This window comes from Candoia aspera, chromosome 16, assembly GCF_035149785.1.
Source record: "Candoia aspera isolate rCanAsp1 chromosome 16, rCanAsp1.hap2, whole genome shotgun sequence".
NCBI lineage: Eukaryota > Metazoa > Chordata > Lepidosauria > Squamata > Boidae > Candoia > Candoia aspera.
In genome coordinates this window covers 282816-564546 of record NC_086168.1, presented here as the reverse complement: position 1 = coordinate 564546, position 281731 = coordinate 282816, and the positions used below count along the sequence as shown (strand labels likewise).

General features: G+C 50.7%; 6 protein-coding genes across 15 annotated transcripts in view; 3 read left to right on the top strand and 3 right to left on the bottom strand.

Moving 5' to 3' along the window:
- WDR5 (WD repeat domain 5) overlaps window positions 1-593 on the bottom strand; it is an 18883-nt gene extending 18290 nt beyond the window's left edge. The window contains exon 1 of one of the 2 annotated variants that reach the window (XM_063315992.1): window positions 478-593. The gene's annotated coding sequence lies outside the window, so the exon portion shown is untranslated. The remainder of the gene's footprint in view (window positions 1-477) is intronic. The other variant, XM_063315994.1, reaches the window with a different exon arrangement.
- A 3764-nt stretch (window positions 594-4357) lies between these two features.
- BRD3 (bromodomain containing 3) lies at window positions 4358-38942 on the top strand. Of its 2 annotated transcripts, XM_063316095.1 has the most exons (14): window positions 4358-4420; window positions 7453-7590; window positions 11794-12131; window positions 13531-13668; window positions 13940-14087; window positions 20286-20515; window positions 20806-21177; window positions 24002-24130; window positions 25607-25798; window positions 26478-26543; window positions 29239-29474; window positions 30001-30293; window positions 35543-35671; window positions 37054-38942. In XM_063316095.1, the coding sequence occupies exons 3-14, from the start codon at window positions 11931-11933 to the stop codon at window positions 37167-37169; spliced, it is 2250 nt and encodes a 749-aa protein (XP_063172165.1). In that variant the 5' UTR covers window positions 4358-4420; window positions 7453-7590; window positions 11794-11930; the 3' UTR covers window positions 37170-38942. The 2 variants fall into 2 exon arrangements, with proteins under 2 accessions (XP_063172165.1, XP_063172166.1); XM_063316096.1 differs by lacking the exons at window positions 4358-4420; window positions 7453-7590; window positions 26478-26543 and having other exon boundaries at window positions 11417-12131.
- Window positions 38943-41020: 2078 nt separating this feature from the next.
- Window positions 41021-41398, bottom strand: BRD3OS (BRD3 opposite strand). The gene has a single exon (XM_063316183.1). It carries the CDS (start codon window positions 41361-41363, stop codon window positions 41109-41111), a length of 255 nt encoding a protein of 84 aa, XP_063172253.1. The 5' UTR covers window positions 41364-41398; the 3' UTR covers window positions 41021-41108.
- Window positions 41399-51743: 10345 nt separating this feature from the next.
- Window positions 51744-175446, top strand: VAV2 (vav guanine nucleotide exchange factor 2). 3 transcript variants are annotated; one of them, XM_063316094.1, is made up of 28 exons: window positions 51744-52318; window positions 75464-75580; window positions 131605-131663; window positions 137702-137770; window positions 139444-139546; window positions 142639-142737; window positions 143058-143126; window positions 145588-145688; window positions 147485-147584; window positions 156549-156644; window positions 157318-157386; window positions 157865-157951; window positions 158525-158610; window positions 159761-159893; window positions 161395-161504; window positions 161974-162075; window positions 163928-164016; window positions 164242-164258; window positions 164656-164671; window positions 165879-166006; window positions 166719-166793; window positions 167082-167134; window positions 167490-167606; window positions 168146-168233; window positions 168324-168447; window positions 170950-171036; window positions 171479-171633; window positions 171962-175446. In XM_063316094.1, the coding sequence occupies exons 1-28, from the start codon at window positions 52055-52057 to the stop codon at window positions 172007-172009; spliced, it is 2661 nt and encodes an 886-aa protein (XP_063172164.1). In that variant the 5' UTR covers window positions 51744-52054; the 3' UTR covers window positions 172010-175446. The 3 variants fall into 3 exon arrangements, with proteins under 3 accessions (XP_063172164.1, XP_063172163.1, XP_063172162.1); XM_063316092.1 differs by lacking the exon at window positions 170950-171036 and having other exon boundaries at window positions 51746-52318; XM_063316093.1 differs by lacking the exons at window positions 166719-166793; window positions 170950-171036 and having other exon boundaries at window positions 51745-52318.
- Window positions 175447-185747: 10301 nt separating this feature from the next.
- On the top strand, window positions 185748-255179 carry SARDH (sarcosine dehydrogenase). 6 transcript variants are annotated; one of them, XM_063316036.1, is made up of 22 exons: window positions 185748-186012; window positions 187301-187404; window positions 194047-194371; window positions 195995-196173; window positions 196925-197104; window positions 199874-199997; window positions 206164-206264; window positions 214712-214816; window positions 216721-216850; window positions 228641-228727; window positions 229864-229954; window positions 231621-231762; window positions 232785-232868; window positions 233817-233930; window positions 234850-234988; window positions 235224-235337; window positions 237367-237514; window positions 239261-239354; window positions 248344-248506; window positions 251227-251395; window positions 252179-252314; window positions 254678-255179. In XM_063316036.1, exons 3-22 carry the CDS (start codon window positions 194047-194049, stop codon window positions 254801-254803), a joined length of 2751 nt encoding a protein of 916 aa, XP_063172106.1. In that variant the 5' UTR covers window positions 185748-186012; window positions 187301-187404; the 3' UTR covers window positions 254804-255179. The 6 variants fall into 6 exon arrangements, 5 of the variants coding, with proteins under 5 accessions (XP_063172106.1, XP_063172109.1, XP_063172105.1 ...); XM_063316035.1 differs by lacking the exon at window positions 185748-186012 and adding an exon at window positions 186448-186777; XM_063316037.1 differs by lacking the exons at window positions 185748-186012; window positions 187301-187404 and adding an exon at window positions 186448-186777.
- A 4677-nt stretch (window positions 255180-259856) lies between these two features.
- DBH (dopamine beta-hydroxylase) lies at window positions 259857-275877 on the bottom strand. The gene is made up of 12 exons (XM_063316016.1): window positions 275533-275877; window positions 273812-273958; window positions 272363-272623; window positions 271640-271816; window positions 271304-271406; window positions 268247-268413; window positions 267101-267244; window positions 265669-265707; window positions 264699-264758; window positions 263042-263169; window positions 261402-261561; window positions 259857-259992 (listed from the first exon to the last, which is right to left on the bottom strand). The coding sequence occupies exons 1-12, from the start codon at window positions 275875-275877 to the stop codon at window positions 259870-259872; spliced, it is 1854 nt and encodes a 617-aa protein (XP_063172086.1). The 3' UTR covers window positions 259857-259869.
- Between the last annotated feature and the right edge of the window lie 5854 nt (window positions 275878-281731).

The following is a 281731-nucleotide window of genomic DNA, read 5'->3' as shown; positions in this document are numbered from 1 at the left end:
AGCTCCATGATTATATACTGAATTGCAGAGCCTCCCAAACCGGGTTACCCGTTGCATCCTCCCCGCCTAATCCCGCAGCACGGAGGAGAGGGGAGCGAGCCCTCCCGCGAGGCCGGACCGCGAAGGGAGAAGCGCCGGGCGCCCAAGGGGAGGAGCAGCCGCAGACGACCGGGGCCAGGCGCGAGGGCAAAGCGCAACCGGCAGCGCTCGGGCGAAGAAGACGGAGCGGCGGGCCGGGCCGGGCCCGCCAGACCGGCCGGCCGCTCCCGGCGGGGCCGCGCAGGCCCGAACGCGCCTCCGGGGGCCCTTCAGCGGCGCGGAGGGAGCGCGCCCGGCACAGCCCATCGCTCCCCCGCGGGGCTCCGTCAGCTCCGCCGCGGCCCCAAACGGAGCGCCGCGTTGGATGGGGGGGGCCCGGAGACTGCGACCGGCCGGCCCAGCGCGGCCGCTCCCCGGCGCGCATCCCCGCTGACTCACCGCGGCGCCTCCTTCGTGGCGGGACGCGCGGGGCGGCTCGGGCTCCTCGGGCTCCTCCGCCGCCGCCTCCCTGCGGGCCGCCCGGCGGGAGGGAGGGAGGGGAAGCCGCGCAAGGCCCTGCGCAGGCGCACTGGGGACGGGCAGGCGAGGCGCGATGCCGCTCTCGCGTGCGGGTCGCCCTGGTCGCGCAAGCGCAAACGCGCGCGGTACGGCGTCCCGAAGGGACCAAGAAATGTCGGGCGGAAGCGCCTCTCGCGGCTACGGTGGGCCTAGAAGGACAAGCAGCGGAGGTGCGTGGCCGAGTTTCGGAGGAAGGCGGGGGGAGGGCCGCGCGCTTCCGCTGCCTGGGCGGGGGCTGCTCCGGCCGGCCGCTGCGGCACTTCCCTCGGCCGTAAGCCGGGCTGCTTCTCTCGCGCGAGGAGAGCCGCGCAGCTCCAGCCGAGCCCCCGGGAGAGCCGCCCGCGGGAGGGAGGGAGAGTCTCCGGCTTCTCGTCGGGCAAGGCGGCCGGCGGAGAGGCGTCTTGTGAGCCGAAGGACTGTGCTGACCAGGGCCGAGGGCAGGAATAAATCGGCAACCGAGGGATTTGTGTCGTCGTCCCTTTTATAAAGAGCTGGCGTTAAGGGGCAACTAGGTCTTCCGCGGGGGATTGCAGGAGCTCCCAGGGGTCTCCCTAAATTGGCCGTGAGGATTGCTCTTTTGTAAAGCGGCGGAGAGCTCGGAGCTTTCGGTGGCAGAGGTAGGCAAGCGTTCAGAAAATCCCCAAGGGCAAATCCCCGTTTGCAGAACTGTAGGCCTTCATTTGCAAGGTTCTCTTCAGCGCAAGTGCTTTTGTTTATGCTTTCGTTCGTTCATTGATTCAGTTGAGGTGCTGCCGGACTCCAGCCCGACTCAGTATGTACTGTTCACAGTGTAAGAAGCAAGAGTAAAAATACAATCTAAATAGAACTGGAAAGATGGTGAATCCGGCCAACACCACAGCAACGCATGCCGCCCATCCAGCATGGGGCTCCAGCTACCTGGTTCTCAGGGGAATCCTCATCCCAGGGGGCAGGTGCTGCAGTGGAGAAGGCGTGCTTCCTGGGTCCCAATAGATGATACTGCTTCATCAAAGGAACCCAGTGTGCCAACCTGCCAAATTGGATTGGCCAGGCAGAGTCTATGGGAGGCAGGTCCCTCAAGTAACCAGGCACTGCGCGATGGAGGACTTTATAGGTCACAACCAGCACCCTGAAGCAAAGTGGCAAGCAGTGTAGTTCACAAGGCAAAGGTGCCCATTACTGCCTGCCCGGCTGCTTTCTAGAGAAGATGAAGCCTCCCGGTGGTCTTCGAGGGCAGCTCTGTGTAGAGCACTCTGCCCCCCTGCGTCACTCCTGTTCACCGTCCTTTGGTCTTGAGATCAGTACTCGAGTCACAGGCTAATGGGGGTTCAGTGTTCGGTTCAGCTGGTGCTGTGGAGGTTCCCTGATTTGTCAAAGTATTCTGTTTTAAGCCACCCATCAACCTCAATGATTACAATTAACGTTTTACATTAATTGTAATTAATTACAATTCCCCTTGCACTCAATCATTTTCTCCTCTTGTGAATAATCCTAAATTGAATGAATGACCTTCTGTTTTACTGCTTCACAGTGACTCTTTGAGTGTACCCAAGAAGAAATTGCAGTAGTGGAAATAAATCAGGATTGGATGGACTGAATTGCTTAATAACAATAATGTGTGCCATGTATACTATAATATTAAAATTGCATGCCACTCTACTCAGTGACTCTGGGTGGCTCACGACAAGCAATTACAATAACGATTAAAGATAAAGCTAGCAAGTGCAATAAAGTGAGGGGTCTCACTCTCCCTCACCAAAGGCCTGTGCAAATAATCTTGGGAGACCAGAGGGAGAGCCGCAGCCTAGATGAGGGTCTGATAAACGAAATCTGAGTCCAAAAGAGGGATGGGAGGTGGAGAAAGCATCTCAGAAGGGACCATCCCTAGTTCTCTGAAAAGTAATAGCGAGGGAGGGGAAGCGTTTTCACACTTGCAAGGTTTTGTCACTGTAACCCTAAAATCAAAGTAGTACAGATAGTCCTAGGTTAACAATGGTAATTAGGAGCGGAATTTCCGTGCTGTGTGATATGGTTGTAAAGCACGATGCCATGTGACTGCATCACTTAGCAATGGCAATCCTGGCACTACTCATTGCCCTTGTAAGCGAGGATAGCGGGTTGTCAAGCAAGTCCCAGGCGGCTTGCTATCGTATGCATAGTACGCAACTGCAGCTGGGCTGGGGTGGCTGTTGCTGTGCAGGGGAGGGTGTAAGCGACTTACTGGAGCAACTCCCAACCTACCCTGCCGGCCTTCCTGTGGACTTCGTTTGTGTGAAGCCAGCAGGGAAGGCTGCAAATGCCAATCATATGACCGTGAGATGTTGCAATTGTCGTGTGAGCCAGTTGCCAAGTGCCCAGATTGCAATTACCTGACCTTACGGGTGCTGGGATAGCCAGAACTTTGAGGACCAGTCATAAGTACTTGTTCAGTGCCATCATAACTTTGAACGGTTGCTGAACAAGTGGTCGTTAAACGAGGAGTATCTGTACTTACGGTTTTGGTTTCCTGCCGGGAATACCTCAAAGGGCCGACAGCCTGATCAACCGGCCAGGCCTTCATGGCTCTCCTAAGGAACAGCAGAGTGGTGGCCATCCAGATCTCTGGGGGAACCAGAGGGCAGGCGCTGCTACAGAGAAGGTGCACTTCTGGGGTCTACCGGAACCTGGAGTACACCAATCCTGCAAGATCAAATCGATCGGGCAGATGCTAATGGGAGGCAGGCGGTCCCTCAAGTAACCAGGCCTTATTCCATGAAGGGCTTTATAGCACCTTGAATCACATTCAGAAGCAAACTGTCAACCACTGCAGCTCTTGAAGCAGAGATGTTAACATGAGCATCCCAAGGCATGCCCGTCACTACCGGCACCACCCCATTCTGGACCAGTTGAAGCTTCAGTGTGGTCTATGAGGGCAGGCCTATGTAGAGCATGGTGCTGTAGTCAAACCATGAGGTGACCAAGGCATGAATGACCTAGGAAATGAATGATCTAGGACAGGGCACAACTGGAGCATCAGATGAACCTGTGCAAACATCTTGGCCAGCTGCTCATCAAGACCCGCAGATTGTGCACCCCCCTTGAAGGGGGCGGTGCCACCACGTCCAAGGCCAAAGATGGAATGCAGAAGAATACTCCAATTATTATTATCATCATTATTATTCTATAACACTATGGAAGATGTTACATAGCCCACAGCTCAGAGGCTCGTGTTTCCAGAGCAGAAAAGGCCCCGGGCGCGCAACCCACGGAGCCGGCGGGGCTCTTCGGACCCTTGGAAAAGAAATCCTGGCGCGGGGGCGGCCGCTTCTGCCCGGACGTTTTCCCCGATTGCGACTCAGGGCAGCGCCGCCTCGCTTTCCTTCAGCCGCGAACCCGCCCCGGGTGTCAGCGACCCGCGGGGGCAGGTGACGCAGGGACGGGGCGGGCCCGGGCTTTCGCTCCCCCGGGATGTAACTGAACGCGGCCCACAGCGCCGCCGAAGCCTCCCCCAGCCGCCCCGACCGGAGGCCCACCTCGCCGGGCTGCCGCGGCCGCCGAGCGCTTTGTTGGCGGGCGGCGAAGAAAGGCGGCGCGCGCAGGCTGGGGCTTGTAGTCTCCGCCGGGCGGAGTGCCGCGCCCGGCCGCGCCAGCGAACTACGCTTCCCGGCGGCCCGCGCGGCCGGCGCATGAGCGGAGCGCTGCGCCCCGCTCGCGCATCAGCCCGACTGGCCTCGGCGGGCGGCAGGCGGACCGGAGCGGCGGCGGGAGCGGCGGGAGCGGCGGAGCGGGCAGGGTACGCAGCGGCAGCCCGCCAGCCAGCAGCCCGCCGGCCGGCCTGGCCAAGAGGCGGCGGCGGCGGGCCCAAGTAAGCGGGCGAGCGAGCGGGCGGGCGGGCGAGCGGGCGGGCGGGCGGGCGGCGCGGGGCCAGGCCGGGAGCGGGGAGGGGCGCTGCGGGCCGCGGCAACCGCCGCGCGGGGGAGGGGCGCGACGGCAACAAAGGCGGGCGCCTCCCCCTCCGCGCCATCTTCGCCGGCGGCGCCGCGGCTGCCGCACAAAGGCCGGGCGCCATTCGGTGGGCCCGTCGCCCGGCGAAGTGGCGCCTCCGCGGGCGGCCGAAGCCGGGCCGGCGCACCCGCGGGCCCCCCGCCCCCCGGGCCGGCAAAGCGGGCGGGCCCGGCTCTGCTTGCGGGCTCCCCCAGCGGGCAGGCGTCCCGGCCCCGCGTCCCTCGCCCGCCGAGCGGCATTTTGCGCCGCGGCGAGCCCGGGCGCTCGGCAGGTCGGGGAATCCGGGGAAGGTCCGGTCCCCCGCGGTGTCCAGCCGGGGCGCCGGTTGCCCCTTGAGTTTGGGGCTGCCTCGCTGGTGGGCTTCAAAGCGCGTTCAGCGTCGCGCCCTTTCCCAAGCACCGGAGGGCAGTTAGGCTGTCGCCTCTGGACTTAATTTTCTCTGCAGGAAAGTAGGGAGAAGCGGGACCGCAGGACTCCTGCTTGTCCCGGCGAGACTCCCATCCCCCTTTTTTGCTGGTAGGCAGGCGGGGGGGAGGAGAGAACAAGAGGGTTAGATGTTGGAGCCCTCACTCAAGAATTGGCTCCCCAGAGAGCTGCCCCGAGCAGTGGAGAAGGCAGCTCCAGTTGCCTGAGGCGGCTTGGAGCAGGAGCTGGTGGGGTAGCCCTCTTCCGGCTCCTCTGGCTGGCCTCACTGAGCCCCTGGCCGTTGAATTGATGCCCCCCTCCCTGGTCCCGATGAGATCCGCTCGGGGTGGCAGGCAGCGGGCTGCCCTGGCGGTGCAACTCTGTGCCGGGAGGCGTGCCAGCCGGCTGCTGGGAGGGGTGGCAGCTACCACAGGTCACCCCTGTGCTGGTTGAGGACACTCATCGCTCGTTCATTCAAAACCTTTTCCATCTTGCTTCTTTTCCTCCTCTAACGTTCAGAGCTCGCAAAGTACTGTAGCCCTTTATCTTTGGCTAAAAACTCAGGTATTGGAAGCCTAGAAGAGCTGGCAGAGAAAAGCTTAGGAGTTGGGCCGAGGGAGAAGCTGCAGGGGCTGTTCAATGGCAGCTTGAGGTGACCCCACTTGGTCTAGCTCTCAGGTTGGATATAAAAGCAGGAGGTGGAAATGGCCACTCACTGTTAGTTTAGACGGCAGAGACTGTGGTCAAAGTTATGCTTAGCCACACGTTGCTAAATAAGCCACAGCTGGTTGGGTAAAACCCTAAACCGAGCTCTAAACCAGGCTTAGGGCCTGACTGCCCGGTTACTCTGGGAGTTTGTCTCCCAGGGAGAGCGGAAAAGGCCCCATCTTGGGTGACCCTCCCCGTCCCCCAAGGAGGTGTCCATGGGCCCCGTCGCCCCACTCTTTAGCGAAGTGGTGAAAATGCACTTCTTCCATCAGGCTTTTAACCCTTAATTGGTTTTGATTTTATGGATGGATGAGCTTCGTATTTTGTGTTTTCTTTTAACTGCTTTAAGCCACCTTGAGTGCTTCATGTAAGCAGAAGGGCAGGACACAAATTTAATCACAAATGCCACGTTTGGCATTACGGTAGATTTCAACCCAGACAGTGTGGCTCATTTGACAAACAGCAGCCGAGTGTGGCTGAGCCACTATTTCTCTGGGTACCCAGTCTGGGAGCTGCTTGGTGCAGATGGACGTTGAGCCAAGGCGCGAAGCTTGCACGGCAAGCGTGCCGTTGAAGCGTTTTCCACGCTCCACCTCCTTAAAGAGCAGGCAGGGACTTTTAAACTCTTTTCTTTCGCTTCCCTACCAGAACTAACCCAGTTGTCAAGAGGGGGCTTGAGGCTTTTAGGCTGCCATATGAGAGGGTAAAAGGCTTCAAGTTGCTTTGCTTTGTTTTAACTCGGGGTCTGAAGCTTGGTTCCTAACCTGTAACTCTTTGTAAAAAGAAAAAAAAATGGAAGCTGGCTGGGTGACCCTGGGCCAGCCCCTCTTTCTCAGCCCAGCCCACCTCACAGGGTTAGGTGAATAAACTTACTATGAATAAACCCATTTGCCTATAGAATTACAGTGGGCACTGTGATAGCACTGCTTTGGTTATTGAGTAACATCTGTTCCTGCCCAGATGATGCTAAACCGTGTCTTGGAGAAGCCCAGCCAGCGTGGACATTGTTGAAGAAGTTAGGGAGATGCAGGCTGTCCCTCTTCCAGCCCTGCCTTGGGAGAATAAGTGAGAGATCCTCCTCCTAAGCTGTGGATGGACCTGGGAAGCAAAGTGTGTGCTTTGTTAGCCAAGTTTGGTGCCCCCATCCTGAGCAGACTAATTCAGTCAGTCTGGTAGAGGGCATCATTTCAAGGGGTGCAGGCTCAAGCTGCAACCTCTGAGATGCTCTGTGATGGGGTTCACACACTGTCCTGACCTCTTGTTTTCTTAAGCGTGGCTCGATGAACGAGCCATAACTGATTAAACTTTGCATATTAAGCTACCTGAGCTCAACCAACTGCAGTGGCTGGTTCACAGCAAGCAGCTTAAATGGCCTGGTGCGCAGCGATACAGTCAGCCCGACCTCGGCCATCGCTGCATGGGCTGCTGCGACTGACGAGGAACGGGGCTGCTGCTTCCACCTGTCACCTGGCGGTTGAGGTTCCAGCGCAGCGCATTGAACTTGGTGTTTCCCTCACGTGAGCCAGAGGCACAGTGGAGGCTTTGAATCCCTGGAGGTCTCTACTACACTTGTTCACGGAAGGGAGCTTTAGTAAGGCTTAATTTCTGAAAGGCCCGCTACCTGGACTCACAGGAAAGCAGTAAGGAGAAGCTATCCTGGTTCACGTGCTATGAAGGCCTCATTCATGACTGCATTTATGCTTATTCCATGGAAATGTGCAAAAAGTTGCTGAATTCCACTTGGAAGAAAAATCACCACTTTTCCTTTTTTAAAAACAGTACAACAGTGTTTGACAGCGAATGAGTGATCCTGATGAAGATGGAGGGATGGCCGAATACCTTTCTGGAGTCACAGTCTTTGTAACAACTTGCCTTCCCCAGAAGTAAATTGTCGAAAGAAGAGAAAGAAAAGCAGGGGTAAATAGTCATTTGATCCCCTACAGTTGTTTTGGACTACAGCTTCCATAATCCTAGCCAACAGCGTCAGAGGTTACGGAAATCATAACTGCCAGGAGGTCGGCTGCTTAGCCCTGCTCTTAAGCAGCGTGCCAACTAGCGGCACATGGAAGTGGTCCGGTTGGCCTGTCCCAAAGTGGGAAGGCGCCACCAGGCAGACAGAGTCGGGTGGTGCCACCACCAGGACTTACGTATGGAAACAGCAGTTCCCGGAGTCCAAGATGCAGCAGCCTCTGAGGTCTTTGTGTCTGCTGGACCCTCTCATTATTTGGAGGCATTGGGGGGTCGGGCTTTATGCTGGCTTTATCTCTTGCTTGGTTTATTTACAGCAGTAAAAATTGTCAGCAGGGTTACTGCAATTTTTGTGTCATTAAAGCTTATTGTTTCTGACAAATATAAAAACCGGATGCCTGAAAACATGTATGTGCCATTCTTGGAAAAAGTAAACTTTTTGTTTCTGTGTGTGGGACTTGGCAGTTTTTCTTTTCTTGTCTTTTCTCTCTCTCTCTCTCTCTCTCTCTCTCTCTCTCTCTCTCTCTCTCTCTCTTTTGTCAAAGTAATTGGTGAGAGCCAGTTTGGTGTAGTGGTTAAAAGAAATCAGGAGACAGCAAGTTCTAGTCCTCCCTTAGGCATGAAAGCTGGATGGGTGACTTTGGGGCTGTCACTCAATCTCTCTCTCTCAGCCCAACCCACCTCACAGGATTGTTGTTGTGGGGAAAACAGGAGGGAGAAGCATTAAGTTACGTATACTGCCGAGTTAAAAAAATAAAAGCAGGATTAAAAAAAATAATAATAAAATTGCTGGGACCTAAGAAATTATTGCCCACCAGGTGTTTGCTGCCTTCCAAAGGCTCTTTTGTGACCTGCCACAGATGTCCTCCCTTGTGGGTTCAGCACTTCTCTGGTCAATGGTTTGGCAGGTTGGGGGGCAAAGGGAGCGCTCCTTCAGCACCAGGGAAGGGAAGCTTTTCATATATGTGTGTCCCTGCTTGTGTGGCCCCTGGGCTCAACATATGGGCCTCCTCTTGATACCCTTCAGGTCTGTGGTTTCCAACCAGCCAGTTCCCTCTTATTTCAGCACGGCAGCTGAAATCTAAAGTCCAGAGAGAGCCCCTGGTTGAGGAGCCAGTCTAAGAGCTGTGATGTGGATAAAGCATCTTCTGCAAAAGCTTTCTGACCATCTCCTTGAAGCACTGTTGACACAATTCTTGGGAACTCCTGAGTTCTCAGACCTGTTTCAAAGCACGGACTGACTGCACTTTTCGAGAGTCAGTAGATTAACACTGTAGCTTAGATCCACCAAAAGCAGCCTAAGCATCTGGGCTCCACCTGATGACTGAAGAAAGCCAACGTCTTGCTTTGAAGCAGAGACCTGGATAATGAAAGGTGGTGGTGCCCAGGAGGTGCCCTGGGAAGGTAGGAAGTGGCTCCAGAATTTCTTGATTACTCAGGTCAAGACATCATTGAGCTTGTGTAACATTTAATGCCGGAATGAGTTTTCCAGCGCCCTTCACTTTTTTTTTCCTATTCTGTATATCTTTAGGAGGGAAAGAGCAGAAAAGCAACACATTTTTTGGTTGTTACACACAGCCAGAACTGAAGCAGAATAGGAGGCTTGGATGATGGGTTGTGTGAAATCATTAGAACTTACTGTGCAGTTTGTCGTCATTTGTAGCCAGAAGTAACTGCAAATTCTGTGCTGCGGGACCTATTGTTGCTCTAATCCGTCCTAAAGTTTTGGGGATTGATACCAGAATATAAACTCTTGTTACGGTGATGGACAACTGCTTCAGAATGACAGAAAAAGGTGATGGGGAGTGCCTATCAGAGGAGAGAGGGTGGTCCTGCAACCTGTTCTCCGTTTTGTCTACGTCTAGGTGGAACATACTGAGATTGACATACCACCACAGTGGTAGGGCTCCCTGAAGATCAGAAGGTCAGCTGCAGAAGGCCACATCTGGGCCACCACAGCTCTTGTATCATATAGGCAGAGAGCCTTTTCTGGCCACAGTGTCTCTTTTATGATAGCCAGAGATGTTTGGGGAAACACTTGGTTTATGTTTGGAAGTTTTTATTTTATGGAAACTCCATCCTCAGCAAAAGCCTTACCCCCTGTGTGACTCTCTGTAGGGGGAGCTCTTTTACTATTAAGCTCTTTCCCCAATGATGGGAGGCATTTGGTGGAGTTGGTGTTTTTCACTGGGAAAAAAGAGTGATATGGGGATCCATTAAAAAGTTCAAATCTTTACTCACTTGAGCTTTCTGATGGTACAGAAATTGATTTTTTGTGCTTTCTTCTTTGTGTGTCATTTTATTTTGTTGTCGGAATGAAAATTCCCCAAGAGGCTTATGGTAAACTGTTTTAAATTAATACAGTGCTTTATCTGTATCCTTGTTTTAGTCTAATGCTAAGAAAAGAATTTTAACTATTGTTGAACAAACTGTTGTTGCTTAGTTGACACGTAATTGGTGGGTTTCCACATCATTTTATTTATTTATTATTAAATTTGTCCCTGCCCATCTCCTCCCACTGGAGGGATTCTGGGTGGGTTACAATAAAATAATCAATTAAAACAACAAGCATAAAATAGAAATACAATATATAAATATATAATTAGCCCTTATAGATATAAAATCCAAATTTTATTTTATTTTAAAATAAAATCCAAAATTAGACCCATGGCAGGAGGGTCTAATACAGTCCATACATGGGAGGGGTGCTCTAAAGTACCAGCCATCCCCATGCAGAGCTGCTCCCCATCCCAAGGAAGGCAGCAGAGCCCAGCTTTCCCCGGAAGGTCAGGAGCGATGGGGCTAACCTCACCTCTGGGGGCAACACGTTCCACAGGGCGGGAGGTACTGCAGAGAAGTCCTGCTTCCTGGACCCCGCCATGCGAAATTCTCTTACAGACAGGGTCTGCAACATGCCCTCTCTGCATGATCAGGTGGGACAGGCTGATGTAATGGGGAAGAGGTGGTCCCTCAGGTAACCTGGCCCCATGCCATGTAGGGCTTTAAAGGTGACTGATAACCAACACCTTGAATTGGACCCAGAAGCAAACTGGTACCCAATGCAGTTCGCGCAGTAGCGGTGTTATATGCGTCCTTCTAGGGGCACCAAAAACGGCCCGCATGGCTGCATTCTGGATCAGCTGAAGCTTCCAGATCATGTTAAATGAAAACCAAGTCATTGTACGGCTTGTTGCATATGTGGACCAGGCCACTGTCTGATCCCTCCAAGGATGAAGACCTGAACAAAATCAGTTATGGACATTCTTGTGTAGGAAGAAACAGTATTAACTACTAGTAAAGACTTATTTTGAGTAAATATGTGGGAATTCAGTCCATAAAAATGGGATCATGTTTGCCATTTTGTGCTTTGCTTAAGACAAGTGTTGGTAGATGGACTTCGGTTTCCAAAATAAACATTCTGGTTATACTGGTGATTGTGTGACTATTTGACTCTTTCTTCAAGATGCAGACAATGAGAAGGTGCCAGTTCAAATTTCACGAGATTTTGTATAACACATTAGGTGAGGCCAACGCAAGGTGCTTCAGTGTGTTGTGGGAACCCAGCTGTCATTGAACCACAAAGCAATTTATTCACTGGGGCAGAGCTTGTTATTTAGATATAGCAGTTGTGTCTGAAGGGTCAGTGTGTTACTTTTCCCTCTTCCCTGTTGGAAGAAACAGCCCTGGCCTTGTGATGGAAGTGCTAAGAACACTTTCTACTAAGATGTGTAATTGTCATAGTGGAGTCTCTTCTCTTTCCAGTTGTCCACAAAGTCGTCTTCAGGCTCTCTTCCTGAAAACCACCCATTTTCCTTAGGTGGCCCTGATGGAGTCTCTCAATAGCTTTAGCAGTGTCCTGTTCTGCCTGTGTCTTTCTGACCATTTGAGTCCTGGGAGTCATAAACATGGATGGTTTATAGTCCTGGAGCTGGTTGCCACTTCCTCTGCTCTGGATGATACCGGGGGTGAGAGTGATACCAGATCAGAGACTAAAACTCTTTGCATGATTTACTTTGCATTTGGAGCGCCATGTCATAGAATCTGAAAAAAAGGGAGGTTGGGTGCTTTGTCAATAAAATACTTTGCTTTCCATAACTGCATCTTTTTTCCCATGGAAGAAACTGAAATGTTTTTTCTCCCTGCCCTTTCCAGGCTGCGTAGCTGGTCCCTGGAAATGGGATGCCAATCCCATGCAGGGAGTATAAAAGGCGGATCACCTCCTCCTGCCTATTGCTGCTGCTGCTGCCGCCGCAACCTTGGCCACGAGTGAAACGAAGAGGCGGGGAACCATGTCTGCCCTTACATCAGCCATCCAGGCTCCCCAGGGGCCGGTCAATCCTCCTCCCCCAGAGGTCACCAACCCTAGTAAGCCGGGGAGAAAGACCAACCAACTGCAGTACATGCAGAATGTGGTGGTGAAGACCCTGTGGAAGCATCAGTTTGCATGGCCCTTCTATCAACCAGTTGATGCAATTAAATTAAATTTACCGGTGAGTACATGTTTCTTGTGTGTGCAGTTCTTCCTCTTTTCAGGCCCTATCAAGACATAACATTTAATTTCTGAACCACGGTTAAAATCAGGACATGCTGTGAATCACATTGTGTGAAGGTCTGTTTTGAAGCAGTCTGCAAACAGAGTTGAGATTAAGTGTCACATAGGTGCAAAGCAAGATTCAAAAGGTTTTTTTACCTCACTAGTTGCAACCTGAAGACTGTGTTTGATAGGCATGTTTGTATGGCATATGCTCTTGAAGATGGAAACATCGCTCCATAACCCAGTCACTCTGCATTTGGAGTTTGGGTATCAAAACATCAGTCAGCATTATGTCTCCTAAGAGAATTCTGTAGTCACACTCTGTGTGCATGTGTGACCAAATTGTGATATTCCCAACCCCATCCTTGGAGAGTAAATATTGCATCACCTACACCCTAACAGCAAAAATAACAGCTTTCTGATGTCTTGCAGTAGGTTTACTGGCTCCGTTAAGTCACTCAGATCCTGCAAGATTTTGCATTAACTTTCCAGATTCCCAAAGCAGAATACCTGGTCAACCTGCTTTCTCTCCCTTCCCACTTAATTGCTTTGTTTTATTTATTTGTTCATTTGAAATCCAGAAGAAAGTAATGACTCCCCTCCCCAAATATCATTGAACTGTAGCTGTGGCAAACTTGACCGGTCATGTGGAATGATGGGACTTGTACTCGGGCAACATTTGGCACCCCATCTCAAATGGAATGAAGCCGGCTATGCGTTGTTGAACAAAAGTCGCCCGTTGGGCTCAAAATTTTGTTTCTGATAAAAGCCAGGAAAACAGGAAATGGTGGTGTCGCTGCTGCTCTTTGTCCATGGCCCATTGGGAAGGGGATTATTTCCATTTTGCAATGGAATTCCTTCCCCTGTTTCTATGAAATTTTTTGCCCGTTTTTAAAAAAGAAATCTATTTAACCAGTAGCGGTTACCACATTTTGTACAAGAAAATTCAGTGTGTCAATTATACATTACGCAAAGACAAATATATAATATTTATCATTACTAAATTATATGAAATGAAGGATTTCCAGATATTAAGTGTTTTATTGTCATCCCCCCTGTCACTTATATTTACCTGGGGTTAGATAATATTGTCAATTGATTATTACATCTGTCTTACTATTAATGCTGGTTTACATTGTGTTATGAATATTACTGTTTTGCTTGCAGTACACATAGGAATAAACTCATACTTAATCACATACTACCATCACTGCTCCTTCACTCCTTCCCCTCTCCACTTTCAGAATTTAGGCTGTGTGAACCTTAGGGATTATGTTGACATAGCCTCTCTTGCTAGCCATTTTATGCAATAATCATCTGGATGCCAGTGAAAGACAGCTTCCCCTCCCCAACAGGATTACCACAAAATAATTAAGAACCCAATGGACATGGGGACAATCAAGAAACGTCTGGAGCACAATTACTACTGGAGCGCCAGTGAATGTATGCAGGACTTCAACACCATGTTTACCAATTGTTACATTTACAACAAGGTAAAGGATCTAATCTGCTGTTTTGTGGGAAAACCTCATGGCATTTACAGGCATACAGGAAAGCAGGCTATGCTCAGAAGGTTGTTCAGCCACTGCCAAGAGGGGGTACTTGCTCAGAATTTTCTCCCGTGGGCCCCCAGCCTTCTAAGGCCAGACAGCTCTATCCCAAAAGATAGCAATGGATGTGTGGACATTTGGATTCGAGTTTGCATGTGCCTGTGGCCCTTAGGGTTATTTCATGCTTTATTCTTCCACTGTACCTCTCTGCTAGCCAACGGATGATATTGTCCTCATGGCACAAGCCTTGGAAAAGATCTTCCTGCAGAAAGTTGCCCAGATGCCCCAGGAGGAAGTGGAATTGCTACCCCCAGTGCCTAAAGGCAAAGCTCGGAAGATGGCTGCTAGTACCCCAAACTCAGGTCAGAGAATGGAATCTGTCCCAGATGAAGACAAGTGTGCATCTGTGAATTACGCTGGTGAAATGAGTGTTTGCCTGATTACCATAAGGATGTTGCTCGTGGAAAGGGAAGCTTCTGGGAATCTTACTTGGCCCTTTCCCTGGAGGCTGACAATGCTGTAGATGTAGTATACCTAGATTTAGCAAAAACATTGAAAAGATACCCCACAACATTTTGATTAGCAAGCTAGTAATGCAAGGGTTGGATAGTTCAGTGGTTAAATGGAGCAACCATTGATGAACAACCTGCTCCGTCTCCATTTAACCACTGAACTATCCAACCCTTGCATTACTAGCCTGCTAATCAAAATGTTGTGGGGTATCAGTGTTTTCAATGTTTTTGCTGCTTCCAATTTACATTTTATGTTTCTCCTGATATACCCCACCTCTTACTTCGATATAATAGAGTGGGCAGAAGCATGCTCTTATGTGCAGCCATTTTGGCTTCTTTTGAAAAACATTTGTTTCTCACACAGATCACTTAAAGCACACTATTTTTCTACCAGAATTTGTAAATCTTAAAATTTCTTCATCTGTTTTCCCATCTTCAGTAAACATTTTTCCATGGTAAACAAGATCGTGTACTGGGTCTAATTTTTTTTCCATCTATGGATGACTTGCATTCCATGCTCTCTGATAAACCCAACTACCTTAGTCTTAAAAAAATTATCGGATTCATCCTCCCTGTTCCATCTGTGTATCATTTATTGCGGTACATTCCGGTTCTCAGCCAACGGTGCATCATCATCATGCATAACTACTCATGCGTTACACCCCCAACCAGTCATCACAAGTATTCCTTCCGGATTAATCCATAAATACATTAACCAATGAGATGTCACACATCTTTCTCTTACTCCTTCTCAGTGCTGAACCTTTCAGTAGGCATTTTATTTATTCTTACACATGTCTTACTTCCATGCACCACTGTTAGCATGTTGATCAAGCAATCTTCAACATTCCATAATTCAGGCATAGCGTACACTTTCTTGAAATCAACCAATATGCAATAAACTTCACATTAATGCACTTCTCAGTGCCCCACTGAAGAACAAAAATCTGGTCTCCCTCCCCTCCCCTTTGCCCAGCATAAAGCTGCATTGTATTTGCTAGATGTTGCTCATTCTCTTGTTCCCTTTCAGTTGGCCAAATTCTAGCAAAAACCTTCCCAGACCCACTTAACAAATTAAAGCCCCGTAGTTTTTGCTCACTCAAGCTATTTTTCCACTTATATAAGGGAACAATAACAGCATTCTTCCATTGCCAGGTGCACATGAAATCTTCACACATATCTTCACACACAGGTTACACAGTCATTTCATAAGCAAACCACATCTGTATTTTACTGTTTCTCCAGTTCCACCATCTATGCCTGCAGCCTTCCAATTTTTCAAAATTCTTCCATCATTTATGGTTTTTTTACATCCAGTTTGTCTTTGGTGCTGATACTTACAGCATTCACTTCTATTGTACTCTTTGAGATATTGCTATCATTCTCACAGAAATCTTTAAAGTACACGTTCTTGCATTCCCTCATTTTTGTTTCATCCCTTTTATTCTTAATTCCATTCACTTTGCTGCAGCCTCCTTGTTTAATCCTTTTCGTTCCTTTTCAGAACAGATCTGTAGCTCCGTCAAAAGCTGTTCTGCATTTTCTTTGCCTTATTTAATAATTTATTGATTTATTCAGTTTTGATGCCAACTGACTCTGCCTTGCTCACTTTGACTACATTCTTTGCAACTGTATTTTTTCTATTTAGGAGATACTTTGCTGCCCTTTTTGTGTCCGCCAAATGCCACCCACTTTTAAGGCAATGTGTTGCTTCCTAGGGAAGGATGTTTGCCAAGTCTAAAGGGCAGCTGTGAAGAATTCTCACAGCATTTGTTGGACAAAACCACTCAGGTTCAAGAGGAGCTCACCTCTAGCTGGATAGTGCCCCTGGACATAACTGGGGTCTTGTCTTGTGAAGCGATCAGGGGTTATTTTGAGTTTGGGAATCTCAGGAAAGCAGAGAGGGCCCTCTGCTGGGTCAGTTCCTCCACTTCCCATTGAATCCCTGCCCTTCATGACCTCCTGTGAGGTAATAGAAGGTTGGATTTGAGCAGTAATTAATATTTCTCTGAGTGAGGGGATGTTTCAATCACCTCTGAAGGAGGCTGTACAGGTAGTCCTTGATTAACAAAGGCAATTGGGATCAGAATTGCTGTCGCTAAGCAACACAGTTAAAAAGCACTGAACGAGTGGTCGTTAACTAAGGAGCATCTGTATTGCAGCCCCTGCTCAAGAAGCCTTGGCTCAATCCAACTGATTTAAACAACTTTGCACCCATCTCAGACCTTTCTTTTTTTAGGAAAACTTGTGGAGAACTTGATGACCTTGCAACCCCAAAGAGCCCTAGGGGAATTTGGACCCTTGACAATCAGGCTGAGATAGCGCATGGAAGCTGCATTGGTTGCACTTGTGGATGACCTCTAGAGAGATCAGAGATCAAGATCAGGGAAGTGCAACCTTCCTAGTGTACTTTGATCTCTCAAGGGCTTCCAGTTTAGGGTTAGGGTTAGATAAACCATCAACCATGGTATCCATCTCTGAGGGATTGGAGTGGGAGGCACTGTTTTGCAGTGGTTCTCTTCCTTCTTGAAGGGTGGTTCTAGTTGGTGGTGGTGTGAGATCTGCCCAGAGACGACTTCTCTGCAGAATGCTCAAAGATCTCCCCTTTAATAACTCCATGAAACCTATGGGGGAGGTCCTCTGTTGGCATGGGTTCAATTTCATCAATAGGCTAACGATGCCGAACTATACATCTCATCCCCTGACCAAACGGGATGCAGTAGGAGTGTTGATCCACTGCGTAGAAGCTGGCAGGATCTAGATGGGTAGGAATAGACCCTTGAGTCCTTCCATGATGGAGTGACTTTTGAGCCTGTGGACCTAACCATTCCAGAGAAATTCCATCTTTGACTCTGAATGGCGTTGTGCTGCCCCGTGCAAGACGGTCCACAATTTGGGCATAGACTCACGGCTCCTGGCTTTTAATTTGTTGTTGTTTATATGCCCTTGGGGTTTGGGGGTTATATTTTATTTTATGTTGATGTTGTTAGCTGCCCAGAGCCTCTGGGAATGGGCAGCATGCAAGCAAAATAAATAAAATACACATTGCATAATATATTTCTCTCATTTTTTTCAGCAGTCATTTTCTTATGTGCATTTCTTTCTCATCCGTAATTTATTTTGCTTCATCATTTCACCAAACATATTCTTTCCTATGCTCATTTTCTATTTATTTTATTGACAGATAATCTCTTCTAATGCATATTCATATAGAACTTATACTTGCTCTTCCTGTAGGCGTTCTGCTTTCACTCTAGCTTTTTTCCCTTCTTTCATTCATGTCCATTTCTCCAAACATTCCTAAATAGTGGCCTGTTCCACATTCAGAATCTCTCATTCCTCTTTCAGCTTTCACTGATTCTCTTTAGTTTTTCATCACAAGCATTGAAATAAGGAATGCTTTTCAGTTCATTCCTTTTCCATGTGCAGAGTTGTGCTTCAACTGTGGATTTGAAACAGACCTTTTTATAAGCAGGTGGTCATTCCTGGGTCTCTGAATGGCTCAATAATCTTTTCTACACTGTTTCCTTTTATTCCCACCCATCTGCTCATTCATCTAATGGAATAACATACTTCCTCAGATTACATTCATTCAGATGGTCCAACAGTTTTTTCCAGAGTTGATCACTGGTTTTTCATTGTTGCCATTCAGTGTAGTGTGACATGCCACTACCTTATCACCAACAATTTTTTTGTATGCACTCCCAACAGCTTAGATGGTGCCAGTTCATACTTTCTGAGATACATTTTGGCTCTTTCATTCATAATTAAACCTACACTTTCACTTCTATATGTGCACTTTCCATATCTCCACAAGATCAAACCACTTTCATTCACATCTATTATCCTTCCCCTTTCTTTTAGTTTGCAGACACACAACATAGTTAGTTTTCTTTTTTTCACTTCATTAATTCATGCTCTTTACCGTTCCCTCTGCTTATATTCCATATCTCATGATTGTCATAGATACGGACTTCAACTGCCTATCATGCCTTCTGTCATCCAAGACTTCTGCACAATTCTTTTTATTAAAACGCACAGAGTAGATTAGGTTATGAAGTTGAGTCATGTTATGCCACGTGCAGTATTCTTTGCCAACGGCAAGGACACATTTTAGGCACATTTTTACCAGTATGCCACAAATGCATCCCAACTGAGTTTTATTTCAAGCATACTCTGTGTAAACTAGGATCTCTAATATAACAACAGCCTGAGAGGTATGTGCAGCATAGTGATATACGCTCAGGAGATTTCAGCAATGCAATAAGGTTAATTGATGCTTACCAATTGCAGGACTATTACATATTACAGTGTGTTGGTATATTACATTTCGGATAGTGATTCTAAAAATTGTTACAGCTATATTACCTAATGTGAAATATTGGAAATATTTGGTGCCTATTGAAAAGGCATTTGATTCAATAGAAAGGAAATTTAGATTCAATAGAATGGAAATTTAGATTCAATAATCTCATATGGTTTGATTGGATTTTAATACACACAAAGATCTTTGTAGTTTAGGTAATTTTATTCATTTATTAAAAGATTTCTAACCACTTATCATTTATTGCATTTCCAGGAGGTATACAGCATTAAATACATTTTTAGCAAAAAACAAACACAAAACTAGTAGGATTTAAATACTTATAAAACAGTTTCTTTCAGTTTGTACTCTACTACTTCTAAGATCTTGGTAAATGTTCCTTATTACATTACAAAAAGGAGATAGGGAGTACTGTTATGTAGTCATTACTTTTTAAAGAAATACTTGGAAAATATAGTACAATAATTAAAACAAATTTGAATCATTAGTAGATAACATGGTTAAAAAGGTATACTTGATATAGAAAAAGTTGTATTTATATTACATGAACCTATGTTACCCATCACACTTCTTAAAAAATATATTAGAAGTATGTAGTAAACTACTTTTCATAAAGATACCAAAAGAATCCTGAAAAATTAGGACATTCTCCCTGATGAATATAGATAGTTCTGGAAGGTAGTGATAGATTATAGTAATGCAAAATGTGGGATTAGCTACTTGTTGAAAAATTTGTCAGGCTGTAATTTAGAGAGTCAGATTAATTAAAAACCACAGATGAAATGACTTAGATGTAAGCAAAATTTTCTAATGTTTAATATTAAATAGTAAAAGTATAGCATAAATGTTCAAGTTCCGTATATACTCATGGATAAACTGACCCTCGGATTTTTAACAAAAATACCATGAAAAATGTGTCACCTGCAGATAAACTGACACTCGAAATTTTTATGTTCTGTTTAATATATTCTGAAGAACTTCATTTGTTTTTACATTTTATATCTATAATACTGTTTTCCAGAATAGATTCCATTTTCAAGTTTCACAATTGGCTTATCCACAGGTGACACATTTTTCGCAGTACTTTGGTTTGGCTTATTCATGAGTATATACGGGTAGTTTAAAAAAAGTTATATACTCACAGATAAGCCCATCTGTGGACAAACCGGACCCAATTTGTTGGGTGTATTTTCGAGCCTAAAATTCTCGGCTTATCTGCAAGTGTATATGGTATTGACTGGTAGTTGGGGAAAAAGAATAGAATGTGTCACCAAATTCTCCTTCACAGTGTTTTTACATATGCTCTATTTTTCATTCTGCTTTTTGTATTTTTATTCTTCAGTATTACGTATTTTTTTAGCTTATGCAATATAACGGCATTTTAAAAAGTGGGGGGAAAAGAGAATTTCTATGCCATAAATTCCTCAGCAAATGAAAAGGTGAGTCAGTTCTCTTGGTTAGGAAGAGATTTGCTGTGCAAAGATGAGAATAGGCTATGGAATATTATTTTTCTTCCTCACCGTCTTGCTTGTGGAGATTTATGAAAATCAAAATTCTTTTCCAAAAGACTTGGTATTGTTGCTTGGGGTTAGCAGATGGGCTGCACGTTAAGGAGAAAGGTATTGCGTGAGATTGAGTTGTGGTTCAGCAAAACCAAAGGAGGAGCGGAAGAACGCTCCGGCATCGGCCCGACCATCCAACCTTTCCCTGTTCCCTTTCTGCAGGGGCCCAGCACACAGCAGCGACTGCTGTCTCTTCAGCATCCCCCCCCGCCCCCTTCCAGAGTGTCCCTCCGTCGGTATCGCAGACGCCCGTAATTGCCGTCACGCCTGTGCCAACCATCACTGCGAATGTCATGCCCATCGCTGCCCCCCCTGCAACGCCTGTGCCACCTCCCCCGCCTCCTGCCACCCCAATCATGGCAGTCGTTCCCCCAACGCCACCAATCGTCAAGGTAATTGGGGCCGGGGGGACACCTTCCCTCTGTGCAGCTTCTCTTCCAAGGCAGGGATGGCGAGGGTCCTGGGGGCCTCTGGGGACAATTCTCCGCTGCTCCCGCTACCCCTCCCTTGCTTGCAGATGGTGGTTCGCTTCTGGCCTCAGGCCAGAGAGACGCCGGGACGCCACCATCTCTCCGGCCACCTTGCACACCCTTCTGAGGGTGTCTGTAGGTGGCTCGTCTCACCCACATTCTTGGGGACTTCTCCTCCCACCCCCTTCTTATGGGCTGTGCTTGAATTTCAGAAAAAGGGGGTGAAGCGGAAAGCAGACACCACCACGCCCACCACATCAGCCATCACAGCCAGCCGGAGCGAATCTCCCCCCCAGCTTTTGGACTCGAAGCAAGCCAAAGTGGTGGCTCGGCGGGAGAGCGGTGGCCGGCCGATCAAACCGCCAAAGAAGGACCTGGAAGATGGGGAGGTCCCCCAGCATGCGGGCAAGAAGGGCAAGCTCTCAGAGCACCTCAAGTACTGTGACAGCATCCTCAAGGAGATGCTGTCCAAGAAACACGCCGCCTACGCTTGGCCCTTCTACAAGCCGGTGGATGCCGAGGCCCTGGAGCTGCACGACTACCACGACATCATCAAGCACCCCATGGACCTCAGCACCGTCAAGGTAGGTCGCCTTATACCACTTCTGCATTTAGCCAAGCGCTGTCGCTGGTTGCTGGACTGAGGGCCTGTTTCTGAAAGGTTGGCTCAAGAGACCTTGGCGGGCATCCACAGGGCAGCCCAGAGGAACGACATGAGTTGCCCCCCCCACCCCGTGTTTGACCTAGCAGGTGGAGTCTGGTCCTACGAGTCACCTGCTGGTTCTGCTTTGGCCCAGCAAGGCTGCCCCTTCTCACCTGTTGCAGGTGGTGCTGCAGCACTGCTAGAGCCCCTGGTCCCTGCCTGTGCTTGCTTTGCTCCCCAGCCCTTGCAAGGTTGGCCAGGTTTGGCGGGGCTGTGTTGCACTGTAGCCCACGGTACTGTTGCCTGTGCATCCCCAGGGCACCTTGCTCCCGTCTCTTGCCTCCTTTCCTCTCCTGGAGCTGTTCCCTCCACCAGGGGGCTGCATAGGATTACTAACACGGAGAGTCCACACAAGCACTACCCAATCCAAGGTCTCGTCGCATGCTTTTTCTAAGGTGCACGTAAGGCCTCAGAGAAGCCGTGCACCAGAGCTTCAGGAAGCGCACCAAGTTCCCTCTATAACCCCTCTGCAGTGGGGGCAGTCCCAGAGAACTCTAGGGCCAAGAGGACAGGATCTGTCCATGGCAGTGGACTGATGGTAATGTCCTCCAGATCACAACACCACTGACCCAAGACAAGACACAGAAGCAGCGTGTGAGCTCCCAATAAGTTGGATCAGGTCCGTCAGCCCGGACTCCCTCTGCCAGGATGCTGAAGTAGCTGCTGCCACCTTTTTGCGCTGAACTGAGCCAACCTCCCTCCACTCTGCCCTCTGCTGGCCGCTGCCCCGGGAGGCCCAAAAACATTAATGATGTAGAAGTGGCTGGGTAAAGGTTTGAGAAGAGATAGGCAGGATGCTTGTCTTCCACAGGGAGGAGCCACCTTTGACCCGCCAGGCCTGGGGTGCTCTCTGTCTCGCCTTCCTCCAGGACGATGGGGAGGATGGCAAGGTAGCGGGACTGCCCTGCCTTGACGGCCTGGGAGGGAAAGCCCAGATTGGATCTGCTGTGATCATACTTACTTATTTCACTTTATATAGCTGCCCATCTCACTCACAAGACTGTGGGCAGCTTACAAGTTAAAACAGCAAAAAGCAAACTTGTATAAATAAAATTAAAAACAGTTAAGCAAAAAACATAGTGCGGGAGAGTTCCAGCCACGACTCACAGGCAATACATCCACAGGATCCCAGGCCTGATGGCACAGCCTTCCTGACCCTCCCTAAAGGCCAACAAAGTTGGGGCCAATCTAACCTCAGGGGGAATGATTTTCCAGAGGCCAGGTTGTTGTTTATTCGTTTAGTCGCTTCCGACTCTTCATGACTTCATGGACCAGCCCACGCCAGAGCTTCCTGTCGGTTGTCAGCACCCCCAGCTCCCCCAGGGACGAGTCCGTCACCTCCAGAATACCATCCATCCACCTTGCCCTTGGTCGGCCCCTCTTCCTTTTGCCCTCCACTCTCCCCAGCATCAGCATCTTCTCCAGGGTGTCCTGTCTTCTCATTATGTGGCCAAAGTATTTCAGTTTTGCCTTTAATATCATTCCCTCCAGTGAGCAGTCTGGCTTTATTTCCTGGAGGATGGACGGGTTTGATCTTCTTGCAGTCCAAGGCACTCTCAGAATCTTCCTCCAACACCACAGTTCCAAAGCATCCATCTTCCTCCTCTCAGCCTTCCTTATGGTCCAGCTCTCGCAGCCACATGTTACTACGGGGAACACCATTGCTTTAACTATGTGGACCTTTGTTGTCAGTGTGATGTCTCTGCTCTTAACTATTTTATCGAGGGGCCGGGTACCATGGCAGAAAAGGCTCTCCTCCTGGGCTCTGTCCAATGGAATTCTTTTGTGGATGAGGCCCACAACATGCTCCCTCTGCGGGATGCCATGTAGGGCTTTATAGGTCATAACCAGCACCTTGAATTGAATCCAGAAGCAAACTGGCAACCCGTGACCTTAGGGCACACACTAACTGCCCGCACCACCCCATTTTGTATCAGCTGTAGTTCTGGATGCTTTTCAAGTGTAGCACATGTTCCAGTAATCCATCCGGGAGGTGACCAGGGTATGGCTACAGAGAGTAGAGCCTTCAAGGCTCTTGTAGCAGAGGGCTTCTGTGGCATCCCCCATGTTGCTGCCACCCTGAGTGGGGAGAGCCAGTGTGCTGCTGCGGAAGAAGCTGTGCCTTCTTCCTGCGGGGAGGAAAGGAAGGAAGGACGTCTCCCGGCCCCCCGGTCCTGATGGGCTCAGCTGGCAGCAAGTCCCAGGCACTGGGCTTGTCGGGAAGGGTCTCGTTGCCATTTGCATGTCCAGAGCAAAGCCACATTGGAGTCCATGTGGGGATCGAACAGGGGTTGCTATTCTGAGCTCCTGGCTGGAGGCCTGGGATTGCCTTGGGGGAGGGAGCGGCCGCAGCAGGTTGGGGGCCATGATCACGTGAGGGGCTGCCCTGGGCCCTCTTTCAGGATGAGTCCTCTTCTCTTGGACGAAAGCCACATCCTGGCTGAGTTCTGTGACTGTTCTGTGCTTCTGCACATCTCAGCAATTTACCCCTTTAATGTTTCTTCAAATTTTGCACGTGCAACACCTTGACTGGTCTGTCACTTCTCAAGGGGGCTTTAAGGGTAGGTAGACCTACCTTTTCTTGTCCACTTCTTTCATTTTTAAGCAGTCCTTGAGTGGCCAGCGTCCTCTGTCTATGCTGATGGGTTTTCCTCTCCTCTCCCTCTTTCCATCTAACCCTGGCCCCTTTCCGGGTTCCTATGCAGAAAAAAATGGACAGCCGGGAATACCAAGACGCCCAAGGCTTTGCAGCGGATATACGGTTAATGTTCTCTAATTGTTACAAGTACAATCCACCTGACCATGAAGTTGTGGCCATGGCGAGGAAGCTGCAGGTAAGGGTGGTTCCTGCCGCGAAGGAAGAAGGAGGCGGGCGGCGGGGGGAGATGGAGAACCAAATCGCAGAGCCTGCTGTTGCTAGCGAGAAGTCAGTGGTTTCAGGGAACGGCTTCTGGTCCCCAGATCCACTCCTCTGGTTTGGCCAGTTCTGCCGCCATCCGCAAGGAGGCAGGCCCAGAGCAGGGGCCACAGCAGAGGTGCAGCGGGCCGCCTCACCGCCCGCTACTCTCGATCCTGCGGGCTTTAAATCTTCATGTCTCTCCTCTCGAGGATGCTGCCTTGGCTGCCTTAGCCAGGCTGGCCCCAGGAGCTCCGTGGTCCAGCCGAGACTCAGAACTGGCCCGCCACGCCCCCTGCCTGGGAAGCCACAGCCTGCTTGCGCGCTGCAGCTGGCTGCATGGGGTACCTCAGAGGTCCGTGGTTCTCATTGGAGAACATGCATAGTATTCAGCAGTGTGTCCTCAGAGTGGAGGCTAATTGCTCTTTCCCTCCACTCTGAATTAAATGATGATCGGGGCTGGTCTTAAACATTAAGTTTTAACAGCACTGCTGTCACCTTCGCTCCTGATTTTAAATTGGCCTAGTTACTTAGTCATTAATTGCAGTTTGGTCAGGAAGAAAGGGTGCCCGGAGCAGATGCCGGTCCCTCACTCCAGCCCCTCAGGAACTTCCAGCCAAATTTTTAAGTCAAGACGTGCTCATCCAAGTCTGAGAAACCAAGCCGTTCAGTTTTATCCAGAAATGTGTGGATTCTGCCATTTCAAATCTCTAAAACCTTCCCCTCAAACAATGAATTCTGTAAATGTCATCTACGTTTTATGCAACGTCAGAAATTTGCCTACGTATTACACACAGTTTATTCTGCTACGTTTGCTCTGCCTGTTCGTTGGGTCAGGGCTGCACTTACTGTTCAAGGAAGTACAATTTACCTGACCACCTTCCCTGGCCCCTGCCCCCCCAACACCCCCCCCCATGCCAGGGCTCACCTGTCGGAGCCAGCGGAGGGGGTGCTTCGCAGCTGCTCCTCAGGCAGAGCCTGGCTTGCTGCCCTCTGTCCCTCGCACACAGAAGATGGTCCAGTCTGTCCACCCCGGGCAGCGTTGAGACGTTCCGCTTGGTGCTGTGCATGAAGGACGCCCAAGGATTCTTGCAGCGTGTCTGAAGGGGGCCCCGGGCAGCTGGCCCGAACTTGGAGTCTCTTCCAGTTGTGTTGGGACCACGTCTCCCAGATCTCCCACCCCGTATGGTCATGCCTGGCTCCGGGTGGAAGTTCCGGTAGTCGTCCCAGCATCGTGAAAGGCTTGTCTTGGGTGGCCGTGCAGTGTCCTCCCCCTGCGAACTCCTCTGGTGGAGAAGCAGCAGGATGCCTCTTCTTGAGGGTCTCCAAGATGTCGGTGCTGCAGGGTGGGACATCCTGGCCGCTCAGGGCACCTTTGGTTTCCCCACCCAACCCAACCTCGCTCTTCCCACAGGACGTCTTTGAGATGCGGTTTGCCAAGATGCCAGATGAACCTGCCGACCCCCCGCCGGCCCCTCCCGCTACCGCCCCCGTCGTCAGCAAAAGCACGGAGAGCAGCCACAGCAGCGAGGGGAGCTCGTCAGATTCCGACAGTTCAGACTCGGAAGAGGAGCGGGCCACGCGGCTGGCAGAGCTCCAGGAGCAGGTGGGTGGCAGCCCTTTCCTTGGCCCTGTTTCGTGGGCTCGGCCGCTCGCAAATGTGCAGTCTGGTCCTGGCCCAGGCCGCCTTTAGAGAGGCCCTGGTGAGAGTTGTGGGCATGAGGCTCCCCAGCACAGAGGCAGGGCATCCTTGCGAGGTCTTCCTCTACAGAGATGCTCGCCCCGGCTGAGGATCCTCCGCAAGCCCCGCTCCCTTTATAAACCACCAAGTAGCTAAGAAAGACGTTCAGACAGGCAAAAAAGTCATGCTGAGCTGAGAAAAACATGAATGTAATGAAAACACTGAGCAAACAGGCCAAAACACCTCCCAAAGATCTGCGTGGCACCTGCTGGGGCACATCTCCCTGGGGAGGGCATTCAGCCAAGTTGGCACCTCTGTGCAGAGCTGCTGCATTGGGTCAGCAGCGGGTTCTTGGTGGTTGCGTAAAATAATGCACATGCCTACTCTGTGACTGGTAGTAGAAGAGCAACTGCCCTCCCTTCTCATACATTTGTCATAGCAGTGAGGACTAGAAACTTGGCACTTGAAACCAAAGACCAAATGCGTCCCAGGCTTCCCCAAGAGAACAGAGTGTGGTTCTGTGGACCCCCCCCCCTTCCCCACTGACTCAGGGTGCAGTGTGGACACCCGATTTGCTTCCCTGCCTGTCTTCTTGTTCACACAGGACTGTTCCCGATCATTGAGGCAGTGCTACAAGGTCATTGACTCCCGAGACTGGAATGGATGGAATGTATTTGTTTATTTTTTTTTCCCTTTTTTTCCCTTTTAAAAAATGGTTTCCCTACTGTATTGTGCAGATAAGTAAAGTTCCTCAGGGCTTTCAGAAAACCTTCATCTAAGCAGTTGGTGCCTCGGTTGTGCTGGTCCAGGACAGCTTTGTGGGTAGCCATTGGGCTGCTGCTATGTCACCGGCCCGGATGGAAGGCAGGCAGGCCAGGGGGCAGGGGCCAGCCCCACTCCTGCCACAAAGGGGGACTCTGGGGGAGCCAGTTCTCTTCCTGCCCAACCAGCTGCTGCTTGCAGAATCCTGCCTGGCTGTCCTGCTGTGGGCTCAGCCGCTGTCCCCAGAGGGCAGTGGGGGCAGTTGTGCTGTGAATTGGAAGTCCCTCCCCCTCATGTTGTGGGCCAGCCAGGGGGCGTGCGGTATAAAAGCTGACAGATTGGGAAAGCCTCTCCTCGTAAGAGAAGGGGAGTGGGCTTCTCTGGGCAGGTGGGGCTCTTTATTGGCCCGGCCTGGCATGCAGGAGGCACCTTCTAATGCCAGGAGAGATCTGGGTGCCTTTGCTGTGTCAGATCTAGCCCCGAGTTCTTTGCTGGGGTACAGGGCTTGCCCGGTGACTGCCCTGTGCCCGCCACCCCTTGGGCGTTATGGGAAGGATTCATGATGGCAAACCATCTCCCAGTTGCAGCTTTCCTCCAGGGGTGTTGCTGGGGGCAGCTCTGCCAGTCACATAACCTCTTGCAGGATGCTTTTGCCTCTTGAGGATGCCTGGTATTGCCACCAGATTTCCTGAGAATCTCAGCTTTAGTTTTCAGTGAACAAGTGTCTAGTCCTCATAAATATGGGAATAACCATAGTGATACTTCGCTCCTCTCCTCTGTGGGGAAATCCACAGGTTTGGCTGGATGTCATGCCTCAGTATTGCACCTTCATGTCTTATCTTTGTTTGATCCATTTATATATGTAGCAGCTGTTTTATTTTTCAGTTTCTGTTCCATCCAGACTTTAGAGTTGGGCTGAATTAAAACAGTTCATTAAAAAAACAAAGAAATGGAATGACTCTAAGGGGGACCAACTGTGTCTGCCGATTTTTCAGGCTGGATTTTAATTGGAAGCGTGAGGGAGGGGAGCCCTGAAGAGCGCTTGCTAGGGGACCTCTGGGGGGAAGGGAGCCTGGAGGGCAGAACTCTCTGGAGGGTCTGGTCCTTCTCCCATAAGTGTTCACGAGCACTGTGGCATCCGCACATAGCCCTGCCAGGTAGACCAAGGGGTCAACTTGTCAAGGCTGCTGGTGAGTATCGTTGCTGATTGCGGATTTGAACCCAGGTCCTTTCATTAACTGAAACCTTGGCTGTGGTCATCACCAGTTCCGGGGCTTTTAAGACTAGCCTGACGTGCAGGGGAGCTCTTCTGTCGCTTTGTCCTCACACGTGTCGGAGGGCTCTTAACCGCACAAGAGTTGAGACAGGAAACAGTTGGCAGCCTTGCGCTCCTCCCTCTGCAGAAGACCCTCCTTTCAGCAAGACGTCCACATCGGTGGGCCAGGATGGTGGCCGGCTTGGTCTTTGGTGGCTGGATCGATGGGCCTGGGCTCTTCCTGTCCCAGGCAAGGCCCGCTTTTTCCAGTGTCCGAGTTTGAGAGTCGGACTCCACCCAGAATGCGTCTCCCCCCATGGCCACAGCCTGGCTTCTAGCTCTGAGTGGGGAAACCACTTTTCTGGGTCAAGTAAAACAGGATTGCAGTAAAAAGATGCTGGAACCTGTGCTGCTGGGGCCCACAGAGCCTCCTCTGCTGTTCCTGGTATTCTGCTCCCTGTTGGCTGGGCCAGCCCACCAATGCACAGGGCAGTCTCTGAAAGTGGGCCCTGCGTTTCCCTCTTGGCCTCGAGGGGAAGAGGTTCCTGCGCATAGGGCTGCTCCGTGGGGGAGGCCCTGTGCTGCAGGCATCCTGGGCTTGCCCCCAGACCGGGAAGGAATACAGTGACAGGCCGTGACTGAAGGGGGCCATCCTTAGATCCTTGATGGAAGAGGAATCTTTTTAGCTGGAATGAATTTTAACTTGCTTAAATTTGGAGTGGAGTGGAGTGGAGTGGAGTGGATTCCCATCTCACCTAAGTGACTCTGGGCAGCTTACAACTCTTAAAAAAACAGCAATCCAATAAAAAGATGTAAAAAGCAATATACAAACATGTAAAAACCATCAAGAACCACTTTAGAACAAGTGAAATGAAATGAAATTGACTTTTCCCATGGCCCCACTTGCCACTTGGCTCACTCCCCATAGTTAGCCCTTGGCCCAAGTTAAAACATGCACCGTTGCTGGGTTCACCTCCCATGCAATCCTCCAGCAAGTAAGCCATCCTGTGGCACAGTGGGAGAGCCTTGTGCACGCAGCGTGTTAAGAGGGCAGCTAGGAGCCTGGTTTTCTTTGCTGGGGCAGCCACACCCAGCAGCCTGAAAGGCCGGGAGCTGCTTGTCCCGAGAGCACTTCCTGCATGGCATCTTGGGGGACCTGCCCGAGATGGAGGCCGCAGTTGGGGCTGGGGTGGATGGAAACCAGCTGCCTTTGAGCTGGCGGGAGGGGCAGTTTTTCCCTGGGCCTCCCTCCCGCCGTCTTTTGCAGGCACAGTAGAGTTTGCCAGGGTTGAGCGGGCCGAGGGTAGCGGCAGTCGGCTGAGTATCTGCCCTTCGTCTTCCCTGATAGCTAAAGGCCGTCCATGAGCAGTTAGCGGCCCTCTCGCAAGCGCCGGTGAACAAGCCAAAGAAAAAGAAGGAGAAGAAAGAAAAGGAGAAGAAAAAGAAGGACAAAGAGAAGGAGAAAGAGAAGCACAAGGCAAAAGCCGAGGAAGAGAAGAAAGCGAAGACGGCCCCACCGGCGAAGGCGCCCCAGCAGAAGAAAGCCCCGGCCAAGAAGGCCAACAGCACGGTTCCCGCTTGCAGGTGAGGTGCCCGAGGGCCAGGCTGGGTCTGCCTGGCACGCGAGCAGGAGCCTTCTGGGAACGGCTGCCTGACAGGGCAAGAGCTGTGGTTGGCGGGCAGGCCAGGGGGAGCACCCGAGCATCGTGCCAGGCTATGCGGCTGGCATTCACAAAGCGGATTACGACCTTGTGAGATTCCGTGACAGTTCTGGAAAGGGGAGGCCTAGAGCCCAGAAGGGTGGCGGCGTTTCTGGCAAGGGTGTCCAGGGATCAGCAGGGTGAAGCCTGCGAGAGGCGTGCTCTAGCCAGCCCAGTCCAGTCCTCAGGACCTGGGCACCTGGAGCCTGTTTGCCCACAACTCGCTGCGTCCCTGGCAGCACACTCACGCCGAGCGCAGGCCCGCCCGCCCGCCCGCCCACCTTAGGGTGCCAGACTTGGCGGAGGCGGTCAAATCCCAGGCAGCAGCCTCCAGGGCGGAAGAAGCCTAGGGCTCCAAAGGGGCTTTGCTCTGAGCTGCCGGGCCCTGACTTCCCCCCTCCTCTCTACAGGCAGCCGAAGAAAGCCGGGAAGCCGGCCTCGGCGACCTACGACTCGGAGGAGGAGGAAGAGGGCCTCCCCATGACCTATGACGAGAAGCGCCAGCTCAGCCTGGACATCAATCGCCTGCCTGGGGAGAAGCTGGGCCGGGTGGTCCACATCATCCAGTCCCGGGAGCCCTCTCTCCGGGACTCCAACCCCGACGAGATCGAGATCGATTTTGAGACCTTGAAGCCCACGACGTTACGGGAACTCGAGAGATACGTGAAGTCTTGCTTGCAGAAAAAGCAGCGGAAGCCCTTTTGTGAGTGGGACTCCTCGTACCGTTGTCTGGGCCCCACCCTTGAGCCTGTTCTGTAAGGGGAGACCTGGAGAGACACGTGTCTTAAGGTGTCCGACGTTTCCTCGTTTTATATGCCAGCTGAAAGGGCTTGGCTGTTTTCAGTTGGAAAAGGAAAAATATCAAAACGCTGCTCCCCTCTTTATGTTCTTTCCAGCCACACTGTTTTAGAAATGAATTATAAATAAGGGCCTATCTGTCCATCAGCAGGTAACTCAGAAAACAGTCTATTCAGTGTGGGAGAGATGCCAGCAAAAGAAGTAACAGGTTTAAAATGAGCTGGATCAGGCCAGGGGCTGTGGAAAAACTATAGCCAGGAGCCCTGTTCCCCAGGGCTGCAGTAGCTGCAAGTACACATAGCCCTCGACTTAACAACCATTCGTTCAGTGACCATTTGAAGTTACAACGGTCCTGAAAAAAGTGGCTTACAACCAGCCCCCAAAGTTACAACTGTTGCAGCATCCCCACGGTCATGTGATCAAAGTTCAGGCACTTGGCAGCTCACCTGCACCCATCACCGCAGGGGTGCTTCAGCTCCCCCCGCCTGCCTGTCTCTCCCCCGTCTGCCCTTTTGGCCGCCCTGCACAGTGGCACTCCTCAGGGGCAGTGGCGGGGCCAGGGCTGACATGGAGGCCCAGGGCCTTCAGCAGTCTCAGCCAGCCACCACTGCTCCCAGGCCTCTCCTTCAGCCACAGCCATGCCACTGCCCCAAGAAATGCCGTTCTCAAGCCTCACATCACCGCCGGCCACCCTCCTGCTGATGACGAGGCGCACCCAACCTGGCCCTATATGAGGCAGCTGCCGGCCGCACCAGGCCTTCGTCCCGGGGCTGCTTGAGCCGTTCCCCAAATAGAGCTGCAGAGCATGGGCCGGAAGCGCCCCCGGAGAACCGGTCTGCGGTCTTCAGCACGTTGGAAGCTGCTGGCCATTCATGAGGCACTGCAGGAGGAAGGCTGGGCTGAGACCGAGCAGAGGGCTGGCGGGCAGGCTCTGCCAGCCCTGGGCTCGTCTCCACCCCTCGCTGAAGCCCGCAGGCCCGTTTTCCAGGAGCACTTCCAACACAAGCTGCAGGATGTGTGCTGCGCCTCCGGGAAGCCCGCCTCCCTCTGCTTCCTCCAGTTCTGCTGCCACCCCAAGCAGCGCCTCACCCACAGCCTCCACCTTTGCCCAGGGAGCTGTTGCCAGCCCTCCTGCCTTGCCTGGAGATGGAGAGTGCCTCGCCGTCGCGTTGCTTCCTCTCTGGCCCTGCCTGGCGAGCTCCCTTCAGCAGATGAGGCTTGGCTGCCCTGTTGCACTTGCCATGCACATCCCAGGGCTACACCCTCACCCAGCACCTGGGTCCCAGCCAGCAGCAGCGGGAGGAAGGTGGCAAAGGCCAGCTGTGGGCGGCAGGGACAGCAGGGGTAGGTGGTAGAGTGCAGGGCAGCCAAAAGGGCAGAGATGGGGGAGAAGATAGGCAGGTGGGGGGAACTGAAGCAAAGACGAGCATGGCAGGGCAGGAGAAATGTGAGGTCCTCGCCTAATGACAGCACAGTTGTGGCCTAATAACCACAACTGGGACTACTGGAACTACCGTCACTAAGCGGTGCGGTCACATGATATTTTGCCTAATGACTGCATTATTTAACAGCAGACATTCCGGTCCCAATTGTGGTCATAAATCGAGGACTACCTGTAGGGCTGTCTGTCCCATTCTGAACTGCCCCCGGGTCTGCTTGGTGACTGGAAAGCATAACCCTTTTGCAGTGATAGAATGCTGTTCGCTCCGCTCTTCGCCTGTCTCTGGGGTAAACGAAATCAGCTGGAACTGCAAGGTGGTCACAGTGTTCAGACGACTCTTCGGCCTCAACAACGAGGCACAGGCAGCCCAAACCTTTGGCAACCCACCCAGGGTTCCTTGTCTGCTGAGCGTGCTCTGCAGAGGCAGGTTGTGATGGAGGAGGGTCTTCCTCTAGCTGCCCAGTGGGCTTCATTTCCCTGCAGTAGCACACCCTCTTCCCCGCTGCACTCTCTTCAGTGTGCCTGGCTGCTGTCCCACAGTCGTAACAAGCGGTGACGGCAAAGACCGTGGGATTGCTCTCTCTCACACAGCAGGAAGGAGACTCTTCTGACTTGCCGTTCTGGCTCGCCTTGGTCTCCGTGTTGTATGTCAGGTTGCTCCCTTCTGCCATGATTGAATTGTGGATAAATGCTGATTTACTAGATGCAGCCGAGCATTTAACTTTTTCTGAATGTTGAACATGAAAAGCAATGGCCTTTGCCAGCGGAGCATGGCCTGGGAATTAAGCAGAAGTCCTAAACGAATACTCCCTCTGGGGAACAGTATATGTTTTGCAAACCTGAGAACCTGAAAAGGTAGCAAGAGGAAATGCAAGCCTTTCTCTCGGGTAGTGAGGTAGACAGTGAAGATACCCAGATGGGTCTCTGTAGTCACAACCTGCAATGCTCGTGGAGCGTCTGTGTTCCTGTCTGAAAACCTGGCCTGTATTGCAGCAAGTGCAAGCTTATGGTGTTGCTTGGGGAAAAAACAAGTTGGCCTGATAAGGAAGTGTGAAGATTTCAGATTTTAAAAAGGAAGGTGCTACAACAGGACTAGAGAAAGCAACTCTCCATGAGAAAGATTAATCAAGGAGGAGCATCCCAGCTGATGCACGTGATGACCTGAAGCAGGAGGTGGAAAAGATACTCTGCACTGCTGGAACTCAGAAACAGCTTCCAGGAGAAGCTGGAAGCAGCTTGTCACAGGAGACAGCAAGTCTGGAAAAGAAGAAGCCAAGAGAAAGAAACGGATCCCTGAAGGGCAGAAGGGACGCCCTTGCACCCTGCAGGAAGATGAAGGGTGGTGGCCGATGGCGACCCACTGTTGCCAAGAAGCAGAGCAGGTGTGTGCCAGCTGGCCCCTTCAGAGCATTGAAGCATGCTGGGATCAGGATGGGGCAGACACCTTTCAAGGTCCACTGACTATTACTCCTTCCTGTGAATCCATGGGGATTTGGCAAGAACAGCTACAATTGTGGCACCACAGAGCTCTAGGAAAACAGTCAAGACCCTGGGGGCTCAGGTGGGATTTTTTTCAAGCCATGAAAGAGGACTAGAAAGAGAGAAGATTACTGTGGATGAATGATTGGTTATTCTTTTGTGTCAACAGAAAGTTTGGTTTCTGGGACATGGCCTGAACCCTGTGCCTAGTTGGAATTGGAGACAAAAACCCTAACGCAAGAACCTCAGATAAGGGCTTGTGTCCTTTAGAAGAAGATGGAAGGGTTGGTATGATGAGGCCTTCTCAACCACTCAGTGAAACTTCAGAAAGTGCACTGGCTCCTGAAGAGATCCCCTGCTGTCTGCTGGTTAAGGGGGTGAGGCGCTGAGAAGAGTGGAGGTCCACCCTCCACCACAGAAGCTCCCCGGGACACTGTGGGACAGTCTCTCTCTCTCTCTCTCGCCCAGCCCAGCCCACCTCGCAAGCCGTTGTGCAGGGAGCGCTCCGCACCCTGCCGTGAACTTGCAGATACAAATCTACAAAGGAGCAAGTGAAGATGAGACTATGGAAAGTAAGGAAAATGAACCTGGACTCTTAGCATAGGAAGGGAAATGTAATAGTTTAACAGAGACCTGTTGGGATGAGCTGTTAACAGAATGAGCAGATGAATATTCTAGATAAATAATACTCATATAAATAACAGTAATAAATGAGTCCCATGGTTCAGCTGTAGCAGTTGAAGGATAAATTTGTTCGGAAGGAACAGCAGTGAAAGAAGGGGAGGAAGAGTTCCACTGTGTGTTAAAAGTATGCCCTCCTAAGAAATCCAACTTGGTGATGTTGTAGAAACTACAGGTAGCCCTCGACTTACGACCATTCATTTAGCGATCGTTCCAAGTTACAACAGTGTTGAATGAAGGGACTTACGACCGGTCCCCAAAGTTACGGCCATTGCAGAGCCCCTGCGGTCATGTGGCCGCGATCTGGGCGTTTGGCAACCCATTCGCACTGATCGCCATTTGCAACCTTCCCTGCCGGCTTCCCCAAAAAGTCAGCGGGGAAGCCGGCAGGCAAGGTCGCAAGTCGCTGGGGTAAGTCTCCCCCACCTGCGCACCTTCCCCGACCCCTCTGTGCTTGCACCGCACCAGCCATTTGTGGAAGTTGCCTCACCTAACGACTGTGGGATTCAGTGAACGATGGCAACCAGGACTGCAGGGATTACCATCGCTTAGCGACAGAAATGCCAGTCCCAGTTGTCATTGTAGGTCAAGGACTGCCTGTATTTGGATTAAAGTAGAGGAACAAACGAAAGCAGTGCTACTGTTGATGTCTACTACTGCCTGTCCCATCATGGGGCAGAGTTGGGCTTGGGAGGAGGGCCCAAGCCGCAGCCATTACCAAGGTCTGTCAGCAGAAGACTGACATCACCTATTTGTCCAGCGTTGGTTCTCCATCATCCCAAATGCTTCACACAGTTTCCTACAACCGCACCATAGAATTCTGAGGCCAGCATCACCCCCTTGTTACTTCTTGCACCTTGTCATGGCAGAATTAGAAGGTGCCACTGACACATCAGGCTGCTGGACATCTGCTTCCTATCGAAGCCCCAGAGACCGATTCACAGGCAGAGGAGTTCTCAGGGTGCTTTTCTTCATGGTGTCCCCAAACAGTGGGGATTGGAGAGCATTCTGAATCTCAGAAAGGTCAGTTGGGGCACGCAGTACTCGAGATCTTGATGTCCATGTAGGTTACCTAGGGACTGCTGGCTCCTTAAATTCGAGGAGGAGTACCTCCATATGGTCATTCATCCGTCACACTGGACATTCTGAGATTTAAATACCTGGGCGGCCAGTTCCAATAATTGCTCTCCCTTTTGGTCTGCCATCAAGCCAGTGTCCATGGATGTCCTGAGAGTCAAACCTGGGTGCCCAGAGCAGGGTCACTGCCCTCTCCACCTCTGTGGCGTCGCTCTGCTCACATGTGAGCCCTCTTGTCTCCTCTGTGCCTGTGGCGTTGTCACAGCGTGGCAGCCCAGGTCTTGGCCATCTGGACCCTTGTCCAACTTCAGTAAAACTTTTACTGAAATGCTTAAAATAGGGTGGCCTTTTGGTAGGTGCTGACCAATTGACCATCTAGCTCTGCGCATCAAGTCCTGGGATTCTTCCCTCTCTGGGCAAGCTGGCGATCCTGGCCCTTCTCCCCATCTCAGACTATCTGCTTCTCTCCCTCACAGCTGCAGGTGGGAAGAAACAGGCTGCGAAGTCCAAGGAAGAGATTGCTCAGGAAAAGAAGAAGGAACTGGAAAAGCGGTTGCAGGACGTGAGCGGGCAGCTGAGCAACAGCAAGAAGCCGGCCAAGAAAGGTGAGCTGTTCCCAGCCACGCCGAGCGATGCAGGGCAAGGGCGTTGAGGGGTAGGCGGCCCTCCCTCCCTCCCTGGCACCATGCAGAGGCTGCTCTGGCTGGCCTTAGTCTCCGCCTCACAGCCAGGCAGCTGTTCTGGAGAAGAGGCTCTGGCCCCACGGTCCGTGTCCCTGGGAGGGCCATGTGCTCCGCTGCTTTCTGACTTTTCCGACCGGGCTCTGTGGGAGGCTTGAGGGCCCAGAAAGGTTCACTGCAGTGCAGCTATCTTTCTGTCGCTGGAGTTTTTCTTCATGAGTGGAGGTTCCAGGAAACTCACTCGCTCACAGGTTCCGTGACCTGGGAAGGTCGTAAAAACCCTGCTCTAGCATGCGGCACACCTGTGGAACCCAGCAACCGGACTGGGAGAGCAGTCTGGCTGGGGGAGCGGCAGATAGGCAAGCCTCGAATCCTGTGGTTCGACGTGCCTGGCCTGGGGGTCTCTGAAGAGTGCTTGTTCAGAGTAAGGGCAAAACAGGCCTCTCTCCGCCCATGCCCTGTTACGCCACCATGGCTGTTTGGCAGCTCCCAGGAAAAGCAGCGGTGGCCCAGGTAGTTGGCCACAGGAGTGCCAGTACCCTTAACCTGGAGGGAGGCGGGCCAGTGCCAGAGGGGGAAGAACGGAGCATGGAGGGCCAAGCCCTGCAGTGTACCTTTTGTGGCCAAGGGGGAAAGGACGGAGGGCTCCACTGAAGATGGCCCCAGGGGAAGGCTTGGGGGCAGCAGGGTGGCGGCAGAGACAGAGGGGCCCTGTGCTACGTTGGCCGAGTCCGTCTTCTGGGGGAAATCCAGCTCCCTCACCAAGCCAAGAGTCGCTCACGTCCCCTGCCGTTCGGTATTCAGCGGGGAGGAGCATGCCTTCCTCCCTGTGGCGCCACCCCCAGTCCATCTCCCAGTTCCTCCCTGTTCTCCCTCAGCCAGCGCATCCCACGTCTGTTCCATTCCCTCCGGCTCTTCCCCTGCTCGCACCACACACCGTGTCCCGGCTGTTCTGCTCAGCTTCTTGGCCTCTTCCCGGCCCAGGATCTCTTGGGGATCTCCCGTCCGAGGACCGAGCCAGCTTTTTCAGTATCAACCGTGATTCCCCCAAATCTGCATTAGAGCGGTTGTGACTCCCTCCCCCTGCAGAGCCTTTGAGCTTTGAGCTGAAGTGGGGAAGCACTCGGGGGCTGCTGCCCAGAGCACCAAAGGCGGGGACAGGGCCTCCTGTGCTGGGTGGCGTCTGCCGGGCCAGAGACCCACGCCCGTGCAAGGGAAGGTGGGGAGGGAGCTGCCCCGCCATAGCAGGGAGCCAGCAGCCAGGGCTCAGCCAGCCACTCACATCTGCCCCTTTTCCTGCTTGCTAGAAAAATCTGGCTCTGCACCCTCGGGAGGCCCCTCTCATCTCAGCAGCAGCAGCAGCTCCGAATCGGGGAGCACAAGTTCCAGCGGGTCCAGTTCAGACAGCAGTGACTCAGAATGACCGGGGACTCTTCACCCTCCTGGACCTGAAGCTTTACAGCGTTCCCTCGTTTTATTTTTTTAATGGTTACTCTCTTCCATCATGACCAAGTCTGCGTTTTCCACTCTTTTAAAGCATTTTTAAAGGATTCAGTGTTATAGAATGATCCGAAGAGTTTCCTCCTACTTTTATTAGGTCAAACGTCTGACTAGACTTGGTGGCAAAGAATTTGCATCACTTAAAGTCTCTAAACCCTTTTTTAACCTGAGATGCTGAAACGCTGAAGGAGAACTCAACAGACACGTTGGGCGCCTGCGGTCTAAATGCGGGGTGGGGGGGCAGCTTTGCCCTTCCAGGCGGGCTCCCTTTGGCCACCCCAGAGCTGCTGATCCTTCCTGCTAGGACCTGAGGCGACGGGGGGTGGGATCTTGGCGTGGGGATGGGAACCTCGGCGAGCGGTACAGTAGCATTGGAAGGACAAGGACAGTTGCCAATGCCTGTCATCTTCTGCCAGACCTCTGACTACACCTGGCAGTGGCACCCTTTCTCCATTGGGATGATGATCGTAATCTTTTTTTTATAGTTAAGAGGGAAGAAAAAGCTCATGTACTGTGGATTGTTTTTTAAAGCGTACCTTTTTAGATATTTCTTTTACCTTTTTTAATCAATATATAGATTCACGCTCTTGTTGCGAAAAGTTCTCCAGAGGTGGCTGACCTGTTGAAGGCGCTGCATGCGACCTGGGTGCATCATGCTCCCTGGGCACAGCGAGGGGCGAGCTGCTGCAAGTTGGTCCCCAGCCCCCTCGGCGAGGCATTGTGTCTGCCTGTGCAGGACGGCATCTCCTTCCTGTCGGGGGAGCAGGAAGGCTGTGGCACCCCAGCCCCTCTGCCCGCTTGCCAGAGGAGGGAGCCTGATTAGCCTCCTCACTGCTTGGTGGTCTCCCAGTCAAGCAGCTCGCGGGGCCCCCATGGGCTTCCCTTCTAAGCCTCGCCTGCGTTGGAGGGGGGAGGCTCCCGTGCCGAGTTCCCCTCCAAGCGGCCAAAAGGCAAGGGGCTGCCCCAGATCCACTGAAGGGAGTCCCCGAGTCCCAGGACAGCCAGGACCTGGGGCTGGCGCCCTCACTGAGCTGCGGACCAGGCCTCCCTTCTTGCAAGGTGAACTTGTGTGTCGTGCAAGTGCAGGTTTCCAAATAATCAAAACTTTTACCTCAAGGTATGGTGGGAGAATATGCGTTGGGGCCGGGGAGGGGTGGGCAAGTGATGTTTTTGTAAGGTTCATCCCTTTTTTAGAAGCTATTTTTTTCTCCAGCCTGCCCTGGAGACCTGCACTTTGCACATGACACACCTGGAATTGATTATCCTTTTTCATGTACATAGAAATACTTTATTTATTAACTCCAATGGTCACTTAAAATGTATCCTGCGTTTTGAAGAGCAGCAGAAAAAATGTAGGGTTTGTGTTGTTTTTAAAACTAAGCTCTGAAAAAAAAATTGGGAACCCTTTTAATTTAAATGTATTTGACTTTTTAACCAACAGGTGCTATGGATCTTTGATAGTTTCCTGTTCTGGTGCTTATTCCTTGTATGTGTATTCAGTTTTGGGGAAATGGGATTGTTTGGGATTCTTTTGGTTTCTTTTTGTATAGACTTTGGACTTACAGGTATTGGTAACTTCCAGATAAAGCATGTTTTATTTGTATATTCCTAGTCTTCTCCCACGTCGGTCTTTTTCTCTGTATCTTGTTTTAAAGTAGAACAGTTTGGAAAAAAATAATAAAGCGACAAAGACCCATTTGAGAGCAGATGCCACTTCTGTACTTCACGCGATACAAAGCTAGGGAGCAGAAGGGTGTGTTTAATTGTATTTCACTGATTGATACACTTTGTAACCCACGACTCTGGGCAGCTAAATAGTTAAAAAAAAAGTTCCAAAACTCGTTGAGCTGATTGTCCTTGGGCCACTAAATCCACGACTGCCCTGCCCTCCGGCTCTCGCCAAAGTTCTGGGCACCATGGCCAGTTGAGCGGGTACAGCAGCCACAGCCAAACCAGAGTCACATTTTGGGCACCTCAAAACCCTCTCCTGGGTGAACAGGAATATTCCTCCCTGGAGGTGGACATTTGGGGGCACCGTGGAGTGTGAAACAAAATGTGGAAGGGCCAGACTGATCATTGTTTACCAAAGGTAAAATATGCCCAAAGAGCAGATGCTGAGGTTGGCCGGAGAAGGCTGATGGCCTGATTGGGAAGGGGTGTGTTTCACAAAACGGGAGCGATTCGAATTTGGTTCTCCCATCAGATGCCAAGCTGTACTTTTAGATCGAGGGCAGGTGTTGCTTTCTGACCATCATAATTACGTCTGCTCCGGGCCCAAAGGAAAGCTATCTGGGAAGCCCAGAACTGGCACTCAAAGTGGGTTGTAGGTTATCAAACCTAGTTTCTGGACACCCCAGTCTACCATGTCATCTGGAACCAAGCTTGGCAACTTGCATGCCTGGATGGGATGGTTAACCTGGTGCACTTGTCTTCATTGTCAGGGGCTGACAGGTTGAGGTCAAATATCCCATTTTCTGCGCAAGCTGTTTCCCACAGGCTACTAGGAGCACTGGCATCTAAACCCAGCTGGCTTCCTTGCCACATACCTGTGGTCCTGAGCTTGGTCAATGCATATTCAAGATTTGAACCAACAGCCCACAGCTCAGGTGACACTGCAAGCTGTGGCCAAGGTGTGGAGGTGCCACCATTCCAGTGCTTGTGTGGACTCTGTCCCTCTGGGTGGCCCGGAGGCTTTGGGAATGGATGGCAAGCCCACCAGTCAGCAGGCCAGATTTCAGCAAGCGAGTTTTGCCCATTGGGCATTCCCCAGCTGCAGAATTGGGAGCTTACTAGGGAGGGTGTCAGCAACCAGCAGAGAAGCTGGCCTGGCCTGCAAGGAGCTCGGGGGGGGGGGGGCGATGCACAAGGGTGAGCAGCAGAGAGGAAGCCCCGGACTCCCCACACCCGGGAGTGCTGCTGTCAGGGCCTCCGGGACTAAGCGCCATAGCAGGGCCCAGGAGGAAGGCCGGGAAACACTCTGGAATGGCCCTGTCTGGCACGGTGGGGGCAGCCGGAGGAGCCCCAAGGCGAAGCTGCCCACCTTGGCCCTGGTTCAGAGCAAACTTCAGGACGTGGCTTTCGGGACCAGGACCAGGGTCCTGATTCCCCTCATGGCCTGAGAGGAAACTCCTGTGGGGGAGGGGAGGTTCAGCCTTCCCCAACCAAGAGTTCACAGGAAAGGGGCAAATTTCCATCTCTGCCTCACCCAAACTGGACTACAGCTCCCATCAATCTCAGCCAGCACATTAGGATTGTTGGGAATGGCCTTGTGGGTATTGGAAAGGGTGGCCTCTTCCTGCATGTGCCCCAAGCTGCCCTTCACCCACCCACCCAATTTCTGTGGAAAGGTCCAGGAGCAAGTGGGAGGGCTGGGAGTCCCTTCAGGGGTTTGCTTGGCTCTAAAATGGGGGGAGGAATACGAGCTTCCGCCCCATGGGGGCTCCCTGCATTCCTTCCAGCAGGCAGCTGGTCTGCACTTGGCTCCCAAGAAACTTCTGAACGCATCCTTCTCCTGCCTGGAGCCGCACAGCCCTCCTCTGAAGGCCCTGCAGAGGCAGGCTCAGGCTGGCCAGCAGGAGGGACTTCCTGCCTCCACGAATGGTCAGCAGGTGGGATGGACCGCTGCTTGAAGCAGAGGCTGGGTGGGTGCCTGTCCTGCCTGGGGTCTTCTGCAACTCTGCTTCTACCAACGGTGCCTTTACTTTTTCTTCTGCCAAAGAGCCGGGTGGCCTTGGCCTGAGCAGCAGCCAACTCTGCAGAGGAGAGAGATCTTGGATCGTTGGAAACATCACGCCCTGCGGGTCCATAAATCCTGGGGAGAAGCTGACCAGGCCCTGGGCTTTCTCCGCACGGTAAAATTACGTTACATCACGGCGCAGAAGCGGGACTGTCCGGTGTCTCTGGCGGCCTCAGCTTTGCTTCGGTCCCGCACCAGGATGGCCTGGTTGCCGTACTGCGAGTACCAGGCGCTGCGGCTCCGGCTCAGGTAGTTCCCCGGGGACAAAGCCTCCAGCTGCTGCTGCTGCTGCCGCCAGATGAGCAGCGAGGCGTCCCTGTAGCGGAGGCGAGCGTAAGCCTCGGAGAGGGCTTTCTCGGCCAGCGGTGGCCGCCCCGACATCGCCGCCGGCCCGGACCCAGGCTCCGTCCAGAGCCGGCCGGCCTGCGGGCGGCTGACGCTCGCCTTCGGGATCTCGTCTGCCGCGGAAGCCGGAGGTCGGGGAGGACGCGCCCACTGCTGCCCGGGCGACGGACCTTCTTGCCGCCCGGGGGCCGCCTGGAAAGAAGGGGAAAGAGGGGAGGGGGCTCGCGGAGCGTCCCAGAGCGCCGACCGGCCCCCGCCCCGCCCGCCCGCCCGCCCGCACTCTCCCCCTCCCCTTCCCCGACGGCGCGTTACAGATGCTGCCCAGCCCCTTCGGGCTCAGCGGACTGGCTCCGTTTCCAGACCACCGCCAGGCCGGCCCCCACCGCCCGGCTCCGCCGAGGCCCTGCCCCAACGTCGCCCGCAGCCCCGCCGTACCTCCGCTCCGGCAAGCGGCGGGCGAGGCGAGAAGGGCCTCCGGTGGGGACGCGCGCCCGAGAGGCCCTCTGCCGCCGGGCCGCTGCGCTCGCCGCCGCGCTGCGAGGGCTGTCCGCCGGCCTCCTCCGGCGTCGCGCGGTCGCCTCGCTACGGCGGGGGCGGAGAGGGCCGGGGCGCGTCACAGGGCGGAGCTCCGGCCCGGCCAGCCCCCGCTCGGCCGTTGCCCACGGCTGGCCTCGGCCCTCGGCGCGGGGGGGGGGGGGGGGCGTCCGCGCGGAGCAGAACCGACCGGGCTCCCTCGCCGCGCCCGTCTCCCGGGCGCGGGGCTCCGGGTGCCTTCGCCCTGACGGGCCGCCGGCGCGTTCCCGCCGAGCCGCCCCGAGCTCCCCCGACTGCGGTTTGTTAAGGAAGCCACGGTGGGCTGGGGTTAGCGGCGGGACAGTGATAGCAATCCTGAATGGCTGTGGGTTTCTGTGGTTTATTCAGTTTAGCTGCGGCTGAACCCTGGTCTGTAGTTCAAACACGAGTGTAATCTCTGGCTGGCTTCACAAGGCTTTGGGGCACACCCACCGCAATGCACGCTGGAGTTGTGGAGTCCTTGGTGCTCTCTGAGCCTTGTTGTTTTCTTGCAGACGTTTCCTTGCCAGACTCGGCAACATCTTCAGTGCGAAGAGGGAGAGGGCCTTGCTCTCTGTTTATATACCGTGCGTGGCCTGCCCTGCTTGTGTTGGTGGGGGTGTTGTTCTCTCTTGGGAGTTCTTGCATTGGGCTGCTGTTTGCTGCTTGGTTGATTGACTGAGTTAATAGTTCCTTGATTAGGGTGTATTGTGCTGTTTGTGGTGTTAATCTGGTGTTAATCCTAGTGTTGATTTCTGCATATCTGGGTGTTGATTGCTGGCGAGGGAGGGTACTGGTCTTTTGGCTTTTCTACTGTCTCTTTTGAATGGTATGCAAATGTTGTTTACCTCTATGTGTCTGTTGATGGCTGACTTGTCTGAGTGCCAGGCTTCCAGGAATTCTCTGGCGTTTTTGGATTTGGCTTGGTTTAGGATGCTCACAGTTTCCCAGCTGAAACTATGGTTGAGTCTGTCCATGTGTTGTGAGCTTAAGGAGTTCTCATCGTGTCTTCTGACTGCCAGTTGGTGTTCGTGGATGTGCTCTGCTAGTCTTCTGCCTGTCTGTCCTACATAGTGGCTGTTACAGTCTTTGCACTGTATGTTGTAAATAACTCCTGCTTTTTCTTCTTGGGCTATTGGGTCTTTTGGGTTGCTTAATATGTTTTGAAGAGTTTTAGTTGGTTTATGTGCTATGGTGATGCCATGCGGTTGTAACAGTCTGTTGGTGGTTTCTGAGATGTTTCTGATGTATGGCAGTGCTATCCTTTTCACAGCTTCTGTTGGTTGGGTTGTAGTGGGTTGGGTGGTGAGGCACTTTTTGATAAAGTTGAGCGGGTATCCATTTTGTTGGAAGATGCTGTACAGATGATCTAACAGAGTGAGGTATCATCAATATGAGGATGATGCTCAGTTGTACATCTCCACCTGAGTGAGGTAAGTGAAGCTGTGGCCACCCTCTCCAGGTGCCTGGGGGCTGTAGGGGCCTGGATGGGGAACAACAGACTTCGGCTGAACCCTGATAAGACAGAATGGCTGTGGGTTGACGGCTCCTCAGTATCCAGGAAATTGTCATCCTTAGTTCTGGATGGGGTGGCACTGCCCCAGACAGACTTGGTGCGTAACTTGGGGGTCCTCTTGGACTCACGACTCCTGCTCAAAGAGCAGGTGGCAGTGGTTGCCAGGAGGGCCTTTGCTCAACTCCATGTTGTGCGCCAGTTACGCCCTTTCCTGGACCGAGAGGCCCTTTGAATGGTCACTCGTGCCCTAGTTATCTCCCATATAGACTACTGCAATGTGCTGTACATGGGGCTACCCTTGAAGAGTATCCGGAAGCTACAGCTGGTTCAGAATGCAGCTGCACAGGCAATTTTGGGTGCTTCAAGATCAGCACATATTACTCTTTTGCTTCGTGAGCCGCACTGGGTTACAGTTTGCTTCTGGGTCCAATTCAAGGTGTTGGTTATCGGTCACCTTTAAAGCCCTACATGGCACGGGGGCAGGTTACCTGAGGGACCATCTCATCCCCGTTACATCAACCCGCCCCACCTGGCATGCTACGGACCCCGTCTGCAAGAGAATTCCATCTGGCGGGGTCCAGGAGGCGGGCCTTCTTGGCAGCAGCTCCCACCCTTTGGAACACCCTCCCCCCGGAAGTGCGGTTAGCCCCCTCTCTTCTGAACTTCAGAAAACAGTTGAAGACCTGGTTTTGTCACCATGCCTGGAGTGGGGAGAGGAAGAGCCATTCTTGGGGCTGGTTGGTTCCCTAGTCTTGCCAGGACCGGTCTTGTCCCCTTTGGGTGGAATTATATCTGCCATTACTTGGATTTCATTACATTTTATATTTAAATTTATTGATTATTGATATTATTTATGATTTTATTGAATTTTAAACTGTTTTACTGTGAACTGCCCAGGGTCCCCCGTGTGGGGGAGATGGGCGGTGATAAAAATATAATAAATAAATAAATTTCTTTGATTTCATTTCACAGCTCCTCTGGTTCCCTATCTATGAGGTTGAGGACTTCAAAGTGATTCCCAATGGTCTCCTTGAAAATTTTAGGTATATAGCTAAGGTCATATCACGGAAACTTGTTGGCTTTCTTCTTCCACTTTAGCTTAACTTGGAATTTGCACATAAGCAGTTCATGATCTGTTTAAGAGTCAGCCCCTGACCATATCTTTGCTATTATAACTGAGCTCTTCCACCTCAAATTAATTATATAGTCCATTTGATTTCTATGTACTCCACCTGGTGATTTGGTTGTTTGAAGACTATGTTAACTATGAAAAGATAATTGGATTGGCAGAATGATAAGTTATTACCTTACTTCATTTTGGTTTCTTAGGCCATGCAGTCCAACTATGTTAGTCCTTAATATTTCCAACTTTGGCATTCTAGTCTCCAATCACAAGGAACCTGTTCTGTTGATTCCGAACTTAATCTAAAACTCATCAACCTCCTCTTCTGCATCAGTGGTTGGAGCATAAACTTGGATAATTGTCATATTAAAGGGTTGACCATGAAGTCTAATTGGTATTATTCTGTAAATGATCTCATTGTATCCCAGTGCTATTCTTCCTAACTATGAAAGCAAAACTGTTCCTTTTTTTTCATGTCCTGAGTAATAAACAGTGTGATCTTCTGATTGAAAGTGATTGATTCCACTCCATCTCAATTTGCTGATGACGAAGATGTCAGTGGGGGGCGTGGTGGCTCAGTGGTGAAGATGCCAGGCTTGTCGACCGGAAGGTTGCAAGTTCGGCGGTTCGAGACCCATGCACCACGTGATGGAGTGAGCTCCCGCACTCACCCCAGCTCTTGCCAGCCTCGCAATTCGAAAGTGTGCAAATGCGAGTAGATAAATAGGTGCTGCTTCAGCGGGAAAGTAACAGTGTTCCGTGACTTCCATGACCGTGGAAGTGTCTTTGGACAATGCTGGCTCTTCAGCTAAGAAACGGAGATGAGCCCGCTAGAGCCAGACACAACTGTGCAGGGGAAACCTTTACCTTTAAGATGTCAATATGTCGTTGATTCATTTCATGCTTCTTACATTCCATGTTCCCACTATATTTCTTTCTTTGTGGCTTCAGATTTTCTTTTCCTGTATGGCAACATCAACAATTAGACATCCCAAAGGCTTTAATCTAGCCATATCATAAACACCATTAGTGCTCCAAAAAATCCTGAGCATTTCCTCAGTAGCACATTGAGTGCCATCATCTGGCAGTATATCATCAATCAGTTTATATTTTCTGTCCACAGGGTTTTCTTGGTAGAAATGCAGGAGTGGTTTACCATTGCTTTTTCCCACGCAGCTGTCCCTGTAGTGATCCTCTGCCTCCAGGGTCTTCCTGCTCCGCTGCTACCCAATAGAGGTGCCTGCTGACTTCAGCTGGGCGGCTGGGATGGCCTTCGCCCCTTGGGTGGCCCTGCTGGGAGAATATGCCCTTGGTGCATGCTCCTGGTGTTCTTCGTTCATCCCCCTCTCTGCCATGGTGAGGCAGCACAGCAACTTGTGAGCTGCCCTTAAAAACATGGGTATACCAGGCTGCCTCAACTCCTAGTGAAGAATTTGTGTGATTTTCAGGAAGCTACAATTTAAATGGAATTAAATGGTTCAAAATTGGGAAAAGAGTACACCAAGGTTGTATATTCGTTTAATTTATATGAAAAATATGGGGAATTAAAACTTGGAATTAAAACTGCTGAGAGAAACAGCAACCTCAGATATGCTGATGATACTACTTTGACTGCTGGAACTGAGGAAGGCTCCAGGAAACGTCTTCTGCAGGTGGAAGTAGACAGCGTAAAAGCTGGTCTGCTGCTTAAAGGTATTAAGAAGAAAGCAAAGAAGTTGAAGCAGTGATGGACTTTATCTTCCTAAGCTGCAAAAAATTGACAGGGACGGTGATTGTAGTCATGAAATGAGGAGACCTCTGCTGCTGGGGAGGAAGACAAAATATTGAACTGCAGAGACACCACACTGGCCACAAAGGCGCCTGCTGTGAAGGCCACAGCCTTCCCAGTTGTAACGGATGGTTACCTATGGTTGTGAGAACCGGACCATCAAGAAGGCTGAACAAAGGAAAACCGGTGCCTCTGGATTGTGATGTTGGAGGAAAGGGCTGAGAAACCCTTAAGGAGCTTAGAGAGGCAGATTCTCCAGACTGTTTTTGGTCTGAGTTCGGACCCACCCTCGGCATGGGGTGGGAGTGACTCTGGCTGCTCCAGTTGGTGATTTTCTTCCTGACCAGGATGGGGGATCAGCCCCAGAGACCTCTGCACGTTCAGAATGCAGCTGGGGGTCCTCCTAGGCCACCTGTGAGGGTCAGGCGCTGGCCTACGGGTTTTTCTCTGATAATTGCTTTAAGCCAGTTGTGTTCTATTTGTGTTCTATTAAAAAAATAATTTTGTATTAAAGCAATAATCCAGAAGGATACTAAATAAGAAAAAAAGCAAACAATAGTTAAATAAAATGCTGCAAATTCTATGTATTTGAAAAATAATGCAGCTCATTTCTTTGAACAGCCTATTAAACCTTGGCCACATGGAATCGTACCGTCTGGTCCTCCCATTGTGTTGATGAACAGCCAGTTCAAAGGTCGAGAGTGCAGGCATTTCATCACACCAACCTTCTGTATCTGGCACAAGGGTTTTTCAAGAACACCTTTTTGCAGGAATCCAAGCCTGAGTGATCCAGAGTTCTTCATAAAAAGATAGACTGTAAATTCTAGGAATATGACATAACATCTTTAAATCTTAACTCTTAATAAAACAACGTTAACAATGTTAAGAATATTCAAGCAATATAGGACAATCAGACGATCAAATCCTATATATTAAGGTACCCTAAAATTGATCTTCAGCAAAGAAAGGTAGATAGCCAGGAGGGCTGCATCATTCCATCAATTTATTTACTTACTTATTTTACATACTGCCACATCTCCCTGCTCTTGGTGGTTTATAACAATGACAAAATACAACGATAAAGTGCCTGGAGTAAATTAAAGTTAAACTAAGTCAAGAAGCAAGCCTGACAATGTGGCAATTCACCCCATAGCCCTCCAGAATAACAGCTTTAACTACCCTCCAGAAGGCTATATCAGGAGAGCCCCTCGAGCAGGGCAGGGGTCATTCCAGAGGAGAAATGTCTCTGTGTCTCGGCCCCCTTCACTTCCCCCAAATGGGCCATTGCCAACAGCACATCCCAGGAGAGATGGGTTGAATCCAGTTGGAGGAAGTGGACCTGAAAGTACCAAGGTGCCAAGCCATTTCTGGCTTTCTAGGTTAAAACCAGCACATGGAACTGCAGCCGGAAACCTCCATTGCAAAGATGAGAACTCCGTGCCATCTCCAGCTGGACCTGGCTGGTGGTGTAGAATTGAGTATCATCTGCAGATGGATGACGCTTCATCCCAAACCTCTGGAGGGCCTCCCAGCAGTTTCATGTATGCAAACGTTAAATGTGGCACTCCAGCTCAGAGGACCTCCCCGCACCAACTGGAGCTGCCCCCTGTGGAAGAAGCAGAATTAGGACAAAACGGTGCCTCTCACCCCTGCAGAAAATTAGGACTCTAACAGCACCTTTTCCAATAAGAAATTTTGTTAAAAGGCATAAGCTTTTGCAAACTGCAGCTCACTTCATCAGACAATAAATTTAAATCCTACGGAAGTCGGATGACGTGAGCTTCAGTTTGCAAACGCTTATGCCTTTTAACAAAGGGAAAAGGTGCTACCAGAGTCCTAATTTTTGCCACCATAGACTAACAGGGCTCTTCTCTTACAGTCTGCAACCCCTGGAAGTGGTCCAGGTAATGGTACCAAAGGCCACTGAGAGATCTAGAAGAGCAGGAGGTCTGCATCATTCCCATCAAGGTTCCAACGGAGATCATTAACTCAAGCATCTTTGCTTTCAGATGATCCCTTCATGTGCTCTGTTTGATCCCCTTCCCTCAGAAAGGATGGTTGGAGCCGGAATGCTAAAGACAGCTAGATCCCAAGAGAGCCTCTTAAGGAGATGACGTGCCACAGACCCCTTCGAGAGTCTGCCCCAGTCCCCACCACAGACTGCTGTGGACTGAATTTGTAACATAGACCGCTGAGGCCTGAGCCATAGGAGCACCTGAACCGGCAAGGAAGGCGCGACTGCAGAGAGATGTTCCCCATCCAGTTGTTCTGTCTCAGGAGCCGTATGGATCCACCTGGTTCCCAATGGGCAAAGGAGACGCTCCCCAGTAGACTTTTGGCCACTCAGATGAACTAGAAAGGTCTCAGAAGGGTTACTCCTGGGTTGCCATTCCCAGGCCACTAAACCAGGGGAGATTCCTTGGATCACCAAGCTCCAGGAGGTGAAGTGCATGAGGAGATTCCTAGTTGGATGCTGAATGAAATGGCAGAAGTGCTGCCCTGCAAGATGCCTCTGAACCTGCGACTCCCTATGGTCCACTGCAGGGAGAGCTCAGCCACCTGTAAGCCAGGTCTATGTCCCTCCAGGCTTGCCTGGGCCACCCAAAAGAGGATAAGGAGGACTGCATCCCTGAAGGAGGGAGTGTGGCCACCAACTTAAAAGAGGCATGGTGCCCCCTCCTCAGAAACCATCTCTCAACCCCGCTGTTCTTGACAATTATTGAGTGGTCTCCAACCAGCCTATTTCAGCAAGGCTGTTGAGGAAATAGTTGGGCCTCAGTTGCAGAGGAAGCTGGATGAAAGAGATTACATGGGTCTCTTTCAATCCCATTCAAGCCTGAGCAGGGGGCTCAAATCACATTGGTTAGTATTGTGGATGACCTGTGGCAGGATTTGAGGGGACACATCACTCTGTCTGGTAGATCTCCTAGGGGGATTCAGCACTATTGGCCAGGTACCTTTTGAGCCCCTTGTAAGAAGAGTTGGGGGCCCTGTTTTTTGTCCTGGCTGGACGGTTCCACTTGGTGTTGCAGGGGGAGGGGGGAGCTCTTGGGCACTCCAGCGTGAGGCGTTCAGGGCTCTGTCCTCCCCCCTCCTGTTTAGGGCCAGGGTTAGGTCATCCCCACTCAACAGCGGGGGAAGAGAGATCTGCTGTTCCTCCAGTGTGGCCAGTTGACAACGAGCCCCTGCCGTCTCCACTGAAGACACTGGGCAGTCTCTGCAGAAGAATCATAGGATTCACAGCTGACAAGAGAAGTGGCGACATCCAGAAAGGCCTGTGTGCTTGGGGTGGGGGAAGAAGAGACCCTCCATCTTCTTAGGGCATCTTGTCGCTCACCTCAGAGTCCTTGGGAAGAGAAGGTACAGAAGCTGTTCAGTAGTCCTACAACACGCTAAGCTGTGGTTTATTTAAATATGGTTTGCTTAGTAATCCATCCTGTTTCCTCATGAACTATGAAATATGGCTTACAAACCACAGCACAGCAAACCATTAAGCCATAAACAGGCGAAACACATTTATTCCCAGACATGGTTTTATCTGGGAATAGCATGTTATGTCAAACCAGCAATTTTAATTTGTGGACCGGGATTTAGGGTTTCAGCTTTGCACGAACCCAGTCATTGCTGGCCCCAGACCCGAGGGGTGCAGGGAATGCATGCAGGGCGGTGACAGCCCCCTCGGACTGCAGCCCCGGCCTTCCTCTCCCAGAAGGTCGGCTGCAGAGAAGCAGCTCCCCAGCACCGGAGCGCCGAAAGCTGCAAGGAAAGCGAGCGGAACCCCGAATGAATGCGCCCCGGGCTTAAACGCTTCCAAGAGTCGGGTGCAATGACAAGCGTCACCAGCAGGGGGAAGCAGGTCTGATACAGTATTTGGAAAATTTCTGCACAGGTCAATATTTAAAATCAATCAATCAACCAAACCTTTATTGGCATTATAAAAGCAATACAATACAAAAAGCATTAACATATCGTGAGAGTAACAAAGAAAGAGCCATCCTCATTGAAACATTTGATTATATTTCCTTTTAAGTACTTCCTATTTTTGTTTAAGGGGCTAAGCAACGAATGTTAGCCCCCTAAACAAAAATAAGACGTGAACTTTCACGGATCAGTCGCATCTTTATTAGGACTAACCATAGTGCCCCAAATAAGCAGGTCAGTAGTCTGGAACCCTTTATTAGGCAAGGTGGAGGTTGCAGACAGTGCCATTACATTTTGTAGCCGAAGTCACGACCCCGCTTCTTCAGACGTGGTACAACCGCCGGGCTGCCCTTGCTCTGCTGCGGAACGCGGCGTCACGGGCCGGGAGAGCCACTTGGCTGTGGCCGCGTTGAAGGAACTGCCGGGCGGCAGATGAGCCGCCAAGCCAGCTCCGGTTCTCGCTTAATGTTTACTATGCACTATGTACTGGAATTCTGTATTATGAAGTGGCTTCTGATGAAAACTGCAATAGCTTGCTTACTCTGTGGATGGAAGATCTTTCATCTGCAGCCGATGAACAAGCTGTTTACAAATGTGGGGGGGGGTGTCAAGATTTGCAAGCAAGACAGTGGGCGTGGCATCATAATCCGAACTCCGCCCTTTTTGTGTATGCATCTGGGACAGTTATGATTATGAAAAATGGTCCTCCTTCACCCCCCCCCTTTTCTGAAACTTTTCTAGGGAGCATGAAAAGCCTTTCGATATAAAATGCGTGGGGTTTTTCTGCTGCCTCTCCTTTCCCCCCTATTATTTCCCTTTTTCTTGCGCTGTTCTGCTTCATTCAATACCGAAAGCCATAATCAAAGTCGCAATAAACTCAGAGATGCCTTAGCGTAGAAAGCGGCGGATGAACCCGTTAGGTAGACGGGGCGCTAGTTCCGAGCGGCTCGACCCCCGCGCGGCTCTTTCGCGCCTCACATCCGGCATCCGAGTGCAAAGCGGCCGCCGCCAAGTGGGGAGAGGGAGCCCCCAGGGCCGGCCGCTCGCTCCGAGAGCGCCCCGCGTGAACGGGGACGGGGGCGAAGGGAGGACGGGGCGGCAGAGAGGGAGTCGGGAGACCGCGGGGCCGGCCCTCTGGCTAGGCCGAAACAAAGCGCCAGCCGCCCGCTGCGGATCCAGCCAGGGACGCCCAGCGCCTCCGCTCGCCCCCGGCAAGCCGGACCTGCAGGGGGTGCCGGCAGTGGCCCTCGAGGACGGCGCTCTGGGCCCGGCACGGAGCCCCGCGGCCCCGGGAGAAACGGGCGCAGGTCGGGCCTCGCCAGCCGGAGAGACTCCACCCCTTCCGCGCGGAAAGGCGCGGCGCTCCGGAGCCTGGGCGGAGCCTGCGTCGCCCGCCCCTCTGCTAGCCCGGCAGCCAGGCAGCCGCCGCGGCCGCGCCCGCCCCGCCGACCGCCGGCGCGCAGGGGCGGGGAGGAGGCGGAGGGGAGCCTGCCGCGCCGCCTCTCCACAAAAGAGCGCGGCAGCGGCCGAGCCCCGCTCAGCCCAGCCGAGCCCCCCGCCTGGCGCTGCGGCTTGGAGCGGGCGCGGCCCGGCGGGGTTCTTTGTTCGCCGGTCGAGCAGCCCCGGGGCAGCCAGCCAGCGCGGGCGGGAGCCGCGGGCGCCGGGGCATGAACGGGCGGCGGGGCGTCCTGCCCGACTCCAAAGTCCTCCAGCAGCGCCCTCAGCAGTGAGCCTCGGGGTCGGCCGGCACCCAGCCCGCGGAGGCGGCGCGGCTCCTCCTCCTCCTCCTCCTCGCCCTCCTCCTCCATGGCGGAGGCCCCCGGCCGCGGCGCCCGTCTCGGCCGAGGATGGCGGTCCCCGTCCGCGTAGGGAGCCCCCCGCGCGCGGCCGCGCGGCCCCCGGGCACCATGGAGGAGTGGCGGCAGTGCGGGCGCTGGCTGATCGACTGTAAGGTCCTGCCTGCCAACCACCGCGTGGTCTGGCCCTCGGCCGCGGTCTTCGAGCTGGCGCAAGCCCTGCGGGACGGCGTGCTGCTCTGCCAGCTGCTGCACAACCTCTCGCCCGGCTCCGTCGACCTCAAGGACATCAACTTCCGTCCGCAGATGTCGCAGGTAGGCGCCCTTCGCTCCGGCGCTCCGGCTCGGACTCGCCGCGCGGTGATGCGCGGCGCGGCGCGGCGCGGCGCCTTTCCAGGCGCGGGCGGCGAAGGGCCGCGGCTGCCCTGCTTGGAGTCGCGGCCGCCGCGTCTTCCGCCTCCCCCTCCCCCCGCCTCCTGCACGCGCCTTCCCGGCAGACCCCCCCCCCGTGGGTAACAAAGGGAACCGACCCCCGCCCCCGAAACACGCCGGGCGCGGTGGGACCCAGTGACAGGCGCCCCGCCCTCTGCCCGGCTGTGTCCCGGGGGCTGTGCGGGCGAACGCGGCGTTCGTGGGGGCGCTCTCGGGGCTCTCCCCGAGCCTCCCACGCGGGACCCGGGCAAGGCGCTCCGAGAGCCACCCGGGAGGGGGTCCAGCCGGGTCCGCGGTCCAGGCTCCCCCGGTGCCGGGGGCTTCCTTCTGCGGGCGGAGGCTCCGATTGGCGATGCCCGCGGCGGCGGCGGGGGCGGTTGGAGGATGCCTGTGGACTTCTCCCTTGGCTGGGTGCTGAAAGGCAAGGAGTTTTGCGAGCTTGGCCTGCCGGGCGCCTCGCCTTCCCCTCCGGAGCTTGCTCTCACCCGGCCTGGACTTCCTGGCCGAAAGGGGGCCTGAGCTGGCGGGCTTGTCCCTCCGGCTTTGTAGGCAGCGGAGCGACTGGAGCAGTGCCTGGCGCCGAAGCCTCCCTTCCCTCAGTGCTTTTGCTCAGCAGAGCTGGGGTGCCCGGGAGGGCTGCATTTAATGTGGGAGAGCCTGCCTTGCAGCGCTTGGGCCTTTCCATCAGAGAAGCTCTCAGGTCAGAGCCACGAGGTGGGTGGGCCGCTTTCTGTAGGGTCCTGGCTGGGGGGAATACCTCTTGGAGGTGGGCTGGGGGAAGCACTCCTGAGAGCAGGATTCTGAGCTGAGCAAGGTTTAGTGAAGCAGATTTTCTAATTACAACTGATTTCGTGAAAGAAATAATATGATAGGGAAAGCCCCACATCCTCCCAGGAGGGGGTCCAAAGAGCAGGGGGGCCTCTGCTGTGGGCCCCAGGAGCAACTGCTGAGCTTTGCAGCTTGCATTTGTGCCCTGCAGTGTGGGCTGTGGGCAGGGAAGGGGGGAGTGAAGGTCACCCGTGCTTTAAAGTGAGGGTGTTTGTGTGTTGTGCTTGTCTGGGAAGAAAAGGAATGGACGGTATTGGGGTCATTGCTGGGAGGACGAGTGTTGGAGTTAGACCACCTTGGCAGCAGCCAACGAACTCTGCCCCGGTGTGTGTGGCATTGTAATATTTGGGCTATCAAGCAAGCCTTGTAAATTAACAGCTCCTTGGCTGCCTTAGACCCAAAGGTGGGTGCCAAATTGCATGAGGGGGATGCCAGCTCTGGCAGGGTGGCTGCTGCTCCTTCCGGGTGGGCACTTGGAAGGCAGAGGAGCCAAAGTCACCTGGTTGGGTGCACCTGTGCCCTGGCTGGGCTTGAAACTCCTTGCCTGCCTTATCCTTGGCAAGGCCGGTCTCCTGCTCTGCCAGGCAAATCTTCCCTCCCTCTTCTGAATCAAAGAGGGATTAACATTTTAAAGAAAGGAAAGGAGGAAAAGAACAACATTCCTCAGGCTATCAGCTCTAAATTACCCGCCCTGCAGCCAAGTTAATCAATGATGAAATGTTAAGCATTATCCTTGTAAGGCTGACAAAGGTTTATAAACAGGTGACGTCTTAATTTCCTAGAAATTAAAAATGCAGAAGATAGAGGAAAATGCGATTGGTGTTTAAATCAGCCCCTCTCCCCATCTTTAGCACTGAGGCGGCTTTTAACGACGGGATGATTCCCTGCAGCCTCGGACACCTGAAGCACAGGTTTTTTCATCCAAACTCAGCACTCGGTTCACTGATAAAACTCAACTCAAGCAACTTCTTTGCCATCCAGGTTCATAGTTTGATAAATCTGCTGTGCTATAAGCCACTAAAATGATGAAATAAAAATATGGCTGGGCTTCTCCTCCCCCGCCCCCACTAGTCACCTTGAGATCCCCGGGCAAAGAGGGACCCGGAGGTCCCTCCTGAGCTTGGGTTTGGCTCTGGAACTGCCAGGAGCCAGTGGTGCCCTGCTAAGCATCATCAGGCTTCTTCCATTTTTCATGGCTTTGTTTAGTTTTTTCTTTAGAAAGGTGAGTTGGGGGTTGCAGAGCACAACCCTTGTTTCACAGGGTATCTCTGGCTGCCCATGAGGTCTCCTGAAATGATAAAAATGGCTGGCGGCTACACCCCTGAAACAGCCCCCGCGTAGCTCCACAGAGGAAAGGGATAAGTTCAGGACAGCCCGGCCAGTGGAAGAACTGCCCCCTCTGGGCCCGCGATGGTCTTGCAGGCTTTCCCCTTCCTTCTCCCCGAGGTGCTGTGGCTTGTGTGGGGAGCTTTGCCATTTCCCAGACGACCCGCTGCCCACCCTCCCTTCTTAGGTAGGGCACTTGGCTGGCGGGGGGCGGGTTGGTGGTGGCTTGGAGCATCCTCTGCCTTTTCCATGCCACTAAGCAGCCGCGTTTGCTCCCATCCCAGCCCCACCCCCCCTGCCTGATGCCTGCAATGAGTGAGAGGCCTCACACAGCCCTACCCCTTGTTGTGGCCAGCCATGCTGTTGGTGTCACACGTGTAAGCCTTTTGCATGAATGCCCGCTTCCAGAGCACCGGGATGGAGCGGAGCGGCAGCAGTTGTGATCCTTCTCTTTTTGGTTCGTTTTTGGAGCGCATGTAGAAGCAGATTCCTTTGACCATCCTTATAGCTTGGGGGGTGGGGCGAGTTTTGCAGTCACTGATGCCCCAGGATCACAATAATGAAATCTGGCAGCAAAATGGCAAATTTCAGTAGTGCTATTTCCATCTTTTTTTCCTATTAAGTTAAGCTTGAACTCTTAATGCACAATTTGTGTATGGAACTCTTTCCAACCTCTGCCAACTCTGATGCTGCATTCCCTGCACCTCTCTGGCTGGAAATAGTAATAACAACAATGACAACAATAGTACTTTTGTAAGTGCGACTGCACAGCTGAAAAACGTTGCGCTCTTGGAATAGAGATTCCCGTGAGCAATGGAGCTTTGCCTAGATCAGGCAGAGATTTTCTGCTGGGGCTTAAAGCCAGGAGGGTGGTTGTTTTCATGACCCCCTGGTTGGCCGTGGCTGGAAACCGGCTGCGGCCCTGATTAAAATGTCATAAATAAATAATTGCCGGGCTGTTAAGAACCTTTTGATCCAATGAGCTGTGGATGTCCTGCTGCCCACGCTTGTGGGCCGAGATCCATCTTCACCGGCTGAGAATTCTCATAATCCCAACAGAACTGGAGGATTCCAGCTTGGAGAAAGCGGCTCGATGCTGCCCATGTAGTGCTTTTTCAGAACTCATTGGCTTCAAGTAAGGCGGTGAATTTCATTGGCCCGGAAGCTCCTCTTAAGGCGTCCAAGTTCTCCATATATTTGGCAGCTCGCTTAGGCTCCACACCCTGCTGCAGGGCTGGACCAGATCAGCCTTTTTCCTCTCTAACCTGGGACGTGGAGAGGACGTGACCAAGAGGAAGAGCTAAATGAGTCTGCTGATACACACACGATTCTCATTGAATTTACAATTTAAAACACTGACAGAGATTTACATATTTTGCCCATCCAACAGGACTGAAAGAGAAGCAAGTACTACAAGATCTGCAGATTTTAAAAAAACAACTTAGAGTTACTAAGCTCTTGGGAGTCAAAAACCCTTGGAGAACTACTTCAATTATTTTGGAAATCTTCCTTTAAATCTTCATGTGCTTTGGGTCTGCCCTCCACATTATAGTGCTCAAGCTTAAGCATCCTTCCCTCTCTTAACTCCTCCCTCCTTTTCCTCCACCCGCTCCACCTTCTCTTTGTCGAATTTTAGATTTGAGTGTAATATTCTGAATGCATCAGCGCGCTAGGTGTACAGCCCTCCTCCATGGGATTTCGACAACCGTAGGTTTCTAGAGATGCTGCCTTGCAGAGAAGGGCGAGCAGCACATGGCGTAACTCTGGGCTGTCGCTGTTCTTGTCGTCATGTCCCAAATGCTGCAGGTGGAACTACAGCTCATGACCTGGTCCACACCTCCTTTATATTACTAAAAAGTGTTCCGGGAAAGCCGCACTGGACGAAAGCCAGGAGAGGAGGAGGTCGACATCTGGTGATGCCCTTGGCATAGCGAAGAGGAGGAAATGCTAAAGAGCATGTATTAATGAATGAAGTAAAGAAGAGTAGCTACATTGTTTGTGAAACCAAGAGAAAGATGGAGGTTGTAATGGCTGGGAATTGAGGTGGTCTATGTTGCAAGTAGAGGTGGTGAATACATGCCTGGAGGTGAAGATAGGGGTTTAATTATGAATGAAGGAGCTAGAGTGTATTTGGTGAACTTGGGTCCTCTAGGCTTTTGGAGGGCATGTGAAAAGCAGGAATTCATACATTAGGGATTTTACATGGCAGTGAATAGTGATAATGGAAGAACTGAATGTGAGTTTTGGGAAACATTGTAAAATGTTCTGAAAGAATGCAGTTGCAGAGGGATTATTCTGGTTGGTGACATGGATGGATGGGTAGGAATGAGATGAAAGAAGACAGAAAAACAATTTAAGAATTAAAGAGAATGGGGACTGTCTGCTGAGGAAAAAAAAGCCCAGTCTGTGGGTTTCAAATGCATAGTTTAAGCATAAATCTATACATGCATTTACATAAAGGGAATGAATGGAAAAGCATGAATGGATTGTTTACATGGAAAGATTGAGATATTTGATGAGGGATAGAAGGGTGATAAGGGATCCTGAACGTGGGACAGACCATTATTTGGGGGTGTCGGGGGTGGATCTTGTTAGCAGATTGCTAGGAAAGCTTTTGGCCCAGGAGAGATCAGAAAAGTCACACACCAGGCATTTCTATAAAAATAATTTTATTTACAAAAAGCAAACATATTTAAAAGCTTCTGCATTCTTACAGGTTCTCAGTGAGAGCTGCTTAACTCTCTACATGCCTACACAGAAGGGAAACTGAAACTAAAACGAGTACAGGCAAGTTCTTCTCCCCCCCCCAGTGCAACAATTAACAACTGAAAAGGGGACAATTAAATTCAACCTCTTCACCCAGCCAAAATGATTAGTTACCATAGTAACCTTAATCTGTAGTAGAAAACAGATTAAGAGATCTTGGGAAAAAATGAAGGGGATATAGGACTGCAGGAAGAGGAAGTCAAGTCCTGTGTGAAAACGTGTAGGAAACAGATTAATCTACCAGCAAGAGAAATGGAAAGTGGATGTAAGGAAAGAGGATGCGGAAGCTGCTAGGAAAACAGTGAAAAAAATTTGCATTACCAAATGTAAGCAGAGGGTGTGGAGTTCTGCTGATGGGATGCATGGGGATGGATGCTCAGTCGAAAGTTAAAATGGAATGAAGTAGCTGCGATAGAGAAAAATGTGTAGAAGAACTGAAAAAAGAGGCATATTAGATGGAGAGAGGAACAGATACGTGCAGAAATGTAGTCAAAGAGAGAAAAGGGCTAATCAAGGAATCTCCTGCAGAATGAATGGAATTAAGAATAATGAATAAGTCAGAAGGGGAGTGTCCTGGCTAAGCAAAGGCCATGCTGAGACGAGGAGAAAGTCTCTAGTGTTTTATTTAACTGCTATTGTAGACAGAAAATCCTACCAAACTGAAGGAGCGTGGGAAAACACAGACAGATAAACCCCAAAACTCAAGGTGGATCTGCTCTGGGTTTCTCTGAATGACAGCTCAAAGTCTCTAAACTACGTGTGTGCTTTCCCCCCTGGACAGGGGCCTCCTCCTGCTCACCATCCATACTCATGACAGGGAGATGTGTATGGAGTGCCATGCTCTGCTGAAGAACAGATTTGAAAGGAATGCCGTGAAGGTCCAAGAAAAAGGATGAAAGAGAAACCATAAACAATGTGATGAAAAAGTTAAGGCTGCAGGTGCAGACAGTGAAACTGGATGAATGTTAGTATATGGAGGCAGTTTGCACATTGTTAAATCTTTGGGTTAATTTGTTTATAGCGATGCTTGAGGACTGGAAGAGTGAAATTACATTCTCTTACACAAAGGCAGATCGTAAGGTAGACTGCAGTTGCTACAAGGGGTAGCTGGAAAGGAGTTTGAATAAAGTCCAATTAAAAGAGTACAGGTACTGTAGTCCTCGACTTAATGAACACAATAGAACTGGTAAATTCATCATTAAGCAGGGCAGTCGTTAAGTAAGGCATCACATGACCGCACCCGATTTTACAACAGTTTTTGCAGCAGTCATTAAGTGTATCATGTGATTCCCCATTGATTTTGCTCGTTGGAAGCTGGCTGGGAAGGGCGCAAATGGCAATCATGCTGCAACCATTGTAAATACATGCCATTTGCCAAGTGCCTGAATTTTGATCATGTGCCTGCGGGGACGCTGTGACAGTCATAAGTCACTTTTTTCAACGCCATCATAAGTTTGAATGGTTGCTAAATGAATGGTCGTAAGTTGAGGATCACCTGTATAAGAAGTGACCCAGAGCAGAACTTGGGAAGCACAGGGCAGTTTTACTGTGCAGACCAGATGATTGCAGGTTGCAGAGACATGTATTTATGGGAGAAAGCAAGTTTACTGTACCTTTGTTGAATTAGAGGGAGCATATGATGGAGTGCTTGAATTCTTGAAGGATCAAGCTGGAATGATGGAATGTGGTTTGTCTGACTATGGAGTTGAAGATTGATTGCTGAACCTGATCAGGGTGGTGTATAGTGAATAAACTGAATGCCTAACGCATGCTTCAGCACGAAGAAGAGAGTGAGACAAGAATGTGCTGTTACCCCACTGGCTATAATGTGAAGTATTTCTTCGTAAATGATACTGAGTGCCTGTCAGAGATGCGTTTGCAAGGGACATGAATGTGTGCGTTCCTTTGTATGCCAGTGATGCCATTTTGCTGGCTGAGAACCTGGGTGAGGGTTCACAAATGAAGGTAGATGTTTATGCAGTAAGAAATATGGAACTGGAAATGACTGGAACAAAGGCCATGTGTGGATGGATGTGGTAGAGGCAAGTGTGGTTTGAAAAGGCAGAATGCTACACGGAGCCAGGGATAGAAACTAGAGTTAGCTACATTTATTTATTTATTTATTTATTTTTCCTTACTATTTCTTACCTTCTTTCTGAATTTTGCATAATGGTGCTTTACCCTGAAGGGGAGTGGCGTGATTGATTTATTCATGTATTAAATGGATACAGAATGCTGCCCAACTCCCAGCGGTGATGGGAACGGGTGGACTGTGTCTCTGGGGAGGGACCAATTTTCTTGCTCTTTATAAAATCCTGCATCTGTTAAAATGGAAGCCAGAAGAGTGGCAAAGGCTCTGTGTTTTTTGCAGCTGCAAACAGTCTTACCGCCTTCTCATCTTGCTGTCTCTCCTTCAGGGCATGGCCTTCTGCCACCTGCTTGCCAACTCCAGAAAGGAGCTGTGAGGGTCGATACACCCCCGTTGGCTGACCCCAGAGCAAAAATTCTGAAGTTGGGTTGCTCTCATTGCTTCCTGCCCCTCTCGGTTTTCAGCTGACATCCTCTTGCCCACATTCGGAGAAGGGCAGAGCCAGCCCTGCCGGGTCTGGAAGTGGTCAGGGGAAAGATGAAGGCTAGACACGTTTGCTCCTCTTTTGCAGACCACGTTCCTCATGTTTCAGTAAAAAGGTCAATTATGGCACAACTGGAACCATCCTTAATGAGGATCCCTGAAAATGCTTGGGTGGAAGCATCAGGTGGGGGCCCACCCTCATCCCCACATTAGACGCCATGTTTGTATGTCCTCTGTGAGGCTGCTCCCAAGGAACGTTGCCAGCTGGGAGATTCTGGGAGTTGAAGCCCACACATCTTAAAGTTGCCAAGGCTGAGAAACAGTGTTGGAGTCCTGGGTGCTCCCTGAGCTTGGTTGTTTGCACGGATGATGTTGGGTAATGAAACATCTGCAAGCCAACAACCGAGCTCAGGGAGCACCCAGGACTCCGCACTTAACAGCTCTGGCCAGAGAGAAAAGGCTTTATTTGAAAGGCATAAGCAGATTGTGGCATGAATTCCTGCAGATTTGTAGTTGCTTCTGTTGGGCAAAGCCAGCTTCCAGTCCTCCCTCCCCCCTCCCTCGGGCAGATAGGGGAGGCATTGGAGATACATGAGCCAAGGGCGGAAACTGCTCAGGGTGCCTAAAGCACAGGCAGTGGTCCTCTTGCACTGACCACCGTGAGGGCCCTTCAAAGACTTGGTTGGTGATCCGTAGCGAGCATCCCTGAAGCCGATGGGGTGAGTGGCTTGGAGGTGGGTGCAGTCCAAGTTCTTGCAACTGTGGCTGAATGCTCAAATGAATCTCACTGCGAGTTGAGTGAGAGCCTTCTGCTGGGCTCGTTTTCCTCAAGCAGGAGCTCTTTGGCGGGAGGAGAAGCCAGCTGTGTACTAATGGCTTACAAATAGTTCTCCAGGATGTGCTGCTGCCCGGTAAGAGAAATGAGTACGCTGCGTATCACCAACTGCTCCTGCAGTATTGGGGCAGACGAGGCCGCCTACAGAATCTCTGTGTGAGTCCCTGCTTCCAGTGCCTCTTCAGGAAGGGGGGTTGATGGCTAGGCAGTCCCAGAAGGGCCATCTTTGCACACTCGGACCGCAGAGTTGACAGCAAGGACAGCTCTGGCCATGGCGAGGCTACACTGTCTGCCCAAGAAGGATGTACGGCCAGGGGAGGCCAGCTGCCCCCCTTATGCTGACCCAAAGAGATGCAGCTGCACCTCAAGCGCTTCTCCCCCTCTTCACTCCGCGGTCTTGGTCATGCTCCTCCTGTTGTGAGCCAGCAGGCAGGTGGGTTGATCTTCTGACATCTGTAGGGTGCTTAGGAAATCTTAATCGCTTTAATTGGTGAGCTTTGCCTCTCTGGGTCTTACGTTTTCAGGTGCGTTTATTACAATAGTATTGATGGTTCCGTCTTCCAGGGGATTGTAACGAGGCGGGACGCAACAAATAAAAGCAACACAAACTGTAGGAATGGTCCGGCATCTCATTCTGCCCGGGCTGCAGCGTCTGGCTCTCCTCTCCGTCCGCAGAATGCAGGTGCTCCAGAGGGCAGAGCAGGGACCTGTGATGGTGGAGGGCGACCAGGTTAATGGGAGAGCCAGCCGGGGTCGCCTTCCTCTTGCCGTCCTGGAGGGAGCCATGCCACCTGGCTCAGTTACCCTCCCCCCCGCGCACAACTTGGCCGGCCAGCCGGCTTCCCTCCAGGACTACCTGTGGTCCTTGGATGCTGGGCAGTCGTGTTGGGGGAGGCAGTTTTAAGGCATGCTTGACCCCCCTCCCCTTTGGGGCTCTTTCATCCTTCAGTTCTGACAAGCATGGACACTGCGCTGTGCCAGAAACGTAACCGTGGGAAACTGTTACTGTCATTTTTTAAGAAATAAACATCCAAGTAATTACGATCCCAAAACTGGAAATTCCTTGTGGCAGGTCACTCTTTGCAACACCGAAATTTTCCAGATAGCAAAGACTGAGTATGATGATTACATGTGTAAAATGCAGTTGATCTTGCAGAACGACAGTTGGAAAGCAAGTGTCAAAGGGCCCTGGCCCTTCCCAAAACACTTGCCAAAGATGTTAGTTCTGCTCCATGCATTATGCTACACTGTCTGTCAAGGGTACAGGATAGATTTGGGGCTGCTGTCCATCTGTCCCGTCTGTCTGCAGGTCAGTGGGAGAATGAGCCTGTTTCCCTGAGGGTCCCCACCGTCCCCTTTCCTGAGATCGCCACTTTCAAATGGGTTCCATGAAGGAATTTGATTTTTTTCTCCTTTGTAAAAAAGAAGAGCTGGGTTGCAGCTCCTTTCGCCCCTGCGCTTGCGAACTCTTCAACATGTGTCCTCCAGGAATACTAGCTTTTGGAGATTTGTGACGTGCTGCATTGCGTGGAGATCAGCGTGGCTCTCCCAGGACAGCCAAAGCTGGGAGTTGTCAGGGCAGGGGGGGGGGAGGTTTGAGGACCTGGCAGAACTGCCCGGCCTGAGGGTGGCTTTTGGAAAGGCTGAAGGCTTCTGCGGTGCGACAAGAGAAGCACGGCCGTCCCAGTTTAATTGGGACTAGCAGAGGAGGGAGCAACATGTTGAAACCCGCCGAGGAGACCCGTTTGGCCGCAGGCCGATGGCATGAAGAACCGTCTGGGAAGAGAGAGAGAGCCAGCAGCCAACTGGATAGGAGGCAAGTGGTGCTCTTGGCCTTAATGTGACGTGACAGCAGGCTTTTGGCCGTAACGCTCTCTGAAACACGGACTGTTTCCCTTCGTGGTGGCTCAATATGGGGTCTCGGGGCCTCTCTCCGGCTGGTAAATTTCTGCGCTCCCTGTGGCTTTCACTTGTAGGGCAGGCTCGGGGTTCAGTTTTCCAGGCCCAGTTTCCTCCCCAAGTGACCCCTCGGGTTTTGGAGTTGGCAGCGCAAAGGTTTTCCTCCTCTGCAGCCACAGGAAGAGCCGCCTCAACATTTTAGTAGAAAGCGGCCCTTTTCCTCCGGAGGTGTGGTGTCAGACTCCTCTGTGGGCATTTTCATCTCACTTGCCGGCCTTTGCCGTTTCTTCCCTGCCCGCCATGAAGAGCTGCCATCTTGGCGGGTGTGGGAGAGGCGCCTTCGCCCCTGACAAGCGGGCACTGTTCAGTGCTTACCCGCTTGCTGGCACTGCAGTCCCAGCTGGCGCTTTGCTGCCTCTGCCAGGGATTCTGCTCCGGATAGAAAAGCGGTGGCGCGGGGTGGGATGGCTGGGGGGCTGCTGCAATTTGTTGGGGTGTTTCCAGCAGGGCCTGCCCGGCTGCTGAGGGTCTGCAGGGCCTAGGGGTGGCGCTTCCTCTGCTCCCCCCGCCCCAGCTTTTCCTGTGCCAGCTGTGTTTTGCAAGCTAGAAATGGAATCGGCAGCTAGAAACAGCAGATGAAATGGTGGCCTGTTCTGTGGGGTGAACCCTCGGCTTCTCCGCCCCCACCTCGGGATGGAGTATTTAAGCCGGCTGGAAAAGTCCTCTGGGGATTTGTAGCAAATCTGCAACGGCTCCCTGAATGCAATGTAGTTGGCAGTTGTGAGACTTCTGTCCGCAGCTATCAGGGCTCAGGAACTGAACAAAGCCACACAGTTAAATTTATTAAAATCCCAGAGTTGTATTGATGAATTTCAGCATTGTTTTTGCCCCCTTGAGGGTAGAAATACAATGGGAGGCACATTTCCCCCAGTATTGGATACTCTAACATGCTCCCTAGATCAAAAAAGCACCACTTTTAATGCTGCCCTCCCCCATTATTGCCATAAGTAATCCAGGTGCAAGACCCTTCCTTGGGACCCCACTTTGCAAAAGGACAGCCAGTATCCAAGCCCTTGTACCTGCTCTGGAACATGTCAGTGCTGGGGGCGGGGGCGGAGGTTGTACGTGTCTCAAAATCACTGGTCAGCCGGGAGCAATCCCCCTCCGGCCCTGAGTCCCTGGGTTCACACACCCAAAGCCTTGAGTCAGATTGACAAAACAGGTCACTGAGTTTGCAGTGTGTGATGCCGAAGTATATAGGCACTGGTTCCTCCAAGAGGGTTGAGCCACGTTATGTTGTTGTTTATTCGTTTAGTCGCTTTTGACTCTTCGTGACTTCATGGACCAGCCCACGCCAGAGCTTCCTGTCGGTCGTCAACACCCCCAGCTCCCCCAGGGACGAGTCCGTCACCTCTAGAATATCATCTATCCACCTTGCCCTTGGTCGGCCCCTCTTCCTTTTGCCTTCTACTCTCCCCAGCATCAGCATCTTCTCCAGGGTGTCCTGTCTTCTCATTATGTGGCCAAAGTATTTCAGTTTTGCCTTTAATATCATTCCCTCAAGTGAGCAGTCTGGCTTGATTTCCTGGAGGATGGACTGGTTTGATCTTCTTGCAGTCCAAGGCACTCTCAGGATTTTCCTCCAACACCACAGTTCAAAAGCATCGATCTTCCTTCTCTCAGCCTTCCTTATGGTCCAGCTCTCGCAGCCATACGTTACTGCGGGGAACACCATTGCTTTAACAATGCGGACCTTTGTTGTCAGTGTGATGTCTCTGCTCTTAACTATTTTATCGAGATTTGTCATTGCTCTTCTCCCAAGGATGAAGCGTCTTCTGATTTCCTGACTGCAGTCAGCATCTGCAGTAATCTTTGCACCTAGGAATACAAAGTTTTTCACTGCTTCTACATTTTCTCCCTCTATTTGCCAGTTATCAATCAAGCTGGTTGCCATAATCTTGGTTTTTTTGAGGTTTAGCTGCAAGCCAGCTTTTGCACTTTCTTCTTTCACCTTCATCATAAGGCTCCTCAGTTCCTCTTCGCTTTCAGCCATCAAAGTGGTATCATCTGCATATCTGAGATTGTTAATGTTTCTTCCAGAGATTTTAACTCCAGCCTTGGATTCCTCAAGCCCAGCATGTCGCATGATGTGTTCTGCATACAAGTTGAATAGGTAGGGTGAGAGTATACAGCCCTGCCGTACTCCTTTCCCAATCTTAAACCAGTCCGTTGTTCCGTGGTCTGTTCTTACTGTTGCTACTTGGTCGTTATATAGATTCTTCAGGAGGCAGACAAGATGACTTGGTATCCCCATACCACTAAGAACTTGCCACAATTTGTTATGGTCCACACAGTCAAAGGCTTTAGAATAGTCAATAAAACAGAAATAGATGGCTTTTTCCATGATCCACTGGATATTGGTAATTTGGTCCCTAGTTCCTCTGCCTTTTCTAAACCCAGCTTGTACATCTGGCAATTCTCACTCCATGAATTGCTGAAGTCTACCTTGCAGGATCTTGAGCATTACCTTACTGGAATGTGAAATGAGTGCCACTGTTCGATAGTTTGAACATTCTTCAGTGTTCCCTTTTTTGGTATGGGGATATAAGTTGATTTTTTCCAATCTGATGGCCATTCCTGTGTTTTCCAAATTTGCGGGCATATAGCATGCATCACCTTGACAGCATCATCTTGCAAGATTTTGAACAGTTCAGCTGGGATGCCGTCATCTCCTGCTGCCTTGTTATTAGCAATGCTTCTTAAGGCCCATTCAACCTCACTCTTCAGGATGTCTGGCTCTAGCTCACTGACCACACCGTCAAAGCTATCCCCGATATTGTTATCCTTCCTATACAGGTCTTCTGTATATTCTTGCCACCTTTTCTTGATCTCTTCTTCTTCTGTTAGGTCCTTGCCATCTTTGTTTTTGATCATACCCATTTTTGCCTGACATTTACCTCTGATGTTTCTAATTTTCTGGAAGAGGTCTCTTGTCCTTCCTATTCTATTGTCTTCTTCCACTTCCACGCATTGCTTGTTTAAAAATAATTCCTTATCTCTTCTGGCTAACCTCTGGAATTTTGCATTTAATTGGGCATATCTCCCCCTATCACTGTTGCCTTTTGCTTTCCTTCTTTCTTGGGCTACTTCTAGTGTCTCAGCAGAGACAATATTCTATTGTCTTCCTCTTCTATTGCCATGTTATGAGGAGACGTAAATGACAAACCCCATCTTTGATTAGGCTGGTATGTGGTTCCACCCTGCCTTTCCCTTGGTGGGGGCTGCTTCCACTGCCCCACGGGGGGAAGACTAGATCAGAATCAGTTTTCAGGGACAGGGTTCAGCTATTTGTGGACATCCCCCCCCCACACACACCTCTTCTCCATCTCCATTTGTGGTGGATTCATGCCGGATATCCCTGCATTCTCTTGGTTGCTCCAAAGGAGAGGTTTCCACGTGTCCGAGTGGGTGTTCCTGCCCCGGGTTCTGCGCAGTCACAACATTCTCTCTTGGCTATAATTTGGAAGAACTGAAAAATGTTTGGGTGCTTCGTTCATCCTTTTTTAAAGAGAAACAGCCAAGCTGCCAGTCAGGATTCACCTTTTGCATTTTCGGCCTAAGCTTTGTGGACCCCTAGAATGAATGGACGTGCAGCTGTGCCCCTCACTTTCATTCAGGGCTCTTCTCCTCCTTGAAACCCCACAGAGGATGGCTTGGGAGCAAGAATGGAGGTCATTCCAGAAGAGGGCCTTCCCACGGAGCAGATCCGGGGGGGGGGATGAACTTTGTTGTGGGGGGCAGCCCTGGGCAGCCAGCGTGCTGTCCCTGCTCAAGACCAAGGCCTTAAAGCCCCTTCCCCCAGCTTTGCTGGCCTGGCGAGAAGCCTCCAGGCAGCTTGTACTCGGCAAGGCATTTCCAGACATGTGGGCTTGTGGGTGGGAGGGAAGCTGAGGAAGGAGAGGGAGGAGGTCTTAGACATCAGAGGGGTTTCTAGCCCCCCTTCCTTTTGGAGCCCTCGTGGTTGATCAGCTGATCCCACTACTCAGTGTCAGCATAAGTAAGAATTCATTCCTAGGGTCCTGCCCCTTAGTCTTGCTGTGTCAATGCACCCATTCACCAAAGGTGAACAGGCTCCTTTCATTCCTGGTGGGGATAAGGTGCGGGGGGGCTGTGCCGATCGGGCTGCCCATAGAATTGCACAGAGGGGGAGCTTTTGCTTTTAAGGAAAGGGAAGCAGAGCATCCCCCTCCTGCTGGAAGCGCATTCTCGCAGGAGTTCAGTGATCAATTCACATAAAGCTTAGGGTTTATTCCCGGCTGAAATGAACAGAGTCTTTTTCCTCCTTGTTGTGCAAAACAGCAGTGCTTGTCAGTGACACCTCTTGGAAGCTCAGTTGTGCAGAAAGCCGGTTTATATGCCCTGCTAGTTACCGCGTCATCTAAAACCCAGGGCAGCGTGATCAGCTTGCTTTCTGCTGCAGATTCCCAGAACGGATGTTCTGCCTTATAACTTGGTTTGTGACCTCCTCATTATGCTCTGATGTAAACGGCAGGGCCTGGAAGCTCTACAGACCCCCGAGGCCCTGCATTTACTCTTTGTTTGTAGTGGAGCTATTCACGCAGAGTCTCCCCCCGCCAGGCTTAATTCCTGGCTTAGGGGAAATTTGCTTCTCTGCTCAAGTCGTGAATCTGCTGGCAGCTCAGACTCCTGTGCCCTGGAGGAACACCGGCCTGGAGGGAACGTCCTTGGAGGCAGCAGAGGGTGAGGGGCCGGATCCAGGATGACCTAGCAGCCCTCCACTGCCCAGGGCTAGCGGAGAGCAGGGTGGAGGAGGTCTTGGGTGTGTCCGCCCTCGATGGCCACATGATGCAGTTAAGCCCCATCAGGAACAACTTCTCCACTGGCAGCTTGCCAAAACTCAGCGAAGCTCTGTGCGTGTGCCTCCTGAACCCTAGAAAATCCGAGCCAGCTGATGACTTTGACTTGGGCTCCTGGGCTTCTGGACCATGACCTGACAATGCTTTTGCCCCTCTCTAGGGACCTGGGACTTGGCTGCTCTGCGCTTGCACACACGATCTTACGGATCTCCGCTCCCCCTTCCCCCCAGTTTTGGTGCTGTGATCTACCACATCCTTCCCCAATGCAGTGTTTACCAGTAAGAACTACACCCCCTGAATTCTCAGCCACTCCTGATCATCGCTTATGCCATTGAGCTGGCAAGAGCTGAGCCTGCCTCCCATGTTTATTTGCAACCCCTGTTCTGAGCTGGGCTCCAGAGCAGAATATCATGCAGAGATGCCATGGGCACGCTCTTCTGCACTAACAGACGTGGCCTCTGTGCATGTTGCTTCCGTCTGTGCCCCTGTGCCACTTTTCTCCCACATCATCGACTCAGAGGCTCTGGTGATGCCCACAGGGGCATCCCTAAATTTGAGTGAGAGGGGCTGGCCCAGTTGACTCCCTGGCGGATGGAGCGGCAAGGCCGAGGCTCCGTCACCCAGGTTCAAGCCCAGTGGCCTGGGACCCTCCTGCGGGCCTGGCTGACCAGCCTCCCCCTTGGCGGCCACTTCCCTCAATGGAGGGGGAGGCAGATTCCTTTCTGACTGAAATGGATCAGACGGGGTTCTGTCTGGAAACCACAAAAAGCATCAATTTCACTGGATGTTTGGTTTAGATCGTGAGCCTTTTGTGCTCTTGTCCCTAGATTTGAATCGGTGATTCTTTTCTCACTCCAGGGTGGCTTCTGCAAAGAGAGTTGAGTTGTGCTGGGGGGGCGGGTTTGGCAGGAAAGATGCCTGCTGGGGAGCAACACAGATTCCAGAAGAGTTTCCTCAGAAAATACCATGTGTGTGTGTGTGTGTGCGCGTGCGCACACGTGCACTTGTAAACCTGGGACTCTGTTTCCTCTCTTTTTGCAAAGCATTGAGGCCTCGTGCACCAGATGGTGGCTTGCAAAAAAGATGCCCCCTCCCCAAACTGCTCGTTTCGGAGGGGAAATTATGCAGCAGATGGCCAGTATTTTGCCTCTGTCTGGTCACCGAAGCCTGGAAGGGCCAGTTTTGTCGGGCAAGAGCTGATCCTCCATCAGTGACGCTCAAGCAGCACCTTCGGCACCAGGAGATCCGTGGGCGCACACGGTCTCTCTCTCCTTGAGCGGGTTCTGCCTTTTTGGAGCATTTTCTGGACAGCTGGTGGCTGCTTCTAGGCCTGCATCCAGGCTTCACTTGATTTGAGTAGTATTTATTTAAGATTCTTTCCAGTGAGAGAAAAAGTGACAGGAAGCTGTCATGTGATAAAGGAAAGCCCCAGCTTCTGGCAGCCTCTGCTTAAATTAATTTGGGAGTGGGGGGTGCCTTCAATTCAGTGTCAGCTCCTGGTGACTGCCTGGACCAGTCCCTGCAGTTTTCTTGGCAAGATTTCAGAAGTGGTTTGCCCTTGCCTGCTTCTTCCCAGGGCTGAGAGAGAGGGACCGGCCCAAGGTCACCCCGCTGGCTTCGTGCCTATGACGGGACTAGAACTCACAACCTCCCAGTTTCTAGCCTGATAAATTTACAAATGAATGAATGAATGAATGAATGGAGCCATTTTTCATTTCCAAGAATGTCTCTTAGGACCTTGGGTGTTCTTAGGAAACACACTCTCTGGGATGAGGCCTCCTGGCAGGAAAAAGGGTGGGGCCGCAGTCGGGGGGGGGGTCGAGAAGGGGCAGTGGGAGCAGTGGTATCAGCTTAGCTTCTGGAATTGGGTGACTTGGGTGGCTTGTCCACTGAGCAGCTGTTTTCTGGGAGAACCAGCGTCTTGTCCCAAGAGCCTACGTGCCCCCCCCATCCTGCTAAGGTTCTTGTGGCAGTGAGTTCCATAATTGATGATTGCTCCACACTGGTGAAAACTGTAGCTCAGAAATCTAATCAGTCAGTCTCTCCTTGTCTTGATTTTGGGATTGTTTCTGCAAAGAAAAAATATGTGTGGTGCAGAGATTCCTGACCACAGAGACCTCTGCAGGTTGGGGGGCAGAGGATGGCAACCAGAGTCCCTCGGGTTTAGGAAAAAGGCAAGTACAGGAAGGGTTCATGTTAATCAGCCCACTTCCTGTGACCCTTCCTTCCTGTTTGGGATCTCCTCCTGCTTCTCTAGCTTGCGAAAGGAAGGGGAGGGTTTTTCCCTGGCCAGCATTATCCACAGAGCCTCCTTGTCCAGTGAGCACAACCGGAGACCCTTCTGCTCCCTGCACATAGAACCTCTTCTGGAGGAGAAAAAAATCCTGAAATTTGCTGCTGCTGCTGCCGCTGCCAGCAGGAGAGGGCCAAAAACATGCCTGCTTCCGGGCTGCTTCTAGATCCAGGGGATGTTGCGGAGAAGTACTTGGGAAGTGCTGCAAAGCCCCAGCACAGCTCCCACGTTGCGACTGGCATGTGGTCCCATAAGTCCTGGAGGTGCCCCCAGCCTGAGCAGCTCTGCTCAGGGAACACCCAGGCTGAACTTTCAGACTCATATTCTTCATCTCCCACCCGATCGTTTCCTAAACCAATGCTGGACTGTGGTCATTGTTCTTCTCAACGTGTGCATGGCTGATCTATTCTCCTTTATGGGCTGCCAGTTTATAGAAAAATAGAATCTACAGTTGGAAGGGACCATGGAGATCATCCAGTCCAACCTCCCACCCAGGGTAGGAATCTGCACTGCAGCATCCCTGACAGGTGGCCCCCGGCCTCCCTTTAAACGCCTTCAGCAAAGCAGCGACGACCACATCAGTGGTGGTGGGTGGTGGCACCGATCCATGGTGAATAGCTCTTATCATCGGTCGAGCGCCAAGCCAAATCTAATTCCTTGTCATTGTAATTTAATTTATTTTTTGTCCAGCCTTCTGGAACAGTTTAGCCTTTCAGATAAGAGAGCGCCCCTGTCTCCTCCAATCGCCTCTTCTCCAGGCTGAACTAATATCACCAAGCATTCCTCCTGGGCTTTTCCTTCCAAGCCCCTTATTATCTTGGTCATTCCTGCTTGAATTTATCTTGAACGGGGGGGGGGGTGGCGGGTGGAGAAGGAACAGCCTCTTCTGCAGGGCCGGGAAGACGAAAGCCAGGACTGATTCAGGGACCAGAATGAACTGACCAGGAGGTGGGTCTCTAGCTGGCCTGAAGGCAGTTGCACAAACACAACTGCCTTCAGAGCTGCTTTGGTGTGACCTGGGAACCAGCACAACCCTGGAGTCCAGTCTTACTCAGAGGAGTAGAAGCTAGAAGCTGAAGGCTGGCTGGCCCCATGCAGGAAATGGGGGTGCCCTAAGCTTTGGGGGTGGTGGGAGTGGCCAGCAGAGTGAGGGACGAGTTCTTTGGGGAGCTGACTGTGTCCCCCGCCCCCTGGGTGTTGCGATTGGCCTTTGTGGGCCTGCTTCGCCCCAGGCTGTGGAGGGGACGGTTGCTGTGAATCTTTGGGGCTGGACAGGAAAATGGAGGAAGATGGACGGGCCTTCGTCTCCACATCCAAGACCAAAGGGGAAGGCAGAGGCAGGGGCAGGTGTAAATGCTCTGGGATCTCCGGGGGCCCGAGGGATTAATTGGGCAGGGCTGGGAGTTGGGAAGGATCTCACAGGTCTAGAAAACAGCTTTGCCATTGTTGGCTTTTAGAAGAGCTAAAAGATGCTCCTCTTTTTATGAAAATGTTCTGAGTGGTTTCCTCACAAGCTGTGGAGAACAGCCTCTCTCTGTCTTTCAGAAGGAGAGGAAAATCTCTTCTGAGTCATTCTTGGTGTGGCAGGTTCCAACCTGCAGAGGCCCCTCTGGAGAGTGAGCTTTTTCTTTCCTTTTCTGCAAATCAAAAGAAAGCAATTCAGAGGAAGAAACACACTTACTTGCAAGTGGTATCACAGGCGATATCAGCTGGGGCTTGGCCGCAAGGTGCTGGCTCCTGACCCTTCCCCGCCCCCCCCCCCGCCCTCCACAGCTGCAGCAGCCGCTCCTTTTATCCCCTGTCCTCTTGTAGCTCCCCCAGAGAGGCATTTTCCTTTGGCTCAGTGACTTCTTGGCTCTGCCTGCAGCAAGATAAGCAGCGGGCCGCGCATTGCAGCCAGAAAGCGCTGGAGACGGTTCCCTTCTGCATCCACCAGCGCCTTTCTCTTGCCCAGAAAAAGCCTGCAGCTTTGCGGGACCCCCGGCTTTGGCCACGAGCCATCTGGCACACAGCCCTTCAGTCAGAGAATGAGCTGATGTGACCAGGGGCTCTTCCAGGGTAACCTCTGCCCAAGGAAACCGAAGGAGGGTCTCCTTGATTCTGAACCTGCAGCTTTCCTGAAACCGCAGCCCATTCGTAGCGGTTCTCCCCACGGCCCCTGCTTGCCCATCTCCCCTGCTGCTGGGTGTGTTTGGCTGGCAAAGGCCTGGGACGTGCTCTGGCACCGAGGGGGCGGGAGCCCTGGTGAGCCTGGCCTACTGAAGGCCCGGTGGAAAGCGAGGGAGGTCGTGGAACCACCCGTTGAGTTCAGTGCCGAACTGGCCCCCAGTGGGCTCCATCTGTGCTTGAACTGTAGGGCTGGTAATACCAGGCCCAGGGGCACCAGAGCTTTGCCAGCACCCCAAACGGCGTCTGTGCCCCACCGAATTCAACATTACAACTAAACAAATCCAGGGGTGGGGGGAAGATGCCAGATCCTGAAAGGTTTATCAAGCCCTGCTTAATATTAAGGTGTTTCTTATAAAGTTCAGCCAAAATCAGGCCCATTAGAGATACCTTGCCTATGGTATCTGACCGAGAGACTAAAACTGGAGAATATGCGGCAGAGACAAAATGGACCGCCTGCCCAGAACAGAAGCTGCTTCCCTTCCTGTGTGGGCAAGGGTGCCCTGATCCCCCCTCCTGGGTTTGCCTCTTGCCTGCAGGGTCTGTGAGCTTGATGGCAGCAGGATTCATGCACCAGAATTACTAGAAGAATTGAGAGGACGGCTGTTATCCTGGTCTCCCCTCTTGAAAAACTCAGAGATTCCACCAGTGGTGCAAATTGGAGGAATGATAATTTCAGGGTCTGCTGTGGCCGTTCCTTGCCAAGAGAAAGAATGCAAAACAGCAAGAGCTGGACATTTTGTTACTCAGACTAAAAACGTTGATTGCAAAGTTGCTCGTTTTTATTGAGTCTACAGCAGGCATTCATTTCTTGCATTTTCATCTTTCTTTTTAGCCTGCTGGAAGCTGAGTGTGCCCCCCCCTCTGGCTGAGCTGGCCAAGCACCCTTCTGGGGAGGGGGTGCAGGGCTTGTCCCTGGGCTTTGCATAGCAACCATCATTGCCTGGGGTGATGGGGGCAATGCTGCTCATTGCCTGCCCTACTTTTCTCTCCACACCCTGCTGCCCCCCCCCCCCATTCAGTGGGGCAACAGCTTTCTTGGGCTGAGGTCACTTGCCCAGGAGCTGCCTTGGAGGGCATGGCCAGTCTCAAACTTTACAGAACAGGAGACAGCACAACATGGTCTTCCAGATCCAAACTCAAAAGAAGGATGGAGGAGGGTCCTGACCGTGGGTGCTCCTAAGCAGTGGCCCAGTGTGGCTTTCAGTGGAGGCTTTCGAGCGATGGTTGGGTGGCTTGAGGGTTCCTGCCCTGGGCAGGGGTGGACTAGAAGACCTTCTGGCAGTCCTCCCACCCAGCCCTGAGCTCCGTGGCTGCAGACCCCCTCCAACCTCTGGGCATTGAGAGCAGGCTAGCCAGTCCAGTGGCTTCACCCGGTTGCCCTTGGCCACCCCCCGATCCTTCTGGGCCGGGGGAGGCCAAAGTCCAGGAAGTTCTCCTGGACAGGGTCCCCGCTGGACATGGCAGCTCAGATTGGGTGGTGGGGAACTGTTCTTGCTTTTAGTCCTTGAAAGGCACCCAGAGTCACTGATGAGAGATTTAAATACTGAAACACCCAACAAACTCTTCCTCTGTGATTTGTTTATTCTCCTGCATGAAGAACCTGCAACTGCCCAGATGTTGCTGAACTACAACTCCCAGCAGCCCCAGCTTGCAGGCCAGTGTTGGGGGATGCTAGGAGATGTGATTTGGGAACATTCGGTGGGGGGGCAGGTGGTGAGAGCACCTCTGGATTGGGCCACCTTGGCAGGCAGAATCCTTTTCTCTCAGGCCACTTTCTACTTTTAAAAATTATGGAGGACCCCAAAGGAGCATTTGTATGGGTTATATTTATTGATATTTAAAAATCTGCTGCTGCCGCTGCTACCGCTTCTCATGATTGTTTGGTGGGATTTTAATATTGTGTTATTTTTCAACATAGGCTGGCAAATAATTTTGATTTTGTGCACCCCCCAGAGGGTCTTGTGGGACCCCCAGTGGTCCTAGGACCACACTTTAAGAAACGCTGCTCTAAACAAAGGGTGGAGGGAAGAGTTGCCCTTCCTGTGCCTGGGGGCGATGCTGAGCTGACCCCAAAATGGATGTGCCCAGCGTGAAGGGCAGCTGCAGGACACACCATTTGTGGATTGTGTAACTCGGCCCTCTGTCCCTGGGATGCTTCCTGGTGAACTTTGCTGCCAACTGAAACAGCATGTTTTGGCCAGGCTGGGGGTGGGGGTGGGGAGAGGCGGGACACAAAGATCTGAACCAGAGCCCTTCTCGGCTCCAGGCCTTTCATTATGTTGATGGGCTGAGCCCTGAATTTTGCAAATGGGAGGTTGAGGGATTCTGAATAAGGATGTAGAGACAATGGGAGGCCAGCCGGCTTGCTGCCTACCCGGATCGGCCCCAGTTCCCAGCCTCCGTGCCAGCCCCTCCCTTCGCGGGCCTGCCTCTTCCGTCCCTTGCCCCTTGCTGCCGCCACCAAAGGCGGTCCCAGGCCTTGGCTTGCCTTCTGCGACTTGAGCTGAGTGCGGGTGTGTGTGTGTGTGTGTGTGTGCGCACAGGCAAAAATGGGATGGCTAATGGGGGGGTTGGAGCCCAGTATGGTGCGCCAGATTGCCGACAGCCAGACTCCCCCCTCCCCTCAGGAAACACCGAGCCTGGGCTGCTCTGGGCCTTGCAGTGCAGCTTGCCAGGGGGCGAGAGGGAACCTGTGGAGCACCCCTCCCTGGTTAATCGTTTGCCACCACTACTTTGGACCTCCTTTCTGAAACAGGCCCTTGCCAGGCGGCATCGGCCCATGTGGGGCTCAGGCAAATACTCGCAGGCCTAGGAGTGCCGGTAGGAATGCGCAAGGCCGGAGGATGGACTCGTGTCTCAGCTGGAGCCGTGTGCCGTGTGGACGCTCCCCGCGAAGCATCGGCGCCTCCCTTGAAGCAGAGGGAGCGGAGGGTTTCCTGGAGGCCGGGGCGGGGGTCTCGCTGGCCTCCTTGGGGCTGATCTCCTTTCAGCAAGCTGTGGGTTGCGTTTGCACAACACGCTTTGCTGGCAGGCCCGCAACTAGGGACTGTGTCACCTGGGGCAAACATGGATTCTGCGCCCATTTTGGCACCCCCCCCCCCAGCGTGGGGCCCGGGGCACATGCCCTGCTTGCCCCCCCCCAGTTGCGGCCCTGTTTGCTGGGTCTGTTGAAGACCAGCCTGCTATGTTGGTTCGTCTCAACCTGGGTGAGTCCTGTAGGCTGAGGGCACTGTGTGGGTACTGCCGTCCAGGGACCGAGGGATGGGGATCGCTCTCAGCCGTGCCCAGGACGGGGTCCCCAAAGCAGAGGGAGCTCGGGATTGGGGCCCCCCTCCACCGCTTGGCCCTCCAGTGTGCCATGGGGGAGAACCATGCAGAGGGAGCTGGGGTTTCTCATTTCAGCCCCCCCCCCTTGTGGGTCTCTGTGGGAAAGGCTCTCAAAGAGGCTCCCCTTTTCTTGCAGTTTCTCTGCCTGAAGAACATCCGGACATTCCTCAAAGTGTGTCATGACAAGTTTGGCCTCCGGAACAGCGAGCTCTTCGACCCCTTCGACCTCTTTGACGTGCGGGACTTTGGAAAAGTAAGTGGGAGTGTGGCGGGGGGCAGCTTTGCGCCCGTGAAGTGGCGCTTTCCCATGTTCTAAAGCCCTTCCCCCAGCCCTGATGAGCTGCTGGAAATGTGGGGAGAAGCATCTTGGGGGTGGCCTCCAAACACTGCAACTGGCCCAGACACCCTTCGGGGGTGGTGTTGGCGTCTTCTTCCTGGGAATTCTAGGGGATCCATTTCTGTTCACCCTTAAAAAGCCACTGTCTGGAGCCTCAAGTCACAGAAAGGGGCCTGCAGTTCTGGAGAGGGTGCCGAGGACCCCTCTCGCCAGACAGCTCTGCTGCTGCCCCTGGGGGGCCGGCTTTGCCCAGCCTCAGCCGCCAGGATCCCCCTTCCTCCCCTGCTTGAGTCTAAGGGGCTAAGCGGGCCAGATACCGCAAGGCCCGACAGGCCCCCCAGTCTCCCCAGAAGCCCTTCACGTCTCCCGAGCTGCTCCTTTCAGGGTCTGGCAGGAGGGAGAGCAGGTGTTTGGCTGCCTGCACCCCCGGCACATGCCCTGTCTGGCTGGAAAAGGGCTCAGCTTTTCCGTCCCTTCGCCCTTTGGGGTGCCAGGAAATGCCGCTGCATGGAAGGGAGTGTGAGTTCTCTGTTGACCGTTGAGCCCCCAGTTTTACCGTGCGGCATTTTGGCATAAGCTGTTTCGCTAATGACAGTGGTGACATTAGAGTTGGTGCATTGCAGGCTTTTTAATTTCTCAGGGGGGCTGTAGGTATAAATATGCATTAAGCTGCGCAGGGCTCACTGTGGGATGGGAGAGGAAAAGAAGCTAAGCATTGTGGCTCTCGGCTTCTCTCTTCGTGTTTTCTCGTCAGGAAGGGCTCACCGACTTAGCCCACCCTCTCTCCTCTTCTGTCTGACTCCACGTTTGAACTTGCCAGGAATCGTTTCAGAAGGAGCATTTTAATGACTCTGCAATTCCAAGTGATGCATCTCGAAGGGAATGTTGAGTCAGGAGAAAAATTAAGGTGTTTACTGGCTGACTGCAGAGTGATCAAGCTACACTGCTGTGGCTTTGCTGCTTCCAGCTCTGTACTAATGCTTTAAATGTTTTCTCTTTACATTTATTTCTTGATTTCGGCACTCCAGTGTGCACCACAAAGCATGCACAAACTGGGTTCCCCAAACCACGACCCACCACTTCACGTTGGCCGAGCTGAGCATGTTGTGCAAACTGAGACACGAAGTCATCCTGTCCCCAAAGCACTTTGAGTTCTCTGTTGTTTTTTTCAAAAAAGAGAATTATATAAGCTACATGCCTAGACCAGAGGGTGTATATTTTCACAGAAATGCAGGGGTGGAGGGGAATGATACTGCTTTTAGCATTGCCAAGAAATCGGAGACTTCATTAAGCAAGTTTCTAGTTTCTAGGCCTATAATGATAGGTTTTCGGGGTATGGAGGTAAGCCATGGTGCGGCAGGCTTCAGTTTTCCAGTGATGCCTCCATCTGGGAGTGTCTGCTTGAGCTTGGCCTGGCTCCCAGCTAGTTCAGCTGAATGGGGTCCCTGTTGCTGCCCACTTTGGAGAGGAGCACAGAGTTACTGGTCTGCTCTCCTGCACGCACGTGGTGCAAACAGTGCTATGCCATCAGCTGGAACTCCATATCTACAATTGCACATTCAGCAGCTGATCCAGGATTTGAGGTCAAATTTCTGGAAGGATGAGCAAAAAGCACATCACAGTTTCAGGCAAGTGAACATGTTGGAGTCCCACCTATAGCCCAGGGTAAAAATGCCTTTATCTGACAGCTGGCGGGCATCCAAAAAGGGCCAGGTCAGTTCTTGCAGATGAGGGAAACCAGAACTTGGCCAGCCCCAGGAGCAGGGAGGCCTTGGGCCCCAATCCACTTGCAGATGTGGCACTTGTGAGAAGATGGTCTCCTTAGAACCAGGGGTCTTCCCCAATGCTTAAGGTGCCTGTTTGGCCATGTCTGACCCTCCTTTCATTCAACAGTCTCTATTTTGACTTTAATGACCGGGATAGACTTGTTTATGAATTAAAATGGGGGCTTTACTCCCATGGTCAGCTTATTTCAGGGATTGCAGTAGTAAGCAAGCCCTGTAGCTTTCTCTAGAAGTCAGTGTCACTGAACTGATACGAGGCCAGACAGAGAAGCAATTCTAACTCTAATAATTTATTAAACTGGTATGCCACCCAAACCTCAATAACTCTGGGCAGCTCTTGCAGAAGTGGCTCCAACAGCCTGAAGGGGTGAGTAAGTCCCAAGACAGCACTGATCCTCCTGGGGGCAGTGTGTCCATCCTGGCCCTCCATGACCTCTTGGCAGCTTTTGATACCATCGATCATGGTGTTCTCCTGGCCACCTCAGGGGGTTAGGGCGTGAGGCCCTGTGTCAGGGTGCTTCTCCTTTCTCAGGGGCCAGTTCCAGGCGGTGTTGTGGGGGGGAGAGGTTGAGCCTGAGGCCCCTGCTCTATAGGGTGCCTCCCTGCTCCAGCTGAACATCTACATGAAGCCACTGGGGGAAGTCACCCAATGACATGGGGTGAGAGATCATCAGACGCTGATGGTGCCCAACGTTACACTTCTGTCCCAGGTCAACCATCCAGGCTCTTTCCCGGCATCTGCAGGCTGGGGTGGGACTCAACTCTAGGAAAGCTAAGTAGCTGTCGGCCCTCCTGGACCTCAGGACTTTCCATCTTTACTTCTGGATGGGGTGGCGCTCCCGCAGACAGGACTGGGGTGCAGCTTGGGGTCCTGTTGCACTTCCAGCTCCTGTTTGAAGAGCCAAGAGGGCCTTGGCACAATCCATCTTGTCTGCCACTTGCGCCAGTTCCTGGATAGGAGGCCCTAGTCGCAGCCACTCATGCCTGGGTTGGATTGAAAACTGCAGCAAGGAAGACAGAGCAAGTCCTTTGGGCTCAGAGAGGCCTTCACTTTGTGGGGCTGAAATTAGGGAGCCTTCACGGAGTGGGCTGGCCTGTGAATCACCCTGTGCAAGGTGGCGTCAGTCTGTCTGCAGCCCTGAAGAACCAGCCAGCCTACAAGTACTACAAGACAACCTCCCCCACACCAAGCCATTGCGCTGAGGAAGCCCTGCTCTGGCGTGGGGCAGAGCGTCTGCAGACGGCCTGATCTCCTGCAGCCTGCAGGATCAGGGGCGCTATTCAAAGCAAAAATAGACCTGAGGAAGCCCGAGAGCCTCACACGGCAGAGCTGTCTGAGGAGGCCCCGGCTCTTGCACAGTTGACCGAGCAGAGGAATTGTGAATTGATTCATCCTTTGCAGAGGGGGATTTTGTAGCATTTGAAAATGGAAACATCTGCTGTGAAGACTGTTGCACCTGCTGGCAGGCTGTTTTGACCAAATTTGCCTGCTCAGAATGGAAGCAGAAGCATTCTGGGGCAGAAGAGCTGAGAGCTGAGCTCCTCCTTGCTGGGAAGCGCCTGCCTCTAAGTTGATTCGGCCCCCGCCCTTTGTAGGTTGCCTGTAGCAGCTGACCGAATGCGTCCTCCTGGTACGTGGGCTGAGCCTTCGCAAGCCCCTCCGCCTTTGAGTAACTCCTCGTTTCTTGGACAAGGCAGGCCTGGTTAACAGACACCCTCCCCCCCCCCCCCCGAAGCTCTGGGGCAGGCTGGATTGCCCTGGCCAGATAGAGCAGCCACGGGCGCCCTCGCGTCTAAGGGCTGTTTCAGGCTGATGGGCAACTGTAATTCTAAGCTCCTTTGGACATTCATGGAACTGGGACTGTTTGGCAGAGGAAAATGTGAGCGGGGAGTTGGCTGTGGGTCTCAGCCCCAAACCTCCAGGATGGCTTTTGGCAAGCTAGGATCTCCCGCCTCCCTATCTAGCTCTTTTCCTCCTCACCAAATCTCTTTTGAGAGGCTCCTGGTGGCAATTCCTGTCTTTTCTTGGGATAGATCCTGAAGACACAGAGTGGCTGCCTTCAAACCAGTTTTATCCTTTATTGAAATAAACCCCTCTCTGGTTTGCAAAATGCCTTGAGCCATAAACTCACCAAGATTCTGGGCTCCTCCAACAGAAGATCAGGCCAAGATTGGCATGTTCTGCAAATACAGCTTGTGGGGGGTTCTTCCGTACTCCTGGCTAAAAGTGTTGTATGAACACAACCTTGGAGTGTTCCAGTTCTGTTCTACAAGGAGGGATTGTTGATGGGATGCATATATGAGGTAGGCTGGGAGTAGAGGAGGAAAGGGCGCTTGTGCCCTGATCTAGAGCCCCTTGCGCTAAGTGTGTGTGTGTGTGTGTGATTGCATGTGTATGCACAGGTGCTCTTCCAGGGGAAACACCCAGAGCCCTCTTGTACACAAGCGTCTTGGAAAAGCAAAGCTGCACGTGACCTTGTGTGATGTTTTCTGATACTATGAAAGAATGCAGGAAGGCAAAGTGGAAAACTGAAAGGGCCGACTTTATTAGTAGTGTTATCGGTGGAACAGCTAAGAATCGATAACGTGAAGTTAGTGGAGTGCGTCTGGCCAAGCTTTCCAACAGAGCCGCCTCCCAAGGGGTGTCGGAGGCAGCCCGTTGGCTGGCTGTCCCCTCCCCATTAGTGGGGACAGAGCGCCAGGGTCGTTTTACATGAGAAGCAACATGGCGGCAGCGTTCCTGAGAGGCCTGGCCAGTCCGCCCCCCTCCTCCCAGACTTAATGGATACAGTTTTGGGAAGAAGAGAGGGGCCTGGGCTTATGGGAGGGGCTCTCCTTAATAGCGGTGTAGGGAGCTATGAAGAACCAGGGCCCTTTGTGGTGGGGGGGGGACACTTTTGCAGGGAAGGGGTGGCAGATCTATCCTCACACTCAGAAATTGCAGTGTTCCCAGATGTGCTCTATGATTTCAAAAATTTCTCAGGCTTAGATGTACATTCCAGTTCATAACAATTAAAGTGTAATGACCTCCTGTACCCCCAAATGATATGATAGGAATCATTTTTTGAATCCATTGTATTATTTATAATTAATTTAAAAAGCCCAACCCTATTATGTGCTGAGGAAACCTCACCTCAGTTTGTTATTCCCCGGCAGGGGGAGCCCAACTGTCAGCCCAGTCCCACTGCTGTGGCCTCTGGCGGTAACCCTCCTTCCAGACCTTATCAGATGGAGAGAAGCCCCTCGGAGTCCAGAGCAGTGCAAAGCTTTAAAGGGGACAGGGGACATCTCTCTGAGTTGTGCCCGGAAGCCCAACCCTAACCAGTGGTCCCTGTAGGAGAGATCCTGTCCAGGGAAAATGGGATGGTGCCCATAAGCCCATCAGCCACCTTCTGGACCTGCTATCTCTTCCAAGCAGCCTTCAAGGGCAGCATGGGTGGAGCACGTGGCAGCCATCCAAGCAAGAGGAGGTCACAATGGGCGCACAAAGCAGGCATTGTGCCAAGGCCCTCTTGGCCACAGCAGTGCGTCCAGGACTACCTCAAGATATGAGCCAGTTCAATACAGGGAACACTACCCTGCCCAGAATCAAAGAGGGATTATCCCAGCCTCAGGTGAAGCTTGGCTCTTCCTCCCCATCAAGGCTCTCACAAACCTCCTGTTTGGCCTGGGCTCTGGATAGGTAACTAAGGGTTCCTTTAAAAAAAAAAAAAAGCTGACTTTTTCAGGGAGTTCTCAGTTTAGTGATATGTTCCCCACTTATGCTTCTCAAGCCACAAAGAATTGGGAAATGCGCAGAGCATCACTTTGCACAAACAAGGGGAAAGTCCCGCTCCTTTATTTCCTCTTTCTTTCTTCTGTCCTGGCCACAGCGTGATGGTGTTCTCCACGTGTGGACTGTGAGCCGTGCCTTGCCAGCGCCTAGGCGTCGTCGGGGGCCCTGGGTCACTGATACCACTGATATAGTTGATCAACAGTTGTAATTAATAGCTACTGATCCCCCCTCCAGAAAATCCATGAGGTCTAGGTCTCTGCACAGCACATGTCATGGAGCTCTTCTCCCTGTACAGCAAAGGTGGTCCAGGTTTGCCGGACAAGGGCACGCCCGTGATGCGGCCCTGTGAACGAGGGTCAGGGTTGGGCCTGGGCAGTGCCCACAGCTGCCCGACGGCTGAAGTGCTGGGGGAAAATGCCCCGGAAGTGCAAGAAATGGAAAGAAGGGTGCAACTGGTGCTCCGTTTGGTGTGCGGTGGAAGGAGATGGGACAGGACGGGGTGTAAGAGGGACCTTCGGTTTCCGTCCACGGAAGAGCAGTCCGATGCGGCGGGGGACACCTCGACACTCGGGTACCACAGCTTAGAGCAGTCGAGGGTCCCGCTTCTCTTGGCCCCGCCCAGCAGGGGCTGTTCGGGGGAGGATGGCAGCTGGTCTTGGAACCGTGGCATCCTCCGCTTCCTTTAATTGCACAGGGTGAACCACTGTGGTCCTCACGACAGCCTTGGAAGCAGGCTGGGCGGAGAGAGGGCGGTGGGAAGTGTCCACAGTTCCTAGCTGAGTGAATCTTCGGAGCCAGGCCGGCTGCTGGTTCACAGCCCACCTCCATCCTGGCACCCCATGCCGATGGTCAGAAAGAAAGCCGGGCTGGCTGCGGATGATTTTCCAAATGCCCTGGGGGATCCCTTTCCTCCTTTCCCCAAGGAATGGCACTGGAATTCCTTGGGCAAGCTTGCTTAGCAACAGGGCAGCAATTTACATTGTTGGGCAACCGTTACGGCCATGAAGTATTCAACAGTTAAATTATTATTTCGTAGCATTGAAAGGGAATATGTGGAGACTGTGAGTGAGTGGTTTCTCTTGGATTCCCTTCCTTCCTTCCTTCCTTCCCTCCTTCCCTCCCTCCCTTCCTCTCTCCACTCCCTGTGCACCTTTTAAATGCTGCTTTGTCCCCCATTTCCAGTAGAGTGTCTGAGGGCTCAATTTTATGGCTTCATGTATAATCCTTTTCTGCAGGGGTGTCTCTGGGAGGATCAAGCCCTCAAGAGTCTGACAATTTCCTTTTTTAATGTTACTGCTGTGGAGGGCCTGGAGGACGCCTTTTGAGGGAGGGAAGGGAGAAGATGGCCTGATGCCCTGGGGGTGGTGGGGGTGGTGCAGGAGGACCTCCTGGAGTCACAGACTAAATGAGGCTGGAAGCTCCTGGCTGGCACAGTTCATGCGTGCAGGGCAACGGAGCAGGCAGCCCCAGCAGCTGTGGTGGCTCCTGCTTTAATAGGCTTCTTATAGGGCAGCTGCTTGGCATCCAGAGAGCCGGTGGCTGGAAGGGATGTCCCTAGAGGTGCACCAGGAGCAGCTGGTGGGGCTGGGGTGCTGCCAAAGGCATGGTGAACCCCATGCATGGCAACAACAGTGGCCAGTGGATGGAACACACTGGGGCGGGATTGGGGCAGGTGCAGCCCGCCTGCTCTGGCCTGTTTTTCAGCAGACAAATGTCCAGAACTAGCTCGCTCTGGTGTGATCTGTTCTTGCAGGAGCACCAGCCCAGAGAGAACAAGCAACTCTGGCATTCAGGAAGCAACGTGGGGCGGGGGGGGGGGGGAGGCAGAGAAACTTGCATCATGGCAAGCAGGCTTAAGTTTTTGTGTGTCTTGTTTTTTATAAAAACTTTACAATGCTATCCTCAAATAAAAAAGAAAAACCGAATTCTTCAAACTGGTTTCCAGAATCCATCCCCCCGTTCCCCCATTTTGCAGTTTTCCCTCCTGTGGCTGGTGAGACAGGCCTCATCCTTTGACTGCTAGACACCTTCAACTGTTTCTCCTGGTTTCTGAGGTTCACAGTTCATTGAACACATCTTCGGAGGGAAGATGGAAACTGAAGTTCCCTCTCCCCCCACAGTGGCAGCTGATACAGGGGCTCGAGTGGGCCTAGCTTGACTAGGGTCAGTGGCAGATCCTCACGGCCCAGTGTTGACTGAAAAATGAATTATTCTAGGGAGGACAAGTGGGCAGCAGGTAGAAAGCTGGTCTGCTCTTAGAAGAAGCTGACCACAGCCTTCCCCAGATTCCCAAAAAAGAGTTTAGGTTCTATTGTGAGCTACGGAAGGAAGTTGGTGATTCATTTTGTTTCTTCTTGGGAATCTCTGAGGGAGAAGAGGGATATGTGTGTCTGCCTGTGCCTCCTGGAGTCTTGAAAATATCACCTGTTCAAGACCGTCCTCTTAAAAAAAGGCAAAGGCTGAGAAGGGGGAGTGATCAAAGTGCTTATGCAGAGCGATCCCTGTGTTGATTTTGGAATTGTTCCACTGTTTTATTGGCAAGATTGAATCTGGTTCTTGCGTGCACTGTGCTGGGAAAGTGGGAGAGAGTCAGCAGAGGGGCCAGTCATTGGTAGAGAGGGATTGTGTGGTTCCCCTTGACAAAGCTCTGGAGGGACCACCAAGAAAGATACTGGGGGCTTCTCTCCAGCCCCTGAGGTCTTTCAAGTGCCACCGTGGGGTTTTCCTTCTTGGCCATGGACTGTCGGAAGAAAATTTCAGTGGCGACATGGCAGAGTTTTGCCACTTGCCATCTGCCCTGACTCCACCACTATATTCAAGAATTTGTTCACCAGGGTGGCTCCAGAGAAGCCAAGGATGGTGCCAAAAGTACACTGTGAAGGGGCATTTCCCTTACAAGAGCCCTGAGCAACCTTGGGGGATTTGGGGTTGCAAGTGGAAGCTCTGGAACCATTGGGGTGGAGAGGGAATGGCCTCTCCAGTGTATCAGAACTCTTTCCCTTCCCCATCCAAATAGAGATGAGTGAGAACTCCCAACCAAAGGGTCTTGGCTGTCTCACTTGGCCCCTGAGCCAAGGGCAACTCGCCCTGGTCACCGTTTGCCCTGGGCATTTCACTAGCAGATACACCTGGCAGAGCCCTGTCAAACTCTGGCTTGATCAGTCATCTACAAACAGTCCCTCTGCCTTGCAGAGAATTCATTGGGACATGCTTGACCTAGCCAGGCCTTCACATGTTCCAGGCATTAGGTCGGGACCTCCACAGGATCCCCAGCCCAGCCTGTGGAGCATCTTCAGCATATTGACAATTCCTCATCCCACACCATTAATCCTTTTTAGTGGGCTTTTTGGAGACACTAAATAGAATGGCGAATACAGCCATTGCACAATGGGTCTGGGTGTGTGTGTCAAGGTTTTGAATGCTCTCCCCTCATACACAGCAACTGGTACCATCAACTCAGGGAAGAGCTGACCTCTGCTTGAAAGGGTGCCTCCCACTACCACCAACATCACAGATGGTCCAGAAGGATGCATACTTGATGGTATTGACAGCCACGCCCACTTCTTTCCATCCAGGAACCCACATCACTCATCCATCAGCACGAGCAGTGCTGCTCCCATCCTGTGGCCATGTCTGATTCCTGATAAGCCACTGCATCTAGGATCCTCAGTAGCTGAAGCCCCATCACATCTCCAAAACCTTCTCTGAAAAAGGAAGTTTGGAGATTGGGTGAAGGCCGTTCCACAAATAACTGTTACGTTGTTCCATTGCATGAAACAAAAAAAGCCTTTCTCTTGCAACTTCGTAGGAGTTTTTGTCCTGTGGATCCAGCCAGAAATATCCATCTTGCTTTTTCTTCGCTTTGAAGTATCTCTAAGAAATGGAACCTGTGCCAAGCTGTCATTGTTGAACTGAGAAGAAACAAATAAGCATAATTATCCACGGTCATGAGGAAATCCAATCTTTATTTACTTAAGTCAAACCTTTCTTTGCCACCTTCCACTAAAAAGAAGCATCAGCGCTTTTACTGAAGGATGGTTTCTCTTCAGGGACCCCAACAACCCCAACCCCTCTGCCGACCCTAGAGAAGAGAGGACCCAAAGAGAGGACCCAAAGTGCCCCCTCCAGTCTCCCGCCCAGTTGGGAGAGTTGCCTGCTGGAGTGCTGCTGGGGGCGGATGGCATGAAAGACGGTTATTGCCAAAACACACCTGGGCGCCCCGTTGGCTTTTCTCCCTTCCTGTGGAGGCAGCCGCGCCATTGTTCTGGCTGAGTGGCCCCACTGTTTATACAACAGGAGGATCGTGTTTGTGGCTGGGAGAGCTTGCGCCCACCAGATCTGGTCCTGCTTCCGACCAGCTGGCCAGACCCCAGCCTTCCCAGCACAGCTCTCCCTGAAGTTGCAGAGGACTTGCTCCCCAGCACCGGTTCCCCGCTGAGCCTCCTGCTCGCTCATTTTCTGGCTGGATCGTTTGGAAGCTCTCTGGGCACTCTGTGAAAATACTCCCCTCATAATATTGGCACCTGAGGAGAAAGAGATGCCAGCAAAGTGTCCACTGCATGACAGGCTGGGAGAGTGAATAGAAGGGTCTGCAAGGAAGCCTCCCCTGAGCCCCAGAAGAGGTGCTGCTGTGCAGCACATCTGCAGTGTGCTTCCAGTTTCACCCACACTCAGCGTCCTCAAGTAGGACCTTTCCTGTTTCTCTGTGGAGGCGAGTGGCAGCCGTTCACATAAATGCAGGACACCAAGTGCCCCTGTGGAGGGCCAAGGCCGCCTGCCACCAGAAGAAGGTGGATCCCTTACAACCACAGCAAAAACTCCCTCCTGCACATGGAGTCACTTGGGAGCAGCATGCTGAATGAGGTCTCACAGCAGCTGTGCAGCACATCTGCAGTGTGCTTCCAGTTTGTGCTTCACACATTCAGCTGAAATATACACATACATGCATACATAAACTCAATTGATTTCTTTCCAAAGTAGTTTTGAGAGACTTCACCAAACAAAATTTATTTATTTATTTATCTATTTCTATCTTTATTTCTATCTTTATTTCTATCTTTATATCTATCTATCTATCTATCTATCAAATTTGTTACCACCCGTCTCCTCCCACCGGATTTTTCATATTTAGAAAAATCAGAGAAGGGAGAAGAGCGTTTGATCCAGGCTGCCATACAAGAAGAATGGAAGTATAATTACTGATTGATTATGTGCCATCAAGTTGTTTTCAACTCCTAGCGACCACATAGATTTTCTCCATGATGATCTATCCCCAACCTGGTCTTGAAGGTCTTCCAATAGTGCTCCCCTCGCCACTGTAACTGAGTCCATCCACCTTGCTGCTGGTCGTCCTCTTCTTCTCTTTCCCTCTACCTTTCCCATCACCAGAGCCTTCTCCAGAGAGCTGGGTCTTCGCATAATGTATCCGAAGTAAGATAATTGGAGCCCGGTCATTTGTGCTTCAAGTGAGAACCCTGGGCTGATTTGTTTGATGATCCATTGGTTTGTGTTCTTGGCTGTCCACGGTATTCTCAGGGCCTGTTCCAACACCAAAGTTCAAAAGCATCAATCCTCTTCCTATCCTGCTTCTAAGATCAACTTTCACTTCCATAGAGTGTCGCAGGGAATGCCATGGCTTGCACAATTTTGATCTTTGTAAGTATAGACACATCACAGCATTTGAATATCTTTTCCAAGGCCTGATGGCTCTTCTGCCAAGTGCTCGTCCGCAGGGTATTTCTTGACTGCTTATGCCTTTGCTGTTGATGGTTGATCCTAAAAGGCAGAAGCTCTCCACCGCTTTGATATCTTCATTGTCAGTCCTAAGGCTGGTTGTTCTACCTGTTGTCATTACTTTGATCTTTATATTTAATTTTACTCCTGCTGTTTTGCTTTGCTCCTTGACTTTTATTACTAGGGTTTGCAGATCCTTTGCATTTTTGGCGATCAGGCTAGTGTCATCAGCATAGCTCAGGTTGTTGATGTTTCTTCCTCCAGTCTTAAAACCGTGCTTATATTCTTCCAATCCAGCTTCCCTTAACATATATTTGGCATGTAGTTTGAATAAATAAAGGGAGAGTATGCAGTCTTGTCACACTCCTTTGCCAGCCTGGAGCCAGTCTGTTTCACCACGTTTGGTCCATACTGTGGCTTCCTGACTTGTATATAAGTTTCTCATGAGAACAATGAGATGTTCTGGGATTCCCATTTTTCTGAGAACTTTCCTCAGCTTGACACGACAGACACAATTGAAGGCCTTTCTGTAATTGATGAAACACATACTAACTTCTTTTCTATATTCTTTGGCTTCCTCAGTTATCCAACATGCATCAGTAATAATGTCTCATGTTCCTCAGCCTTTTCGAAAGCCAGCTTGAACATCTGGCATCTCTTCTTCCATGTAGGGCTCTAATCTGCATTGGATGATCCTAAGCATTATTTTGTTAGCATGTGAAATTAAGGATATTGTACAATAGTTTGCACACTCTGTTAATTCTCCCTCTCGCTTTTTTTTTTTGGTATTGGAATGGTGATTGGCCTCTTCCAATTGGTTGACCACTGCGTCATTCTCCAGATTTGCTGGCATAGTTTGGTTAGATTCGTCTTCTGTTGCTTGCCATATTTCAGGGGTATTCCATAAGTTCCTGTAGCCTTCCAACTTGGTAGTAACCAGAGTGCTGATCTAACTTCTTAGTACTAAAGCTTCTTATAAGTAGGGAATATCCTACTTATGAGATACTTAGAATCTTCTAAGGTATCTTGGATGTTGGCATCTCTACTATACAATATTTCAATATCCTCCTTTGAACTGGTTACTATCTGTCCATAGGCATGCTTTAGCATATCATACAGTTATTACGCCTCATGAATTTTCCTTGATTTAAAATGTTTCCTGGAAGTTGTTACTGAGAGGAAAGTAGAAACAATAGCTTCCCAATCCTTAATTTTTCCTCACATGGGAAGGTCAAGGGGGCTGGCAGACTTCTTGGGACCAGATCTCCAAAGTCTATTTTTTTCCTTAGTAAATTATGGAAATGCCATGTTTATAACATACCTTGATTCCAGCAAATCATTTGACCAAGTGCCCTGTGACATTCTGCATAGGGATATGACTGGGTGGCATGTGTATAGATGGAGTTAGAGTTGGTTTGAACAAAATACTCAAACAGTACTTGTCAGCGGTTCCTCATCAATAAGAGCAGTTCACTGGTGGAGCCAATTCCCCGCGGAGGTGGTTGGCTTCCCTTCGCTAGAGTGGAGGCCGGATTCCTGCGGGAATTGGGGGTGTGTGTGGATTCAGAGTCCTAAGTAGCTCCTTCCAGTGGTCAGTGTCTATGAAGATATAGTTGGAAAAAACCAAAGCATGCAACCTTAAAGATGGAATGGGTATTCTCCTGCAAGTCAGGAGTGGCACATGCAGGGTTGGAAAATTGGAGAAGACAAGGATATCCATTTTCAGAAATCTTGTGTTGCTTCAAGAGGCACTGAGCCACTGTCGCTGTGACCAAGTTTGTAGGGCCTCTGTGTTTCTGAGGCTCAGCAGCCTGGAGGTGCCCTGGATCTCCAGTGCCTGCCCTGCAAGGGACTGTCTCTTCAACTCTCCCCAGCCTGGTAACAGCCACCCCACTAGCACCGTCCGCCAAAAGTCTTCAGAGGAATTTCTGCAACTGGGGCACCATTTCTCGGTGTGCTAGTACCATGCGTGCATGCGCACACGCCTCCTTCAGGGAGACCGAGGTCTCACGGTGGAGCTTTCCCGTATCTGATGAAGTATTCGTGTAGCAGTTTTATTTCCGTAAAACCTACAACTAGGAATTCCCTTAGCAAGACTGTGGACATCCTGTGTCCCTTCACCTTGAAACAAGGTAGCCACACAGCCTCCAAACATAATGGTCGCAGCAAGAAATTCAAGCAGTTTTGCTTGGGATGTGAAGAATGGCCAGTTAATTGCTCCCCACAAGTATTTCCAGAAGAATCGTTGGGTTGGACATGACCTCCCAGGTGGAAAAGCTTCAAAGGGTTTCTCCCCATTTCCTTTGGAGCTGACTATCAGAGCCCTCCAGTTCTGGTAGTTTTAGATAAAGTCAGGGCAGTGAGCCCTGTGTGTGTGTGTGTGTGAGAGAGAGAGAGGGAGGGAGAGATCTAGCAACTTGATTCAGAAAATGGGAAGCTTGCACATCTCCGCTTTCAATAAAATGTGCACTGAGGTCTGCTCCCTCCTGCATCATTCACTTGCTCAGGTAATGCACACTGTTTGTCTGCCTGGTAAATGGATTTGAGTAGCGCTTGTAATCTGCCATCAGTGTATCCCAGAACATGGAGCTGAGCTGCCTGGTCTTCCTCCCGCACAGTACAATCCACTTAGGTAAATATGCCCCATCCCAAAGGCCTCAGGCAGGAGGAAGTAACAAGCTGGAACTCAAGGCACATACAGATGCCCATTAAAATACAAGCGGGGCTGAAAAATCCCTGGCTGCTCACTGCAGCAACAGAGGCAGGAGCGGCTCCTTTGAGGAGGCCCCAGAAAGGGCTGCTTTGAGCCCCCCTCCCCCCAATCCTTTCCAGGCTTCATAGGGGTCCTTCTAGGGGTCAGGTGGGACCTCTGCTGGCCACACGGTGAGGAGTGACCCCAGCCACCGCCTTCAGTTTCTTCTCAGCCACCACAGCAGTACAATGTTCATCCTCCTCTGGCCATTGTCTGTGTTTTTCTTCTTAATTTCTTATCTTCCTTCTTTCAACTATTCAAAGGCCCTCAGAGCTGCTTTCATCAAGACATCATGTCCTTCTTTATCTGGCATCTGGCCCACTGGTTCTTCAGGGCCCTGTTTTACATCACTAAAGCAAGCTTCCCCCACAGATGCGTGTGAACCAGGTATTTTTGCCTTGGTGAAGGTCAAGCTGTAGGTAGTGCCGGCCATTTCCTAAACTGATTAAAGCACATTAACATCCAGGATAATTATCAGAAGCTTTCCCTGTCTGCAGGCTACCTGGTTCACAGGGTCAACGGTGAGTCATTTCCTTATCATTTCCGCATATTCACACATTTCAGGTCCTCGTACCTGAGAGCCTCTTAGAAAAGACCACCTGCAGTGCTCTCCAGTTACAGGGATTGCAGCTTTAATGGCTCACTTGCCCACTTTCATATGTGCCCCCTTACTGGTATCTCCTCCTCTTGGTTCTGCCTGGTGTCAAGGAATTCCTCCACTGGAGGCTGATTTCAGACAATCGCACCAGAGGTGTTCCCTTTGCACCTCTCTGATGCAGGTCCTCACGACCTCTTCTCCCTACCTCTGTCTCCACCTCTCCTACCTGAGTGCTTGGCCAGGTGACTCGAACTCCACAGTTGATCACAGGCTCCCATACACTTTACTCTCTACTCAGGACTAGCTTGATTCTCTGAAAACATGAGGATGACTCAACTAGATGACTGAACTTGATTAGAACCTTAAGGCAGATCAGAATTAAGCTTTAAAGGTAACAGCTGATTTGCACTATATACTGCAGAGAAGTTAGATATGCATATATATGTGCTCCAGGATTTAAAGTCTAAGCTCCTCCCAGCCTTTGAAATCACAGATACTTGGCAGACCTCTTGATGTCTATAGAGATAGACAGCTGGGAATCTCTGGTTCCTGCTTCACCAGTCTCCACCCTTGCAGTACACAAAGCATCACCAATGAATTCAGCTTCTTTCAATTTACAAGAAATCCCCAGCTTTCCAGATGTTCCAGGTTAAATTGGATGATTTCTCCTTTATGTAGTCCATACATAAACAAGGCAGCACCTCTCTTTGCAGTTTACATTGCAAATTGGACATTGGTGTGTCTGTCAGTCCATTGTTACCCTGGCAAGTCCTGTGCCTGTGCCCTCTTCCCAACTAGCTCAGCCATAACAAAAGGGCCGCCCATCTATGGAAACTGTATCTGTTGGCGGTAGCCTTCGTCAAATCCCACTGATCAGTCTCTGTGCATCGCAGGACAATAGGTGATGTGTAACCTTTTGTGGCAGATGTGGAATAGATCCTCCTTTCTTTTTCTTAGAATGGATCCATTTTACATGATTCTTCAGACCAGGGGAATCCCAGTGAACCCCAAGAAGTAGTAAGCCAACTCTGTTGCTATCACCCAGTGATGCCATATCTCACCCACTGGGAGCCCCTCTGCCTTCCAAATCACCCAACTCCTCTCCTCTCCTTCCAGCAGGAACAAGTCTTCCACCCCAGCCTGGATACCTTTCGCTGTACAGCTTGGAGGATTGGATTGGAGGAGGTTTTGTTAGCTTCTCTGCAGCTTCCACAGCACTGATGCAGTTAAAGCCCCCTTTAAGAGTCTTCTCTTGCCGTCTTGTGGCCTGTCTTATGCATTTGAAACAGTGGGTCTTGACTCTCTCTTCAGGGACTGTGTATGTCATGGTCATCTCCTTTTTTCTTTAGCTAGGTGGTGCTTCTCTTTTCTAACCTGCCAGTGAAGCATTTCTTGAAAATCTTAGAACATCTCTATTCTCTGGGGTCCCTGCTGCTTCCAGCTGGAGCCTCTCCTCTCCTCTCCTCTCCTCTCCTCTCCGTGTTAATGTTAATTGACACAGTTAATTGAACTCATGGCTAGACCTTGATTTGCCTCCTGTCATGGGAGGTAGCTTTTCCGGTTGCCATGAGGCTGGATCATTAACTGGAAAACTGTACCTTATGAAGAGACCCTGCCTTATTTTTTCTAGGTCCTTCATCCATCCTTCCAGAGTTAGTCTCATCCACTTGAATCAAGACATTACTGTATATTGCCTCCTTTTGCTTCCAACTGCTTAACGCCATCAGAAATGTTGATTCATTCTCTGGATGACTTTTCAGTGTTTGGCCAGGACTAGTGTTTATTCCAACACCCATCTAAAGGGTATAATCTTTCTCTCCAGCATTTCTCTAAATGGATAATGGCAATCATCAAGCTTTGCTATGAGCTCTTGTTGAAGGGAGGAATTGGGATCTGAACTGATCCATGCTCAGTTCTTAAGAACTGATGGTAGCATTGGCAGCCTTCCTCTGGTGTCTTCTCCTGAAACTATGCCAGGTGGTTAGATTGGTTCAGCCTTCTCCCTTTCTCTAGCACAGCAGACTGGACTTCCACTCCCATGCCACATTTGGGAAGACTCTTTCGTCAGTTTATAAGAAGCAGACCCTTCTTCGTGTAAAGAGTTTATTCTATGTGTCATGGAGACCATGATGAAGAACAGCTGTAACTGCAGATCTCTGAATGTTCATCTGTGCATTCATACAACCTACCCTATTCCACTTGATCTCAAGCAATCTCATTGTTTCATGAAATCTATTTGAGAACCTTCTGTCTTCTCCTCCTCCAAATGGATGCACTTTCACTTTTTGCAGATACCTAAGGTGTGGTTTAGGCTGATACCCAGACCATTGGTTGGAGCTTAGGCCATTCCAGCTGTCACCCAGAGTGAAATGGGAGAGTGGAGGCATGGCGATGACCTCATAGAGAAGGATCAATGGCTGGGAACATTCTTGACCTTTTGGAAACCATTGAAATGCTCTCTGGATTGATTGTTAGGCTCCATCATGGCTCCTATTCTGGAAAGTCCTTTCCAAGAGAAGGAGGAGGAAAATTTCTCTCCACTGGACTGGATTAACCACCGGCTCAACCTTCAGATAAGGCTGCCATCTCTGGTGGTTGGCTGGTAGAGATTCCTGTTGTGAAGGGTCTACTCAAAGCAGAGAGCCAGGAAAAGGAGAGGAAGCTGGACTGACTCAACCCTCACCTTCTGTTACCTCTCAGGCCTCGCCACACGTCTGGGACTTGGCCAGTTCCGGAACTAAACCTTGTACTTCGACTGGCAGGACAGCATCTCTTCTTGCCAGCTATAGGGCATCCCAGTGAGGAAAGGGCTGTATTGTTTAAGGGAGAAATGGGGGTGGGGAGAGAGGTGTGTCTCCACACTCACAGCCTTCTCTGCTCCAGAGCCACATTAAAACTGTGCCAAGTGCTCTGTTTTTTCTGCAATTGTTATTTTTTTGTTACTTTCAGGAGAGTTGGTTCAAAATTCATTGTGCTTTGGCATTTATTTACAAAGGCTGGAAGCAGCTGGAGCTGACTGCGGATAAATGAAAATAGATCTTTGGGGAGAGGGAGGGGGCAGTGAGTCTAGAAAATCTCAGTTTTCTCTCCCAGAGCCTATTAACTAGCTGTGATTCCAGACAAGCTTTTATGCTGGATTTTTAAATAAAACAAATCGATCTGTCAGCGGCTTAAATTGTAGGGAGCCTAATGAAGTCAGACTCTCTTTATGAATGGGCTAGAATTGTTGAACAGCGGGGGGACCAGGCCCACTGACTGGAGGGACTTGTGTCTCATTCGCAGGTCCATTTCCTATGTAGAAAAGGTGGGCTCTGTTGCAGAGCTAGCTCCCTGGTGTGCACAGGGGACTTGGGTGCAGGCTGCCTCGGAAAGCCCTTGCTCTGGAGGGGGGACCTACTCTCAAGGATGACCTTCATCATGTTTCCATGCAGAGGGTCCCCAGCACTGAGGGAAGAAAGATTTTAAGGGGAATGGCTGAGAAAGACGTTGTTTGCCCAAGTCCCCGAGGAGGAGGGACACCACGTAAAACTTTCTCTGCACTTCATGCTGGTTGGGAGCACTCTGTGGCTGTTCATCGGGATGCCACGGCCCAGATGGTGAGAACTGCCTGGTGGTTTTGCATCAGCATCTTGGTTTCAGCATCAGGAGCCCAGTGACCCTGGGAAGCTCAGAAGCAAGTGTGGGGAGCCCAGTTTCCCAGTTTGTTCTGATAGCTGGAACTGCTGGGTGAACTGTCTTGGTATGAAGTGTCAAACAGAGGTCCAAGTTGGATTCCTGTGGAGTTTATGGCCCTCTTGAAATGAGAAGCTGCCATAGCTGCTCCTGACTCGGATGCATAAATCCTCAATATATTTTTGCCTTTGTTTTCTACCTTGTATTTTTAGACATAGCTTTCAATGAAATGTTCCTCCTAGAAGTGGGAAAATAACTAAAAAAACCTGGGAAAATGGTGTATATAAATCATATCTCCACTTTGACATGTGAGTTATGCTTGAATATTCTGGTTTCTTCATCTCCCTGACACTCAGAGAAACAGAGTTGGAAGGGACTTCAGGGATCACCTAGCAGGGTGATAGATCTGCTAAAGCATTTTGGACACATGTCTGGCCAGACTCACTTTGAAGTCCTCCAGGCTACTCCGTGACATGCTAGTTGACAGGTCCTGCTATAAGGACATTACGGCTAATATCTAACCTGAATAAACTTCCCTATGGTTTCAACCCACTGATTGTTTTCCTGTTTTCTGGGGCATCACAGAACAAGTCCATGCTCCCTCCAAGTCCTTCCATGGCTACATTTCGAATAGCTGAAGATTGCTCTCCTGTCTCTTCTGTTCTTCAAGCTAATCCTACCCATTAGGACACTGTTCTCCAAGTAGGGTCTAAACAGAACAGAGTAGGAGGGAACATTCTATCTATCTATCTATCTATCTATCTATCTATCTATCTATCTATCTATCTATCTATCTATCTATCTATCTATCTATCTATCTATCATCTATATCTATCAAATTTCTATTACTGCCCATCCCTCCCAAAAAGGGGACTCTTTTCTTGTGATCTGGAACTTGTGCTCATATTAATGCAAAAATACCATTTGCTTTTCTAGCAGTTGCATCACACTGTTGCTCATGTTCAACATGTGTTCTACTAAAACATCCAGATCCCTTTCTCATGTACTCCCCTCCCTTCCCTTCCTTCCCCTATTCCTCCCTCCCTTGTTGCTTGTAAGTCTTCATAAGTAGTTGCTTACATATCTTCTGGAGGACCTTGCCTTGTCCACTTTAAATGTCCAGCTGGCAGGTCTGCAGTGTTCCAGTTTTTGAAGGTGGGGATGACATTTGCTCACCTCCAGTCTCCTGGATCTCACCAATCCTCCTGCAGCGCTCAAAGATTACACTTCAGTAGCAGTTCTACAGTCACCTCCACTAACTCCCACTTCCTTCAGTGCCCTGGGATGCAATTCAGTGCAATTCACCCTAGTGACTTGAATTCATTAACATTATCTCTTTCTTCCTGTATCCTCTCCTTTTCTGACCAAGCTGTGGTTCCCTCCTGGCACAGGATGGCCAGCTAGGCTCCATTTCCCTTTGGAGGGAAGGCAGTAAAATAAAGTTTTTTTTGCTGTCTTGGGCATTTCTTGCAAGTCTCAGCTCATTTAGCATACAGCCTTTCTGATACAATTCTCCTGTATTCAAGCCTGGCTCTTCCCTGTCCCTCCTTCCCTTGATTGGAACTCAAGAATCACACTGCCACACTCTTCCAAGGGCCAGTTCCCTTCGCTTCCTCAGCCCCTTCCTTCCTGCTGGTGAGGATTGGGTCCAGGGGAGCAGACCCCCTTGTTCCTTCTTCCACCTTCTGACAAATAGAGTTGTCTGCAAGACAGGACAGGAATTGGTTGGACCTTGCAGCAGATTCAGGGTAATTGAAATTTCTCGAAAGCGTGACTTGTGAAAACGGGACAAGGTTGTCACCATGATCAGCCTGTAGCATGCCTTGGAATATTCCGTGGGAAGCGATGCGTGGGAAGGGACCGGCTTTTCCCACCCACTTGCCCTCCTGGCTGTCAGACTGTCCAGGTACATCTTTCTCTTGCACAGAAAATGCCTGAATCCAAGGAAGGGGACTTTTGGGTGAACCAGAGCGAGGTGAAAGTCACGCACATTGGAAGTTTAACACTCGGCAAGGAAAGAGCTGCAGGGCACCTCTCTTGGGGGACACCCAGCCTGTCCGGGGGGTGCCTTTGAGTGTGGAGGCGGGGAAGGCCTCACATTCTCCCTCTCTTTAAGGAGCCCAACTCGCAGGCAGCTGCAGCAGGGAGCCGGCCTCTGGCCCTGTTCATCGTTAGGCTGCCACCTCTGTGTTTCTGGCAGCAAAAGTGCGTTTGGCCCATGTTGTAGGTCATGCGATTGTACTGACCTGGGCAGGATCCAGGCCAGCTCCCCCCGGCAAAAGTCATTTTATTGCAAAAATAACAAAGGCAAAGTATGTGCTGCCTTTCATCAAAGAACGAAGTGGTTCATCGCCTGTTTCTTGTCCTCTGTTTCCAGGGCTCCCATCTATCCATCCTGTAGCTCATTCCTATAGTTGCGGATTCTGTCCCTATCTTCTGTTTCTTAAGCCTGATTTTCCTCTTCTCTTACTTCCTTGGACCTTAACCTAAGTCCACACCTGCGTTGTCTCTTCTGGGTCTGCCTTGGAGCCTCTTCACTGGCCTCTCCCTGCTGCTGCTTCTCTCTGGGGCCCTGGCATTGGCTTCCTGGGGGAAGTTGCTGCGTAGCTGGCTTTCAGTGCCTGGCAGCCATTCAGTGGGGGCAGGGCACTGTTCCCCCACTGGCACGAATGAAGTCTGCCTGGCCCTGCCCAGCTGCCATCCTCACACTGGGGCTCGTGGCAGCTCTGTGCCGCTTCACAAGCCCTCTTCCTTCCAGTGCGTCCCTGGCACTCTTCAGGGTCTTCAGCCGTGGCCCGCACAGGGGCACACAGGCATTCACGCACGTGCATGCCGACTCCTCTCCCACCACCACAGATGCACTTGAGGCAGCTGGGTCCCTCTTGAGAAAACCGGCTCTTTGTCTTCCTGGGCAGGGCTCTTAGACAGATGGGCGTGGATGATTTTGCTGCATGGCTATCCTCTTGCAGGCCTTTCCTTTTAGGGAGCCCCAAACCGTTTCACTTCCTTTTCGTTAGATGTTGCACAACTGCTCCAGGCGTTGTGTTTGTGATGGTGACAGCAAACCAGGACTCTGCCTATTCTGCTTATGCAGCAAATTGGTCAGAGTCACATTCCTCTAATTTATCTTCTTTGCCGCTTGGATGAACCCTTTCAACTTTGTTGCAGCTCTGAGGAGCAGCCAGATGGTCGCATCTGAGGGCGTTCTTCTGGTCTGGGAGTTGGTATGAATTGCACGCCCCGATGGTGGAGCCGTGTTCTGCCTCAGTGACCAGGCAGTGTGTCATGAGTAAGGATGGCCAGCAGGGGGCTCCCATCCAGACTGTCAAGCGCATGCGTAGCACTGAGGAATTAGGTAGCCATTCAAAGAGACACAGATCGGGACCGCCTTAACCTTTGGGGTTTATATGGCTGGGTTTTCCCACGCTTCTTCAGTTTGTTAGGATTCCTGTTAAGTACTAGCAATAAATATTAGAGACCAGTTCCTTGTCTCAGCGTGTTTCCTGGCTGTTAGGACATAGTGACTGGTGTTGTCCTTCCAGTTTTAACGTGGGACAAGTTTAGGAAAGTGACCGGGAGATCCACCAGTTTTGCTCCCCCACCCCCAGGCATCGCTTGCCACCAGGAAAAGCAGCCACTGATCTTCCTCCTCACCATGAGGTGAGCTGGGCTGGGCAAGGCCCTGGCGTGGAGGTGCTGGACGGGCTATTTCTCCCTTTGAAAGGGCGCTTGAAGAGCCCAGCTGACGTCCCGGGTGAGGTGAGAGGGAGGGAGCCATGGGGGGACTCTGCCCTTGGTCCCAAATGATCACGGCGACAGCATCTGGAGGTAGCTGCTGGAGGAGGCAAAATGGTGCCCCCTCCCCAGTAACAAAGACAGGGCAATGTACAGCCAGTCGACTCACAGCAGAGACCATAATGCAGTGTCTAGGAACTGTGGCCCTCCCACGCATACGACCCGAAGTAGGGATCTGGTACGTAGACGGCACCTTCGTCATAATGAAAAAGGAGCAACTGGAGAAGACCCACGAAACAGTCAACAACATCCTCGAAGGAATAACATTCACAAGGGAAGAAGAAAACAACAGCACACGACCCTTCCTGGATGTCCTCATCAGCAGAGGAAACAATGGCAAACTAGAAGCGCAAGTCTGCCAGGAAGCCACCCACGCCCACCAAGCCCTCCGTCGCCAAAGCAGCCTCCCTACCTCCCACACGAGGTGCTGCGCAGGAACCGCAGCAGCCCAGAACCCAGAGAAGGGAAACAGACCGCCCCACGACACCTTCCAGCAAAGCGGACACCTCCCAACTTCATCAGAAAGTGCCTGACTGATCCACCCACGGCAGCACAGCCAGCATGAGCTCAGAAAGAGGTAACGCTGCCAGGAACAGCCAGGAGGCCGTTACAGCCACGCAGCATCCCCTGAGCACTCCAGCCACCGGAGGCCTCCAGACCACCTTGGCTGAACCCAGAGACCCCGGAGCCCACGAAGGAAAAGCGGGAGCCCCCTGCAACCCGCAGGGCGAGGACTGTCGCAGCCACTGCAGAGGACAGGCGGGCAGGAGGCCGGCAGAGCGCACCCATGGACGCCAGCTGGCGGCCAGGAGACACGATGGGAACCCCTTCATCTCACAACACACGGACAGGCTCAGCCACGGTTGCAACTGGGAAACGGTCAGCATCCTAAACCAAGCCAAATCCAAAAACGCCAGAGAATTCCTGGAACTTCTGGAGTGGAGTGATCCTTATTGTCTTCTGAGGGCATTGCCTGGAAATGCCCCATTCCGCCATTCCGCTGCTTGAAGAGATCCTGAGCCCTGGAGCCCACCACCTCCTGGTTCCAGGGGCACAGCCACCTGCCCTCCTTCGAGAGGGGGCAGCCACTCGTAACACTCGTAACAGAGAGGGGATGGGGACGCTCAGCTCACCATGCTTGAACTGGAGCTCTGCAAAATCCTAATGCTCTGCCCCTTAAAAGGAAAGGGGCAAACATCCGTGGGGAGGTGACGTCTGAACTGCCCTTTGGATGTGCAGGCTGCCACCCCCTGCTTGTGACTGAATCCCGAAGGGAAGTTCAGGGGAGCTGGAGAACAGGACCTCACCCATGTGGGCCCTGCAGGGCCTGGCTTCCCCTGAAAGGACCCAGCAGACAGAACGCCTGCTGGCCTCGTCTTGGTTGGTGTCTTAGCCCCTGGGTGCCCGATCTTTTTCAGGCCAGGCGCATTGGGGGGTAAGGGTGCCTTGCTCCCAATGGGCTGCATGTGCGGTCACGACCAGTGGCATCCCAGAAAAGCTCCCTGAGCCATCACAACGGGGCCTTGGCTTTAACAAAGAGACAGGAAGAACTTTAGGAGACAAACGTGCCATTCAGAGAGGCTGTTCCTGCTTGGGCCAGGGATTTCAGGAGAAACAGGCATCTTGGGATGCCATTGAAAGCAAACATAGATTAGGCTCCCCTTCTGATCTAGCAAAGTCATCCTTGCGATTCCCCTTGTCCCGGTTTCCTAGAAATATTCCTGTCCTTTTTCTGTTTCTCCATAAGAAGACAATACTGATTTAATTCACAGTTAATAGAGAAGATCTGAAAATGTTGGGCTTTCCTTGTCTGCGTCCAACAAAATGTCAGCTGGTCTTCTACCTCACTTGCCACAAGAAACTTAGTAAAAGCCAAAATGTGCCTTCATGAAAGGCTCCTGCCCCCGCCCCCCAAGTTGGACAAGCCCTAAAGTGTGCAGCACCAGCAGGGTACAGATGTTCAAAATTCCCTCGGAGGCATGTGAGTTCCCAGGTGACGCTGCATGGAATACATCTGAATCCGTTCCCAGAAAGACGAGAAATGCCTGGCAGGCATGGCCGGCCACTGCTCTTCACAGCTGCTGAAAGCCTTCGATGTTGGCTGGCTCGTGTCTGATGTCCTCCAGGAAATGATGTCATCTGCTGGGCTTGTATTTTCAGCCAATGGGATGGTTAGCTGGGGGGCGGGGGATACTTTTGGCTGAGGAAGCAGGCATGGAAACTTCCGTGAAATTGGGCCTTGGGCTGTTCTAACTAATCTTGCTAACCAATCACTGGAACATTTTATCCAAATATATGTGGCCAGGTGCAGGGGAGGATACGTCCCATAACTTTGTTGAAGTTAGGGTGGTTTGCTTGGCCCTCCTCCCCGTTTCATTTTCTTCTTAAGTCCCATCTCAAGGACCCTATGCACTTAAAAAGCAGGTCCACCTGTCTGCTCCACGGGAGCCACCATGTCTAGGCCCCCAGAGACAACATAGCCTGTCCCTGGGCTAGTAGAGAGTAAGGCTGAGAGTTGGGCTGCACGCCAGGGGTTCCCAGCACAGATCTGCCTCAGCAGAAGCTTCTCCAGGGACTTCCAGGGAGGACTCCTCTGAAGGACTCGGGCCTTTCCCACAGTGGAGTTGGTGTGTTTTCCATCCACCCTTGAATTGGCAGGAAAAAGAAGGTGCCCCAAGTACTGATCCTGCCTCTCCTTCCTCTGTTCTGACTTACTGACGCTGAATGGTGCTATCCTGATTTTGGGGGACAGAACAAAATAAGCAAAATGATTGGCTGGTTCCTTCACTCTGCTGCCCTCCATCTTCTGCAGGAGGAAAGTCCACCCATCACGGCACTCTGGTGGGAAAGGGCAGTCTGGAACAGGGCTCCCTCCTTTGCTATGCCTTCTGTACCCCGTGGCCTGACCCATTTGCATTTAGTGATCGGAGCCCCCAAGGAGCAGACACAGGCAGGGCTGTTGCTTGGAGTTTCTCCCTGGTCCCTCTCTCCATGCAGGCTTCCAAATTCCTCCGTGCTGTGCCTGGGAGGCAGGGGCAGGGGCTGTGACCTCCACGGTTCAGCGTGGGGCTACTTCAGCCTCCCACGGCATTTCACAATTACTCTATTGCTGTTTTAGCCTTGTGCCAAACAGGAAGGGCCATAGAGCTAAATCCAGGGAGCGGTATTGCGCAGTTAGGCTCCTGGCACAAGGCTGCTGCTCCTGGCTTGAGATGATGGCAGTTGGTGAGGCTGGCCGGGCGTTGGTGGGGGAGGGCTCTGCCAGCATCAGCCCGAAACGCCCCGTCTCAATCCCTCCAGCTGCTGGCCACTTCGCTCTGGTGGAATGGGTAGTGTCTCGTAACAGACTTCACTACTTTAGTGGTGGTGGCCTGTGGAGGAAACCATGCTTCCCCACTGGTGCATCTGAAGCGCCATGTGAGCCCCTCTCATTCATCAGCTGGGCATGAGATGAAGCCAGTGTCCTGGCTGGGCAACCTTTGCAAGATCAGGAGCCACATACCATCCTGTTGGGGAGGCCAAAGGATGCTGATGCAGGTGAAAGGGGCCACGTCATTTGCAGGAGAAGCAGGACCAGGATTTCCTTTTTTCATTTTCTCTTGTCTGGAGAGGGGGTTGTGTTTTTAAATCCTAAGGTGCCTATTTTAGGGGTTACACTGAATGCTTACGTGTGGCACATCTCAAAACGTTGGGAAAAGATGCTGTTGATCGCTGAAACTGTGGCTGGAATGGGCTTTGGCTATTTTGCCAAAAACAGGCTCAGCGATTCCATTGTAGCACGTGGGCCTCATATTCTCCACCCTTGGCAGGAATCATGGCTTACCAATAAAAACTTGATAAAAACACAACAAAACCAAATGGGAAGTTGTTGCTGTTGCTTATTGAGGGTTCATATCTCAAGATCCCTGCTTGTAACCTTGAGAGGAACACCAAACGGGTTCTCCAAGGCCTGGTCCTGATTCAGATCTTTATGAGGGGTCAGTGGGAGTAGCTTGTGACTTGGAGGTCCTCCTGGATTTGTGGAGACAGCTGGACCTACAGGTGAAGATTGTAGCTATGGGAGCCTTTGCCCAGCTTCAGCTGGTGCAACAGTTGGGTGCCTTCCTTGGGGTGGGAGGCCTTGGTGGCTGCAAATCACCCGCTTATCACCTTGGAGCTAGACTGCTGCAGTGGGTTTTACATGGTGTTACCCTTGAAGACAACTCAGAAGCTGCATCAATGTGGCCTGCCGGTGAGTGGGTGGGAGCCACTACTACTGCTACAGCCACATAACACTGGTTCTACGGGTGCCTCATGGGTTCCAAGAAGCTTTGAGGTTGAATTCAAAGTGCTGGGTTTAGCCTGTAAAGCACTATGTGGCTGGTCTCCATGGATCTCCAGCGCCATTTCCTTCAAGGAGTGGCCTGCCCACTCACTCCCTTTGCAAAGAGGGGCTCAAGGGCAGAAGCCGTGGTGTTTTGGTGGTGGTTCCTTCCACAAGAGGAGGGTGCTACCGTTTAGGAAGGCTGTGAGGAGAACATTTTAGCGTGTTACATTGTCATAAATCACAGGAAGTTGCTTGGGAATGCAGCAATATAAACATGCCAATAAATAAATGAGATTAAGAAATGGACGATGTCATTTTGAATAACCTAGATAGGTTTAGCCCAGAGAGGTAGATGATCAAGGAAGATTGTGTCTGCCCCCTTCAACTGTAAGTTGGTCATGCCAGCAGACAGGACTTGGGTGGACTGAGTGCCTTTAAGTTATCCCCATTTAAAAATCGCTTTGTTGGCTTCTATTTAGAGTGCATTATGTAAACCTGTTCTCCTTGCCTCCTTGAGGTTGTTTTCTTGCTTGTTCAGTTACAGAAATAAGTATATAAATTGCAGAATATGTTTCACAGACTTGCCCTAACCCAATTTGGCAGAATATAAATGTTCAAATAAAATTAACAAATGAAGTATAGGCTGTCTGACTTTATGTACAGATGGTGGTGGCTTTCCTCCGTAGCCTGGCAGCTGGACTAAAGAGTCTTTTAGGCTGCATCCAATTCTAGGGTTCTATAATTATGTGAAATCTTAAAGCGAGGCCAGAGAATGAGAGAAATCTCAAAGCTTGCTGTGTAGTTGAACAAATCTCAACGATGTTCTTGGCTTATCTGATTGTTTTCAAGAGTAGGAGAAGGTGGGTAATTTTAGCTATGCTCCGATTGCTGAGGTCTTGCTGCCTTCCTTGTTTTGCATTCCATGATTCCTATTTTCTGGGCACGGGCCCCCTTCCCCAGCAGGCTCTGATCCCCGGGGTAAGTGCAGGGGTGTCTTCGGAGAGAGAGGACCTGCCTTCCTGGCAGGGCTTCGAGAGTTTGGCAAGCCAGCACGGCTGAGCTTCTCTTGGCCATGGAGCGGGGAAAGGGCTGGGGTGGGGATGGATCCAGTGGGAGGGGCTGGCTAGATGGAGCCATCTCTCACGGGTTCATGCAAGTTTATGTTATTGGAGCAAAAGCTTTAAAAGGGGTGGGGGAAATGGCAAATCTTCTTGAAGATTTCTCCCTTTGGAATCCAGAAATAACATCTTCCCTCCACCTCCTGTGATGTAAATGCCCCAGCTGGAAAAGTGGTCTTGCCGTGACAGCCTCAGTGCAGTTTCGTCTTTATTTTGTGTGTCTCTGCAGACAGTGAGAGAGAGAAGGAGGGTGGAAGAATCACGTGGGTTCAGTGGACAGTGAAGGCCAGCCACCAGTTTGGTGCGTTACTCCAAAGTAAAGCCTCTCTGTGGAAGAGCTGTCCAGGCTCCATTTAAAGAAATCTGGCATGGGAGCCCCCTATTTTTCTGGGCCACTGGCTCCACTATCCCTCTAGACGTTTTTTCTTCTATCCCGTCAGAATCTGCCTTCTGGTCAGTAAAATCCAGAATTCCAGAAGAGGGAAGAGTTTTTGACCTTGGATGTTCTTTCAGGCATTTGAGGAGGGCGATCACATCCCCACCCCCATCTCCTCTTCTTGGGCTCAGCATTCCCAACTGTCTTCAAAGGACGCAGCTTCCGGTTCAGGCCCTGATCATCCTCCTTGCCTTTGGGATCCTGTTTATCCTCCTCATCTTCAGGCATGTACTTTGCCCGTTGATGTCTGCCTCATTGGCTGGGGGGAGTGGTGATTTGGCATATCCTTCAGTCCAGGTGTAAAGATGTTCACACATTTGTGAATCTTTCAAGTTTGGTGTGTTGAATTTGAAATATTTTTAAGGTTTTCACTAACATCTGCATTTTTATGTACATTTCTCTGAACATACATTTTTGCTGGCAACCTTGCCTCACATACATAATTTTGCAAACAATGTGTTAAGTATGATGCATGTCATTTTCATTAATATGTTCCTTTTTCATCAACCTTTCCTCGCCTACTCACTCACAGACTGCAAACTGGGTTGCAGATGTGGAGAACTGAGAATTTTGAACCATGAAATTCAGTTTGTGTATTGCTTCATTTCTTTTTTGCTTCAAAAATGCAGAGTTAGAGACATTCTCATTCAGGCAGTTGTGCTGGGCCACGGAGTCTGCCCAGTGTCTGTTTTGATTCCAAGGAGAAATATGATTGCCCTTTGGTTTGGTGACTTCAACAAATTGAAAGCAACTCAGCTGAATGCTCTGATGCTGAAAGAGGCGAAGAGATCCTTGTGGAGCATTTAAATTGGCTTGTCAGATCTGGGAGGGAGAGGTTTCCTGTTCCGCTGCAGGTACTCTCCCCACAGGCCCCACAGCAGTGGCCGGGAGGGGAGCTGTTGACGCAGCCCTTCCCCTCCCCGCCTTCCGCCCGCCGGCTGCTTCTGCCAGGCGTGGAATAAAGGGTGCTCCAAATGCCACTCAGAAAGGCGCAATGCTACAGGCATTTTTAATATGGAAAATGTTTCCGATAGCCAAAAGCACTGAAACTGGGATAGTGGAATAGAGTAAAAATGAATGTAGAACTTCCAGTGTGATTTCAGTGTCATTTTCAATAAAATGGAATGTTTTATATGATAAAATGCAATTTTACTGAAACGTTTTACTGGAACATAAAGATTTAAGGATGGAAAGCGAATGCAGTGTTACTATGTTTAATGGGGACAGACTAGAAAACGGTGTTCCAAAGCAGCACCTGGGGAAAAAAAATGTAGGGTCTGTTCCATAACCTAAAGGCCTCTCTCCCTGCTCCTAATTCTATCCCAGTTTGATCTGCATTGGGCACATTTCTGCTCTTACATCATTTGAGAATTGTGGGCCCAGCGCAAGGTGTTGCTTGCAGCAAGGGGACAGCTCGCCAAGTGTCTTTACTCTCCTGAGATCTGAGCCACCTCTGACTCATGAGCTGCCTTCTCAGGGGCCACGAGGGACGAGGCCCCGACTCCCACCAGGCAGTTCAGGGCTCTGCGGGTGCTGAGGGCTGGGGGTCAGTCTGGGCAGAAGCCGGGGTTGCAGGGTAGACCGAAAGGGTGGGTCCTCCTCCAGGGGCAGGGCCAGGGCTCAACTCAGGGAGCTCTCCTGTGGGGCCTTCCCCCTCACTGCCCCTGTCATGACGGACTGTCTCTTAACCCGCCTCGGTGTGGAGAGCCTCACGCTGTTGGTGGTCAAGAGGGTGGCACAGCTGAGTCTTCCTGCTCCAGAGAAGGCTCTTCTGGCTCCCCTCCAGTGACTTTTTGGGCATCTGGTTGAGAGGTGTCTGTTCTCAGGCTTTTCAGTGGACGGCTTTTTAGAGTGGCGTTTGGAGCATCCTTTATTTTAAGACTCTGGAACTGATGTTTTGGAAAGAATTCAGTTTTGTATCTTTGGATAAAAATACTCAAGCAGATCAAGATGTTGCAGAGTAAACCCTGGAACAACCTTCTTAAGGGTAAACCCGGCTGAAGGAAGCAACATTGCAGAAAAGGAGGAAAAGGGAAATGGAATGAGTTCATGGCTTTAGGGAGCTGGTAGTTTGTTCCGAGGGCAGTTTCATGCCCCAGAAGGAACAGGTTTGCTTCTGCATCTCTCTGCTTTCCCAGGCCGAGACGATGGCCAGGCAAGCCTTTTCTCTGCTTTGGCTGATCAGGCCAACTGCAGACCTTTCGGAGAGGAAGTGATCTTCAAGTTGTGCTGCACCCACTGCAACTTCCCAACTTGACCAAAACGGGCTGCACTTATGGCTGTTTAATCCAGCAACATCAGTTAGTCCAGAACTCACCTGGCTGATTGGGGATGATCACAAACTTTTACTTAAGAATTTCTTGGGATAACGGTAGCCCAGGTTCCTTGTACCTACTTTTAGTTGGGGTTCTTCAGGCTTAGGGGCATGAATACCAAAGTAGAGATCCGTTTTGCCTTGTGTTCCAGCGAGGCTTCCTCAGGCTTCCTCTTTGACACCTTGCGCAAAGGCCCTCTAAATACACCTTTCTGGAGGTGCTTTTAACTGATCTCTGATTTTAACTTTGCTCTACTTTTTATAGTAGTCCATGAGAGCCAGGCATTGTCAGTATGACAAGATTGATAAACCAATGAATAAATCTGATCCGACGTGCCACCTGAATACAGCCATGGAGACGAAGTCCTGTGCCCCCCGCCCGTCACTAGCTTATTTTCCTTCTGCACCATGGTTTTTCCTTTTTCCTTTTTTTTACTTCTGTGCAGGGTTTATTCCGGCACAGAATGAGTGGGAGTTTCATATTGGAATGATTGACAGAACTGCAGAAAACTTTAGTAAATGGGAAATACCTAAAAAACCCTAGCTCAGCTTTAGATGCTTCCTAGTGAACTTAAATTTAAATGCACACCTGCATTGCAGTATTTGTTTTTGGAGTATGCAACTTTATGCAAAATGCAGAAAGGGAGTAAAATATACAGTAGTAAGCCAAAGAAAGTAAAGGCAGGAGATAAGAAAAGAAAAATAGCAAAACCTGGTTTACACTAACACCACTTACTATGCCTCTCCACAATGTTCTGTTTTTGCAAACCATCACATCTGGTTTTGCACATTCATACCTTGCTTCACATTTTGCCTTTTGTTCTTCCAACTTCTCAGCCTTTTTTGAGGATCTCATCAGCTCCACCCAGCCATGACTTCCTTATTCTTTCCCTTCCTTCGGCTCTTCCTTCACATACTGGTTTTACCATTCCATCCTCATTCATTCTTTGACTATGGCCTAGCCATCTCAACAAAACGTCTTTCGTATTGGTCACTCGCTTTTGTCTTCAGTCCGTACTGATTCGTCATCCATTCATTCTTGACCCAGTCTCCTCTTAATTGCCCCATTCCCACTAGATTCAACTTTCACATTTCTGCCGACATAGCAAGTCTCACTTCCATGTAACAGAGTGGGCAGAACAAGCTCTTTTCTCTCTTGGACAGTATTCATTCTTCACAATATAACACATCCTATCCAGCATCTTTCTATCAGCATTTGTACACCTTAAAATTTCCCCATCTTAAGTAAACATTCTACCAAGGGATACAAATTCCTTCACTTGCCTAATTGGTCACTATTTGCAACTGTTAGATCCATTTTCCTTGTCAAACACAATTACACTGGTCTTAGTTACACTGATATTGTCTCGTTCCATGGACCGGAATTGCACATTGCTTCGCTTCGGGCTGGTGTTATCTAAACTGGGTCCATATGTAATAAAAGCTTCCTAGTGGAGAGCATATGGACCTGGTATGTATTAGACCACTGGACTAGAAGGGCGGAGTAGCCTGGTCTGAGATTTGCCCTCCTGGGTTATGGAAGTTTCAGCAGCTGAAGCTCCAAGGCCGAGGGAGGCAAGTGTGACCATGATTGCGTGTGACATCTTGGTTGTTCCCAAATGCCCTGCTTTGCAGGTGACAGGTTGCAAATGTCTATACCTGAAGGTGTGTTATAGGAGCAAAATAGGGATGCTACTGTTGTTCCAGACACCCTGCTGTCTAGAGATATCCCTTCCTGAACACCTTGGTCATCTTGGAGCTGGTGTGGACCTCCCCAGGCTTTTGGGGCTGGGGGATTTCAATCTATTGGGAAGTTGTGGAGGAGTTCATGACTTCTGCAGTAACCATGGGTTTCTCATAACTCCAGTCAGGCCCAACACATTCAGATGAACACATGCTGGACCTGCTTTGTATCTGAGAGCCAGCGGCTTGTGATCGAACATGGAAAATGTTTCTGTGAGTGCTTTGTCATGGTCAGTTCACCTTCTGGTCAGTCTATGGGCTGTCACCATCACTGGCCTCTGCAAGGATGGGAACCAATCCAGCAAATGTGCAGGAAGATTTCCAGCAGTATGGAAATCTTCAAGCTCTGGAAGACAGAGTTGTTGAGGGCATTGGATGAGAGTATACCAAGCAATCTCCCAGCAGGCCTCTGTGATTCTTTTGTGAGGAGTGTCATTAGCAAAGTCACATGTGCTCTGACATGGGCAGATCCTAAAGAGATAAGGGTTAGGCTATAATAGGCTGCAATCTGAGGTGCACTTGGACTTGTGGAATCTTTGGTGTGGATATAATTCTCTGCAGTAAGTCTTTTGCAAGCTGTGAGCTAGATCCATGGCCTATCTGGTTCGTTTAAATTGTCACATAAATTGTGGCTGTCTTGATCCATGAGACGTTTCCTGCTTCTTGGAGGGAATAGAGAGTGCCCGTGCCTTGAAAAGCAAACAAACCCGAAGCAAAGGAGAGAGGATGCGGAGGGTCAGGCAGGTCGGCCTTCCTGGCACCAGTGCACAGCAGATAGATTGCCACTGCTGCCAGCTACCTTTCACGGCTAGGAACACCCAGCCATCGGAGAGCTTGCGCTCCCGCCCGATGTCAAGCACTCCCTCTGTAATGTTGGTTGGTAAAAATAAAAAAGTTCCATTGGCTGAAAGGCCGTGGAAACTACAGGACACGTTCTTCTTCACTGCCCCTTTTATGGGAACATCTGAACCAGATTCACCCTAGCTCTGACTGGCAGACATCCTGGTTGCCCAGACTCAGCCTGTGCCCAGATGCTGCTCACAGATGAACTATCTTTTGTTCAAGTGCGTGTGGTGGGGTTTTGTGCAGCAGCACAGAAGATCCACCGGACCTGATGGGCCAATTTTCCACTAGTCAAATGCCGGTCAATTATCTATGTATCTGTGATCCATTTAAATTTTAGATATTATCACTTTTTTGTAATTTTAGATGTTATTATACTTTACACAATTTTAGTGTTTACTTCATAATCTAAATATAGACTGCATCCTGGACCTCACTTATAGATGCTAGTTAAGTTGTTTTATAAACATATTTTAACTTTGTCTTAAATGTTATTTTGTTTACTGGCTATTAGGATAGATTTATATATATGCATCCGCAGAACACTTTGCTTATCCTGGTCTGCAACCGTAATAAAAATAGTACTGTTCTCTGTACGCTTCCTTGAAAGAGGCAGTGGCATATTCCCCCCTGAAGAAGCCATCTGGATCTGCCCGATTTAGATGCCAGCGGGGAAGATTTTGGAGACGGTTATAGGGAATCGGTTAGGGAGAATCCCGGATGAAGTGGATTATCTCCATCTCCTCCAGTCTGGTGCCAGGGTTGGATCGCAGACAAATTTGGCCTTGATTGCTTTAGGGAATTATTTTGTTGGAGCCTGGAGCTCTTCTGGTCCCGTCAATCACGGTATCAGTCTGCAAAGGTACCATCTTACAGTGGTTCTGCTCCTTCCTGGCTTAAATTGATGGTCATCAGTTTAAGAATAGTTGAGCCCTTTGCCCTCTCCTGTGGACTATTGTGGTCCTCCCCCTGATGTTAGTTAACATCTATATCTATTGATCTGGGGCAGCCTTTCTGAACTTTTTGACCATGGAGGAACTCTTGAAATATTTTTCAGGCCTCGGGGAACCCAAATATAGGCCAGAAATTACAAAATCATTATATTTGTTTCATGGGTAGGCCTGAATACATGCATTAACAGTGTTCTTACACTAAAAATAGAGAATGAGACTTACCTCTTTAATGTGCACTTGCCCGAATTTGAAATGATTTTTTAAATAAATCATGATCTCCCAGGGAACCCCTAGGGACCTCTCATGGAGCCCTGGTGGAGAAACCCTGATCTAGGGTGAAGCATCAGCCATATGCTGGTGATACTACCAGCTATACACTTCTACTCTGGGCTATGCCTGAAGTACTATGGAAGTTCTATCCAGGGGGCTGCAGGATGGAATTGGTAGGACAAAACTGGTTAGACACAAGATTAGGCTGCTTGTCCGTAAAGCCTCTGCTCACGATCAGCTCCAGCATTAGCTCTGGACGGCTTATGCTCCCCCTGAAGGAGCAGGTTGGTGACCTGGGGTTCTTTCACACTGCAGGCTCTGCTTGTTTGGCAGGTGAGGTCTTTGGCCAGTGGAGCCTTTGCCCAGTTTCACCAGGGGTAGCAGCTGCAAGCGTTTTTGAAGCACAGGACCCTGGAAACAGTAGTTCTTTTCCTCGTCCCCCACCCCACCACCCTGACTGGGTTAGAGCAGCATGCTCGACCTGGGGCTGCCTGAAGCAAGGGCAGAATGCAACGGCTTGACTTGCTGATAGGCAGGAGCTCTTCTAGCAGAATTGCACTGGTTCTCCAAGGGCCTCAGGGTCCAGTTCAAGGTGCTGCTTGTGATCCATGAACCCCCATATGACTTGGCTCCAGCGTGTTTCTGGGACAGTCTGCTCTGAGTGGAACCTGCCTCCTGCGTCCAGATCGGGTGGGAGCAAGGAAGCAGGACGTCCTTTGGCCACTGTGGTCCCACAGCTCCCTTGCCACCGGAGACAGAATGTTTTGAATGGTATGTAAATGTTGTTTACCTCTATGTGTCTGTTGATGGCTGCTTTGTCTGAGTGCACATAAACCAACTAAAACTCTTCAAGACATATTAAGCAACCCAAAAGACCCAATAGCCCAAGAAGAAAAAGCAGGAGTTATTTACAACATACAGTGCAAAGACTGTAACAGCCACTATGTAGGACAGACAGGCAGAAGACTAGCAGAGCACATCCACGAAGACCAACTGGCAGTCAGAAGACACGATGAGAACTCCTTAAGCTCACAACACATGGACAGACTCAACCATAGTTTCAGCTGGGAAACTGTGAGCATCCTAAACCAAGCCAAATCCAAAAACGCCAGAGAATTCCTGGAAGCCTGGCACTCAGACAAAGCAGCCATCAACAGACACATAGAGGTAAACAACATTTGCATACCATTCAAAAGAGACAATAGAAAAGCCAAAAGATCAGTACACTCCCTTGCCAGCAATCAACACTCAGATATGCAAAAATCAACACTAGGATTAACACCACAAACAGCACAATACACCCTAATCAAGGAACTGTTAACTCAGTCAATCAACCAAGCAGCAAACAACAGCCCAATCAAAGAACTCCCAAGAGAGAACAACACCCCCACCAACACAAGCAGGGCAGGCCACGGTATATAAACTGAGAGCAAGGCCCACTCCCTCTTTGCACTGAAGATGTTGCTGAGTCTGGCAATGAAACGTCTGCAAGAAAACAACAAGGCTCAGAGAGCACCAAGGACTCCCCAGTTCAACCCTGAGCTACAAATACTCGCTTCAATTGGTACTTTCTTTAGAATTGTCTTCTCCTTGGAGAGAAAAAATGCAGAATTTCTCCACCTGTGTAAAGTAACAAGTGGAGTGTTTGACTTGTGAATAATCTTCTCTCCCACCATTTACCTGCATATTCCCTGACGGTGAGGCAGCTTGGAGAAGACCAATATGCTGCATGTTCCCTGAGAGAGGAGGGCATCTGGACAGAACCAAGCCTGACTCTTCTGTGAGGCCTTCGTCTATCCCAAAGGTGTCGTAAGACCTTTGGCCCTGTCTGCTGTGGCAGAACCACGTGGCTGCCCTTGTTGCCCAGAAATGGTGAGGTGATCAGCTGTGATGTTTGGAGAAAATGCCCCTTGCTCACCAAGGGCCCTTTTCTTCCATTCTTCTCTTTTGTTCACGAGGGGGAAAATGCTCCTGCAACCTTTTGGCTGTACTACGCTTCCCGGAAAGCCTCCCTCACATCCCCTATTCAGTGGACTTTATATTCAGATATGTATTATTCATTGGAAGTAATTACTATTCTACTGTTTGAATTGTATAGATAGTGGGGAGAAGCGGGATGCCAGGAGTAATTGGAGCTCACTGGGGATAATAGCTTAATCAGCAGCAAATGTTCATTAGAATTTCTTTGTCCAGAAAGTTCATTGTCTTTGTACTTAATAGATGTGAAATCATTTGTAATTTTTATCACTGCATTTGGGAGTTCTGGCCACAATGAGAAGGAGAAACAAGAGCTTGACAGCATTTTCCAAAAGTTTGTGGAAGTGGAATTTTCTCATTGCTTTCTACCCCCAAATCCCAAGTCTGTGGGAAGGGAGAATGGATTCAGGGCAAGTGAAGAGCAATGGCAGATCTGTGTTACAATGTTAAGTGGATGAATAAGAGCAGACGCATTGTGGAAATGCAGCGCAGAAGACTTGTTGTGCCTCTTAGACCACCCTTGGAAATGGAGGCAGGCTTGAACTGCCATCATTGTGTGTCTCCCCTGTAGATGAAGGCCACTTTCAGGACTTGGGACAAGCAATACCAAGGAGCAGCAGAAACTGAGGACCTCTCTTTCTCCTTGGACATCCCCGACTGGCCCACGGCTGTTGGCTCCAAACTGAAAGCTCTTGTGACCATCAGCTGAGGCCCCTCACCTCCAGCCCACCTCATACTTCTGCTGGAATCTGCCCCACTCATCAGCAGGGCACACGGGAACTGGTGCCCATCTTCTGCCTCGCATAGTTCTGGCCACCCATCTTATATACTTGAAGTCTAGGCAGCTCACGGCAACAGTGATAGGAACATAAAAAACAATGAAAATCAAAATAAAATTTAAATAACCCAACTTCAAGCACCCTAAACCAACACTCCCGGTGCATAGACATCCGGCCTCACCAATCCCAACACCTGGAGAAAAGCCAGCTTTTTAAGGCTTTCCAGAAGGCTGGAAGGGTGAGGGCTGATGGATCTCAGGAGGAGGGAGCTCCACAGGGCGGGGGCCGCTACGGAGAAGGTAGGCTGCCTAGGTCCTGCTAGATGGCAACGCTTGAGGGAAGGAAGCTACAGCATGCCCACCCTATCCAGCCGGGTGGAGCAGGCAGAGACCCTCGGGGGAGGTCCCACAGATAACCTGGCCCTGTGCCATGCTTTATCCACGGCCTTGGGACACTGCGTTCCCACTCCCCGACCTCCAGCACAGCTGGAACAGCAGGTGCCAGGGAGCTGCGTGTTGCGTGGGGTGCCCTGCTCTTGCTGGCCTTTCCTTTTCCAGTGAGCTGGATCCTGCAGATGTGACTTCTGGAGAGCAAAAAAAAGCTTCAGTAAGCAAAATAACCACGAGCGAGAGAGAATCGGAATGGTTTTTGGGGCACAGGTTAGTTTTAGTTTCTGTGACTCTTCAGAGGGCACGCGGACCGTCCCAGGAGGCCAAGGCAGTGCTCCTGCTTTGCACTGACCCTGATTGACCTGAGATGGGGCAAGATGCGTCTGGAGGTCCCCCCTCTGAGGCCCTGAGACTATGGAGGGCAGTCAAGGTGGGGGAGACTCCCTTTCCGGCAGAACTGCTTGGGCGTCCAATCTGGCAATGTGATTTTAAGTGCTGTTTATTCCAGCACTGAGAATTAATAATTAACGTGCCTGCCGTGCCTCTGAATACTTTAAACTGGCAGGAGAAATGGTCTGTCTCCGTGTGCAGTTCAATCTTCCTAATGGCTGCCACCTTTGATCTCCAAATTAAATGTCAAGCAATATCCAGGAAAGCCTGTGAGATTCAAGGCCTGTGAAAATGAGAGAAGTCTGCAAGCAGATGGAGAGAAACCATATTATTTTCATAGGTGTGCTTCTATAAAATACAGCATTCCTTGTTCCTTTGCAGTTATTATTTTGTGAAATTCCCATTTCTTTGGTCTTTCTGAAGCAGCAATTTATTGTATCTTCTAAAATAGGGTATGGAAGAGAGAAACGAGCGTTTCCTTTTTTTAAGGGCAAGTAAATAAGGTTTACTTATTTACTTATAATGGGACGCGGTGGCGCTGCGGGTTAAACCGCTGAGCTGCCGATCGGAAGGTCGGCGGTTCGAATCCGCGTGACGGGGTGAGCTCCCGTTGCTAGTCCCAGCTCCTGCCCACCTAGCAGTTCGAAAACTTGCAAATGTGAGTAGATCAATAGGTACCGCTTCGGCGGGAAGGTAACGGCGTTCCGAGTCGGCATGCTGGCCACATGACCCGGAAGTGTCCCTAGGGACAACGCCGGCTCCAAGGCTTAGAAACGGAGATGAGCACCGCCCCCTAGAGTCGGACTCGACTGGACTTTACGTCGAGGGAAACCTTTACCTTTACCTAAATAAGGTTTAGCTGCTGTACTTGCTACCTCTTGGTGTCTGTGGAAACCAACTTCTAATGCCACATAGAGTGCTTGGAAGATGGGTTTCTGCAAGTGCAGCAGGATTGGGGCCCTGGGTGGGGGCATTCAGAGGATCCCCAGGTGTGCAGGAGGCAAGTTGGCAGAGCTGCTGTCCCTGACAAGAGGCCTGTTGGTAACCCTCTCTTTTGTATGAGAACCAGCCTTACACCGTGGAGCCGCTGAGCCGACACAGTCCCTCTGGACGTTCTACCTCTGGCTCTCGTGGTACCTCTGGCTGCCATCTTCCTTCCTCCCAATTCTGCCCAGGTTCTCCTGCCTCCTCTTCCCGCACAAGCCCATTGCTTCTGAGCCGGGAGTCCCATCGTGCTCGTTTTGCCTTCTGAAGAACATCGTGCAGCTGCCCTCCTGGTCCTCATCTAGGGCGTCTTTTCACCTCTGACCGTCAGCGACTCAGGGAGGGCTCATCCCAGCACCTCCTGCAGGGACTGGGCACCTGGTCCAAAGTTGTGCCCCCCCTTCCACTCTCAGGAGAATGAGGTGCCCACTTCCAGACCCCACAACAGCCACGTCCGATGGCAGACTTCAGGCCAGGAATGGTTAGGCGTTTCTATTAGGAACTCAGCCCTGCATTTTGGGACATTCAGACAGAGCCCGGCTGTTGCTGACACAGCCGCCCCTCTCCTGCTGCGCTCCCGGCTGGCTGCTCGTGGCCTCTGGGGCTGCCCTGCCAAGGCAGGATTTGACTGCGAGGGGAAGGACGAGGCTCGCTCTCTGCCAAGGTGGTCTCTGTCTCCTCCTCAGAGGCGTCAGGAGGGATGCAGTGGGAAAATGCTGGACTAAGGTGGGCTTTGGCCTGCTCCAGATGGACTGTTCTTGGGTTTTAATAATTCTGTACAGGAAAGTCTGCAAGCCTGACATTATCTTCCATTGTGTTTTTCTTTGCCAGGCATTGGGTTGGAGACTTGAAACACTTACATTTGATTTATTTATCAATTTGCATGGGTAAAAATGGGAGAGGAGTGGCCTCATTACTATTTTCTCTATCTGTAAAAGGTTATTTTCGTCTTGTGGTGTCAATATATGTAAAATTAGGGCAAAAATCTCAGCCTAGTGGATGGAGACAAGCCCTGCCCATGGACCATGTTTCCCGCCTCAGCCTGGACTGCTTGTCTGATGTTGAGACCCCAACCAAGATGGGCATCTCTTCCCACTGACTGGCTTGGCATCACCCCCCCTGCTCACCTGTGACCTCTGGCTGCCCTTCTGCCCCCCCCCCCCCAGTTGACTCCAGTAGCATCTCCTCGGCCTTGAAGGCTCCCCTGTGCTGAAGGCCAGCTGTCCAGCCTGCCTCCCCCCCCATCCTGGAATCTGTTGGCTCACAGCTGCCCTTTGTCAAAATGAAGCCACCCTGGAACTGAATATATATTAAAGAAAAGCATCTATTTTAGATTTTGCAGCAGATTTCTTTATCAAAAGAAATTTGCCTTTTCCCATTTTGTAGCATGGCTTAATTAGCCAGAAACTAGGCATCAGGCCTGGGGGCCAGCAGGCTTGTTCAGTGTGCCTTTGCATGACCAGTTCATGGTTCGGCCAAGTCCTGCCCATGCAGCAGATTCATCGCTCACTGCCTCTGGACGGTCAGTTGATGGCTTTATCCTTCCTCGATATAGTTAAATGTATCATCTGTCGCTTTCTGCGCTTTCTGTCTGTTATAATGTGTTGCGCATCACCTAGAGTTGCTTGGACGGTTGAAATTGAATAAATAAAAATCAATAAAATTATGGGCTCTACAAATGAAATTTTAAAGCTGTCAGATGTTTGCTCAGCCACAGAGCTTTTGAGGGTTAGTTCCCACTTCCTGTGGAGAACCTCCGGTCTCGTGCAGTGAGATAAGCACGAGCCAGTCTTTGGCATTTGCACGTCCTGTTAATTCCAGGCGAAGAAGCTCTCTTGCTGCCCCTCCTGCCAATGCAAACACTCCTGTGGTTTGGTTCACTGGATGGGCGAACCACCAGTTCCGGCTTGTTCCCTCCTAACAAGCCACACTTAGGGACCATGTCATGCTAGGCAAACCGCAGAAGGAGCTTTCATGATTTGCCTGGTAGCAGACTGAGTGAACATGAATTTAATGATTCTGAAAAACCTCTGCCTCTCTTCATTGCGCAGAACCTCGTGCAGAACTCTTTCCTATCCACGTATGTGGCCCAGTCCCCACTGCAGGGAGGCAGAATGCATCCGGGCTGCGGGCTGCTCTCGGCTGCCAAGCAGAGGCCAGGAACCTCTTTTCCAAAAAAGGAATTCAATTTGGTTTCATGTCACTTAAATTCAAGCATAATTAAAATGAAATGTAGTTAACCAAAAGGAATTACTATTACTATCACTCCCTGCGTACGTAACGTCTCTTCTGTCACACCAACAATCCCAGTTCAGAATTTGGAGGCCCCTCAGCCCTGTGTGAGCAGGCTCTGAAGAAAGCCTTTTTCTGAACAGCCTTTAATGACCACCTTCAACCTGAAGAGAAGGATCCAAAGGTTATTGTGGTTGATCCTACAAAATATATTCTGGAGCTGCCTCTGAAGACATCACTGCCACCTCTCCTTTCCTGGATGCTCCTTCTCTTCCATGCTGCAGTGCAGCATCTGACTGACCGAGCCGGGGAACCTGGCGGAGGGAAGCCGGGCCCTGGTGGAAAAGATTCCTTAGTCCGGGGAGAGGGAAGTGTGAGAAAGAGATTCAGAATAACTCTCTTCGTTACACTGGGTGTAAGTGGGTCTGAAGAACTGCTTCGGCAGGCATTAACAATTCTGAAACATTGCCCTACCAGCAACCAAGGTCATTCCAGAATCCCAGTGGTTCTTGTTTCCTGGGGTTGCCTGCCTGACAGGGCCCTACACCACATGGCTGCGTTTTCCAGTGCCTGTAATGTCCCTGTAGAGGTCAGCTAGCAGTGCTGGTGTGCTGACCCTTCTCCGGGGTCAGGCGTTGCATTTTGAAAAGATTTGCGGGCCCTCTTGAAGGTTCCCCTGCTGACTGGGCTTCCAAGTTGCTTTGGGTGCTGCCATCCTGTCCTACATCTCGTCATTTCCACAGTCAAACTGGGTGATCTAATAAATAGTTTTTGCTTTTTGGAAAGCATGTAGGCATTAGACCCACCCTGGACTTTTTAGCAGGTCCACTTGATGAAAGTACAGTACTATATTTCTCTAACGGTTGGATCTGTTGCGTGGGCGGCCCAAGAAGAATATATTTCCTGCTCTGGAAGCTGCACAGTCACCATTTGGACAATGTGGTGGTGAGGAGTATACCAAAGAGGAACTGTGGGATGTTGTGTCCTTAGACTTTTCTTTCAGTCCACTGGCAGAGGTCTAAGGTGTGCTTAGCAGCAGCTGAAGACAGGGATGGTTTGGCTCTCAGCCGGCATTGGGGCCTTGGGCACACTGCTGTGACGTTCCATGCGAGGGCCGATAGCCTCACTCATTCTCAGCGCTCAAGGCTGCTGCTAAAGTGAAGAAGGATTGTCCCGCTGAACAAAAAATTTCTGTTCACAAAGGACTGAACTCTAGCTGAATCTTTCCTGGCACTGAGGCATTTCCCTCCACACAAAGCAGGCTGTGTCCTAGAAACTTTGTTCTGAGATAAACTAAAGGCTGGATTTGGAGTGGCTCCCCAAGGCTTCTGAGCAGATATGGAGTGTCCCAGCATCTTGTCAAGGCTATACTAATTCCTGCATGTTTTGGGAATCTTTTCCAGGCTGCTGGAAAAACAACCACTATTGGGCCTTTTCAGCAGCTAATTTTGGGACTGAGTAAACTGCATCATCTGTAGCTTCAGTTTTTCCTTTATTTTATTAGTAATGTAACTGCATCTTGTGTTTATGCAGCAAGGACATCCTCCATGTCTTCTCCTACTTAGTGAAACGGACACTCGAACTCCTGCCTGGGGTGATAGTGGTGGAAAATCAAATGGATGCAACCAAGCACTTGGAGCTCACACAGTGGCAGTAAGAGTGGTAAAGCATTGGTACTGCATCGTGTATTACTTGGACCATTTTCGGGGAAAATGGGCAGGATGAGATGCCTGTGGGTTTGCGGGATGATTTTGCTGGTGGATAAAGCCACTCATATCCCCTCCAAGCTGGATGTGAGTTGGGCAGAATCCAACGTGCTGAGCACGTTTGGGATTTGTGCTGTTATCTGGGATTCCCTTGAGATTATTATTTCTGAGAAGGTGGATCGGGTCACAAGGTTTGAGTGGCTGGATTAGGAAAATTTCCTTGGGGCTGTTGCCTGCTTTAAAGGAGGTAATTGAGAGTCCTCACCTGAAGAAGCTATCCCTGGATCCAGCTTCCTTTGACATTTTGGGGAAGGTTGGTGGGAAAGTAGTGGTGACTCAGCTTCAGAGTATCCTAGAAGAAATGGGTTATCCAGACTCCTGCCAGCTGTGATTCAGATCAGTCATGGGATTGGTCATCCTGGTGGAGGACCTTCATTGAGACCTTGATGGGGGGAGCCTGCCCAGTCTGGTCCATTCGGACTCTCAGTGACTTTCAAAACCATTAACTGAATGGGCAGTTCCAGGCTGTCATCATGGGGTGGGGGGTGGGGGACACTTGAGGCCATAGTTACTCCAGTGTGGAGCCCTCTGCCTTGTTATTTGACACACATATGAAGCCTTTAGGGGAAGTCAACTGCAGGTTTCATTGCCCTCAGTTCATTGTTGATATTCAGCTGTACTTTGCCACCCCGGGTCCCTGCAAAGGAGGTGGTTTGTGGTCTGGGAGCCCTCTTAGGACTTCTGCTTAAACAGCAGAGGGAGGCTGAGGGGTCGGGGTGGGGAGGTTTTTGCCCAGCTTTGTGGAGCTGTGCCCACCAGTTGCAACCCTGCCTGGACCAAGATGCTTTTCCAACACTAACTCCTTTGATCACCACCTGGCTGGATGACTGTGATGCACTGCATGTGGGGAAGCCTTTGGAGATGACCTGGGAGCTGCAGCTGGTCCAGAATGCAGCAGTGAGACTACTGGTGTGTCACTCCTGCCATTATGGAGTGGCACCAAATGTCTGCACTAGTTGGCCGTGGGATTCCAGTGGGCCACATTCAAAGGGCTGGTCATCCCCTGGGAAGCCCTTGTGACATAGGCGTCTCAGGAACCCCCTTCCAGGATTAAACCTGCTGTGGGGCAAGAGCATCTCAAGAGGCCTAACAAGAGTTAGGGGGATGTAGATGGACAGCAGGCATTGGAAGCCTCTACCCAGCTCCTTCCTGGGGCGTTGTGACAGCAGCCGAAACGGCTCAGACTGGGAGCTTCCCAGTTTAGGGGCTGCAGAGGGAGATTGCGCTACCCTCAGTCTGGGACCGATTGGCATTTGGAGGAACCCTTCCTTCCATCCTTCCATCTTTCCATCCCTCTTTTTAAACCTCAAGCTGAAGAGGCCTGGAGGGGGGTGTCTCTTCTGTCACACTGGGGGGAGGCAGGCTCCAGGTCTGGGCTGTTTGGTTTTCTGGCCAAGGGCTTGGATATCACTCAAGCTGCTGAACCATAACACCACAAAACAGACTTTGGTCTGACACCAAAAGAACTGTTAAAACCAGGTTCTGTGCATTTTGAGTTAGCCCTTTAACTGTGGTTTCTGAAAGTGTCCCATGGGACTTGCATGGGTCACCCGATTCCTTGCAGGATAGTTCCCCTTTCCTCTTAAACTTGGCTGGTGCCGCAGCTGCTCCAGGGGAGGACCCCCCCCAGATCCTGAGGGACCCTCTCCAGCCTGCCTTTCCTCACTCAGTCTATGTGGGGTTGCAATTAAAGCCATGGAGGGAAAAAGAGGGTGGGGGGTGGAACACAACTTGGAGCTCATGGGAACCTGCACTCTGGAGGTGTGGACATCTCAGAGACCAGCATGCACGGATATTGCAGGTATATTTTGACATTGATGATTTCCCACCACTGGCTTGAGCAGGGTACTGTGATCTTTGGGCAACATTCTGGCAGAGTGGAGTTTGCTCCCTGGGGGAGCAGTCTGAGCCAATAGAAATAGTGGTTCTACGTATTTTTACAAGTTTCTCTGCTGTAGCATTAATCATTAAATCATTAAATGTTAAACGGTAACTTTTCAAGAACTACATCCGGCCCTGGCCTGAGGCTGCAGATCTGGCTGCACGATGCCGCCACCACTGCTTTACTCTTAGGTCTCTGTGGCGGGAAGAGAAGTGCTGACATCGAATGCCCAACCTGATTTTCAAACACCTGCTTGGGATGTTGCACAGGCTTGCACTCTTTTGGCTGCATTCAGTGTGTGGGATCTGACCAAGCAGAACAAAATTGTGGGATTATAGAATTATGAAGTTGGAATCATCTAGCCCAGCCCTCTGCAAGGTGCAGGAAAACCAGTGAAACCATCTCCAGGAGAGGTGGTTGTCAGCCTCTTCTTAAAAGCCTCCAGAGATTGAGAATCCACAACCTCTGTGGATACACCCTTCCACCGTTGCTTAGATCTTATTGTCAGGGAGTTCTTCCTTATATTTAAGCAAAATCTAGGTTGCTGCAACTAGTACCTGTTATTTCTGGACCTAGTTTCTGTGGCCAGGGAAAATCATTCTTGATCACCTTCCCCATAGCTGCCCGTTGCATACCTGAACATGTCAGCTGTATCTCTTCTTTCCTCCAGCCTGTCCTCGTAGGGCATCTCCCAGTCATCATGATTGTTGCCCTCTTCCGAACCTGTCCTAACCTGTCAATAGCCTTCTGGAAATGTGGTGCCTAGAATTACTTACAGCTCTCCAGGTATAGTCTCACCAGTGGTCAGGACAAGGCTTCACGTGACTTTGACATGGTGCTCTTTCTAAGGCAGTCCAGAACTGTGTTAGCCCTCCCAGCAACCATCTCACTCTGCTGGTTCATGTTCAGCTTGTTGTCAGTATGTCACACACAAGTCCTTCTCATATGTAGGGTTTCTAAGCCATGAATTCTTCATCTTTTAGGTGTGCCCTACCATTTTTAATCCTCCCTAAACGCTTTGTCTTGTTCTGTCATCCTGAGAGTTGGCCAGACCTCCCAACATATAACCCTGTCCTTTAATTAGAAAGATACTTTTAAACACTGGTTGTAAGAATGCACCTCTACTTGCATGCCAACAGAGTAGCAACTTGAAAGATCTCCAGGGACCTGAAAAGGTAGAGGCGGTGCCAAGGTGGTTCTGGAGGGCGCAGAACATTACAAGTGAAGACCCAGGAGGGGGATTCACTCGTGGTGGAAACTGCAAGTGATGGAAGCAGTTTTTGAATTCTCATCATAATTAGTCCAAGTCTGTGCTGTTCATGGTCCATGTAAGTTCACATGTGGGGATGACATCCAGGGCCATTAGAATGGGCCAAGGAGAGCATTACAGGTACTTTGAAAGGGCCATCTTTAAGCTCCATTAGTGAAGCATCACTGGGCACATGACAGGATGGGGATTTGGGCTCTGAAGCATCTCATTTTCTCCAAGCTGTGGCCCACTGGGAGGCTCCCTCAAGATGGCCCCAGTGAGGGCCTTGCAGTTTCCAGCAGGTTCTTCTGACCTTTGGACTGCAGCCATCAAAGTCCCTGGAATCTTTGGTTCCACAGAAAATTCTCTTAGCCTTGGCATATTTTCCCAGACCACATGTTAGAGGTCAGGCATGGAAGAGGTTTCACAGATGCAAGTGGACCCACTGGGCTTCGGGCCCCTAAGGCCCCAAGGCTGGGGGAGTCCATGTGGCCTGCTTGCGGGCAGATCTGGGGAGAAGGGAGATGTCCTGCCCTGCTCCCATTCCTTCTGAGCAGGAGAACTCCATGCTGGAGTGCTTACACATTAGACAGAGAATGCCTCCAGAAGGAGACTTGGAGTTTTAAAATTTACAAATCAGCAATTTTTTTCCCTAATCATCGAAACCACAAGTCATAGGTGCATTTTTTCTGTTTCATGCAAAAAGTCTATGAGGGGTTTCCAGTCAGCCATAAATGCAGATACTGTTTTTGACTAATCGAAGAAGCCAATTTAGCCATCTCTGCCAGTTCCATCATCTTCACCCACCATTCCTCCATTGTGGGGAGGGTTGAACCTTTCCAATTTTGAGCATATAATAATCTCGCTGCAGTTGCCATGTACAAAAACAAAGTTCCATGACTTTTTTCTGGTTGCCTGTCCATTAGTCCCAAAAGAAAAGCCTCTGGATTCAGCTGTACTTTCATCTTTCGAAACTTCTGAATTAATGTATGTATTTGCATCCAAAATTTTTTGGCTTCTTTACACATCCACCAAACATGATAAAATGTCCATTCATGTTCACATTTCCAGCAATGACTTGAAGTACCTTTATACATTCTAGACAGTTTCTCTGGCAACAAATACCAAGGACTGCTGCTTTTTCTTAAAAAAAGAAAAGGCAAGAGGCAGGACAGAACGGAAAGAGAGAAAGCAGATAGTAAGTAAGTCTGGAATGATCTAAAAGGACCCCCAACACATTTGTCACTGGATGGTCTCTGCCTTTTTAATCTGGAAGGGATTAAGTCAGGTTTCTCTTATTGTCACGTGGGAATCCAAAGGAGCAAATGTAGAAATGCATCAGACAATCACACCCTTGCAAAACTGGGGATCTGCTTTTGTCGGTGTCCTGCACCAGCAATGTAAATGCTGGTGAAGAAACAGGAAAAGTTTTGCCCATCCCAGGTTGTCCACAGATGCCCTCCTGTTTTGTCTGTATTTTTTCCTGGCATGACAGGGAAGGTTTCTCATGAGGAGAGGTGCTTTCGTCCAAAAATGTGCTCCAGGCAATCATATCCTGTTGAAGAGGCTAACCTTATTATCCTGAGAAGCGTAACTGCTTGTTCCCTTACATGGCCTGACACTCCCTTGGAGGTGCCTAAAACCGGGGACTGTTTATCGGCTCAGCTTTTTCCCTTTAGTTAAAGTCTGGGCCAATTGAAAGCTTTTTATTTAATGGGGGAAAAGGATAATTCTGACTGAGAGAGACAGAAACATTCTCAGTAGAAGCATTCACATTCCTGATTCCCCTGCCTTTAAAAAAAGATGGCGGTAGCAATTAAGGGGTGTCAGTCTGGCCTAGTGGTTAAGGCACCAGGCCAGAAATTGGGGGACCGGGCGTTCTAGTCCCACCATAGGCACGAAGCCAGCAGGGTGACCTTGAGCCAGTCCATCCCACTCAGCCTTGGGAAGAAGCAGGCCAGGGCAAAGCACTTCTGGAAAACCTTGCCCAGAGAACTGCAGGGACTGGTCCAGGTGGTCACCAGGAGCTGAGACTGACTCAAAGGCAACTGAGGAGACGATGCTAGGGCACCTGCCCCGGGAAGCCATAGGGAACAGCAGAGAAAGGGGGAAGTTGGAGGCAGGGGGCCAAAATGGACATTCTTATGAGAGAAAGACCCGAGGAAATCATCTCAGTGGGGGGAGACATCCTGCACCAGGGTAACCCTTTTCTGATGAAGTGTTTTCTTCTGAACTCATCCTCAATTATTTTGGGTGATGTCAATAATTTCTCAGTTGGGAGAAGCTTGCTGGCTTCGGGAATGTCTTCTTTTTGGGGGCTGGCCACAGAAATCTTGTGCAATCCTGTGCCCCCCCCCCAAATGAATCTGGAGGTAGCCCTCACTTAAAAATACTGTTTGCCTGAGTTGTGTCTCTCCCCCACCCCCCCAGTAGATTAGACAGGACCGAGTGAGTTGTGCAGGCAGCCAAGCCTCCTTTTCTGTCCACCCCTTTTCCGCCTTCCTGATCCAAAGTGGCTCGATTAGAGGCATCCTCGAGAGGCACCCTGGTGGGGGGCAGCTGTGGCTACCAGCCCTGCCCTGCCAGATTCACCTTTTTGTCAGGCTGTTGGTGTTTTCCTGCTCCTCCTCCTCCTTTGCCAACTCCTGAGGAGGCTGTGCAACTGTCAATGCTCTTGGTTCTTTTGAAGGTTCTGTCTGAAACAGGAACATTGCATTTGTGCCAGCGTACATATATTTTTCAGCCAAGACATGTATCCTCTTCTAGCACTGTTGCCCCTGAAACTTCAGGGCCCAATTCAAATAGTTGGTCTCTGATAGGCGCTCCAGAGGCATCGCTGAGGGCTGGGAGGTAGCCATGGCTTCTTCCTTTTTTTGCAAGTCACCTCAGCTGGCTTCTTTGTCCTGTAGACCAGCAGCAGCTGGAAAATCTCCAGGCAGTTCCAAAGAAAATCTTCACAGGTCTTTGCTACCTGCCTTTAAATTGTGCATGAGGTGTGGAGCTGATCTCTCTATTCTCTCTGGGTTTTACTGGGCTTACTGGGCTGCTTACTGGGCCCATAACCTGTTAGCAGAGTGCTAGGAAAGCCTTTGGCCCAGGAGAGATCAGAAAAGTCACACACCAGGCATTTGTATAAAAATAATTTTATTTACAGAAAACAAACGTATTTAAAGGCCGTTTGCTGAGAGGAGAGATTTCTCTCAGCTGCATATTCTCTGCAGGCCTACACAGAAGGGAAACTGAAACTAAAACAACTTCAGGCAAGTTCCTCCCTTAGGCAATGCAACCATTAGCACGTGAAAAGGGAACAATTAAATTCAATCTCTTCACCAAAATGATTAGTTGCCATAGTAACCTTAATCTGTAGTAGAAAACATATTAACAATGTATAGAGGTGTATGGAGAAATGGTGAAGAAGGAATACATGAATCGTTAAGTAAATAAGAAGTCAGTCTTGGAACAGAAGAAGGAATGAGAACAAATGCAGGATAACTTCTGCTGGGTGTAAGAAGGGGCAGAGGGATCCTCTGACAGGCTTTCAAGATTCTGTTGTTATGCCCTCTAAAAAGTAGAGTTCCAGTTCCAGTCTGTCCCCAGGCCTGGTCCACCTCAAAGGATGGTCTCATCTAGCACTAAAAATACAGCCCAGGCTGTGTTGTTGCACCCGCTCTGTGCTGCTTTTCCTTATAGCATTACATTCAATTCAGGGTCTTTTTGAGGTTTTTTTTTCTGGTAATCATTGCTTTTGTTTTCTTCTGATTTATAAGGTTTATTTGATTGAAGTACTTAAGTAAAATTTCTAAGTCTTGCTTGCTATTTCCTAAAAGAACAGTTTCATCTGCATAAGTTTATTATTATTATGCCACTAATGTTTATATTTTATTAACATTGTGTAATAGTTTCAGAATATATATTCTGAATACACAGCCTTCTTGCATTCATTTTTTTTTAATCATATGGCATAGCAGTTCAGTGTTCATGCTGCTTTTTTTTTGCCGGGAAATCCTTGTGAGGTCCAGCAGCCAGATGTGTGGCCTGTTTAGCCGTGACAAGTCACGTTGCCCGGGGTGCGCCACGAGGAGGCTGGTCTGCATTGCACTACTTGCATTCATCATAATATTAGAAATGATTTTGTTGTCCCTCCCCCCTCTTTTAGCAGCTGCTGTTTGCTTCCAGTATAAATTCATAAACATGAATACATCTCTGTCATCCAGTTCAATGGTTTTCAATATACAGAGCATTTGCAAAGCTTCACTTGATCAAATATCTTTTCCTAAACTTGCATAAACATCCATATCCCCTCAACATTGTAGTAGATTTTGTGTACAAAAAAAGGGCATCTCTGGTATCTGAATCCAAATTAGATTTAAAACAGCTTCATATTCCTGTCCTGTTGGGTACTATTTTAAGAATAACACAGAGCTCATTAGATTTATTGGAAGCTATTCAATGCACTTCTTTTACTTTTGTTTTAGGTGGGGTAATAAACATTGATGTGAGCCAATCATCTGGAATAATCCCTGTATCATAGATTATACTGAACAATGTTTGTTCAATGCCAGTTTTGTCCATTAGTTTTAATATTTCTGTAGAGATGCCATGAGCTCCCACCATTCTGCAATTTTTTTATATTTTAAAGTTTTGCTTATTTATGTTTTTCATTTGACAGTATTTTTCTACTAGCTCTAAAACTTAGTTTGCCTTGCACCTATTTCATTTTGAGTTTTCTGCTGGTAACTTGTATCAGTGATTCACTAACCATCTTCTAGCTTTCATTCACATCATTCTTGTTAAAATTTTACTCTACTGGTTTGATAATAACATTTTCCTTCTATGATAACCCTAACCATATAGTTTGTTCTTATCAGTTCTAGTATTTCTGTTTGATGAATCTGAATCTGAATCTGAATCTGATTTATTTATTGATTTGATTTCTATAGCTGCCAGAGTCACTGGTTGAGGTGGGCGGCTATAGGAATCAATCAATCAATCAATCAATAAAATTTTGCTGCTTCAGGATTGTGGCTAGAACCTACATCAGCTCACGTGTTTGTCTTTATCACCAACATACTATTTCTGACACTTACATTAGGAAAAATATAATGTATTTGATCTCTGATGATGCATTCCAGCACATCTGAAGGTGATACCCAAGCATCGTCTTCCAGATGGCAGCTGACGGAGATGCTACACAGGGCGTAAATCTAGATAGGGTTGGCCCTGACAGAGCATGCTGCTCAATGTAACATCGTGATGTGATCCCATTTATGGATTTTTTCTTATTGATTATTTTCTTTCAATATACTCCACTATAATGTATATTATTATTACTATTATTTCCACATTCTTCCATTTACTGTATCAGATTGCCTAGATACCATCTGGTGCATTTCACTCATTCCTAGGATATCATTTTCTCCATCTCTCTGGCCGCCTCTCCAAACTTTCCTGCAATGTTCAGGGCACACTCAGGGATTCTGTGCCCCACTGGCTGTCCGAGGCCATCCGGGACCTGCTTTAGCCCTGGTGGCTCCCTGGGGTTTTGTGCAGTGGGTTTCTGTGGCCTTCTGCACTGCTGCTCCAGAGCCCACAAGCCTATCTCACTGTCCAGATGCCGTGGGCGGTGGGCGGCTAATAAGTTCAAACAAATGAATGTCACCCCGGCCATGTACCTGCTGCCCCAAAGCTTCCAGGCTAGGAAACAAGATTTATTTATTTATTGATTGATTCTTCAAACTTCTATTACTGCCCATCTCCCCCAAGAAAGGAGGACTCTGGGCGGTTTACAATAAAACCAAGATTAAAATAATAAAATATAAGTTACAATAAATACACCAATACCAAACCCAAGGGGCAATGTTCTTATTCGGTGGGAAAGATCTGTGGTGCTAGCCACCCCCAAGATGAGCTGTTGCCTCTCCCACCCCAGGCAAGGTGGCAGAACCAGGTTTTCAAGTTCTTCTGGAAGGCTGGGAGTGAAGGGGCCTGCCTCACCTCCGGGGGCAGAACATTCCAGAGGGTTGGGGCCACTGCAGGGAAGGCCTCCTGGACCCTACCAGCGGGGTCCACAGCATGCCCTCTCTGCATGACCAGGTGGGACGGGTCGATGTTAAGGGGATGAGGCAGTTCCTCAGGTAGCCTGGCCCCATGCCATGTAGGGCTTTAAAGGTCATAACCAACACCTTGAATTGGACCTGGAAGCAAACTGGCACCCAGTGCAGCTCACACAGAAAGGGTGTTATATGTGCCGATCTAGGGGCACCAAGAATAGCCCGCGCAGCCACATTTTGGACCAGCTGAAGCTTCCAGATACTCTTCAAAGGTAGCCCCATGTAGAGTGCATTAGAGTAGTCTATACGGGAGATGACCAGGGCATGAGTGACTGCTCGGAGGGCATCTCAATCCAGGAACGGGTGTAACTGGCGCACAACCCGAAGTTGAGCAAAGGCCCTCCTGGCCACGACTGCCACCTGCTTTTTGAGCAGGAGTCGTGAGTCGAGGAGAACCCCCAACTTACGCACCGAATCTGAATGGGGCAGTGCCACCCCCATCCAGAACTAAAGATGACAACTTCCCAGAAGCAGAGGAGCCGTCAACCCACAGCCACTCCATCTTATCAGGGTTCAGCTGAAGTCTGTTGTTCCCCATCCAGACCCCCACAGCCCCCAGGCACTGAGAGAGGGCAGCTACCACATCACTTACCTTACCTGGGATGGAGACATATAACTGAGTATCTTCAGCATACTGATGATGATACCTCACCCTGTTGCGACGGATGACCTCACCCAGTGATTTCATGTAGATGTTAAATAGGAGCAGGGAGAGAACCAAACCCTGCGGAACCCCGCACAAGAGGGGCCAAGGGTCGGACCTCTCGCTCCCTATCACCACCGACTGGGACCAGCCCTGGAGGAAGGAGGTGAACCAGTGCAAAACCACACCCCTCACCCCCAACTCCCTGAGCCGCCCCAAAAGGACATCATGGTCGATGGTATCGAAAGCTGCTGAGAGGTCAAGAAGAGCCAGGATGGATGCACTGCCCCCATCCTGCTCCCACCAGAGATCATCCAGTAGTGTGACCAATGCCGTTTCCGTCCCGTATCCTGGCCTGAAACCTGACTGGAAGGGGTCTAGATAATCCGTTTCCTCCAGAACCTTCTGGAGCTGTAATGCCACCACTTTCTTAACCACTTTCCCCAAAAAGGGGAAGTGGGAGACTAGACAAAAATTGTCCAATACAGTAGGGTCCAGTGATGGTTTCTTGAGGAGGGGGTGTACCAGTGCCTCCTTGAAGGCAGTCGAAGACACCCCCTCTCTCAAGGATGTATTGACCATCGCCTGGACCCAACCACATGTCACCTCCCGGGCTATCTTCACCACATTTAGTTTATTTAATCCAACATTTAAAATATTTAGACCAGAAGTAGATAATATGGGGCCTGCAGTCCTGTCAAATTGGTTTTTGTATTTTTAACTTAATGTGAAAAAATGGAGCCAGCACACTGGAAGCAAAGCAGCAGCCTCTACCACTGTATTTATGGACAGGTGGGTCTACAGAAAAGGCACCTGGTGGGAGGGTCCTCCTTCTGGAAAATGAGTGTTTTGTAAGTGGCCATACCCATGATGTGGCAACCATTTTATTAATGCACCAGTTATAAGCTCTCAGAATTCCAGAGACGTCTGTCTGACCCCAAAATCCCTGTTGTGCAATGCTTAAGAATTATTCCCAGCAGAAAAATTGTTCCCCTCCCCCCCAAAAGTCTTCCTGTTTGAGGATGAAAATGAAATAGGAAGAGCCTGGTAGGATGAGATTAAGGGCTCCAGCTAGACCTGCCACTGGTTCCCACAGTGGCCACCCAGATGCCCCCCAAATTATGTTCCCAAGTAGCAAAAAACGAGGGCAAGATCCCCACCAGCTGTTCCTCCCCAGCGACGGACCCTCAAGGCAGCCAAGAACGCCATCCCGAGAAACAGCTGGGCAGGGGGTTTCCTGATTCGCCTGGTGCCCAGTTAAAATTGTACCACTTGGTGGCCACTGATGTGTCCTTTGGTTCTCAAGGATACGCTTCAAATATGGGAGGGCGCATGAAATCCTTCCTTCCGGGTGTCCTTCCCCCCTCCCCCCCCCATCTATTGCTCCCAAAGCCCAGATGCCAGACTTTGACTGCGGGGCTCCTCCTGGGAGAAGCAACTAATTGGGAGAACCTGAGGAGATGTTGAGAGGAACCAGGATGGGCGATGCAGTTGCAGGCTCCAGTCGAGCAGTGGGTCCTGGGGGAAGGCGGGCGCCTCTTCCGCAGGCAGCCCTGAAAGTAGGGCTTTTTCCAGGCACCCACAACTTAAAGCTCTTATGGCCAGAGACGTTCCTCATCCTCTTTCTGGAACTTGTCCAGTGCTTTGAAAGGGTGATGGTGACAGCCGTGTTCTGCGCAGGAAGCACTCTCCCTGATTGGGCGGACTCTCCCCCTTGGGCTGGCCCAGGGGCGGTGGCCCCGGCAGGAGCACTCTTTGGCTCCGCTGCCTCCCACCGCTGAACAGGCCTCTGTCTGGGCCCCCTTGGGCCAGGCCCCAGTCGAACACTTCACGTTCTCACATGCTTTTCTTGGTGTGTCAGATGCTGCCTGTATCGCCCAGAGAACCCTCTCTGCCAGCTGCTGTGTGCTGAGCCTCTGCCAGCCATGTGTGTCCAGGGCCTCCAGCTGCACTGAGAGGGCTGCCAGGCAGGAATTGGCTGCCTTGGTTGAGTGCCAACTGCATATCAGTCCTCTGAAATATTAATTGGGCATGATTCTCCCCCTGCTCTTTCACTGGGTGCAAGTCAGTGGGAAAACTCGTCCAAGAAAACGTCCACTGGGATCGAGGGAAATTCTCTGCCCCCACGTGATTGTTCCAAGGTTGCTCCTCCTGCCCATTACATCATCTCTGGAAGAAGGGGTCAGAGGCAGCAGCCCTCCCTTTGGCCAGGGCGGCTAGAGCGGGTGAGAGCCGCACCACCCCTTGAGGGCTGGGTGTTCAAGGGCTGGGGCTCAGTTGGACTCCCCTTAAAGGAAACAAGGTCTCCCTCCCCCTGTCCAGGATCAGTGGCCTCCCTGACCCCAGGGCTGCAGGACAGAGAAGGACACGGCCCAGCCAGTGTGGGGGGAGGAGGAGGTGGAGACAGACCACCATCTGTTGTCTCCTTTGCTCAGTTCTTTGGGGTCCCTTGGAGTGATTTTGCTCCTCCTTTTTTTTCTTCTATCTTCTTGGAGAGAGACAAGCCCAACCAGCTCCAGGTGAGCGTCTCCTCCGCTGGCCGTCTTTTGTGTCCCTGGAAGAGGGTTTGGAGGAGGCCGGGGTGGGGGGTCCTTCAGTAAATGGAGAAAAGGGAGGAGGGCAGAGCCATAGGACTGTGGTGCATTCTTCCAGATGCGAACAGATGGGGAGGATGAGGAATACCTCCAGGCAATTTTGATGCGCCTGGGTAAAGTATTGGGGCATGCTAGACAAATGTGTCTCAACTTTGGCAACTATAAGATAGATGGACTCCAACTCCCAGAGTTCCTCAGCCAGCATTCTGGGGAATTATTTGAGTTGAAGCCCACACAGCTTAACATTTCCAGAGCTGAGAAACACTGTGCTAGCCCATCCTTGTCCAGTTACATCTAGTGCTACAAATAACTTTATTTGTTTCAGAGGTTTCTACATCGACCTCAGGATCAGAGATCCTTTCTCGGAATGAATGGGCCAGATTCCCACATCATGTTAACCCTTGGCCCATTACCCTGCAGCCTGTAGCTAGGGAGGGCACTACTAACCAACTTCTGTGGTGAGGCAAGCCAGGGTTCTCTGGATGCTAATAAACCCAAAGGGCAAAGACTTGCAACTACTGGGGATGATGGGGATTGCGGTCCAAGTTCAGTGCCAGTCTTCAGCCAGACATCTGGTGAATTTTTAATTGGGGCTGGAGGCTCCAATATCTAGGTCATGTAGGCTCAGTGATGCAGTCCTGCTCTTGGCATGAACACCACACCATCCCCAGCACGACCAACCTCAGACCAGAGTGCCACCTGAGCAACAGATGAGGTGGTCCTACCCTTTATAGGTTAAATGAAGCCGGGTATCTTATGCCACTGCTTCAAGCACGGTCTTTTGTTAAAAGAACAGATTGTAAACATCTGACCCTGAACTTGTTCTTCTTGCTTTTTTTTTTCCCCAAATCAGGTCATCTCAGCTGTGTCCAGACTTTCTCATCACAGCATTGCTCAGAACAAGGGCATCAGGTAAAAATACTGTTCTTTTACTCCACTTTGAGATTCCTTTTAATGAAGAGCTACTTTTCTGTAATAAATAAATCCATACTTTGCTTTAAACTGTGGCTTATTTGAGGATTTAAAAAGCTCCTTCAAAATGTATAACCCTTGAATTATACAAGCATTAAATCATTAATGGAGAGCCAGTGTGGGGCAGTGGTGAAGGTGCTGGGCTAGGAGCAGGGAGAGAAGGGCCCCAGTCCCCCCCGAGGCATGGAAGGCATGGGGGCACTTTGGCCCAGCTCCCCTCTCTCAGCCCTGGATGGGGAGGTCAAAAAACATCTATGAACCAGCCCACGCTGGACCACCGTGGAACATTACAGCCCATAACTTTCAGTGAAGAGGCCTTTGTCCTGCATGGATTATTGATTTGGGAGGATGAAATCATCAATATGTAATTATTAATAATACAATTAATGCAAAGAGATGACTAATTTAGGTGGAGGTTACAAGATCAACTTTCCATTGTGTTCCTCAATTTCTCTGTAGTTTGTGGCTTCCTTAACCCACAACTCCCGTTTTATTATGCAGTTTCTCTCTTGTGTGTGGTAGGGCTGTCAGATCTTCAAATGCCCAGATGTCCGTGAAGCGGCACAGGGCACTAAGAGTTTTCTGTATACCTTTGCTCCCATCTAGCACTTGTCTGCTTTTTGTACCCAAGGGTGGTACTTTACAAATCATGGACACATCTTCACTTCTAGTAGGGAATTCGGACAGTGAGGGCAGGCAGGGCTGCAGTCCAAATAAGGCCACTGAGGAATAGGAGGAAGATATGCTTAGAGAAATCTCAGGGTTTGCAGAAATGCAAACTTCTTAATAGGAAAAAAGGTGCCCCTTTCAAGAAAAAGAAACACATCCAAGTGGCCACGCAAGGTTGAGCACCTGCAGCGGGGAAGCAAAAAATAGAGGTTACTAGAAAAGGGCACGGTTGGCCGCATCTTGAGTAGGCGTTTATTGTAAAGGGAGCATTAAAGGAACTGAAGAACTGGGTGTGTGGAATCTAAAGACAAAAAGGCTGAGGGCAGATGTGATAGCGGTCTCCCAGTCCTTGAAGGCCTGCGCCGGGGAGGAGGGGGCTGGATTATCCTCCATAGTGCCCGAGGGGAGGACAAGAACCAGCCGGGTGGAAGCCTTGCAGAGGGAGGTCCAAGCTCGAGAGAAGGAGGGAGGAGGGTCCCGGCCGTGGGAGCTCCTAAGCAGTGGCCCGGCTGCCTCCAGGAGTCGTGGGCTCCAGTGGAGGGGACGGCCGGAGCATTGGCAGGGGGTGGACCAGAAGGATGCAGACCATAGGCTGTGTTTCATAGATCAGCCCTAAACATCCATTTCTAATTTCAGTCCCTGAACATGTCAGCTTAATTTTCCTGCTTGGGTTCTCTACTGATTGAAGCAAAGGAAGCTTGATGCCACCGGATGCCAGGAATAGTTTTGACCTAGGTAGGGATTGTGTTTTCACGCCTTTCTTCGCCTTGTACCTGCACCAAGGGCCACAGCAGCCTTGCCAATGCAGGGGGTGCCAGGAAAGAGCATCTTCAAACCTTTCTGCTCAGCAAGAGCCTTGGGAGCCAGGGAAGACTTGCTTCCCATGGGGCAGGGGGGCAGGGGTTATGTGCTGCTGCTGCTGCACTCCAAGCAGAAGAGGAGGAAAGAGCACTTGAGCGGCCCCCGATGAAGGAGGGCGAGAGCAGAAAGGAGGCAGAAGGGGGGCCGGGCTGGGAAAGGGCTCTTCCGAGGCTGGGATGCCTGGTCCCAGTCCTCACCCTGCCCTACCGAAGGCCCTTGGCAGTGGCGTTGATGAGGCATAATATGGTCTGTCCCAGCAACCGGCTTATGGCTGGTTTACACAACCTGCTGAGCTACGAAGGGTCACACCCTTTGTGATCAAAATCTTGTTCTGTATATTCAAGATAATTTGGCCATATCTTAAGACTTTTAAAGCCTTGCTTATTAGATAGAAATCGGAAGAGTGATGGGGATGAGTCATCCTAAGACCTCATCAGCGACTGACCCCCCTCCCTGTGGAAAAGCTTGGCAGGAAGCTGTTTGCTGGGGCTGGAGGCCCCACAGCACCCAGCCAAAGTCTACACAACTCGGGGGCCGGGCGGATGCCCAAAGTGGGCCAGAAGCCTTCAGGACTGCAGCTGCCCAGTCATAAAGTTTTGGAGCTGAACTGCCCTGGTCCCCACACTCACTCCAGACCCAAGGAAGATGCCCTGTGGGCCTCATGGCAGTCACCATCCCCCCCACCCCCCGCCCAGTGCAGGAATTCCAGCCTCTGCTTGGACACAGCCACAGAACGGGGCCCAGCGCCTCTGCAGGTAAAGGTTTCCACTGTCTCTTCCTGTTAGCATTTGTTCTCCCATTGAAAGAGAATCTGCCTTCCTGCAACTTAAACCCATTATTCCACATCCCCACTTTGGAACAAGAGAGAGCCACCTGTGGCCGTCTGGGGGATGGCCTTTCAAGCCTTTGTTTCTCAGTGTTCCCGTCACGGGAGGCCGTTTCTACTCCCCTGAACGTTGTTTTTGTCCCGGTTCAGTTTGTCTGCATCCTTCTAAAAAGATGGTGCTCAGAACTGGACTTGTACAGTGGAACGAGGTGGAAATAATACTTCTCGTGATTTGGAAACTTCAGTTTAGGCATCCAGCCTCCAAAGAGTCCTTTCCCAGCTGGGCCGGGGCCTCCCGGTTACTCCTCATCCCCGCCTGGCCTGTGGGTCCTTGGAGGCCTCTGGCTGCTCCGGGGTAGCGGCCTTTCACCAGCTCTGCTCCTCTTTGCTCTGCAGCCAAGAGCTGCCCTGTGCAGGAAGGCCCACCTCAGCTGGCTTCTGAGCCTCATTGTCCTAACAGCCAGGAACCACGCTGAGACGAGGAGTAGGTCTCTAGTGTTTATTACTGCTACGTAAGACAGAATCCTAACAAGCTGAAGAAGCGTGGGAAAAACCCAGACAGATAGACCCCAAAAGTCAAGGCGGGTCTGATCTGTGTCTCTTTGAATGGCTGCTCCACTCCTCAGTACTACGCATGCATTTCCCCCCCTGGATCGGGGCCCCCTCCTGCTCACCATCAGTGCTCATGACACTCGTGCCCGTTTTAACAGCCCGCCGGCTGGTAGACTGAGGGCGGCGGGGATTTGGGGGCGGAAGAGAGAGTGCCCTGCCCAGAGGACTGAAATAGGAGAAAGGCTCCCTCTCCTTTCCAAAGGCCTCCTGGGACCGTCCAAGGAAGCTCTCGGCCACACGCCTGGCCTGCGCGTTGCCCTCCTTTTTCTGTCTGGATTGTAGGTCATTAGCTGAAAGCTCTTGGATTCGTTGCCCTGAGCCGAGTCATCCCGAGAGAAGCACTCGGGTTCTCTTCCAGGAAGCCAAAGAACTTATTCTCCTAAATGAGAGCGGTGGAAATCCCCTGGAAGTGAGCTGCTGGCCTCCCCTAGTCACCAGAGGCGGGAGCGTCTTTGAGATTTCCTCCAAGGGGGCTGCCCTGGAGCCGGTGCTTGGCGGGTGGGGCAGAAGGCCCATCGGGGGAGGAGCAGCCCTGCCCGGGGGGCCTCAGGGAGCCCCTTGGGGGCATGCCTTCTGACTCTGACTTTTCCCAGCCAAGGGGGGTGTTCCTCTGCAAGAGGCCTCTCCTGGGACGTATTTATCTGCTGCCGCTGTCTGCTTCTGGAGGAAATCCTAGATAGGCCAGTTTGTGAAGGAGATCTTGCCAGGGACCAGCCTTTACGACAAACGACCTCAGCCCAGACACACAGTAGAGGTGCTGACGGTGGAAGAGCACCTCTCAGTGCCCGGAGCAGGCACTTTGAATGCAGAATGCATCGAGCTCAGTCTCAGCACGTCAGATTTCATTTCACTGTATTCACAATGAGGGTGGACAGGCCACAAGCGTCCTCAGCCTTTTTGTGCTTCTCAGAGCATCCTCCCCCTCCCAACTACACCACCAGGTGTTGTTGGCAACTGACTTGACAGTGGGGTGATTCCTACTGATTTTCAATAGCAAAGGAAATTAAATGCCCATGATCCATTTAATGCACCCGCAACATGGGAGAACAATAAAATAAAATAGAATTGGAACAGAAATTCCCAGGGATGTTATACCCTTCCTGCCTTGTCCACTGCAACCCTGGACCCCGCCCCCCCCCCCAAGAAGCTGCACTGTGGCTTCTTCTGGGCAGGAGGCTTCTCAAGTAGCAGGGCCCGAGGAAGACCCCCAGGGATCCCCTGCTCATTCACATGGGCAAGGATGCCCAGAGGGCGTGCCCAGGGCTGCGACGGGGGGGGGGGCAAGCGGGGCACGTGCCCTGGGTGCCACGCTGGGGGTGTGTGTGCTAAAATGGGCACGGAATCCATGTTTGCCCCGGGTGACACAGACCCTTGCTGTGGCCCTGGGTGTGCCTCCTCTTTAGGAAAGCCAGTGCAAGGAGCCCCCCCATGGGGCCAAGCCAGAAGCTAATCAGTGTGTGAAGCCTTCTTGCACATATTGTATGAACGCAGAAGGAAGTGTTTGGTTCTCAGAAGAGGGGCAGGAGGGGAGAGGGTGAATCTGGGGGAAGGTTGCTCGGCAGCACCAGCAGCAACTGCCTCTGCCCCCTGCCCCCCCCCCCCAGGCATGTTTTTAGGTGGCACAATTAAGCTCTGCAAAAGGCAGAGCTCTTGGATTGACACAAAGGTGTTTCTGGACTGATTAGGAGGGTTGGTGTTGATGGGTTGAGCTTCTGCTGGAGCTGAGTGGCTCTTTCTTAAATCCAGCTAAGGGGCATGGTTTGGCATAGCAATGATCTTAAGGAGCCCCTGGTCCACTAGCTCAGGGAAAGAAGGTCATGAGTATTGCTGGCACTTGCAAAAACAGCAGGTTGGCTCTGCTGGGTGGGATGCTGTTTTGAGAAATTCTTGGCTGCTTCTGGAGCCCTACCTGAAATTTGCAGTGTTGCGGTATGGAATCAGACTTTTCTTGCAGAAGGGAACTGACGCTCATCATGTGCTTGGGGCCACCAAGTCTGTCCATAGCCAAGTCGGGATTTCCACCCACCAGGTGTGACGACCGTGGAGGCTTGCTCCATCTTGCTATTGAGTGGAGTCAAAGTCTCCTTTCAGGAGCAGTGGGCCTCTGCCGTAGTCAGACTGGTCCAGAGCAAAGGGGTGGAATGCTGGCATTGCCAGCAAAGCTTCCTAGGATTCATTCATTCCTGCATGGGGGATGACCTTCAGGACTAAGCATGAGGGAGGGACCGAGCCAGCTCTATTCATCCATATCTGCAGTAAATATGTTAATCTAGCTGAGTCATGTCTTCTGCCATGTCAACCAAGAGCTGGATGAGGGTTAAGCATCTGCAGATCTTGGTTTACTGCCCACCCTGTGCTTTACAGAGACTAGGACTATGGAAGCCCCCCTTGGGACCAAGGAGTCCAGCCCCTGCTCAGTCCAGGAACCCAAAGAGAGCATCCCCAGCAGATGGCTGTCCACTTAGCACATCTGCTCTCATTCCTTCCTCATTGGCTGTCCCTGTGGGAAGTTTCATAGACTTACCCCCCTGCTTGAGGTCATGAATGAGGACATTGAATGAGGACACCATTCATGTCCTACTCACTGTTAGGAGTCACTCAGATTTAGGTGTCCAGCAAGAAGCAGGGAAGGAGCCACTTGTTGTGGGAAGCGAGAAATGGATCTGTGGATTTCTTACATCATTGCTTGTCCTCATTGGTATGGTAGGAAAGCCTTCTTTGCATGAACAGAACAGAAGCAGAATCCACATCTGGAAAATGGATGGAGCACTTGCCCCATCACTTCTGGAGGGGAGGGAGGGTTGGCACACTCTGCCATTCTCCTTCAGATGAGCCTGTTTGCAATGATCCTGGTTGGTCGGTTGGATAAACCATGTATAGAACTGCCCATCTTGCAGCAGTGACTCTGGGCAGTGCACAGAGGATTAAAACCAAAACCCCCAGAAACTTAATATATAAAATAAAGGACCCAGTACTGATGTGAATGGCTCACCTGCACTCTTTCCTACAGGCCCTTCCCTTCAGAGGAGACCACAGAAAACGAGGATGATGTCTATCGCAGTTTGGAGGAACTGGCAGAGTAAGTCGTCCCCCACCCCCATGTGTGAGTGACAGGGAGGCCCCGAGGCCCAGCCGGTCTCCTGCGTCATCCACGTAACTGGCAGGAGGAATTCAAGAGAAAGGCTTTCCTTCTGCAAACCGATGTTGGCCATCCTCTTGGGAGAACTCTCTGGTGGGCAGCCAACTCCTTGGCGCTGTTGCAGTCTCTCGGATCCCCGTGTATCTTTTCCCTCTGGTGGGTGCCCCCAGAGCCACCCAACAGCCTTGGGCTGGGCCGGTGCTCCATGGAGGAGGGGGGAAATGTTGCCAGAAAAGCCATTCGGCGAGTTGTGCTGCGCAGGGGGGCCAAAGCAGAGGCCGCTCTCCCTGGCCCCATCCTGAGTGGCAGCTGGCACAGAATTAGGGAGGGGATAGCAGCAGGGGCGCTCCCCTACACCCCCCCGACCCCTGCTCCACATGGCTGTGGGGGCCAGTGGCCTTGGGAGAGCTTGCCTGGCCAGCAGCGGCTTCTTCTTGCCCTGAAGCAGCAGCTCCACTGTCTTCTCTGGACGGCAGGAAGGGTTCTCAGCCTCCTTTCCTTGGCACATTAGATGGCACATAAACGGGGCTGCATTATATGCAAAGCAAATGTAATCTGCAAAGGGCTTATCTATTTTTAATAGCTATGCCACAGATGTCCATCTTGAAGACGGTTTTAATAGTCATAGATGCAAAACACGATAAAGCAAATGATACATTATGTAACATAAAAGGATGTGTGCATAATTTGATCGGGGAGATTTTATTGAATATTTAGACTCCACCGTTACCGTACTTCAAGGAGGTTTATTTCATGCCACTATTAAGTGGGGGGCCAGCCCCTCCCCCTTTAAAAGGTGACTGCCAGTTGCGTTAGGGCGATCATCCCCTTTGACAGCCAGCTGCTGGACTTTGCCACACCCGTTTTCTGGGCCCAAATATGCCTTCTGGATTTGCCTTCCAGTTAATCTTCCACTGCCCCTGAAGACAAGCATTTAAGGGCAGTTGTTTTTTCTTTTCTTTATTGTTGTTGCTGTAGTGCACTGATGGAGGATGACCCATAAACTAAGGCAGCCCCAAGAAAGGAAAATCACTTTAATATTTATTAAATATTAATGGCAAATTAATAACAAATAATAAAAATACAGTGGAAACATAGTATCAGATGACCATACATTTAAAACATAATAATGAAGCAGTGCTGAGTAAAAGATAAATCAGAAACTAATCAAGGCATAATCAGTGGTAAAAACAGGCATATTAATTCTTAAATTACAGCTGCTTCAGCATTCTCAATATTACCCATAAAGGGTAATGATATGGTACCCGCCACTTTGGTTCCAGGTCTGCATTCAAGTCTCAGGATTGCAGAGAAAGGAGAGATGTCCCAAGGAGGATGCCTCTTTTCCTCAGCCGAGCTGAGCGGCCTGTCCCTCTCTCTGGGAAGAGGCCAAAGCCGGAGGCGAGAGGAACCTGGGCCCCTGGCCTCGAGCATCCTGGCTGGAGCAGCTTTGTTCCTCTCTGGGTCAGCCTTTCTGAGACCCTTCCTCTTGCAGCCACCCAGCTCCCCCCTGGGTCAGAGTGAAGGCAAGGCCAATGCTTTTAAGGTTGACTAAGCCGAGGAGCTGATGTGCTCCCCCACCCTGGCGTTAAATAGTCTGTATTTTATTCTAGTGAGCATGATTTGGGAGAGGACATTTACGATTGCGTCCCGTGTGAAGATGAAGGGGATGACATCTATGAAGACATCATCAAAGTGGAAGTCCAGCAGCCCATGGTGAGAAACCTGTGACTTGCTGAAGGGAGAAGGAAGGAGTCAACCCCCTTCAGACCGTCACTTTTTGAGATGGCCTCCTTTAGAAGTTAGACGCAGGCTGGGAACTGCAGGAGAGGGTGGGGGCGGTCTTTGGACCTTCTTCAACCCTGGCTCCCCAGCCACTGACCATGCCAAGAGCTCTGTTGATCATCAGAATTTCAGTTCAGGAAATTGTGCCCCCCTCCCCATCTTCTGATCAGTCATTGTCCAGCGGAGGAACCAAACCTTGGGGTGTTATTGCTCAAGATGCCTCCCAAGTAGGTGGAATTACTGTGGCAGAGAAAAAAAAGTTTCAAGGAACTACATTTGTGAAGAACACATCAAATGGGAACCAGATCACAGGCTGATTTGATGTATCGTCACTTTGCCTTCCAGATGGCAGAGGCTGTAGGGACAATCAGTGGCTCTGCTAACTAAAAGTATTCGTAGATTCTAGCAAGTGCTGATCAAGAGTTTCAGTGCAGGGCCTGAGATTTCTTTCTCAGGGCCCCTTCTTCCCTTTCCTTCCTCTGGTTTTCCAGCTGCACTTTCCTTAGTCATGGAGAGTTGGCCAAGATGTCAAAGGGCAAGCATTCCAGGGTAGAGCAACTTTGGGTGGGCCAGTCTGAGTTCTGAGACATGAGTGGAAGCCAGTGGTTTGCTACATGCCATCCCTTCTGTCCCACTTGGTGCATCCTGGCTGATGGTAGTCAGCAAGAGGAGTAAGATTAGTTTGTTTCATGCCCTTGGAATCTCAAATCCGCCAAGAATAAAACTCACAGAGATCCAAAGCTCTCACTGTAAAAACTATCTAAGAAAATGGCAGGAACGAAGTTTCTAGTCTTCATGGCTCTGGAGTAGGCTTGAGAAGCAGCAGGAAAGGGCTTAGAGAAAGAAGGCAACATTGCCGAGCCAAAGCCACCCATCAGCCACAGAACTGAGCCCTCCCTCTTTCTGATTACTACGGGGAATTTGTGCATTGAAAGTTTGGGGGAGAAACAGACACGCTGTATCGGATGCTCCCTGTCAGCTTCTGGGTGGATTTGCTCCTATTTCTGAGCAGCTGGGAATTTTCTCTTGCAGTTGGACCTCCCCAGACAAGTTTCTCTTGAAGGGCAGGTGGGCCCAAAGGCAGCATGGAAAAGGCTGCCCACAGTGGGTGGTGAGCCAGTGTCTTGGAGGGGGGCATGGCCAAGAAGATCCTCATTCTCCACAACCATCGCTCACTTAACTTCAGGTGGGGGTTGGAGGGGGTCCTGCTGAGGGGCAGAGTCCTCCAAGAGATTTCTAGCTGGCCATGGTGGAGTCTGACATTCTAGAGGTTCACCCAAGAGCTCCTTTTGACATGCGCAGGGGAGCATGCAGGGGAATGTGGCTTACTGAACAGGAACAGTGTGGCTCTCTTGCATTTCACAAACGCCTCTTACACTTTCTCCAATGGGGCCGTTTTGGAAAAACGAAAAGTAAGCAGGCAGTTTGTGATGCCAAATGCATAACCATGCTTGACTTTGCTTGTTATCTATGCATGCTTCAGATCAGGTACATGCAGGTAAGTTTCCGGCTGTAAGCGAAGAGGGGTCCCTCTCCCCTTCCCGAGTCTTTGGATCCTAGAAAAAGCACCACTTAGTGGCTCTGTGCCCAACATTAATGCAACCCCCAAAGGTCCCACATGCCCAGTGAACTCCTGCCTCAAGAACTGCAGGTGCTGGGAGGTGCAACCAGGTCTCAGGTGAGGTGCATGGACTCTCAATGGGGTGGAATAGATTAGGAGACCACCGATGTGGAGCCTCTGAAGTCCTTCTCCAATTGCCTCCCAGGTGTTTGTTTGTTTGTTTGTTTATCAGACTTTATCTCCACCCATCTCCCCCACATGCAGTTACTGGTAACTGCCATCAGTGCCATTCCTGATGTGTGGAATTGGACTCAGTCTCTAGCCATTCTGTCCCCCTGACCCCCTTCACACAACCTCACAGTTATATGCTGCAGAGAGACAAGATGAACAGCAGAAGCATTTGCCCCTATATTTTGGGAATTGCTTTGTTCAGTGATCAATCCAACTGTTCTCTAAGGTGCCTCCCCCCACCTTTGGGCAGCTGGCCTGCAAGAATTTGACTGGGAAGTAGCAGGGAGGGAAGGGGACTGCCATTCTGATCTAAGGCAGTCTCACTGAAGGCACAGTTTGCTCTGTGGAGGATAAATATTAGCACTTGATTCCCCCCCTTCCAGAACAGTTGAGGATGAGTTGGATCTCAACTAATCTCTCTCACCCTAGTAGTATTGTCTGAGGAGATCAGTGCTGTTCTCTTGGAAATGCATTTCACTGTGGCCAGCCTCAAATCTTGGGTGATCCTGCAGAGTTTAGCCCTGAGACTCAGCCCCAGGCAGATGTTCAGCTCTTTGGCCCTAGCTGGGAGGCCAGTGCTCACCCTTTTGCACGGCCCCAGTGGAGGAATGTAGGTTGGCCTTCTCATGGGTGCCTCCCCCATCATGAGCGCCCCAAGCAGGGAGGCCAAGCAGCATGTTCAGCAGGCAGGAGGGCTCTCCCAGGCCTCAGACTTGTGGTTGCCTGAGGTGGGGTGGGGGAGCCCTTCCCCAACCCGGCCTTGTGCTGTCAAACCCCAATTCTTTCCCTGCCGGGGAATTCTTCCATTTTCCAATGGAAAGGAATTTGGCTGCAGCCACACTCTGCCCCATGGTCTTCTAACGAATCTGCACATGCTTGCTGGGGGCCATGTCACAATCTTACCTGCCTTGCGGTGTCTTGCTGCTTTTGGGTTCGGGGGGACCAATCAGCTTGACATGTGGCCAGACATCACTGCCTCTCAAAGATCCACGTGTGAGTGTTTCAGTGGTGCAGGTGGGGACCAGCACATCTACTGTCCAGGTGAAAGTGCTGCCACTCCATCCAGGATCACATCTCCAGGATGGTGGGAACCAACCCTGCCCACAGTCCCCAGAGCCAATTCGGAGCAGGGCATCCCTCGAAGAAAGCTGCCTTGGGTCCCTTTCACCGAGTGCTCGTCTGTTCCACTTCTGGGCGTCGGGGTGCCAATTGCTTGTGCTGCTTCCCCTAGAAAATGGGCATGACGGAAGATGACAAGAGGAGCTGCTGCTTGTTGGAAATTCAAGAGACAGAAGCCAAATACCTCAAGACACTGGAAGAGGTCGAGAAGGTGAGCGAGTGGCAGAGGCTGCAGCGGCAGCTCCTCTGAAGGGTCACCAAGGGCAGCAGGTCAACTTCAGCTGTTCCCCAGCAGGATTCGGTTGGGAAGGCATTTGGCATCAGCTTCTGGGCTGACATGTCTCCGTGGAAGGGAGAATAGAACGTGAGCAGATCCCAGCCGAATTCTGAAGTGGAATTGCATTCTTAGAACTCTCAGGTCACAGTTTACTGTGCAGGAGGGACCTTTGCAAGCGGCTGTCGATCCTGAGAGGGCTGCGTGCTCTGCGGCTGCTCGGCTGCTGCTCACAGTTTTCCTCATTGCTCTTGCAGAACTACATGAATCCACTGAGGCTGATCTTGGCTCCCCAAGACATGGAAGCAATATTTATCAACTTGGAGGTAACATTCCATGGTTCTGCTTGGTGTTGTTACTGAGGCTATGGCTACTGCACGCCACAAGCTTCTGGTTTGCTGCGTGTCTCCTCCCCTCAGGGAAGCCCATCCTCTGCAGCCCTTTCTGAGCTTCCTCCTCAGGAAGAATTGCCTGTGTGGCCCACTAACAGATGTGGGCAACCTCCCAAATCTCACCATTGCCCAGAACTCAGGGTTCTCTTCAAGTGTCAGGAACTGATCAGGGAAACAACCTACCTTTTTTCACTTCCAATTTTAATCAGCTACTGGGCTGTTAGCTGAGATTGGGAAGCAGCCGATATGGAAGGACTGCACTGCAAATGGTGAAGGACCAGGCAAGACACCATCATCAGGGAGCAGCCATCAAGGAGCCAGCATTCCTGCTCCAGGGCCTTCAGGCACCACCACCCCTGAGGGGATGGGAGGGCAGAACATCAGTAGACTCTGCCATGATTTCCAGGCCTTCAATCCACCCCAAGGAGACCCAGCGAAGCAAGAAAGGCAGGCTGCACAGGGAACCATCTGCATTCCCTCCTGTTCCTTCCCAACCCAAGGATGTAGCCCTTTCACCTTCTCAGGCTTCTCAGCTCCAGAATAGCTCCCATCTCCTCAACCTTGTAAAGCCAAGATTAAAGACTGGTGCCTCCTTAAGAGTGCAGGCCAGCTGTTCTAAGAGGACAGCGCCAGCTGCAGGACAGTTGTGTCAGTTTTCGTTAAATATGAACCTTCACTGAGGCAACATTCCTCCTTCCCTCACAACAGGGGACGCTCACAGCCCCAATGGATAACTCATATTCTGAGGATGACAAAGATCCTGAAGAGGCTTTGGAAACTCAGTTGGAGATCCAAAACCTGACAGGAAGAGTTGGCCCTTTGTTGCTAGAGTACCCACAACCCCAGACTCTGAAGCCTTTGAAGTCCTTCAGGGAATCAGCCCCTAGAGTTGTTTTTTCCATGCAGACCCACCAGCTGATGGAGTAGATGTTAGCTCATTGTGTAGGGGTTGGAGGCTTGTAGCCACTGAGATAAAGGCCCTTGTTTGGAAATAACCAGAATTGGAACAGTATCTACAGTTTTTGTTGCCCCATGACTGGCTTCCTCAGTCACTGTGTTGGATTCAGACTCAGGAGTCTCTGACTAGCTCTTCCCTTGGACCTTTGGAGACGGGAACCCTTACGATGGTTTGGCTTCACTCTTGTCTGATGAGTCACTTGGTCCTCTGGTGATTGATTAAATGAAGGGAAGTCTTTGCCTCATCCTCTCCCTTATCATTTCTTCAGCAGAACCAAGACAGAGAACACCATTACAGCTGCCTGGACCTCTCCTTGGTCCTGATGAGATTTGTGTGATTCTGAATGAAATTTGCCAAATTATGCAGTGTGTTCTTCAACTTGACTTTGCACGGAGTGCCCCTGCTTGGTGGGATTTCCTGTCTTTAGGTGTCTGCTAGCACTTCTTGCTTTTGACCAAAGCAGGGCTTGAGACTTACAGGAGAGGCAAAACAGACACTTAAACAAGGTTCCTCTTCCAAGTTATTAATTGTCATGGAAGGCAACCAGGTCTGGGGAGGAATAGCAAGGGCTAAGAAGTAGCAACCTGATCTTTGTGAGGCAGGGGTTCCCTGACATCCTGCAACTTGAACTGGCTGGATCAGATTCCTCATCCCTGGCTGGAGCTTCTCCTTGCGGCCAGAACAGAACCCAGAAGTTCAGAATATATGGCTGAACCAGCATAATCACCTTAACTGGCAACAGCTCCTTACTTGGGATGAAGCCAGGAAGATGTCCTATTCCATGTGGATGGGAAGGAAATGGCTCTGTGGTGGGACTCTTTGCTCAGACCAGCTGCTCCAAATCAGATGGTTCTGGGTCCCCGCAATGAGCCTTGGGGTGTAGCTTTCCCCTCATGGCTATGGGCTTCCCAGGATCTGGCTGTAGATGATGGAATCAGCTCTCTGAAATTCTTTGGACAAGGAGTAGTTCTCATTATACAAGGAACATTTAAAACATTTATTTAAGTCCAGCCTGATCACAGGCCAGGCAGTACTGTAAAATCTGATCCTTAGGCAAGCAGGTAACCGATGAGCCTGTAAATTGTCTTGTTTTATGGGTTTTTATTTAGTTGAATGGTTTTACTGGCACTTTTGGAAGGAAATGGAATCGAATGCTTAATTGCTGTTGCTATTTTAGTGACTAGTAGCTTGAAATAAAAAAAATTGTCTTAATTTTTTCCAGGAGCCAAATCATGACATAACACTGTAGAAATGAAAGCCTAAATTTATAGCTAAATGGTGTAGAGATCATTTTCTCATAACTCAGATTTAAGAGTATCAAAAATATATTGGTTTCTTGAATCCTGGTCACAGCTGACAAGCCATACTTTCCTTTTTAAGTATGTGAAGATTTAAGATTTAAAATGTCAACTTCCAAATATGTTTCCTTTGTTTCAGGACCTTATTAAAGTGCACTTCAACTTTCTCAGATCCATCGATGTCTCCATGATGTCTGGTGGAAGCAGCTTGGCCAAAGTGTTTCTTGAATTCAAAGAAAGGTAAATAGGGAGTCGAGAATTGCTAAGCTGGGGGAGTTTTAGTGAAGAAGGATTCTGGGAGACCACTTCCAGGAATCTGAGGTCTCCCCAAAAGTAGGGCGTGATGGAGGTGGGTCACTGCGCTGCAGTTCTAAAGAAAACAAGGAGAGATGATCCCAGACTGGGGTCAAAAAGCAAAAAAATGGCCAGGATGATAACCGTCCAGTCTGCCACACCACGGCTGGAGCTGCAAAATGACGATATCTGGTGTTAAACTCTGGTTGACCAGCATCAGTTCTTGTTTCAGAAGTTAATAGCCTGAATCCTAGTCAGAGCACATATTGGAATTTCTTTCCTGGCCAGGAATTGGCTTTCAGAGACAGAGAGAGATTTGAAATGCCTCAGTCTCTTGAAAACTGCCTTGGGATAAACCTATTTTTGAAATGAGAAGTGTGATTTTCCAAGATCTGCCATTTGCTCAAACAAGGAGTTCCAGCTGTTCTCTCAAAGAATAGAACTCCTTAAATGCTAAGATATTCCTTTCGATCTGCCATTATTCTTTGCTTGTTTAGTATCAAGCTAAATGAGTTTCTGTTTTGGCAAATTGTTAAATGCCATGACTGCCTCCAGTTGGTGTTAAGGCCAGTTGTACATCTGTGAGTTGGAGTTAGAAGGATCCAAGGATACCGGCAAGAGCCAGAATTGCTTTTACAATGTGCTGAATTGGAGCGAGGGACATATTTTTGAGTAACAAGTCACCAACTCCAAGTCATACACATGTCAAAATGGCAATAGTGGAAACAATAAATACTCAGTTTGCTGCACCGTTAAAAGAAGGCCCAGTATTAGCGGCTCCCAACAGCTACCTATGCCGTTGCATTCCAGTGCGTTTATCTGGAAGCCTGTGCGTGTAGTGGAAACCGTGAATGTTCAGAGTGGGATCGGTCCTCCCAGGGTGGGTTACAAACCATAGATATGTGTAAATAAGATACAGTGAATATGTTAAACTAATGGTTTTTCATTTAGGGAGAAAATAAACAAAAAGCACAGGCATAGAATAGTACTTGTGGTAATAGTACTTGTGAAATAGACATGTTATTGTAAACTGCCCAGAGTCCCCCACTGGGGGAGACACTTCCCAAATTTTGAGAAATCATCATTCCAGTTTATTCCACATTGAACAGACCCCACCTTAAGTCCTGGGTAGGGCATTTCAGGAAAGATTCCGAATAGCTGGAAGAGCCCAGTGTGTCTGGCCTTGAGAAGGAACCGGGGTTGTGGGGGACGGAACAGGAAGGCAGGAGTGTTCCTTCCACAGTCCAGGGCAGGGAGCCATGACTGCAGTTCAAGGAGGCCGATTTCAGCTGCGTATTTGAAGGAAGTTCCCAGTGGCAGTTGGGCGGAGCCCATGACCCGGGCAGCTTCGCCAGGGAGCTGCCTGCTCTCGTCAGATCGACTGAAGCAGTGTTGCGAGTTTGTGCCTCGAGCTCTCTACCTTTGGGCTATGTGTGGGTTGTTGCGGCGCATGTAGAAAAGGGGCGGGGCTTGCTTTGTGGTGCAGCTGATGTTGGTTTGACACACAGGCACGTGCGCGCACGCACACACACACCCCGCAGGTGCCACTGGACCCAGAGATCGTGGGGCTTCCCGTCAGCAGAGGTCTTCGAGCGGACCATGGGCGGCCCGATTCCTGCCCTAAGCAGGTGGCTGCGCTCAATGGTCTCAGCGATGCCTCCTGCTGTCGGGTTGTGAGGCTGGGCTGCTTGGGGTGGGCCAAAGCCCCGGGGCAGATCCATTGTGCCCTTGGTTCTTCGCAGGCTGTTGATCTACGGCGAGTACTGTAGCCGAATGGAGCATGCCCAGACTACCCTAAATCATCTCATGGCCAACCGAGAGGATGTTCGGCAAAAAATCGAGGTAACTCAGGGCTGGGAATCAGATCCCCTTCCATGGGGCATTTTTCTTCCTTTCTGATATTTCACTTCTTTCTGTAAAACTGCTGAGGCTCTCCGAATGGACAGCAGCATGTCCTCTCTGTTTTTCCTCTCTCTCACAGCTGCCTAACAAACAGAGAAAAATAATAATAATAATAATAATAATAATAATAAATATTAAATTTATATGTTGCCCAACTCCCAGAAACTCTAGGTGGTTTACAGTTGTGAAAACATCTAAAAACAAAGAACCATACAAAAACACAAAAACAACACAAGACAAAAGGAGAACAATGGCAAGAAAATAAACCCAGAAGGGAACAGAAAGGAAGAAAGAGGCATCCGGGGAAGAAATGGCATAGCAAAGATAGCTCTGTGGAAAGTGGGGCTGACAGCCACGGTGGAATGAAGAGCCGGTGAGCAGACCGGCTCTTCATAATTCCTCTCTAGACAAGGAGAAGGGTTGCGGTTGCCCAAGTGCTCCAGATAGCTGCTCCTCACGAGGAGACTGCACGACCCCGGTCTCCGTGGGTTTAGAGCTCTGGGAGACGAGGGAAGAGCCGTCTTGCGCAAACCGCGGTCAGCGCCTTCAAAAGCACGCTGGGTTCGCATGCTTTCTTTTCTAATCGCTTTTGGAAATTGCTTGTTTATCTGCTTTTCGGCTGTTAGGAACCTTTGGATCGACAAGTTTTACAGCACCAGGTGAGTTTTATTTGGCGAAATAAGTTTAACTACAAATTTAAGAACTTAAAAAAAAAATTTGTAATAAAGAGCAAAAGGGTGATTAAAACTTTGATTTCAGAAAGTTACAAATGGACTAAGGGTCCAGATAAATTTGAAATAAGATTTTAATTAATTATAAAGAATCCTTCCTGTGGGAAAATGGTTTAAATAAGATTTTAAAAATTGGACAGTAGAGGGAACTAGAGGGAACTAAAGATTAGAACTTAAGGAAAAGAACACTTAAATTCAATTTACAATTACAGAATAAAACAAAATATTTTAACTTTGGACATATTGAAGGATATTTTTGAACAATGGACCCAGAAGTTAGTTTTAAAAGTGTCTGCCTCTGTAGATAGACTGTGTCTAAAAGATGTTCTGGTAGAAGAACAAGTTCTACCTGCCAAGATTGAGACTGAGTTGAAAGTGGATTTCTGCAAGAATGACATGGAAAAAGATGTTACACTGGACATCAAAAGAAACCGGCTGATGTCTTAATAATTAAAAGGGATATACAAACAACAAACCAAGAGAGTGACCTGGGTAATTTTCCTGTATTGGATTTACAAAAGAGGCTTTTGTAAAGAGAAGTTTTGAAGAATTTTGTGAGAAGGGACAAAGAAAAAATGAAAAGAAATCAGGTTCTACGACATTTGAAGAGACTAAAGATTATGGGACGCGGTGGCGCTGCGGGTTAAACCGCTGAGCTGTCGATCGGAAGGTCGGCGGTTCGAAACCGCGCGGCGGGGTGAGCTCCCGTTGCTCGTCCCAGCTCCTGCTCACCAAGCAGTTCGAAAACATGCAAATGTGAGTAGATGAATTGGTACCGCTTCAGCGGGAAGGTAACGGCGTTCCGAGTCGTCATGCTGGCCACATGACCCGGAAGTGTCCCTAGGGACAACGCCGGCTCCAAGGCTTAGAAACGGAGATGAGTACCGCCCCCTAGAGTCGGATTCGACTGGACTTTACGTCAAGGGAAACCTTTACCTTTACCTAAAGATTAAGATTGTTAGAAGTAAAAGGAAGGAATATAAAGTTGGTTTATTTGATCAAGGTTAAAATAGGTATGTTTTATCTCTGGTAATCCTTAATGGACTTTGGCTGCCATCAGGACTGAAATGAAGATACTTTATGGAATTGTTTATAATAAGAGATGGGATATGGGAAGAAGAGATCATCTGTTGTGATTTAAGAGAAGGTGATAAGTTACTGAAATTGTTTGTACTTGTGATTAAGGTGGGAAGTCACTTCTTTATATGTTTCTTTTCTTTTTCTTTACTATATTCTTATTTTTTCTTTCTTTTCTAGTTCTCTTTCTATTTTTCCCCTTTTTTCTTTCTTTTCTGTACCTTATTTCTTTTTATTCTATTTTTTTCAGTTTGTATTAGTTTTTACTGTTGTAATTATAATCTTTATTAAAATTACTATATAAAAAGAGGAGCATTACCAGGACTGCGTTTTAAGTGGAGCTACTGGCGCCTCTCACCCTCTGGTGTAACCATCAGTGCCCATACTTGCAAGGCTGAGACCAGCAGGAGCTCTCTTGCCCTTTCAAAAAGATGAAGTTCACCATCTTCGACAAAGTGGCAGAATCCTTCCCTGTGTATAAAACAGCTCCACAGATGGAAGGCTGGGACAGGAGCAGGCCATCTAGAACCTTTCTCTGATGGTGCTATTATAGGCTAACAAGCCCATCATGCTGCTGCCTTTCAGGGTAAGCAACCTTATGCGAAGCATAGAAGAAAGAGTGGGAAGCACAGAACAGAAGGAATTAAAGGCAAAAAAGAAAAGGATATATAACTAAAACTGGTTTACACCAACACCATTCACCACACTCCCCACAACTTTTTGTCCTTTCCAATCATTCTTGCTTCTACCACATGCAGACCCCACTTCATATCCTGTCTTCTCTTCCGGATCTCTTCAACTCCTCTGTCCCACCAGTGTTCTCCTTCCTCTTCTCCTAATTCACCCTTCCTTCCTATGTTCTCAGATGTGGCTGGCTTGATTAGCCTCTTCATGGCAGAATGATGCCATATAGACATGGACAATTTTATTTACTTTATTTATTTAATTTTCTATCCCGCCTTTATTATTTTATAAATAACTCAAGGCAGCGAACATACCTCATACTCCCTCCTCCTCCTCCTCTTTTCCCCACAACAACCACCCCACTGCAATGCCCAGAAACCAAACCCCGTATATCAGCCAGTGCTCCAGGGTTTAAATTCCAGGCGTTTTCCTCCTGTCTTCTTGAGTCAACAGACACTCGGTCCTTCTCTTTGTGGCCTTGAACAGCACTGGACCTGTGTTGACCTAAGGAACCCTCTTGCCTGTAGCTGCTGATTCCTTCATTCTTTCTGCCACTGCACACTTTCTGAGTGCTCCATTCCCACTCCATTCACCTCCTCTGTTCTTCCTGACGCATCTCTTGCTTCCATATAGCAAAGTTGGCAGAAGTACATTCTTACACCATTGCTATAGCCAATTTTGCTTCTTTCAACAGTTCTTTGCACCAGACCCCACGCTACCCACTACCTTTCCACTAACATTTGCCTGCTTTAAAGTTTCCTCATCTTTAGTAAACGCCTGGCTGCCCCACTGGAGCACCACCTCCTGGTTTTCTTCTGCCATCAAGCTGGAGACCCCATGGCCTCAGCTCCCAGGGCTGCCCAATGACTTCCAGCCCCATTCCTTGCTTGTGGGGTTGAGAGGAGGAGGAGGAGGAGGAGGAGGAGGAGGAGGAGGAGGAGGAGGAGGAGGAGGAGGCGGCACCCCAGACCCACCCTGCAGCCACGAGGCCAAGGCCTGTCCTTCGCTGCCATCAGCCCCACACTTGGCTGGCGCTGCCTTGAGGGACGCTTGCCCCAGGAGCCCTGGCCCTGCCCGCACCCGCTGACGTGCCCAGATTGTCAGCCCCAGGAGCACAGTGGGGACGGGGAAGGCACTTCCAGAACCAACAAGGGCCTTCCTCGCCTGAGCAGGAAAATAAAACCATGTCAAAAAATTAGATCAGAAAAAAAATCTGGTTTGTTTTTGGCTAATTTTCTTATCCTTTTCAAACAACTGTATGGAAGGGGGAGATGCTCTTTTGGGGCCTTTTAGCCAAAGATCTTCCTCCCTGAATAGGAAAATAACCATTGAATCAGTCTACAGAATCAGTCTCTATGTAGACTGAATCAACACAGAGATATATCATGCTATTTTTCAACTGTATGTAGCTACTGTTGGGATAATAAAATACAGATTCACTTGAAAACATTATTAATCATTGCTGAATGTCATTATGTAGCTTTTGTCATTATGCTTTTTTTTTCAGTTAACATATACTAAAAATGTAACTACTATCATGGTGGAAATTATTTGATGTTAAAAAGGGGTCCTCATTATTCGGGAGTTAGTGCTCTAAATCAACAAATGCCCAGTGAACTTTTGTTTTCACATTCATGCATTTCTCAGTGTCCTGCTAAAGAACAAATATGGGCTCTGCATGCCCTGTTGGCAGATTGCTGGGAAAGCCTTTGGCCCAGGAGAGATCAGAAAAGTCACACACCAGGCATTTCTATAAAAATAATTTTATTTACAGAAGGCAAAACATATTTAAAAGCTTCTACATTGTTTCAGGCTCTCAGTGGGAGCAGCTCTACTCTCTACATGCCTACACAGAAGGGAAACAGAAACTAAAAAAGTCCAGGCAAGTTCTTTCCCCCCAGGTGCAAAAATTAACATTCGAAAACGGGACAATTAAATTCAACCTCTTCCCCCGGCCAAAATGATTAGTTACCATAGTAACCTTAATCTGTGGTAGAAAACATTAACATGCCCAAGGTGTATTTGTTGCTTGCTTGCTTTAGTTTATAAGTCGCCTCACTCCCAAAGTCTCTGGCAGGTACATACTGTAAAGCCACGTAGCCTCCACGCCCCACACGTCGGCCATTGTCGTTTCCGAAAGCCATGGACCGGAATTCCGCCAACCCCTTTCCCAGGCGCACTTAACAAACAAACCAAAGCTGCCTTTATTCGTGTCGCTTCTCCTTTTGCACAGCAGAGCAGCAGTGTCAGGCACACATGGAGGCTTCACACAGACGTAAACAAATTGCACACCCATATCTTAACACAACTGTACTGACGCCATCTACACCTGCGGCCGGGCAATTTTCACCGTTATCATAGCATTTAGGACCTCCTTTGGTTCAGTATTCTGATGCTAAACTTGACAGCACCTCTTTCAATTGCACTCTTCATAAATCGCTGTCATTCCCGTACAGCTATCTCACGTACTCTTTCCAGCATGCGCTCACTTCAGTGTCATCCCCAGTAATTTTCTCATCCTTTTTAATTCCACTCACTCTGCTGGTGGCTCCACATTTATCCCTTTTCACCCACTTCCAAAATCAGGTTTTATTTCCATCCAATTTGTCTTAGTCGCACTGGGGCCATGTGCTGCATTTTCTACTATCGGTCAGTTTGGTTCATGTTGGCCAGGTGGTTGGTCGGCTTGCTTATTTATTTATTTATTTATTTATTTATTTATTTATTTATTTATTTGATATCCCTCTGCAATCTTGCCACTCTGGCAATGTCACAGTAACTCTTAACTTCATTGATCCAAGGGCTCCCAGGTACAGCACTGGTGAACTTACCTGTCACTTTTCCAGAGCATCTGGTAAGTCCAAATCCCACAAGGCCATGTGCTTCGTACACATGTGTGCTGCACCTGTGCTAAAACAACTCTGGGGCTGGCTGATGCTGGGTTTTGTCCTGGATTCCTAGAGCGGCCCCCCAGGAGTCTTCAGTCCAAGTTCAGAGAGAAAAAGGGGATCTCTGGTCCCCCCCAAGCCCCAAAAGGGGGCACGGGCAAAGGGGGGCTTGGGGGAGTCAGGGTATATCCTTGCATCTCCCCCAGCATAGAGGGCTTTCTCCTGTGGAACAGAACAGGCAAGCTCAGCCTTTGCTGGCGTGTGGTCAAGATACTCCATCCTGGCCCTGGGGCTTCTGCACCCACCTTGGTAAGCATCTCTGCAGCTCAGGCTCTTTCAAAATTTCATTTAGATTTGCCATGCAAATCTTCCAATAATTAACTCTTGTAACATGGTTTGCCTTGTTTCCATTCAAGTGCCTTTTATGTAATCTGTTTCACCTACTAAAAGCCATAATTTTTGTTTTATGTCATAATTGATTCTCAGCTGCTGCTTTGAAAAATGCTGAGTAAATGCTGCAATCACCTCTGCAAACCAATTTGCACGCAAGGAATTAGAAGTGGATAATTAGGGCGTAATTATAATATACTGTAGCATATCAGCTCTTTTCAGCCTTCAGTGGAAACCATGTGCTCTTTTCAGAAAAATTATGATGCTGTTCAGAGATAAAGAATAGAATAGAATAGAATAGAATAGAATAGAATAGAATAGAATAGAAGAATAAGACTGATCGCTTATCCGAAAGCTGACCCTTGGCTCTTAATCCTAATGCTGGTGCAAAACGGGCCATCTCACAGGAAAGGTTTGGGCAGTCAAGACTGCGGCAACTGTCCCCACCCGCTCTTGGGTCTTCAGGCTTGAGTAGGGTCCCCGTCTCTGACCCCGGAATCACTAAAGGCGCATTTCCCACTAAAACTGGCCCTCTGCTTTGTAGTCCCTGCTGCTCTGCTTTTCAGAGAGGTTTAAAAGACCTTGAGTTTGGCTTCTTCGGACTCCCTGGTCAGAATACCTATCACATTTGCGTGGTAGTGGTGGTTATGACAAATAATTCAATGTAAAGCAGTACATTAAATCTCCCTTTTCTGGAGATCATTTTGGCTATCCTGCTTGGTGCTGTGTCAAGAAGGGTGTCAAATGTTTTATCAAAAAACTTTTATGGGTATAATCCTACAACTACTGTATATAAAAAATATTTTTCTTTCTCAGTATGTCTTCTGTCTAAATGTCAAAAGTGAATATCCTAAGTTCCTGAGTATTGCCTTTCCCAACCCTGTAGGAAAGGTTGTAAAGATAAAAGGTGCATTTTAGGGCATTGTAAGGAGAGCTGTGTGGATGAGGACTGTTTGGCTTCAACCACTGAAGGGCTGGGCAGAACTGGGGGCTCTGCTGCCTGCCGTGGGGCTCCTGCCACCCGCTGAGGTGGGCTCGCCCTGCGCTACATATCTGAACCCAGCCGGTCCCTATTCTGGCCATCATATTTCCACCTTTCTTTGACCATCTAGTGTCAACTATCTGTTCTTCCCTGGCACTGGATGAACTCTGTTCGTGGTTTGCTCCTTAAACAATTCTGTTCATTACTTAGATGTTGGCAATGGGGCTGAGGCACGTTATTGAAATTAGCTGATTCCTTTTGCCAAAGATGGGATCCAGGGCTTCTCAGAACTTCTCAGACGCTTGTTCCTTCCCACAGCGGATGCGCTTTGGTGGTGTGCAGGCCGCAGCCTGGTCACCAAGCACCATGGATGTTGTGCTGCAGGACAGGAGCTTCTTCAGCCCCTGTGGCCAGGGGCTCCATCTTAGGTAGCGCAAAGCAGGAGTGGAGACAGCCAGGACTCGGTCCGGAGACTCTTCTGCTCCGGTCGCCCATACGGGGGTCTCAGGCCGAGGGCAGAGGGCACCTGATCCCTGTGCTAGCCGCAGCAAGACTTTGTTCCCCTGCCACAATGTGTGAAGGATGCTGCCCACTGAGGACCACCACATTCATGGCCACGCTTGCCAATTTCCTGGCCCTGCCAGCAGTCCTGATAGTCCCCCAGTGCGACAGCGGAACTCTGAAGTATTTACTTCTTTAGTTAGTAACTTGTCCAATGTATAGGCTGCCCAGAAAATTAAAACAGAAAAAGTTGCCCAGGAGAATAATTCAGGAAGAAACCAATCCCCCACATCACCCCCTGCCTAGAGGGGCCCCTGGGCCCCCTCAACCAAGGCCTGAGTTCTCAGGGTGGGGGCCAAGCAAATCTCCGGGGGGAGGGAGCTGCTGTTCCCGAGGCAGGTGCTGTGCCAGAGAATGGCTGTTCCTGGGCCCGGCGTTCCAGGTTGATGGGATCCAAAGCAGCCCAGCTCGGTGCAGGACAGGCCGATCCGACCGATAATCAGGCACTGCACCACGGAGGGCTTTGGGGGGATAACCAGCAACCCGCATTGCACCCTGATGGTAACCAGAGGGGTCATGTGGGTGCAGCGAGGCGTGTGCGGGCTTCTCTGCGTCCCTGGCACACAGCTGTCCCAGGCCGGCTTTGGTGTGGGAGGGCTGTGGCTTTTGGCCTGCTCCAAACAGCGCTGCTCACTTTGGTCCGCAGCTTTGTTAAAGGCCAAATCTTAAATTCCCTTTTCAGCCTGCAGTATTCTTACTCAATTTTACTAACCCCACAAAGTGTACTGGAGGGTTTTGCACATGCTAAGTGTTGCAAGGAAGCTTCATGCCTCTTATGCCTCTTACAGAAAAACGGCCAGCTTAATTGTAGGAGCATCTTTGCAGGCCCAGAACTGCATTGCATTTAGAAGCCATCTTTAGACTACAGTTTAATACATGGATTTGTACCACATCCTAAATTTGGATTCTTTCTACAGAAAGCCTTAACAGTTCTGTTTATTAGGACTTCTTAAATTAGAATAAACTTCTAGCAAAATGGACAGAATTTATCACAGTTTTCAGTTTCATTTTATGATTCACACTGTACCATCTGCTGTTCCTCATAGTTGTATTCTGCCTAGAGTTGAATGGCAATTTTTAGGTTTTTAAAACAATGTAGTTTCTGCAATCACTTAATGAAATATTGAAAAACTAAAACTTTTATGATACTTTAAAACGCCTTCTTTATTCACCTGATTCTATTTTTTCTACTTTTTTATCCTCATTTTTTTTCTTTTCTGTTTATATCTTTTCTCTTACAATATTCAACAAAAATGTATTTTTGAAAAACAGCCAGTGGTAAAGAAAGAGAAAAGGCCCATCCATTGCTTAGGAATGGTGGCCTGCCAGGGGCCTGGGTGGGGACCCCCTGGGTGCAGGGGCTGTGGAGCCCTGCAGGCAGATAACCAAGTTCTGCGGCAGGACAGCACGCAAACCGCTTGGCTGCCTGGGACCTGGGCGGCCTGTCCTTAGCTGCCGGAGACAGGTCCATCCTCTCGGTCCTGTTGTGTGAGCAGCACGGCTGGTCCCAGAGACGATCCTTCATTGGAGACAGCGAGAGGGGTGGAAGCAAAGGGGGTTTCACTGCTATCTTTCTTTGCTCCCTTTCAAGGAATGCACACTGAAGGTTCAGGAGGGGAAGTTCAAGCTCCAGGACCTGCTGGTGGTGCCGATGCAGAGAGTCCTGAAGTACCACCTCCTGCTCAAAGTGAGTTGGTGAAACCCCCCAGATGCGTTTCTGGAGTGGGCAATGTGGGCTTCCATGGCTCACAGTGGAGAGGATCCCAGATGGGTTTCTAGAGCCAAAGGGGTGCAGAACTGCCGGCCCCTGGGCCTCACCCAGCCCATCTGGCTGCCCCATGTGGCCCTTGGACCCCAGATGAGGTCCTTGCACACTGTCTCCTCACTAGGAAAGGTGGGGAAAGCTGCACATCAGGCAAAGCCTGGGAGTGCTTGGAAGGTGTTAGGGTGGGCCCAGCTGAGCCTCAGGAAGCTCTTTCAAACAACTTCACTCCCGCAGGAGAGAATCCAGCCTGGGCCTTGTCTGGCTCCGCTCAGGCTCTCCCTGGGTTCTGCACCTCTGCATGGTGCAAATGCCTTTTGTTCCCCTGAAAGATTAATGATGCAGTTACTCGGGCTGACCTTGATTAATTCCACCTTGTTTGCTAAAGAACGCACCCACATCATCTGATTCTGCATTAAATGCATCTGCCCCCCCCCCCCGAGGGCCATTATCCTTGGGAGAGGCAATTCCAGGGCTTCTGTCTGTCAGCCGGGACCCCTCCTGCCACCCACTCCGGTGGCCTCGAACCCTCGCATGGTGAGATGAAGCAGGAAGCATCAGGGCAGGCCGTGGCTACAGGTGATGGTTTGTCTTCTAGGAGCTGCTCAGCCACTCATCCGACCGGCCAGAGAAGCAGCAGCTGAAGGAGGCCCTGGAGGCCATGCAGGTGGGGTCCTGGGGGCAGGGCCACCCTCAGGGCCGGGGGTCTCGCACCCTTTCTGTTGGGACTGAAAGAGGTCACTGGACAGAGGCACAGCCTGGACCCTGACCAGGGTCTTCTCCCCAGAGGCACAAAGTCCTCCCCCAGCTTTTCTCAGCCTGGCTCAGCCGCCGCCTGCTTCTGCACACCAAGACAGCTCCCGGGTGGTGCATGGGCTCCCTGGCCCTCCTGGGCTGCTCGACCCAAATACAGACCTCTGGGCCACCGAGACGTTTGCAGTGCCATTTCCGGGGTGTGCTCCAGTTCCCAGCCAGGAGACATTTTTCCGCCCAGCTTTGAAGCAGGTCTGCCCTACCCGTTTTGGAAACAGCCGTGGTCTTTCCCCTGGACCCCTGCCCGGCGCTTTCTGCTTGCGGTGTCAGTGAGGGTCTGCATCGACTGACCAAGGAGGAGGGGGTTCACTGGGCCACGGTTTGTTTTTCAGGACTTGGCCATGTTCATCAATGAAGTCAAACGGGACAAAGAGACACTGAAGAAAATAAGTGAATTTCAGAGCTCCATAGAAAACCTGGTAAGAGCAAAGGAGCAGCCCAGCAGGCTGGTTCTCAGCGACAAGTGGCAGGGGGGCCCTTTCGAGTTTCCCGCTGATTCGGGAAGCGTCAGCGCTTCTGGTGACCAGCAGAAGGCTCCTCCCTTGGGAGTTTCTTGGGCCCGTAACAGCTGCTGCAAGGCGACTGCAAGCTGCGGTGGCCAGCCAAAGGGCCACAGGTGGTGCTGGCCAGGCCAGGGGCCAGGGCAGTGCAGTCCTTGAATGCCCACAGCCCCACCAGGCCGTGCACGAGAGGTCCAGTGCTGCCAAACTGGATGCAGGTGACCAGGATGTGGCGAGAGGTGGGGGTGGGATCTAGTGCTTCCCTTGCAGTGGCAGCCAGCTGGGCTCAGAGCCAGGTGGGCAGGAGGAAAGGAGAACCCCCCGCTTTCCGGTCCCACCCAGAAGTTAATTTGCCTGCTCATGAGTCCCCAGACTTGGGTCACGCAGCCATCCAGCCCCTGATGATGCCTCGTCTCCTTTCTCTCTTGGGCAGCCGAGTCACCGCTTTATCGATGAGCTTTGCCCTTTTAATCTTTGCCGGTTTTCCCACAGCCGGTGAAGCTGGAGGAATATGGGCGGCCAAAGATTGACGGGGAACTGAAGGTCCGGTCCATCGTCAACCACACGAAACAAGATCGGTGAGTGAGCAAATCAGCCAGGAAAGAAACCCTCTTCCTGGGGTCCTGGCTGAATGGGGGTCAGCGGCCCCAAGAGCAAAGCTGGAGCAGGTGGCTGAGTTCACATGACACACTGCCCGGGGTTGCTCGGTTTGAGCCCCACCCCTTGCACTCCGTTCAGCAAACCGGCTAATAGGGGATGGAAGCATATTGTGTGAAGGTTGCTCCTTCCTTCCTTCCTCCCTCCCTCCCTAGAAAGGCCTTCCCCTGGGCCCACCCCCATCCTGGAAGATGAAGGCTCTGCTTTTGTGCAGCTGCCCCTTAAGCTCAGATCCCTCTCCGTGTCCCCCCACCTGCCCTCTACTTCCCCTGGACCCTCCCTTTCCCTACTGGACAGGAGTAGCAGCAGCAGTAGCAGCATGAGAGCTCAGGGAGGTCCCATCTGCCACTGCTGCTCTGCAGGTTCAGGATGATGGGTGGGGAAGGAGGTCAAACTCGTCTGTTGGCTGATTCAACAGCTCCCTTCCTCCTGGAAGTGGATTCAGGTCAAGGGCTTGGAGGAGATGGACCCTTCGCCTCCCTTTCCTATGTTAAGGACAAGACCCCTGCCCTTGGCTCACCCGCCCCCCCAGCTGAAATAAGGAAAAGAGCCGGTGCTGCTTGGCCTCCCTGTCCTTCTTGGGGGCCACTCGGAGGGCTGTGGCCTGCCCTTGGCAACGAGCCACGTGCCCGAGCCCCACCTGTGCTCCTGGCCCTTGAGCTGGGCATCGTGGCAGGACGGAGGAGATGGCTTTTAAAAGGGGCCCAGGGGGAGCCACGCAGGAATTCTTTGGGCATTCGGTCGGGTCTGTTGGGGAGGCGGAAAGGGAGGACATTCACGTGGCTTGTCTTCAAATCCACAACCAGCCATTCCCAATTTCCTGGGGCCAGAACTCAGTCTCGCCAACAGCCACTGCGATGATAAACCCTTACGTGACCAAGGCGTCCAGTTGGGACATCATGAGCTGCCATGGCTCCCCTGGTCCCTGGAGGAGGGGGAGGAGGCTGGGAGCCCCTGCCCAGGGAGCCCCCCCACCCCCAATGTCTGCAATCCTTCGAAGCTTCCTGGGGGAGAGAGAATGGCTCTCCGAAGCCTGCGCAGACACGACTTCCTCTTCTGATTCTGGGGCAGGTATTTGTTTTTGTTTGATAAAGTGGTGATTGTCTGCAAGAGGAAAGGCTACAGCTATGAGCAAAAGGACATCATTGAGCTGTTCTGCTACAAGATGACCGATGACCCCACCAACAATAAGGACATCAAGAAGGTGGGTGGCGGCAGGGCCTTCCCTTCCCTTCCCTTCCCTTCCCAGGAGGAATCTTCTAGGGGTGCTACCTGGACAAAGAGGAGGCGACCCACGGCCAGTGGTCTGCACTGCAAGTGGGGAGAGCTGTAGCCGTGAAGCAGGTCAGGCATCTCCCTGGGGGGCAAGGGGCAGCTAGCCTTGTGTGGCTGGCCAGGCTGTGCATCTGCGCTCCAAGGAGCTGCTCCCCCCGAGGACTAGTCCCAAAGGAGAGGGGAGCTAAGGCTGCCCATGGGCTGGGAGCCGCTGCCTCTGCCGCCTCCATCCATGGCTGGGGGTTGGCGGTGGGGGCCTTGTGCTGCGACCACGTGCAGCTCTCGGAGGGAGCGCAGTTTGGTCCCCTGCGTGGTCCTGCCCCGCATTGCTGGGCGAGACGTGGACCCTGCCAGCGTGAAGCAGCTCTGCTGCCCCTCCAGAGAGGCCGCGGTTCCATCACTGGAGGGTTTTACTGAGATGCTTGGTAAGCTGGCCTCGCTACGGCCAGTCTCATGCCAAATTCAGCATGGGGAAAAGCCTCTTTCTGGTCTGCTGCCATCAGGGATTCCCATGTGGAAGTTCCTGCTTGAAGAAATGTGGGTACAGGAAAAGGGCGTGTTAGGAAAACCAGCCCCCCTTTTATGCCAGTCTTCTACCTGTAGGAACCTAGCGGGTGTAGAAAGAGGCATCCCCACTAATTCCCTGAAGCGTTAAGCCTCTGGGCCAGCTGGGGCTGGGGGCCGTGGGGGGGAGAGGAAATTGGGCCCTCTGGTCCTCATTTTAGAGTCTGAACAGGTGGGACTTGGAGCTTTGTTTTAACCAACTGTGTCTCCCCTCCACTTCCTTTTGCTTCTCAGTCACATGGAAAAATGGTAAGCAACGTCTACCGATTCCGACATTCTTTTCTTTTGCTGCTGCAGTGCAATAAAAATCCCAAACAGGGTTAACTGGGCACCCTCAAGGGGACCGCATGGGGGCCTGCATTACTGCAGGGATCCTTACAAACAGCCCCGTGTGGTAGGCTTGCCCTCTCCTCCCCATATGGTGGATGGCGAGTAGATGAGATGGCGCAGAAGCCATCTTTGGAAAGAGAAGCACCCTTTTCCTCAGCTCCCCAGGGCAGCCTCTGCTGCTGGCGAGACGAGGCATGGCAGCAAAGAGGGGGGTGGAAAGAGAGAGGAGATGCCCACTAGCTCCATTGCGCTTTGAGTCCTTCTGCCCCACCAGAGCTGGTGTCGAGTCCCCAGGCATTGTGGCCACAGCAAAGGGTTACCCCGAGGGCATTGGCCCGAGCTTGCTCCTTCTGGCCCTGCGGGACAGCTGCCCGAGGATGCCTCCGTCAGGGCAGGATTTGGGGGTGGCGGGATGGCTTGGGTCAGTGCGGCTCCCTCCGGACTTCCCTGGACTGCGCTGGTCTCGGGGCTTTCTCCTGGCCGGGGGCGGCGGTGGGGTCTCTGGTCCCATTGCCATCGGCTCTCTCTCTCCACAGTGGTCTTACGGCTTCTACCTCACTCACCTTCAAGGCAAGCAGGGCTTCCAATTTTTCTGCAAGACGGAAGAGATGAAACGGAAGTGGATGGAGCAGTTTGAAATGGCCATGTGAGTGTCTGGGGAGCTGGCTGGGGCCCCAGACCAAAAGGCCAGGCCATCAAGGAAGCTGGGCTGGGCCGGCTCTGGCCAGGGGCCTTGGCTGTGGCTTTGGGAAAGAGACAGCCACCAGGTGGCACCGGGGCTGCCCCGGGACAGCCTGCAGGCCCGTCTGCTTCCCAGGCGTTAACCTGCAAGGCAAGCGCTCGGCGCATGCTGCGTTACTTACGTATCTGGTTTGCTTTGACGTCTGCCTGCCTTGATGTACAGGCAGGGCTAAGTTGTGGACCGTGGCCTGGCCCTGACCTTCCCCAGGTCCGGGGCTGAGCACCAAACACGCTCTGTGCAGAGCGGTCCGAGGACCGTCCCCAGGTGCTTTCTCGCAGACGCCTCCAAGGGCAGCGGCGACTGTCGGCAGGAGGCGCCATTTTCCTGAACTGGACCGAGAGCTGGCTGTTTCCTGTATCTCTCCTTCGCTCAGGTCCAACATTAAGCCAGAGAAAGCCACAGCAAACAACCACCAGTTCCAGATGTACACCTTTGACAAGACCACCAACTGCAAAGCGTGCAAGATGTTTTTAAGGTGAATTTTTTTTTCCTGCTTCAGGTCTACCTAGTTCAGGTGTACACAGACCCCTCAAATGATGCTCATTTTTGAAGTTATTGTAAGCTTAGATTATTATAATAATGGGGAGAGTTCTTTTTAACTGCAGGTTGTCCTCACTTAAGGACCCTGATTGGGTCCAGCAACCCCGTTGCTAAGCGAAGCAGTTGTTAACAGAAACATCACATGACCACCCCGCTTAGTGATGGCAGTTCCAGCAGGTCCTATTGCTGTCATTAAGCAAATCCTGTGGGTCATTAAGTGAGGACCCATCCCGATGCAAGCCGTTCCAGCTCGGTCCCTCCCAGCTCCAAGCCTCGGTTCTTCCAAGACAAGAAGAACCCCTCAAGTCCCTGCCTCCCCTTCAACTACCCCCACCTGCCGATCTCCCCCCGCATCTCTGCCCTTCAGGCCGCCCTGCACAGCATGAAGAAGCCGCTGTATTCTCCTGCCGCCGCCCCAGCGGACCTTCCTCCCTGTCCTCCTTGGCACGATCCGCATTGTGTTCTTCCCCCCCTCCACTGGGCTTGCCACCACCACTGAAGAATGCTGCTTCAAGCCCCACAGTGTGCCAAGCAGCCCCATTGCTGCAGCACAAGAAGCACCTGCTTAGGAGCCCCCCTCCTCCCGTGCCCCGTTGGTGGCTTTCCCTGCATCACTTGCCCGGGTCCATCTCGCCTGTGACTCTGCCACCACAGGAGCAGCCTTGCCAGATCCACGCCCCCTAGAGTGGCCTTCCCACCCTGGCCTGACGTCACCAGCCCACAGGACGTTTCTGCGGTGCCTTCCCACACGTGGCCAGGATGGTGAGCCCAGTGGAGAGGAGGCAGATGAAGAGGACGACGGTTAGCTGGGGGGTGGGTGGGGTGGTCATAAATGTGGGCAGGCTCAAATTTTTATCATATGAGCATGGGGGCACTGCAATGGTCATAAGTTCAAGGACCAGTTACAAGTCCAATTTTTCAGTGCCATTGTAACTTTGAATGGTTGCTGAACGAATGGATGTTAAGCAAGGACTCAAGCATAGAATGCAAGAATTGGAAGGGATTTTGGAGATCATCTAGTCCAACCTCCAGCCTGGTGCATTCCCTCCATCCACCCACTCTTTAAATGCCCAGTGGGGGTGTTTCTGCCAAGGACTCATCATGGACCCTCCGGCCATTGGGCCTGGGCTGGGTGGGAGCATGAGCACAATGGCCGAGCATGGTGTGGAAGACTGACTAAGGACCCCTCACATGGAGCACAAATTGCTCCAGGGCAAAGTCCAAGGATCAGGGCCCCCAGATGCCTTCTCACCTCACTCCCACTTGGGTTGAAGGCCACGTTTGGTTCATTTTAACTTAGCTGAGGATTTGCGTGGCTGGGCCAGGGGTGTTGAGCAACCCAGAAAAGGGGTTAGTTTGGTAGCCAAGTCCAGCTTGTTGGCAAACTCAGCCATGAGCCAGCAGGCCAGTTACAACAGGGAGGGGGAGGAGCATCCCTCAGTGCCTCATCCCCTGGCTGGCCTGAGCCTCCTCTTCACACCGAACAGGCAAGCCTCCTTCTTGGGGAGCATCACTCTTTGGCTCCCAGCACCCCTGCTTCCTTTGATGGGGAAGGGCTCAGCTCCATCTCAGAATCTGAACAGGAGGGATTCCCTGCATCCTGATGATCAGGAGCCCATGGCAGGTCTCAGGGAATCAGGGAGCAAACGCCTCCCCTGCCCAGCAGCCCAGATGGCTCCCAAGAGGGCTCCCTGGCTGAGGCCTGAACACCCTGCCGGTCTGCAGCCTGCTGGATTAGAGGGTGGCGACCCCACGCAGCTCTTGGCAAGCGGTGTCTCTTTTAACAGGGGGACCTTCTATCAAGGCTATCAGTGCTTGAAATGCAAGGTGGGCGCCCACAAAGAATGCTTGGAGGTCATCCCGCCCTGCAAAATCAGTAAGTGACCCTGGTCGGAAGCAGCCCTTTATGGCCACTTCCAGGTTTCCCACCCCATGCCGGACCGGGTCCAAGGGGCGCCAAGCCGGGTGTACAGGGCTCTGGCTTTGGGTTGTTAACCACCCAGGGCGGGGGGTTGGTTTGCTGGGCAAACAGAAAGAGAAGAAGGTGCTTCTCTTAGGTGCTGTCCAAATTAACTGGCCCCTTTTCAACGTTGCCTTCCAGGTTCTCCTGCAGAGCAGGTAAGTGGGGCAGGTCTTCTGCCCTTCTCCCTGGGAAAAGGGGCATGGGGGCTGGGAGAGGAGCAAGCTGCTGGAGGAAGACAAGGAGGTCCCCCTCTCCCCCTGGTCTTTTTCCCCCACCCCCCAAGCGTTTCACTCCCCACCCCTTCCTTTAGATGTGGGGTGGAGTCCTTGGCTGGTTCTGAGGTGGCGGCACCCTTTTTCTGCTCCTTTGGCTGCCCAGCCCACCCAGCTTGAATGCGAGGGGGACGGGGGTCAGCGCTCAGAGTCCAAACGAGGTTCGTGGCGTCTCTGTAAGGCTCCTGCTGCCAGTGGTGCGTGGGGGCCTCAGTTCTGAGAGCAGGAATGCCTTGTAGTGCAAAAATTTGAAATGTGCTTTCTCTTTATTTCTGGACAGGAATTACTGAATCTAGGTAAGATTGCTTCCCCCTCCCCCCCCCACTGTTTCAGTTCGAAACAAGGACACCCGGAGAGACTCTGAGAAGGCCGACTCAGCAGCCTCCCGACTGGTGCTCGCTTAAAAGCAAAGCCCACGTGTCAGAGCAATCGCAGAACAGTTTCAGGCCGCGAAATACTGTTTGCCAAGGGGCCCGTGTGGTTGCAGGGCAGCAGCGCTTGGGGGCCTGGGTGGCTTTAAGGACCCCTTTTATGGGCAGGTCCAGCGGCCCATTCCCTTCCCAGCAAGCAAAGGGTGTGGGGTGGGAGAGAGAAGGGAGATGTGCAGCTGACGGGCAAAAGGCACGGTTGAGAAAGGTGCCTTTTAGGCCTGTAAATGTCAGACCCATGCCTTTCCATTGGCCTGCTGGCATTTCTACCCAGAAGGACACGCTCCAAGTAATCGATTCAGTAGGATGGCAGCTCTTATTTGCAAATTTGTGGTTGCTTTGTTCGGCGCAAAAGATGCGAGGAAGTTCCCTAAGAGGGAAGGCAGTGAATGGTGCTGCAGACAAAGCCAGCCGACACTCCCTTTCCAGTATGCTATGATGTAATCTGCTGACCTCTTCTGCATTTTGCATTTTATTTTATTTCATTATTTTAATAAGCTGTCTAGAAAAAAATGGAAAGGGAGAGCAGAAATGTTTTTACATTAAGAAATAAATTAAAGCTCATTTTGTATCTTCTGTAGCCAGCAACTTGTCAGTAAGCTGATCTGAGGGCCACCCCTCCCCACCAAGGCTTTAGTTAATTCTACTCCAACTGCATGGGACAGTTACTCCCATGTAGAAGCATTCCTTTAAACAAACTGTTCGGGGAGCCACAGAGCCCCAATGTGCACCACTGAGCATTTGCTAAAAAAGAGCTACATCCTTAGGCGGATTCCTGCAGAGTTGAAGGACTTTAGGGAGGTGCCCCGCCCCTTCCCCATGGCCCCTGCCCAGGGAAGAGGCTTTCCAGAAATGGGAAAATGGCAGCTCGCTGGGAGAACGGCCCTCCTCCTGCACCGGACATGGGACTCCGGGGGTGGGGGGTAGTCTGGCCAGGGCTTGACAATGTTCCCTTGACAACTTCCCATCCTCTGGCTGCATGCGCCCGTTAACTCATCCCCTGGTGGTGTTGGTCTTTTAGCAACACCTCCCATTGCTGGCCCATGCTGAGAGACTGACCGAGGCTTCTTTATAGGTCCTAAAATGGTGGCCCTTCAGAATTATCACGGCAACCCGGCTCCGCCAGGGAAACCCGTATTAACCTTCCAAACGGGCGAAGTGATTGAGCTGCTCCGAGGGGAGCCGGACTCACAGTGGTGGGAGGTGAGTAGGAGACCTTGTGGGAATGTCCAGGAAAGGTGACAGGAGAAAAAGGCCTCCTCGACTGGTTATCCATGGAATTCAGATCCGGACCTGCCTGGCATTTTATTAAGAGCCTAAAATCCTTCAAGCATGCAGAAGATTCATCCCTGGGATGAGAAGAGGCTGGGGCCAGAACAGGCTTCCTCTCCCCCTCTGCCCAGGTTTATGCCAGGGAGTCTGGCATCCTTTGCCCGTCAAGGGCCTGCTCTGCCGTCCACCCAGGGGCGCAACCCGAGGAACCTGGCATTCTGGCTTCCTGGTCCACACTGAGCTTCAACTTCCCTGCTCCCCGTTGGGGTGCCAATGCCCCCAAAAGAGCCCAGCATCCCAGAGGAAGCTTGAGCTCAGCCCCTTCCTCGCAGGATCTGGCCACAGGCTGGAGGAGTACCACGCCCCTAGGCTGTAGCTCATGAGGTGTGGGAACTCAGCCCTTACTTAGCCTGCTCTCAGCACAGGGACCTAGTTACAGGGGCCCCAGTATTGTGTCTCGTTGACTTGTGTTTAGGCTGTTGGGTGAATCTTTGACAGAGGCGAACACATCCCCCCTTGGCACAGAACAAAGAACCTAAACTCAAGGTGGGCAGAGGGAGTCCCATCAGCTCCCTCTGTGCCTGTGTTTCTGCTCCTCGCAGCAGGACGGACCCCTCGCAAGGGACTCTTCTCTTTTCTCCAGGGGAGGCTGATCGTGTCCAAGAAATCTGGCTATTTCCCCAGCTCGTTGGTCAAGCCCTGCCCAGTGGATGCTCGGGTAAGAGCCCCGAGTGGCTATCAGCTCGATCCAGGGAGCTGCAGGAGTGACATTCAGGATGGTGCCCCCTCCCCATGACCAGCCCCTGCATACGGGCACCTGCACTAACAGCTGCTGGGTTCAGTGGCTGACCCCTGCTTACTTGGAGAGCAACCTCCTCTTCGTGCTGGGAGGCTTCTGCCCACTGCTCACAGCTCAGACCAGCCTTGTGTGGGACACCCTTGGGAAAGATCTGCCTCCCAGTTAGGGCCCCCCACCCCAAATGACAGCCTTTCTTCTCTGCTGCAGCCTCCCAACAGCCGCCCCCCCTCGCGAGAGATGGACTACTCCACCTACCCTTGGTGAGTTGGGCGGGGGATGGGGCTGGGGCTCCTGCGATGCCAGACCGTCTCCTCCTCTTTAACCTTTCTCATTGGTGAAGGTTGGGGGTGAATTAAAGCAAGGGCTCACAATGGAAGGCCTTGGTCTGTGCCCATTCAAAAGCTCTGCTAGGGCCATGGACGCCCCAGCTGCTGACGCAGGTTAGCAACGGGGAGGGGACGGGAGGGGAGGATGCCTGTGAGCCTTGGAGTCGCAGGTCCCAGCCTCTCAGCCTCGTCTCCTCTGCACCAAGGACCCGCCCTGCAGGCTACTGCAGCTTTAGCACATTAAAAGGACGTCCTACGGATCTCTTCAAACCCAGAGTGTTGATCTCAGGTTTGCAGGCAATATGGAGAGGCAGCAGACGGACAGCCTCCTGAAGCAGCATGTCAGTGGGACCTACCTGATCCGGGAGAGGCCAGCAGAAGCCGAGCGCTTTGCCATCAGCATCAAGTCAGTGCCTTGCTGGGGCAGTTTCTCGCACCCCCTGGAGGGCATGCAGAACCTCTTCCGAAGAACAGGGGACAAGTTCACGCAGTCCAGCTGGGCTCACACAATACACCGAACCCCAGTTTAAACCAGTCTGGCATGCTTTGCAACCCCCTTCTCTTTGTACTTGCTGAAGAGACATTTTTGTTTTTAGGGCTTGCCAAAGGTAGTTTTCTGCCTCCAGTAATTAGTCTGCAACTAGTCTGCAACATGGTCCTCCCTGGGAGGCCACGGTCCCATCTCAAGCCCCCAAGGGAGGTTCTTCTGCTGAGCCCGCCAGCACTTCAGCCCACAGGGGCACACAAACCAGACATGACTTTTGGCCATTAAAGTCTGGCCAGTTTAAGCCCAGCTATGTGCCAGCCACTTCCATGTGGGCAAATCTGTCCTGTAGGGCGATGGTGAGCTGGGCTTTTTGGTTGAAAACATCCCTTGAAAGCCTAGTGAAAACCTGATCCCTGGTATGATCTTCTAAAACCACTGCCTCTGTGTTTCCCCTGCAGGTTTAATGATGAAGTCAAGCATATTAAAGTTGTTGAAAAAGAGAACTGGATCCACATCACAGAAGCAAAAAAATTTGAAAGCCTCTTGGTAGGTGTTCTAGAAAAAACAACTCTTGGCTTGAAAGTGGCCTTCCCGAGGGCTTTAAGGGGCTCACTGGCTTTGATCCATCTTCTGCAGGAACTGGTTGAATACTACCAGGCCCATTCACTGAAGGAGAGCTTCAAGCAGCTGGACACGACACTGAAGTATCCGTACAAGTCTCGGGAACGCTCCATCTCCAGAACCTTAGCTCGGTCACCAGGTAAGAACAGGTGTCCAGTTCCTTCCTGCTGGGGGGTCCCGGAGCCTCTTGTCTTACAGGGCAGATAGAGGGGTTGCAAAAGGAGCCCCTGCTCGGCTCCCACCAACCAAAGCCCACAGCTGCACGGCTGGCACCCCCAGGCTGCCCCCCTTGAAGGCCCAATTCCCACTGGCTGGTAGCTTCCAGCCGGCTTGAAGGGCTGGCGGGCTGGTGGAGAAGCAGGCTGCCCAGCACTGGGAAGGCTCGTGCTCTGAGGAGAGGGCTCCCTAGGCCCCCCGGCCCAGCCTCTCAAGTCCTCTCCCAGGGCCACATGGCTTCCCCCCAGAGCAGCCCCTGCCTTCTGGCTCAGCCAGGGGCCCCCTCTAACTGGGGAAGCCTCCGTCAGTGGCTGCTGTTTGATCAAGGTGAGGCTGCTCTTCGCCTTTACTAAGCGCAGTTCTGAGGCGGTGTGGGGGGGGAGGTCTGACCTGTGGGGCAGAGGGAGGTCTTTCCACCAAACGCCCTGCTCCCCCCCAGCAGCCAAACGCTCACTCCCTGCAGCAAGGAGAGGCTGGGAAGGAGAAGGGGGCCAATGGCCAGCCCTTTCATTCTCCTTTCCCTATTTTAAAGTCCATCTGCATGTACCCATCCTGCCGTTCCTCCAGAAGCTCAAGGCAGTGTCTCAAGCTCTTTATAAACATGGAAATAGCAAAAAAATTCTAAAATACTGTCCTGAGGCTGAAACAGCTCAATATAACACCTGAATGCTAGTTCATGAAGAGGGTGCCGGAGTCACGTTGGAACAGAGCTGTTTTTGCCAGATATCTCAACCTTAATGGGGAGAAAATCAAACCAGCCTCTCCGGGCGAAAGCAGGCATTACCTATCCACCATCGTGCCCTTTCTCATGAAAGCACCAAATTTGTGCAGGTTCCCCAACTGACAACAAATACTGGCTGCCTTCTCTGCCTCTGGGTGACACACAACCCAAACGATCAAGGGGCTGGGCTGGTTGCAAACAAGCAAGCAGACAAATTGCACACTCGCCTCTGCTTGGCCAGACAAACCAGCAAACCTCCATCGGAATTTTTTATGACTCAAACCAGGATTGCTAGCTAGTCCTTCTCTTGTCCTTCCTTTTTGATTCTGGCTTCTCAGGGTCTTCCTCAAAGCTACACTGATTCGCTTCAGTCAGGCAGGCGGCAGTAAAGGGTGCTCGGCCCTTCCTCTTCTGCCTCGGCAACCGGGCCAGACCCAGTGCTGTTTGCATTCCCACATGCTGAATGCAGGGCAGCTTCAGGAGAGTCACTGGCAGATCCTCTGGGTGTCACCTGCCAGCAGGAAAACAAACCACCGTCCCTTCCTTAAGGTCCCTTTGAATACCTCTCCTGCCAGCTCGAAGAAGAGGTGACCTGTGGGGGAAAGGAGGCTGGAACTCTCCCCCCTGCCCCTGCCACTGGAAGGGGGCAACTGGAGGCCGGGTCTAGCCCGTCCTTCAGCCCACGTGGCCGTGGAGGGCAAGGCCTGGTGGCCAGACAGGGGAGGGAGCAGGTCCACAGCAGCTCAAAGGGAGGCCTCCTTCATTGCTAGCGCTGCCTGGATCGGCAGGTGAGAAGACAGCCTTGTCCTTCAGGGCAGCCCCAGCTGGTGAAGCAGCAGCACCTCCAGGAGAGTCTGAAGCCCAGGGCTCTGGTTTCAGCAGAGGATCCTTGTTTGTTTAGCTGCACACTCGGGAGGGTGACAGTGGGAGCAGCCCCCCCCCCCCCGATGAGCGAGAATTGCATCTGGACCTGGCCGTCCTCTGATAAAGGAAAGTCCTTCCGCATTGCTCAGCCCCCACCTCATTCCGGCCATTCCTGTCAGAGTCCACGATCCCTACGCATTTGGTCCCATTAGACTGAAAGGTGAGGAGGAGAAGTCTGCGGTTGAGAGTTAGCCGGGATTTGTGGGCTCCTGTAGCTGGGCCTGGTGTCCGCAATACCTTCCAAATGCCCTCGGTTATCCTTTCAGATCCTTTACGATTTGGTGCTTTGAGGAAAAAGGCATAACCCTTCCTGCGTTTTGAGTCTGCCGAACCTGCTCCTCTGGAGTTTTGCCTCGGCCCCAAACACTCCGTCCCACGCCACCGTAGCCTGATCACGCAGGGACCCGACGGTCTTCACGTGGCCGATGCTTTGCTCCAGGGGAGGAGAGAAATGGCGGCTGGATCCATCTGCCAACATCAGCTGCTGCCAGAGATCAGCTGCCACTTCCTGCCGCTCTTCTGGCTTTGCCCGCCCTCCCTCTCGGCAACCAGCGAGCGACGGGGTCTCTGCCGGGGAAGGCAGCGGGAGAGGTGGCCCAGGGGGCAGCTCCATCTCCTTTGGCGGGGAAATACGCAAAGAGCTGCGTGGGTTGTGCACGTTTTACCGGCTTTCCTGCATTGCTGATTTCTCCCCTTCGCAAGTTTCCCACTTTAATTATGTTTCCTCCCCCTCCCCCTTTCTCCTGCTGCTTCCACTTCCCTTTAACTTCTTTTCTGCAGCTGCCTGCGCTTCCTACAATTTTTCCTTTCTCAGTCCTCAGGGCCACCACTTCACTTCTCAGAATCCCTCCACTCCTTTTTGGTCAGGTAGATATAGCTCTCTCTCTCTCTCTCTCTCAATATATATATATATGGTAGATGTATATATGTATATATATATATTTATATCTCTATGTGCATGCAGAGGCCCAAGTCCATTTGTTGTAGGAAAAGGAGACCTGGTGGTCATCTAGAAAAGGACAGCGGTGACCTTTGCCCACAGTTGGGAAACAGCCACCAGCTCATAGTAGATCATTGCCAGGATAGCTTAAAAGCAGCTGAAAAAGTCCTCTTTAAGTGCCCTTCTTGCCAAAAAATACTACTAAAAAGGTGCCCAGGTAGAATTTAGCCAGAAAGAAAGAAAAGGCCAGCAGCTGCAGGAGGTGCTGGTGTCGCCCTCCCTGGAGCCTGACTCGGGACGTGGACAGGCCATGTCGTGGGGAAGCCCCTTAACTCTTCTTCCTTTGTGTGTCCTCCCCTCCCCCTGCAGTATTCACCCCTCGGGCCATTGGGACTGCAGTGGCCAGGTACAACTTTGCTGCACGGGACATGCGGGAGCTCTCCTTGCAGGAAGGGGACGTGGTGAAGATCTACAGCCGGATTGGCGGGGACCAAGGATGGTGGAAGGGAGAGGCCAACGGCAGAGTAAGCAGCCAGCTTGAAAGGGGAACTGCCCACCCTCTTGTACGGCTCTGGACAGACTCAGCTGGCCACTTGCGGAGAACTTGGAGGCGGGCTGGAGCTGCAGTCTGCCAACCCTCTCCTTTCTGAATTGGGGAGGGGGTCATCCAGCTGGGGAGCAGTGATGCATCTTCCTGGATGCGGGGGCTGCTCCTCAGCCTGCGCACTAGGCCAGTGCTGGCCCCTGCTTTCTCCCTGACCACCTCAGTTGTAAAGCCCCACCAGGCCTGAACTGGGCCCTACGCCCTGCCCTGGCTGGCCATCCTTATGTCCACTTCTTTGTTTCTCGCAGATCGGTTGGTTCCCTTCAACCTATGTGGAGGAGGAGGGCATACAGTGACGTCCGGATTGGCAGGTGCTAAGCATCCCTTGCGCAGCCCGGCCTGTTTCTGGGCCTCCATGACTGTTCTTCCAGCGCAAAGAAGAGCGCCTCACGTGGGCCCATTTTACAATCTGTGGGTGTGAGTGCATGAGTGGCCACAGACAGTGGCGGGGCTTGGTGCATGTGTGTGCGTGGGCAAGGCGCAGCTGTTTCTCTCCAACTGTCTGCCTTGCACATAAGACCCAAATGTCGGATGTCAAGCAATGCTTGCAGAAAGCCATGAAGCCTCTGGGGAAGGACAGACTGGTCGGCCTGGCCAGCAAGTGGCTACGCTACAAAGCCCTCTGAGGAGTGGAAGATGGGCTTGGTGGTGTCTCATGCTTGGGTGGGATACTGGAGAAGAGATGCTTCTTCGGAGGTCCGGGAGGAGCAAGGGGACATTTGAAGGGGTGTCCTGAGCTTAGGAATTTTACCAGGGGATTTCTGCAAGTCCCAATGTCCTTCTCCTCATGGCCATGGGCTGTGGACCAGCTGAAACTACGATAAATGTGAGTGGACCCCTTTGCCGTCCAGAGGAAAGAGCTCATTTGGGGACCCAGGGCCACCAGCTGTCACCCCACCCCCCCAGCTGCTGAGTATCCTCAGGCCTTCTGCGGTCGTTCTTGAACCTTTCCTGAATCCAGGGCTGCAGAGCAAACGTCCCTAACTCTGGCTGGAGGGAAGAAAGTGCAAGTTTATGCAACGGTGGCGGTGGCGGACTGCACCCGTGGGACGCGGGGCCGCCTTCTCATCCTTTGTGTGGGTCCCTCCTTCACCAGTGCCCAGGAACCTGTTTGAGGAGACAGCCCCGAGGTGGTTGGCAGAAGGACCCAGTGGCATCAGGAGCCTCTGCCGGTTGCACCCCCTGAAATTGGTTGGCCTTTTCAGGTGCCTGGCAGTTACTGGCTGTGCTGACGCCTTCTGCACTCGCGAGGGAGCCTTTAGTTGCATGGTTGCGTGTTCTGCTGGCAAAATGGTTTCCATGCCCCCAGCGGCCCTCAGTGCCAGGGCACCTGTCAGAGAGGACTAGCATTAGGCAGAACAGAGGTGCACGGAGCTCCTGCGGAAATCCCCCTGGCATCCAGCTTCCCTCAAAACTCCTGGGAGACTGCGGTGAAGAAGGAATCCCACTGTCTCTCTGCATTTCAGGTTCTCGGGGTGTCCACTTGGCCACACCAAGGCTAATGCCTTCCTTTCCAGACACCTGCAGGAAGCCCTGCTCGGGACCGAGACGCAGCAATGGCCGCTTTCCCACCGGTTCCAGAAGCTCTCCTGCAAGAGGCTTCAGTCTCCAGCCTTCCTGAAAGGAAAGGGCTGCTTGCTGGGGCAGGAGCTTGACCCCTTCCAGGGAGCAGAGGTCAAGCTCATATGCAAGCTGCCCACGGCCGTCTGTTGCCCAATCCTGGCCCCCGAGATTGGCGCAAAAGCCCCTCTGCCCTGCTCTCGGCTGATCTGCACCTCCACTCTTTGCCCTGTTTTACAGAGATACTCCCCTGAAATCAGCATTATCCCCTTGAGCTCTTCCAGGGCTGCTTCTGTCTTTTTACTTATCACAGAAAGCCTGGCCCTTTTGGAGGAAGAGAAAATGATAATTTAATATTCCCTGATAGGGAAGCCCCTCCAGAGATGGGATGGGCCATAGACTGGAGAGCAGGGGAAAGCCCAGGTGCAAGAGAGAGAGAGAGAGAGAGACCCCCTTGGTTGATCTCAGAAAGACTGATCAGTACCTGGATGGGAGACTGCCTGGGACCTCTGTAGAACTCTTTGGATCTCCAGATGAACCTCTCACACACTGAGGGAGCCCAAGTGCCAAGCCTTCCCCCCACTTAGATTGAGGCTGCTGGGGGGGTAGGTAGGAGAGAGGAAAGAGGAGTCACTATATCGGGGCTGTGAAAATCCCAGGGACCCCTAGATGGCGGGAAAGAAGGGTTTTTTCGTACCATTTCTTTGCTGCTCTCCAGAAGATGTCTGGAGTTCTGCAGTCTGGAAACAACTGTAATGGAATGCTCTGAGCCTGGGAATGAGAGTGGGCATTTGCAAAAACACATTGCCGAACAAGCACAGATGGATATGCAGCTCATATCCCCTAAACTGGTAGCCAGTTCCCCCTTAAATCAAGACAGAATTAGAAAGAGGGGCAAAGGCATCGAGGGGGACCCACCTAACACACCCACTGATAAAAAGGGGGGGTACAGTACATGCACACCCAAGATTCTGTAAGCTCACCCCTTTTCCGTCTTGGAAGAAAGAAAGCCTCTTCCATGCTGTGGCCAAGGTGTGCTTGGGTGGAGGCCGCCAGGAGCAGTCCAGGGTTCATGTTTATGGCACCTGCTACCCATCTGTTGCATCTTTCCCCTCTGTCCGGATCCCTCCAGAATCTTTCCCCCCAGGGGATGCAGCAATGGAAGGTGCAGCTGGATCAAGGGGATACAAGGGGATAGCGTGGAGGTGCAGAAGATGTACAGAACGGAAGCCATTTTTTCTTGCAAGCTTCCTTGGTGCAGTGTGTGCCTGGTTGCTCATGGGGCAACCCTCAGGAGCACCCCCTTCCCTGACGGCCGGGGAAAGGCATCCACCAGAGAGAAATGGACAGAATAAGGGTTCATGTGCAAAAGGTGCTAATGCAGCAGGGAAAAAACACGGACTGATTACGACTGGATCACAACTCCTGCATTTTCTGTAAAACAGGCTAGGGATGAGCCGGCATGGTAGAGTAGCGAGTTGGGCCAGGACCGGGAGGCCAAGGTTGAAATCCGGTTCACTGAGGAAGTTCTGGTAGACGAGGCTGGTCACTTGCATGCACACTGCTGTTGTGGAGAAGAACGGGCGCTGTGCACGGCGCCTGGAGGAAAGGCCAGTCTCGGCTGCGCCAACCACTCACCTGAGTGCAGGTAGAGCTCAGACCTTGCTGAACCGCGTGAAAGTTTGGAAAATGAGGTTAGCCAAGAGGAAAACAGAAAAGAGGCATTACTTCTCAAAAACAAGGGATCACAGTGCATTTTCCCATAAGATGTTCCTTCTGAAGAAAATCAAAATGTTTCTTGATTGGGAGAAGGAAGACTTTTGTTCTTTGCTGGTGGAATGTTTCTCTCTTCCCAAGAAGTGTTTGGTTTGCATTTAATTGCTGGCCCCAGCCACTCTCCTGTTTGTGAGTAAGAGGATGATTTTTTATTAAGAGGGGTGAAAATGTTGTACATATATTTCGATTTTGCAAAACCATTTTTAAAAGAAATGTAATAATGGAAAAATAATATGAACCACATTCTTTGATGTATTGGTTTCTTTTTTACTTTGATTTCTTTTTTGCACTGCCCTAAATTGGGGCCAGGAGGGAATGGGTGAAAATGTGGGGAAATGAAGATTAGCTTATATCGGAGAAAAATAAAACATCTTGCAAATTGTTATTGCAAATTTAATCTTCAGCTACTTTGTATTTAGACACACAATAACCTATTCCCTATATTTTTCTTAGAGAAATCTCTTAAATTCTCTAGCAAACACTATTTTGTTGAGAATTTCCCCTGAAAATTGACAGCTGATGCTGTCAAATTGTGTGGAGCAGACAGAAACTATGAGGATAGGTGGTCTTTAAAATAACCAGGTCCTGTGTAATGGAGGGCTGTATAGGTGGTAACGAGCATCTTTAATTGCACCCACTAGCCAGCTGGCTACCAGTGTGGCTCACAAAGCAGTGGTGACACAGTGGACACACTGTGGCCATCCCATAAGTGCCCATGCTGCTGCATTCTGGACCAACTGCAGCTTTCAAGTGGTCTTCAAGGGCAGCCCAATGTAAAGCATGTTGCAATAATCCAATTGCAAGGTGACCAAAGCATGAGTGACTGTCTAAAAGGCCTTCTGGTCCATTAGATTAATTTCGGTGCAGGAATCCTGGCCCCATTTACCACCTGCTGCTTGAGCAGGAGCTGTGAGTCCAAGAAGCGCCCCCCCCCCGGCAAATCTTAACAGTCCTGAGGAGGGGAGTACAGTCCCATTCAGGACCAAAGATGGAACCACTCCAGATTTAAACGTGTCCAAACATCCACATCCATTCAGTCTTGTCACTGTTAAGTCTAAGCCATCCATCAGACCCATCCAGCCTCCAGACACTGGGATAAAACATTAACAGCATTGCCTGCCAGGCCAAGGAGATGTATAATTTGGATTTCAAACCAATGGATGACCTCACCCAGTGGCCCTATATAGATGTTAACAGGAGGGGTGAGAGTGTCAAGTCCTGAGGGAACCCACTATTGTTTAATCTCTTACCCCACTTGCTAACACCACCTGGACCCATGCACACCCGTGCTCTCCCATTCTAATCCCCAGCGGCAGTCCAAAAGAAAATCATGGTTGATGATATCAAAAGCTGCCGACAAATTAAGTAGAACCAAAACAATTGCAATATCCTTGTCCTGGCTCCACCAAAGGTCCTCAAGAAATGTAACCAATGCTGTATTAGTACTGTGCCCCAGTCTGAAACCAGACTGAGAAAGGTCTAGATGGTCCATATCTTCCAAGGCCCTCTGAAGCTGGAAACGCACAACCTTCTCAACAATCTCCCCTCCCCCGAGGAAGGTTGGAGGCTGGTCAAAAATTGTCCAGAACAGTTGAGTCCAACAGAGGCCTGTTGAGGAGGGATGCACCACCACTTCCTTCAAGGCAGGGGCACCATCCCCTCTCTCAGCGAAGCAGGTACTATTGCGTGTCACCTTGTGGGTGGCCTTCTCTATCCAGGAGGGGATGGATCTAATGAAGCCCAAGGACCATGTTCACTTCCTCAGGAGTCACAGGCTCAAGTTTCTCCCAGATAACCAAGCAAGACTACCCTTTATCATCTTAATAGGAGATCCCTCCAGCAAAGGATTAGTCACAGAAAAGAGGGTTGCCAGGCAACTATCTGCAGAGACAATAAGGGCAGAACAATAGATCAGAGTTTCACTGCCCTGAGCACCACAAGGTAATCCCTTATGGGGGCTTTTACTCGTGTTCGATCAGATTCACATTTTATCTTCCTCCATTGGCACTCTAGGCATCTCTTCTGGCATTTCATCTCCCGAATGTCCTCAGAAAACCAAGGAAGACACTGGGATCGACACAGAATGTGTTGCCACATAGGGGCAATCTGATCCACGGCCTCTGCACCACACCTATTCCAGGCAGCAACAATGAACTCAGTTGAACTGAGACAAACCCCAAGCTCCCCTTGAAACATCAATGGGTCCATTAGTTGAATGGGGCAGGCCAATCAAATCAGTCCTACCTTTCTGCAGAAGGGGGCAGCACCAGTGAGCTGGAAAGTAATCAGAGAGTGGTGTGGCCCTGGCAAAGGATTGATCATCCACTCCCAGATCATATTGCAAAAACAGGTCTAAAGTGTTTTATGCATTGGGCCCTCAATAATTTTGGTCAGGTCCATGGTTACCATGGTGGCATGAATTCTTGAACTATCCCAGACTCCATGCCACCTGGAGGTAGATTGAAGTTTCCAAAAACTATAAACCTCAGGGTCTCCACCACTGTTACACATGCTGCTCCCAGGTTCGGCTTATGGTCACTCACTGACACACTCACAGCCTGTTGAGGCATGCGGATCTTGTCTGCCCCCCTGGCTTTCTCCCTGGGTTTTCCAGAGAGGTGCGGCTTGAACAGACAAGACCCACAGCCTTGGTCAATAGCCAGGAAATAATTAGGGACACACAAATCACTTCCAGCCGAACAATGAGGCATAACAGGTTCTTTGGAATACACGGAGACCCAGAGAATTTAAAGTTAACAGCAAAACTTTATTGGTCGCAAGGTACATTTGCTCTTTCTCACACGCACACATACACTCATCCACACTTACCCTCGTCCTTCTCACTAGGCTGCTAGGTACTAGCTAGAGGAACAAAGACAACTCAATTAGTGGGTGGGCTTCGGGACCCCTTTTATCCTCAAGAATGACAGCCCAATTATTCCCTAGAGCCCAGGTCTAATCAGAGGGCCTCACATCTGGTTATCTGCAATGCAGAGCCTCTGAAAACCTTTACAGAGTGGTAGATAATAACTGCCCCTCACCCTCTGGGGTGATGGCTGATGCCAATGGTCAGATCTCTGAGGGGAACCTCCCCCCTCTGAGCCCAACCATGTCTCGTTAGGCACACTAAATCAGCTGCCTCATCCAGAACATCCCAGCATTCACTGGCAGCAGTCGGAACCCAGAGCCACCAAGGAGCTGTGCTTGGGGGTGAATCATCAGGGCTGGAGGGCAGGACAGGCCTAAGCCACCAGTCCTGCCATCCCTACAAGTGGCCTGCCTTCTGATCCCTCCCTCTGCCCCCCCTCTGCCCATCACCATCTTGATGGAGCTGCCTGCCCTCACTTCTGCATCCTCCTCTTGGGTCACACACCTCCAGATGCTAATGCCTCCCCACCAACCACAGTAACTGCCCCAGCTACTCTGCATTGGCACTCAGGAGCTTGGGGGGGGGGGGACATTGCTGTGGGGTATCAGCTATGTAGACTCATCCAGCACACACAGATCTCCGAAGAGTTTGGACCCCACCAGCCCACTGTCAGGCAGATTGTGTACTTGTTTATTCGTTTAGTCGCTTCCGACTCTTCGTGACTTCGTGGACCAGCCCACGCCAGAGCTTCCTGTCGGTCGTCAACACCCCCAGCTCCCCCAGGGACGAGTCCGTCACCTCCAGAATACCATCCATCCACCTTGCCCTTGGTCGGCCCCTCTTCCTTTTGCCCTCCACTCTCCCCAGCATCAGCATCTTCTCCAGGGTGTCCTGTCTTCTCATTACGTGGCCAAAGTATTTCAGTTTTGCCTTTAATATTCCCTCCAGTGAGCAGTCTGGCTTTATTTCCTGGAGGATGGACGGGTTTGATCTCCTTGCGGTCCAAGGCACTAAACTGTGTACAAATGGAGGCAATTCAACACCATTGTTGTTAAGGTTTCCCTACTAACAGATTAAGCTACTTTTATACCTAATCATTTGGCTGGGTGAAAAGGTTGCAAGTGATTGTCTCCTCTCACGTGCTTCATGCAAAATAGCCTGGGGGGAGGACCTGCCCGGACTTGTCTTCTCACTTCCTTTTTTTTCTCTCTGCCGGCATGTAGCAAGCCAGGTAGCTCTCAATGAGAGCTAAGTCCTTTAAATGTTTTGCTTTTGTTTTTGCTTTCTGTAAATAAATTATTTTTATAGAAATGCTTGGTGTGTGACTTTGTTGACCTCTCCTGGGCTAAAGGCTTTCCCAGCATCTGCAACAGGTTATGTGCCCAGTAAACAACGCAGTAAAACCCAGAGAGAAAAGAGAGGTCAGCTCCACACCTCGTGCACAATTTAAAGGCAGGTAGCAAAGACCTGTGAAGATTTTCTTTGGAGCCACCTGGAGATTTTCCAGCAACTGCCGGTCTGCAGGACTTAGAAGCTAGCTGAGGTGACTTGCAAAAGAAGGAAGAAGCCATGGCTACCTCCCAGCCCTCAGCGATGCCTCTGGAGCGCCTATCAGAGACCAACTATTTGAATTGGGCCCTGAAGATGGAAATGTATCTTCGCAGAGAGGATCTTTGGCTGCCAATTGGTGAGCAAAACCCCCAAAATCCCAGTGCTGAATGGCTGAGACAGGATGAGCGGGCTAGAGCCACCATTATCTTGGGAGTTGAGGACAATCAGCTAGTCCACGTGCGAGGCATGCAGTCTGCAAAGCAACTTTGGGACGCTTTGAGAGACTTATATGTAAAGGCAACAGCAGGGAGTAAAGTTACTCTAACGAAAAAGCTGTACAGAGCCTACCTTGCAGAAGGAGATAGCCTTCCTGAGCACCTGCATTTTATTCAGCAGCTGTTTGTTGAGTTGCAGGAGAGAGGAATGGAATTTACACCTCTCACAAAATCATATATCCTCCTGTCCTCACTGAATGCAACGTGGGACACGCTGATTTGTACCCTGGAGGCTATGCCTGAAGCAGACCTCACCCCATCGTATGTTACACAGCGCTTACTCGCTGAATGGGAGAAGAGAGAGGAAAGATCCCCCCCCATCTCTTCTGGAAAGCTGCAAGACCAGAAAATGAGGGAAAAGAAGGGAAAGGAACCTGAGGCCACAGCGCTAGCCAGCCAGCGATGCTTCACTTGTGGTTCAGCTGGACATTTGCAAAGAGACTGTGCCATGAGACCCAAGAGTAGAAAGACAGAGCAGAAGAACACAAGGGCAACACAGAAGAAGGCTCTTCAGACAACCCAAATTGCACAGGTTGCTGAGATGGGTAATTCTGATGTATGGGTGTTAGATTCTGGGGCCAGTTGTCATTTATGTAATTGTAAAAGCTCTTTTGTGTCACTGTCTAAAACTGAAAGACAAAGTGTATCTTTGGCTGATGGGTCTGTGACCAAAATTATGGGACAAGGTGACTTGTATTTATCCTGCTTAGGAGAAACTGTAAAAGGTGTGTTGTATGTGCCAAATTTACAATCAAACCTTTTATCTGTGGCACAATTGGCTGCAACAGGGTATATCATAACATTTAAGAAAAATGGTTGTGAGATACGTAAAAATGGGAAATTGTGTGCTACTGGTATGTTAAAAGACTCCTTGTTCATTGTGCAAAATGCAAGGAAGCCAAGCTGCAAGGCTGCAGTTGGCAACACACCATATCATGACCAATGTGTACACCTGATGCACAGGAGATTTGGTCATGCTAATATCAAGTATATAGCACAAATGCCACAGCTGTGTGCTGACCTAAAGATAAAACCCTGTGATAAATACTTAGATTGTGTAGTTTGCAAAGAATGCAAAACACTAAAAGCTCCTGTGAGTAAGCACAGTGACAGAGTTACAACTAGACCTTTGGAAATTGTACACTCTGATATTATTGGTCCTTTTGCTCCAAGTCTTGGACAAGCAAGGTATGCAATGACCATCATTGATGATTTCTCAAGATACACATTTATCTACATCTTAAAACATAAAGATGAGGCATTTGAGAAATTTAAAAGTTTTGTGACATGGGCAAATGGAAAATTCCCTAGGCCTGTATCTGCACTCCAATGTGATAGAGGAGGAGAATACCTTTCTCACAAATTCAGAAGGTTCCTAGTGGAAAAGGGGATAGAACAAATTCTTTCTAACCCGTACACCCCTCAGCAAAATGGTGTTGCTGAAAGAAAGGGCAGAACCTTGCAAAATACGATGGAATGCATGTTAAAAGATTCACGATTATGTTTTAAGTACTGGGGAGAAGCTTTATCGACTGCTTGTTATGTTCAGAACAGGTTGTATAACTCTATGATTCAGGACACTCCATTCCATTTGTTTTATGGTGTGAAACCAAAGGTAAGCCATCTTAGAGTGTTTGGTAGCACTGCATGGGTTCACATTCCAAAACAGCAGAGAAGGAAAGGAGGCCCCACAACAAAGAAAGCCATCTTTGTTGGCTATGAACAAAGCCAGAGGAGCTACAGGTTCATAATGGGAGAGAAATTAATAATAAGCAAAAGCGCTTCTTTTGCTGAACAAAACTGGGGGAGATTAAATTCTAGCTCTCCAGTTGAACTGACCACCACAAGAGAACAGCAAGGACTTGCTGATGGTGATCTTTTGCCTGATGAGGACATTAAACCAGAAAAGCAAACTGAAGATCTGTCTGATGAGACAGATGCTTCTCAGGAAAGTGATAGGAGTCAAAATTTAAGCCCTGTATTACCTCGCAGATCTCAGAGGAGTAATAAAGGCGTTCCTCCATCACGTTTTCAGGCTGAAACAGTAAAGGCTTTTCACATATTCACAGAACCTGAGTCTTTAGAACAAGTGAATGCTTTACCACCTGAGATTGCACAAAATTGGCATTCTGCCATGCAACAGGAATTAGCATCCTTGAAAGAAAATAAAACATGGAAACTGGTAAATCTACCTCCCAATGAACGCTGTCTGGGTTGTAGGTGGGTTTTCAAACTGAAAAGGGATGCTGATGGCAAAATCCAAAAATATAAAGCAAGGTTGGTTGCAAAAGGGTTCACTCAAAGGAAAGATTTAGACTTTGACAAGACTTTTGCACCAGTTACTAAAGGTGAATCAATTAGATTACTGTTAAAAGTTGCTGCACTCAAGGGAATGTCAGTTCACCACTATGACATTCAAACTGCATTTCTCTATGGTGATTTAGACCACAGATTATACATGCAGCAACCCCCTGGCTATGAAAAAGGGGAGAATCTAGTCTGTGAACTGCAGAAGTCAATCTATGGGTTAAAACAAGCTGCTTGATCCTGGAACCAAAAAGTAGATGAAAAACTGCAGAATTTTGGTTTTGAAAAAGGAAAAGCAGATCCCTGTGTATATATGAAGAAGGACAAACAAGGCTGTATGTATCTGTGCATTTATGTTGATGATTTGCTGCTATTCACATCAACAGAAAAACAAAGGCTTGATTTTGAAGCCTGCATAAAAAGCCATTTCATATTAAAAAGCCTTGGAGTTGTGACCAATTACCTAGGTTTGGAAAAACACAGGAAGAAGAATGGTAGCTTTCTGTTAAACCAAAGGGGAGATAATGGTAATGTGAATGGAAAGACATATAAAGTCAGAGAAGATTGGTTTGCATCTTAATCTGTAGTGTAAAAAGGGGAGTGTTAAGGTTTCCCTACTAACAGATTAAGCTACTTTTATACCTAATCATTTGGCTGGGTGAAAAGGTTGCAAGTGATTGTCTCCTCTCACGTGCTTCATGCAAAATATCCTGGGGGGAGGACCTGCCCGGACTTGTCTTCTCACTTCCTTTTTTTTCTCTCTGCCGGCATGTAGCAAGCCAGGTAGCTCTCAATGAGAGCTAAGTCCTTTAAATGTTTTGCTTTTGTTTTTGCTTTCTGTAAATAAATTATTTTTATAGAAATGCTTGGTGTGTGACTTTGTTGACCTCTCCTGGGCTAAAGGCTTTCCCAGCATCTGCCAACAATTGTCACCCTCCCCAGGAGTGGTTGACCAACCAAGATCGCACCAAGAGGAAATGTACAATACTCTGAGAGGTCTCCAACCATCCTAGAGTAACATCTGAGGCACTAAAGGCCTCTCCTGCATTCATGAGATCACCATCAGGAGAACACTCAACAACAACGTGTAGCGGGGTTGCAAGGGGAAAGCCACTACTCCCCAGAAAGGACACTGCTGCACATCTAGTTTGCCAAAGATCATGTGGATAAGGCAGAAGGCCATCAGAAGGCTATTCTGTGGATGGATGAGACCAGGACTTTCTGGCTTGAATGAGAAGCGTTATACGTGGCGAGAGGCAAACACCGCATTCCGGCATAAGAACCTTGTCCCATCTGTGAAACGTGATGGTGGCAGGATCATGGCTGGGCCTGCTTTGCTGCCTCTGGACCAGCACGGCTTGCCATCATTGACGGAACTATGAATTCTGAATTCTACAGGAAAATGTCAGGGTATCTGTCTGCGAACCCTTTGTTTGTAATCAAATCTGCAGCTTCGCTGCACGTGTTATCGACTCAACTCTGCAAGATCAGAAGGCCTCCGTTCAGATCCCCGATATTTTTTTCTCTTGCTTTTATAGACACACAGCATACCTGTATTCCTTCCGTTCCTTCTCTCGTCCCTCCACATATATTCGAATGCACCATCTTCCACGTGCCACGGGGATCACTGGATAGGCCCACAGATGCTGACCTTGCTGCCCATCACGGCTTTGGTGGATTGAGGTTTTCACACCACGCTTTTTGGTAAGCAGGAGACGATGCAGCCTTAGGCGCTTTCCCCAGGAGTGACTTACAAAGTGTTCACAGAATCGCCCAGCCATGGCTGGAATAAGACCATCCTCACTGTTGTTAATTTGGTGCAACGGATGTGGAAGCTGCTAGTGGGGAAGTCACTGCCATTGCACCTGCGCCCAAAGTGTCCCTGGCAGGGCACAGCAAGGCCCGTCGGCCTGGGCCCGTTCTGGCCAAGAAGCCACAAGCCCAACCAAAGCCTGGGTTCTCCCCTCACCTGCTCCTCTCAGGCCTTGTCAGCCTGGCGAGAAAGCTGCAGCTTTGCTGCTGAGGGTCTGAGAAAGGGGCTCAAAGCAACCTGCAGCGACGGTAGGGGCTGCTTTGGCCCCACACCCTGAGCTGGCCTGAGGGAGGCCAGGAATCAGCTGGCCCTTCTTGCCCAACTCAAATGTCCCTGGCACTGTGACACTGAAGCCAAAGACAACCCAAAGGTTTTCGTATCTTGTTAGCCTAAAAAACCCAGGTAAAAAAGAACAACAATTCAGACTGCTCACTAAGCTGCCTCTTTTGCCCACCGCGTTAGGTCATCGGCGTAACGAAGGCTGCGCCTGTGTCTTCAATTTTAAACTCTTGCGTACAAGCACGGACCAGGATTTCCCTGTTCAAAGCCCGTGTTTTGCAGCATTTGATTTGCTTCACCAGAGCATGCTTCGGCTGCCTGTTTCAGCCAGTTTACAAACCAGCTTTCCTTTCCTGGCTCTGCAACACCTGGTGGCTGGTTCGTGTAAATCTCTTTCAGATCACAATGCAGAAAGGCTGACTGAATATCTGTCCTCCACGTGCCATTTTCTAAATGCTGCCACGTTTACTAGAATTCTACTTGCATGTGCCGAAACTTCATCATAATCCTTGCCATATTTTTCTGCACAGTCCTTTGCCCCTAACTTAGCTTTATGGTATTGCACAATTCCAGGAGCATCAGGCTTAGTTTTGAAAACCCACCTACAGCCTATGACGTTTGGCCCTTTCGTAGTTCTGTTAGATCCATGTTTGGTTTTCTGCAAGAACCCTATTTCTTCTGGGGCAGCTTCCCACCACCATTTCTGTGCCTCAGCAGCCAGCATTCCTTTCTTTGCATGAACTAGGATCAGCAAACCTCCGAACAGGTTAACTGACTACAAGATTTGCCCGCGCAATCCCTCTACTTCAGGAGCTGCGTGGACGCCGGCCAGTGGATGCCAGCCAGCTTCGGAGCAGATGGAAGGGGAAGGGCCGGGGTGCGGTGAAATGCAGGTGAAATGCAGCTGTAGGCGTGAGGGCCCATGGGGCAGGCAGGAGGCCTTGTGGGCCCTTGAAAGGAGTCACAGAGAAGTAGGATTTGGGGAGCCCCGGACCTCATTCTACTGGCAACATTAAGCAAGCTTTAGGCTCCTTCACTCAGGTTTTTTTGGGGGGGGGCAAATAAGGAATTGAACTGAACCCCACATGGTAACAGAATGACGGGCAGCCGTTCGGTTAAAACGGGAAAGGGCAAAAGCGGGAGTACACGCACGTACAGATGCGCACCCGAGAGGCGAGACGAAGCGCGGGGCCAGAGAGAGATGGGTCCGAACTCCCGCCAAGTGCCCCGCCGCGTCCCCTTCTAGCCTCTCCGCTCCCCGCGCCGGGAACGGGGAACCCTGGGCCGCCCGTCAGTTCCTCCCGGCTCCTCCAGAGCAGCGGCTCGCCCGGGCGGCTTTGCTGCCCGGCCCCATGGTGTGATCTGGGCAGAGACCCCCGCTCTCCTCGCGGCTCTCCTGCCCCTCGGCCGGGATGCCAGCGCCGCGGAAAGGCTCGGCCGCCCTGGCGCTCCGCCCTGGCGAGTTCCCTTTCCTCCCTCCTCGACCCCGCTGAGAAGCCCAGCCAGGGTCGCTCGCCGGCCAGCCGGCGTCCCGGCCCATTAGCTGAACGGCGGACCTTGCGGGGGGCGGGGCTGGGGGCGGAGGCGGCTGCCAGCAAAGGCCTCTTGCCGCCGACTCGGGTCCTCGGCTCACGCGAACGCCTGAGAGGGAAACTTAACGAAGCGAGAACGGCCCGGTGGGCGGCGAAGAGGAGCAGACCGGAAACTGCCACCGGGCCTGCGATGCTCGGGCAGAGTCGCGCCTCCCCGCCCGAGATCCCCGCGCGGCAAGCGCGAGCTCCGCCACGCTCCGATCACGCATTTCTTAACTCGCGGGGACCAGACGCCGTCGGGAGCAGAGCGGACGCCCAAGGCGGCGGCGGCGGCGAAGTGAGTCAAACCGACGAATGGCGCCGGACCCAGGGAACAAACAGACGGGCCCGGGCTCCCCCTCCCCCCGGCCCCGGGCGCTGAAGCTCGTCGGAGCTGCTGCCCGGCCGGCAGGAGAAGCGGCGGCCGCCGGAGTTGGAGCGAGCCTTCCGCGGCCCTCGTCCTGCCGCTCGGCTGCCGTCGCAGTCTTGGAATGGGGGCGGGCAACCCGCGGCCCCCGACGGCGAGCCAGCCAGCCAGCCAGCCAGCCAGCCCGCCCGCCGCTCCTGGCCCCCAGCTGCTCCCCCTCGCCCAGCGCCAGCCCGCCCTCCTGGCCAATGAGCGCGCGGCCAAGACGCCGCGCCCCCTGCCCGGCCGCCGGGGGAGCGCCTGGGGGGCGCCGGGCCGCGTGTAGCGCCGAGGCGGCGGCCGCGGCTCCCTTGCCCCTCGCCCGTCTGCCCGGCCGCGCGCGAGCGCCTCATTCCCCGGAGCGGGGCGTCGGCGGCTTCCGGGCTGGCCTTGCCCACCGCTGCGCTGCGCTCCGCCCCGCCTCTGCTTCTGCCCGCAGCGCGCCCGTCGGTTGGGGGCTGTCGGCGCTAGAGCTGCTCCCCCGCCGACGCCCGGCTCCTCTGGCTCTCCGGCTCCGGGCGCCACTGACCGGCGGCCGCGGGGGACCCAGGCGGGAGGCCAGCGCAGCGGGGGCGGAGAAGTTGCCCGCGGCGGCGGCCTGACCGGAGCGGTGACAGCCAGCGGGAAGGCACTTTCGGCGCCCGGACCTCCTTCCAGGTGCGCCCCAGGCGCGTCTGCTCCTGTGCGGCGGGCAGCCTTCCTTTCGGGCTCTGGGCGCTGTCCACGTTCTTACCGAGAACCTGAACCCCACCGCCCACCCCCGCGGAAGCTGTGCAGGGGGCGCCAAGAAGCGCAGAGAGGCCGGGAAGGCTTCGTGGTGCCTGGGCAGAATTCGGGTCCCCGGGAGAGTTTGGAGGGGAAGTAGGTCGCCCTTTCCCACCTGCGGGGCAGAGCGGGGTGTACTAAGCGGCTCTTAAAAGCGTCGTTTCCTCGGGAGCTGGAAGAACGTTTCCTGCTGATGGTTTTTATCTGCCTGTGAAGAGCCCCGAGTCCAGGGTCCATGTTGCCTCTCTCCCCTCCCGGAGACTAAGCCAACCGGAGCAGTTTCTGCTGCTCCTCCTAGCCCGGTGGTGGTGGTGGTGGTGGTGGGGATATTCTGTTTTCCCCAGTAATGAGGGAGGGGCGGGGGAGTGTGGGGAGAGCGGCCTGTTCTGAGGAGCCTCCTCGGGTGCACTTGCAGGGAAGGAGAGGTTGCTTGGCAGCTCTGCTCCCCAGACGTTGCAGAGAGAACCCGGTCTCCGAGGCGTCCTTCTGCGGTCCCTGGGCAGCCTTTTTAACCTGCAGGTAAGTCCTGCTTCCTGCTGGAGGCCTCTGGCAGTGATGGCACAGCAGCAATTGGGTGGTTTCTTAGCAGCTGCACCCGTGCTTGCAGCTGCCATGTGCAGCCTCTGGCTGTGGCTGTGTGTGTGTGTGTGTGTGTGTGTGTGTGTGCGCCCCAAACTCTTGGTTTGTTTAGAATAGTTACAGTTCTGTGAAAAAACATTCACCCCTTTTAGATTTTTCTGAAATTTGGCATACCTTAATGTTCTCAGAGCTTTATGTGTATCCTGCAGAGAGAGAGAGAGAGAACGAGAGATGAGAATATAAGTAAACAGGTAGCAACGAACTTTGGAGCTTCTTACATTTACATTTTTTTTAAAATCTGTTCAATCCTGTCCGATTCTCTGAGACTGCCTGGACCAGTCCCTGCAGTTTTCCTGGCAGGTTTTTCAGAAGTGGTTTGCCATTGCCTCCTTCCAGGGGCTGAAAGGAAGCGACTGGCCCAAGGTCCCCCAGCCGGCTTCGTGCCCAAGGCAGGACTAGGACTCACAGTTCCCAAATTTCTGGCCTGGTGCCTTAACCACTACACCAAACTGGCTCTCTTCTACAGTTACGCTACAGTACTTACGTTATTATGCACCATTCTTACTGCATTTACATAATTCATAGCATCATAAGGGTTGGAAGGGATCTTGGAGATCATCTGGTTGACGCCCCTGCCCAACGCATCTCTGACAAATGGCCATCCAGCCTTTGTTTCAACAAAGGAGAGTTCACCACCTCCCAGGGTTTGGGTGGCTGTGTCATACCTAAATGGCTCTTACCATTGGAAAGTTCTTCCCAACTTCCAGCCAAAATCTACTTCCTTGCCATTTAAACTTACTGTTTCTTGTTTTCTGGAAAAGCTGTGCATAGTTTTGACCCAGGTTCTGCATTATAACCTTCCTCAAGTCTACCAGAGGTCATCCACAAGTGTGGCCAATGCTGTCTCAGTACTGTGCCCTGGCCTGAAATCCTTCGTGGCTCTCTGAAGCTGCAGCCTGATGACTGGTTGGAGACTGGATGAAGGTTGTGCAGGACTGTCTGGGTTGGGATCTCTTGTGGATGAGGAGCACTCCTGCCTCCATCAGAGAAGAAGTCATGGCCACCTGGACCCAACCACATGACACCTCCCTGGAGGTCTTCACCAACCAGGAGGTCTAAAAGTGAGTGGCTGGGTTAACCGTCCCAAGAATTGTGTCTTCCTCCTCAGGAGTTACCAGATCAAACTCTTCCCAGGTAACAGATGTGCCTCAGCTGCCTTGACTGGACCTTCCCAGTCAGTGTGGGGCTCTGAGCTGATCCTAGTGATTTTATCTGTGACTATGCTGCCCAGTGGGCCTGTTGATGTTCTTGTGGCCCATCCCATTCCTCACCTTGACAAGGGCTGCTGGTTGGCTCTCTGCAGAACCAATAGGAGTGGAAAATAGATATGTTTTGCCGTTCTTATCACCCCCATGTGCTCAGTGGGATCATTCTTTGTCTTTCTTTAATTGTCAGCCCTCCCAGGTAGACCAGACAGGAAACATGACCAGATGAGCTACTTCTACTTTATTATTAGGCTACATTAACAGAATCTGGCAAATCTGAAAGGACAAATCTGCCATCCCTTTTTACCACCTGATCCTTACTAACCACCTTTACTAGCTGCCTCATCCACAAAGAAATCCTGAATGAGGATAGTCATCTATACCAGCCTGGCATTTAGCGGCAAAAGCCAGAAACCAGAGCCAGTGACCTAGTGACAGGGCTGAGTAATGGGGTCCAGAAGTCAGGATTGGTCTCAGCATCGACACCACCTCGAGTGTGAGTAGCCCTTCCTCAGATTCCCATCATGTCTCCCTCTGCCCATCATCACCCTGATGTTACTGCCTCCCTTGCCCCCCATCGCATCCCAACCCCTGCCCTCTACCTCCATGCCCTTGGGGTTCTCCAACCTCACATACCTGACCCCCAACGTCAGACCACAGCAACCCCTGCGAGCTTCTGCTCTCAGGCACTCAGCAGTACTGACTGTTGAGGGATACACAGTCATACTTGTCACATGCCTATCCACAAATTCCAGCCAGGCCCCGATGTTGAAAGTGCATGCAACTTCCAGCCGAAGACCCTCCTCGGTGCAACCCACAGGCCAACGCCCACCCCAGTAACTCCCCAGGACCCAGAGTTCTCCGTCAAAGCCCACTCCCTCACCAGGACTATCACGGTCATCCCAGCCACCAATCCACCACCAATCTGCCTCTGGAAGCCCCTCCCCCATTCAGTCACATCCACTAGCACTCAATTCCCCTCGGCACCATCTTGAAAAACATGCATGGTTCCCCTCTTGCCTTGTGCATACACACATTAGACCTTTTTCTTGCACAAATGTAGGACTTCACATTTGGTCCTGTTCAAATTCATCTTGCTGGTTTCTGCCCATTCCAGATTGTCAAGGTCCTCCTGAATCTAAGGGGTTTGTGTCTCTCCATCATTATATATTCTATGGATTTGATAATCATATATTCTAACCTCTTATCCGAGTCATTCATGAAATCTGTTGAGCAGCACAGGCCCTCGAATGGAACCCTGGGGCATCCCCCTTGGCACTTCCTCCATGATGCACAGATACTAAGATGCACTTATTGAATGTGAATGTTCAACCTGCTCTGTATCCATCTAATGGTAATCCAGCCCACATTTTCTCTACTAGAAATGGGAGACTTGATCAAATGCTTTGCTGGAATCAGGGTACATTGCGTCCACCTCTTTTCTTCCTTTTGAAGATAAGAAAAACATTTGCCCTTCTCTGTGCCCATCTTCCCAGATTTTTCAGAGATCATAGAAAGCGGCTCTGATGTAGCAAGGCTCCTTCAAGACTCTTGGTCCTGAGACTTAGTCATGGTAGCGGTGCCCCAGTGTGCCCCCAGTGGCCAGCTGGTGGCATTCAGGAACCTCCTAGGGATAGGAGCCAAAATGCAGCCAGTGGTTGTGGTTCTGAAGGGAGTAGCCAGCCAGCAGGATGAACAGCCGCTGATAGCCGGGTGTCATGTCTCCTTTGCCTTCCTCTGCTCCAGGCAAAAAAGGCTCAGGTGTCACAGCCTTTCCTTACAGGGGAATTCTTCTGCCCCCCACCCCGCAATCCTTTGGTTGCCCTGCTTAGAAAATGCTCTAAATATTCTAAATTTGAACATTTTCTAATTCTGCACTATCCCTCTTAAGGTGCAGGGACTGAAAGTACCCTCAGCCGTCCAAGCATGGTCTCACCATCCCTCTGCAAGGGCATGAATATGTTGGCAGTTCTACTTCAGTCGGCTTCCTAATGGCTCTGAGCATGGGATTCCCCTTTTTGCGGCAGATGCTTTACCTTCTGGGATGGCATTTTCACCAAGTTCTTCACTGTGACCCCAAAATCCCTTTCCCGGTCAGGACCTGCGATTTCAGATCCCTTCAGGTATAGGCAGGTCTGGATTATTTTGCTGTCTTGAGACTGAAACCCACATCCTTTTGGAGCTCCTTATAATCTCTTCCTTGATTTTATCACCCTCAATGGTTTGGTGTCATCAGCAAGCAGGGACCCATCTCCAGATCATGTATTTACAGGCTGGCAAGCAGTGGCCACAACACTGATTCCTGCTTGACCCCACTTTTCACCGATATGAGATTTGCCCACTTACTTGTACTCTGTTTTTTTAACCAGTTGCCAATCTATGGGCTTTTGCCAATGCTGGGTTAAGTGGGCAGAAAATTCTCCTTGAGTGGGCAGAAAATTCTCCAGCGTGAGCTCTCCCACCCCTGTTGCCGATAATCAACCTGTCTCAGTTCCGCCTTGGCTGTCCCTGATTTTGAGTGGCCAGTTTCACAGCCAGCAGAGAAGTGTCCACCCATCACAGCACTGAAGCAGAAAAGAGGCGTATCTGGCTGCAGAATTCTGTAGCCTTCCAACGTGGCAGTGACTGGAGTGCTGATCTAACATCACCTTCTAGAACTAGAGGTTCTTGTAAGTAGAGAATATCTTCTGAGATCTTGGATGTTGACATCTCCACTGGGCAGTGTTTCAATATACTCCTTCCATTGTCTCTGATCTCCTTTGAATCAGCCCCTGTCTGCCCACTGGCATCCTTTAGCACACCAATTTGAGGTTGGAGCCTCCTTCAGAGATCTGTTGAAAGACTTCATCTGGTTTTCCGTGTCTGTTTCCATCCTCAAAGTCTTCACTGCTTCTTGTTTCCTCTCACAGTTCTCTGAGACTCTTCGTTAAGTTCCTTTCTGAGATTTTTGTCTTTCTTGGCTTCTCGGCAATTTCCACAGTTTGTTCTGACATCCAGTTCACTTTCTTCTCTTTCTTCATTTTTGGCAGTCTCTTTTCACATTCATCTTTAACAACTTTTAAGTTCATTCCATAATTCCTCTGGTTCTCTTATCAATGAGGTTCAGGACTTCAAAGCGATTCTTGATGGTCTCCTTGGAAATGGTGGGTGTCTGCTCAAGATCATATTGTGGAAACTCGTTGGCTTTCTTCTTCTGCTTTAGCTTAACTTGGAGCCTGCACACAAGCAGTTCACGATCTGCTCCTCAGTCAGCACCCGGCCATGTCCTTGATGCTATAAGTGAGCTCCTCCACCTCCTTTTAGCAGTGATATAGCATAATAGAGTAATATAGTTATAGAGGCACAATTTTGGTTGTTTGAAGACAGTGTTAGCTATGAAGAAATAATTAGACTGGCAGAAATTGGTAAGTCGGTCTCCAAAAACAAAAAAGTAAAGATGGCAGAATAACAAACCCAGACAGGAAGAAAGAAAACGAAGAAAAGGGGGCTTCAGTCACTCCCCCAAGGTCTTCAGGCCTCTTCAAAACACCAGCAGGGTGGGGTGCATTCGAACCTCGGGAACAGCCTTTCTCAACTTGGTGACCCTGGAAGAACCCTTGAAATATTTTTCAAGCCTTGGGGAACTCCTGCCCATTCAGGCTCAAAGATAGGCCAGAAGTTACGAAATAATTATATACGTTTCATGGGTAGGCCTGTCTATATGCATCAACAGTGTTCTTAAACTAAAAATAAAGAATGAAACTTACCTCTTTAACATGAAGTTGCCTGGATTTGAATATGAACACACACACACACACACACACACACACACACACACACACACACACATATATATATATATATATATATATATATATATATATATATATATAAAATCGTGATCTCCCAGGGAACCCCTAATGACCTCTCGTGGAACCCTAGGGTGCCAGAGAACCCTGGCTGAGAAACACCCTTGGGAGGAACCTCATTCTGGACAGCAGGTGCTGCTACAGAGAAGGCACACTTCTGGAGTCCCAATAGATGACATTTCTTAATCGAAGGAACCTGGAGCCAGATCAGATTGGCTGAGCAGATACTATATTTCCAGCTTCGGCATTCCAGTCTCCAATCACAAGCAGCACAACTTGCTTGCATGTTCTGTCAATTTCAAATTGATCATAAAACTCATCAACCTCCTCTCCTGCCTCAGTGGTTGGAGCATAAACTTGAATGATCATCATATTAAGTGTTGTTCATGAAGTCTAATTGATATTATTTGGTCAATGATTACATTGTAGCCCAGTACTGTTCTTCCTAACTATGGAAGCAACACTGCTCCTTTTTTGTGTTTCACGTCCTGAGTAATAAACAGTGTGATCTTCTGACTGAAAGTGTCCAATCTCAGTCCATCTCAATTTGCTGATGTCTGAGACGTCAATTTGTAGTCGATTCATTTCATCTTTCACTGTGTTGAGCTTTCTGTATTCATGTTTCTTATGTTCCATATTCCTATGGTAATTCTGTCTTTGCAGCTTCAGATTTTCTTTTCCTGTATGGCAACATCAGCAACTGATGTCTAGCCATGTCAAAAACAATGTCCGAAAGATCCTCAGATCTTCCTCGGTAGGGTGATGAGTGCCATTCGGCCTGAGGGGCCCACCGTCCAGCATTATATCCTCAACCGTTTTATAGTTTTCTTGGTAAAAATGCAGGAGTAGTTTTTAATTACACATGCACACAAAATGGTTCCACAAGTTTGGATGACACCATTTCTCTGTCAGTTAAATTGTGCTCTGAGGAATGTGCCTTTCTGTCTAGGTTTGAATAAGCAGTGTAAAAATCTGGACTGCATGTACAAGTGTTTATGTCTAATTTCCTATTTTTATGTAATGTAATGTTTAATCATGACCAAAAAGAAGTCTACATTACATTATTGGCATATATAAGTAAGAGTAATTTTGATTAGTATATTAAAAATGTGTGTTCTTTTACTTTTTTTCCTTTCTTTTTCATTTTTGCATATAAAAAATGCAAAAGTCCCCTTTTGGGAGAGATGGGCGGTGATAGAAATTTGAAGAATAAATTAAAAAGTGAGTTGTTCACCCATATTGTTTGAGGAGCATCCCAAGTTTCAGAAGATGCTGTGGCACCATTTTTGGATCAGAGACGGCTGTGCGTCCTTGCATGGGCACACTGGATGCCCCTCTCTTCTTCTCCTCTTGCTTTGTGCTGCTCTGGCTGTTTCTGCCCCAGCTGAGGCTTTGGGTGGCTTGCATCGTTCTTTGTCCTCTGGGATTGCGGGTGGCTGCGTGGCATCAATGTCTTCCTCTCTCTCCAGATGGCCATGGCCCACCTGAGGCGGGTGTTCCAAGCAGCAGCAGCTCTCCAACCCCCTTCCTCTGGACGAAGGCTCCGGTTCCTCAGTAGTGGTGCTGGCCTGACCACAGAGAAGAATGTCCCATATCAGAAGACGCTGAAGGAAGAGGGCCACTCCCCCCATCAAGGGCCCACGAAGCCCCTCCCTGCCTCGGCAGACGTGGTTGTGGTGGGTGGAGGTAGCCTTGGATGCCAAACTGTCTACCACCTTGCCAAGATGGGCATGACCAATGTGGTCTTGCTTGAAAGGGATCGTTTGACCTCAGGGACCACCTGGCATACTGCAGGTAAAGCAGGGGGCTCCTGGTGGGAGGGGGAAGGGACCTCTTTGGGTGTTTGTGTTGGTGGTCATTGAGGCATGTTCACCATCACTCATGTAATCCAGGTCAGGATGGGGTCAGGAAGCAGGCTTCCCTTCTCAGCAGTTGTCGGATCTTCAGGCTGAAATGTATTCCTTAAAATGAACAAGCTGGTGGCTCATCCCTACAGGTGCTGCCTTTGATGTGGCATCTATGTAAAGATGAATGCAGTTTATAAAATTGCCAGGCCAGGCCAGGCCCTTGGAGTCCAGAATGTTCCCATCGTTATCAGAAATAATGCCACTGGCTAGCACAACGCTGACCTTGTGGTCTCCTCCCAGAACAGGCTCCTAGGCAGACTGCCACCGGTGTTCTCAATGAGAATGTTTAGTAAAAATATTAAATTACTCATTTAAAAATACTATTCTTGTTAAGTATTATGAAATCCATTCCAAAAGGAAACACATATCATAAAGTATAGCCTTTTCAAAAATTGATAAATTACACATTTCCTGAACACAGTCCTTGATGTCCGGAGCATTCTCAATATCATTCTTTTAGCTATTCCCCATTCCCTGGATAACCAAAGTTCCTCTGAAACAGTCAGATTCCACAATTTGGGGATATAAATCAAAATAATATTTGCATTTTTAAGGTTCTTAACATCCATAAATCTGTTTACATGTGATACAGTTTTATTCCACAATGAAACCAGTTACAGACAGGACCAGATCATAGCGTATCCGCAACTTAACAGAGTAAACGCTGAGTTTAAACTTCAGTGTGAATCCACAAAATTGCTGATCATCTCTGTGTTCCAGCTGGAGACAGTCATGGCCAATTCAGGAGGGCCTCTTGGCTCCAGAGGATGGAAGTCTGAGTGAAAGTGACCCTTCTTGCTGCTGCAGCAATGGGTGGGCTGCGGGGTGGTCTTCTCTCTCTTCCCTCACAGGAGGAGGACCACTGAGTGCCCCCTCCCCCATCAGCCTCTTCTTTCCTAGCTGGACATTTGAGTGGCTCTGACTGTCATGGGACTGAGGCCTCTCAAGTTTCCTCTGGACCCCCTTTTCCTTCCGGGTCATCTCCTTTTAGGGTGTACGTCTGAGGGCAGGCCCTGTCGGGAAGCTCTTGTTCTGTGAGCTGCTTTTCTTGGCTGAAGAGTGGGATGAATGTGCTTAAAATAAATAAATACAGAGGACCTGGGAGTTCAGAGGATTCTTATGAACTGGCTGTCAAAGAGCACCCAAATGTCAACGTGTTCAAATAAAACTTTGCTGGAAAATCCGATGGTTAAATCTTCTGTTCAAAACGCGATGGCCAGTGTGGAACCCTTGGAGATGGTGCTTTGACCACAACCTTGTTCCTGCCTGGTCTGAGAAATGGAAGCAGAGCGGCTTGGCAGAAGCTGCCTCCTGATGCCTCCCTTAGCCCTGGGGAGCAAGAGATGGAGGGGGCCCTCGTGAGTTGGGTCCCTGATCCGGGGAGACACGCCTCCTCTCTTGGTGCGTGGGACTCCCGGCCCTGCCCTCTTGGCCCCTGGGGACTCCGGATGGGCTGCTTGGCCCCAGCTGCAGGCCCTCACAGCCTGTGTTTTCCTTCCCTTCCTCCCAGGCCTCTTGTGGCAGTTGCGCCCGAGTGATGTGGAGGTGGAGCTCCTGGCTCACACCCGTAACGTGGTCAGCTGGGAGCTGGAGGAAGAGACAGGCCTCCACACGGGGTGGATCCAAAACGGAGGGCTCTTCATTGCTTCCAACAAGCAAAGATTGGATGAATACAAAAGGCTCATGTCAGTAAGTAGGAAGCCCCTCCCCCCCAGCTTGAGTGTGGGTAGCCTCTCTCTGGTCTGGTCCTTCCTGGGGAGTTCGCCCGAGAGGTCCATCTTCCTTGCTCACGCTTGTCCTTCCTTCAAAGCTCTTAGTGGCTTCGCCCCATCTGTTCACGCTGCTTTTCTGATTCTTGCCAGCTCTCTGCACCTGGCCCTCTTAAGTAAATTCCCACGGACATAGAGACGGGTGCGCTCTCCGTCATCAAGTCCTGCCTTCCAAGCTCAGCTTTTGTATGGTGTTCAGGCCACCAGCTCACCTCTCAGTTACATGGACTGCACGTCTCTATCATGGAGATTCAAGGAAGCTAATGGGATTCAGGAACCGCTGGGCTAACTAGGAGGATTCCACTTCTGAAGGAGCACAGGCCCAGCAAGGGATGGGGCAGGGCTGGTTGAACCAGGAGGGGCCAGAACTGTGGTTACAGAAGGGGAGTAGTGCAATTCCAATAGCCTTCTCTTAGTAGGAATCAGACTTACCAGGTAGACCAGTAAGACCAGTAAGAAAAGAACTCCCAAGACTGGGATAACTTTGCCGGCAGCCGGTAATCAGCACGTCCGCCTATGCACCATCTGAATGGACTTTTTCCTGAACTGCTTTGTACCAGGCAAAGCCTCCTTAGCTCTCCAGCCTGTTTATTGTGGGTTCTTTCAGTGTTACTTTTGGAAGCTGCCCTGGAAATTGTACCAGCTGCTAACAGGTGGCTTTTCTTTTGCAGCTGGGTAAAGTTTTTGGCATTGAATCGTATGTCCTGTCTCCGGGGGAAACCAAAGACCTTTACCCCTTGATGAATGTGGAAGACCTCTATGGCACCCTCTATGTCCCCGGGGACGGCACAATGGATCCTGCTGGGACCTGCACGTGCCTTGCTCGGGCAGCCAGCAGCCGAGGGGCTCTGGTAGGATCCTTGATTTATTGAAACATATAAAATGGTCTTAGAACAAATAGTGGAGATAAATTCACTTAAAAGCTTCTCAGCTACCACCAGTGAGATCGACTGACATCCTTAGGGAGAGAATCTGCCATCGTGGTGCAACCAAGAGACAGTTCTGTTCTGCCTTGTGGCCAACCTGACCTCATGGTGGGACATCCCATAGGGCCCCTCCCGTGTACCTAAACTGCAGGCATGTGTGTATGCATCCTTCAGACTCTTTGTAGGAAATGCTAGAACCTTGAACTACTGACAGGGACCTTATTACCTAGCTAGCAAAAATCTGGACAAGCACCAGATGGTAGCAAAGATAGACGCCCCCCGCCCCCTGGGGTCATTCCAGTTTCTCCAGCACAGATTCGATAGCCTGGAGCTTACACAGGGCCTTGCTCTAGACACTATTGAAGTAGAACCAGATCTGCCAGTAACGACCACTCTTAGTGCCCAGGACAAAAACGAAGCTGCACTTCCAAGAGATTCATGTGCTCTGCAAGGACTGGCTTCACAGACAACCCCCGTTCCACCTCACCTGTGTTTTGACTTGCTGCTGCTTGGCCTTTCTGTACCTTTTGGAAGATCTGCTGATGAAGACGTCTACAGAACTAGTTGCTTGCGTGGTGGATCTGCTTTTTCCCCGTAGAATGGCATAGTCTCTCGATTTTGTTATACCAGTAGGAGTTACTGGTTTATAAACAGATCATATAAATGTGAGATGCCTGAGAATGTAATATGAACTCCTTTCTGTTATGTATAACAGCGGAGATGTACAGGGGTTGAGTCAGTGCAAGAGGAGAGCCATGTTAGTCTATGGTGGCAAAAAATCAGAAGGAATCTCGTAGCACCTTTTCCAACTACAAGTAGTCCTCGAGTTACAACTGCAATTGGGACCAGGGTTGCTGTTGCTGAGCAATGTGGTTGTAAAGCATGACATCACTTGACCGCATCGCTTAGTGACAGCAATCCAGGCAGTGAGTGAGCAAAGAAAGGCCGGGGTGGTGGTGGTGGGGAGACTTGTGACCTTCCCTACTGGCTTCCCATTGACTTTGCTCGGGGGAAGCAGGCAGGGAAGATTGCAAATGGTGATCACGTGACTGTGGGATGCTGCAGCGGCTGGAACATGACTGGGAACAAGGCCTCCTGGTCCAGGAATAGGTGCGGTTGGCACACAAGTTGAATCTGTGCAAAGGCCACCCTAGCCATGGCTGCCACCTGCTCCTTGAGTCCAGGAAAACCCCCAAATTGTGAACCAGCTGTGTTTGGGGGAATGCAACCCCATCAAGAGTCACAGATAACAAATCACCAGACCTTGGGGGTGGGGGGCAAAGCCTCTCTGTCTTGCTGGGGTTGAGTTGGAGCCAGTCCCTCCCCATCCCTGCCCTACAACAGTATCACCTGCCTGACCAGGGGTAGAAATACAGTATATAGCTGGATATTATCAGGGTATTGATGATACCTCATCCTGTGTCATCGAATGACCTCACCCAGCAGTTTCATGCGGATTTTAAAGAGGAGTGGCAAGAAATTTGATCCCAGAGGCACTCTACACCACAGGGGCCTTTGGGCTAGACCTTTACTCCCCATCAACACCGACTGGAACTGGCCATGGAGAAGCCACTGCAAAACAGTGCCTCCCTCTCCCAGTCCCATGGTCAGTGCGATTGAAAATCACCGAAAAATCCAAGGGGGCCAGGAAAGTTGCAGCACCTCCATCCTAAGCCCTCCAGAGGTCATTCACAAGTGCAGTCAATGCTGTCTTGAATGGTAATCTGGCTTGAACTCTGATGGAAAAGGGTCCAGATAATCCACTTCCTTCAGGGTGCCCTGAAGCCAAAAGCTGCCCACCTTCTCCACAACCTTCCCTAAAGGTTGGAGATTGGATGAAAGATGTTCAGCACAGGCAGGTCCAAGGATGGCCTCTTGAGAAGGGGGCACCACGGTGCCTCCTTCGAGGTGGGTAGTTACCACCCTGTCTCACAGAGAGGTATTAACCACCACTTGGATCCAACCACCTGTCACCTGCTGGGAGGCCATGGGTCCAGCACACAGGTGGCTGAGCTCACAGCCACATGGGCCTTGTCTACTTCTTCAGGATCGACCAACTCAAACTCCTTCTAGGTAGCCGGGCTCAGATATGTCTCAGTCATCTCCAAAGGACCTGCCCAGCCAGAGTCCAACTCTAAGTGAAGTCAAGCGAGTTTGACGGATGCTGAGAATATTTCTCACAAGGCCCTGCAGGAGCTCCCCAGCTCCTCCTTACCCAGGAGGGACCTGATCACCTGAAACCTGCCAGCTGCCTGCAGATGCAATAAGAGCAGTGAAGTAAGTTTGCTTTGCCGGCCTTATTGCCACAGGCAAGTTTAACAAAGGCTCTTACCTGTGCTTGATCGGATTTGCTCCTTGCCTTTCACCAGCGGTGCGCCAGTCGTCTCTTGGGCCACTTCATCTCTTGGAGCTCCTCAGTAAACCATGGTGCTCTGTGAGATCTGCAACCACAGAGGGTCCACATGGATGTGATCTGGTTCAAGGGCCCTGTCATGAGCTCATTCCAAGCTGTGACAAGGGTCTCTGCCAAACCATGTGCCAGATCTTCGGGAAAAAACCAAGTTCCCTCTGAAACCACACAGGGTCCATAATTGAACAGGAGCTACCTGGTTCCTTGGTTTTGAAATTGACTCCAGACCTTTTGCTCAAATATGAGAAGGGCTGTTTATGGACCTTTTCCTCTTGTTTTTCTAGATCATTGAAAACTGCCCTGTGACTGGTATTGAAGTTAGGACAGATGACTTTGGAGTCCCGCAGGTGGCAGCTGTGCTGACAAAATGGGGAGCGATCCAGACGCCCTGTGTGGTAAACTGCTGTGGTAAGAAAGGCTCCCACTTTGCCTCCCCTGAAAGAACTATTGGCACTCCTACAGTCTGAATACAGGTTTTAATCCATTCAGAGCAGTGATAAGTAGGGTTCCATGGCAGGAGAAGGTAATGGGAAAAGGACCTCAGGATGGCTGAGAGTTCCTAAACTTTATTTTACTTTATTTTACTTTATTTTACTTTATTTTACTTTATTTTACTTTATTTTACTTTACTTTACTTTACTTTACTTTACTTTACTTTACTTTTTACTTTATTTTACTATCAAGGATTAATCTCACCTTGGGGAGTGCGGGGTGGGGGAGATGATGTTCCACAGGGCTGGTGCAACAGCAGAAAAGGCCCATCTCTAGGTCCCACCAGATGAAATTCTTTTGCAGACAGGACCCACAGCATACCTCTTCTGCTGCAGTGCAACCCCATCCTGTACCCAAGATAGTATAGTCTCTGAACTGGAGGGCCCCAAAACTCACAGCTACTCAGCCTTGCCAGGGTTCAGCTGAAGCCTGTTGTTCCCCATCCAGGCCCCCACAGCCTCAAGGCACCAGGATAGGACATTAGCATTACTTAATTTGCTAGGGGCAGAGAGGGATAGTTGGTACTGATGATACCTCACCCCATGTGATGGATGATCTCACCCAGCAGCTTCATGTAGATGTTGAATAGGAGTGGGGAGAGTACCAAACGCTGCAGAACCTCACAAAGTAGGGGCTGAGGGCAGGATTTCTCCTCTCCAATCACCACTGACTGGAATTGACCTCGTAGAAATGAGGAAAACCAGCACAGTACAATGCTGCCCACAATACAATACAATACAACACCGCCCTTCTGGAGCTGATCCAGAAGGATACCATGATTGATGGTATTGAAGGCTGCTGAAAGGTCAAGCAGAGCAAGGATGGATGCACAACTTCCATCCTGCTCCCCAAAGATCATCCAAAAGCATGACCAATGCCGTTTCTGTCCCATACCTAGGTCTGAATTCTGACTGAAAGGGGTCCAGATAATCTGCTCCATCCAGAGTCCTCTGAAGCTGCTGTGTGACCACCTTCTCAATCACTTTCCCCAAAAAGGGGAGGTTGGAGACAGAACAAAAGTTGTCCAGTATGGCAGGATCCAGCAATGGTTTCTTGAGGAGGGGGTGGACCAGCACACCCTTAAGGGGTGGAGGAACAACCCCCTTACTCAAAGAAGAATTCACCGGAACTAGAACCCACCCACATGATATCCCCCTGGCAGCTTTAATTAACCAGGAGGGGCACGGAACTAAAGAGCAGGTGGCTGAGCTCACAGTTCTAAGCACCCTGTCCACTTCCTCAGGCCCAACAGATTCAAACCACTCCCAGATAACGGCAAGACTCTGCCCCAGGCATCTCCACTGGACCTGCAAAAAAGCTGGCATCCAGCTGAGAATGAATTTGAGAAACTTTGTCCAACAGATGCTGTGCAGTTTTCCACATGGTCCTATAGGGGGATCTCCGAGACCCGTCTACCCAAGAGGACACATGTCATCCAAAACAAGGCTGCGGGGTGGCTATCTGCGGATACAATAAGTGCAGAGAAGTATTGCCACTTCGCTGCCCTTACTCCCGCGAGGTAGGCCTTGATAGCGCCTCTAACACATGCTCGGTCCAGTTCATCCCTTGTTGAGTGCCAGTGACGCTCTAGACGCCTCTTCGCCTGTTTCGTCTCCCCCGGTTCTTCCATGAACCAGGGAGAGTGACAGGCTCCGTGAGAGGGGAGAGGCTGCATAGGTGCAACCTGAGCCAAGGCCTTGGCAGCCCTCTGTCACGTGACGTGATACTAAAAGTCAGTAGCAAAGATTTCCAACAAGAAGAAGATTGAAGATAGAAGATGGCAATGTAGTTACACAGAACTTGTCATCACAAAGATCTGAAGACAAAAAGGGGCACGTACAGTGTAGGAGGTGGAAAGAGGGACAGGTCAGCAAGGAAGAATATGGATAGAAAGCCTGGAACAGGGTATCAAGAACGCAAAAGCCCAGGATAAGTTGAGGATAGCAAGGGATGCTAAGTATAGTAAAAGGAGGGTTGCGATGCTGTTGTACGTGGTTTCCAGGAAGAGGCCGAAACAGGTGGGGATACATAAGTTACAGCGCTTTTTCCTTCTCATTCTGTTTGCAGGTATCAGCCAAGTCTCCTCAGAGCAGCGGGCATTTTCACTTTTCCAGCTTCAGCAGTGCTAATTAGTTTGCATTCTTTTGTGGGATAGTTGCCCCCCTTCTCTAACCAAGCAAAGAACTTTACATTTTGGTCTAGTGGTGAAGGCTCTGGGCTGGAAACCAGGAGGCTGTGAGTTCTAGTCCCGCCTGAGGCATGAGAGGAGGCTGGGTGCCCTTGGGCCAGTCCCTCTCTCTCAGCCCAAGAGCCAATCAGGTGTGGTAGGAGAGTTCTAGTCCCGCCTGAGGCATGAGAGCCGGCTGGGTGCCCTTGGGCCAGTCCCTCTCTCAGCCCAAGAGCCAATCAGGTGTGGTAGGAGAGTTCTAGTCCCGCCTGAGGCATGAGAGCCAGCTGGGTGACCTTGGGCCAGTCCCTCTCTCTCAGCCCAAGAGCCAATCAGGTGTGGTAGGAGAGTTCTAGTCCCGCCTGAGGCATGAGAGCCGGCTGGGTGCCCTTGGGCCAGTCCCTCTCTCAGCCCAAGAGCCAATCAGGTGTGGTAGGAGAGTTCCAGTCCCGCCTTAGGCATGAGAGCTGGCTGGGTGCCCTTGGGCCAGTCCCTCTCTCTCAGCCCAAGAGCCAATCAGGTGTGGTAGGAGAGTTCCAGTCCCGCCTTAGGCATGAGAGCCAGCTGGGTGACCTTGGGCCAGTCCCTCTCTCTCAGCCCAAGAGCCAATCAGGTGTGGTAGGAGAGTTCTAGTCCCGCCTTAGGCATGAGAGCCGGCTGGGTGACCTTGGGCCAGTCCCTCTCTCTCAGCCCAAGAGCCAATCAGGTGTGGTAGGAGAGTTCCAGTCCCGCCTGAGGCATGAGAGCCGGCTGGGTGCCCTTGGGCCAGTCCCTCTCTCAGCCCAAGAGCCAATCAGGTGTGGTAGGAGAGTTCTAGTCCCGCCTGAGGCATGAGAGCCGGCTGGGTGCCCTTGGGCCAGTCCCTCTCTCAGCCCAAGAGCCAATCAGGTGTGGTAGGAGAGTTCCAGTCCCGCCTTAGGCATGAGAGCCGGCTGGGTGCCCTTGGGCCAGTCCCTCTCTCTCAGCCCAAGAGCCAATCAGATGTGGTAGGAGAGTTCCAGTCCCGCCTTAGGCATGAGAGCCAGCTGGATGACCTTGGGCCAGTCCCTCTCTCTCAGCCCAAGAGCCAATCAGGTGTGGTAGGAGAGTTCTAGTCCCGCCTTAGGCATGAGAGCCGGCTGGGTGCCCTTGGGCCAGTCCCTCTCTCTCAGCCCAAGAGCCAATCAGGTGTGGTAGGAGAGTTCCAGTCCCGCCTTAGGCATGAGAGCCGGCTGGGTGCCCTTGGGCCAGTCCCTCTCTCTCAGCCCAAGAGCCAATCAGGTGTGGTAGGAGAGTTCTAGTCCCGCCTGAGGCATGAGAGCCGGCTGGGTGCCCTTGGGCCAGTCCCTCTCTCAGCCCAAGAGCCAATCAGGTGTGGTAGGAGAGTTCTAGTCCCGCCTGAGGCATGAGAGCCGGCTGGGTGCCCTTGGGCCAGTCCCTCTCTCAGCCCAAGAGCCAATCAGGTGTGGTAGGAGAGTTCCAGTCCCGCCTGAGGCATGAGAGCCGGCTGGGTGCCCTTGGGCCAGTCCCTCTCTCAGCCCAAGAGCCAATCAGGTGTGGTAGGAGAGTTCCAGTCCCGCCTTAGGCATGAGAGCCGGCTGGGTGCCCTTGGGCCAGTCCCTCTCTCTCAGCCCAAGAGCCAATCAGGTGTGGTAGGAGAGTTCCAGTCCCGCCTTAGGCATGAGAGCCAGCTGGGTGACCTTGGGCCAGTCCCTCTCTCTCAGCCCAAGAGCCAATCAGGTGTGGTAGGAGAGTTCTAGTCCCGCCTTAGGCATGAGAGCCGGCTGGGTGCCCTTGGGCCAGTCCCTCCCTCTCAGCCCAACTCGCCTCACAGGGTTGCTGTTGTGGGGAAAAGAGAGGAGGAGGGAGAATTAGGGATATTCCCTGCCTTGAGGTATTTATAAAAAATAATTAAGGCGGGATAAAAAATAAAATAAAATAAATTAATTATGTGTGTTTCTTGCACGTAAGCCCCTTCTGTGCTGATCATTACTAGGACTACTCCTATTTACCCACAGATATTTATGAAATCCACAGACCTGGCAAGTGTCTTTCGGTTGGCTGGTGATCCTCAGACAGAGAAACCTTTGATCTTCTGTTCTTCCATTTGTCTTCTGACCTATGGCCTTTTAGAAGTGCGTTCTGGGGTGCATTTCTTCTTAGCACTCTTCTGCACTGTGACCCTGAATGCTCCTCTGAATTTTCTTCCAGTTTCACCCAAAAGATCATAAATCCATCTTTTGAGGCAGATGGGCAGTGATGAAATTTGATCAATCAATCAATCAATCAATCAATCCTTCAATCCTTCTAAGGGTGAACTACTCATTCCATTTTAGGTTTACCAACTAACCTTACTCTGGACAGAAAGCAACATCAGCCCATCTTCAGTGGCCACTGGAGCTGTCTAATCCACGTTAACCATTATAACCCCTTTAGCTACCAGCCAGATCCTTCACTTCTCCCCAGAATCCCCTCAGGTGGTTTTTTACGCTGCATCTGATGCCCACCTGCAGTCCCCACTTTTCCTATGAGAACCTGAGCTAACTCGATCTCTGAGCTTATCAACAAAGTAAGAACAAACTTTTTCGTTTGGGTTTCTGCATGGAAGCATAGATCTGTGAAGAGCCAGGGAGAGACTCTGGTGGATGAAATCACTGGCTTCTTTAGATTTGTTCAAAATAAAAAGGGGAGGAAAGAAGATGGTTAACAGCTATTTGGTGAAGATGACAAGATGCTAAGCGGTAATAAAGAAGAGCTAGAGCTATTCAAGTCCTACTTTCTTCAGTTTTCAACAATGATCTGCATGTTCCACCAAGAAATTAAATGGGGCAGGATGAAGGGGCAGGACTGAGTGATAGAACTATGGTAGAACTAAATAGTAAACTGAAATACCCTAATCATTCAAAACTCCAAGGCATGATTGAAATGGGAGACTGAAAGAATTAGCTGACGGTCTGGTCCAGATTTTATGCTTGAAAAGTCCAGGAGAACCGGTGAAGTGCCAGATGTCTAGAAGAGAATCAGAAGGGGGAAAGGAAGAGGTGACAGGGCATGTCACTTCTGCACCCCTCCTGTCTGTTCTATGCAGGACATTTTTCTCTTCCCTGAGGCTTTTCAGTAGAGCAACCCTCTCAAGTCCCTTCATCTTCTCTTCCAACAGGGGGATGAGTTGGTACTTGCAGCAGGTATACTTTGAGTCATTGCACATACTTTGTGAATCATGGTGATGCTTCCCTCACTGTCCATGTTGCTTGGAGCCTCCCTTGCCAGCTCTTCCAGCAAAACTCCCATGCAAACATTCCCTGGATCTGAGCTCCCAGAAGCTGCCTCTGTGAATGAGAAGTAGCCTGGACTCCATCTTGGCCTTCCCAGCAAACCCTTGTTCTTTCTCCCTGATTTATTCACTCGGGGAACTCGCTCTCTGGAAACTGATTCCTTATATGCCCACTGAGCTGCCTCAGTTTGGTCAACCAATGCATTGATCATCATCAGCTCTCAGGATACTGTCAGCAGCAGGTAGCCAGAGTTAGCAGTCAGTCAGGAACAGGATGTAGTCAGCCACCTTTCTCCACTTTCTTCTCCTTCAAACTCTCTTGCCAAACTCTTATTTGCTCCCTTGTTTGCTGGCTCAGTGATGATGAGGGAGGGCAGAGGGAGTGCTTTCTGCAGCATCCATCCATAAGTTTATGACCTGATCAACAAAGGAAAGAATATGGCAGGGCTTGGCCTCCCTCTTCTGTGCTATCATCAGAATATTTTCAAAAATACTTTTTCCTAATCTAGCAGCAACCCTGAGCACACAAGGGCTACCAGGCAAACTTCATTTTTACCTAGTTTCCCCTTCTCTGAGTCCTTTTCAAAGCCACAGCCCCTACTTCAGCAATGCCCATCTTGAGGGCCATTCTGATGACCGCAGTTGTTCTCCTTCTCCCACAGGTGTGTGGGCCCAAGCCCTGGGGGAAATGGCTGGCGTCAAGGTGCCCCTGGTGGCCATGCACCATGCCTACGTGGTGACAGAAAAGATCGAGGGGATCCAGGTCAGTCTGTGGGGACTGTTTTCTTTAATGCTGGGGTCCTTAGTAGCTTTCTGATGAGCTTCTATCCTTGTGGGCTGGACCAAGGGCGGGATACTAACATTAGTAACAGCAGTTGCTACTGAGTGATTCAGGTAGTGAGCATTTAGTTATCTTGATTCTAAGAATCTTTGCACTGGGGGAGGACACTCCCTTTGTCACACTCATTGCACATGCAGCCCAGAGGTTCTTGAGGTGCCCTGGGCTTCTCTCCTTCTCACGTCAGGATTACCAACTCTTTCTGGAATATAAATGTGATCCCATGGTGCCTCCTGGGGGCAAAGGGTGAACCCAAATTTCCTGCCTATTTATCTGGTTGCCTGCCTGCTTCCTGCTACTCACTGGGCAGGAAGAATACTACATACTTAACTTTCCTTTTCAAATGTAAAGCATATCATGCCCTGGTGGCCCTGAGATTCCCCTATGTTACCCCCCTCCGCAGGGAGGCAGGACCCATTTGATTGGCTCACCCCCAGCGACTGATGGACCCGATGGGGGACTGATGGGGTTTCAGAGGGAGCTGGGGGTTATACCCAGGGATCTACTGCATGGTCCAGCGGAGGTCCTGGCCACAACCTGGAATAGAGAAGCGGCTGGGGCCTTGGACAGGATCGTGCCTGTGCGGCCTCTCTTGCCCCATCGAACCTGGCACTCCCCATGTTTTACGGAGGAGCTGCGGGTTCTGAAGAGGGTTCAGAGATGTCTAGAGCACCACTGGAGGAAGACAAAGACCGAATCTGACCGAACACAAGCTAGAGCCGCGATTAAGGCCTATTTGTGGTGATAAGAGTGGCAAAGTGTCAATACTTCTCTGCTCTTATCGTGTCTGCAGAATGCCGCCCCATGGCCCTGTTTAAAATTACTCAATCCCTCCTGGGGAAGGTGGACCCAGTGACCCACCTACAGGGCTGTGCAGGGGAGTTTTCTGAGCATCTGCAGGATAAAATTGCTCGGATCCCTTCAAAGTTAGACTCCAAGAGTGAGGCATGGTCCTTGGAGATACCAAGGGAGCGTACTTACCTAGTTATCTGGGAACAGTTTGATCCTGTTGGACCCGAGGAAGTGGACAGGATCCTCCGGACAATAAATGCCACCACTTGTCATCAAGATCCATGCCCCTCATGGCTGGTGAAAGCAGCTCAGGAGGTGACATGTGGTTGGGTCCAGGCGATGGTCAATGCATCCTTGGGGCAGGGGGTGTTCCCAACTGCCTTCAAGGAGGCACTGGTACAACCCCTCCTCAAGAAACTATTGCTGGACCCTACTGTACTGGATAATTTTTGTCTAGTCTCCCACTTCCCCTTTTTGGGGAAGGTGGTTAAGAAAGTGGTGGTATTACAGCTCCAGAGGGTCCTGGATGAAACGGATTATCTGGACCCCTTTCAGTCAGGTTTCAGGCCCAGTTATGGGATGGAAACGGCATTGGTTGCACTTATGGACGACCTCTGGTGGGAGCGAGATGGAGGGAGTGCATCCATCCTTTCTCTTCTTGACCTCTCAGCAGCTTTCAATACCATCGACCATGGTATCCTTTTGGGTTGGCTCAGGGAGTTGGGGGTGGGTGGCGCAGTTTTGCGCTGGTTCACCTTCCTCCAGGGCCAGTCCCAGTCGATGGTGATAGGGGGGGAGAGATCCGACCCTCAACCCCTCCATTGTGGGGTGCTGTATGGCTCGGTTCTCTCTCCTCTCCTATTCAACATCTACATGAAACTGCTGGGTGAGATCATCCATCACCACGGGATGAGATATCCTCAATATGCTGATGATACTCAATTGTATATCTCCATCCCAGGTGAGGTAAGTGATGCTGTGACTGCCCTCTCTCGGTGCCTGGGGGCTGTAGGGGCCTGGATGGGGAACAACAGGCTTCAGCTGAACCCTGGTAAGACGGAGTGGCTGTGGGTTAAGGGCTCTTCCGTATCCGGGACTTTGTCATCTTTGGTTCTGGATGGGGTTGCACTGCCCCAGACAGACCTGGTGCGTAACTTGGGGGTCCTCGTGGACTCACGGCTCCTGCTCAAAGAGCAGGTGGCAGCCGTGGCCGGAAGGGCCTTTGCACAGCTTCGTGTTGTGCACCAGTTACGCCCTTTCCTGGATTGGGAGGCCCTTCAGACTCATGCCCTTGTTATCTCCCATATAGACTATTGCAATGCACTCTACATGGGGCTACCCTTGAAGAGTATCTGTAATGAATGCCTATTCTAAAACACTATCAGACTCATGAGCAGGAATTCAAAGATATCTGATTTATTAAAGAATAGTGTGCAGGATCACAGAGAAAGCTGAGAATGATGAAAGCGCACCAAATGCAAACTAAAAACCCTCGGTGCAAATGAGATCCCTCCCCCCGTAGAATCTTCCCAAGTTCACAATCCCAGGTGCTCCTAACGGCTTCTGATGGTCTGCGGGAAAAGTCCTTGACGAGAGAACATAACCCAAACACATTCCATTGTAAGGAACACAGATACAGAGCTTGGTACAAGGTTTCACAGCAGCTCCCTCCCAAACAGAAACGCGCGTCAGCGCCATGGCATGTGAAATGTTACAATGTACAGTGTACATTGAAACAATGAACATGACAGTATCCGGAAGCTTCAGCTGGTCCAGAATGCGGCTGCGCGGGCTATTTTTGGCGCCCCTAGAAGGGCGCACATAACACCTTTGCTCCGTGAGCTTCATTGGGTGTCAGTTTGCTTCCGGGTCCAATTCAAGGTGTTGGTTATCACCTTTAAATCCCTACATGGCATGGGACCGGGTTACCTGAGGGACCGCCTCTTCCCCGTTTCATCAGCCCGTCCCACCCGATCATTCAGAGGGTGCATGCTACGGACCCCGTCAATAAGAGGATTCCATCTGGCGGGGTCCAGGAAGCGAGCCTTCTCTGCAGTAGCGCCCGCCCTTTGGAACATCTTGCCCCCGGAGGTGAGATTAGGCCCATCGCTCCTAGCCTTCCGGAGGAAGTTGAAGACCTGGCTCTGCCACTGGGCTTGGGGCAGGGAGGAGGATCGACATACTTGGGGTTGGTGAGACCACAGCCATCTGGATTTTATTATATTTGGTAGCTTTGCGAAATTGTTTTATAGTATATTTTATATTGAAATTTTATTATATATTTATTGTTTTGTATTGTAAACTGCCCAGAGTCCCTTCGGTCAGAGGAGATAGGTGGTAACAAATATGATAAATAAAATAATAAAATAAAATAAATATCTGTAGCTTTAATACTTTAATACAGAATTTTGGAAGCATAGAAAATCCAACTGTTCCTTACCTGTTTTTCTTTCCAGGGCCCTTGTCATCTTGGTTGTTCTGGACACATGCCAGTTTGTCAGCATTCTTCCGAAAATGTGAACTAGAACCAGAACTAGAGACAGTATTGAGATGTGGTATGATCAACAAAGAACAGAGAGGATTGATCTTGATGTTATCCTTCAGCCATGGATTGCACTTGCTTTTTGCAGGTTGATTATACTATTGGTTCAACCTATGGTCCACTGAGACATCCAGATGCTTGTTATATGTTCTTCTGTCCGGTGGGGTCTCCCCAATCCTCTATTCATGCCTTTCATTTCTTTCTACCTAATTGAAGGATAGCTGGAATAGGAGACAGTCACAGATTCAGGAGAATTCTGGCCAGCTGGAACAATGAAAGCAGCAGGATGAATTTCGACAGGGACAAATGTAAAGTCCTACATTGGAGTAGGGAAAATCAAAGGGACATGTTTAGGATGGGAGGGAACCATACCATGAAAAGCATCTGGGTGTCTTGGTGGATCATGAGCTGAACATGGACACAAAAGGGCAAATGCTAACCTAACTTACATCTTCAGAAATACAGCATCAAGGTCAAGAGGTAGCCTCATCTTCTTAATTCTGGCTTGGTCAGGCCATTCCTAACACATTTAGTTCTGGGCACATTTTTGGTAGGACACTGATAAATTGGACCATATCCAAAGGATAGCAACCAAGATGTGGAGGGGCCTGGGAGGAAAATGTTAAGAGGAGGGAGTTGGGTATGTTTAGCCTGGAGAAGAGAAGCCTGTGGGGAGACTTAATAGCTGTCTTCAAGTGTCTGAAGGGCGGCCATGTAGAATATGAGACAGGAGTATTCACAATTCTTCCAGGAGCTGGAGAAGAAACCATAGGGTTAGATTACAAGGAAGCAGATTTGGGTTTGGCATTGGGAAACACAACCTAGAGCAAAGAGCTGTTTGTCAGTGGAACAGGGAGCTCCCCTTCACTCGAGGTGTGGAAACAGAGGTTGGATGAAACAGAGGGATGCTGCTGGAGTGGATTCCTCCCTTGGGTAGGAGTTTGACTGGATGATCTCCAAGATCCTTTCCAACCCTTGCGTGCCATGATTCCTCTTCCCCCTTGTCTGGTCCTTTCTCTATTATGCACACATACACTTTTGATAGCCAGATAACGTGGGGCGGGGGGTGAGAGAGAGTGTTTGGGCTGCTTTTCCTATTGTTGTACAATTCAGCAAATTCCAGTTTGGAAGAAACAATCTTGAAGGTCACCTGGCATTTGAAATCCTTAAAAAGATGTTACATCACCCTGTAACCAGCCTGGGTTGATCTCAGAGGCTGACCAAAGTTAGCTTTGGTTGGTGTTTAGATGGAAACTGCCTGGGAATTCCAAGATTGTTGGTCAGAGTTGGAAGCCAAAAATCAAAGCCCTGGGGGGAGGCAATGCCCCCCCCCCTAACACTGCCAAGAAAACTGCAGAGATGCCGTCACCGGAAGTTGAGCTCCACTTGAGATGCATTGTTACAAGCAATCTTTTTAAAAGTCCTTAACACCAACATGGGAAGAGGCATACATAACTTTGATTTACAAAGAAGAAAATTATCCAGAGAAACCACAGTCTTATAGACCAAGTTCCTTGCTGAATGTAGGTTACAAAATTTTTACAACAATATTAGTTGATTGATTGAAGAGATGTGTTTTAGATATAATATGTATTGACCAAACTGGTTTTATCCAAAAGAGAATTATCAGGATAACAGTAGGTCTCTAATCAATATAACAGAACATATAAACAGCAAAAAAGAAGAAAGCTGCACTGATCTTTTTAGATGTGGAAGAAGCCTTTGACAATTTGCAGTGGCAATTCCTGCTGGCTGTATTAAATAAAAGAAGAATTTCAAACTTGGGTTAAAAGTATATACCAACGGCAAAAAGCAAGGATTATAGCTAATGGAGCACTCTTTGTGGACTTTCAAATCAGTGAAGGCACAAGGCAAGGATGTTCACTCTCTCTCATACTAATCATCATTGTGTTGGAAATACTGGCAGAAAAAGTTCAAGGTGATAAATACCAGATCTTAAAATCTGTGGAGAGTACAAGTTTAAATGTTATGCAGGTGATGTAGTACTTACCATCACAGAATCACAAAAGGCAATAAAACAGTTAATGAAAACAGTTCATAGTTTGGGGATTCTCTGGATATAAAAATGTAAAAAACAAAACAAAAATAATCACAAGATATTTAATGCAAGGTGAAATTACTCTTGCAGAAAGAATCTGGCTGTCAGCTTACTCAGCAAAATATCTTGGTTTGCATATGACAGGCAACAATCAAGAATTATATGTTAAATTATGGCAAGAAATCAAAAGAGTTACTGAAAGGTGGAGGAATCTAAAGCTATCTTGGACAGGATCAGTTGCAATTATCAAAATGAATGTATTATCCAGGAGAAACTATATGTTCCAAATGGCACCAATCAAAATCTCAGAACTTTACAAGAATGCCAAGAAACTGTCAGCAAATTTTTATGGAGTGGGAAAAGACCCCGAGTTAAACTAAAAAATTTTACAAGATTCCAAAGAGAGGGGTGGTCTTGCCCTTCCAAACTCTAAATTGTATGATAAATCAAATTGTTTGTTATGGATAACAGAGAGGATAAAATTCCCAAATAGCAGAATGGCAATACTGGAAGGACCTGGCTGAGGGTTATTAATATTAATATTAATAATAAGGACATATTATTAGGCAAAGTTTAATAACAGTATGGAGCTCTACAAAGGGAATAATAAGACCAACACTTTCACCTTTAGCTTCTCCTACAAATGCTTTCCATGCTGGAGATAATTAAAGTAAGAACAATGTAATTACATATGCAGGCATGGTTCATTCAGACTCAATGAACCAAAGACACAGCAAGAACCACTCAGGGCCAGAATATACCATGGTTGATATATTTTCAAATTGCTGGAAGGATATGATCAGACCTTAAGACTGCAGGAGGGACATTAAGGCAAAATGACAGAATCTGAAATGCTTATACAAATCCAGTACCATTTGTTAGGGCACATATATAAATTCTTACTCAGATATGACACGGAGAAAGAACAAATAAAAAGTGATAAAATAGATGCAAAATTTGTAAGAAACAATCACAGTACGACAATGGAAAAAATTATGGACTATAACATTTACTCCAAGCTACAACTTAAAAGAAAATTGGTATAAAATGTTCTACAGATGGTGTGCAACTCAATCAATAATATCAGAGATAGATAAATCATACAGTAATAAATGTTGGAAATGCTATGAAGCAGAAAGTACATTTTACCACATTGGGTGGACATGTAAAAAAAAACTACAATATATTATGCAGCATGGCAAATACACAGTTTAGTTTCCAAGGGAGCCTAAATATTTGTTAATATTGTGAATTAGCAGAAGCACAAAAAGAGGGGAGTTAGAAACTGAATTGCCTTTTTCTTCTTTCTTTTCAGTCAGTGTCAAAGTTGCTTTGTCCGTTCTTTTTTCTTTAACACGCACAGACAATAAGAAGTAATGGTACAATCAGCTTAGCAGAGAAACCCTTATTGTGCAGCAAAGAATTTGGTGTCATATGCAGTGATTTTTTAATGTTATATTCATGTTATATGGATGAAAAAGCTAAATAATCTAATGCCTATTAACGTTGACATTTTAAATCATTATTAATACTGATATAATACCTTCTTTTTTCCTATCTTTAATGATCTAAGTTATCTGAACTTTAGAGTGTTAATAATCTTTAGTCGATATTGTATAAATACCAGTGTATCAAAATAATATAGTGTATTATGTATGTTTCACAAGAAAAAAATAACTGAGAAAATCCTTAGCCGAAACAATTTTGAAAAGAGGAGTGGCTCTGAAGTACCGGGTCAGCCGCTGGAGAGCCAACTTCTGCCCCTAGGTGTCCTTCCGAGGCCACGAAAGGATCTCCGCAAACAGGCATCGCAGCTCCAGCCTCCAGGCGGCAGCGATCGGCTGCGCTTGGATGTCGAGGGCAGAGATGGCCGAGCTCCCTGGACCCCACAGAGCTTCTGCTTTTTGGCTTGTGGGCTCGGGGCATTGGCTGGGCCTGGGAGAGCTGGATGCTAAGTTTACCCTCCGCCGGACAAGCTCTCTAGGGCCCAGCAGCCCACCTCCCCAACTGTGGGGATTAAATGAAGGATAGTTCCCTGTATTGTTGATTGTGTTCTTCTTTTTCTTTTCCATCCTCATGCATTAGATTTTAGTCCTAACTTCCTTCTAGGAGCTTTAGGTAGATGCATCCTCCACTGCTTCCTCACCACAGCCCTGCGGGGTAGGTTGGGCTGAGAGGGAACGATTGGCCTCACTCATCCGCTGAGGTTGTGTGGCCAAGGCGGGTCTCCTGTGGTCCTTGCACTGTGGCTGTTTTAAAACTTACCAATGCTCTGCAATTTGGTAATTTACTTGGAGATTCTATTCTGTGAAAAAGCAATAGTCTTCCACAGCACTAAAAAAATGAGATTCAGAAACGGGGCTCTCGGCTGAAGGCCAAGGATGCAAACTCTGGAGGCTCTTGTGGGTCTGGAGCACCTTCCCTTGCCCAGCCCTCCCGGTCCCTCAGTGTTGCTCTATGGCTCCGAGAGTCCCAGGTCAGAATGGCCAAGGGGTCTGGAAGCTGCCTGGCCAATGCATCTGGGGGGCCCTGGGCTCGGAAAAGATGGGCTCCCAGCAGTCCTGCTCAGCGGCCCCAGGGGAACGGTTCCACTTGGGCCTTGAGGAGCAGCTGGTCTTTAGTGGGGCCTCCCTTCTGGAGGCAGCCGTCTCGGCTCTTGCGTAGGCCCAAGGACCTTCAGCCCTTCTTCCCCAGCCATTAGGTGGGGGGGGGGGGAAGAAGCCCAAGCCTGCTGCTTTCCACCACCAGAAGCCACATGAGGGGGAGACGGTGGGCAAAACGTGGAAGGAATCCTCCACGCAGCCAGGCAATAGCTTGTCTCTGGATCTACCCTTTTGACAATGTTTGTCACTGGCCCGTTTCACAACTCTGCTTCCTCTGGATAGGAGGCAGCCAAAAAAACAGCTAACCTCCGAGTGAAAATGCTGACCCGGGGAGCACTTTTCAGTCTGAGCAGTAATTTTCTCTGGGTATTTTTAGAATATGCCGAATGTTCGAGACCATGATGCATCCGTGTATTTGCGTCTCCAAGGTGATGCCCTTTCTGTGGGTGGATATGAGTCAAATCCAGTGTTCTGGGAGGAGGTGAGTTGTATTTTTAAGTAATGGCAAGGAGAATGTGTTAACAGAAGCGGTGCTGCTGCTGGGCGTTGTGTGTGGGTCTGGGTGCTGAGCCAGGTGTTTAAAAGGAGATGCTCTGCGCATCCAAAAACCAGAGCCACTGAGACATTAAGACTTCCCCTCTTGATTCTGAGAGCTTCGTCTCTCTGGGTTCTCATCTGGACAGCTGCTGTGGACCCTCTAGGTCCTCTTTGCCCCTCACACCTGCTTGGCGGCGGCTGCTCCTTCCCAGGCAACGGATTTGGAAGAGCACAGGATGGAAAATGTGGACTCCTCCAGGACTGGGCCTGAGGACAGAGAGCCGCTTTCCTAGTAGCCAGCCCCCTCTCAACAAGGTAGCATGCCATGGTAACTCTCTGTGTGTGGAAGAAAAACCCCACCTTTGCTTGCAGTCTGTTGTGTGACATGGCCCACTTGTTCTGCCTTGTGTGTAACACCTTCTTTAAGGGGAGAGAACCCACTGATCCCTGGGCCTGCCACTCAGTGAGAAATGAGCAAGCTGGCACTGATTTCCAGAAGGTGCAGGATGGCTGTATGGATTCACCTCTGAGTGGATATGCTCCTCTTGAGGGCAAACGCTCAAAGCAGCTAACAAATGTGAAAAAAATGATGAAAATTGCGTTTGTCACAAATAACATAGCAGCACATAAGAACTGGTCTCTGGGCAGATCCTCTTCCCAATCCAGTCCTGTGATAGCGGAAAGTCACCTTGATTCCCAAGGTGTGGATCTACAAAGAATCGGGGAGAAAGGTGGACATTCAAGGTTCTAAGAAGACCTGATGTGACAAACAGCTTGCTTTCCAGAAAGGGTGGCAATGGGCTTGCCCTTAGCCCCGCTGTGGGCTCCGCCGGGGACCTGGGGCCTCTGCTGTACTCTGCCCCAGGCCAGGGCTGGCTCAAGTACCCCTGAGTATCCCCAGAGAGACAATTTCACAACCAAACCCCATGTGGTACATTGCAAGCAGCCTTGGGGCCTTACTAGTGATCACTTAGGGATCCAGAAAAGTCAGGTGGTGGCACTTAGCCCAGGGAGGCATGGGAAGAAAGTGCCCTTGGGGGCCACCTGGAAGCTAGGTGTGGTCCAGAATGCAGTGGTGTAAGCAGTTAGGGCTACACCTTAGTGCACCCGCGTAACACCCCTGCTATGCAAGCCGAGCTGCTAGTAGTAATAGTACTAGCTGGCTAGTACCCACAGAGCCTCTATGGACCAGGGCCTGGTCAGCTGAGGGGCTGCCATTCACCCGTGTTTCTGCTTGTCCGGCATGATCCAATGGAGTTGGCACGCTCTGTGTCCCACCCATCTGATGGGACCGTGGAAGGGTGCCTCCTCACCAAAGCGCCTGCCCCCTGGAACAGCATCCGCTCCCTGCCCCCCCGCCCCGAATTGAAACTGCCCTGAAGGTGCTGTGCTTTACGTGAGCCTTGAAAACGTGGCTTTTCCCCCAGGCTCCGGGGTAGAACAGGGGTGTCGACCCGGATTGTACTATTCCAGTTTGCTACAATGTAAGTTGGTTCCCCCTGTTATATTTACTTCCTTTTGGCTTTGATTTCAGGTATTGTGGGTTTTAAGCTTGCACCCAGAGTCATTAATGAGTTGGGTGGCCTTACAAATCTAAATTGTAAGGACATAAGGAAATAAAAATACATTTTAAAAGAGGAATATTAAACCTCCATATCTGCAGAGCCCGAGTTACTACTTAAAGAGATTAAAATCATTCCACTAGCAAAGTTCAAAGTGAACAGAGGTGCTCTCAACAATAATGCTGGGTGCAGGCAGCAGGAAACAGTTTGGGGGGGCGGAATTTAATCTCTGATGTTGTGGCTGGTGCCCAGGGTCTGTACTGTAACGTATGTTTTGCTCTTCTAGGTGTTGGACAATTTTGCCTTTGGTCTTTTCAACCTGGACTGGGATGTATTCACACAACATATTGAAGGTGCTGTCAACCGAGTCCCAGTCCTGGAGAAAACAGGAATTAAATCAACAGTCTGTGGTCCAGGTAAGGACACCCAGACTTCATAAAAGTATTCACAATGTCAAGAACTCCTTTGAAGGAGGCGGGGAAACATCCCGTTAAGCAATAGCAAACAACCCTTCTTCAGCACAACTTTTTTACTCTTCCTTCACAGTCACATTTGAGGGTGGGGGCTTTTGATAAGCACAGGGTTCTTTTGGTTACTCTTCACTGTTGTCACAAAGTTATGGAATTAAGATGCACAGAAGGTTGGGAGCTGTCCCTTTCTGCTTAGTTTCCAATAGCCCACCTTTTAAGAAACCAAATCATTGCTGATGTTGCTGGGAGACTTTTCACTTCTCATCAGTTCATGTATCTTTACCCCCCCTTGGGAGAAGGGAGGTTGTTGTGGGCCTTCAGGATGCTGCAGACTGAAGGCACCTACAGAAAGAAGCTCTCAGCAGCCCACAAGTTTCTTCACTGTTAGCTGATGAGTTTCTCGTGAGTTGACCAGTTGTCCAGCCAGCGACCTGTTCCCCATCCTCCTCCTCCTCACATTTGTTTTCTGACTGGGGAAGGCCACTCTGCCAGAAAGTAGCAAAGCTACCCTTAGTAGCACCAGAGAGGGAGGCGCCATGATGCCTTGACTTCAGGAAGGAAGGGCAGAGCATATGAAGAGCCCAGAAGAGACCCCACTAGTGGGAAGCTGCCCCCCACCCCTGCAGCTCCAACAAAATGCTGCCGTGCTGTCTGCAGCGTTTTCTCTGGAGCAACGGCTGAGATGGACATCAATCAACTGAGTTGCAGGAGACTCCCCCACCTCAGCAACCTCAGGGGGACACGGGAGTGCAACCCTGATCCCAAATCAACCCAGCCAGGTGTGTGGGAGGGATCTGAGTGACTTTTACAGGAACTCCTCAGGCAGGTTTTTCTTTGCCAGCTGATGGTTCAGGTGGAGTTTGTTGTTCGTTCATAATTCCAATTTTTATGCTAAGAGATGGGATCAAAACTACAATTCATCAGAAGAGAATGCCATGAGAATTGTTAGCCAATATTGGCTTAAGGAAATTCCCTCCAGGTTCCCAGCGAGAGTAATCTGTGCATCTCTCACTGAAAATTCTTGAAGCAATTAACGCATTTTGCTTTCTTGTTGTAAATTCCACTGAGTGTCTCTTGGAGAGTAGAAGTGCCTCAGCCGGGGATGTTGCTAAAGTAGCAGCTGATCAGCTGATGGAATTGGTTCAGGGGTGTGCCCTGAAAGACAGCTTGCTAAGAGGAATTATGTCCAAGAATTCAGACTCAGCAGTTTCCGGCACAGAGCTTAGGTTTCTAGGGTGCAGCTTCCTGCTGAACCCCTTAGTTTGTTTTCAACCACCTCCCCAGGTCAGGTTGCTCGCCCTTGAGTGCCTTCTTCTGAGATTCTAATGCTTCTTTACTTTTGTTTGTTTGTTATTCATTCTTTCAGCTGTTCTGAATCTATGTAAGGTTAATTTTTTATTCTGTCACAGACTCGAGACCTTGGCACTAAGGCCTACCAAGTGCCGTTTTACAAGTGTCAGTGCTGTGGGCATAAACGTCCCCTCTGGATAAGCAGAGATTGTGCCTTGTTTGCCCCCCAAAAGGTCCCACAGTAGATTCTTGCATGGCATTTACAAAGCAAGCTAGACCCAACTGTTTCTCCCACTTTTGGGCCACCCTTGGGAACAAATTCTGAAGGGGTAGGCTCACCTAACCCTTCAACCATGACCCAGGAACTGTTGTTGGTTCCCTTAGCTTCAAGACACTGGTCAAATCTCCTCCATCTTCAGAAGGTCTCAGGTCTCTACTGCATCATAGCAGGCCTGCCCATTTAGAGCATTTCCAATCAGAGCAAAAGGAAAAGAGGGGGACAGCCTGTTGCCTCCCAAGTGCTGGCTGTGGCAGCCTTGAGTCCTCCTCTGGGTCCTGCTGCTGGTGGTTCCACCACTGATGGACTCCCCAGGGTGTCCTTCACACTGCCAGCCCTCTTCAGGCTCTGGCCATTCTGAGTGCCTTTGAGATCTGTTTTCCCAGTCTGCCCTCTCTTCTGTTGGGTTACTCGGAGGTGAGCTGTCTGTCCCTCTCAAGCATACAGAGACCCTACTTGTAATGGCAGGTGGGAAGGACCTTGGGAGATGGGGGAAGAGCTACAGCCAGGGGAATGGTCAGACAAGAGGCAGCTTAGACTGCAGAAGGAATGTGGGCGTGGCAAATGTCTTAGAAGGGACTCTCTCTTCCATAGTTTCATAGTTTCTCGGATAAGCTCCCATGTGTAATGATTGCCTATCCTAACAGAGTCAGACTCACAAGCAGGCACTTAATGATATCTGATTTATTGAAAGAATAGTATGCAAATACAGAGAAAGCTGAGAATGAATAAAAGTGCGCCAAATACAAACTAAAAACCCTCGGCTGAAAACGTAATCCCTCCCCTCACCCGACCGTAGCAACCACCCCCCTCCCAGGTGCTGTTAACCATTCTCCACTGATCCTGGGAAAGTAACCTTGAACACATGAGATAACCCAAACACATTCCAAACCAGCAGCCAACAGATAACAACTCCCTGAAGAGGAATCTTCCTCCCTCCCGAGATCAAACATGTATCAGGTAAATGACATGCGAAACGTTACGATGTACCAGGAACATTGAAACGGTGAACATGACATACCACCCCCCCAAAAATACTAAGGAGCAGGTTTCATAGGATAAGCAGCATGAAAACGGCGAACTAGGAGAGTTAACATCGCGGGCAGCCACCCACTCAGGGTGGGGGAAATGCTTCCATTGTACAAGGTACTGCAAGGTGTTACGAAGCCTGCGAGAATCAAGGACCTCCTTCACCTCAAAATGCTGTTGTCCGTCAATCATAATGGGCGCAGGAGGTGTAGGTTGGACATGCCAGCGATCAGAGTGGTTGACAGGCTTGAGCAAGCTGCAATGAAAAACAGGATGTAAACGTCTAAGATTGTGTGGCAGAGCCAATTTGAAGGTAACAGGGTTAACAACCCCAACAATGGGAAAAGGACCAACAAACAGGAGCCAATTTCTTTGAGGGTTGAGGAGATTTAATGAACTTGGTAGAAAGGTAGACCTTATCACCAACTTTAAAGGCAGGCTGAAGGGCTCGCTTCTTATCAGCATGCAGTTTGTAGGCGGACTGGGCATCTGCCAACGCTTGCCGAATTACTGGCCAGGAATCGCCCAGGTGCGCAGCCCAATCGGAAGGAGAACAAGGCGGTGAAGTGGGTTGAGGCAGATCAGGAATGGGCACAAAATCCTGGCCAAACACAGTACGGAAGGGGGTGTGCCCTGTGCTCTGATGTACAGCATTGTTGTAAGCCACTTCAGCGAAAGGCAGGAGATCAACCCAATTGTCCTGCTGATAGTTAACAAATGCTTGCAAAAATTGTTCCAGGGTTGAGTTAAGAGCCTCTGTAGATCCATCAGTCTCTGGATGCGACGCAATGGACAGCGCCTGTTTGGTGCCCACCAGTTTTAAAAATGCCCGCCAAAACTGGGAAGTAAACTGTGTCCCGCGGTCTGTGACCAAATGGGCGGGGCTCCTGTGAATCCTGTATATGTGAACTAGGAAGAGGCGGGCTAACTGCTGAGCAGACAGAATAGAGGAACATGGAATGAAATGGGCTTGTTTGGAAAAGTAGTCTTTCACCGCCCAAATCACAGTCTTTCTCTGACTAGGAGGCAAATCGACAATAAAATCCATGGAGATCTCCTCCCAAGGACGGGAGGGACTGGCTACTGGCTACAGCAAGCTTTGCGGTTTGCCCCCCTTTCTTTTTGACATGGCACAGACAGGACAAGAGGCAACATAGTCTTTGACATCACGCCTCAGTGTAGGCCACCAGAATTGCCGCCGCACCAGGTGTAAGGTTTTCACAAAGCCAAAATGACCAGCCACCTTATCATCATGAGACCTGATCAAAACCTCCCTTCGCAAACTGTCAGGGACATAGAGACGATTCTGCTTCCATGCGAAGCTGCGGTCAAATGTAACCTTGTCTCTATTCGCTTGCAACCAAGTGTCAGATTTCAGTTCGGAGAGAAACTGTTGTTGCAATTGGGAAGGAATTGACAGCCTCCCCCCAGCTGGTGAAACTGAAGCTGAGGGCAGCTGCGCACGAGTCTGGCTGTGAGTGACAGCCTGCATACCCAACTGAGGTTCTGTCCGCAACGTACCCACCACATCAGGTACCGAAGTCGAATCCTGGGGCAGGCGGGAAAGCGCATCAGCCAGGAAGTTCTTCTTTCCCGGAATGAATCTCAACTTAAAATCAAAGCGGCTGAAAAACTGAGCCCAACGGATTTGTTTAGGGCTGAGCTTACGGGGCGTGCTGAGCGCTTCCAAGTTCTTATGGTCAGTCCAGACTTCAAAAGGACATTTGGCCCCCTCTAAGAGGTGGCGCCAGGTGTCCAAAGCAGCCTTGACTGCAAAAGCCTCTTTTTCCCAAACATGCCATCTCCTTTCCATCTCAGAAAATTTGCGGGAGAGATACGCACAGGGCTTCAGGCAGCCTGCAGCATCTGCCTACAATAAAAGCGCTCCAATGGAGAAATCAGAGGCATCCACTTGAACCACGAAAGGCTTAGTGGGATCAGGGTGTTGCAGAATAGGTTCAGCAGTGAACAGGCTTTTAAGTTTGTTGAAAGCCACCTGGCACTCAGGTGTCCAATTGAGCAACGCTCCCGGGTTCTTCACCTTCCGTGTGTCCCCCAGCCCTTTTGTTCGCAATAAATCAGTGAGAGGCAAAGCAATCTCTGCGAACCCCTGGATGAACTGGCGATAATAGTTGGAAAACCCAAGAAAACTTTGGAGCTGCCTGCGAGTGCGCAGGCGCTCCCATTCTAAAATAGCTTGAATCTTTGCAGGGTCCATTTCAATACCCTTGTCGGAAATTCTGTACCCCAAATAGTCAAGCTGAGTCTTATGAAATTCACATTTAGATAGTTTAGCGTAAAGCTCAGCCTTCCTCAGTTTGCTGAGCACCTGTTTCACCAAACGCTCATGTTCTTCCACCATTTCAGTATAAATCAAAACATCATCCAAACAGACCAATACCCCTTTGAACAAATGCTCATGTAACACTTCATTGATCAATTGCATAAACACCCCAGGTGCCCCTGCCAAACCAAACGGCAAAACTTTGTACTGGAAAGAGCCCAGAGGACAATTGAAAGCAGTCTTCCACTCATCCCCTTCCCGTATACGGATACGGAAATACGCCTCCCTCAAATCCAGCTTAGAGAAGATTTTCCCCTTGGCCAGATGTGCTAACATGTCTTTTATTATTGGCAAAGGATATTTGTTCAATATTGATACCGCATTTAATCCGTGGTAATCTGTACACAGTCTTAATGTCCTGTCCTTTTTTGCTCGGAACAAAACAGGGGCACCTACTGGCGAATTCGCTGGTTCAATAAAGCCCCTTGCCAAATTTTTGTCCACAAACTCCCGCAGCGCCGCCAGTTCTTTTTGGGTCATGGCATAGATTTTAGGCTTGGGCAGTTGTGCATCTGGGACCAACTCTATGGCACAGTCAGTTTTTCGATGAGGCGGGAGTTGGTCCACCTCCTTCTCACCAAACACATCTGCAAAACTCTGGTATTGCTCCGGCAAGCCTTCTAGTGGGGTGGCAGTGAAATGTGGAGTAGCTGCTGCCACCCTCCCCACTGCAGCCTCCCGGGCGTCGTCTTCTCCAGGGGCTTGATAGAAACCATCCCCAAAAGTTAAAGTCCTATGCACCCAATTTATATACGGGTTTTGCTGGACCAACCAAGGGATCCCCAGAATGACCAAAGGACCCCCCACTGGCACCACTACAAAGGGCAGCCCCTCCCGGTGGCTGCCCATTTGCAATGCCACCATGCCCGTGGAATGGGTGACTGGCTTCCCCCCCGCCGTAGAACCGTCCAGCTGGGTAAAAATCATGGGGCGTTTTAACGGAAACCTGGGTAGCTCCAAAGCAGCCACCACATCAGGGTGCATTAAGCGACGTGAACACCCTGAATTGATCAAAGCCCACACTTCAACAGTTTTTGTGCGGGAGCCCAACTTCACCTTCACTGTCAGTGTGGGGTAGTTGCCACTCACTGAAATGTGGTCGCGCCCTTCCTCTACCACCTGCCCAGCGGCGCCCTTTAAAGCAGGTGGCTGGCGTTTCCCACCAGCTGGAGCAGATCGGGCTCCCCCTCGTCCCCAAAATAAGGGACGTCCTCAGCCTCGGTCTCAGCCAAAGCCGCCTTCATCTTCCTGGGTAAGGAAGGAGACTTCCCTGACAACTTTCCCGGACGTTTCTCGGTCTTCCCTCTCGGGCACGCCACCGCTCGGTGACCTTCCTTCCCACATCGGAGGCATTGCCCTTTCGCGTAGCGGCGCTCTCTCTCCTCTTCCCACGCACGTTGGCCGGACTTTCCAGTGGTTACAGTGGTGCGGGAACCCTTACTGAGCTTAGCACATTTCATCACCCTTCGGTGAACAAAAGGTTCTTGGGCATGCTCAGCCTTCCCTGCCAGCTGAATCCACCAATATAAGGAGTCTGGATCATCTTGCCCCAGTGACCACCTTAGGACCTCTGTATTCAGGCCGTCCTTAAAAAGTTCTATTAAGGTGGACTGGGACCAATCGTCAACTTTCCCAGCCAACGCTTTAAATTTGAGAGCGTAGTCTGCCACCGATCGTGGGCCCTGGCACAGTTCCTTCAATGCCCGTTTTGCTCTTTCTTTAGCTAACGGGTCTTCAAAGTGTAGTTTTAATGCCCACAGGAATTCCTCAAACTCCTCTAACTCAGGGGCCTCCAATTGACACAACTGCACGTACCAATCGGCCGCCCGCCCCTTGAGCTTAGTGGCAATGGCATTAATCTTGGCCCTTTCTGAACGGAAGCACTGCTCCCAGTCGTCCATATAACTTCTTGCATTAGTAAGGAAGAACGACAGCTTGGTTGGATCTCCATCAAACTTAATAGTAAAGTCTTTTATCCCTGCTCCGGGCGGCCCCTTCGTCACAGCTGGACGCTCAGGCTTCCTTGTAGCCCCCAGGGATCTCCGCTCTCGAGGAGGGGACCTTGAAATTGTCACCCTCGGTGCTCTTCTTCTCGGTGTCGGGTCCTACTCCTTTCCTCTGGGGAAGGGGGGGGGTGAAGAGGGAGTCGAGGATCTATGACTGGACTCCTCTCTCCTTCTCTCTCGCGGACCCCAGTCCATGGACATTTTCCGGAACATAAATTCTAAGGACTCCAGTTTAGCCTCCAGCGGTTTTATACGAACGGGTTTGGGATCCCTCCTGTCTCTCTTTTCTCACCACAGTTGGGGACAACGGGTACCGCTGCTTCCACGACATTCTTGATGTCCCTGGTAGGGGTCCCTGGGTTTCATCCCAGGTGATCAACTCGCCTGGAGATGCGCCGGTCGGTTCAGGGGCTCTTTTGGCTCCAGCCTCCTCATCCCCTAGGCTGAAGCTCAACCCCTCCCGAACTTCTGAAGTCTCTCTAGGGGGGGCTCTCTCCGTTCTCACCACCGTAGAATCGGGTTCCCCCTCGCTCAATTCCTCGCTTTCCGCGGTTTGGGGATTTGGTTTGCTCATCGCTAGCGCTTCCCCTCACAAATAAATCTGGAAAGGGGCTAACGGAAGAAGTTTTTAGATTCTCAGCTTTATGTAATGATTGCCTAGCCTAACAGAGCCAGACTCACAAGCAGGTACTTAATGATATCTGATTTATTGAAAGAATAGTATGCAAATACAGAGAAAGCTGAGAATGAGTAAAAGCGCGCCAAATACAAACTAAAAACCCTCGGCTGAAAACCTAATCCCTCCCCTCGCCCGGCCGTAGCAACCACCCCCTCCCAGGCGCTGTTAACCGTTCTCCACTGATCCTGGGAAAGCAACCTTGAACACCTGAGATAACCCAGACACATTCCAACCCAACAGATAACAACTCCCCGAAGAGGAATCTTCCTCCCTCCCGAGATCAAACACATATCAGGTAAATGACATGCGAAACGTTACGATGTACCAGGAACATTGGAACGGTGAACATGACACCATGAGAATGCAGGAATGCTGGCTGAGCTGCCTGTCGCTGTGCTGCCACAGGTTGAAGCAAATTCTGTCCCAGCGATTGCGTGAGTCGTATGATGGCATTCTGCAAATTGGTCACTTGTGCATCTGCCTGCTGCTGGTGTTGCAACAATGCTGCTACTAGAATCTTGCAAGTCTGAAAGTACATATCTCCCCATTGCCTTTGCAGCCCAAGAAACATCACTTTGCATTGTAATGTCTTTTGCCCTGGGGGTTCCTTCAGGACAGATCTTGTGTCTGAGCTTCAGCCCCACATGGCTTCTTGCTCAGAGGTCACCGTTCACCTGTTTCTGCTGAGGCCACTCCTCAGGTTTTGCCTGCTGACATTTCACCCCATACCCCTCACTCCTTCCCTAGCAGAGCTCAAGTTGATCTTTCTGAGCTACTTCCAATGCTGCATCTCCCTGTTTGACATCTCCTTTCACTTGCCCAGTCAACAAATTTGGAGAGAAGGAACACTCCTTTGGTCCAGGATGCTACCACCTCACCAGTTCTCAGCTGATGCTTCCTGCCTCACTGAAGACACCAAGGGACTTTTTGACTAAGTCACTTTCTATGTTGCTGACTTCTTTCTGCATTAAGCGTTAAATTTAAATTAAAAGTTAAATTTAGCTAAGCTCTCTTTTTTGCTTGATGAATTCTGCAACCAAAGATACCGAGGGCAGAAAACTGATTTGTCTTGGACAGAAATTGTATCTTTGTGGGCCTTTTCCCCCTGCCTTGCCAACTATTTTGTCTGTATGATGAATTGCCATCATTTTTTGTGGGAGAAGATATCTCAGTTTCTATCACATTTGCCAGAGGACAAGACACAAACAGTCCAGATTTTTGGGATTGAAATGTCTTATTTTGCCAAGCAGGAACTAAACAAGTTCATTGTGCAGCTGATATGTGATATCATATATCTCTTGATATGCTCATGCTAGTTTTGTCTGTAAACCTTGTGTGGGAGGCAAGATGGAGGCACTTGAGTTCTGGTTTTGCAATGCATCTTGGGCAATTATATGCATGCAAGCAATATGTCAGTGTGCTATATTTGGCTATGCAGTGTGTAACTTGTTTACTACCAGAGGCAACAACAGATCTATCACATAAAAGGAGCAGATGGACCAGATGGACTAGAGCTGGAACAATAATAACTGGACCAGAACAATAATATTGCTGGACCTCTCATATTTAACTACCAATGGACATGTGTTGGAAAATCAGTATTTTTCAGAATATCTGGGAAGAAGGGCCAATCAGGATCTAGGGATCTTGGAAGATTATGATAGTCAGGAGGGAAAGGAACCTGGCAGCTTGGACTCCTAAGAGAATAAAAGGTGTGGACCCCTTTTTTCCCTTGCACATAAAAATACCTGTGTGGAAAGGGTTATTTAGCCAGCTGTGGCAATTTGTGTGTAACTAAGCTTAGAAGAAGTTACTTAGCCAGCTTTGTGGATTGCATCATCGTAGTGGTAATCACTCTTGCTTGCTTGTGTGCTTCTTGCCTACTTGTAAAAATTAAGGTAAAGAGGACATCGCCAGCTCCCTCATCTGACACCTGTGAAGGGGAGTGGAACAGTGGTTGCATCCCAGAATCAATTGTCTCTTGACATATTCTTGGCAAGGGGTTGCTAATCTGGGTTCCCAATCATCAGACCGCTATGGCCAAGTCCCTGACAGTCCCCAAGTGTTCAAGCTGATGCCCTCTGCCCCTTCTTAGTATAAGCAGGTGGCAAAAGCCTCTGGATGGCCTGAACCTCACCGTAGGCCCAGGTTCCAGGAGGGGCACGCAACCTCTGGCTTCGGGGGTCAGTCAGCCATTCTTGGGGTTCCTGGCAAGCTGAAGGGACGTGGATCGTTGTATCTTTCTTTCTCTGTAACTCTCTTCTTGTTTGTTCAACAAACTCCTTTTCGGCATTTCCCAAATCAGCCTGGACTTCTCTCATAAATTGGGGCTCTCACCCCTCAGTTGTATTGGAAATGGTCTGTCCTTCTGCTCTCGCCTTGCCAGGCCCACATGGCCCCATTCCATCAGACCAATGCTTACTCCTGGCCTCTGATGCCCATTTAGAGGTCAGTCATTGGAATGTCTTCTGGACGGCAGTTGCCTGTCCGGCTTTGCCAAGACACTCCCTGACCTGGGCTGACCCAACTTCCATCACAACAGCCAAAGCACCCTTCTCTGGGTCATCCCTGCTGGAGCTCCGCTGAGCCGCTCTGTGGACTCAGACCGCCATTTTCATCCAGCATTATAGGCTGGACCTTCACTCCCAAAGAGAAGGGTCTTCCATTCCTTGGTCATCCAATGAAAATGAGACCATCCTCCTGTCAAAGGTGTGTGTGAATCATTGGGAATGGCACCAAGTACATTCCTGGGGAGGAGCTCCCCCCAAGCTGTTCTGAAATTTTAGAAGGTTCTGAAGGTACTCTGCAGAAGGTACGAAGCCGTGTGTGTGAATTCACAGAAGAGTATTCCAACATCCTTTCTGAAGACCTGACCGGTGGTTCTTCCACAGCATAGAGCATTGTGTGGCAGCAGCTCTCCACCTGGAGCCTCGTCCCCTCCCCTCCCCTGGTAAAGTGGAAGAGAGGGAAGAAATGACTGCATGCTGTGAAAGAAGCAGGGGGGCTTTCCAAGGCCATGGCAGCTGGGCGGGGAGGGAGTTCGTCAGGGCTGGGGGCTGCAGAGGGAAGGGAGACTACCTTCCCCTCTGCCTAGCAGCCACTGGGCACTGGGGAGCGGGACTGGGGCAGAGCTGGTTTCCCCTGTTGGAAGATGGTGTCCAGGAGTGGTGGGGCAAAGATCTAGGAAGGAGCTGCCTGGGACTGCAGCCCCCACCCTGGGTGCATTCTCCACCCCCCACCCCACCATTGCATGCTTTTTTGAAGGTGCTGCTTTTTCTAACCTGACAGTGGCCTCTCCAGGCGTCAGCGAGCCCAAGAAGGAAAAAGATCTTCGGTGCTCAGCTGAACTTCAGCCGGAGAAGTGAGCTCGGCTAAAATATTTATTCCTCACCTTTTCTCATAGTTCAACCCCCAAATTAATAGACTTTACCAGCATAAACTGAATCAACTTTTTTAAACCTCTCACTTTCCTGTATTAGTCATAACAAAATAAATATTAGCTAAAGCAAAAATGCAAAATGGTAGAATGTGTGGGTTAAGTAAGAAAAAAATGACTTTTTTGGAGACAGTAATTTTAAAAAATATGAACAACTCCATAAAGTATTTTCAGCTCAATTAGGGGAGTTTTTGCCAAGGATTCTTGAGGAGATTTTTTTTTTGGTGCTCTGAAATAACAGAACTTGCCCTAAGGAACAGGCAGAGACCAAGATGAGGTCAGAGACATTTTGGGTGGCTGAGGCTGCAATGCCAAATGACTCCTTTATCTGCAGTCCCTGGGCCAGCAGGGGGGAACTGGTATGGGCTGTGGCTCCCCTCTCTCTCTTTCTGTCTTTCTCTCTCACACACACACTCCCCCACGCCCGCCATTCCCTCTTCTGCCCTTTCTTTGTGCACCTGTCTCTGGTGTTCTGGGCCTGCTCTTCCCACAGAGAAATGCCTGGGTGTGTTTGTGTGTGTGTTCCCAGGGACTGGAGAGCTCTGCACTTCTGTACGTGGGTCTTACTCCTCGGTGAGCACACCGTGTGTAGAGTCGCAGCATTAGTGCACATGATTAAAGCTGAAATTGCTGCACCGCTGTTAATCCTCGCTTCCCCTTTTCTCCCCGCCTCAGAATCCTTCACGGCAGATCATAGGCCTCTCCTAGGAGAAGCGCCGGAACTCCGTGGCTTTTTCCTGGGATGTGGCTTCAACAGTGCTGGTAAGAGGCAAGCGCCTTTGCCCCTAAACGAACACTAGCAACCCACAAGGCAGGGCGGTGCAGGGAACGGGGATGTGCTTGGCTTCTGGCTCGGAAGGTGCTCAGCCCTTGTCCACACAAGGAGGAAACTGGCCAGTGGAACCAGGTTGCCTTTGGGCCAAGCCACGGGCTGAGGACACTCTGGTCGGGCAAAGAGAGCGGGGAGGAGGGATCAGTGTTCTAAAGACGCCTCCTCCACAAAAGACCCCCCCAACTTTAGCATGGGAGAGCTGTTCAGTCCTAGTAAGATTTGCTCTGAGTGAGTGGGGGTGTTTTTGGAGAGACCGGTTTGGCTGAGGGGCCTTTTTGCTGATGGTTTTCACATCCCAGAACAGCGTGGCAGGTGAGGGCACCATGAAGATGGCAGCATAGAAGCACCATATTAAATAAATGCATGAGGTGTAGATTCATGGAGTAGTGGGGCGAGTCACTGGGTGACCTTGAGCTCCTCCCTGTTGGTCAACCCAACTCATCCTGTAGCCTTGTACATGGCCTGGAGCCCAGAGTTGCTTCTGGTGCAAAGATCTTGCCCAATCCAGCCCCTTTTCCCTGCCAGAGGATTTGGGACGCCTCTCCAAAGGCCTGGCCATGCAGAAGCAGCAGTTGCCTTTGACTGGTTCTGTGGCCTTCCTGTCATCTGCTTCCTCCCCCACACTCTGGACGGGGTGAAGGACGGGTGCGATACAGATCTTCCTGGCGTTGAGGAATAAGTCTCGGTGTTTATCGATGGGGGTCTCCTCCCTTTTCCTCAGCCCTTGTATGAAAGGGCTGGCTAATTTTACCTCCTGCAGATTCCAGTTCTTCAGATCACCATGTAGCCTTGAGTGAAAAGCCTGCTGCCTTTAAAGCTCACGTTTAAATAAAATTGCAAGCCGTAAGGGCCGTTCTAAGCTAATAAGCAAGTGAGGCCCTGCAAGATTTGTGAGAAAATAGCTTTCTTTCGTGTGTAAGAAAGCAGAAGTTCTGTTGTCTATGGCAACAGAAGTTGTCCAGCGAGAGAACCAGCCCTGATTTAGAGACAGAGAATTGGTAGGAGATGTATTTTATTAAGGAGCACCTTTGCACTCCATCTGACTCCTGCCCCTCCTTTTCCACAGGAATGATGCTTGGAGGTGGCTGTGGGAAGGAACTGGCCCACTGGATTGTCCATGGGCATCCGGAGAAGGACATGTTCAGCTATGATATTAGGTGAGCAGCAGCTTCTTGCTATCAAGCAGATTTGGGGTTACATCATAATCCTGTAGAGAGAGAAAGGTTGTGTGACAAATGCTCTTGCTTCACTAGGAGAGGTGAGGGATCTTGCTTACGGTTAATGCACATCCATCCAATCTTCGAGTAGACAGCTAAGCCAAGCTCTAGTAAGGCTGCAGATGGTTGTGTCCTTACAATGCTTTTTAAAAAAAATCCCTTTAATTGTGTCCAATTCAGGAGACTGTCATGCGCTGCCTACCTCCGAGTAACACACAGACACTGATTCCGTTGAAGCAGGCTCTGGTTTATTCGTAGTGTAGATACAGTGGTAGAAAAAAGCTGAGAGTGACAGGAGCGCGCTGGTGCGGGGTTTAAATACCCCGCGCCGGTCAGCGCCCCCTCACTCGCGGTTACGTCACCCCCCTTTGTCCCACATGCTGTCTTGCCGGTAGGTGAGGGGTTGCGAGGCCCCGCTGGCACTCCGGGATCGCCCATCATCGGTTTCCCTATTCCTCCGGTGATTGCTGTCAGCTGGGCGATCTCCGTTGCGCTAGCGCTAACAGCTTGGGTGTGCCTCGCGATCCGCTTAGCCTTTGTATCTTGTTCTTTAGTCTTTGTAAGTTGATGGCTGCTTATCTTGAGCCCCTTCCCCTGTTTCCTTGTTATTGTCATGTGTGCCATTGCGCTGATGTCTTCAGCTCAACGGCACTCATGACAGAGACTGCCTGAACATGTCCCTGCAGTTTTCTTGGCAAGGCTTTTCAGAAGTGGTTTGCCCTGGCCTTCTTCTTCATGGTGCTGAGAGAGAGGGACTGGCCCAAGGTCAATGAGTAGTTTCCCCCAGTTTTGTTTCATGCCACCAGCTGATGGGAAAAGGCACTGATTACTCCCCTTAATGCACAGTGGGGGGGGCAGTTGTGTATGGGTGCCAGGGACAGGGTCTTCAGCCACATTTCAAACTGTGCAGGCAATAGGTGACTGCCCTGCTCAATGCCCGTAATCTGTCATTTCTGAACATGGTCTACTGGTCTTCTGTTAGATCGGTTAGCAGGATGAACCCCAGGCGTATCTTGCTCCGCTTGGAAGAGAAGCAGAAAAAGCAAAAGTGCAGGAAGAGGGTGGCGGGATCCACACAAAGTCCAGACCAGTCCAGCATTTTGTTTTCCAAATGGCAACCAAATTTACACAAACATGCTCCTGCCCCTCTGAGACTGTTCCCCACGCTGGGGATAATGGAGGGATCAGGATCATTGCTTATTGGTGACCACTGTGTCTTCCTTGGAATTTCCTAGTTCCTTTTAAAGCTGTCCCAGCAGTGATAGCAAAGATTGTCTGTTAGTTTTTTCAGCTCAGCATTGGCAGTTAATATAAATATAATGTAGCATAAATTAAATCTGCAACAGTCAGATTCCAGTCCTCTCTGCTGCCCTCCGGCTCCCGCTAAGCCCCCCACCGTCCTCAGGGATCCGGTTGCCGGAGGGTCCTGCTCCGTGCTTCCGCCCTGCCTCGTGGGTCGGCCGATGTCGGCTGTTGGCCCTGCAGCACCTGTGGCTCCTGGGGGAGCTCCTCATGGCTGCTCCCTCCTGAGAGTCCAGGCCTGGCCGGGAGGCAGGAGGCGGCCCTGCCACCTCCCCAGGGGCTGAAGTCCCACTCGGTTCTTCAGGAGGTTTCACCACCTGCTCACTGGCAATAGCCGCTGGATCCGGGAGCGGAGCCACGAGTCCTACGCCAAGAACTACTCCATCGTGTTCCCCTACGACGAGCCCCTGGCCGGGCGCAACCTGAGGAAGGACCCTCTGCATGAGGTGAGGCTGGGTGGCAGTGGAGAGGGGAGGGCCACGTTTCATAAGCAACCCCCCCCCGCCACCGCCTTTTGACGGTGGCTCATAGCTTTCTGCAAAAGGGCACAGTGTTGGGGGAAATCCCACTGCCAAGGCAACCGAGCCCTGGCACTGCCTCAGGCACCCACATCTGACTGCTTGTGGGAGGTTGGCAGATGAAGGAGTGGCACTTGGTTCCCCCTCCGTGATGCCACCTGCACCCCAGGTTTGTTTTCTTTACACAAAAGCAACGCCCTTCTGCCCTCCTATTCTGCTTGCACATCACTCAAGGTACAAACCTTGCAGGAAGTGTGCCGGAGCTCTGCATCCCATCTGTGGCCCAGTTCTGAGCAGGGAGTTGGGCATGGGTGCTTTGGGCAGCCCAAGAGAGCGAAGCAGCGGGGCAGTTTCACTTCTGCCCCTGGAAGGCGCCGATGTGGCCTCACCTTCGGCAGGCCGGGTGGCCCAGGCACTGGGGAGATTCTCCATCAGCTGCGCTTGGCGCTTCCTCTAGATGTGGCTCTCAAGTGTCCCAGCAAACGAAGGAGTGTTTGCCAGGCGTTTGGCACAGAGAGCTGATGAGCCACGTGGCCCACAGCAGCCGGGAGCCACCGCCGGCCTTGTCTTCCTGGCGTCGGGCCGGTCTTGGGCATGAGAGGCGCCCGGCAGTGTCTGTTGCAGAGTTCGTCCCCTGCAGACTGGAAGAATCCAGTTGCTGAGGCAAAGGGTCCCCCCAGAGGAGGGAAGGGAAGGTGTCACTGGCTCTTCCTCAGGAGTGAAATCTTTTCCCCATCCTTTCCATGAGATGCAGCTGAGACACAGTGAACACAGTGCCAGGGAGAGGTGGAGTTCATGGGGCAGGATGGCAGATGGGACTGAAAACAGTCTTCAGGTGTGAATTTTCACCAAGGACAACCTTTCTCAGCTTCTTCCTTGGGGGAGTGTTGGTGCTCCTCAACGTCCTAACCTAGCTTTCCCCCCTCCCTGCAATCTCTGTGACCCCGCAGGAGCTTCTGCTTCAGGGCTGCGTCTTTCAGGAGCGACATGGGTGGGAGAGGCCCGGCTGGTTCAACCCGTTGGGCAAAGCACCGGTAAGCCTTGGACGAGCCTGTTCCGTTCCTGGGCCAGGTGAGCTGTTTCTACCGTGGGGGTCAATTCTGGGGCCTTCTGAAGCCTCCACAGGTGTCTCCAAGCAACCCTTGAATGATCTTGTGCTGCCCTGGGCAGGAGGAGGCGATTCTGCTGCCTGTAAAGGGAGGGGACGGTGGCAGCAGCAGCGAGGGACATTCGGGAGATGCCTGGTGCCCCAAGAAATGCGGGGCGTTCCACCTGGCACTAGCAGTGTGAAAACAGCAAGGGAGCTGCTCTGAGGGAGGCCAGGCCAAGGCCGCATCAGGCCAAGCCTCCCAGGTCACGGTGGCTAGCCAGGAGGGGCAGTTGTCTCCTTCCACTGCTGTACCCCGTTGGAGTTATTTCGGATAGACCATGGGTGATTCAGTCCACCTGCCTCCCGTTAACCTCCTGGTTCCAAGAGATATGCCTTACAAATCCGTTTGTTCCAGAGGAAGAAAGGGCCAGGTCTCCTCTTGGTCTTGAATCTAGCGGAAGGTCCATTGTCACAGCAAATGATAGCACTTTTAACTGATCTCTAAAAACCTGAGCTGGGCGAGGCCTGATTAGTACTTGGATGGGAGACCACTTGGAGATCCCAGGATTGTAGGCTAGAGTGGGGAAAAGGCAATGGGAAACCACTTGGGGTCCAGGAGCTGAGCTCAACTAGGAGAGACTTTAAGCCTCAGGCAGGTTCGATCCCAACAGCGCATCCTGGCCATTGCTGGCTTTCCACTCCAAGTACACCCAAGTGCTTATTCCTCCCTCCACTGCTCGCTCCTTCCTCATGGCTGAGGCCCACCACTTGACTTCTCAGCACCCCTCATAGCACGATGTTTGGCTTTATCTCTAAGCCAGCTGTCTCCCCGTGGCGTCTTCGCAGGGGGCGGATGCTGATGCTGGTGCTTGCTGTTCATGTGCCAATCCAGGTGCTGGATTATAACTATTACGGTGCTTATGGCCACCCTCCCCATGAAGAGGACGCCTACCGCCAGTTGCTCTCCGAGGAGTACACCTTTGATTTCCCACCTCATCATAACATTGTGAGTAGAAGAAGGCCAAAGAGCCCCCAGTGACCGCGTAAGCTCAGCGGCCGGGCTTCCTAAGGGGAAAACCAGAAGCCATGCAAAGCGACGCTGAGATTCACCAGGCGGGCAGAGGATACTTAAGTGAAATGAAGCCTAGTCCAACGGGGGTGAGGTCTATATGTGCAGCAGGCTGAAACAGCACTGTCCAGTGGGGCCAGAGTGGCTGTGACGTATGAGCAGAGGACCACGTTCCTGCCCCAGCACCTCAGTATGCTCGAACTGAATAACCTGCGAATGTTAATGTGGGATAGAAAATAGCCTGTACCATGGAAGTGGCTGAACCTGAGCTGGGGATCAGTTTCCTGAAGCGAACTAAGGGAGGGTAGCCTCTCCTGTCCTAGTTCAGATGCTGAAGCCTCCTCCCTCCCTCCCTCCCTCATATGCCTATAAAAACCCATAAAATCCAGTAGTCAAATAGCAGGACGATTGTTACACAAAACTAAAATTGCAAGCTGCTCCAAGCCTGGCCACCAGTATGGATGCTTTCTGGGACTGGAAACCTTCCACAGGATGAGGGAGCTGGCAGGAAATTCCTCTGCTCTCCTTCTCTCCCCAGGACCCCAGTGAGGGTCCCAGTCAGCTGAGGCGCAGCTTCCAAGAGATGGTTCTCTTCAGGGCCTGCTCAAGCCCTGCCTTGCCCAGCTGTTTTCACACTTGGCTCAGGCCCCGCTTGGCCTGGAGGACATCGCTTCCTGGGGAGAGAAGAACGTGAGCAGTTCTGTCAAGTGACCAGCACTCAGTGAGGAGCTGTGGATGTTGGGGAGCAGTGCAGAGCAGAGGAGTCCTGGCTGAGGTCACCAAGGGATATTGGATTTTAGAAGAGAAGCGTCTTTTTGCAGCTCCTCACCCGGCGTGGCTGTGTCTCCGTTTTCAGATCAGGAACGAATGCTTAACCTGTCGAAATGCTCTTGCTGTGTTTGACATGTCTTACTTTGGCAAATTCTACCTGGTTGGTCCAGAGGCCAGGAAGGCAGCTGACTGGCTCTTCACAGCTGACGTTCGCAAGCCCCCAGGTACAGCGAGTTCCTCCCTGGTCCTCTCTCTCTGAACTGGGCCCAGTCCCCCCCCACCCCCCCCGAAACCAGTGCCTCGAGCAGAGTCTCCCTCGTTGGGCCCCTAGACTTGGACCCCCACGCAGAAGGGCTGGGAGGGTCCGCACAGGGCTTCTTCCTCTCCTCTCTCCACCCTAGGCCTCCTCGCAGCACTGCGCTGCGGTTGCACGATGGTAGCATGGCTCTCTTTCCCCAGGAACAACGGTTTACACGTGTATGCTGAACAGACACGGGGGAGTCGAGAGTGATTTGACTGTCAGTCCGATTGACCCAGGACCCCAGGACTCGGCACTGGCACCTGCGTTTGAAGGTGACCAACCTCTCCCTGCTGGGCCCAGCAGAGTTCGTAGACTAGACAGGGAAGTGCCCTGGGCGTAATCAGCAGCCGGCTTTCCTTCTCCGATGAAGATTTGTGGGGTTGGCATGGTCCTCAGGGTATCCCCCTCCTGCCCAAATGTGCAGCTATGGAGGGACCAGCCCTGCCTTCTCTCTGGCCCAGATTCGGAGAGAAGACGCCCCCTCTGGCTGTGTGGGCTCGGAGTCCCGGTGCCAGAACTCTGCGTTGGATCTGGCCTTGTAGAGATCAATTCCTTCATGGATAATTCATTTGCCTGCCCACAGAGAACCCAGTTCAGATGCCTGAATAGCTCCCATCCATGTGCACCCCGGGAAAAGAAGTAGCAGGAAAGGAAAAAGCGGCAAAGACGGGCCACCAGAGTGCCTTGTGTCCAGCCTGCTTCAACTGGAAATGACTTCGGCTATTTTGAGAGACCGGTTTGCCCCGGATCTTTCAAGCCTTTTAAAAAGGCTTTCTGAGAGCTGAGCTCATGAGTTTGGGTTCAGCTGAGAGATTGGGAGGGGAATAATGAGCCCTTTCAGGAAGGGCGTTTGAGTCCCAGGAAAGGAGAAACCCTCGGCCCTGCGAGGTCGAGGCCGAGAGGGGCTGGGACGGGCTTTCGGGATTCGGTTCCAGTTCCTGATCCACCTTAAAGCACTTTCCCAGAGATGCCTGGCCCTGCCTGCCCCGCAGGGCTGACTATCCCCAGGTAGATGGGAAGCTCCTCCTGAGCGCTGGAGGAGAGAGCAGGGGGCCATGGCCATCAGGGAGGTGGCCCAAGGACGCTGCAGGTAGGAAGAAGGAGTCCCCTCTTGTCCCTCTCCCCGGACAGTGGGATCCCTCAGTTTGGCCCAGTTTGCCCTGTCCCTTGACAGAGAATTCTAGCTGGCTTTTTGGTGGGGGGGGGCAGCTTCTGGCTGTTCTTCTCCTAGCAAGCTGTGCAAAGTTTGAACCAGGGAATCTGACATTCTCAGTGTGAGACTGATGTATCTAAAAAAGAAAGCTGATTACAGCTCCAGAGCCGCAGCTTGCCAAGCCATTATTTCGGGTGCAGGGAGCTGCCAGCCAGGAGAGTTTTCCGCTTGACAGGCAATTAAAGCAGGCATCTGTTATTTCGGCTCCTGGAGGCCACCTGACTTTTATTAGGGCCAATTAGTAGGTGAAGCAGGAAGAAGAGAACCCGATGTTTCCTAAGCTCTTTCCTCCCCGCACTTCTCCGGGGGCGGGGGCAAGAGCGGTGGGGGAGGGGGAGAGGAGCCTGGCACGCCATGTGCCTTCCAGAGCACTGGAGTGTGTTTCCTGCAAGCGGCTGCACCGGCTAGATACACGGGCCGATCTCTCGGCCACCAGTGCGGAAAGGGCCACGTTCCAGGGCTTAAGGGAGGGGTGGGGGGGCTTCTATCCTCTCCTCCATAACATCTTGCTCCACTTCCACTTCCATATATTTATACATGGTCCAATTATGTGGCAACACCAAGCCAGCCTGGGCTGATAGTAGAAGCGAAAAGGCCAGGGAAGTCCAGAGGTGCAGGCTAAATTGGAAGAAGGTGATGGCCAGCCATTCCTGGGCATGCCAAGAAAACTGCAGGTGAATGGTCACCAGATCCAGTGTGATTCCAAGGAAGGTGACTTTATGTATAACATGTTATCATTTAATGCAGAATTTGGATTGCCTGGACCCAGCAGTGGGTTTGTTTTGCTTTCGACAGAGACTCAGCTCTGCTCCTGGGACCTCGGGAAGCTTCAAGACAGCTCTGCTGGATTAAACAAAGGGTCTCTCCAGTCCCAAATCTAAAAGCAGGCAGCCAGAAGGCATTGTGGGCACCCAGGATTTAAGGGTGTTGCTTGTAAACTGCTGAGTCTCCTGAGTTGCGGTGGGGATAAATTCAGCCAGTCATCAATCAGTGTGGGCACCCAATCCCAAGGCTGCAGGACTGGTGAGCCAGCCTGCTCTTTTGCTAGCTGGCACCCTGAGCCATGGCTTGATTCTCATCCTTTCCAGGGGATGGCTACTACCTCACTATTGGGGGAGCTGCTGCCCAGTACAACTGGTCACACATCAGGACGGTTCTACAGGAGAGGCAGTTTCAGTGCCAGTTGATTGACCAGTCAGAAGAGCTGGGCATGATCAGCATTCAAGGCCCTTCCAGGTGAGTCTCACATTAGCTGGTCTGGGATTTTGATCAGATGTTACTGCAGAAGTGGTGACTTCGGTACTCGATCTCTCTGACTTAGGGTTCAACAGGATCAAGGCACAGGGGTGCCAAGCAGGCAGTCTTTCCTCCTCCTCTCTCCTGGCCTGGCAGAGTTCCTAGTTGGAGGGATCAAACAGCTTGCTAGAAAAAAGTAGCGGCTCCCTTCTTTTGCCAGGTGACCTCATGTTCCCTCAGAAAGGCCCAGGCGTGGTGGACAGGGTTCCTGGCCTTGCTTGGTGAAGGGCCACTGAAGGCCACAGCTCTTTCCAGGTCCAGCTGGGGTTGGTGACTGGGGCTCTTCCTGGGCTGATAGATGTTTCACTTAACTGGGTTTGGAAATTTGGGTGGCTGTCGGCCTGGAGGGGATTTGCACAGTTATCTCCTAATTCATTGGTGTAACACCCCTTGTGGCCAAGGGAACAGCCAGATGTGCTCATAGAAGTGTCAGGCTTGCTTCTTTGGCATACAGGATGCTGGGTGGCAGGACCTGAGCCCAGGGATACACAGACATGTGCCAGACCTCCAGTGAAATCTCCAGCTCCTCTTCCTTTCTGTGCTGGCTTGTTCATAATGCAAAATATTTTGCTTTCACAGTCATCTTAAAGATAAGTAGAATGTGAACACGTTCCCAAAACAATCATAGTTCACAGTCTATCTGTGTTCATCTTGTGCTGTTCGCTACATGTTTATTAGAAGGTGTGGGAGGCTTTGAAATGTAATGTGTGATTGTCAAATCAGCTTTGTCCTCAGAAAAAGAATCATAGCTTTTCTGGGCATTTTTTTGTGTGTGGGGGGGGGGGAGGAACAGCCAAGATTTTTAGGATGCTGCCCCAAAGTGGAGCAGCACTTCAGCCTTGGCTTTTGGCTCCGCCAAAGCATAATTTCATGCAGAATCCGATAGCTGCCTTAGGAGTCCATTTTCATTTTGTTTCAAAATAAAAAAAACTTTAGTCCCTTGGAGGTTGAACAGAATGATAAAGGTTTGTGGCAATACATGCATTTAGTCTCAGAGGAGGTGGTTTTAAAGGCAAATATTAAAAGAAGTTATGCGGTTTGGGTACATGATTTGTCCAGCTTGAAATTAGGGTTTCTTGATTCACAAACAGGATTCAGAAGATTCTGTTTTTAAACATGGCACGCTTATGACCTTGGCTACAATTGTTTCTGATGACTATGCCTGATCTACTGAATCATCCTTATAAATCTGTTGGCACTCTGACCCCCCTCAAACCTGAACTGGAGGGAGAGGACTGGCCTCTTTATGGTTAAACCTGAAGGCCACTGTAGGTCCAGGCAAGGAATCCTGCTCCTGCCTCGGCCCGCTAGCCCGCTTCCCTCCAGACCGGGGGGCTACGGCTGGGGCCCCGTAACAGGTGAACTGTCAGCGCCCAGCCGAGCCGACCCTGGAGGCGAGCCCGGCCCTCACTCCTTGTAGCGTTTGGCGGCACAACTAACGTGGGCTGCAAGTTGGGCACCACAGCTGCCTTGGCGACTCAGGCTCCGGGTCCACCCGGCGGACAGGCCTGCCGCATGGGGCAGCTGTGATGCTCTTTGCCCTGCGAAGTGGCGTCAATGTCTTTGTCTTTGATGGAGGCAGAACCTTTTTGAGGCTCAGGGTTTGGGGCTGGCAGTGAAGGGGTGGGGGTCTTTCTTTCGGACAAGGGCTCCCACTGCCTCACCGGCCATTCTTGTTCTACGCAGCCGCACCGTTCTGCAGGAAGTGCTGGATGCGGACCTCAGCAACGAGGCCTTCCCGTTCTCCACCCACCAGCTGGTGAAGACTGCCGGCTGCACGGTAGGACCCCCGCCTCACTGACCCTGGTTCCCCTTGGCTAGGGCGGGGCCAGGAGGGGAGGAGATGCCTCCCTCGGGCCTCCTTCTGGGGAGCACGCCAGGAAAGGGACCAGGGAAAAATCAAGAAACCACCATTTCCCCCTTTTTCTCCTCTGCTAAAGGACCAAAACAAAATGTGTAATTGTCCTTCCCCCTCCATTCTGTATGTGTCAGCAAAGGGAAACATCTCTGTGTGCAACTCACATATGCAATCTAGTAATACGTGCGCATTAAAAAAGCTGTGAGGTCTGTGCAGAGTGGATCCCCTGCCCTTGGCCCGTCCCCTACCTTGTGAATCGGCATAGCGGGATGCCCCTGCAACCTGTAGGATTTCCCCATTCATTTTTCCAGGCCCGTAATGTAAGTCAGAGTTGAAAAGATGGAGGTTCACTATGCTTAGAGAGGGAAGGCCATTGGCTTCCTCTCCCTCCTTCCAAATGGTTGAGGGGCCTGTCTGAACCGCGCCAGACTCATCTCCCAAAATAAATCGCCCAGCAGACAGGCTGCAGGTGTGGAGGATGGGATGGCTCTTGCCTGGCAGCATCTGGACAGATCCTGGAAAGGTGGCAGTGCCCCCCTCCCCCGCCACAAAGGAATAAAAACAGCAAAATTGCTGGTTGGCAGGAGCAGTGGAAAAGTACAAGAATGAAGTGTCTGTGTGTGTTTGTGTAATTCGACTCACAGCATCAGAAGTTTCTCCCTAATGTGCAGAGCATGGGAAATGAACAGGGAGAACTAGAGATCCTAACCCAGGATGGCCAAAACTTGCTGGGATGACCCCTAGGATTGGCACATGGCCTTGGAAAGCAAGGACCTATTCAAAGGGACAGACCCAACAGGAAAAGCGGGGTGTTGGGCTGCACACTAAAAAAGCAGTTTACAGATTGAAGCATGGAATCCTATGAAGAGCATTAAGAGGATAAAAGGAGAAAATGCACTGGAAGAGCAGGTTGCTCTAAAGAGTCACCTTGGCTGGCAATATTTGTATCCTGTAGGACAGATGCTTTGCAGGCCTGCCTTCTCCCAAGAATATCTGCCCGTCCCACATGCACCAACAGGCAGGGCATGCTCCAGGTCCCTTCTTGGTGGCAGCCCTGCCCTTAGGAATAATCTCCCCCCTCCCAAATAAATAAATAAGTGCACCCACAAATTTAAGATATGAATGTCCTGTCATCCACCTGTTCAAAATGTTGAGTGAGTTCTGGAGGTGGTAAAAAAAATTAGGACATGTGCAAAGGGAGAATTTCTTATAATAAAAGGGGACTTTATTAGGCTCATGTGGTCATTGATGCACCATGTGATGAAGAAAGAATATTTCTAGGTTTCCTAAACTCTAGAATTAATCACGATATGATTACAAGGTCATGAGATCTGCCTGTGGTGGAACCCGGGAAACAGTGACCTGGGTGCTGTTACCAGGGCCGCAGCGAGGGTCTGTGTCACCTGGGGCAAACATGGATTCCATGCCCATTTTGGCACCCCCCCAGTGCTCATTTTGGCAACCCCCCAGCACGGTGCCCGGGGCACATGCCCCGCTTGCCCCCCCCCCCCCCAGTTGTGGTCCTGGCAGTTACATTCAGCACGCCTGCAAGCGCAACATGACCATCTTTGACCACAAATGGAAATTGTCTCAGAAATGAAGGAAAGAGGGACTGAAAGGACAAGTCAGGCAGGTTAGACCTATTCATTAAGGGGGGGAAGAGTAGACTAATGGAAGAAACCAGGCCTTTCTCCTTGGATTGAACCAAAAGAAGATTGGGATGTTCTGGCCCACCTCGAAATTGTCTAGAAAGCTGTTCTGAGTGCCAGATTTTTAACGTCGCAGCCACTTTGTGTTCAACAACCCAAAGCCCCTGTCTTTTCTAAAATAGCAAACGTGTTGTGTGGGGGGAATTAGGAGGGTAACAGAAACAAATTCCTGGGCACAAAAATATCCATTCCTCCACCTGAGCTTTCAGTGTATGAGTCTCCTCTGAGCCACTAAGACTCTGGTGGTGGAGATGGGGACATCTAGCAAACACTAGCAATCAGATCCAGCAAGCCTGAAGTCTGCCCACCTCTGCTAGAATATTGTGTTGTGCACACTGATGGTGTTAACAAGAACAGATTTAGTAACATCACACCAAACAAGCCCCAAATTAGTCTCAGCTGATCAGGCTAAACATGAAAAACTCCAACACTGGGCAAGAATAGGCTGCCAGGAGCACCCTTGTCTCCCCTTCCTTTAGCTCACTAAGGGCCCATCCCCAAGGACAGTGGGGGGCCATTGAGGGCAGGAGTGAAGGTGCCATCCTCAACCTCCCCCCGAAATCTCTGGCCCTTTCCCCACTCCTCTTGGCAAAGCTGTGCCGCGCCCTCATGGTTCCAGGGTGGGCAGTGGGATGGTGGCTGGCCTCGCTCCAATTGGCTGTCTTGGGGGACACTGCTGATGGGTCAGCTGAGACGTGGCCAGCAGTCTGCCAGTTGACTGCTGGATCCTGCCCCAGCTTCTGTGGTGAGGGGGCCAGGGGGCAGCAGACCCACAGTGCTCGTGTGCAGGAGATGGGGAGGGCTCTCCCACGGGGGCCCCGTGGCTGCTCCCAGATGCCACAGTCTGGCTGTGGAGTGACATTATCAGTGAAAAGGCCTACGAACGCTGGGGAAGGGATGTTGTGGGCAGGACAGAGGAGTGTGTGCAAAGGTGCCTGAATGCACCTTTTTACTCAGAAAATCCAAGTAAGAACCCCACAGGAAGAAAAACCATCTATTTTAAAAGAGGGCCCCCTGCTCAGTTTGTCCCAAGGCTGGGGGAGAGCTGAGTCTTCAGGGTGGGGGTGAGAGGGTGATGCTGTCCTCTTATGGGGCAGAAAAAGGCCACTTCCTCGTTCCCATCAGATGAAATTGCTTAGCGGGCTGGGGCTGGGGCTGGGGCTGGGGCTGGGCTGGAGCATGTGGACTCTGCCCATCAGCACAGGAGAAGTCTTGAGAAGTGAGGGTGGCATAGGAACGTTATTGCAAAGAGGTAAAGAGAGGAGGGCCTCCGCAGAGACCTGCAAGCTGGCCCTCCATGGTTCTTGGCAGGACCAGCTCTGATGGCCTCAGCGGTCGACCAGCCCTCCTGGGAAAATGAGTTGCAGAAAGAGCAGCCTGTGCACAATATACAGATTGTCCTGGGTTTTTGAGCCACCTTGGGAGGAAGAGGAAAAGGACTCCCGGCACAAGGGGGAGGGGCCTGGCCGCTCTCACCCCAGCAGACAGGTTGGGAGTCCCCTGCTTGCTAATGTAGCAGGGCCTCTTTCCACCCCGGAGGTTGCTGAGAACTAAGAAGGGGCGGAAGAGCACTGCTCTGCTTCCCCAGTGCTACCGCTGGCACAGACAGCAGCTTTCAGGTTTTAGGTGGGGATGTTTCCAGCTCGAACGGGGGCCTCCTGCAGGTGAAGCCTCTGCTTGGCTGCCAAGATCTGCTCTAAAGCTAACCCTGCTCTGTAAAGCCATTTGCGAGAGCGCTGATGCTTTTGTGGCTAGGGAGCTAACCGCCGAACCGCCGCAGAAGCGTCTTTCCATTCTTTGGCTGTCAGGTCCACCCCGTGCTCGGGGAACAGCAGCCAAGCAGCGCTCTGGTTCAGTGCTGGTATTAAGTAGGCAGCAGGACAGGATCCCCCAAAGCCAGTGGGGAGATGTGGATCAGCCCGTTGCCTGCGAGCGTCCCTGAGAGCGCCAAGCATGCTTTTCTGATCCAGAGGCAGCTTTCTGAAGAGACACCAAGTGGAACTGGCAGCTGCTGGCTTGGCAAAGATGCTCGTGCATTTCCGGCAGCATCAGAAACAGCCTGGTGAGCAGTGCAGCCTGTGGCAGAGTTCAGGGAGGAGGAGGAGGCCTGTGGAAGAGGCAGGCTGAGCAGGTGAACCTGGAGAAGCCAGAAACTCTCTCAGTTCTGACAAAGCCCCAAAGCCGTGCACAACTTCAGGGGCACTTCAGAAGCCTTTGGCTGATCTACTTGCACGTGTCAGTGCAACTAGGAAGGCCGAGAAGTGGGTTCAAGGGTTTCAAAAGGGGACCAAACTGCATAGCCACTTCTTAAAAACTCCACTGGAGTTGGGTGACCAGCATGTTTTAAATACTACTCCTACTCCTGATGATGATGGTCTACCAATCCATCAATGGAGAGACTGCAATGAACCAGCCAACACCCGACAAAAACAAAGAAGAAACAGTGCAGTGACAACCCAAAGAAGTACAACAAGAATGCAGTTTGGATAAAGGAGGCGGAGAAGAAAAAAAAAGCTGAAATGAAAGAACTTGTAATAACAGCAGAAATGGTGGAGAAAAGGGCAAGGAAGCTCAAGAATTGGGCAGCACCAGGTGAAGATGAACTGCATGGTTTTTGGTTGAAACACCTGACTGGCCTGCACCCACTCATTGCCAGGCTGGCAACTCGCTTACAAGAAAGACCAATGAAGAACAGAAAAGAGACATGGCAAGTATTACATGGCCAGTAAATTAAAGGGGAAGAAAAAAACCTAGCAGGCAAAGCAGATAACAACAAGACCTGGCAATGGCTAAGAGCAGGAAAGTTGAAGCAAGAGACAGCGGGGCTGATTCTGGCTGCACAAGACCAGGCCTTAAGAACAAACGCAAACAAAGCCAGAACTGAAAAGACAGCAACAGACAGCACATGCCGCCTCTGCAAAGCTGAAGAGACAGTGGGCCGCTGAGTTGGCCGCTGCAAGAAGATTGCACAGGCTGACGACAAACAACGGCATGACAAAGTAGCAAGAGTGGTGCGCTGGGATATCTGCAAGGACTACCACTTGCCTGCAAGCAAGAACTGGTGGGACCACAAAACAGACAAAGCAATAGAAAATGAAGAAGCCAAAATGAAGAAGTGCTCTGGGACTTCAGAATTCAGACAGACAAGCACCTGCCACACCACACCCCAGACTTAACCATTGTTGATAAGAAAGACAAAAGGTCTGGATAGTGGACATTGCAGTATCTGGAGACAGCAGAATGGAAGAGAAAGAACTGGAGAAAATCACAAAATATAAAGACCTGCAAATAGAATGACTGTGGTAAAAGAAAGCAAAGATAGTACCAAAAATAATAGGCACCTTGGGTGCAATCCCAAAACATCTGGAGTACCACTTGAACACATTCGGCACTGACAAAATCACCATCAGTCAATTGCAAAAGGCAGCTTTACTTGGCACAGCTGACATCCTGTGATGATATCTTTAACACCATCAAACAACAACATCTGCCTATCCCAGGTCCTTGGGAAGAACTCAGTAGGTGGACAAAAAGCCAAATCCAGTCTAAACATCTGGCTGACTGTGTGACCAACTGTAAATTGCATTAGGAAGATCAAGGCGTGGTTTAGTCAGATTTCAGTTCAAGCTGGGCAGTCACAATCAGTGGCTTCCTCCGAAAGAGTTGGGACTGGGAACAGGGCACTGAGTGGCAGTTCTACTGGGACAGCCAAGGAGAAGAAGCTTGGAGCTGGTTTGCATGTGGTCCAGCAACAAAGAGCCTGTGGCCAGGCAAGGGGCACTGAAGTGGCCCCAGGAGCAAGGGGTGGACTGTTTCCCCATGCCTCTGCATTAAGCAAGATTGAGCAAAGCCATGAAGCTTATGGCAGAAGAGGGCATAACACTGAAGTATTTTTCTGGCCATGCCCACTTGTTAAAATGTGGCCCCAACCCTTGGCTCAAAACAAGAGTTATTAACCCCTTATCTAAGGCAATTAAAGGAAGACAGCTACTTTTAAACATTGCAAATAAGTCGTGTGTGGATGGAATAGCACCAGCTGCAAACTCAAGGCCCTGCTGTGCCTGCCTTTTTGCTGGCGAGCATCAGCAGAGGGGCCCAGCGGGGAGTGGTGCTCAGTGCCAGGGCTGCTGGGGCCCCTGGTGCTTCGGATGGGAGGCAGCCAGTCCTTTCCAGGAGCTCCCAGTGGACAAACAATTGCCCCCCAGCAGATGATACCAGGGCAGGAGAGAAGCCAGGCCGAGAATTGCTGGACGGTTCAGCCACCGCCACAGCCTCGGCTGGCAGGAAGCACAACTTTGACAAGGGTGCACAGAATGAGGGAAGCCCTCGGGTTGACCTTGGAGTTTTTCAAAGTTTTTCCTGGATGGGTGATGTTCATTCAGTCCTTAGGGGAATTTGCCTCTAGTTAATTTAACCCCCCCCCACCCCCCCAAGGCCCTGGAAAATGAACACCAGCATCTTTCCTTTCTGCACAGAAGGTTGTATTTGTCAGAGTGTGCTGGAAAGCGTTTGGCTCAAGAGATCAGAAAAATCACATGCACCAGGCATTTCTATAAAAATAAATGTATTTACAGAAAGCACAAAAACATATTTTACAAGCTGTGCATTCACACGTGCTCAGAGAGGACTGGGATGCAACTGGGCTGGCAGGCTACAAAAGCAAAACTAAACAAGTCCAGGCAGTTTCCTCCCCTAGGCAACACAGCTTTTAACACCCAAACTGAGGACAATTAAGTTTGACCTTTTCACCCTGCCGATACTTAAGGAAGTACTCAATTACCATAGTAACCTAGTGGCTTGGTCTGAGCAAAAAAAAAAAAAGAAATGCCAACACTCCCCTTTGTTTTGCTAAGGAGTAAGACACAAACCAATTTTTTTTGTCAACTCTGTATGTCTTGGTAGAGCAAGAGGTTTGGTTAAAATATCAGCAATCATGTCTTTTGATTCACAATATTTTAACATTATTTCCCCTTTAGCTATCATGTCTTTGATATATTGATATCTAACATCTATATGTTTTGCCCTATTCTTGCAGGCTTCAGATTTTGCCATTGCAATGCAAGCTTGATTATCCTCATAAACAGTTATAGGCTGGTTCACTTCCATACCTATGTCTTTTAACAACTGTTTCAACCATACAACCTCGTTACAGGTTTGTGCTAGAGAATAAAACTCTGCTTCTGCAGTGGAAAGAGCAACAAGTGTTTGCTTTCTAGAATGCCAGCCTAAGCTTGACCCAGCAAATTGAATTAAAATTGAATTAAAATCTCAGAAGATTTTTCCTGTCACTGACATCTGCTCCCCAGTCAGAATCGGCAAAAGCCTGCAATTTCTCTGTTCCACAGGCAATAATTCTTTGTTCCTTGCAAATACCTCATTAACCTCTTCAATGCTGCTTTTCCAGTAGACATAGGCTTCTCTACCTGTCTTCCAACAGTATTTCTTTACAAATAATGTTCTCATTCTAGAATGTTCAGGCAGGCAAATGTTTTCAGGCTGGAGGGTTCCAACAATTACTGGTGGTTTTTTTCTTACAACATTTTCTGTACCTGCTTAAACTGATTTGATTAGCCACAAACCTGAGCTGGAAAGAGCTCCAGGCTCTGGGAGCAGAGGACATTGTGGCTTCTGCCACCTCCTGATCTCTGCTCCCCCCCCCCCGCCCCCTTTTCTTCCACAGCTCTTTTGCTGGACCTCTAAAGAAGGGTTGTATTATATAAAATAAAATAAATTGTGGTGAAGAAGCCTGAGGATTGCCAACCCCACTTCCAGGCTTTCAAGGGGGTGGATTTCATTTATTTATTTGATTTCTTTGGTGGGGGGTGCCTCTGCTTAAAACAAGCTGGCAGAGTCCTGTGGGTCTCTCAGACAGAACTAAATCTGTTCCAAGGCTTACAACTACACCAGGCAATGATGAAAAAGGGCAAAAAAAAGTCCACAGTTTCCCTTTTCAGCTGCAATCTTGGAGTTAGGACTGAGCTTGAGAATGGAATTTGGTTCTGCCAAGCCAAGCCAGGACTAGCACAGCCAGGGTGAAGGTTTTCCAAAGCCAAGCACCCCAGATCCGGTCACTTCTCAGACTGCTGTGCCATCCTGTGGGCATTGGGTTGGGCATTGGAGAGCGGGGGAGTTCTGTGAACCTCAGCAGACCAGGGCCCCGGGCCCCAGGAGGCCTAGATCCGGAGGGATGTACCCAGTGTTCGGCAGGGGCCTCTCCGAAGGGTCACCTGCTGTGCTGTATCCTTGCTGTTGCTGGAACTGGGAGCGCGGGGTGAGGGGCTTTGCAGACCAAGCACTGTGTTGAGCCATGTGCTGTGGGGGCACTGACAGTCTGTCAGCTGGGTGCAGCTGGAGTGCTTTGGGGGGGGGCTCTGCTCCATGAAATGCTCCTCCTCAGGTGCAAAAATGCAGCGCCCTCTGAATTCTCTGGAGCTGTTCCTTGAAGAGGCCTCCCGTGGCAATGGGGCAGGGGGGTGGGGAAGAGGAAAGGTGTTGCGGGTTTATTTTGGGCTCCCTGACAATAGAGGCAGGCACTAAGGCTGTCACACTCCTGGTGGCGTTGATGAGAGAGGTGCGGGAGCTGAATCACCAGGAGCTGGTGCAAGCAGCTGTTTTTAACCCCTTCCTTCCAACAGAAGAAGGATCGGGCCTGGCACAGCCCCAGAGCAAGGCTCTGCCCTGGCTTTGGCAGCTGCCCAGAAGGGGTCTTCGGATGCCCCCTCAGTCCTCCCTCCCTCCCTGCCTGCCCCGCCTTGCCTCCAAGTCTGACTGGAGCAGCGCCAGTCCTGCCGGAGAGCGGCTATGCCCCGGCCTCCTGGGACTGCCAGCCCAAGGCCCCACGGCCAGCCTTCTGGGGTCACCTGGCTCCCCACTGCTAGCCAGCCTGAAGGCCCCTGAGCCCAAACCAGGCAGGACAAACTCTGCAAGATGCCCAGGTGGTCATTCCGAGCCCTGGGAATTTTCCAGGGGGAGCAGAACTGAGGATTCTCTGCAAGTGAGGAAGGGGCTCACTTCAAAGAAAGGAGGAAATGGGAAAAGTGGAAGAATGTGTTTTCTTTGGGAGGTGATTGATAATATACATGGAAGGCTTATATAATTGGTGTCCCAAGGTAGATGTAGGACAGGGCAGGGCAGGGACTTGGTCAGGGGATGTTGCATTTCCCTCACCGCCACCTTCTCCTGTCTTCACCTTTGCCCCTCAGGTCCGGGCCATGAGGCTGTCCTTCGTGGGAGAGATGGGCTGGGAGCTTCACGTGCCCAAGGAGCACTGCGTGAAAGTGTACCGCGCTGTTGTGGAAGCTGGTGCCAAACACGGCATTGCTAATGCTGGTTACAGGGCCATCGACTCTCTCAGCATTGAAAAAGGTTTGGGGGAAGAACTCATGTTTGCTTAGAGATGGACGGCCCCCTCTGAGCGTCGCTGTGCGTGCAAAGACTCCGCTCTGAGCTGCAGGGCCCAGGCCTCTCAAAGGGGAGTCACCGTGATAGCAGGTCCAGAGACTGATCAGAAGGCGAGGATTGTCAGCATAAGTAACCCTACCGATTCCCATCTCTGTCAGATCTCTAGGAACACCACCCCACCCCATCCCACCCCACCCCAGCCTCCTTGGGGCAAAATCAACTCTCTCCCTTCTCTTCAGGTTCAGTGCCAGCCCCACCAGCCATCCAGCTGCACAGTCTTGGTCTAGTGAAGGAGTAAGAGGGGCGAAGATGACCCCCTGCCCACCTGCTTTCTTGGGCCACCCTTGCTCCCTGGAAATGCCTCTTCTAGCCTTAAGGGGCACCTTCAGAGCCTGGGTAGCTCTTCCCCCAAAAAAGAAACACAACCCAGAATAAGCACAACATCAAGCCAATACCCAGGAAGATGTTGGGTCTAGCCAGACTCTGGTTGTCTAGAAAGGAACAGTCAGTAGGTGGCTGGCTTTACTGACTTCACTTGAGGTCCTTTGTTACTAACCTGTCCCTGCAAAGTTTGATGGATGCGATTGCTAAAAGGCTGGAGGATTCCTTGACCTGGACTGTTGAGCAAGAGAGTTCATTGAAGGACTGGGCAGAAGGGGGGAGCGAGAGAGAGTGAGAGCAGAGTCTTTTTATAGCTGTTCATCTCGCATTTGTGACTCTGCTGTGAAGGAGGAGTCCAGACAAGATCTAGGCTTTTCCTGTCCCATGGAGGAAGTCTGTCCTCCTCATTCTAAGCTTTACCTTCTAGAGAAGAAGGAGCTTTCCTCTTGGCTCAAGTAATCAACCCAGAAATAATATTATAATAATAATAATAATAATAATAATAATAATAATAATAATACTTCAGACTAGAAGTTCTCTTTCCTGTCATGTCCATATTTCAGTTTCCAGAATACTGTTTCCCTGTAAGTCCAACTACAGTTGGTTTAATGTACATGTGAAGACTGCATCCTTGCCTGATGATTGGAAGCTGTTATTGTTCTCTTATGCAAAGGGAAAGCCAAAAAGGGGGAATGCAACAACTACAGGCCATACAGGCTGACTGGTTTGTTAAGTGTGTCTGAGAAGGTGTTTGGCAGAAATCTGGTTGAAAGTATACCAAAAAGTAACAAAGGCAAGATTTGTAAGTTGCAATGTGGCTTTGGGCTAGTCAGAGGTTATGCAGACCATATTTTTGTTCTTCATGTCACTGAGAAATGTATAAATGTGAGAAATAATGATTATTGCATATCTGTTGATTTAAGCAAAGTGTATTTTAAAGTTAATAGGTTTGCATTATGGGATACTTTGCACAGATGTGGAGTTAAAGGTTGATTGATGAACATGGTAAGAGCCCAGCCCAGAACAAGCTTCCTTGTGGATTTGGCCTTCCCTTGGCAGCAACAGCATTCTTCAGCACTCTTCTTCTCACCCTAACCCTAACCCTAACCCTTCGTATAGGTCAAAAAGTCTCCCAGCCACTCCGTAAGCAAACCCCACCCATGTTTCCACATCTCTTCTCTTGCACCCTCTCCCCCTGGAGCATTAGGTTTGTCAACTTTTTCACAGCATTTAGAACATCATTTCCACCCATTTTTCTCACTTGAGCGGTGGGATGAAGGCAGGGCAGGTTAGGTGAGGGAAGGCCTTAAGTCTTCACTAATAGCTGGCAGGTCCAGCCTCTTAAAGTTTTAACTCTTGTGTGCGTGCATGTGCGTGTCTGTATATGTCTGCATGTATTTCTGTCTCCTGCCTGGATATTTTCTAACTGTGCCCCCCTGACAGGTATGAGTTCTCCAACTAAGCTGTCTTAATAAATCCATTCCAATTGGACCCCAAATACTGGCAGTCTGGAATTAGGCTAGCAATTAGCCAATGCAAGAAAAAGAATTAAAATGCCCACAAAGCTGATCTAATTTGTTGTCATGGTTTTGTTCCATTAATAGATGAGAGAGCAAGTGAGGTGCTTCAGGCAAGCTATTTGCCCTCCTTTTGTTTCATGGCCTTAATTGTGGAGGCTGTTTCCTTCCTTCCTTCCTTCCTTCCTTCCTTCCTTCCTTCCTTCCTTCCTTCCTTCCTTCCTTCCTTCCTTCCTTCCTTCCTTCCTTCCTTCCTTCCTTCCTTCCTTCCTTCCTTCCTTCCTTCCTTCCTTCCTTCCTTCCTTCTTTCTGACGGTTGTCTGCCGAGGGTTTCAGCAGCACTGAAATGCTGTTTTATGAACATGGGGTCCGAGAATTCAGAGCACCCAGCTCCATTTACAGGGCCACCCTTCTTCTTTGGCAGAGATCAAAATCAGTCAGCTCAGTCTCCTTCAGGCCTCCTCCCTCAGCCAAGTCAAAGGGCCTGGGGAGGGGGGCTCCCCCCAGCACAAACGGCCTTGGCCCTGTGACTTTTTGCCTTTTGCTGAGAGTCCGGTGGCTTGTCTGGTGGCTTGGGCGGGGTGGTGATGAGCCCTGGCCTGGGGAGGGGTGAGGCTTTGGCTGGAGGGCTGCTGAGAAGTCCCCCCGCCCATTTGTCTCCTCTGAGCTTGCTCTCCCTTGGCTAGCAGTTTTCCTCAGAGTTCCCCGGGCAGACAGCGGGAAGCAGGATACTTCTTCGGTCCCTCTTGGAAAGCAGCCTCCGATGTGCTCTCTTGGGCCCATCAGGTTATCGGCATTGGCACGCGGACCTTCGCCCGGATGACAGTCCCCTGGAAGCCGGCCTGGCCTTCACGTGCAAGCTCAAGTCAGACCTTGGTTTCCTTGGACGGGGGGCAGTCGAGGCCCAGAGAGCCGCCGGTCTCTTCCGCCGCCTGGCCTGTTTCACCATCAATGAGTGAGCAATTTTGTCCAGGGGAGAGGAGAATCCTTTTATGTCTGATTTCAAAACTTGATGCCTGACAGTATTTGAATGCTGATCTTTCATAACTGATTTTATTTAAAGGTTTCTGTGCTGCCGTATTTAATTTCTGACAATATTCACTGATGACTCTGCAGTATTGTTTGCACTCACGTTATACAATGGAGGTCTTCTAGTCCAACCCCCTGCCCAGGGCAGGAATCCTCAGACCATCCCAGACAAATGCTGTCCAACCTTTGCTTGGAAACTTCCAGTGACGGAGACCCACGACTCCTCCAGACAGGAGGAGCCCTTGTGGTCAGGGAGTCCCTTCTTATTTTGAGTTTGGACTTCCCTCTGTTAAGCTTCCGCCTGTTGGTTCTTGTCCTACCCTTGGGCACTCGGGGGAATAGATCCATGTTCTCCATTTTGAAACTGAAGAGAGGTTTCATGTCAGAAGCAACGTTCCTACAATTAGTCCACTGAGAAACGTTCCCGTTTGCCTAAAACAGTAATGGAGATTTTCAAATGGAGCTGGATGGAATCTGGGATGGTTTAGTGGATTGCTGCCGTGGTGGCCCAGAAGGGCCCTTCCCAATCTATGATCCGCTATGACCCCATCCATTTATGTTTGCTGATACTGAATTCAGCACGGCTTCCCAAGCTAACCAGTTCCTGTAACTACAACGACATGAATTCATGACGTAGTACGGCCTCATCGCTGCGGGGCCAGAAACATCAATGTACTCTCCTGATGCAGTGGCTTCCTCTCTGTTTCAGAAAGGTCCCTCTCTTTGGATTGGAGGCCATTTGGCGGAACAGCCAAGTTGTCGGACACATCCGAAGGGCAGACTTTGGACACGCTATCAACAAAACGATTGCCTATGGTTACATCCGAGATCCTGATGGAGGGCCAGTGAGTAGTGAGAACCTCATGTGGTTCTGAGGAGGTGCTGGACAGGGGTCTCCCCCAAGACTGATAAGTGCAGGCTAGACAGAGCCTGGTGATAGCTCCCATTCTTTCTTGCTCCAGATTGGTGAAGATGAGCCGCTAAGGAAAAAAGGGTTGAATCGTTTTGATTTTACAAGATAAGATGCAATGGATAAGTGCAGCTCTATGCAGAGTCTAGGTCCTCTAGAAGAGGCTCTGACTGTTCTCTGTTGGGCTCTGTCTTGGGGGGACGGCACCTGGCCCTACACTGTTGGGCTGGGTGGGCACAGAAACGACCTGCTTCTGTGCTCCCCTGCCTTGACCTCCTGGGGGAGAGCAGAGGCTTGTCTGCCTGGGCAGAGTGCATTGGACGGCCAAGCTGCCCTGAGGAAAGACAGTCCATGGGTGGACTGGAAAGAGGGCTTTGCTTTTAGGTCAGCTCTTCATCATACCTTGTTTTTTGGGTAATCCCAGTCTTAGACACAGAGTGAGTCGGGATGGATGTTTTAACCTAAGCCAAGGGGGCTGGAGCCTCAGTGCTGCAGCTCTTTGGGTGTCCATTGCTCGCTCTGGTCCCATCTAGAAAGACAGCTGGTCTCCACCCCTGAAGAGGCCCCAACAACTAGCAGGGCAGAGAGTAGTTGCATCCTCCGGCCCATCTTCCCACTTTCTTCCTTCCCTTTCCCACCCTGTCCCCCAGTTTAAAGATGTGGCTCCCATCTGGAGGATAGAGAAAGCAGCTTCAGGGATACCCCTCCCTTTGGCCATTTGTCGTGTGGAGTATCTTCTGACTGGGGGCGTGCCTTGCTTTGGGCTGGGGGCTTATTCACTGCTCCCTCTCCCCTCTCCAAGTCCTGCAAGGGAGGAGGAGGGGCACGCTCGACTCTTACTGCAACCTCTCCTGATGTGCCTCTGCACGTTTAGCAGCGCCTCCAAAACACGCTGAGGGAACATTTCCATGTCCCAGCAGCCTGGCTGGGGCATCTGCAGGCCAGGGCGAGGCAGAATGTAGCTTGCTGTGGCTGGGTCTTCCTTCCCAGGAAGGAGCCACAGCTGAGTCTGAGCAAGGTGCCTCCCACCTTTGGGGAGAAGCCCTCGGCCCCATAAGCCTTCCGCCCCCAGCGACTTGTTCTGCCCCAGACTGCTGCTGGGTGTGCAGGTGGCATCGCTGAAAGCGAGACCCACACGGTTGGGAAATCCTTCCAAAGGCCCCGGCCCTGCTGTTGCTGAGTGCCTTAAGTTCAGTAACAGGCACATATATGTGTGGTTAAAAGGTTACGGTAGAATTTAGAGTTCCTTAATGAGGCCACAGTCCTGAATGTCCTGGGAGCTGAGGCGGACCTGGCAAGGCCAGGGATATGGAGCTGCTGGCGGCCTCCCACTCTCCATTTGGTTTCCAGCAATCAGCCTCCAAACCTTTTCCTCCCTGTTTCTGGTACCCGATAAAATACCCTCTGACAATGAGTTCCCAGGAGAGATCCTGCCTCCAGAGACCACAAGTGTCTATTCAGGCAGTCCTAAACCCCAATTAAAGCTGTCCTAAGTGGCGCCGTGCTGGGGCAATCTCTTCCGAACGCAGCCACCGTGGTGCTTTTCTGCCTCGCTCCACGGGCTCCCGTGCGCCCTGCAGAAGCACAAAGGTCATTCAGCGGAGTGGTGTGTGTCGGCTGCCTCTTGCACGTTAATTGCAGAGGTGGAACAATGAGGAGAGGGTGGGGGCTTCTGGGGAGGCTGTTGAATATTTGTGGAGGCTGTTGGGAGGGGAGCAGCCAGCCAACTTTGGGGTAAGGGGGGGTGAGGAATGGGCCCATGTGGGACCTGGGGACCTCTTTGGAGCACGCAGAAGAACTTTGCTGGCACCGTTTTGATCTTCTGGTTGGGTGGGCAGCGCCCCCATTGTAGGTTGGCTGTGAGAGAACAAGAAGGCCCCCAAGGTCAACAGTCAGGACCCTTGTGGTTGGCTGTCTCTTGCCTTTTGCCCCCAAACCCTCATACAGGAAATGTACAGTCTACAACCAGGATAACTAATGTGACATTATTTGTCACAGCGATTTTTGTAGGATTTATTCTTGAGAATATTTTACCTACATTTTAAAAAATCCAGTTTTTGCAGATAAAAAATACAGAGTTTGCAAGAATCTGAATTTTGTGTGTAGAATCACCCCCATTTTTTTTCCATTGTTCCTGTAGGATAACTTTACCAGTACAGTGATTCAGTAGCTAGAATCCTTTTAAATGAGGTGGAAGATTGTAATAGAGACGGAGAGGAATTTGTTCCCTGTGCCTGTTTCCTCACAGAAACGAGAGAGTGAGTGATGGAGCCATACTTTGCTTTATTCCCTACTTAGGTCTCCCTTGAGTTTGTGAAAAGTGGTGACTACGTCTTGGAAAGGATGGGAGTTCCTTTTCCCGCCCAAGTCCACACCAAATCCCCTTTTGATCCAGAGAACAAGAGAGTGAAGGGGATCTACTGAATCTGTTGGACATAGATCTGAATCTGCAGCAGGAGGGGGACAATTAAAGAAAATGGAACCTGGAAAGGGCGATGTTCACAATTCATCGGATTCCATGCCCACCTCAAGAAAAGTCCTGAGGCTGAGTTGGTGGGAACGTAAATTTCCTGTTTTGGACACTTACCAGGCACAGCACCAGATGACCCGGCTGTGTGTCTCCAACATCCAGTACTGTTTCCGAAGATGGAGGTTTTGTCAGTGGGCTTGAAAGTCACCTCACGCATTGATTCTGTAGACAGCCTGATTTAACTAGTACCCCTTTCAGATCTTCTCCATCTTTGGCCATTTGGCCCTTCTGCCATAATTATAATAAAAAGGACAACTGTATCTCATTTTTTCAGCATCTAGCTTTACCTATAAATTAAAAAAAATATTTCCCATGATAATGTGTTTTCTTTTTGCTGAATTATATTGTCATAATATAAGGAGTATAGCAGAGCAAGGCCTTTTTCAGAGTCTGTATTAGCACTTTCCTTAAGCCTCTTATAGAAGGAAATGTTTCTTTCCAGTCCAGCGTTCACTTCATGGTAGGTTGCTTGGCAAGAAGATGGCATGGTTTGTCAGTACCTTCTTTGGGAGTGTTCTAGTGCCTTGGTATCTCCTGGTGGTCTCCCTTCCGAGATGTAACTGTGCCTGTGCCTGTGCCTGTGCCTGACTCTGCTTAGCTTCCCAGCCAAGAGAAGGACAGCCAAACATGCTGCCACCTTCAAGGTCTCCCCAAACCTTCAAGCTGATGGCAGGCAGGATTATTTCTAGTGATCTGAACCATTTCCAAAATCCACCCGTATCTTATTCACTGTGAATACTTCAATAACAATTTCCCTAACAAAGAGAGGGTCATGGAGGTAATTTATGGGCTTGTTAGCTACCTTCTGGCTGGACCCAGAAAATACTAGAATATGCAGTTGCTTTTCTATTCAGATTCTTGTCCACACAACCTGCTACCCTCTACCCCGCCCGGTATTTCACCGTCTTCTTTGGGCCAAATGACACACCCAGCTGATTTCAGTGGCAAAAATGATGCAGTTACCCTGGTGTGGAGGCAGCATCATTTTGGAAACAGGGTAAATTGGGTGGCGGTTTCAGTTTTTCCCAGTCAAAAATGTGTCTTAAAAGAAGATAAGCTACTGAACATTTTTTAAAAAAGAAAAGTTAACAGTAAAATGGTTAAAGTCCAAAACATGCATCATGATAATTAGATGTTAAACAACAAAACCAGCACATTTGTATTAAAAAGGTTGTTGGGCATTTATATTAAGAGCCATAGATATTAGGTGCATTTAAAGCCTCTTATCTTAGGAGACATGACAAGTGTAAACTTGAAGAGACCCACTTTGGCCTAGTGGTCAAGGCATTGGGCTAGAAACTGGGAGGCTATGAGTTCTAGTCCCACCTTAGGTGCAAAGCCAGCGGGGTGACCTTGGGCCAATGTCATTCTCCCAGCCCTAGGAAGCAGGCAATGACAAGCCACTTCTGAAAAACCTTGCCAAGAAAACTGCAGGGACTTGTCTGGGCAGCCACTAAGAGTCAACAACTGACTTGAAGGCACCAACCCCACCCCCAAAAAAACCTGTTGAAAGTCTGCATGCATATATTTTTTAAAATATTCCAGACCATAATAATGCCTTTTTGCATTGTTTTGCATCTTTATATAATCCACACAACTCAACTCTCCTTCCACATTTTCCACTCCTAAATATTTCCAAAATCCTGGTCTCATACCAGGGTTCTGCTTTCACCCAGAACCATGGAGAGAACCTTCTCAGCTTCCAGAACCCTCTTCCAGGAGCCCTCTCCCAGAGGAACCATGAAGCTAAACACAGCTCCTGTTGACCCCCTTCAGTCCTAAAGCAGATTGTGTGTGTGTGTGTGTGTGTGAGAGAGTGAGAGAGTGAGAGAGAGAGGTCAGTTGAGGCCATGTGGGATCGGGGAGGGGGGGCAGGTTGGGTGAATTCACCCAAAGAACACAGTTACTAGCAAGTAATCAGTTCATCGGTCACATCCATGCCATTAATAAAAGTTCCAAAGAACGGAGGACCCCAGGCTAATCTTCACATTCAGTTTGACAGACAACCATTGATGAGTCTTGTGGATGGTTTTCGAACATCTGCTTAATGGGCAGATCACCAGTCCCCGTTTCCTCAGGTGGCCAGTCAATAGGAACTACATACAATGCCTGCTGCAAAACTGGCCAAATGTGAGGATGTAGCAGCAGAAGTACTGGAAGGATAAGGACCCTGTGTTGAATGGAATGAACATCTCTTCACCTGTGGCAAAGGGATGGAAAGCAACCGATACGGAGGAAGCAGAGCCTCATGTCTTGGTGCAGTTCACCAAGTCAGACCTTCTGGTTTGCAAGCTGCTCTTCTGCTGCTGGACAAAGATTAATTTAGAAAGAAGGAGTAATCTGATAGGTTTAGCCAATCAAAGCCTGCAGTCATTCAATCCCTGGGATCAAACTTCAACCACAGAAGAAAGGAATTGTCTCCAATCCTGCTTTTCCACCAACTTTGGAGGCCAGTTGCTCCGGACCTCAGGACACCCTGACTTTGGAAGCTCCAGAAGAAGTTGTGCTGGGAGGCTGAAGAACTGAAGGAACCAGAGAACCAACCCAGACCAACCACATCGTAGCTGGGGTGGAGATTTGGTCAGCTAAACTGTCTGACCTACAAGAGATCAGAGGGACACACTCATCTCATTGTCTCCATCTTTCGCCAGTCAGGATGGGTCATTAACTTGGATTTGCTATTGGGGTTGCTTTGTTCTCAATGATTTATACAGCAGGGATTATGGATTTGGTTTTAACAACATACTCCCAGCCATCAGCCTGTTAGCTCATGTTTAAGAAGTTGGTTTCCAAGTTGTGCTGGAGGCACATCTGGGAACAGCCCGTGGGAGGGGAGGAAAAAGAGCAAAGGCTGGGGAGAGGGACATTGCTCCAAGACTGATGCTTCCCTCCCACCTTTCTGCACAACCAACCAATTTTCTCTCATTTGCTTTCTCTAAGAAAAAGTGCTGGGGGAAGGAAGGGACTTTGCTGGTTCTCCAAAGAGCTGCACTAAACATGATGCAAAATGGGTGAGTGTGGCTGTGTCATCTATACAGGTGGGGACAGAAGAGTCAATGCCATTCCTATTTGGGAGACAAGCTGATAAGTATGTTCTTTTTTAATTATGTATTTCTTGGATTTATATCCCACTTTTCCTCCAAAGAGAACCAGTTTGGTGTAATGATGAAAGGCACCAGACTGGAAGCCAGGAGACCATGAGCTCCAATCCCGCCTTAGGCACGAAGCCAGCGGGGTGACCTTGGGCCGGTCCCTCTCTCTCAGCCCCGGGAAGAAGCAGGCCAGGGCAAACCACCTCTGAAATCTTGCCAAGAAAACTGCAGGGACTGGTCCGGGCAATTGCCAGGAGCCAACGCTGACTCGAAGGCGCCAAACAACAGACCGACAAAATGTCCTCCAAAAGCTCCAGCTTATGCAACTCTCCCTCCTCCATCCTTTTCCATACCACAACAGACCAGGCAATCAACCCCACAGAAAGGCTAAAACTACTTTGACTGAGACTGGCTCTAATGATAAAACCTTGCGCCTCCTCCCCCTTTTTCTTTGCCAGTGAATCAGGACGGCATCTGTCTGAGTTGCTTCTCAATGTTAATTTATTTGTTTGCTTGTTCGTTTATTAAATTTATTTTACATAGACACCCATTTCTTACCATTATCTCATTCCTGGACTTAAAAAATGCTTCAGCCCCCTTTGCCTAGGGAACAGTTCTTGCATATGTCCACCGAGGCCGTCTTCCTGACTCTCAAGCCCTAAGAGCTTCCATGGCTGGGGACAGACTTGAACCTGGGTCGCTCAGCTCCTTACCCAACATCTTAACTACGGTGCCAGTTGTCCAGTTGTTTGGGGGATTGTGCTCCAGGTTTCCCGTGGTTCCTGCCTCGCAGCCGCAGGAAACTGTTTCTGATACTCAGCAACTGGTGGGGTGAAGGGAGGAGAAAGGCTGCTCCCTGCACGTTGTCAAAGACGGACACTGAGAGGTCATTATCTCAGTGTGAGCTGGTGAGACCTTCTGCGGAGCCAAAGTGAGATCTTCTGGCATTTGTGCAGAATCAAGCATGGCAGCGGCACTGCCGGTCCAGCCCCCTCCCCCCAGCCAATCCACTTTCAGCACAGGGAAACCAGGTTGCCTGACGCTACCGCTAAACAAATGTTGGCTAGCCAAAACCTACAGTTTCTTTAAGACTGGCTACCTAAAGCTTCAGGGCAGAGACTAGTGGCTGGAAGAAAGATGAGTTTGGCAGGATCTGGCAGCTTGTGGCCAGAGCAAGGGATTACGGCTGACCAGGGACCCCAGGGCGATGGGAGGGTGGTCAGAAGCAATCAGGCTTACTTGGGCTGCGTCCAAAATTTATTTTTCAGCTCTAGAAAGTGCTTGCCAGTTTGCATGTGGTTTCAGTTATCTGGATCACTAAAATAATGGACATTTAACAGCTGAAGACCCCTTTATCACTGCCTTTATTGGAATGTGCTTCTGGAGCCAGTTGTGATGGGAAAGCGAAGTGTAAAAGTAACAGAGAAAGGGTAAGATTGTCTGGGGCCAAGGCACTCCTAGGTGCATGAGAGAATTCTGTTGAGCAGGGAGGGGGAGCTGCCAAGAACATGTTCCACTGCCTGGAGGCAGGCTGGAAGGTCCAAACAGCACGGATCAGGAACGAGGGACTGCCATCCATGGCCTGGGGGACGGATGTGCATGCGCCAACCACAGCATCTACGGCGGGAGCGTGATTCCCATTCCTTACAGGGTGCTGCAGACCTCGCCAATTATTTCCAAGGCAGGAACCCAGACGCATCAGCTGCCAGGCCTGAAGATCCGGGTGACTGCAGATGCAGAGCCCTTGGCTACCAGGGCGCCTGGTGACCCTCTCCTCTGCTTGCCAGCCAAAGCCTTCCAGGTCTGAAGCACCAGCTGAGCAGCTCGGGGAGGGAGTGACGAAAGCTGCCCCCAGCGGAGCCTTGACCTCACTGAGCCTTTGCCAGCTTGAGGCGGGTGGGGGCCGCGGGGTGACGGTCTTCACAGTGGGAAGGGGCTGGCGTGGGCAGTGCTCTGGTGATCTTCGGCAAGGGCTGCGTTTCCCATTCGCCCTAGAGAGAGAAGGGAGGCTTTCTGAAGGGCCTGGAGCATAGATGTCGGCCATCTACAAGGGCGTGTAGGGACCACCCCCGCCACCCCCGCCCTGGCATGGCTTGGAAGGAAAAGATGGAACAAATCAGGCTCTGCTCTGTGCAGCTGCAGGTTCAGAAGGACCCTAATCCTGCCCCGGTCCCTGGAGCCTGAAGATGCTCATTAGGAGAATCACGGCCATGGGAACCTGCATCTTGCAACCAGCCCAGGACAAGTTACATCTCCTTATTTTTTCTCTCTAAAGTCTATCTTATTCCAACAACAAATGTGCAAAGATTCAGTTTCTATAAATTCTATATTTTTGTGGGGCTAATGCTGGAGGAGAAGGCTATATCTACACCACCTTGAGCTCACAAAAGGAAGACATAATTTGAAGCCTCATTCATTTCTTATTCAGCCTTCTTATTCCTGCTGTTTGCATTCCCCGCTCACTGCTTTTTGCAGGAGAGCTTCGGTTGCTTTTCTGCTTCCAACTTTCAACTGCCTGAATTCTCAGAGCCTTCTATTTTGCAAGAGTGCTATGCCCCGTCCCAAGGAAGCTCGGCTAATCGTGGATCCGCAGCAAGGACAAGTTGGAAGGTGAAGTGGTGGGGGGGGGAGCTTTTTGCGTTGCTGGCCAAAGCCCCCCTCCCCAGGGGCTGGGCAGCTGTTAGCCTGGCTGATCCCCCTTTCCAAGTTGGTCTCATAGAGACACCTGGCAGTGCAGGGGGGCACTGGGGGAGGGGAGCCTAGTTTGAAGGATGCAGCCCTTCCCCCCTTGCCCCAGAGGAAGGGCCCAGGACCTGGAGGCGAACGGTCTGCTGTTACTGCGGCTTTTGCCAAAGAAAGAAGGACGCTGGGAGGATTGTGCATCCTCCATTGGCCACTGAGGGCTGGGCCAGGCATTTGCCAGGTTCATGAATGCTTGCTTCCCCGAAGTAAAAGCTCTCTCTGCACAAAGCTCCCTCAGTCTATCTTTTTGAGATTTGGGAAGAATATCCCTTCTCTAAAGAAAATTGTGTGTGTGTGTGTGTGTGTGTGTACACACACACACACACACTTCTGTTCAATATCAATAGAGTTACAGGGATTTTTAAAATTCCAGATTTAAAGGAGCCTCGTTTTAATCTGCTGAATGTCCCACTCTGACCCCAAGCAGTGCCCGAGACTTTCTGTTTGCAAGCACAACAGTGACAGTTTCTCCCCCAATAATCAGGGGCCCAAACTAGCCTTGTCCCAGTTCAAAGGGCAGCTCCAATCAATGCCTAGCAGGCTTGCTTCTGAGGGGCCAGATTTAACCCCCAGCCCAGCCCTGTGAGCAGCGGAGCCCCGAAGGAAGTCCAGATGGGCAAGAGTTCCCCCACATCGTTTCCTGACATGCTATTCCTACCGGAAAACGGACGGCCGAGGATTTATTGCAATGCATAGAAATTGGAGCGAAGTCATAGAGGGCTTTCAGGACGTCTCTACTGAAAGTGTTCCAGGGGACAGAAGAAAACTGCTTTGTGACTGAGGTGTCCGGGCATGTGCAGATGTCTTCATCGTTGAATCTACCAGAGGAGAAATGCTGGGCATCAGAAATGGGAAAGTGGGTGGAAAAAACAAGTCTTAACAACAGTAGCAAAGAATATACAGCACACAGGAAAATTTTATAAATGCTCTGCGACTTTCAGTGCATTTCAGGATGCATGTTTCTCAGTGGCATGGGAGGAGATAAGAAACCGTTTTTCGAAGTACCTATTTTGCTACTCACTCAAATTAAATGTAACATGCAAAGAAGAAGAGGAGGAGGAAGAGGAAGAGGAAGAGGAGGTATGTATTAATGAAAAATCACATTTAAGGTACACTATGAAAACAGAGTGAGGCAAAACACAAGGTTACATTACATGTACATTTGTCTATAGGGAGTTTTCAAGTATAAAGTAGATATTGGCCACAGTCCTCTCATGATTCATCTTCTGGCTGCTATTTCCAGTGAAATGCTGCGCAATTCCATTTTCTTCCTGCACCAACGGGCCCCAGTCAGAAGCACTGGGAATCCCCCTCGGCCGTGCACGCTAAGGTCAGAGGGGAGGAGGAAGCTCGGCAGCGGAGGAGGCCATGTGCTCCCGGGTTATCCACGGATGCTCCCCCACGCGTTGCCTCTTCCGGTGCTAGAAGAAGGAGCCAAACTGGTCCTCAGTGGCCAATGGAGGATGCACAATCCTCCCAGCGTCCTTCTTTCTTTGGCAAAAGCCGGTGGTGGGGATCATGCCGGGTTCCAGATCTGAGATATGCCCGAAGGCCTGCCATCCTATGTCTTGCCTGGCTCCTCAAGTACCATGCGTTATTATTATTATTTACTAGTTTGTAATCGGATCTACTTTTAATGATCTTCATATTTGTATGATTATACATCTCATCCTACTATATAAAATTCTGTATTGAATGTTCAGGAAACCGTTCTGCTGTTTAACAACTCTCTCGGAAGGTCACACAGCCATAAATCCAACTGGGGTTACCATTTTAGAAGTCTTATGCAAATGTTGCTGTGCTGAAGGTTGCCCTTTTTCGCCTGCTTTTAAATTTGCCCCCTTCCTTCTCTAGCAACCCGGGATACATTTTTTGAAACCTTAAGGGGTCCCAAACGGGGTCTCTGGTGCCAAGGTTGCTTTCCAACAGCCTGTCCACAAATGAGGCTCTGGATTTCCTGGTGACCCTCTTTGGGGCTTTGACCACCTTGGACGCTCCAGTGGGAGAGAAGAGGCCAAGCACAGACGCTGTCCCCGACCAGCCAGCTGTCAGGAGGATGAGGAGGGTCCCTGGCCTTTGCGTGGCCTTCCCAGGGATACGGCCTGGGCCAGCTGCTTCTCCAGGGCCAGCTGCTTCTCCTGCACAATCCTCCCAGCTTCCTTCTTTCTTTGGCAAAAGCTGCAGTAACAGCAGACCGTTCGCCTTGACAACTTTATTACCACCTGCTCTGAATGTCTAACTGCTGAGACGGATTTGGATGCAACGTGGCAGCCCCTGCCATTCCTGGCATCGCATTACCTGTTCAGAAGCGTAAAATAGCGGTGCAGGTACCCCCGGTCGACAGCACTTTTACACAGCTCCAGTTCTGTTTGGGGGTAGTAATGGACATAGTTCACACACATTTCTTCCATAATTCCAAAGCCACCCTGCAAGTTGGAGAAACAGGAATGGAAGCTCCTTAGCATTTCCACAGCTGAAAGCCCTCCCATCCATCCCCTTCGGCTCAGCCTCGCCTGAGCCACGTTTCAACCAACACCAAGGACCGGGGCCACAAATCACTGCTAAATGTGATCAGCTGATGCAAATTCTGTCCTGGCTTGAATAACCATTTCTTACCTTGCAGATTTCCCCCCCCCCCTGGTTTTGCCAATAATGGGGAAAAGCTCTGGCCAACTGGAGGACTGAAGCCCACTCCCAGCCCCTGGCAGTGCTGCCTTCCCCTCGGCTTCTGAGCTTCCAGGCTCCTTCCTGGTATATTCCCAGGAGAGCATCTGAGTTTTGGCAGGACTGCAGCAGACTCCCTGGCCTTGGACTCCCCAGCAGCCATCGGGTACTGATCCGGCCAGTTCCAGGATCCCTGCCACCTTGCCAGGGCTGCTGGCCCTGCAAGCGACTGCAGTCCCACAGAAGTCTCCATGCCTCGGCTTTCATCCTGCTCTGCTTCGGAACACGAGTGCAAGAGATGCAGCCTAGCTTAGCACAGAGGAGGTCATTAGTGGCCCATTTCCCAGGCACTCATCAGCCTTTGGGGGAGGGAGCTCATGTGAAGTAAATATTGACTATTTATAATCTTCTTGTGCTGCTTCAATCTCATAGCACTCTAATATGAAGTAGCACCATGACAAAAAGCCAAATGCTGTTTGAGGTATTATTTCTTAATTCTGCTTTATTCCACCTGGACAAGACTTTACCTGCATGAGTCCTGCTTCCAGTTCTGGGCACCATACTTTGCAAATCATAACGGGCTGGAAAGGACTGTGGGGATCATCTTTTCCAACCCCAGCCTGCCCAGGAAGGCAGAGAGAGCCCACTGCCTCCAGAGGCAGCCTTGCCCACATGGAGCAGCTTGGATATTCTTTCTGGGGCCAGATGAATCCAAGAAGGGTTCAAGCGAATTCATATACTTTCAGAGAAGGACAGTAAGGAGAACCGAAAGACCGAAGGAATGGAGCAGAGGAGAGGAGAGGAGATAGGAAGGAAAAGAATACAGGTAGCCCTCACTTAACAACGCTAATTGGGACCGGAAACTCTGTTGTTAAGTGATGTGGTCGTAAGTCGAAAAACCATGTGACCATGCCGCTTAGTGATGGCGGTTCCCTATCGTTCCGGAGTAGTGACCGGGAATAACAGATTTAAGGGCTCCAGAGGCTGAACATCCAAGTGAATGTTAGAAAAAGCCCCTAATAGGAAGACCAGTGGGAGAGTGGAGGCGGCCTCCAGTGGCCTCAAGGCCATAAGGCTCCCTTTGGTCTCCAGCTCTGACTTCAGGAACCCCTGCAGTCTTGGGGCAGCATTTCAGAGGTAGCCAAGCCCAGAATACGTGTCACACGGAAAAGCCGATTACTGAAACGGAGTTCCAAAAATGCAGGTGATGATCAGAAAATTGCCTTTATAGGCAAAATAAACATCTGAGACTGCAGATTCCTTCCAAATGCCAGAGAGAAACCCAACTCACCACTGTTGTCTCATTCCTGTCTTCTGTGTTGTACATGCAGGTGGTCCTCAGCACGTCGCCCTGTTCACAGAAATCGTGCCTGGTTCAGAAACAGGAGGGCAGGGCTTCCTGGAGAGGAGGGCTGGAGCAGCAGCATCTGGGTGGAAGCAGCCCCCCCCCCCCGTTTCTGTGCTGCCGATTGTGCATTGCTGCTGCTGCTGCTGCTGCTAGGAGAGCTGTCCTTGTGGGTCTCCCCCAGACCCCACAAGGGCCCCCAGCTGCCTCCAGCGCACCAGCCACAAGACAGAGGAAGGAATGGCCTGCGCAAGCCCAGGACCCGTGCCTGGGGCACCTCACCTCAGCTGCCCTCAGGGCTCAAATACACAGGGGTGTCAGGTAGCCAAAGCCTCCAGCGAGGCTTCAGGTGGGCTGGGGAGGGAGCTCTGCCTGGCTGGGCAGGGTGGGAGGAAAACTGGACAACTCCCTGCAGCTGCAGCATTTCCCTTTGGTGTTCTCTCCCTGGCTGCTCTGGTTCCGGGACACCCTGGAGGGACCCCGCCTGTGCCACCCTTCCCTGCCCCCGCACCCTCCTCCATGCGTGAGTGGCCAGAGCAGGAGGCGAAGGGTGCATGGGCTGAAGGCAGAGGGACCTGATTTGCCTGCCTGACAACCTGAATATACAGATCCTGCATCGCATACCCCCAATGCCTGTTGGCTGGCCTGGGGGTCCTGCATGCAGGGAAGGCTGGCTCTCCCACCCAGCACACTCCCTCCCCACATTTATTTCTCGGGCATGGGGAGACTGCCTGCCCTTTGCACAATGGGGAGGGGATCATGCAGTCTAGTGGGGAAAGGGGTAACCCTGGTTAAATTTCACAGCAGCATCAGAGAGGAGGAACCCATTTTGGTTCAATCATTAGGCTAATTTGTCTCCAGGAAAGAATAGATGTTCCGAATGTCCATTTCTGAAGTACCGCAGGAGTGGACTTACCGGGTAGACGGTCACGACTTTCTTCAGCATGCGGATCTCCTAAAGTAAGCAAAGCGGGAGCCAGGAAGGGCGTGTTGGCAAAGAAAGGGCCAGCAGGGAGTGGGAGGGCAGGGAAGCCGCTGCTTATTTCCAAATGTACCCCTATCATTTATTTATTCTCAACATATTAATCAGATTGATATCCCGGCACAATCATAGAAGACTCTCAACCGCTCACAAGCATAAATAAATAAAGCACACAAATCTTCCCATGCGTGGCACCAGACCACAAAGCCCTCTGGGAAAGCTCTGCCTTCAACCTTCTCCAGAGGACAGATCACGGTGGAGGCCAGGGACCATCAGCTGGAGGCCATCCCACAGTGCAGCCCCGTCAAGGAAGATGCTTCTGGGCAGTGGCTGTGAGCAGCAGTGACTGCCAGCTCCAGCCTCCTGGGGCAGCTCAGACTGATGGGCCCCAGGGGCTCCTGGGAGGCCTCACAGAACGGACCCTGTCACACCCAAGTGGCAAACGGAGCAAAACAGAAACCCACATCCAACCTCAGCACAAAACCTTCATGAACTAATACCCAAAAGCTGCTCCTCTACGACAAAGAGATGAGAGCCTCTGCTTTGGGAAAAGGGGCAGGTCCATAATATAAGAGCATGACCTGCTCAACTCTGGGGACCCCTAGACCAGGCAGTGGGGCTGGGCATCACTCCAGCCAACACGGAGACAACGGCCCCAGATGTGGGTCTGATATATCAAAGAGCAGCTTGCAAAGAAGCTGTGGGAACTGCGGCCTTTAGCTTTTGATGCTAGCGTATAATTTTGGTTTAACAGGGAGCAAATATTAACTGGGGAGACTTCACAAGCCCAGCCTTGTTTCTGTGGCTGTTCCAATGCAATATGCTTTTCTTTTTCCAATGAGGAAAGGCCAACCCTCCTTTGCCACATTGCTCCCCACCCTCCTGCCCCATCATTTCTGCCTTTGCTCCCAGGCCCCTTGTGTCCTGACTTTTCTCCTTCTCAGCTCAGAAGCTGTTTGGAAGAATGAGGGATTCCCCCACCCCTTGCAGGATGAAAGGTAAGAAGGAGGAAACATTTCAGCCCCTCCAGAAATGCCGAAGGAGAGCCCAGTTACACTGCAGCCCTTGTTGAGCACCCATCTTCCTCCTTGCCTGCCTCCCGCTCCACCCTGGCCCCAACGGGAGTGAGAGAGGGACACCTGCAGAGTAGATTCCCTGGGACCCCGATGGGATAGATCTGTGCTCAGGGCCTCTGGATGGGTGGGGGGCTTTTCCACAGCAGAGCAGCTGTTTTCCCTTTGGGATAGCTGGGCCCTCCTGCTGCTACTGAGGATTTACATGCTCTCAGTTATGAGTTATTATGTATGACATTTCCTCCAGTGAGGGTGAGATCCAAGGTCCTTTCCCTGGCTGGCCACCTGTGTACCTGGAAGTGGGGGCTGTAGTGCCTGTCCCTGTTGACGATTTCCTGCTCTCTCCCTTCCCGGTACAGCGTGGTCACCACACTCCTTCCGGCCAGGTGGGTGTGGAGCTGAGAAGCAAAGATGTGAATCCCAGCAGGTGGCAAAGCCTGCAAAGAGGAGGAAGAGGAGGAGGAGGAGGAGGAGGAGGGGAAGATAAGCACATTCCTTCGCAGAACATTCAGTGGAAGGCGACCAAGGTGGGACCCCGCAAAGAGAACATATCTTTTGTTTAGGACCCTCCGAAGTGACACAGCCACAGAAAGAAGGGGCGTTGCAGAAGTTCCTTCCGAGAAGCTCCGTCCCTTGTCTGAGAGGTCCCTGCCCACCGCCAAACCCGGGCAACTACTTTGGCAGCTGGGCGGAAAGAAGCAGCTACCTGCTTCTCAGGAGTGCCCTTTGGAAAACTTTAGGCTGGCCCAATTTGCTTGTAATCTGCTGGATGCGATCCAGGATCACAAATAAAGTTTAAGCGCCGGAGCCGTATGATTGTATCGGCTCATTGGCTGTATTAGAGTGTGAAACAGCCACCGTTTCCTAGGCAGCACATAAACCCCATTGCATGGATGGTAGGCTGCATCTGACTGTATTTATTGCACAACTGATATGCAATATCATTTTCAGAGCAACTGTAAGCTGAGACTTGGGCAACCAAATGTGGTTCCTGCCATCTCTGCAACGGGGCAGATGGGCGTTCCTCTTCAAATGTCCCCTGCTGTTCCCAGATGAGCAACTGGGTGGACCTCGGTTGCTCAGGGTGGGATGTCACCTGCTGCTTGTGAGGAGGCCACAGGAGGACTGGGAAAGGAGTGGGCTGACTCCTCTGCTCTTGACCAGGGTTTCCATGTAAATTTACCTGGTTGTTTTTAACCTGATTATGGTATCAGGGAATTTGGACACCATTCAGAGTCAGTCTGATGGAGGCACATATAAGCTAAAGAATGAGAAAAAGGAGGAAGGAGGTGGGGAGAGACGTTCACTTGAAGAGCTGGAGGCCATGATACCCCCCCCCCCAGTCGCCAGTCCGAACATCAGTTGATCCACTTTAAAATAGAGAAGGGATGCCCCCCACTACATGGCTCTGCGAGGGTTAAGTGCACCAGAGGCCTCACCAGCTGAGTGCATTTATCTGTGCAGTATCCTGTGAGGTAGAAGTGGCTCTCGCCAGGGGGAACCGCCATCACCGGTGTGTAGACCAGGCCCAGTTCCATGATTCCAGCATCGTACTGCCGGAGGGATGCCGTGTAATGGAGTCGTATCCCTGAGGAGTCGCGGCGGCCTGGGGAGAGGCAAAGAGGTGAGTTGCACAAATCCCTCTTGTGGCACCTGTGCTGAAGAACATGCACTGCACATCCTGTGTCCTTTGTGCTGGGAGAAGGTAGGTGGAGAGGTCTCCTTGAAGCCTGCACTGCCTTACCTAGGAAAAGTAGAAAGTTGAGGGAGAGTCCCCCTCCACCCCCCAGTTAGAATTCTGCAACGAGAGCCTTTGCCAGGGCAAGCAGGACATCTAGCAGTCCTGGCAGCCTGGTCCCTCCAGGTCAGAGGAGGGAGGATCTTGGGCTGGCTCCAGGCTGGGGGCTGTGGGCAGGATGACCTCTGTGAGTACCTCAGCTCCTCCTCACCATTGCCTCTGGTTTTGTAAGTAGGTGATTAGAGTGCCAGGGGGGTCCATCAAGGCCCTTGAGTTGACCCTCCTGCTCTGTGCAGGAACCCAAATTAAAAATCCCTACTCCAATGTATCCAGGGAAGGGGAGCCCATCGACTTCCTTGGTCATTGGTCAGAGTGGTCTTGTGGCGAGGAAGCAATTATCCCCCTCTGCTCTGCCTTGGTCAGCCTGTCATGAGTGCCGTTGAGCTAAAGTCATCAGCGCAATGGCACACATGACAATGACAAGGAAATAAGTGAAGGGGCACAAGTTAAGTAGCCATCAACCCACAACGACTAACGGCTAACAAACAATAGCTAAACGGATCACGGAGCCACCCAAGCCATCAGCGGCAATACAACGGGGATCGCCCAGCTGAAAGCAATCAGCAGAAGAATGGAAACCTGAGGATGGGCGATCCTGGAAACCCTCAACCAACGGCAGGGCAACGCATGGGACAAAGGGGGGTGACGTGACCGTGAGCGAGGGGGCGCTGACCGGCGCGGGGTATTTAAACCCCGCACCGGCGCGCTCCTGTCACTCTCAGCTTTTTTCTACCAACGTTGTACCTGCCCTGAAATAAACCAGAACCTGATTTGCAAACCAGTGTCTGAACGTTATTCAGAGGTAGGCAGCGCATGACACAGCCCCACTTGGAATACTGTGTCCAATTCTGGGCATCACCATATAAAGAGATCAAACTGGAGCAACTTGAGAGCATAGGATCCCTCACTCCCAAGTACCCAATGGCTTCTTCCATTGTGCCGAAGAGAGGAGGTGCCACCTGATGTCCTTCTTCTGCTGCCCTGATGTACCTAAAAGGGTTCAGGCTGGAATAACCAAAGGCTGCTCCCAGACTAATTAGCCACAGATACAGAGATAGATTGATGGGCAGATTGTCGTCATTAAGGGCTCCGCGCTTTGATCACTGCCCTTTATTCATCTCTCTCTCCCTTAACTGTTTTTGATGCTTGATGACGTTTAATAAATAAACCAACATCAAGCTAAAATTTTTTGCTCACAAGAACTGAGAAGCATGTGTGCTTGTGCTGATGTACAAATGGGGATCAGCTGGGAGCACACTGGGTGCAAACTAAACTGGAAATCGCCCACAGGAAGTTCCCAGCACAGAGGAGGGCGAGCGACATGGATGGCGAGGAGATTGGAAGCCAAGTCTGCAGAAGAAACTGCAAGGGAAACGGGACAGCAGGCCTCAGGTGTCTGAAGGGGCGTCACCTGGAAGGGGGAGCAGACTGATTCCCTCTTGCTCCTGAGGGCAGGACCAGACTCAGCAGGCTGAGACCGACTTGGGCAAGTGCTATCGACCAGTGGAATCAACCACCTTGTGATATGCTGCCTTTGGCTTCACACAGAGGCTGGACGGCTGGTTGTCCGAAATGCTTCAGCAGATCCAGCCCTGGCAGTGTCAGGACTCTGGGTGCCTTCCAGCTCTGATCCTATGAAGCAGCCCGTGAGCTGGGGGCCAGGAATCAGCCGGGGGCTCTCCTGCAACATGGAGAGTGCTGCTGAGGCCGGGCCAGCAAGCCTTGGCTGTGGGGCTGGGAAGGAGGGGGCAATGGTCACATTCCCCCGGCCACTTTGCTGGGGGTCCCCAGAGCACCACCACTGCTTCTCAGGAGCCCCCTGGGCCTGCTGCCAGAGACGGGCTCCTGGGCTGGTTTCTCCTTCCTAAAGCCCAGCTCCTGGCTGGCTTCCCTGTGAGTCGGTTTGCGCTTTGGCTGAGGCCCGTCCAAGGTCTAAGAATAACAGAGGATGTTATTGGCAGAAAGAAGGGACTCAAAAGCCCCCATTCTCTAGAGCTGGGCTGCGTCCCAGCCCTCGGCATGAAATATGACTGAGGCACAGCACAGATGCTGCGCTTTTCTAGAATTACCCTCACAGAACCCAAGGAACAGGCAACTTCGAGTTTATGTAAATGCAGCCCCTCCGTGCTTCCTTTTTTAACCTGCCAGCTGTCGAAATACTGTGCAGGGGGGAGGGAATGTGCGTCTCCCAAGTTAGTTCAGTGGAGGCCTCCTTCCAGGCTACTGAAGGGGGACAGGGATGTGGGAGCTTTCTTCGGGTGGAGGGGTGCACAGTGACCCCTCTGGGAGTCTGGGCTCATCTGCGAAGCGACCGGCATGGCCCTTTCTCACCTGCAAGGCAGTCAGATGTTCCTTTCCTTCAATTCAAGCAGGAGGGTGGTGATCCTGACCTCATGAAAGGTGTTACCTGGCTGCGTACAGGCATGTGAGAGGCCCAGGAGCCTTGGCAGAGGAAGAGGCTGCCCATAAAATAAGTTGTGAGAAGGCTGCCTGCTCCTCCCTGTTGAGGCCACTCCTGAAGAAAGCCCTCTTGAGTTCCTCTGAGACCTCCTTCTCCTCTCTCCCCTTCCCGCCCCTCCTGCCCCCCCCCCGTTCTCCCTCTGCCCCCCCTTTTCTGCTGGCACAAAAGCATCACGACCGAACTCAGATTGCAAGCCCGGTTCTGCCCCGGACAGGTACCCCCACCGGCCCTGCTCACCTTGGAGCGCCAGGGGGTTGTGGTAGTGGACCTCCAGGCGCAAATATCTGGAGGAGCCGGCACCGCCAAAGGCCAGCCCTGCATCTTCCGGGTAGTAAAAGGCCTGGCAGGAGGAGAGAGGAAAGTATCTTGGTGATCCTTGGTGGAGCAGGACCTGGCCCGGTTTAGCGAAGTGTAGTCTGAGGACGGAAAAGCCAGGAAGGCTTTCCAAAGTCTCTCCTCCGGGCTGCCCCCCCCGCCCCTCCCCAGTTCTTGGTCAGGATTCCTGCCTGACCCTTTCGGCAACCACCGGCCTCAAGGAAGTCAAGCACAGGACGGAGCGGAAGCAAGGCTAACCTGCGCGCCCATCGCCCAGGCAGCCAAGACGTGTCGGCAGTAATTCAAGCGCTGCGGCTTCATCTTGGAGTCGCATGGGCCGCTATAATGAGGGAAGGCCTGGAACTGTGTGGAGCACTGGAAGACCTCCATGTGATGGACCAGGGCTTCGTTTCCTCCCGTGATCACTGCTTCGTACTACGGAAGGAAAGGGATAGGCGGTGATACGCCAGACGGTCTAGCATTGCTCTTTGCGGGACAAGCAAATTCCCCACTTCATTTTTTTTTAAAAGGCAGATGCTTTGGGACAGTTATAAATCCCCTCCAACAGTTGTGAGGCCACACTGGAAGCCCCTGTGGTTCTCTTTCGTTCTGAAAATTCACAAGAATGGAAAAAGGCATTCCATGACTGTGATGAGGGAACTTTCAAACTGAACTTTAACACAGACCTTTGCACCTTTTACTCTTTCTTTCTATTTTTTTATCTTTCTTTTAGTTTGTATTAGTTTTTACTATTGTAATTATCATCTTTATAATTATGAAGCAGCCTCCTGTGAAGACAATGATGAAGCAGGAATGGAACCAGCCAAGGAGAATCTTGGAGACTTTGGGCAGAGACCGGGTCAACAGGGTGGTAGCTGAGGAGGACAGAACAGAGGCCCATGATCTATGCAGCAAAGAGGAGACTCCTGGCTTCCCTAAGAGTGGATTTGGGGGCAGCAGGTGGGGAACAATCCTACTCACCATGATAATATGGTGCTTTTCAAAGCCGTCCGGAAGTTCAGTCATGTAGCACCAGTATGTGGTCTCCTGGTGGGGTATGGTCACATCAGGGACTCGGATCTCCATGGTCTTCAGGTCCCCAGTCAGTTGGGGAACCCTGATCTTGGGTTTCAGTAGTTGCACCCACTGCAGTCCCTTCCGGAGGAGAGCAGAAACATTGATGGCTTGGAGGGACGGAGTTGGTTTCTCCAAAATACCATAAATAAGATGCACAGTTCCATCCTGGAATTGAAGTCACCAAGCACTTAGTCAGTGAGCCACCCCTGCTAATGCCCCCAAGTAAAAGACTGGGTGCCCTGGTTTAGGTCAGTCATGGTGCTCTTGGTTGCTGACTGGAGGAAGCTCAGGAAGAAAGAAGTGGGCACTGTGTGTGTGGGACCTGAAGAGGCTTCCTTGGGTTGGAAGGATTAACCAGACCCAATGACTGAAAAGCTAATTTAAACAATGTAATAGCATTCTGTGTAACTCACACCATCATGGAAATAAGCACAATGCTAAAACAAATTCCAGTTACAGTCTAATCACCTTCAGGCTGCATCATAAACATGGAATGTAACATAGTAACTGTCAATTAAGCCACAGCACAATCAAATTACAAAGGACAGCCATCAGTCTGTTTTTTACTGCAAAGCTCCAGAAGGATGAAGCTGATAAACAACAGATTTCAATTACTATTCTAATTGCATGTTTCCCTAGAAGATCCTTAAATTTAGGTCCAACCAAAGGCAACTGTTTGGTCTTAACTGAAATTAAAAAATGCTGAACCCACATGAGAGCATGGAAATTACAACTTAAATTGTAAACTTTCAACAATGTTTTTAAATATAAAGAATGTAAATTAAAGAAAAATCTAGCAATGTCGCTGTTGAGATTTTTCTATAAACATTATGTCAGCTGCCCTTGAGACCCATTTGCAAGCTTAGCTTGCTTGGTGTTAACACTGGGGATATTTTTAGGTTTAGACTGTTTTGGGAACTCAGCCCCTTTGGTCTATTGATGGTATAATGTGGGAAGATTCAGATTAAGCTCCCTTCCTTCCTTCCTTCCTTCCTTCCTTCCTTCCTTCCTTCCTTCCTTCCTTCCTTCCTTCCTTCCTTCCTTCCTTCCTTCCTTTCCTTGTTTACTTTACAATATTTATAGCTTATCCCAATCCTAATGGACTCTGAGAAGGATACAAGAAGTCCCCCCACTTCACTAAAAATACATCAGCCACAAAACCCAGTAAATTTAAAAAATAATGTTAGTTCAAACTTGATGTTTTGATTTCCATTTACAAAACATAAAATTAGATGTTCCAAAACAAAGCATTTTGGGGAAATTCTGCCTCCCTGCATTATTCTAACACCCCAGATTTGGGGCAGCTCTTTCTCAAAATAGTTTATGACGCAGCAAGGTGGCCAGTGGTTCTACCTCGATAAGATAATCCTTTGGGTCACAGGTGACAAAAGGCCGCTTAAAGAGGAGGGAGAGACCTCCGCCAGTTCTCCGTGCCCCCAGGAGTTTGTAGTTCTGCTGGGGATCCATGTGCAGCTGTGCGTCTTGATCGCTCCAGGCATCCTGCAGGTGAAACAAGAGCCAACATGTCGCATTCAGAGAACAGAGACCAAGGCCACACTGCCGTCCAGGTAAGGGTTCCAGTGCTGGATTTAGACTTGGTGAGGCCCTAAGCTATATAAAGCTTGGAGGCCCCTTGTTAAAAGGTTACACCAGAAGGTCTCACTAAGATGTGCACCAAAGCAGGACCTTGGGTTGCCACAAAAAAATTGAAAACATATATATGCCCTTTAATTATTTAATAGCAAGGTATTTAAAGTGAAAAGTAGAAATTATTTTCAAATGAGTGCATTTACTGAATACATATTTATCATTTGGCTGGCTTAATCTCTCTCATAGATATAGTGAGTTCTGGGTGCTCTCTGGCTTGTAGGCGTTTCTTTGCCCGACTAGGCAACGTCTTCAGTGCGAGGGAGGGCTGGGTCTGCTCCCTGTTTGTATAGGGCAGCTTGCCCTGCCAGTGGGGGTGGGGGTGGGGTTTCTTCCTTGGTGGTTCCTTGATTGGGGTACTTTTCTGCTTGATGGTTTGTCTGGTGTTAATCCCTGCTTATCTGGGTTAGGCTGCTGGAGGGGATGTGTTCTGGTCTTTCTGGTTTCCTTCTTAGCTTTCTGTTGTCTCTTTTGTATGGTGTGTAAATATGGTTGAGGCAGTTTGGTGCCCTGCTAGCTGACCTCATCTCGGAGGCAAGCTGATAGGACTTGCTGACAACCCAGTTTTAGTGCCTCAAAACCTCCACACAGAACAAAATTAGAAGCCAAATATTGGCTAGTGTCTTTAGAAAAGTGGGGGGATTGGAAAATAGTCAGAAAAAAAAAGATCAACATTGCACAGCTTTCACTCAAGACTCACAAGCACAACACAATCCTCGGACCATGCTGACTTCTCAGGAAAGCAGATACAGGACAGTATCCTTATTGAAATGCAAGGCTGGTAAGAAGAATAATCCCTTACAGTGTGGGAACTGGATCCCATTTTCAGACCTGAAGGCATCTTGGATCCTGCAGGATCTTTTCTAGAGAAGGGCCACAGCTCAGGGGTGTGATTATCCCCTGGGGGTTCCCACACTCTGGAGCTCAGGTGAGCTCGCATGGGCCCCTGGGAGACGTAGCCCTCCTAGAGGGCGTTTCCCAAGCTTGGATGGCCTGCGCATAGCTCTCCACCGTGTAACAGAAAATGATCTGGATAGAATAAGAGGCAAAGGAATTAAATCAGTACAGGATGACTAAATCAAAACTGCCAAACTAAACCCAAGAATCTGGTTTCAAGTACAGTTTAAATAAGTAGCAATTAGCTAAACCAAGAATAAAACAACGATGAACATTAACATCAAGTGCATTCAGTGCAATCTATTAGCCTTATCAAAAGTGGACTGACATAGCAGGACTCCTCAAAGTCTGTTTCCTGGTGGCCGGCCCAGTTCCCACCACAGGCGCTCTCAATCAGTGAGTAACACTGAGGAATAAAAGCAATGCTCTACATTTCTTGGAAACGCCACCTGGACCCCCAAAGCTTTTCACATCAGGATCAACAGAGACCCTAATGCCAGAAAGTGGTCCTAGGGCCTGCACTTACATACCGCAAAATAGAACTGGAGCCCATCACTCCAAAGGACAGCGAGATCTGCCTTCTGAAAGCCTCCTCGGTCTGACATGCCAAAGAGAAACCCGTATTTCAGCTCCTTGGCCACAATCTGGAAATGCACCTCTTCCAGACTGTAGCTCACGTTCCAGGAGAGCTCCAGGAGGCCTTGAGGGTCCAGGGGCACTTTATATGGGAAGTCCTCCCTGGGCTCCGTGCCTTGGAGGGCAGCCACCAAGATGACCAGCAGGATGGCGAGCAGGGTGAAATACATGGATGCCGCTTCCTGGAGCCTGAGCGCCGGGCAGGCGGCTCCCCTTGGCCTCTTCCCGGAGCTCGGCATCCTTGAGACAGAAGGCAGGGCAGCCCTTGGCTCTTCCCCTTTATAAGCAGACCCTCCTGGCAACTGGATCGGTAATTCCCCTTAATTATATTTTGTGGATGGAAAATTGGATTGGGCCATTGAACGGTCCCTGTCCACCTGGCCCAAACACTTATCGCTTTCGGCTTCTCTCTAATTGCCTTTAATTGTTTGTGGACATCATCAATGGGAATTTAACTGGACTGGATAGGGTTTTTTCCCTTTTTAATGCCCTTTTAATGCTTTCTGAAAAGCTGGCCTGGAAGTTGGTTTGTCTGCAAACCCTGCGTGCGCTTTGTCTCCCTTTTTCTGCTGCTTTCTTCCTTCCCACAAAAGGGAGCCAGAGGTGGGACTTTCCGGGAGCAGCTGACAGGCCAGGAAGTCTCAACATGGTGTGCTGATAGCAACTAGAGGCTGTGATCTCCCCTCAAAACCCACCCCATGATTGGAGAGACCTGCCCTTAAGCTAAACCCTACAGGCCTCAGAATTCACAATAGCCTCTCTCCACTAGGAAGGGAAGGGAAGGGCAGCAGATGCAAAGTGTGTTACGTGCTACTTCCAGGCAGATGCAAATTTCTCATTGCCTCCAATGTTTGGCTCTTTTTCTTGCATGACATGCTTATCACACATCTAGAATACATGTGTGCAGGAGGGAGAGTTCGCCAAGAGGAAAGGTGAGCATCCCAGCCAGAGCTCAAAGGAGCATTTGGCAGCACCTTGACTTCAACTGAATGAAAAGAGTACGTAGCCAGAAGCATTCATTTCCAGCTAAGGGAGACAAAAGCTGGATCTTCTTGGGCTTGTCCTGCCCCGTTCCAGCAAGAATTAGCCCCTGGTGCATCTTGGTGGCAGCCCAGCCCTGGGCGCCTCTCCCTGCTAGGCCCTTGGAAGACAGGGTCAGTGTGGTGCAGAGCAGGGGCTGAAGGCATTCGCCTGAGGTCCACCCCAGAACGCTGGTTCTGGATGGACCCAAAGAGAGGAAGACACACACTCTCCTCTGCTGGCAGGGTGGCTTGTCTGGATGGGCTGGGCCTGTCCTGACTGCTTTGGCGTGTGAAAGATGTGAGGAGGAGGGGTGAGATCCAGATGGGGAGAACATCAGCAGGAACCCTGGGCCAACTGGAGGGCTCCCCTTCTACTCTTCAGTCTGGAGTTTAAGAGAAACATTTTGCAACGTGTTACCGTCCTGAGATTTCCTCCTCAGCCTTCACATTGCTTAGTCTTCTGCTGTCTGGGCCGCTGGGGTTCCAAGTCCAGCCATGCCTCTAGTTCTTTCAGCTGACTGGAGGCAGCAGAAGTCCTGGGCAGCAGAAGGCTTCCAAGCTCCAGCTCCTGGAGGTGTGATACCCACCATTAGGGCTGCCAGTTGAGGTGCTGCAGGAAGATGTAAGGACCAGGCAGTTCTGGAAATGTGAGTCTCTCCCTAGACAAACCCTCCTAGGCAAACATTTGGTGTGGCTGAGACAGAAGCAGAGCCCCCGAGGGAGAGGGATTCTGGCTGGCCATCGGTCCTCCTCTCTCTGCAGCAGCTCATTCAAGGCAGGATGGGCCCCAGTTTCGATCTCAGACCGCTGGTAAAACAGTTTCCCATTGGTCTGGTAAAACCCCGACTCTGCAACTGCCTGGCCTTGGAAAAGTAATCGTGATGCTCCTCACCTTGGTGGTTCCAAGCTGCTGTGAGGAGGAGGACAGGCAGGGGAAGACACAGTGGGAGTTTTCCTTCCCTGCCCCCCGCCCCAAGCTCTGAGCCTTGAGGCACTGGATGAAACTCCAGCAGTGCTGTGACTTGGCAGACTGTTGCCTTTCCACCTCCCCTTCAGCTTATCTCAAGAGAATATGCGTGCGTAAGCATCATCATCATCATCATCATCATCATCATCAAGAACCAACCAACTCCAGGATGACTCTGGGTGGCTACAAAAACAGAAGAAGGATTAGAGACAGCCTGAAGCACCCAGGCACGCACATCCCCGCCGAGAGGGCTCCCAAGCCCCTCCCACAAGGCCTGGGAGAACAGCCAAATTTTGAACAACTCCCAGAGATCTCTGGGGGGATACCCTCCCGCAAGACCATGACAGATGGCTTTAAAGGTGCAGTCCTGGAGGTACTTCCTGGGATCAAGACAGGATTAAGACTGCGATGCAAGACTGAAAAGTTATAAGAACAATTCCTAAAGTCTACAGGAAATGAAGCCATTGCAGAAGAAGCAAGTTGTAGAATCAGACCAAGTCCAAATTCTCGATTTTCCGATTTTTCAGCAGATGCCATTTGCTGCATAGCCTACCTTGTTCCAGGTAACAATGCCAAAGATGGAGTTCCTCTTCTGGGGGTCTCATTTCTCTCTATAGTCTGTTTACCTCTAGCCTTTTGCGTGTGGCCACCCTTCTTCCCAGCTGTTCTGATATATCTGGGCCTGAAAAACAAGCTGCTTCATTCTGAATCACATCACGGGACTTTGGAGATCATCTAGTCCAACCCCTGACCGGGGCAGGAATACCCTACATCAGCTCTGACCCACTAAAGTAATTCAAGGTCTGAAGTCACTGACTGTTGTTTATTCGTTCAGTTGCTTCCGACTCTTCGTGACTTCATGGGCCAGCCCACGCCAGAGCTTCCTGTCAGTCGTCAACACCCCCAGCTCCCCCAGGGATGGGTCCGTCACCTCTAGAATATCATCCATCCACCTTGCCCTTGGTCGGCCCCTCTTCCTTTTGCCCTCCACTCTCCCTAGCATCAGCATCTTCCCCAGGGTGTCCTGTCTTCTCATTATGTGGCCAAAGTATTTCAGTTTTGCCTTTAATGTCATTCCCTCAAGTGAGGTCACTGATAGTTTCACTGTAAGCTTGGCTTGGATGACATAGATGGTACAAATTCTGCTTCTCCTTCCCCTGCCTACATAGCTGGTGCCCACAGCCATCCTCTGGGTAAAGGGAGGGTGCATTCACCCAGCCTTCAGCCTTGGGATTTCCTGGTGATCTCCCATCCAAAAACTAACTGTGGCAGCCAAATTCCTGGGGATAAGTTCTAACTGCATTCAGGGTTAGGATTTCTTTGCTTTGCCTGGTGAATTTAGCCTCATATCTGGCCTTGGGAATCTCTCTGATCCAAAGCTAAAAAGAAATTCTGACATTATGGTGGCTGGTGTTGTGAGTAATACCTAGAGAACTGAAACACAGCAGGACAAACTCATTAACTCATATTTGCATTCAAAGAAGTAAAGGGCAAAGAAGCCACCAAACAACAACAACAACAGCAAAAACCGAACCCCAAACCAAGGACGATATCTAAGTCATGAGTCAGATTTTACTGGGACTGAAGTGCAGCTTGCCGTTAACTATGCCCTTACGAAGCATTCTTCCCCCATGGCAAATTTCCATGTGGTGGACCAGAGCTTCCTCTGTGGACTAGAGCAATGGCTGGGGAGTGTTTGGGGCAGCTGTTGCCTTACTGAGCCCAACCTGCAAAATCTGCTTCTCCTACATTTGTTTGCTTTGCTTGCTTCACTGCAGCATGTTCTTTGCTGACTTTCTAACCTCCAGAGGTTTTGGGGTTTTTTTTTATGTTGCTGAAACTACCTCCTCAGAAAGCATCTCTGTGTAGGAGAAGAAACCGAGACTGCCTAATAGCTGGATACTATAGTTTGGACAGCAGAAGCCCCAACAGGTCAGTCCATACTTCTCAAAGCAGGTGGGTCTGTGAAACCTGGTATTGCAGGATCTCTGTCAAGATGATGATGATGATGACGACGATGGGGCTGGTTTTTAGGACAGGCCATGGATGTTGTGGCAGGTTTGTGGAAGTGTTATCAGTCTGTGGATAGGGAGGATGCATTTTAGAAGATTGCTTACCTGCTGGATGGTGCAACAATGACCTGTGGTGCCTTGAGTGGGTGATGGAGCGATGTGCCAGTCGTATATTTCCTTGCCCTTCCTTGATCTTTCAGTGGTGTTGCTGATCACTGTATCCTTCTGGACCATCTTAGGGGGTTGGGCTGGGGGGGGGCACAGTTTTGCAGTGTTCTCCTCCTTCTTCCAAGGCTGGTTCCACTTAGGGTTGGTAAGGGAAGAGACAGCCAGCCCTAGACCCCTGATGTGTGGGGTGCCACAATTCTATCCCCACTCTTTTTTAGCATCTATACGAAACCACTGGGTGAGGTAATTCGCCAGCACAGGTTGAAGTGTCATCAGTATATATCTCTGCTCAAGGCTGTGCCACTGTGACTGTTACCCAGGGAGTGGCGGTGGTGAGGGTCTGGATGGGGAAGGACAGGCTGTGACTCAGCCATAGCAAAACAGACTGGCTACAGGCTTTTGGGTCCCCTGGATCTGAAGATTTTCCCCCAGACGGAATTGGTGTGCACCTGGGAATCCCCCTAGAGTTAGGGTTCGCTTTGATTGGAACCCTCCCAGACTCACAAATCCTGCTTGAGGAGCAGGTGGCTAGGAGGGCCTTTGCACAAATCCATGCTGTATACCAGCTGCACTCATTTCTGGATCAGGAGGGCCTCTTACGAGATGCCTGTAGCACTACATTGGAGATGGACTTTTGTGTGGTGATAGTCAAAAAGCTGACTGGGAATCAGCAGGGCGAGGCAGCTGGTAGAAGGACTAAAGCCGTTCTGGGCTGCATCAGAAGAAGCCTTGTCAGAGACTGGGAAGTCCTTCCTCCCCTCGCTTCGCACTGGGAGACCATGCCTGGAGTGGCCTCCAGATTTCTAGGTAGGCTGTTGACAGTGGAACAGACCCAAAGGAGGGTAATGTGGATGGATGATGATGATGATGATGATGATGATATCTGGACCCATTTCAGGCCTGGATATGGGATGGAAACAGCTTTGGTTGCGCTTATGGATGATCTCTGGTGGGAGCAGGATGCTACCCTTGAAGAGTATCCAAAAACTACAGCTGGTGCAAAATGCAGCCACACGAGCAGTCTTAGGAGCCCCTAGAAGGGCACATGTAACACCGCTTTTTTTTTTTATCATATGGCATAGCAGTTCGGTGTTCATGCTGCTTTTTCTTGCTAGGAAATCCTTGTGAGGTCCAGCAGCCAGATGTATAGACTATTTAGCTGTGACAAGTCATGTTGCCTGGGTGCACCACGAGGAGGCTGGTCTACATTGCACTGAGTTGGGCTGAGAGAGGGACTGGCCCAAGGTCACCCAGCCGGCTTTCATGCCTGAGGCGGGACTAGAACTCACAGCCTCCTGGTTTCTAGCCCAGAACCTTAACCACTAGACCAGACTGGCTCTCACTGTTGCTGCATGAGCTGCATTGGGTGCCAGTTTGCTTCTGGGTCGAATTAAAGGTGTTGGCTATCACCTTTAAAGCCCTACATGGCATGGGGCCAGGTTACCCTAACCCTCACCCCCATCACATTGACCCATCCCACCCGGTCAGGCAGAGAAGGCACGTTACTGACCCTGTCCATGAGAGACTGCCAATTGGCAGGGTGTAGGAAGAGGGCCTTCTTTGCCATAGCCCCTGCCCTCTGGAATAAGCTACCCCCTGGGGTAAGACAGGCACCCACTCTCCTGGCCTTTCAAAAGGGAGTAAAAACATGGTTATGCCACCTGGCCTGGGATGGGAGGGGCGACAGCTATTCTTGGGGGTGGTTGGTCCCATGTGGGTGCCAGGATAAGATCTTACTTCCCATTCTGAATTTTATATTTTATATTTGTATTTATATGCTTTTATATTTATTTTTATTCTTTGTAAGCTGCCCAGATTCGTTGTGTATGAGATGGGTGGCAGAGAAAATAAATAAATAAATAGTGGTGTTTTCTTTTGCTGTAGTGTTTTAATCTTACCTACTGAAACGGGAACTTTGTCAGCC

Coding starts and splice junctions, on each gene's coding strand:
- DBH (XM_063316016.1), bottom strand. CDS start 275,877: ATGCCGAGCTCCGGGAAGAGGCCAAGGGGAGCCGCCTGCCCGGCGCTC. Junction 261,562..263,041: donor TATTTTACGCTTCTGAACAG/GTAATGCGATGC, acceptor CTCCTCTGGTAG/ATTCAACGATGAAGACATCT. Junction 259,993..261,401: donor CCTCGGCCGTCCGTTTTCCG/GTAGGAATAGCA, acceptor TTCTCTCTCTAG/GGCGAATGGGAAACGCAGCC.
- BRD3OS (XM_063316183.1), bottom strand. CDS start 41,363: ATGTCGGGGCGGCCACCGCTGGCCGAGAAAGCCCTCTCCGAGGCTTAC.
- VAV2 (XM_063316094.1), top strand. CDS start 52,055: ATGGCGGTCCCCGTCCGCGTAGGGAGCCCCCCGCGCGCGGCCGCGCGG. Junction 166,007..166,718: donor CGGACTCACAGTGGTGGGAG/GTGAGTAGGAGA, acceptor TCTTTTCTCCAG/GGGAGGCTGATCGTGTCCAA. Junction 167,135..167,489: donor GACTACTCCACCTACCCTTG/GTGAGTTGGGCG, acceptor TGTTGATCTCAG/GTTTGCAGGCAATATGGAGA.
- BRD3 (XM_063316095.1), top strand. CDS start 11,931: ATGTCTGCCCTTACATCAGCCATCCAGGCTCCCCAGGGGCCGGTCAAT. Junction 12,132..13,530: donor CAATTAAATTAAATTTACCG/GTGAGTACATGT, acceptor CCTCCCCAACAG/GATTACCACAAAATAATTAA. Junction 14,088..20,285: donor TGCTAGTACCCCAAACTCAG/GTCAGAGAATGG, acceptor CCCTTTCTGCAG/GGGCCCAGCACACAGCAGCG.
- SARDH (XM_063316036.1), top strand. CDS start 194,047: ATGGCCATGGCCCACCTGAGGCGGGTGTTCCAAGCAGCAGCAGCTCTC. Junction 194,372..195,994: donor GACCACCTGGCATACTGCAG/GTAAAGCAGGGG, acceptor CCTTCCTCCCAG/GCCTCTTGTGGCAGTTGCGC. Junction 232,869..233,816: donor ACCCGTTGGGCAAAGCACCG/GTAAGCCTTGGA, acceptor GTGCCAATCCAG/GTGCTGGATTATAACTATTA.